The sequence below is a fragment of the Scyliorhinus torazame genome, chromosome 12 (assembly GCF_047496885.1).
Source record: "Scyliorhinus torazame isolate Kashiwa2021f chromosome 12, sScyTor2.1, whole genome shotgun sequence".
NCBI classification, from domain to species: Eukaryota; Metazoa; Chordata; class Chondrichthyes; order Carcharhiniformes; family Scyliorhinidae; genus Scyliorhinus; species Scyliorhinus torazame.
Window position 1 is genome coordinate 145,690,103 of NC_092718.1, and position 288,358 is coordinate 145,978,460.

The following is a 288,358-nucleotide window of genomic DNA, read 5'->3' on the forward strand; positions in this document are numbered from 1 at the left end:
CTCCAGTTCCCCAACGAGGTTTCTGAGGAGCTGGAGATGGGTGCACTTCCCACAGATGAAATCAGCAGGGACACTAACGGCGTCCCTCACCTCAAACATTCTGCAGGAGGAACATTGCACTATCTTCCCTGTCATCCCCTCTAGATTAAAAAAAAGAAAGTTTACCTGTTATTCACTCCTCTTCTCAGCAAGCACTCACTCAGCAACCTCTGCGCCCCGCACGATAACACCTGAGGGAAAATAAATAAAAACAACTTACCAGTCACCAGCCAATCCCTTACCTGCAGGCTGTGACTTCACGGTTCAACTTTCCACTTCTACCTGCCCTCGAGCCTTCCTCTTAATCCTTACAGCGGTTGTTTTTTTTTGGTTAGAGGGGGTAGGGAGGGAAACACTGAAGAACTGTTTCGGGTTTAAGTGTCACTTGACAAGAGCTCCTCCACAAACCACCTCCAAGTTAGGGTGAGCACACGGATGTATGCAAATTTCCCCTGCAACGGCCAATCAGCATCTCCGCTCTACTGCCCTCTGCTGGATGCTTGCCTTCACTTGAACAGCTAGGGTCTCTTGTTCAGGTACACCTCCAAGTTAGGGTGAGCACACAGACGTATGCAAATTTCCCCTGCAACGGCCAATCAGCACCTCTGCTCTACTGCCCTCTGCTGGATCCTCCTCCTTGGGATGAATTTCTGTTGTGTGTCCCGACTAACCCCCAAAAACTCCTGCCATTGCTGTTCCACTGTCTTCCCTGCTAGGCTCCTTATCCAATCAACTCTGGCCAGCTCCTCCCTCATGTCTTTGTAGTTACCCTTATTTCATTGTAATACCATTACATCTGATTGCAACTTCTCCCTCTCAAACTGCAGGGTAAATTCAATTATATTGTGGTCACTGCTCCCTCAGGGTTCCTTCACCTTAAGTTCCTTAATCACCACATCACCAAATCCAGAATTGCCTGTTCCCTAGTAGACTCTGTCACAAGCTGCTCCAAAAAACCATCTCTTAGACATTCCACAAATTCTATTTCTTGGGATCCACTACCAACCTGATTTTCCCAATCCACCTGCATATTGAAGTCTCCCATGATTATTGTAATATTGCCTTTTTTACATGCCTTTTCTATCTCCTGATTTATTTTCTGCCTCACCTCCTGACTACTGCTAGGGGGCCTGTACAAAACTCCCACCAGGGTCTTTTTACCTTTGCGATTCCTCAACCCTACCCAGAGAGATTCTATGCTTCTGATCTTATATCGCTCCTTGCTATTGATTTAACTTCATTCCTTACTGACAATGCAACCCCACTCCCTTTGCCCATCTGCCTGTCCTTTCGATAGGAAACATATCCTTGTATATTTAGATCCCAGCCCTGATCCCATTGCAGCCGAGTCTCTATGATGCCCACATCGTATCGGCCAATTTCATTGTGCACAACGAGCTAATTTGCCTTGTTCCGTATACTGCACGCATTTAGGTACAACACCCTCAATCCTGCATTGACCACCTCCCTTTTCACACTTGTCACCTTTTTGTGCTGTGCCCGAGGGTGATGTCGTTCTTTTATTTTTGTTCTCTATTTCCCCTTCAGTTATTACACATTCTTAGCTCACATTCTGTCCCCCCCCCCCCCCCCCTTAAATCCTCCCGTGTGAATTTAACAAACCTCCTAGCCAGGATATCAGTGTCCCTCCAGTTTAGATGTAACCCGTCCTTGTTGTACAAGTTGCATCTGCCCCGGAAGAGATCCCAATGGTCCAAAAATCTGAAACCCTCCCTCCTACACCACCAGTTTAGCCACGTGTTTAGCTCACCATCCTCCTATTTCTAGCCTCACTGGCACAGGGTGTAATCCTGAGATCACAACCCTAGAGGTCCTGCTTCTCAGCTTACTGCCTAACTCCCTGAACTCCTTCTGCAGAGTCTCATCACTCTTCCTGCCTATGTTGTTAGTACCTATGTGTACTACAACCTCTGGCTGTTCACTCTCCCCCTTCAGGATGTCCTGTGTCATTCAGAGATATCCTTAGCCCTGGCACCAGGGAAGCAACATACCATCCTGGAGTCTCTTTCACATCCACAGAAGTGCTTATATGTGCCCCTTACTATAGAGTCCCCTATAACTATCACTCTCCTGCACTTTGCCATCCCCTGCTGAGCAACAGAGCCTCTAGATGGTGGTGCTCCCAGGTATCTGCTGACCTTGTCATTCTAGGTAGTAGGATCCTGAGGATGGTTGTGGTGGTTGGAGGTCAATCATCTGAAACCCAGGACATCAATGCAAGAGTTCCTCAGAGTAGTGCCCTAGACTCAATCATCTTCAGCTGCTTCAATGACCTCACCAAGGTCAGACGTGTGGATGTTTGCCGATAATTGGACAGTGTTTATTACCGTTCACAACTCCTCAGATACTGAAGCAGTACATGCCAATCTGCAACAAGACCTGGACAACATTGAGGCTTGGATTGATAAGTGACCAGCAATATTCATGCCACACATGTGCCCGGCAATGACCATCACCCGCAAGATGGAATCTAATGGCAGTACCATCGCTAAATCCTCCCAATCAACATTATGGGGGAACCATTGACCAGAAACTGAACTAGGCCAGCCATGTAAACACTGGCTACTAGAGAAGGTTAAAGGCTGAGCATTCTGCACAGAGTAACTCACTTCCTGACCACCCCCTCCCCCAGTCTCACACAGACTGCTGGGTGCTCTGTTTCACAGAGACATGGCTCACCCCCACCTCACCGGACTGTGCCATATAACCTGAAGGCTTCTCAATTCACCAGGTGGATCACACCGCGTCATCAAGCAAAGCAAAGGGTGGAGGGGTTTGCCTCCTAATGAACTCCTCCTGGTGCTTGGATGTGGCTACCCTGGCGACCTACTGCTCCCCAGACCGTGAAGTGCCGCCCATACTATTTCCACGCGCGTTCACTTCAGCCATTATCACAGCGGTCTACATCCCACCCCAGGCAGAAGTGAAGGCGGCGCTGGACGAATTGTACAATTATAAGCAACTACAAAACAGAACACCCGGAGGCCTTGTTCATAGTGGCCGGAGACTTCAACAAGGCCAACCTCAAGAGTGTACTGCCAAAATTCCAACAGCATATCTCCTGTCCCACCAGGGGCGACAACACTCGACCACTGCTACTCAAAAATCAAGGGCGCCTACCGTTCCATCCCCCGACCGCACTTTGGGAAATCAGACCATAAGATGGTGCTCCTTCTCCCGGCATACAAGCAGAAACTCAAGCGGGAGAATCCAGCTAAGTAGGTCGTGCAGTGCTGGTCCGAGGAAACAGAAGAGCTCCTACGTAACTGCTTAGAGACAGTGGACTGGTCCATATTTAAGAACTCAGCGACCAACTTAAATGGGTATGTCACCACCGTCACAGACTTCATCAGTAAATGTGTGGACGACCGCGTGCCAAAGAAAGCAGTACGTATGTTCCCCAACCGGAAACCATGGCTCAATCGCGAGATTGACTCCCTACTGAAGGACAGGTCAGAGGCGTTCAAGTCAGACGTCCCTGACCTATACAAGAAATGCAGGTACGACCTCCGCAAAGAAATCCGAGATGCCAAGAGAGAATATCGAACCAAGTAGAGTCACAGACAGACTCTCGGCGGTCGTGGCAAGGACTAAACAACATAACGGGCTACAAAGCAAAGCCGAGCAGTATCTCCGGCAGCAGCGCACCCCTCCCCGATGAACTCAATTCATTCTATGCTTGGTTCGAGCAGGAAACCAACAATCCATTGTCGAGTGCCCCAGCAGCCCATACCCACCATCACACCTTCCAAAGTCAGATTGGCCTTCCTGAAAGTGAACCCTCGGAAGGCGACGGGCCCGGACGGGATCCCTGGCTGTGCACTCAGAGCCTGCGCGGAGCAGCTGGCAGAGGTCTTCGCGGACATCTTTAACCTGTCCCTACTCCACTCCGAGGTCCCCACCTGCTTCAAGAAGACCACCATCACACTGGTGCCAAAGAAAAACCAGGCAACGTGCCTCAATTACTACCGTCCGGTGGCCCTGACTTCAGTCGTAATGAAGTGCTTCGAGAGGGTGGTCATGAAGCGCATCACCTCCATACTCCCAGATCGCTTTGATCCACTGAAATTTGCATACCGCCGCAACCGGTCCACAGCAGATGCCATTTCCCCTGCCTTACACTCATCCCTAGAGCATCTTGACAACAAGGACACCTACATCAGACTCCTATTTATTGACTACAGCTCCGCCTTCAATATATTAATCCCAGCCAAGCTTATATCAAAGCTCCAAAACCTAGGACTTGGCTCCTCACTCTGCAACTGCATCCTCGACTTTCTGACCCACAGACCACAATCAGCAAGAATAAACAACAACACCTCCTCCACAACAGTCTTCAATACCGGGGCCCTGCAAGGCTGCGTACTTAGCCCCCTACTCTACTCCCAATTCACACACGACTGCGTGGCAAAATTTGGTTCCAACTCCATCTACAAGTTTGCTGACGATATGACCATAGTGGGCCGGATCTTGAATAACAATGAGTCAGAATACAGGAGGGACATAGAGAACCTAGTGGAGTGGTGCAGCGACAACAATTTCTCCCTCAATGCCAGCAAAACTAAAGAGCTGGTCATTGACTTCAAGAAGCAAAGTACTGTACACACCCCTGTCAGCATCAATGGGGCCGAGGTGGGGATGGTTAGCAGTTTCAAATTCCTAGGGGTGCACATCTCCAGAAATCTGTCCTGGTCCACACATGTCGACGCTACCACCAAGAAAGCACAACAGCGCCTCAGGAAACTAAGGAAATTCGGCATGCCCACATTAACTCTTACCAACTTTTACAGATGCACCATAGAAAGCATCTTATCTGGCTGCATCACAGCCTGGTATGGCAACTGCTCGGCCCAGGACCGCAAGAAACTTCAGAGAGTTGTGAACACAGCCCAGTCCATCACACAAACCTGCCTCCCATCCATTGACTCCAACTACACATTCCGCTGCCTGGGGAAAGCGGGCAGCATAATCAAAGACCCCTCCCACCCGGCTTACTCACTCTTCCAACTTCTTCCATCGGGCAGGAGATACAGAAGTCTGAGAACATGCACAAACAGACTTCTCCGCTGTTACCAGATTCCTAAACGACCCTCTTATGGACTGACTTCATTAACACTACACCCCTGTATGCTTCCTCCGATGCCGGTGCTTATGTAGTTACATTGTGTACCTTCTGTTGCCCTATTATGTATTTTCTTTTATTTCATTTTAATTTCATGTACTTAATGATCTGTTGAGCTACTCGCAGAAAAATACTTTTCACTGTACCTCGGTACATGTGACAATAAACAAATCCAACCCAATGATGGAATACTCCCCACTTTCCTGGAGCAGCTGAGTTAACATTCAAGAAGCTCAACACCATCCAGGGCAAAGCACCCTGCTTGACTGGTACCCCCATTCACCACTGAAGCAGTGGGAGCAGTGCGTACCATCTGCGAGATGCACTGCAGCAATTTGCCAAGCCCCCTTCAGCATCACCTTCCAAACCTGCAACTTCTACCACCTAAAATATCAAGGATAGCACAGAAACATCACTTTCAAATTGCCCTCCAAGTCACACACCATCCTGATTTGAAAGGTATCAAAGTTCCTTCGCCGAGTCACTCCCTCCCTTACAGCACTGGGAATATATCTTGACCACAGGAACAGCAGCAGTTCAAGACACTGGCTCACCACCACCTTCTCAAGGGCAATAAGGGATAGGCTATAAATTCAGACCTTTACAGAAATGGCCACATCCCATAAACACATTTTTAAAAAAGCATAGTAATGCAACACCTGCCTTTCACCTTTCCCAAAGTTCACAATTTCTTCATCCAGGTGAAACTGGGATTTTTTGTATGTCTTTCAGTTTGGTACACTGTACTTGCTTCGAAAACTGAAAGCTAACAAGTCCCCTGGACCTGCATCCTAGCTTCCCAAAAGAGTTGGCTGCAAAGATAGGGGATGCACTGGTTGCAATCTTTGAAAATTCCCCAGATTCTGTAAAGGTCCCAGCAGATTGGAAAACAGCAAATTAACACCTCTATTCAAGAAAAGAGGGAGGCAGAAAGCAGGAAACTGTAGGGCAGTTTGCCGAACACCTGTCATTGGGAAAGTGCTGGAATCCATTATTAAGAACATTTAGAAATTCATAATACAATCAGGTAGAGTCAACATGATTTTGTAAAAGAGGAATTATGGTCCAACATATGTATTAGTTGTTTGAGGCTGTAACAAACAGAGTGGATGAAGGGGAACCAGTAGATGTATTTGGATTTCCAAAAGGCATTTGATAAGGTGCCACATGAAAGGTAAGGGCTCATTGTGTTGGGGTGATATATTCGCATGAATAGAGGACTAGCTAGTTTACAGGTAACACAGTTCGGATAAATTGCAAAGATCAGTGCTGGGGACTCAACCATTTATGATCTATATTAATGACTTGGATGAAGGGTCTGACTGTCCACTTCACAGCAGGAAAAATAGAAAAGCAGAGTATTAAAGTGGAGAGACAGCAGAATGCTGGATAAAAGCAAATTACTACGGATGCTGGAATCTGAAACGAAAGAGAAAATGCTGGAAAATCTCATCTACTGTGATGGAGGGAGTGAATGTTTGTAGATGGGGTGCCAATCAAGCTTTGTCCTGGATGCACTCATCCAGGTAAGTGGGGAGTATTCCATCACACTCCTGACTTGTGCCTTGTAGGTAGTGGCCAGGCCTTGGGGAGTCAGGAGGCAAGTTACTCACCACAGGATTCCTAGCCTCTGACCTGCTCTTGCAGCCACAGCATTTGTATGGCTGGGTCCAGTTCAGTTTCTGATGAATGGTAACCCCCAAGATATTGATAGTGGCGGATTCAGCGATGGTAATGCTATTCAATGTCAAGGGGCAATGGTTTGATTCTCTCTTGGTTATTGCCTGGCACCTGTGTGGTGCGAATGTTACTTGCCACTTGTCAGCCCAAACCTGGATATTGTCTAAGTCTTGCTGTATTTGCACGTGAACTGCTTCAGTGTCTGAGGAGTCACGAATGGTGCTGAACATCGTGTGTGCAATCATCACCGAACATCTCCACATCTGAACTTACGTTGGAAGGTCATTGATTAAGCAGTTGAAGATGGTTGAAGCCTAGAGGAACACCTGCAGTGATGCCCTGGGACTGAAATCCAACAACCACAAGCATCTTCCTGTGTGCTCAGTATGACTCCAACCAGTGGAGTTTCCCCCCCCGGTTTCCACTAACACCAGTTTTGCTTGGACTCCCCTTGATGCCATACTCAATCAAATGCTGTCTTTATGTCAAGGGGAGTCACTCTCCCCTCACCTCTGGAGTTCAGCTCTTTTGTCATGTTTGAACCAAGGCTGTAATGAGATCAGGAGTTGAATGACCCTAGCGGAACCCAAACTGAACGTCAATGAGCAGGTTATTGTGGAGTAAGTTCTTGGATGCACAGTTGATGACCCCTTCCATAACTTTGCTGATGATGGAGTAGATTGATAGGGTGGCAATTGGCTAGGTTGGATTTGTGTACAGCGTACATCTGGGCAATTTTCCACATTACCAGTGTTGTAGCTGTACTGGAACAGCTTGGTTAGGGATCCGGCGAGTTCTGGAGCACAAGTCTTCAGTACTATTGTTAGAATATTGTCAGGGCCCATAGCTTTTGCAGTATCCAGTGCCTTCAGCGGTTTCTTGATATCATGTGGAGTGAATCAAATTGGAGTGAATCAAGTTGGCTGAAGATTGACATCTGTGATGCTGGGGATCTCTGGAGACCAAAATGGAACCTTCACTCAGCACTTCTGGCTGAAGATTATTGTGAATGCTTCAGCCTTGTCTTTTGCACTGATATGCTGGGCTCTTCCAACATTGATGGGGCTATTTGTGAAGCCTCCTCCTCCAGTGAATTGCTCAGTTGTTCACCACCATTCACGACTGGCTGTGACAGGCCTACAGAGCTTAGACCTGATCCGTTGGTTGTGGTATTGTGTAGCTCTATCATTTGCTGCTTATGTTGTTTGACATGCAAGTAGTCCTGTGTTGTAGCCTCACGAGGCTGACACCTCATGTTTAGGTATGCCATGTGCTGCACCTTGCATGCCCTCCTGCACCCTTCATTGGACCAGGGTTAATCCCCTGGTTTGGTACTTAGGGTAGAGTGGGGGATATGCCGGGCCATGAGGTTAGATTATGGTTGAATACAATTCTGCTGCTGCCGATGGCCCACAGCGCCTCATGGATGCCCAGTTTTGAGTTGGGAGATTGGTTCTGAATCTATCCCATTTAGCACAATGGTAGTGCCACACATGATGGACGATATCCTCAAAGTGAAGACGGGACTTTGTCTCCACAAGGAGTCCTGCCGATACTGTCAGGGACAGATGCATCTGTGGCAGGAAGTTTGGTGAGGATGGGAGTTTTGTATGTTTTCCCCTGTAGGATTTCCTCACCACCTGTCGCATATGCAAGGATAGCAGGTTTCCTTCCCTGAAGGGCATTAGTGAACCAGCTAGGTTTTTGATGACATTCAACAATGGTTTCATGGTCATTGACTTTTAATTCCAGATATTTATTGGATTCAATTTCCAGTCCAGTGACTATACCACTACACCACCTCCTCCCATAAGGAGTATCCCATTTGAAATGAAAAGGAGGTGGAATTTATTCTGAGGATAGTTAATCTTTGGAATTCACAGGCTGGGTCATTGCATATATTGACGGCTGCGTTACAGATTTTATAGAAACAAAGGATTTTGGAGGGGGAGCATGCTATTCAGCCTCTCGAGCCTGTCCCACCATTCAATATGACCATGGCTGATCTGGTTGTGGCGTCAACTTCACTTTGTCATCTACTCCCCATAACCCTCGATTCCCTTTTCTATTGATGTGCCAAAATGCCTACTCCTACTTCTATTTTTTTTAATGACCCTAGAACGATAAGATTGGGTGATCACTTCGTGGGCTGCTCTGTTCCAGTCCATAAGTGTGGCCTTGAGCTACTTGTCACTTGTGACTAATTCTCTTCCTCACTTCTACTCTGGCCTCTCTGTTCTTAGCCCCTTATTCTAATGGAGGAACAACAGTTCATCTTTCAATCAGGCAAGTTGTAGACCTTCAGACTCATTGAATTCAACAATACCAGATCATAACTACGGACCCAATTTTTTTTCCCAGGTAATGATCCTATTATCGATATTTAGTTCTTACAACAGACCCATCTGATTACCACCCCTTTTTTCCTTACACCTTTATCATTCAATCTCTCCTACATTCCACCCGATCAGTCCTTTGGTCTTTTGTCCCCAGGTTCCCTTCCTTTCCCTGCTTCTGTACTGATTTCTAACTTCTGCATCTCTGACTGATGAAGTCAATTTAAAATGTTAAGTATCTTTCTCCATCCACAAATGACACCTGACCGCCTGAGTATTTCTAGCTTTTCTTTTCCAAACCTTGTGCCTCCACTTGAGGGATGAGAAGCAACACCACCTTCCCTCAGCCATACTTTACAACCTCCAATACACAGCCATTTTATCCAGTTTCATCAACAAGACTACCTCATGTCCCATAGAAAAGCATTTATTCATACAGATGTATAAAGTACACAAAATTGCATATCAAGGTACTTTCTTAAAAAAAAGGTTCTTACTCATTTGTTTTGGGTCTAAATATCTAAATATTACTTTTAACAAAATATTTGCGAGTAATTTTAATCTAATGCATTTGATGAGAAACAAACTTCAAAGGAGAGATATAAAACCAGTTTTTGAATCTGATCCCATCGGGTGCATTGTTCAAATAATTTCCTCCTTCTTCATGGCATTTACAGGGTTGGAATGAAATCAGTCACCATCGCCCCTCCAGAAGGAGCATTTGCTTTCGATCAATCAAAGTTACAGCTGTGAGATGCAAAAATAAACCAGATGCCAGAGTACAAACTGATGGCTTCAATTACAAGAGTTTCAAAATATTTCAAGCATTTAAAAATGTTCACTTTGGATAATTATAGAAAGAAACCTGAATGAGTTGCCTCTTCTTCTTGAAACCACTGTTTCATGCCATGCAGAGTTCCATATGTGCCCAGCAGTCCTCTCGCTCCTCTGCTTCCCATCATCTCACCCATGTGGCCATTTCTCATGATGGATATGGATATCAGAAAATTCTTAGTGCATTTTCACCAAATGTACAGAGTCTTTCCAGCAGGAGCCACAGGCTAGAGTGAATGTGTCCAGTTTCCCCCCACTGAGCTGCCCAAAGGCAGACCTGCTACTGCCAAGAAAGATATCAGTAGATGCACACAGACATCTTTCTCCTAAACAGTCAGAAAGTATGCAGGCTGAAGTTCGAAGCCATTTTAAGAGATATAGTTACTCTGGGATGGGCCTTCCACACATAGACATTAATGTATGAAAAGAAAATCTGTTGAAAGTTGTACAAGCTTCCTTGATGCAATAGTTGATCTAAAAATTTGAAAATCAGCAGCATGAATGAGCAAATTTATGTGTCGAGTTGTGCTGAGACTGTACTCCTGCTTTGGAAACCAGAACGCTGTTAACAGTCGTACTAACACAGCAGGAAAAGGAAATGCCAGAGGCTTGATTCTGAGCAGCAGTGGTAAGGAAGGTTTTTCTATCCCCACAGTATGAAGTAGTGCACCGCACAGATATTCAAGGATGGGGTACTTTTCCTCTGGAAAAGCAGCTACCAAATTGGTGGATAAAGTGAAGATTCTGTTGTTTGGAACAAAACACAATTCAAGAGTAAAGCTCTGCTTGAATTGCCTGATGCCTAAACTCTAACTTACACAAGGAGGACTGTGGAACTGTACATGGCACCAGCCAGGAGTCCAAGAAGGAAAAGCTCCCTCTACTGGTATCATTTAGTTCAGCACGAGCTAGGTCATTCGTTAATCATTTAGAACGAATGAAATACACTATACACAGAAGAATTAGTTCAATAATCCCTGGCTGATGGGAGTTCTTCCACTAATTCTTGGCGCAGCACCAGTACTGTAATCAACAGTAATCAATGATTTTTTAAATTGATGAACTGCAGATAAATAGCAACGTTAAAACAATTTTGGTCTTTATGCATGCTGTAAACAGAATGCCTGGTCAAGGGCAGGTCAGCTGGGGTCGAAATGCTGTTGTTTTGCTTTTCTTGCTTCAGAGGAATTGGGTCACTGGCCACTCCACTTTCAAAAGTTGCAGCTTGAAAAATAACCTGGCAGTAGTGGGCAGAAGTTCAGGACTTAAAAGTTCACATGAGTTCGGATGTCATTCATCTTCTTCACCATTTCAGCAATATGGTCACTCCTGAAAATGAAAATTAAGACAATGTTAAAATAATTGACTGTCAGCCATTAAACCCTGAAGCTTGTTTCACCATTCAATTCGAGCATGATCAATCTGCATCTTTTTTTAAATTTAGAGTACCCAATTCTTTTTTTCCCCCAATTAAGGGCAATTTAACGTGGCCAATCCACCTACCCTGCACATCTTTGGGTTGTGGGATGAGACCCAGGGAGAATGTGCAAACTCCACACGGCAGTGACCCAGAACCGGGATCGAACCCGGGTCCTCAGCGCTAATGGCAGCAGTGCTAACCAATCGCTGTTTGTCGATGTACCATTTGTCAATGTTCACTGTTGATTATTCTTTTGTCCACTATGTACGTACTGTGTACATTCCCTCGGCCGCAGAAAAATACTTTTCACTGTACTTCAGTACAATGTGACAATAAATCAAATCAATCAAAATGCTGGCTATTTCCCATTGAATGTGGGCACGGGGCAGGAGTGTCCACTGCCTCACTCCATTTGCTTTGGCAATAGAACCGCTTGTGATAACGCGGAGGTCCTCAATTAGGCAGAGTGGGATAAATTGGGATGGGGTGGAGCATTGGGTGTCCCTTTACGCGGATGACCTACTTCTCTATATTACGACCCAGCACCCTCTATGGACGAGATAATGAAGCTGCTGGGAGTTTTAGCTCATTCTCTGGGCATAAGTTGAACTTGGACAAGAGTGAATGTTTTCCAATCAACCCCCCGGGGAGAAGAGTTCAACTGAGAACGCTACCTTTTCCACTTGCCAAGACTAGCTTTCATTATTTGGCGGTCAGGTGGCCCACAACTGGGCCTTGCTTCATTAATCAAATTACACTAATCTGTTCGTTAGTGTCAAGTCGGACTCAGAAGTGGGATAACCTCCCCTTGTCCTTAGCAAGCAGGGTTCAGACAGGGTTAAAATGAACATGTTCCCAAGATTTTTATTTATTTTTTAATGTCTCCCCATTTCTTGAAGTCCTTTTTTGTCAAAAACAACAAATGAATGTCCTTTATTTGGCAGGCAAGACTCCAAGGATCCGTGGGGCTTTGCTCCAAAGAGAGAGCCAGGGGGCTTGGTTCTACCCAATTTATTGTTTTACTCTTGGACAGCCAATATTCAGAAGATTTTACGGTTCAGCGATCTTGGTTCCACATAGGGACAAATGGAAGCAAGCTCCTGCACTGCTTCTAGACTTGGTGCAATGGTTACAGCATCGTTGCCTTTCAGTAAGATTTTCCCTGAATCCAGTGGTGGTGCCCACCCTGAGAATTTGGAAGCAATTCAGGCAGAATTTTAAGCTCCGTTGCTGGCCTTCGCTCGCCCCCATCTGCAACAACCACCTTTTTCTGCCAGTGAGTTTGGACTCGACATTTAAGTCATGGGAGGAGAAGGGTTTGGAGACCTGTTTATAGAGGGTCAGTTTTAAGGAGTTGGTGGAGAAATTCCAAGTGCCTGGTACCAGCCTTTTCAGGTACTTTCAGATTCTCGATTATTCACGTAAACCTTTCCCCTCCTTTCCCTTGGCACCACCCTCTTCCCTGTTGAAGAGGATTTTATCTTTGGCCAGGTTTGCTTGGGGGGGCAGGGGGGGGGGGGGGGGGGGGGGGGGGGGGGAGGGACTATTTCAGGCATATATGGCCATATCCTCTTAGCAGAGTGAGCTCCGTTGAGCGAGGATGAAATGGGAAGGTGACTTGGGTCCCATTCTGTATGGTGAGGTGTGGAGTGAGGCCCTTCGCAGGTCTTCATATGCCTGGCTACGTCAGGGTCCCAGGTTCGATTCCGGGCTTGGGTCACTGTCTGTGCAGAGTCTGCACGTTCTCCCCGTGTCTGCATGGGTTTCCTCCGGGTGCTCCGGTTTCCTCCCACAAGTCCCGAAACACGTGCTGTTAGGTAATTTAGACATTCTGAATTCTCGTGTACCCAAACAGGCGCTGGAATGTGGCGACTAAAGGACTTTCACAGTAACTTCATTGCAGTGTTAATGTAAGCCTGCTTGTGACAATAAAGATTATGTGAAGGCGGATGTCCTGGATAGAGGTCTCCTACTCTGCCTAGTGCCTTGGCTTGGCTGGGTGACCTCATGTCTTTTTCGTATTTGGAGATGGCTAACCATTGGAGGTTTGGTAGAAGGGTTCTACCTTAGATAGCAGCCAATCATTTCCTTTTTAAAAAAAAAAGTTAGTCACCGTCAGCTGTTGGATGGTTAGTTTAGTTTTGGGAGTTAAAGTGCTTTTGCTTGTTCGTCTCTTCTATTGTGTAATTTGGTTAATTGTGTTGTAGGTTTTTGTTCATTATGGAAAATCTTTTAATACACCTTTCAAAAAAAAGAAATATCATGCTTAATAATTGCTGCCAGAGACAGATACACCCTTGATTTTATTTACTTAATTTTCCAATACAAAAATGGACTACTGCTTAGGAATACAAGAACCCAAGAGCAGAGATATGGCCCATCGAGCCTGCTCTGCCAGTAAATATGATCAAGGTTAATCTTGGGCTTCAACACCATTTTTCCACCCGCTCCCCATGTCCCTTGATTCCCCGAGACAGCAGAAACCTGTCTATCCCAGCCTTAAATAGAACAAAGAACAAAGAAATGTACAGCACAGGAACAGGCCCTTCGACCCTCCAAGCCCGTGTCGACCATGCTGCCCGACTAAACTACAATCTTCTACACTTCCTGGGTCCGTATCCCTCTATTCTCATCCTATTCATGTATTTGTCAAGATGCTCCTTAAATGTCACTATCGTCCCTGCTTCCACCACCTCCTCCAGGCACCCACTACCCTCTGTGTAAAAAAACTTGCCTCGTACATCGACTCTAAACCTTGCCCCTCTCACCTTAAAACTATGCCCCCTAGTAATTGACCCCTCTACCCCGGGGAAAAGCCTCTGACTATCCACTCTGTCTATGTGCTGTGCTGAACCCTCTGGGGGAGAGAATTCCAAAGATCCAAATACCTCTCAACTCAAACCTAAGTAATTGATTTTAAAAATATATATATTTTATTCAGGCATTAAAAAAACTAAAGCAGTAGTTAACATTATGCAACTTTATTCCCCCCCCCCCCCCCCCCGCCCATGCTCCCCAATCACACCCCCTCCTCCAGTAATGCCTTCCCCATTTTAACCCCCTTATTCCCCCGCTCCCCCTTTTGCTGACACCTCAATCCCCCTTAAAGAAGTCAATGAGCGGCTTCCACCTCCAAGCGAACCCATCAACCGATCCCCTCAGAAGGAACTTGGCATTCTCCAGCCTCAGGAATTCTGCCAGGTCACTCACCCACATCCAGCTTTCTGTGGCTCCAAGTCCTCTATTCAAGTAAAGAACAAAGAACAATACAGCACAGGAACAGGCCCTTCGGCCTCCAAGCCTGTACCGATCATGATACCACCCATGGCCAAAACCTTCAGCACTTCCTAGTGCCATATCACTCTATGCCCATCCTATCCATGTATTTATCGAGATGCCATTTGAACGCTGTTAATGTATCTGCTTCCACCTCCCCTGGCATGGCATTCCATGTACTCACCATCCTCTAAAAAATCCTGCCTCGCACATCTTCTCTAAACTTTGCCTCACGGACCTTAAGCCTATGCCCCCTAGTGACTGACCCCTCCACCCTGGGAAAGAGTGCCTGCCCATCCACTCTATCCATGCCCCTCATAATCTTGTAGGCCTCTATCAGGTGACCACTAAACCTCCATCGTTTCAATGAAAAATGTCTGAGTCTATTCAGTCGCTGCGCATAGCTAACGCCCTCCAGGCCAGGCAACATCCTGACAAACCTCCAAAGCCTCCACATCCTTCTGGCAGTGTGGCGACCAGAATTGTGCGCAATACCCTAGGGGTGGCCTTACCAAGGTTCTATACAACTGTAGCATGATTTGCCAGTTTTTATACCCGATGCCCCGTTCAATGAAGGCAAGCATTCCTTAAGCTTTCTTGACTACCTTGCCCACTTGTGTTGCCACTTTCAAAGATCTGTGGACCTGCATGCCCAGATCTCTCTAGACTTTCTATATTCCTAAGACTTTTGCCATTTATGATATATTTCCCCTCTGTCAGACCTACCAAAATGCATTACCTCACATTTGTCTGGATTAAACTGCATTTGCCAATTATCTGCCCAAATCTCCAATCTATCTATGTCCTGCTGTATCCTGTGACAATCCTCAACACTATCTGCCAGTCCACCAACCTTGGTATCATCCTCGAACTTACTAATCAGACCAGCTACATTTTCTTCCATATCGTTTATATACTACAAATAGAGGCCCCAGCACAGATACTGTGGAGCACCATTAGTCACAACCTTCCATTCAGAAAAACACCTTTCTATTGCTACCCTTTGCCTTCTGTGAACGAGCCAGTTCTGTATCCATCTTACTACCTCACCTCTGATTCTGTGTGACTTCACCTTTTCTACCAGTCTGCCATGAGGCACCTTGTCAAAGGCTTTACTGAAGTCCATGTAAACAACATCCACTGCCCTCCCCATATCAATCATCTTTGTCACCTCCTCAAAAAACTCGATCAAGTGGGACACAACCTCACCTTCACAAAACCATGCTGTCTATCGCTAATGAGTCCATTTGTTTCCAAATGGATATAAATCCTGTCCCTGAGAATTCTCTCCAATAATTTACCCAAGGCCAACGTGAGGCTCACCGACCTGTGGTTTCCTGGATTATCCCGGTTACCTTTGTTAAACAGCAGTACCACATTAGCTATTCTCCAGTCCTCTGGGATCTCACCTGTAGCCAATGAGGATACAAAGATGGCAGTTAATGCCCCAGCAATTTCCATCCCTTGCTTCCCTCAGTATTCTGGGGTAAATCCCATCCGGCCCAGGAGACTTATCCACCTTAATGTCTTAAATAAGACATGTCGCCGGGCTAGCAGAGAGCAAAGGCTAAGACATCGGCCTCTCTCACCCCCTGGACCACCGGGTCTTCCGACATCCCAAATACCGCTATCTCTGGACTCAGGGCCACCTTTACCCCCAACACCTCGGACAGTACATCCGCAAACCCCTGCCAGAGCCCCTTTAGCTTCAGACAATCCCAAAACATGTGGACATGATTTGCAGGCCTCCCTGTGCACGGTCCACACCCGTCGTCTACTCCCTCAAAGGACCTTCTCATCCACGCAGCCGTCATATGTGACCTGTGAATTACTTTAAACTGAATAAGGCTTAGACTCGCACACGATGAGGACGCATTCATCCTCCACAGGGCTTCCTCCCAAGTCCCAGCCTCCACCTCCCCACCCAGCTCCTCCTCCCACCTCCTCTTAGTGCCTCCCAATCTATCAGCTCCTTGTAAACGTCAGACACCTTCCCCTTCTCTATCTCCTCCTTCAACAGTACCTTGTCTTGCAACCCCAAGGGCGGCAACCCGGGAAAGGACGGCACTTCCCTCCTCACAAAATCACAAATCTGCAAATGCCTGAAACCATTCCCAGTTCAGCTCATACTCTTCTTCCATGTCCTCTAATATCGCAAAGTTGCCCCGTACAAACAGGTCCGCGGATCGCTCAATGCCTGCCTGCCGCCACCCCAGAAACATCACATCCAGCTCCCCCCAGTGCAAACCTATGATTAACACACCACACCAAAGCACCCTCCAGTCCCAAATGCTGCCTCCACTGCCCTCATACCCTCAAGGCCGACACCACCGCTGGGCTCAGAGTACCTGGCCGGCGAGAACGGCAGAGGCGCTGTTAACAATGCCCTCTTAACAATTAACAGCTGTTAAGCTCATTCCCCTATAAGAAGCTGCCTCCCAGTGTCAAGCGGGTGCTTGACTTGGGGATTTGGGATCATGGGGCTGCTGGGGAGGAGGGGGGAGGGGATGCTGCTTTACTGACAGAAAAGGAGCCAACATGGGGGAACAGAGGAAGAGTTCGGGTGGGGGCAGGGGCCTCCAATGGGAGGGCTCGAGTAAGCGGGGGACACGGGCTTGGGAAAGCGAGCAGCGGCGGCAAAAGAACGGAGGGGATTCATGGAACAGGTGGGGGGCATAGACCCGTGGAGATTCGCCCGGTCGAGGACAAAGGAGTTCTCTTTCTTTTCCCACGTCCACAACGTTTATTCCTGTATAGATTTCTTTGTGATGAGCAGGGCGTTAATCCCTAGGGTGGAGGGGACAGAATACTCGGCCATTGCAGTCTCCGATCATGCTCCACACTGGGTGGAATTGCGTCTTGGGGAGGAGAGGGGTCAACCCCACTATGGAGGCTAGATGTGGGGCTGCTAGCAGACGACGAGGTTTGTGGGCGGATAGGAGGAACATTAAAAATTACCTGGAAACTAATGGTATGGGAGAGGTAGCGGCATCCACGGTGTGGGAGGCCCTGAAGGCAGTTATCAGGGCGGAGTTAATCTCAATCAGATCCCATAGAGAGAAGAAAGAAAGAGCTGAGAGAGAAAGGCTAGTTGAGGAGATACTCAGAGTAGACAGGAGTTACGTGGAGACCCCCGAGACGGGGCTACTGAAGGAGCGCCGGGGGCTGCAGGCGGAATTCGACCTGCTGACCACTGGGAAGGCGGTAGCACAGCTGAGGAAAGCCAAAGGGGCTGTCTACGAATACGGGGAGAAAGCGAGTAGAATGCTGGTGCAACAACTTCGCAAGAGGGAGGCGGCCAGGGAAATTGGGGAAGTGCGTGATAAGGAGGGCAACATGGTCATGAACCCAGAGGGAGTGAACAAAGTCTTTAGAGCGTTTTATGGTAAATTGTATGAGTCAGAGCCCCCGCCGGGAGGGGAAGGGATGAAGCAATTCATGGACCAACTGAGGTTTCCAAAGGTGGAAGAGGATCTGGTGGAGGGACTGGGGGCCCCGATAGAGCTGGAGGAGATTGTAAAGGGTCTAGGGAACATGCAGTCGGGCAAGGCCCCGGGGCCGGACGGCTATCCTGTAGAATTCTACAAGAGATTTTCGGAGCTGTTGTGCCCACTCCTGCTAAGAACCTTTAATGAGGCCATGGAGAGAGGGACCCTCCCCCCAACAATGTCACGGGCTTCGATCTCACTCATCCTCAAGCGAGAGAAAGATCCACTAGAGTGTGGGTCTTATAGACCGATATCGCTCCTGAACGTAGACGCCAAACTGCTGGCCAAGGTCTTGGCTGCTAGAATTGAGGACTGTGTCCCTGGGGTGATAGGGGAGGATCAGACAGGCTTCGTCAAGGGCAGGCAATTGAACTCCAATGTACAGAGGCTCCTAAACATCATCATCATGCCCTCAGAGGGAGGGGAGGCAGAAGTAGTGGCATCGATAGATTCAGAGAAAGCCTTTGACCGGGTGGTATGGGAGTACCTGTGGGAAGCGCTAAGGAGGTTTGGATTCGGTGAGGGGTTCATAGGTTGGGTCCAGCTGCTCTACCAGGCCCCTGTGGCAAGTGTGTGCACGAACAGGGTGAGGTTGGAATACTTTAGGCTTCACTGGGGGACGAGGCAGGGGTGCCCCCTCTCCCCGTTATCATTCGCCCTTGTGATAGAGCCGTTGGCCATAGCGCTGCCGGCTTCAAAGAACTGGCAGGGGTTGGTCCGGTGGTGGTGGTGGTGGTGGCAAGGAGAGAGAGAGAGAGAGAGAGAGAGAGAGAGAGAGAGAGAGAGAGAGAGAGAGAGAGAGAGAGAGAGAGAGAGAGAGAGAGAGAGAGCGCATCGGGTCTCGCTCTATGCAGATGATCTGCTCCTGTACATCTCGGACCCATTAGAGGGGATGGGGGAGGTCATGCATATTTTGAGGGACTTTGGCAATTTCTCGGGGTACAAATTAAACAAGAAGAAAAGTGAGATGTTCATGACCCAAGCTAAGGGGCAGAAAGAGAGACTGGGAGAGCTTCTGCTTAAGATGGTCGAGAAGGGCTTTCGATACCTAGGCATACAGGTGGCTCGACAGTGGGATGCCCTCCACAAGCTTAATTTATCTCGGCTGGTAGAACAGATGGAGGGGGGCTTCAAAAGGTGGGACATGCTCCCGCTATCTCTAGCGGGGAGGGTGCAGACCGTTAAGATGACGGTCCTCCCCAGATTCCTGTTTGTCTTCCAGTGCCTACCCATCTTCATCCCCAAGTCCTTCTTTAAGCGGGTGAACAAGATCATCTCAGGATTCGGATGGGCAAATAAGACCTCGCGAGTAAAGAGACTGTACCCAGAGCGCAGTCGGGGGGGGGCTGGCGCTGCCGAACCTTTGCAGCTACTATTGGGCGGCTAATATAGACATGATTAGGAAATGGATATTGGGAGAGGGGTTAGAGGCAGCCTCGTGCAAAGGTACCAGCCTCGGGGCACTTGTAACCGCACCTCTGCCATTCTCGCCAGCCCGCTACTCCTCTGGTCCGGTGGTGGTGGCGGCATTAAAGATCTGGGGTCAGTGGAGAAGACACAGGGGGGTGGAGGGAGCCTCCGTTTGGACCCCGTTACGCAACAATCGCAGATTTATCCCGGGCAAGATTGACGGAGGGTTCCAAAACTGGCATCGGGCAGGAATTAAAAGGATGGGGGACCTGTTAGAGGACGGGACCTTTCCCTGCCTAAAAACGCTGGAGGAGAAATTCAATTAGCCCCCTGGAAATGCTTTCAATACCTTCAGGTGCGCGCCTTCCTCAAAAAACACGTGGTGGCTTCCGGGTGTGGCTATGCAGAGCTAGGTCGCATATTCGGAAGCTGCCGCTTGGAACGGACTTTTGGGATCTTTTACAGGGCCCCCATGGCATTTGTTTGACATTTCCCGGTGTCGGAAGAAGACTGTCATTCCCCTGACAGTGGCCCCCAGGAATGTTATGTCTTTTGGCTACCAGACCCGGCAGAAACAGTAAAAGATTTGGCTTGAGCTGCAGCAATAGACAAAGGCCTCTTCCAGCATGCAGACGGGGGAAGGGCAAGCTTAAAGCTGCAATCTGACTTGAGGGCCTCTATCAAAGGTGAATTCTAGCAGCAGAGGGAACTGTGAAAAGATCTACCAAGGCCACTGAAGAAGCAGGGACGAGGCTTCCGGTGGCGGCCATGGAGGAGTAGGTCGCGCATTCGGCAGCTCCCGCCTGGAACCGACTCTCAGACCTTTTTCAGGAGTTTCCATAGACTTTTTGGGGCAGACTGGTGAAGCGAACACTGCCAAAAGGATTCCCTCTCGACTTCCGGTTGCGGCTATGCGGAGCTAAGCTGCACGATTCGGCAGCTCCCGCTACCACGGACTTTCGGGCTCGTTAGAGGACCCCCAACGGAACTTTTTTTTTTTTGGATGCAACCCGTGGGGAAGGGAAGGGAGAGGTCCCCCTCCAACTTCTATGACACGGACCAGAAGTGTAACGACGAAAGGAGCGGCACTGGAGCAACGGGAGAAGCAAGGGAAAGAAAACAAAATGGCGGTGGCCAGGGACAAAGGGGAGCTGCAGGAGTTCATCAAGCGCTGCTTCGAGGAGCAGCGCGAGGAGATGCGCAAGGAGATGTTGGCGCCTATGCTTTCGGCAATTGAAGGACTCGGGATCACCCAGAAGGCCCACGAAGCTAAGATCCAGGAGGTACAGAAAAGAGTCAGTCAGAACGAGGACGAGCTCATGGGCCTGGCGGTGAGAGTGGAGCAGAACGAGGCCCTACACAAGAGGTAGGCGGGAAGACTCGAAGACCTGGAGAACAGGTCGAGGAGAAAGAATCTGCGAATCCTGGGTCTCCCTGAGGGAGTGGAGGGGGCTGATACGCGAGCACGATGCTCGAGGCGATGATGGGCACGAAGGCCCCTTCAAGGTCGCTGGAGTTGGACGGGGCACATCGGGTGCTGGCGAAGAAGCCCCAGGCAAATGAGCCGCCAAGGGCGATGATGGGGAGGTTCCACCGGTTCACGGACAGAGAGTGGGTCCTGAGATGGGCCAAGAAGGAGCGGAGCACTAAGTGGGACAATGCGGAGATCCGAATATACCCGAACTGGAGCCAGAGGTTGCAAAGTGGAGAGCGGGTTTCAACCGGGCCAAAGCGGCGTTGTACCGGAAAGAAGTGAAATTCGGAATGCTGCAGCCAGCGCGACTGTGGGTCACATACAAGGGCCAACACTATTACTTCGAAACGCCTGAAGTGGCGTGGTCTTTTGTACAAGCTGAAAAGTTGGACTCGGAGAGTTTGTGAGGGTGGGGGGATGTTTTGGGGTTTGATGTGTGATGGTTGTTGTATATAGGGGGTCAATCACGCGCAGGAAATGTTACATGGGCTGGGGGAGAGAGACAAGGCCGCGACAGGAGCTGCGCCAGAGGGGGCGGAGTGGGCTTTGGAAAGCGCGGGGTGTTTTCCCGCGCGTGGGAAGAAAGGCGGGAAGGGGAACGAAGGAATGCATATGGATTGGGAGACTCCTACGCGGGGAGGTCAATGGGACGGCGGGGGAAGCCGGGGTCAGCAGGCGTCAGCTGACTTACGGGAGTGACATGGGGGGAGCAAAAAAGCTAGACAGGGGTCTAGCGGGGAGGGGGAGGGGAGGGGGGAGAGAAAGGGTTGCTGCTGCACTGGCCGAAAGGGAATGGGACACAGAAGAGGTGGTCGGGACAGGGGTCCCCCCTCTGGGGGACTGGAGGGTGAGGGAGGCGTGGACACGGGACTGGCCCAGAAAAGGAGATGGCTAGTCGGCGGGGCAGGGGGTGGGGGTGGGGGGGTTGAGAGCCCCTCCAATCTGGCTGATAACGTGGAATGTGAGGGGCCTGAATGGGCCAGTGAAGAGGGCTCGAGTGTTCGCACACTTAAAGGGACTGAAGGCGGACGTGGCCATGCTCCAAGAGACACACCTGAAGGTGGCGGACCAGGTCAGGCTAAGAAAGGGATGGGTAGGACAGGTATTCCACTCGGGACTGGACGTGAGGTATAGAGGGGGGCAATATTGGTGGGAAAACGGGTGTCATTTGAGGCCAAGACTACTGAGGTGGACAATGGAGGGCGATATGTAATGGTGAGCGGTAGGCTGCAAGGGACGTGGGTGGTGTTGGTAAACGTATACGCCCCGAACTGGGATGATGCAGGATTCATGAAGCGCATGTTGGGGCGCATTCCGGACCTGGCGAAAGGAGGCCTGATAATGGGAGGGGACTTCAATACAGTGTTGGATCCAGCACTGGACCGCTCCAAATCAAGGACTGGAAAGAGGCCGGCGGCGGCCAAGGTACTTAGGGGGTTTATGGATCAGATGGGGGGAGTGGACCCATGGCGGTTTGCAAGGCCGCAGGCCAGGGAATTTTCTTTCTTCTCCCATGTACACAAAGCCTACTCCCGGATAGACTTCTTTGTTCTGGGTAGGGTGCTCATCCAGAGGGTGGAGGGGACGCAGTATTCGGCTATAGCCGTTTCGGACCATGCCCTGCACTGGGTGGAACTGGAGCTGGGAGAGGAGAGGGACCAACGCCCGTCGTGGCGGCTGGATGTGGGACTGCTGGCGGACGAGGTGGTGTGTGGGAAGGTGAGGGGGTGTATCGAAAGGTACTTGGAGGCCAACGACAACGGGGAGGTGCGGGTGGGGGTGGTATGGGAGGCGTTGAAGGCGGTGATCAGGGGAGAGCTAATTTCCATTAGGGCTCATAGGGAGAAGACAGAGGGTATGGAAAGGGAGAGGTTAGTGGGGGAGATTTTGAGAGTGGACAGGAGATACGCAGAGGCCTCGGAGGAAAGATTACTTGGGGAAAGACGACGGCTCCAGATGGAGTTTGACCTGTTGACCACAGGGAAGGCGGAGGTACAGTGGAGGAAAGCGCAGGGGGCGACCTACGAATATGGGGAAAAGGCTAGTCGGATGCTCGCACACCAGCTCCATAAGAGGATGGCAGCGAGGGAAATAGGGGGAGTCAAAGATGGAAGGGGAGCCACGGTTCGGAGTGCGACGAAAATAAACGAGGTATTCAAGGCCTTTTATGAAGAGCTGTACAGATCTCAACCCCCAGCGGGGAAGAGGGGATGAGACGATTCCTAGATCAGCTGAGATTCCCGAGGGTGGAGGAGCAAGAGGTGGCTGGTTTGGGGCCACCAATTGGGTTGGAGGAGCTGAGCAAGGGTTTGGGAGCATGCAGGCGGGGAAGGCCCTGGGACCGGACGGATTCCCGGTGGAGTTCTACAGGAAGTATGCAGACCTGTTGGCCCCGCTACTGGTGAGGACCTTTAATGAGGCAAGAGAGGAGGGGACCCTGCCGCCGACAATGTCGGAAGCGACAATTTCTTTGATCCTAAAGCGGGACAAGGACCCACTGCAATGTGGATCGTACAGGCCGATCTCGCTCCTCAATGTGGATGCAAAGTTGCTGGCAAAAGTGCTGGCCACGAGGATCGAGGACTGTGTCCCGGGGGTAATCCACGAGGACCAGACGGGATTTGTAAAGGGCAGGCAACTAAACACCAATGTGCGGCAGATCTTAAACGTGATAATGATGCCATCGGAGGAGGGAGAGGCGGAGATAGTGGCAGCTGTGGACGCGGAGAAGGCCTTTGACCGAGTAGAGTGGGAGTACCTCTGGGAGGTGCTGCGTAGGTGAGGATTCGGGGTAGGGTTTATCAATTGGGTTAAGCTCCTTTACAGAGCCCCGATGGCGAGTGTAGTGACGAACCAACGGAGGTCGGAGTACTTTCGACTGTACCGAGGGACGAGGCAGGGGTGCCCCCTGTCCCCCCTGTTGTTCGCATTGGCGATCGAACCATTGGCCATGTCATTGTGGGAGTCTAATAAATGGAGGGGGGTGGTCCGAGGGGGAGAAGAGCATCGGGTGTCGCTATATGCGGATGACCTGTTGCTGTACGTGGTGGATCCAATGGAGGGGATGGTGGAGGTCATGCAGACTCTAAGGGAGTTTGGGGAGTTTTCGGGCTATAAGCTCAATGTAGGGAAGAGTGAGCTCTTTGTATTACAGGCGGGGGACCAAGAAAGAGGGACGGGGACCTACCGCTGAGGAGGGCGGAGGGGAGCTTTCGGTATCTGGGATCCAGATAGCCAGGAGTTGGGGGACCCTACATAAACTGAATCGGACGAGGTTGGTGGAGCAAATGGAGGAGGATTCCAAAAGATGGGAAATGTTACCGCTCTCGCTGGCAGGTAGAGTGCAGTCGGTCAAAATGGTGGTCCTTCGAGGTTTCTGTTTGTGTTTCAGTGCCTTCCCATCGTGATCACTAAGGCCTTTTTTAAGAGAGTAGGCAGGAGTATTATGGGGTTTGTGTGTGCGAATAAGACCCCGAGAGTAAGGAGGGGGTTCCTGGAACGCAGTAGGGACCGAGGAGGGTTGGCGCTGCCAAACCTGGGGAGCTACTACTGGGCAGCAAATGTAGCGATGATCCGCAAGTGGGTTATGGAGGGAGAGGGGGCGGCATGGAAGAGGATGCAGATGGCGTCCTGTAAAGGAACAAGCCTGGGGGCATTGGTGATGGCACCGCTGCCGCTCTCGCCGACAAAGTATACCACGAGCCCGGTGGTGGCGGCAACGCTAAGGATCTGGGGCCAGTGGAGACGGCACCGGGGTGCAATGGGAGCATCGGTGTGGTCCCCGATCAGGGGTAACCACCGGTTTGTCCCGGGGAAGATGGACGGGGGGTTCCAGAGCTGGCATCGGGCTGGGATTGGAAGAATGGGGGACCTGTTCATCGACGGGACGTTTGCGAGCCATGGGGCACTGGCGGAGAAGTTCGAGTTACCCCCGGGAAATGCCTTTAGATATATCAGGTGAGGGCTTTTGTGAGGTGACAGGTGAGGGAATTCCCGTTGCTCCCGGCACAAGAAGTTCAAGATAGGGTGATCTCGGGTGTATGGGTCGGGGAGGGCAAGGTGTCGGAAATACACCAGGAGTTGAAAGAAGTATATTAAATGTGTTGTACATTAAGTGTTAATCAACCTTGCAAGACATAACCGGTTCTACTGGTACACAGTCTGAGTAAGTGTAGGGTACCTTGGAAGAAATGTAGAAGTGGGATGTGCTGCCACTGTCATTTGCGGGACGGATGCAGACAGTAAAGATGATGGTGCTGCCAAGATTCCTGATCATATTCAGACCCAACTGATCATTTGTCCCAAAGTCGTTCATTAAAAAGGTTAACGTTGATCTCTGGGTTTGTATGGGCGGGGAAGACCCAGCGGATCAAAGATTTTTTTTGCAAGGGGGGATTGCGATTCCGAATATAATGAACTAGTCATGGGTAGCAAACATCGCCATGGTTAAGAAATGGGTAGTGGGGGAGGGGTCAGCATGGTGAAAATAGGAGGAGTAGGCCATTTGGCACTTCGAGCCTACTTTGCTGTTCAATATGATCATGGCTAATCCTGCACAGCCTTCTGTAGTCGAGAATTCCACAGGTTCACTACCGTTTGAGTGAAGAAGTTTTTCCTCAAGTCAGTCCTATATGGTCTACCCCGTAACCTGAGACTGTGTCCCTGGTTCTAGATTCCACAACCAGGGAAAACATCCTCCATACATCTAGACTGTCCAGCCTTGAAGATTTTATACATTTTAATAAGAATCCTCTCATCCTTCTAAGTTCTGGTGAATACAGGCCCAGTCGAACCAATCTCTCCTCATAGGACAATCCCGCCAACACTGCTATCAGCCTAGTGAACCTCCGTTTCACTCCCTCTATGGCAAGTATATCCTTTCTTAGGTAAGGAGATCAAATTACCCCAATACTCCAAGGCCCTATATAACTGCAGCAAGGCACATCTACTTCTGAACTCAGATCCTCTTGCAATGAAGGCCAACATGATGATGCGATTAAAATTGGGGATGCGCAAGAGGCCAGAATTGAAGGAGTGCAGATATCACAGAGGGTTGTAGGACTAAGATTAGAAATTAGGAGGGAAAGGGCAGCACGGTGGTGCAGTGGGTTAGCCCTGCTGCCTCACGGTACCGAGGTCCCAGGTTCGATCCCGGCTCTGGTCACTGTCCGTGTGGTGTTTGCACATATGCCCCGTGTCTGCATGGGTTTCTCCCCAGAACCCAAAAAGATGTGCAGGCTAGGTGGATTGGCCATGCTAAATTGCTCCTTAATTGGAAAAAATGAATTGGGTACTCTAAATTTATAGAAAAGAAAAGAAATTAGGAGGATCGAGGCCATGGAGAGCAAAACATTCAGAGCAAGACATTGCTTAAATACAATTTAATGAATACAATGTGTGTTATCATCATGATACAAACTGAAGAAAATACAACACTATCCCCACTCCGAGGTCATCTTACTGAAACCGAATAATGCAGTCTATCGACCAGCCAACAACAGAACATTGTCTCTCTCTGTAATCTGGTCATTTTCTAAAATCATTCTCACTGCATTTTTTCCAAAAGTTAGGCTGCCTTTCTAACATACTTCTTTCCTTAATAAGGAAATACTCTCCTCTGGTGTTGATTTTTGGTAAAAATTGATTTACCAACCCAAGAGTCGAGCTTACTTGATATTGAATCCATGCTGAAGTCAAATAAATACGATTACTGCAGCAATTGCAGGTTGAGTAATGTTTAGTCATCCCATTACAGGAAATATATCAAAGCAATGGAAAACGTACAGGGCAGATTAGTAGGATGTTACAAGAGAAGGGTGGATACACTTATGAAACAAGATTGGAAAACTTTTAGGACTGTTCTTACCACTTGAGTACAGGAAGTAAATGGGCAACATAATGAAGATGCACATAGTTATGAAGGTTGCAATAAGGTAACTAGTCACACTGGGCAGCGAGACATTACACCAGTTTAAGATAATCACAAAAGAGTTGATGTGGGAGAAGGACGGGTTCGTAGGAGGAGAGTAAAAATGGTTCGGACATGGAATTCTCTGGTACAAATTGAAGCAAAGTCCTAGAGTTCTTTGAGTAGGGAAATCATTACATGAAAGAGAAAAGTATTAACAGGTATGGTGAGTAAACAGCGGAGTAGGATTAGACTGGCCTATGAGGAGAAAAATATCAGCAGAGATAGGGAGTCGAACGGCTTGTTTCTGTACTGGTACAGTAAGATTTACGGATTGCGGTTCCATCTTCTACCAGTTTGAAAGAGAATATTTTAAACCCCATTTACTTTCTCCCCCCCCCCCCCCCAAGCACTTGGCTATTATTTCAGATCTCCAGCATCCGCAGTATTTTGCTTTTACTCAAGTCCCACCCCAAGTTCTCCACCATTTGCTTCCTTTAAAGAAAAAGACAGTGTGATACTCGGCTTATGGTATGATTGGTAGTAAAGTTGGCTTGCTGACCAATTGTGCCTGTTCAGTAAAATTCAACTGATGAATTAGAAAGCTCCTTTGATACTTACTGCTCCTTTAGTACTGAATGGATGCACTTCTTCTGGGATGCACTAAGTGAGATGCTCTTTCTCCGTGGACTATCTTCCCCATGTATTTCCCTCTGTTGATATCCATTCTTCATATGCACCTGAAATGAACAGGGTTATAATTACATTATTTGGGGAGGGGTAAAATCAACAACATATTTGATTGCATTTGTTTAGACACTGACTGGCCCATATTGAGGATCAATCTCATGCTTTCAGATTTAAGTGGTACTCTCAAATTGGTTGCTCTTTCCGTCCCAGCTGTATAAGAAACATACTAACAGCAACCTGGCTCATTTGTTTTCAGCTCACTAAATTTCAGCAAAATCATAGAGTGTAAATGATTTGAACTCTTTCACATCCACTCCCAGCTCAACTAAATGCAACAGCTTCAGTTAATCTTGTGGCTAATTTAAAAAGCAGACTTGCATTTATGTATCACCTTTCATGACCACCGATGGCTCAAAGTGCTTTTATTTTGAAGTAGAGTCAGAGTGGCAGCCATTTGACACACAGCAATGTGATAATGACAAGATAATTATTTTTAATGACTTTTGACTCACGGATAAATATAAAAGACACCAGAGATAACTCCCCAGCCCTTCTCTGAAACAGTGCCATGAGATCTTTGAACCCCACCTGAGAGGAAGATAGGGTCGCAGTTTAACATCTCATCTGAAAGTTGCCACCTCCAGCAACGTAGCACTCCCTCACGACACTGGAGTATCAGCCGAGATTTTTATGGAGCGGGACTTTCTGATTCAAAGGCAGAAGTGCTGCCAACTAAGCCATGACTGACACCATGTAACTCCACAGTAACTCCATCCTGCATTTATTAAAAGAGGACATCCGAGACAAAAATCAGGGCATTGGTGTATTTTATTCCTCAGCACCTTCCACCTCGTGAGAAGATGCTTTGCACCTTGTAATCAGCTCTGTTGAGCATTTCCTGATGTGGCTCAGGTGTCCCAGCCTGGCATGGCAGCCTCTGGCACATTTGCCGCAGATGAAGATAGTGGCTTGAGAAAATGCACTGGCCTGTTTTCTCTGAGCACCTCTTCCCTTTCCATTTCTCCTCCTCTGCCAATGCTCCGCCAGTCAGCCTGCCAAAATCATGGCAGTCCGCAACTGTCTCCCAGTTGTCAGCGTCAATGTTCACCACCTTCATATCTCGTTGCAGAGGTCTTTGTAGTAGAGGTATGGATGCCCAGAAGTGACTAGTTCACCAAATAGAAAGTCTTTGGGTATATGGTCATCATCCATCTGATGAACATAGCTGAGTTAGCACAGACTGGCTTAGTAATAAGTGTATGCTAATGAATTAGTATGCTCCAGAACCCGAGTTGACACCAAGAGGTGTCCGGGATGCATCCGAGACAACAAAGGTACAAAGTACTGAATATTTTCTCCTGCCTAGCAGATGTTGTCCAGGTTTTACTACTGTAGAGGAGTACACCGAGGATGTAGGCTTAGTAGACTCCCAGATTGATGCTCTTGGTCAGATTACTGTTACAGTTTTCAAATAGCTGGAGTTAAAGTGGAGGTTTCTTCCCCGAATCAATTTGGAAATGAAACCTCAAAGGATGACTTGTTAGCAGGACACGGTCAAGTTGATTGAAATTAGGGCATGAGCTGATTTTTTCTCTCACTAACTGTATATAGCTGTCATGAGAATGTCGCTTTAAGAAATGGTTAGCTGCTCATGTTACTGCAGTGATGTCAGAGTTGGGTGGAGCTGAGCTCTGGTTCTGCTTTTTAATTTCACTTTGAGAAAAGTTTGGGTGTGTCTGTATTTTGGTTTCGTTTTGTAGTGTGTTGCAGCTGAAGTCAGACAAAGCAGCTGTACTGTTGATCTCTCTCTGCCATGAAAAACTCTCTCTTAATCATTTGGTGAATTCAGAATTATAAATGTTTTCAGTATTGAATGTAAACCCTGGTGTGCTTCTGTTTAAAGGTTTGTTAAGTCTTCTGGGTGTTAAAAGGACAGCATACAGATTACTTAGTGTTGTATTCTTTGGGGGGTGTATTTGATTTACTGGTTGCTAAGATGTTCACTGTTTGTTTTAAAAAGGTTAACTTGAGTTCATAGAATAAACATTGTTTTGTTTTAAAAAATACTGGTCCATTTCTGCTGTACCATACCTGTAGAGTGAGCCGTGTGCTCCCCATACCACAATCTATTAAAAGATGTGGGTCAAGGTGAACTCCATGATACACTTTGGGATTCTCTAAACCCTGACCCATAACAATAGCCAAAGCATTAGTAGTTACAGGGAGACTAGTTCATCTTTCTATGAGAAACCTCCTACCATTGTCTCTTTAATCACGGGCACTGAGTGCTAGAGGTTTTGGGATCAGATAGAGCCCGGGAGAATCTCCCACTGTTTATAGTTTTGGCAGGAAACTTGAAATCTGAATTAAGGCAGATTCAAGCCACACACAGGAGATAAACTGTAACTTCACAAAAGCTTATCAGACTCAAAAAACATAATTAAAATGGGGTTTAAACTTCTCATGAGCCAATTCCATTTTGTTTTAAAGCAGGATTTCGTAAAGCGAATAAAAACACAATATTCTATGAATAAGACGACCAGAGGGTATAATGCTGTTAATTTAAAATTACGACGCAAGCACTAGCGGTCAGTCATTCCGCAATGCCTATGTCGAAGCAATTCTACTATATTGCTCTCAACATCTTTCCCTGCCCGAAATATTTAAACAATAATAACTCGCCATCTTGTCTGCCAATTGTTCCAACGTTACCTTTTGCAAAACAAAGATAAAAAATACACTTTATAAACATACATAGAAAATACAAGCAGGAGGAGGCCGTTCGTCCCGTCGAACCTGCTCCGCCATTCATTATCATGGCTGATCAAGTTCAATATCCTGATCACGCCTTCCGCCTCATATCCTTTGATCCCTTGAGCCCCAGGAGCTATACCTAATTCCTTCTTGAAATTACACAACATTTTGGCCTCAACTACTTTCTGTGGTAGCGAATTCCATAGATTCACCACTCTCTGGGTGAAAAAATTTCACCTCACCTCAATCCGAAAAGATTTATCCCTTCTCCTTAAACTATAATCCATAGTTCTGGACTCCCCCACCACCGGGAACATTCTTTCTGAGTCTATCCGCTTTAATCCTGTTAGAATTTTAAAGTTATGAGATCCCTCTCACTCTTCTAAACGCCAATTTAATCCAAACCGACTTAGTCTCTCCTCATATGACAGCCCAGCCTTCCCAGGAACCAGCCTGATAAACCTTCGCTGCACTCCCTCCATAGCAAGAACATCCTTCCTCAGATAAGGACACCAAAATGGAGGTGTGGCCTCACCAATGCCCTATACAATTGCAGTAAACATCTCTATCCCTGTACTCAAATCATCTCGCTATAAAGACCAACATGTCATTTGCCTTGTTCACTGCCTGCTGTACCTACGCGCTTACTTTCAGCGACTGATACACGAGGACACCAAGGTCTTGCTGAGTATCCAGCTCTCTCAATTTACACGCATTTAAATAATAATCTGCCTTCCTACTTTTGCTACCGAAGAGGATAACCTCACATTTATCGACATTATACGGCATGTACCATGCGTATACCCACTCACTCAGCCTGTCTACATTCTGCTAAAACATCTCTGCATCCTCCTTGCAACGCACCCTCCCACCCAACTTTGTATTACCTGCAAATTTGGAGATCATACATTTAGTTCCCTCGTCCAAATCATTAATATATATGAACAGTTGGGTAATATGAACAGTTGGGGTCCAAGCACAGGTCCCTGTGGTACCCCACTAGTCACTGTCTGCCAATCAGAAAAAGTAAGAAGTCTTACAACACCAGGTTAACGTCCAACAGGTTTGTTTTGAATCACTAGCTTTCTGAGCGCTGCTCCTTCCTCAGGTGAATGAAGAGGTAGGTTCCAGAAACATACATATAGACAAAGTCAAAAATGCCAGACGATACTTTGAATGCGAGTCTTTGCAGGTAATTAAGTCTTTACAGGTCCAGATGGAGCTGGTTAAAGAGGTGTGAATTGTCTCAAGCCAGCACAGTTGGTAGGATTTTGCAAGCCCAGGCCAGATGGTGGGGGGGTGAATGTAATGCGACATGAATCCAAGGTCCCGGTTGAGGCCACACTCATGTGTGCGGAACTTGGCTATACGTTTCTGCTCGGCGATTCTGCATTGTTACATGTCCTGAAGGCCGCATTGGAGAACACTTACCCGAAGATCAGAGGCTGAATGCCCTTGACTGCTGAAGTGTTCCCCAACTGGTAGGGAACATTCCTGCCTGGCAATTGTTGCGCGATGTCCCTTCATCCGTTGTCGCAGCGTCTGCATAGTCGCACCAATGTACCATGCTTCGGGACATCCTTTCCTGCAGCGTACGAGGTAGACAATGTTAGCCGAGTCGCATGAGTATGTACCACGTACCTGGTGGGTGGTGTTCTCACGTGCAATGGTGGTACCCATGTCGATGATCTGGCACGCCTTGCAGAGATGAGCAAGGCAGGGTTATGTGGTGGCTGTTCTGAAGGCTGGGTAGTTTGCTGCAAACAATGGTTTATTTGAGGTTGCGCGGTTGTTTAAAGGCAAGTAGTGGGGGTGTGGGGGATACGGCGCACGACTCATCGATCGACAGTTCCAACGAGCCACAGCAAAGAACCACATCGACCTCCTAAGAGAAGCACGCAACACAACCGACAGAGTACCCTTCGTCGTCTAATATTTCCCCGAGCGGAGAAACTATGACATCTTCTTCGCAGCCTTCAACACGTCATCGATGAAGACGTATATCTTGTCAAGGTCATCCCCACACCCCTACTAGTTGCCTTCAAACAACCGCGCAACCCAGCGTTCAGAACAGCAACCACGACACCACACAACCCTGCCATGGCAATCTCTGCAAGACGTGCCAGATCATCGACATGGGTACCACCATTATACGTGAGAACACCACCCATCAGGTACGTGGTACATACTCGGCCAACGTTGTCTACCTTATACGCTGTAGGAAAGGATGTCCTGAAGCGTGGTACATTGGCGTGACCATGCAGACACTGCGACAACGGATAAACGGACTCGTGCGACTCGGCCAACGTTGTCTACCTCATATGCTGCAGGAAAGGATGCCCCGAAGCGTGGTACATTGGCGAGACCATGCAGACACTGCGACAACAGATAAACGGACATCACACAACAATTGCCAGGCAGGAATGTTCCCTTCTGGTCGAGGAACACTTCAGGAGACAAGGGCATTCAGCATCTAATCTTCGGGTAAGCGTTCTCCAAGGCTGCCTTCAGGACGTGCAACAACGCAGAATCACCGAGCAGAAACTTATAGCCAAGTTCCACACACTAGTATGGCCTCAACCGGGGCCTTGGATTCATGTCACATTACATTCACCCTCCGCCATCTGGCCTGGGCTTACGAAATCTCACCAACTGTGCTGGCTTGAGACAATTCACACTTCTTTAACCTGCTCCATCTGGACCTGTAAAGACTTAATTACCTGCAAAGTCTCGCCTTGCATTTTTGACTTTGTCTATATATATGTTTCTGGAATCCACCTCTTCATTCACCTGATGAAGGAGCAGTGCTCCGAAAGCTAGTGATTCGAAACAAACCTGTTGGGCTTCAACTTGGTGTTGTAAGACTTCTTACTGTGCTCACCCCAGTCCAACGCCGGCATCTCCACATCAATTATAAAAAGAACTATTTATTCCAACTTTTTGCTTCCTCACCAGCTTTCTATCCATCTCAAGACAATACCCGTAATCCCATGCTCTTTAGCTTTACATAACTTGCATTTGTATGGCACCTTTCTCAAACTCAGGAAGTATTTTACAGTCAGTGATGTTGTCACTGTTCCATTGTAATATTGGTAAAGAAAAAGTAATGGAGCAATTAATGGCACTGCAAGCTCACAAGTCCCCTCAACCCAGGTGAGATCCCAGAGAACTGGAGAATAGCTAATGTGGTACCGCTGTTTAAGAAAGGTAGCAGGGAGAATCCTGGAAACTATAGGCCGGTGAGCCTCACATCGGTAGTAGGTAAATTATTGGAGAGAATTTTCAGGGACAGGATTTTTACCCATTTGGAAACAAACGGATTCATAAGCGATAGACAGCATGGTTTTGTTAACCGGCGGTCGTGCCTCACTAACTTGATCGAGTTTTTTGAAGAGGTAACAAAGATGATTGATGAGGGGAGGGCAGTGGATGTTGTTTACATGGACTTCAGTAAAGCCTTTGACAAGGTGCCTCATGGCAGACTGGTAGAAAAGGTGAAGTCACACAGAATCAGAGGTGAGGTAGTAAGATGGATACAGAACCGACTCGGTCACAAAGGCAAAGGGTAGCAGTAGAAGGGTGTTTTTCTGAATGGAAGGTTGTGACTAGCGGAGTTCCACAGGGATCTGTACTTGGGCCTCCGTTGTTTGTAGTGTACATAAACAATTTGGAGGAAAATGTAGCCGATCTGATTAGTAAGTTCGCGGATGACAGCAAGGTTGGTGGAGTGGCAGATAGTGTTGAGAATTGTCAGAAGATACAGCAGGACAGAGATACGTTGGAGACTTGGGCAAAAAAATGGCAAATGGAGTTGAATCAGGACAAATGTGAGATAATGCATTTTGGTAGGTTTAACATCGAGGGGAAATATACCATAAGTGGTAAAACTCTTAGGAATATAGAAAGTCAGAGAGATCTGGTCGTGCAGGTCCACAAATCTTTGAAGGTGGCAACACAAGTGGACACAGTAGTCAAGAAAGCATACAGAATGCTATCATTCATTGAACGAGGCAGAATATAAAAACTGCCAAGTCATGCTACAGTTGTATAGAACCTTGGTACGGCCGCACATGGAATATTCCGCACAATTCTGGTCGCCACACTACCAGAAGGATGTGGAGGCTTTGGAGAGGTTGCAGGAGGTTTACCTGTGTCATGACTGTCCCCAAGAAATGTTTTTGACTTATCACATGGCTTCAGTGATGTCATCATGTGGGTGGAGCTGGGCTGTGGCTCGGAGTTTTACTTTAGTTTTGGTTTGTGCTCGTTTTAGTGGCTCGAGTTTTTTGCTTTCGTTTTCACATTTGCCTGCTGTATTCAGGCAGACAAGTATCTTGGAGTGTCTCTGCATTTTAAAAACTGTTTCCAGACTGCTTGATAACTTGAAAATAAATAATTGTTTTCTGGAGGAAATTCAAACCTGCTTTGGAAAGGACTCAAAAGTATCAATACCAGGTCTTGAGTGCTGTGAGCTGGGCCACACCTTTGAAAAGGGTTTTCTGGTTCATGGGATCTTGTTAAATTGGAACAGTTTAAGGGGGACATTTATTAAGGGTTATACATAGAGTGCTGTAGCTGTGTGGGGTATTTATGTTTATAGTTGATAAAAATGCTTACTGTGTGTGTTTATAAAAACGTTAACTAAATTCGTAGATTAAAATTTTTAATCTACTTTTTGATTCAAAGTGCTTAAGGCCTCTGTTGAAGATCACCTGAAAGGCAGGCCCATCGTAACCAAAATCAATAAACGTAGGTCAGGTGAACTCTCATGACATACTCTCGAGTTTTCTAAACCATGGCCACAACACCCGGATGTTGCCTGGTCTGGAGGGTGTAAGCCATGTGGAGAGGCTGAATAGACTTGGATGGCTTTCATTAGAAAGACAGGTTGAGGGGTGACCTGATAGAGGTCTACAAGATTACGAGGGGCATGGATAGAGTGGATGGGCAGGCACTCTTTCCCATTGTGGAGAGGGTCAGTCACCAGGGGGCATAGGTTTAAGGTCCGTGGGGCAAAGTTTAGAGGAGATGTGCGAGGCAGGTTTTTGACGCAGAGGATGGTGAGTGCCTGGAACTCGTTGCCAGGGGAAGTTATGGAAGCAGATACCTTAATGGCATTCAAAAGGCATCTTGACAAACACATGGATTGAATGGGTATAGAGGGATACAGCACAAGGAAGCGCTGAGGGTTTTGGCAAAGGTTGGAATCATGTCCGGTACAGGTTTGGAGGGCCGAAGGGTATGTTTCTGTGCTGTATTGATCTTTGTTCCAATGGTCCAACATCCTAGGGTTTACAAAAAAAACTTGGCTTCAAAGATAATAGATGCACTGGTTGTGACCTTTCAAAATTCCCTGGATCTGAAACTGTCCCAAAGATTCAAAGGTAGTAAATGCAAACGAGCTATTCAAGAAAAGGGAGAAAGAAAGCAGAAACGATAATTGCCAGAGAGGCTGAGATGTTGTAACAGGGAACTTCATTAATCACCATATAGTTAGGAAGCGTTGCCATGGTTTTATGAAAGGAGAATTGCATTTGACAAATCTATTAGATTTTTTTAAAATGGAGCAACTAGCGGGGTAAATAAGGGGAAACAAGTGGATGTAATATATTTTGATTTTCAGAAGCACAAGGTGCCACACAAGAGGTTGTAATATTATGGGTAATAGCATAGATTGAAGATTGGCCAAAGGGCACTGGTAGAACACCCTCAGCGGTTTGTTGATCAAAGCCACAGAATCGGTTTCTTCTCCTAAACAGCAATATAGAAAATTACATCCATATGGTGGCAACTACCACAATGCGGCAGTGATCCAGTATTCCACTGAATTGGCAATTCTAGTTCCAAAATTACATCAATTTCAAAAAAGGAGCTTTAACCCAAAATCGGTCTCAGAAGCAAGAATGAAACCCACTGAGCCATGCTGACAATTTCTGTATAACATCCTGAAGAGCCAAGGTGGAAGTGCATTTTTAAGCAGTCATGTCAGGAGTTGTGTTGCTGTGTAATTAGTAGCAATATATGAAGTTGGTGTGGTTTGCGTTTTTCAGAAGAAACCAAATTCCATAGAAACAGCCATCTTATAAGATACTAAACAAGATTATTGATACCTGCTTAACGCTGTTTCCCAGGTCCATGAGCTGTTCCTTGATACTTTTAAGTTCTTTCGTCATGTCTTTCTCACTGTCCGACAGCACAGGAAGCTTGGAATTGAAATTGTGCAAGACTCTTTTCATCCTGTAAAGCCGAGGTATCTCAAAATAAATCTTTTTCTTAATAACCACACGCATGCCCACCCATTTCATTATTGACAGTAGGAAAGAAGACGTTCTATTCTTGACCCATACCTATTCATGATGTCTTCTTGGTTGTCTCGTGTGGCTTCAAATTTGTCAGCAATTATCTCCGCCATTTCCCGCATTAACTTCCTGATGGAAGAAATTAGTTTTGATCAGCACTTCTGAAGCTGAATTGCCAACAGTTTAAAAGAAAGCTGTTCTAGCTCTAGCAACAATTGCTGGTGGAATCTGAATCCAATTAAAATAATTGATACATTTTGTAAATACAATGTATTGAAAAGCAAGTGGTGAAAAACTTCAACATGCTGAGATCATTGCTCCTGGCTCAGGTTGATTTTCTCCATCTCTCCATCACGCAATGTAGGTCACAGTGATATATAATCATCTTAACAGATGTTAAGGCAATAGCCAGATTCAACAATTTCTATTTAAATGCCACCTTTAATGTAATAATTAACCATCCCAAAGTGCTTCCTCGCGTGCTCTGGTTTCCTCCCAGAGTCCAAAGAGCCGCAGATTAGATGGAATGGCCATTCTAAATTGCCCCTGTCCAAAAAGGTTAAGTGGGGTTTATGGGGTAGGTCAGGGGAAGAGGGCCTAGGTTGGGTGCTCTTTAAGGGGGTAGGTGTAGACTTGATATTCTGAATGGCCTCCTTCTGCACTGTAGGGATTCTCTGAGCCATATAAGAAGCTATTAGGGCAGAGGACCAAAGGCTTTGTCAAAGAGGTGGAAAGGTTTAGAATTGGAATTCCAGAGCTTAGGTCCAAGCAGCAATTTTAAATAACCTCAAGTTTACAAACAGTAAAATGTTGGAGGCTGGCCAGAATTGACAAATCAACAAGGACCCGGGTTCGATCCTGGCCCAGGTCACTGTCCGTGTGGAGTTTGCACATTCTCCCCGTGTCTGTGTGGGTCTCACCCCCACAACATAAAGATGTGCAGGGTAGGTGGATTGGCCACGCTAAATTGTCCTTTAATTGAAAAAAAGAACTGAATGGGGTACTTCTAAACTTTTTTTTTTTTAAATTGGCAAATCAAGAAGTCAACTTCTTTTCCCAAAGGTAGGGGAGTTCAAAACTAGAGGGCATAGGATTATGGTAAGAGGGGAGATACAAAAGAGTCCAGAGGGGCAATGTTTTCACAGAGGGTGGTGAGTGTTTGGAACGAGCTGCCAGTTGGGCCGAAGGGAATGTTTTCATGCTGTAAATCTCTATGACTCTGTATTTAATTCAGATGTTGCCTTCCCCGGTTGCTGACTCAGGCTGAACCTGGAGGTACACATCCTGTGTCTTATTCGCCACGAAGCTCAAGTTTCAAACCCCACATTTTTGCCTATTTCCAGCCACAGCCCCAGAAACATTTGTCCATGGCTTTGCAATGGTACCATAGTCAGCCTCTAACAAAAGTTTTAGTCTGACCGCTGTCCCTTTAATCCAGTCACGATGTGGTTTAAAATGACTCTGCTGTATTCTAGCCTGAATAAACATCAATATTGCAAAATATTGTTGAATATTTCCATGACAAATGAGTGAATGAGGATCTAAGTCCTCTGCTATTTGTGATTTTTATCAATGACTTGGATGATGGAGTTGAAGGTTGGGTTGTAAATTTGCTGATGACACCAAGATTGGTGGAGTAGTGGATAATGTGGAGGGCTGTTGTCGGCTGCAAAGAGACACTGATAGGATGCAGAGCTGGGCTGAGAAGTGGCAGATGGAGTTTAACCCTGATAAGTGTGAGGTGATTCATTTTGGTAGGACAAATTTGAATGCGGATTACAGGGTTAACAGCAGGGTTCTGAAGAATGTGGAGGAGCAGAGCGATCTCGGAGTTCATGTCCATAGATCTCTGAAAGTTGCCACCCAAGTGGATTGAGTCGTGAAGAAAGCCGAGAGTGTGTCAGCATTTATTAACAGGAGGATTGAGTTTAAGAGCTGTGAGGTTATGCTGCAACTGTACAAGACCTTGGTTAGAACATAAGAACTAGGAGCAGGAGTAGGCCATCTGGCCCCTCGAGCCTGCTCCACCATTCAATGAGATCATGGCTGATCTTTTGTGGACTCAGCTCCACTTTCCGGCCCGAACACCATAACCCTTAATCCATTTATTCTTCAAAAAACTATCTATCTTTATCTTAAAAACATTTAATGAAGGAGCCTCTACTGCTTCACTGGGCAAGGAATTCCATAGATTCACAACCCTTTGGGTGAAGAAGTTTCTCCTAAACTCAGTCCTAAATCTACTTCCCCTTATTTTGAGGCTATGCCCCCTAGTTCTGCTTTCACCCGCCAGTGGAAACAACCTGCCCGCATCTATCCTGTCTATTCCCTTCATAATTTTATATGTTTCTATAAGATCCCCCCTCTTCCTTCGAAATTCCAACGAGTACAGTCCCAGTCTACTCAACCTCTCCTCGTAATCCAACCCCTTCAGCTCTGGGATTAACCTAGTGAATCTCCTCTGCACACCCTCCAGTGCCAGTACGTCCTTTCTCAAGTAAGGAGACCAAAACTGAACACAATACTCCAGGTGTGGCCTCACTAACACCTTATACAATTGCAGCGAACCTCCCTAGTCTTAAACTCCATCCCTCTGGCAATGAAGGACAAAATTCCATTTGCCTTCTTAATCACCTGTTGCACCTGTAAACCAACTTTCTGCGACTCATGCACTAGCACACCCAGGTCTCTCTGCACAGCAGCATGTTTTAATATTTTATCATTTAAATAATAATCCCTTTTGCTGTTATTCCTACCAAAATGGATAACCTCACATTTGTCAACATTGTATTCCATCTGCCAGACCCTAGTCCATTCACTTAGCCTATCCAAATCCCTCTGCAGACTTCCAGTATCCTCTGCACTTTTTGCTTTACCACTCATCTTAGTGTCGTCTGCAAACTTGGACACATTGCCCTTGGTCCCCAACTCCAAATCATCTATGTAAATTGTGAACAGTTGTGGGCCCAACACTGATCCCTGAGGGACACCACTAGCTACTGATTGCCAACCAGAGGAACACCCATTAACCCCCATTCTTTGCTTTCTATTAATTAACCAATCCTCTATCTATGCTACTCCTTTCCCCTTAATGCCATGCATCTTTACCTTCTGCAACAACCTTTTGTGTGGCACCTTGTCAAAGGCTTTCTGGAAATCCAGATATACCACATCCATTGGCTCCCCGTTATCTACCGCACTGTTAATGTCCTCAAAAAATTCCACTAAATTAGTTAGGCATGACCTGCCCTTTATGAACCCATGCTGCGTCTGCCCAATGGGACAATTTCCATCCAGATGCCTCGCTATTTCTTCCTTGATGATAGATTCCAGCATCTTCTTTACTACCGAAGTTAAGCTCACTGGCCTATAATTACCCGCTTTCTGCCTACCTCCTTTTTTAAACAGTGGTGTCACGTTTGCTAATTTCCAATCCGCCGAGACCACCCCAGAGTCTAGTGAATTTTGGTAAATTTTCACTAGTGCATTTGCAATTTCCCTAGCCATCTCTTTTAGCACTTTGGGATGCATTCCATCAGGTCCAGGAGACTTGTCTACCTTTAGCCCCATTAGCTTGCCCATCACTACCTCCTTGGTGATAACAATCCTCTCAAGGTCCTCACCTGTCATAGCCTCATTTCCATCAGTCACTGGCATGTTATTTGTGTCTTCCACTGTGAAGACCGACCCAAAAAACCTGTTCAGTTCCTCAGCCATTTCCTCATCTCCCATTATTAAATCTCCCCTCTCATCCTCTAAAGGACCAATATTTACCTTAGCCACTCTTTTTTGTTTTATGTATTTGTAGAAACTTTTACTATCTGTTTTTATATTCTGAGCAAGTTTACTCTCATAATCTATCTTGCTCTTCTTTATAGCTTTTTTGGTAGCTTTCTGTTGCCCCCTAAAGATTTCCCAGTCCTCTAGTCTCCCACTGATCTTTGCTACATTGTATGTTTTTTCCTTCAATTTGATACTCTCCCTTATATCCTTAGATATCCACGGTCGGTTTTCCCTCTTTTTACCGTCCTTCCTTTTTGTTGGTATAAACCTTTGCTGAGCACTGTGAAAAATCACTTGGAAGGTTCTCCACTGTTCCTCAACTGTTACCATAAAGTCTTTGCTCCCAGTCTACCTTAGCTAGTTCTTCTCTCATCCCATTGTAATCTCCTTTGTTTAAGCACAAAACACTAGTGCTTGATTTTACCTTCTCACGCTCTATCTGTATTTTAAATTCTAAAAGAACCACATTTGGAGTACTGTGTGCAGTTCTGGTCACCTCATTATAGGAAGGATGTGGAAGCATTGGAAAGGGTGCAAAGGAGATTTACCAGGATGCTGCCTGGATTGGAGGGTAGGTCTTATGAGGAAAGGTTGAGGGAGCTAGGGCTTTTCTCAATGGAGCGAAGGAGGATGAGAGGTGACTTATTTGAGGTGTACAAGATGATGAGAGGGATAGATAGAGTGGACGTTCAGCGACTTTTTCCTCGGGTGGATGTAGCTGTTACAAGGGGGCATAACTATAAGGTTCATGGTGGAAGATATAGGAGGGATGTCAGAGGTAGGTTCTTTACTCAGAGTGGTTGGGGCATGGAATGCACTCCCAGCTATGGTAGTGGAGTCGGACACTTTAGGAACTTTCAAGCGGTTATTGGATAGGCATATGGAGTGCACTAAAATGATTGGGAGTAGGTTGATTTAATCTTAGTTTCAGACTAGTTTGACACAACACATGAGCCGAAGGGCCTGTACTGTGCTGTACAGTTCAATGTTCTAAGCCACAAGTTTAAAATAGACACAATTGGCTGTTATCAGTGCAAATTACTTTTATGATTCACAGCTATGATAAAGCTACCAAGCCTCGAAGGATACCATCTGTTTGAAGGGTATTTTTTTTTTTTTTTTTAAAAAGGGTAGCAGACAGTGGAGTGAGCTGTGTTAGTAGACAGACTTCTCCAAGATAAACTGGTTAACCTCCACAGTTAAAGATTACAATGAAAGGACTATAAGATTCCTAAGGGTAATAGCTTATATTGAGAATATTGTTTAAAATTGAGAATATGACTTGCGCTTTGGGAAAAGCATGGTATTTTCTTTTTGTGCATGTCCCTTTTAAGGTCAGGGAGAACTAAGGAATAATCTGAAAAAGGGATGATTAGTTTCCTGATTATGCCATCATTAGATTCCAAGAAATGTCAAGGTGTTCCAAGGTTGCCATGAAGATGACCAGCTAAGCAATGGGCAAATAGAAACGTAATTGCACTGGGGTTGGGTAAGCAGTTGGGTTCGGTGTTTGGCAGTTCAGAACACACAGAATTTGTGTAAAGAGGAAGTCAGCAAGGTTCGCTCTGAATGGAACAGTTTATTGTTTGGCGGGTTTCAAAAAGGTTCAGGTGTTAAAGTTCTCAGAGAATATGGGGAAAAGGCGAGTCGCCTGTTGGCCCATCAGCTGCGAAAGAGGACAGCGGCGAGGGAGATAGGGGGAATTAGGGATGAAAAGGGAGCTACGGTGCGGAGAGCAGGGAAGATAAACAAGGTGTTTAAGACCTTTTATGAGAGACTTTATAGGTCCCAACCCCCGGAGGGAAAAGGGGAGATGCGGCGGTTTTTGGACCAACTAAGGTTCCCGAGGGTGGAGGAGCAGGAGGTGGAAGGCCTGGGGGCGCCGATTCGGGTGGACGAGGTTACCAAGGGGCTGGGGAACATGCAGGCAGGGAAGGCCCTGGGACCAGATGGGTTCCCGGTGGAATTTTATAGAAAATATGTGGACTTGTTGGCCCCGCTGCTGGTAAGGACCTTTAACGAGGCCAGAGAAGGGGGGACCCTACCCCCGACAATGTCGGAGGCGACGATATCGCTAATCTTGAAGCGGGATAAAGATCCGCTGCAGTGCGGGTCCTATAGGCCTATCTCACTGCTAAATGTGGACGCCAAGTTGCTAGCAAAGGTGCTGGCAACGAGGATAGAGGATTGTGTCCCGGGGGTGGTGCACGAAGACCAGACAGGGTTCGTAAAGTGGAGACAACTAAATGTCATTGTGCGACGGCTATTAGGGGTGATAATGATGCCCCCAGTAGAGGGGGAGGCAGAGATAGTGGCGGCAATGGATGCAGAGAAGGCATTTGATAGGGTGGAGTGGGAGTATCTATGGGAGGTGCTGAGGAGGTTCGGGTTCGGGGACGGGTTTGTCAGCTGGGTTAAACTCCTCTATGGGGCCCCAACGGCAAATGTGGTCACAGGTCGGCAAAGGTCGGAGTATTTTCGACTATACAGGGGAACAAGACAGGGATGCCCGTTGTCCCCATTACTGTTCGCGTTGGCAATTGAACCACTGGCCATAGCGCTGAGAGACTCCAGAAAATGGAGAGGGGTGATTAGAGGGGGAGAGGAACACCGAGTGTCACTCTACATGGATGACCTACTGCTGTATGTGACGGACCCAGTGGGGGGGATGACAGAGGTCATGCAGATATTGAGGGAGTTTGGAGATTTCTCGGGATATAGGCTTAACATGGGAAAGAGTGAGCTTTTTGTGATACACCCTGGGGACCAGAGTAGAGGGATAGATGGCCTACCGCTAAGGAGAGTGGAAAGAAATTTCCGATACCTGGGGATTCAGATAGCCAGGAGCTGGGAACCTTACACAGACTTAATCTGACACGACTGGTGGAACAAATGGAAGAGGATTTCAAAAGGTGGGATATGCAGCCGCTGTCACTGGCGGGCAGAGTGCAGGCAATTAAGATGATGGTCCTCCCGAGGTTCCTATTTGTGTTCCAATGTCTCCCTATACTGATCACTAAGGCCTTTTAAAAAAATATATATAGGAGCATCACGAGCTTCGTGTGGACAGGGAAGATCCAGAGGGTAAGGAGGGAGTTCCTACAACGTAGTAGAGACAGAGGGGGACTGGCGTTGCCGAATTTGGGCGACTACTACTGGGCCGCCAATGTGGCGATGATTCGTAAATGGATGATAGAGGGAGAGGGAGCGGCGTGGAAAAGATTGGAGATGAAGTCCTGTAAAGGGACGAGTTTAAAAGCGCTGGTGACGGCGCCACTACCGCTCTCACCAAAAAAATTTACCACGAACCCAGTGGTGGCGGCAACATTAAGTATCTGGGGGCAATGGAGGCGACAGAGGGGTGTGCTGGGAGCCTCGGTGTGGTCCCCGATCAGGAACAACCATAGGTTTGCCCCAGGGAGGCTGGATGGAGGATTCCAGAGCTGGCACCGGGTAGGAATCAGGAGAGTGGGAGATTATTTATAGACGGGACGTTTGCGAGCATGGGAGCGCTTGAGGAAAAGTATAAGCTGCCCCGGGGAAATTTCTTTAGATATATGCAGGTGAGAGCGTTCACGAAACAACTGGTGAGGGAATTTCCGCTGCTCCCGACACAAGGGATCCAGGACAGGGTGCTTTCGGGGGTGTGGGTCGGGGAGGGCAAAGTGTCAGAGATATACCGGGAGATGAGAGAAGAGGGGGAGGAGTTGATGGGCGAACTGAAGGGAAAATGGGAAGAAGAGCTCGGGGAGGAGATTGAGGAGGGTTTGTGGGCTGAGCCCTAAGCAGGGTAAATTCCTCTTCCTCGTGTGCCAGGCTTAGCCTGATCCAATTTAAGGTGCTGCATAGAGCACACATAACGGGAGCAAGGTTGAGCAGGTTCTTCGGAGTGGAGGACAAGTGTGGGAGGTGCGGGGGAAGCCCGGCGAACCACACACATATGTTTTGGTTGTGTCCGGCACTGGAGGGGTATTGGAGGGGAGTGACGGGAGTGATCTCGAAGGTGGTGAAGGTCCGGGTCAAACCAGGCTTTATTTGGAGTTGCGGATGAGCCGGGAGTGCAGGAGGCGAAAGAGGCCGATGTCGTGGCCTTTGCATCCCTAGTAGCCCGGCGTAGGATTTTACTCATGTGGAAGGAAGCGAAACCCCCCGGACTGGAGGCCTGGATAAACGATATGGCGGGGTTCATAAAACTGGAGCAGATGAAGTTTGTGCTGAGAGGATCGGCTCAAGGGTTCACCAGGCGGTGGCAACCGTTCCTCGACTACCTAGCGGAACGTTAGAGGGAAGATAGATGACCAGCAGCATCAACCCAGGGGGAGGGGGGGGGGGGGGGGGGGGAGGGAGGGAGGGAGGTAAATTGTTTGGGTTTTTGGAGGGGAGAGGGGGTGGGGGGGGAGTATTACTTAGTGTTATTTGGTTAGTTTACCATGTTAGTTACACAATGTTATGTTGCAGTTATCATGTTACTTGTATTTTTATTTCTTTGATTTGTAAGGGAAAAAATTGTGTTTGAAAACTTTAATAAAATATATATTTTTAAAAAAGGTTCAGGACAAAGGAATCTCTGGAGATTCTATGACACCAGGACTGTTGTGACCCAAGTGAGGCAGGGTTCCTAGACATGTGCCTTGTTGGTGGTAATCATGTCTGGGGACTTTAGATGAAACGCAGCTGCGGGTAAATATGACTCAAGGAAAGAAATGATTGAATGGGAAGTGAGAAATCCTATGTAGTGGAGGCAGAAGTAGCAAAGACTGAGATTGCAGGTGTGCCACATTGGAATATCAACTGTTAAAAGTGAAATTTACCTAATTTCAGTGGCAAAGAAAAATGAATGAAACAACTGCTCACAGTATTAAATCAGGTGAGCCATCACAGTAGTGGCTTCACAGTTTTTCACAATATACAGTAGCTTAGAAATATCTCAATGTGTAGCCATTCAAAGGACAGCATGTACTTACTTGTCCCTGATGCACTGCACAAGATCCTGCTGTTGCTTCCTCTTCTGACTATCCAGAAGCTTCACCCTGGAATGTGGAACAGATTTCTCCTTTTACCATCAAACTCTTAGTGGTAGTTAATTAAATATTACTGCAACACTGCAGTGTACAATGGTAATTAAAGCTAGTTATGCCACAGTAGGGCAGTAGTAAGTGCAGGATTTCAACGACCCTAATATTAACTGGGATAGAATTATTGTGAAAGGCATAGAGGGAGCAGAGTTCTTAAAATGCCTGTAGGCAATGCTTTTAGCCAGCACACAAGGGCTGGTGCTGAACCTAATTTTAGAGAATGAATCTGGGCAGGTCAATCGCAGACTCTCTTCACCAAAGTTTGAAGCCTGACAAAGGCGAAAGAGCAGATTTCTAGGCAAAAGTAGTGTCTACAATAATAATTAGAATAAATAGAAAAGTTGGGAAATCTAATACTTTGTGTGCAAAATAGCACCAAGGAAAGCACAATAAAGGAACACCCTTTAAAAAGTTGAAATAAATCGGGTTAGTTGTCTCGCTCTTATTCTCACTTTTTAAAAATAAATTTAGAGTACCCAATTTTTTTTCCTCCCAATTATGGGGCAATTTAGCATGGCCAATCCACCTAACCTGCACATCTTTGGGTTGTGGGGGTGAAACGCAGACACGGGGAGAATGTGCAAACTCCACACGGACAGTGACCCAGGGCCGGGATTCGAACCCGGGTCCTCAGCGCCGCAGTCCCAGTGCTAACCACTGCACCAAGTGCTGCCTCCTCTTATTCCCACTTTTAATCTTAAATTTAATACACTCCATAACATTGTCTGACTCAACACTGTGTCATCTGCTGCTGAAGCTCTCATCCAGGCCTGCAGTCTCTTGACTTGACTATTCCAAGGCTCTCCTTGCCAGCCTTCCATCTGCCACCAGACATAAACTGAAGCTCATCCCAAACTCTATCCTAACCACCCATTTACCCATCATCTGTGTTATCCATCATCCGTGGTTACCATCAGGCAAAATCTTGTCCAGCTTTCAAGTCCCTCCAAAGGTTCATCCCTCCCTATCTTTGTATTTGAACCTCTCCATCTCTCTGCCACATCTCTCTTCAAAACCAACCTCACTGGTTCTAATATCTTGCGTGATTTGGTATCAATTTTTTATTGATCACACTAGCTTGGTGTGCCTTGGGGAATTTTACAAGGTTAAAAGCACCATATAAGTGCAATTTGCTACTTTAAAACAAACCAGAAGAGGTCATTTTACCTGCGGACGATCTCTTCTCGTGCGAGAGCCTGCTTGAGGATATACTCTTCTCGGAATACCTGGGTGGCTCGACTTAAGAGCTGTAGACATTCCTGTGGTGGTGGAGGAACATCCGCCTCGGAGGCCCTGAAGTGAAGAATGAAACTCCCATCATTGAAGAGTACCAGCTAAGTGGCAACTTGCCAACAGTACCTTTCAAACCCACGACCTTGATCACTAAGAAAAGCAAAGGCAGCAGATGGGAACACCACCACCTGCAAGTTCCTCTCCAGGTCAATCACCATCCTGACCAGGGAGATCACTGGGACAAAATCCTACAACCCCCTCTCTTTATGGGCATAAAGGTGCACTTACACCACATGGACTGCAATGATTTAAGGTGGCTTACCATCACCTTTTGAGGGCAATTAGGGATGGGCAGTAAACGCTAGCTTAGCCAAGAACAAAAAGATATTCTCAATCCATGAAAGTTCAGGTACATTAGGGAGGGTGCAATTGAAAAGTCACACAAAGGGTCAGATAAAATGGCACCTTAGATGTACTATGTCAACATGATTACTGACAAAGGGAGACATGAATTATTATATGCATCACCATACCATAAGCTTTAGTTGCCCAGATACAGGGAACTCCATTTACCAGGCTGATGAAGACAGGCAGTAGGGGAGGACCACTTCAACATTAATGTGCCATCTCACTCACCCTACAGATTCAGTTGTGTACTGTTAAGTTACTGAACTAGTGTCCAGAGAATCTAAGAATTTGAATTCAGTTAGCTAATGTCCTATCGGAAGAAAAGCTGCCAACCACATCTAGCTTCATCTCCATGTAGCTCCAGTCCCACAGCAACTTCTGAAGTGACCCAGAAGCCAGTCAGTTACATCAGCACCTTCTCAGGGAAACCAAGGTTAGGCAATTAATGGCAGCCTTGTTAGTGACACCCACATCTCAAGAATTAGTTTCAGAAACCCCAAATCTTAGCCAAGACATATCCAAATGTAAACCTCAATCAAGATCACTGTTCAAACTTCCAAGTGTCAACTCAAAGCAGCAATTTTATGAAGGGCAACAACTCATGAATAATTCGGCAAAATTGACCAACCTTTGTAGGAGCCCAGACGCTGCCTCACAGCTTTACCCAATCCGGATCTAATCAACATTCACATGCTTCAGATTTAAAGAATGGAGTGATGGAGGTAGGTGCAATGGCCCAACTAAAAATCAGCTAATTCAGCACAGGTCAATAATCAAACTTGCTTTGGTTCTGTCCTATACTGCTTCAGTGGCATATTGTGCTGTTAACACCATTTTGTCTCCATTTCATTGTTTCGGATTCGGGGGAGGGTCGAAACCTTGTCGCCTACAATTAAATCATTTGAATGGAAACATGTTTCTGGGCGAGTAATCCAGATTATCACAGTACCTCAGAAGCAATGGGTTGGTTACATTGCGACGCAAAATGTTCCTAATGTGTTGTTCAAAGGAATTGCTTGCGAAGTTTCGCAGTGGAGATGCCACACAGCCGACGTCTGGGTTGGAACACAATAGCGGTGGCGATATTGGCCGTGTTGTGGTCCTGCAATCATAGTTAACAAATCTATTACACGGCAATCAAGTCATTCAGCTTTCAAGCAGTTTCAGCTGAACACTTGAAATTATCAGATGTAGGTCAGACATACATTATTTAACATGAGAAATTAGGATTAAACTACATGGTCACTTGAGTCAGTTTTGACAATCAGTAAAATCACGTTTTGAGCTGATCATGGACTCAACTCCACTTCCCGGTCAGTTTCCCTTAACTCTTGACTCACCCACAGTTCAATCCTCTGTGTCTAAGCAATGAACATATTCCATGACACAGCCACTATAGATCTCTGGGGTAAAGAATTCCAAAGATTACCGATGTTCTTAGGGATGAAATTCCACCTTATCCCCATCTTAAATGGGAAACTCCCTATTCTGAAACGATGACCTCCTCATTCTAGATTTCCCCACAAGGGAAAATGTTCTCTCAGGATCTACACCTTCAAGCACGAAGTACAGGCTCAACCTGCTCATCCTTACTGAGAAGGCATCCCTTCATCCCAGGAATAAACCTAGTGAACTTCCTCTGAAATGTTTCTAATGCAAGCACGTCCCTGTATGCAGTACTCTAGGGCCAGTCTCACCAACGCCCTTCTTAATTCCACCAAGACATCCCTACTTTTATACTCCATTCCCTTTGCAATAAAGGCCAACGTTCCATTTACCTTCCTTTTTTAAAAAAAAGTAGTATTTTTATTGGAATTTTAACACTATCAAAATTTGCATAACACAAATTTAAAAAACAGAACAACAACAAGTACATCAACAACATATATATCACAGGTTGTCCCTGCATCTGTGACCATAGTTTTAATAATCACGTTTCCTTATTTACAATGGTGTACATAGTTACAGAGGGAACCTTTCATTTACATTCAAAGATTACTAATGCAGGACTTCCTACCACCAAATTCTTTTTTTTTAATATAAATGTTTTTATTGGCACTTCCCATATTTTAAGCAGTTGTATATGTATACACATCACATTTTTCTCGCCCGCTCTGATTTCCTTTATTATACAGAGAGGTTTAGTTTGTCCTTCGTTTAACTGATCCTACGTGCATTTTGTTGCCCTCTGGATCGGTCTATGGATCCTCCCGCTTCTCCCCCCCTCCCCGGCTTTGGCTGTGCTTTTCTATTATTTTCCGGACAGAGTGGAGAAAAAAAAAAAGAAAAAAGGGGGGGAGTAGCCCCCCTCATCTCTCGTGGTTTTCCCACCTTCCTTCCGCCTCTCTTCTCTACCCCGGGTTGCGCAGTCTTCTGGTACCTCATCGATCTTGGTGTTTTTAAAAAAAAAATATGATTCACTTACTCCTCATTGGTGGCCTCGAACAGGTTTTGGAACAGCCCGACAAACTGCCCCTAAGTATCCAGGAAGCCTTCCTCTGACCCTCGGGTGGCGCACTTAATCTTCTCCAGGTGGAGAAATTCCGAAAGGTCAGCGAGCCAGTCTGCAGCCGTGGGCGGTGCTGCCGATCACCAGCCGAGCAGGAATCTCCGGCGTGCGATTAGGGAAGCGAAAGCGAGGGCGTTGGCCCCCTTCCCCATGTGTAACTCTGGCTGCTCCGATACCCTGAAGATTGCCACAATTGGGCATGGCCCCCACAATTGGGCATGGCCCTCACCCCCACAACCCTGGACATTGCCTCGGAGAAGGCTGCCCAGAACCCAGCAAGCTTGGGACAAGCCCAAACCACGTGGGTGTGGTTGGCCGGGCCACTCTGGCACCGCTCACATTTGTCCTCCACCTTCGGGAAGAACCCGGTTCGGGTTCTGGTGAGGTGCGCTCTGTGCACCACTTTGAGCTGCATTTGAGCTGCCTTTCGCAGGAGAAGGTGGAGTTCACCCTGCTTAGTGCTTCGCGCCAGTGTCCCCATCCTACCTCTGTCCCCAGTTCGTCCTCCCATTTTTGGCTGGTTTCGACCAGTGGAGTCCGGGCTCTGTCCAGTAGCTGTCCGTATATTTTCCCATAAAGCCCCCCCCCTTCTCGTTGCTTGTGCCTATCAGGTCCTCTAGTAGTGTGGTTTCTGGGGCCCCAGGGTACTCTACCGTCATTTTGCGGAGGAAGTGTTTTATTTGGAGGTGTCTCATTTCCTGTCTGTTTGCTAGCCTCCACTTCCTTGTCAGTTCGACGAGTGTCACCAGTCAGTGCCCGACGTACAAGTCCCCGACCGTCAATGTGCCCCCGTCCCACCTCCATCTTTTGAAGGTGGTATCCAGCATGGCTGGGGGAAATCTGTGATTGCCGCATATGGGAGCCATGGGGGACATTTTGGCTATCACAAAGTGTTGTCTCAGCTGGGTCCACGTTCTCAGCGTGGCCGCTACCACTGGGCTCGTTGTGTACCTTGCTGAGGAGGATGGGAGTGCTGCTGTGGCCAGGGCCCGGAGGGTCGTTCCTTTACAGGATGCCTCCTCCATTTGTACCCAATCTGTGTCGGGTTCTTGTACCCATCCCCTCACTCTTTCTGCCGTTGCTGCCCTGTGGTAGTATTGTAGGTTTGGTACGGCCAAACCCCCTTTGATTTTCCTTCTTTGCAGTGTCTGTTTGGGAATTCTCGGGTCCCCCCCCCCCCCCCACAAACACCATGATTAATACATTTTGGAAAAAGGCCTTGGGGATGAAGATCAGAATGGATCTAAACAGGAAGAGGAACCTTGGCAGTACGTTCATCTTAATCGTCTGCACTCTCCCCACCAGGGTGAGTGGGTGTGAGCCCCACCTTTGAAGGTCTCGGCTTACTTCCTCCACCAGGCTAGTCAGGTTCCACTTGTGGATCTGTGTCCAGTCTCTGGCTATCTGGATCCCCAGGTAGCGGAATCTGTTCTGGGCTGTTTTGGACGGGAGCCCCTCCAGCTCTCTTCCTCCCCCGTTTGGGTTCACTGAGAATGTCTCGCTTTTGCCCAAGTTAACTTTGTAGCCCGAGAAGTTTCCAAACTCTTTCAGTATTTGTAGTATTGCCTTCAGTCCCTCCTGTGGCTTCGAGACATAGAGGAGCAGGTCATCTGCATAGAGTGAGACTCTGTGCTCCCTGTCTCCTCTCCGGATTCCCTTCCGGCCTTTTGCGTCCCGCAGGGCTATCGCCAGGGTTTCGATCACTAGCGGGAACAAGAGTGGGGACAGGGGGCAGCCCTGTCTTGTTCCTCTCTGCAGCTGGTAGTAGTCAGAGCTGGTAGTGTTAGTTTGGACGCTCGCTTTGGGAGCGTTGTGCAGGAGCCTCACCCAGGCGGTGAACCCCCTCCTAGCCCAAACCGTTCCAGTACCTCGAGGAGGTATTTCCATTTGACTCTGTCGAAGGCCTTTTCTGTGTCCAGGGAGACGATCACCTCTGGTGTTCTCTCCCCAGAGGGGGTCATTATTACGTTCAGCAGCCGCCTGATGTTCGCTGTGAGCTGTCTACCCTTGACAAAGCCCGTTTGGTCCTTTGCGACCCCCTCTGGTAGACAGCCCTCCAGCCTCGTGGCCAGGACCTTTGCAAGTATTTTTGCATCCACGTTCAGCAGTGAAATGGGTCTGTATGATCCACATTGTCAGGTCTTTGTCTTTTTTGGGTTTCAATGAAATTGTGGCCTGCGCTAGCGTGGGGGACAGGTTGCCCCTTGCCAGTGAGTCCGCGAACATGTCCCTTAAGTGTGGGGCCAGGACTGGTGCAAATATATTGTAGAAGTCCGCCGGGAACCCGTTGGGTCCCGGTGACCTCCCCGCCTGCATGGAGCTGATGCTCTCCATGATTTCTCCAAGGTCTATTGGTGCTTCCAGTTCCCCTCGTCTGCCTTCCCCCACAACTGGTAGCTCCAGTCCGGCTAGGAACTGTTTCATCCCCATGTACAGTCCCCGGCAGAAGGTCTCAAATGTCCGATTGACCTCCTTTGGTTCTGTTACCAGTCTGCCTCTGCTATCCTTTACCTGCGCTATTTTCCCTTGCGGCTGCCTGCTTTCTCATCTGGTGAGCCAATAGGCGGCCAGCCTTGTCTCTGTGTTCGTAAAAGGTCCCCCGTGTCTGGCGGAGTTGGTACACTGCTTTCCTAGTGGATAGCAGGTTAAAGTCCATTTGCAACTTTTTTCTCTCTGCCAGCAGCTCTACGGTTGGGGCCTCAGAGTATTTTTTGTCGTCTTCCAGAATGGAGTCCACCAGTTGTTGCCTGGCCACCCTCTCTTCCCTATCTCTGCTTGCGCTGTAGGCTATGATCTCTCCTCTAATCACGGCCTTCAGTGCCTCCCAGAACGTGGAGGGTGAGACCTCACCGTTTTGGTTGTTACTAACGTAATCGTCTATGGCCCGCGATGTTTTTTGACAGAAGGCCTTGTCGGCCAGGAGGTCCATGCCCAGCCTCCACGTGGGGGGCTGGGACCGGCCTGTCACCAACCTCACATCCATATAGTGTGGAGTGTGGTCAGAGATAACGATCGCGTAGTACTCCGTTCCCGTGATCCCTGGAAGCGCCGATTTCCCCACTGCAAAGAAGTCGATACGGGTGTATACCTTGTGTACTTTCAAGTAGTATGAAAATTCCTTCTCTCCCGGGTGCAGGAACCTCCATGGGTCCACCACACCCATCTGCTCCATAAATGCTCCTAGTTCCCTAGCCATGCCAGTCTTTTTGTCTGCTCTGGGGTTTGATCGGTCGGTCAGTGGGTCCTGTACAGAGTTGAAGTCGCCCCCCATGATCAGTCCGTGTGTGTCAAGGTCGGGGATTTCTGGCATGGTCGTCTTTATGAATTCTGTGTCGTCCCAGTTGTGAGCGTACACATTTACCAGTACGACCGGTGCCCCTTCCAGGACACCGCTGACCATGACGTACTGTCCCCCTGGGTCGGTAACTGTCTTTGTTTCCGTAAACCTCGTCCTCTTGCTAATTAATATTGCCACCCCTCTAGCCCTTGTCCCGTAGCATTACATAGAATTTACAGTGCAGAAGGAGGCCATTCGGCCCATCGAGTCTGCACCAGCTCTTGGAAAGAGCATGGGTGGTATGTCTGTCCCACCCAGCCCTTTCTTACCAGCAGTTGGTCCTTCTCCCTCCGGTGCGTCTCTTGTAGATAGATTATGGCTTTTAGGCTTCTTAGGTGGGTGAAGACGCTGGATCTTTTCACCGGGCAGTTGAGTCCCCTTACGTGGATTGGGGGCAGCCGGTTAAGGGTAAATCCACATTTGAAATGTGAGAGTCTTTTAAGGAACGGTTGATTAGAGTGCAGGACAAACATGTCCCTATGAAAATGAGGGATAGAAATGGCAAGATTAGGGAACCATGGATGACGGGTGGAATTGTGAGACTAGCTAAGATGAAAAAGCAAGCATACATAAGATCTAGGCGACTTAAAACTGATAAAGCTTTGGAGGAATATCGGGAAATTTGGAGGACAAATCTCAAACGCGCAATAAAGAGGGCTAAAAGGGGTCATGAAATATCTTTGGCTAACAGGGTTAAGGAAAATCCCAAAGCCTTTTATTTGTATATAAGGAGCAAGAGGGTAACTAGAGAAAGGCCCACTCAAAGACAAAAGAGGGAATTTATGCATGGAGTCAGAGGAAACGGGTGAGATTTTTAATGAGTACTTTGCATCGGCATTCACCAAGGAGAGGGACATGACGGATGTTGAGGCTAGGGATGGATGTTTAAATACTCTAGGTCAAGTCGGCATAAGGAAGGGGGAAGGTTTGGGTATTCTAAAAGGCATGAAAGTGGACAAGTTCCCAGGTCCGGGTGGGATCTATCCCAGGTTACTGAGGGAAGCGAGGGACAAAATAGCTGGGGCCTTAACAGATATCTTTGCAGCATCCTTGAGCACGGGTGAGGTCCTGGAGGACTGGAGAATTGCTAATGTTGTCCCTTTGTTTAAGAAGAGTAGCAGGGATAATCCAGGGAATTATAGGCCTGTGAGCTTGACATCAGTGGTAGGCAAACTGTTGGAGAAGATACTGAGGGATAGGATCTATTCACATTTGGAAGAAAATAGACTTATCACTGATAGGCAGCATGGTTTTGTGCAGGGAAGGTCATGTCTTACAAACCTAATCGAATTCTTTGAGGAAATGACAAAGTTAATTGATGAGGGAAGGGCTGTAGATGTCATATACAGACCACTGTTGTTTGTGATATACATGAATGATCTGGACAACGGTAATAGTGGTCTGATGAGCAAGTTTGAAGATGATACTAAGATTGGTGGAGTTGCAGATAGCGAGGAGGACTGTTAGAGAATACAGCAAAATATAGATAGATTGGAGAGTTGGGCAGAGAAATGGCAGATGGAGTTCAATCCAGGCAAATGCGAGGTGATGCATTTTGGAAGATCTAATTCAAGAGCGGACTATACGGTCAATGGAAGAGTCCTGCGGAAAATTGATGTACAGAGAGATCTGGGAGTTCAGGTCCATTATACCCTGAAGGTGGCAACGCAGGTCGATAGAGTGGTCAAGAAGGCATACAGCATGCTTGCCTTCAATGGGCGGGGTATTGGGTACAAGAGTCGGCAGGTAGGTTCTTTACTCAGAACAGTAAGGGAGTGGAATGCCCTGCCTGCAACAGTAGTGGACTCGCCAACATGAAGGCTATTCAAATGGTCATTGGATAGACATATGGACGATAAGGGAATAGTGTAGATGGGCTTTAGAGTGGTTTCATAGGTCGGCGCAGCATCGAGGGCCGAAGGGCCTGTACTGTTCTATGTTCTAGGTCATGTTACAGTTGTATAGGACTTTGGTTAGGCCACATTTGGAATACTGCGTGCAGTTCTGGTCTCCACATTACCAGAAGGATGTGGATGCTTTAGAGAGGGTGCAGAGGAGGTTCACCAGGATGTTGCCTGGTATGGAGGGTGCTAGCTATGAAGAAAGGTTGAGTAGATTAGGATTGTTTTTGTTGGAAAGACGGAGGTTGAGGGGGGACCTGATTGAAGTCTACAAAATTATGAGAGGTATGGACAGGGTGGATAGCAACAAGCTTTTTCCAAGAGTGGGGGTCTCAATTACAAGGGGTCACGATTTCAAGGTGAAAGGGGGAAAGTTTAAGGGAGATGTGCGTGGAAAGTTTTTTTTACGTAGAGGGTGGTGGGTGCCTGGAATACTTTGCCAGCGGAGGTGGTAGAGGCGGGCACGATAGCATCATTCAAGATGCATCTAGACAGATATATGAACGGGCGGGGAACAGGGGGAAGTAGATCCTTGGAAAATAGGCGACAGGTTTAGATAAAGGATCTGGATCGGTGCAGGCTAGGAGGGCCAAAGGGCCCGTTCCTGTGTTGTAATTTTCTTTGTTCTTTCTTTCCAGGTAACAATCCTGGTGGGGGGTTTTCGACCCCCCAGTCCTGCACTCCGGAGATTCCCTTTGTTAGGGAGCCATCCCAAAAGGCCGCGGTTGCCGCTCTCGCCATGAGGTCGGGCCCCAGGGCTTCCTTTTGTCCAGGGGGCACCCACATGGCCGCCAGCTGCATGTACGCCACGTAGCTGCACCCCTGCACTCCAGGGTCTCCCTCCGCCCTGCAGCTCTCCAGAGTAGCTGTTTGTGGCGCCATCTTGGTTCCTCACCCTGCTCCATGCCCGCCGAGGCCTGTGTTTGTGCTCCTTATCTACCTCGCCCTTCTCTTCTGCACTCTCCCCCCGACTCCTCTCCCCCCCCCCCATAGTCCCTGTCCCTCTGCCTGCAACCCCCCCCCCTTCTGCCCTGCCGCCCCCCCTTTGTGCCAGGCACTCCCGCTCCCGAGAGGCCCTCTTTTCTTCCTGCCCTCCCATGTTGGCCGTCCTCACAAGCACGGTGGCCCCCCCTCCTAGTACTTGCCCTGCTCTGGTCCTGTTTTACCTTCCTTTTGCTAGCCCTTGTCTCGCCCTCCTGTCCGCCTTTCTCACCCTTGTTCATGTTGCTCCTCTTTCCATTCCCCCCCCCCCCCCCCACCATTGCATTGAGAGATGGAACGAGCCCGGGAACGAGTCAGCACAGTCCCGCACAGTACACCAAACACATGTGTGCTGTGCGTGATCAGATTGTCTCTGTTTCCGGTCTGCCCTCCGCTCTTTGTTCCGATTCTTCCTTTCTTTTCCGTCCCCGTCGCTTTCATGATGGCCATTGCGCTGTCCCTCCCCCAGTTTGTTCGCTCTAACAAACTCCTCCGCTGCCGCTGGGATGTTAAAAAACAGCTCATTCCCCTCAATGTTACCCAGAGTTTGGCCGGGAATAACATCCCAAATTTCACATTGCTTTTGTAGAGTGCTGATTTGGCCCTGTTGAATTCAGCCCTTCATTTGGTCAGGACCGCCCCAATGTCCTGGTATACCCTTATGATCTTCACTTCCCACATGCACGATTTCGCCTGCCAGGACTACTTTAGGATTTTTTCCCTGTCTTAGAACCTATGCAGCTTCACAATAATCGCTCTGGGCTGCTCCCCGGCTTTGGGCCTGGGTCGGAGCGACCTGTGCGCCCTGTCGATTTCTGGGGGTTTTGGAAATTTCTCTCTTCCCACTAGCTTGCCCAGCATTTGGGTGACGTAGCCTATTGAGTCTCTGCCCTCCATCCCCTCTGGTAGGCCCATTATTTCAACGTTCTGCCGCCTGGTCTTCCTGGTCTTCCATTTTCCCTCTGAGGCTCCCCTACGTCGTTACCAGCCTTTTCACCTCGGTTTCCTGAGTTACCATCCTGTCGCTCTGGTTTGAGGCGGCCCTCTCCAACTCCCGAATCGTATTCTCCTGCGCCTCCAGCTTCCTTTCCAGGCCATCGATGGTTCGCTGCATTTTGTCCGTTGTCTCCGCCAGCATCTCCTTCATCATTGCGTGGAGATCCGTCCTGAGTGCCTCCCACATGGCATTTATATCAGTTCTTATCTCCTCCTTTATGGCGTTGATCTCCGTTTTCAACATGCTTCTCCATTCCTCCCCGTGTGTGTGTGTGTGTGTGTGGGGGGGGGGGAAATGGTCACCGCGTCCTGTTCCTGCTTCGCTGCTCGGCTCGCCAGCTTTTCCGCTTCCTGGCTCGCCTGTACCTCCGCCTCTCCCCGTGGGGTCGTCTGCCTGCGCGGCCGCAGCTCCTGCTTTTTTCCTCTGCCTTCGCTGCTGCTCCTCTGCTCCTTCTTGCATCTCGCCGCCACCCCGATTTATTATTATTTGCAGGCATATTCCTGTTATGTGCCTTTCTCTTTTTTTCCCCTGGGTTTTGGTGCGAAAAAGAGATTCTTTTTTCTCCCCCAAAGGAAAAAACCCGCAAGGGTTTTTTCTCCTTTCAAAAATGATTTTTTAAAATAAAAATAATTAAAAAAAATTTTTAAATTTTTTTTATAAAGTTTTTAAAAAAAAAAAAGTTTTTAAATTTTCAGGAGAGGAGAAAAAAAACGTTATTATTTTGTGTTTGTCTTATCCTCTCCGTGCTCGGACTTTCAGGCAGTTTCTTGTTGCGATCCCCACTCCTCCTCCACGTGCAGCTGCTCCGCTGACCAGGACCAGTCTCTCCTCTTCTTTTTCTCTTCAGCTCCGTGGAACGGAGCTTTGGCGCCTGGGCAGGCCGAGGGAGGCTGGGACAATTTCGCGGGGCTTTAATTCCTTTTAAGAACGCGCCAAGAAAATCCCCGAAAAAAGCTGTGATTTTGAGGATCTGCGGGAGCCTCGTTGCTGCGGACGTTCCGTTCGCGAACGCCACCGGAAGTCCCATTTACCTTCCTAATTACTTGTAGAATTGCAGCCTAACTTTTTCTGTTCCATGTATGAGAAAGTCTGTTGGGAAACTGATATAACATGAATAGTTTAGTGCCGAGACTCCCGGAAGGTATGTTGCCTCCCGGGTGCCAGGGCCAGGGATGTCTCGGATCGTGTCTTCAGGATCCTTAAGGGGGAGGGGGAGCAGCCAGAAGTCGTGGTGCACATTGGTACCAACGACATAGGTAGGAAAAGGGGTGTGGAGGTAATAAACAAGTTTAGTGAGTTAGGCTGGAAGTTAAAAGCCAGGACAGACAGAGTTGTCATCTCTGGTTTGTTGCCGGTGCCACGTGATAGCGAGGCTAGGAATAGGGAGAGAGTGCAGTTGAACATGTGGCTGCAGGAATGGTGTAGGAGGGAAGGCTTCAGGTATTTGGATAATTGGAGCGCATTCTGGGGAAGGTGGGACCTGTACAAGCAGGACGGGTTGCATCTGAACCAGAGGGGCACCAATATCCTGGGAGGGAGGTTTTCTAGTACTCTTCGGGAGGGTTTAAACTAATTTGGCAGGGGAATGGGAACCGGATTTGTAGTCCAGCAACTAAGGTAGCCGATATTCAGGACGCCAAAGCGTGTAATGAGGCAGTGGGGAAGGGAACACTGACAAAGGAGAGTACTTGCAGGCACGGAGATGGGTTGAAGTGTGTATACTTCAACGCAAGAAGCATCAGGAATAAGGTGGGTGAACTTAAGGCATGGATCGGTACTTGGGACTACGATGTGGTGGCCATCACGGAAACTTGGATAGAAGAGGGGCAGAAATGGTTGTTGGAGGTCCCAGGTTATAGATGTTTCAATAAGATTAGGAAGGGTGGTAAAAGAGGTGAGGAGGTGGCATTATTAATTAGAGATAGTATAACAGCTGCAGAAAGGCAGTTCGAGGAGTATCAGCCTACTGAGGTAGTATGGGTTGAAGTCAGAAATAGGAAAGGAGCAGTCACCTTGTTAGGAGTTTTCTATAGGCCCCCCAATAGTAGCAGAGATGTGGAGGAACAGATTGGGAAACAGATTTTGGAAAGGTGCAGAAGTCATAGGGTAGTAGTCATGGGCGACTTTAACTTCCCAAATATTGAGTGGAAACTCTTTAGATCAAATAGTTTGGATGGGGTGGTGTTTGTGCAGTGTGTCCAGGAAGCTTTTCTAACACAGTATGTAGATTGTCCGACCAGAGGAGGGGCAATATTGGATTTAGTACTGGGTAATGAGCCAGGGCAAGTGATAGATTTGTTAGTGGGGGAGCATTTTGGAGATAGTGACCACAATTCTGTGACTTTCACTTTAGTAATGGAGAGGGATAGGTACGTGCAACAGGGCAAGGTTTACAATTGGGGGAAGGGTAAATACGATGTTGTCAGACAAGAATTGAAGTGCATAAGTTGGGAACATAGGCTGGCAGGGAAGGACACAAGTGAAATGTGGAACTTGTTCAAGGAACAGGTGCTACGTGTCCTTGATATGTATGTCCCTGTCAGGCAGGGAAGAGATGGTCGAGTGAGGGAACCATGGTTGACAAGAGAGGTTGAATGTCTTGTTAAGAGGAAAAAGGTGACTTATGTAAGGCTGAGGAAACAAGGTTCAGACAGGGCATTGGAGGGATACAAGATAGCCAGGAGGGAACTGAAGAAAGGGATTAGGAGAGCTAAGAGAGGGCATGAACAATCTTTGGCGGGTAGGATCAAGGAAAACCCCAAGGCCTTTTACGCATATGTGAGAAATATGAGAATGACTAGAGCGAGGGTAGGTCCGATCAAGGACAGTAGCGGGAGATTGTGTATTGAGTCTGAAGAGATAGGAGAGGTGTTGAACGAGTACTTTTCTTCTGTACTTACAAATGAGGGGGGCGATATTGTTGGAGAGGACAGTGTGAAACAGATTGGTAAGCTCGAGGAAATACTTGTTAGGAAGGAAGATATGTTGGGCATTTTGAAAAACTTGAGGATAGACAAGTCCCCCGGGCCTGACGGGATATATCCAAGGATTCTATGGGAAGCAAGAGATGAAATTGCAGAGCCGTTGGCAATGATCTTTTCGTCCTCACTGTCAACAGGGGTGGTACCAGGGGATTGGAGAGTGGCGAATGCCGTGCCCCTGTTCAAAAAAGGGACTAGGGATAACCCTGGGAATTACAGGCCAGTTAGTCTTACTTCGGTGGTAGGCAAAGTAATGGAAAGGGTACTGAAGGATAGGATTTCTGAGCATCTGGAAAGACACTGCTTGATTAGGGATAGTCAGCACGGATTTGTGAGGGGTAGGTCTTGCCTTACAAATCTTACTGAATTCTTTGAGGAGGTGACCAAGCATGTGGATGAAGGTAAAGCAGTGGATGTAGTGTACATGGATTTTAGTAAGGCATTTGATAAAGTTCCCCATGGTAGGCTTATGCAGAAAGTAAGGAGGCATGGGATAGTGGGAAATTGGCCAGTTGGATAACGAACTGGCTAACCGATAGAAGCCAGAGAGTGGTGGTGGATGGCAAATATTCAGCCTGGATCCCAGTTACCAGTGGCGTACCGCAGGGATCAGTTCTGGGTCCTCTGCTGTTTGTGATTTTCATTAATGACTTGGATGAGGGAGTTGAAGGGTGGGTCAGTAAATTTGCAGACGATACGAAGATTGGTGGAGTTGTGGATAGTAAGGAGGGCTGTTGTCGGCTGCAAAGAGACATAGATAGGATGCAGAGCTGGGCTGAGAAGTGGCAGATGGAGTTTAACCCTGAAAAGTGTGAGGTTGTCCATTTTGGAAGGACAAATATGAATGCAGAATACAGGGTTAACGGTAGAGTTCTTGGCAATGTGGAGGAGCAGAGAGATCTTGGGGTCTATGTTCATACATCTTTGAAAGTTGCCACTCAAGTGGATAGAGCTGTGAAGAAGGCCTATGGTGTGCTCGCGTTCATTAACAGAGGGATTGAGTTTAAGAGCCGTGAGGTGATGATGCAGCTGTACAAAACTTTGGGAAGGCCACATTTGGAGTACTGTGTACAGTTCTGGTCGCCTCATTTTAGGAAGGATGTGGAAGCTTTGGAAAAGGTGCAAAGAAGATTTACCAGGATTTTGCCTGGAATGGAGAGGAGGTCTTACGAGGAAAGGTTGAGGGTGCTAGGCCTTTTCTCATTAGAACGGAGAAGGATGAGGGGCAACTTGATAGAGGTTTATAAGATGATCAGGGGAATAGATAGAGTAGACAGTCAGAGACTTTTTCCCCGGGTGGAACAAACCATTACAAGGGGACATAAATTTAAGGTGAAAGGTGCAAGATATAGGAGGGATATCAGAGGTAGGTTCTTTACCCAGAGAGTAGTGGGGGCATGGAATGCACTGCCTGTGGAAGTAGTTGAGTCGGAAACATTAGGGACCTTCAAGCAGCTATTGGATAGGTACATGGATTACGGTAAAATGATATAGTGTAGATTTATTTGTTCTCAAGGGCAGCACGGTAGCATTGTGGATAGCACAATTGCTTCACAGCTCCAGGGTCCCAGGTTCGATTCCGACTTGGGTCACTGTCTGTGCGGAGTCTGCACGTCCTCCCCGTGTCTGCGTGGGTTTCCTCCGGGTGCTCCGGTTTCCTCCCACAGTCCAAAGATGTGCGGGTAAGGTGAATTGGCCAATGATAAATTGCCCTTAATGTCCAAATTGCCCTTGGCGTTGGGTGGAGGTGTTGAGTTTGGGTAGGGTGCTCTTTCCAAGAGCCGGTGCAGACGCAAAGGGCCGAATGGCCTCCTTCTGCACTGTAAATTCAATGATAATCTATGATTAATCTAGGACAAAGGTTCGGCACAACATCGTGGGCCGAAGGGCCTGTTCTGTGCTGTATTTTCTATGTTCTATGTGATTATTATATAATACGGACTGAACTTGTAGTGGACTGTTAGGGTTTTTCCATCATGGGACAATTTCTAAGCTTCACATGACATCTTGGAATTTTAGACAAATAAGCTAATAGTAGACGAGCCGGTCTTAGGATACATGCAGGGGGCCCCAGTTATAATTCCGCAGGAGCTGAAGCATTCAAGGTTGACTGAACTGCTCACATTTGTTATCAGCAGAAGGAATCATCAACAGGAGATTGTGGGTACGCAGGAGAGAAGCATAACAGATGTCTCTCATATTAGTTTACTTCAAATGTTAAGAAGCAATTACCTTAACTTTGTAACAGTTTCGGATTAATTTGAAATAGTACAATTCTTTAGGTCATTATTATTCAACAGTATGTATCCATTTTAAACAGTGCCTATTGCTTTGCACTAAAAGTTATACAGAGGGAGTATAATATAATTGCAACCTGCATTGTAAGCTTTTACCACAGTTCAGGAGTTCAGGAGGTTGAGGGCATGCAGTACTGAGGAAGGTACCAAGGTCACAAGAGTGGACCTGCAGGCATGAAGGTGGTTTGAAGTATGTCTACTTCAATGCGAGGAGCATCAGGAATAAGGTTGGTGAGCTTGAAGCATGGATTGGTACCTGGGACTATGATGTTGTGGCCATTACGGAGACGTGGATAGAACAGGGGCAGGAATGGTTATTGGAGGTTCCGGGGTTTAGATGTTTCAGTAAGATTAGGGAAGGTGGTAAAAGAGGTGGAGGAGTAGCATTGTTAATCAACAATAGTATAATGGCTGCAGAAAGGAAGTTTGAGGAGGATCTGTCTACTGAGGCAGTGTGGGCTGGAGTTAGAAATAGGAAAGGAGTGGTCACTTTGTTAGGAGTTTTCTATAGGACCTCAAACAGTAACAGAGATGTGGAGGAAAAGATTGCAATGCAGATTTTGGATAGGTGCGGTAGTCACAGGGTAGTTGTCATGGGTGACTTTAACTTTCCAAATATTGATTGGAACCACTATAATTCAAATAGTTTGGATGGAGCTGTTTTTATCCAGTGTGTACAGGAGGGTTTCCCCTCACAATATGTGGATAGACCGACAAGAGACGGGGCCACATTGGATTTGGTACTGGGTAATGAGCCGGGCCAAGTGTTAGATTTGGTTGTGGGAGAGCACTTTGGAGATAGTGAGCACAATTCGGCGATGCGATTAGGTAAGAATTGGGGAGCATAAGATGGAAACAGGAACTGTCAGGGATAGGCACAATTGAGATGTGGAGCTTGTTCAAGGAGCAAATACTGTGTGTCCTTGATATGTATGTCCCTGTCAGGCAGGGAGGAAATGGTCGAGTGAGAAACCATGGTTTACAAAAGCGGTTGAATGTCTTTTCAAGAGGAAGAAGGGGGCTTATGTAAGGATGAGAAAATAAGGTTCAGTTAGGGCACTTGAGGGATACAAGATAGCTAGGAAGGAGCTCAAGAAAGGACTTAGGACAGCTGGGGGGGGGCATGAGAAGACCTTGGCAGGTAGGATCAAGGAAAACCCCAAGGCTTTTTACACTTATGTGAGGAATAAAAGAATGACCAAGGTGAAGTTAGGGCCGGCCAAGGACAGTAGTGGGAACGTGTGCATGGAGTCTGAAGATATAGGAGAGGCCCTAAATGAATACTTTTCTTCAGTGTTCACAAAGGAGAGGGGCCATGTTGTTGAGGAGGATAGTGCGATGCAGGCTGGTAGGCTGGCAGAGGTAGATATTTGGAAGGAAGATGTGTTAGAAATTGAGAAGCCTGAGGATAGACAAGTCCCCTGGGCCTGATGGGATATATCCTAGGGTTCTTTGGGAGGCGAGGGATGAGATTGCAGAGCCTTTCGCTTTGATCTTTATGTCCTCACTGTCTACAGGAATAGTGCCAGAAGACCGGAGAGAGGCGAATGTTGTTCCCTTGTTCAAGAAAGGGAATTAGGTATAACCCTGGGAATTATAGGCTGGTTATTCTCACTTCAGTCATAGATAAATTATAGGAAAGGGTGGATAGGATTTATGATCATTTGGAAAGATACAGCTTAATCCAGGATAGTCAGCACAGATTTGTGAGGGGTAAATCTTGCCTCCCAAGTTTGATTGTATTCTTTGAGGAGGTAACTAAGTACATAGATGAAGGTAGAGCAGTTGATGTCGTATACATGGATTTTAGTAAGGCATTTGATAAGGTGCCCCATGGTCGGCTCATGCAGAAAGTAAGGAGGCATGGCATAGAGGGAAATTTGGTTGATTGGATCAGTAACTGGCTATCACATAGAAGACAGAGGGTGGTGGTAGATGGTAAATTTTCATCCTGGAGCCCAGTCACCAGCGGTGTACCACTGGGATCAGTGCTGGGTCCTCTGCTATTTGTGATTTTTATCAATGACTTGGATGATGGAGTTGAAGGTTGGGTTAGTAAATTTGCTGATGACACCAAGGTTGGTGGAGTAGCGGATAATGTGGATGGCCGTTGTAGGCAGATGGAGTTTAACCTGATAAGTGTGAGGGGATTAATTTTGGTAGGACAAATTTGAATGCGGATTACACAGGGTTCTGAAGAATGTGGAGGAGAAGAGAGATCTCAGAGTTCATGTCCATGGATCTCTGAAAGTTGCCACCCAAGTGGATAGAGCCGTGAAGAAAGCCTATAGTGTGTTAGCATTTATTAACAGGGGGATTGAGTTTAAGAGCCATGAGGTTATGCTGCAACTGTACAAGACCTTGGTTAGACCACATTTGGAGTATTGTGTGCAGTTCTGGTCACCTCATTATAGGAAGGATGTGGAAGCATTGGAAAGGGTGCAAAGGAGATTTACCAGGATGCTGCCTGGATTGGACGGTAGGTCTTATGAGGAAAGGTTGAGGGAGCTAGGGCTTTTCTCAATTGAGCGAAGGAGGATGAGAGGTGACTTATTTGAGGTGTACAAGATGATGAGAGGGATAGATAGAGTGGACGTTCAGCGACTTTTTCCTCGGGTGGATGTAGCTGTTACAAGGGGGCATTACTATAAGGTTCATGGTGGAAGATATAGGAGGGATGTCAGAGGTAGGTTCTTTACTCAGAGTGGTTGGGGCATGGAACGCACTCCCAGCAATGGTAGTGGAGTCAGACACTTCAGGAACTTTCAAGCGGTTATTGGATAGGCATATGGAGTGCACTAGAATGACTGGGAGTAGGTTGATTTGATCTTAGTTTCAGACTAGTTCGGCACAACATCGTGGGCCGAAGGGACTGTACTATGCTGTACAGTTCTATGTTCTATCCTTTGTCTTAAAAGTAAAGTGACTCATTCCAAGTTCTAAAACTCCCACTGAGAAGGACAGGCCCTTAAAGGAATCACTGATAAAGATTTGATTTAATGAGGGAGTTGTACCAATTAAACAAATCCCGAGACGACACGCTCAAGATACCATTCATATATTTTGCTTTTCTGCTCTTTTTACAAATGGATAATATTACATTGCCCCATTATGCTCCATCTGCCAATCTTTATCCACCACTCACAACTTACTGTATTCCTTTGCAGACTCTCCCAACTTAAACGTTTGCCTCTTTGCTACGCCATGAAGTTGACCATTCATGCTGGGGTAGTTACACAGTGTTCGGATCCCGAACAGGAAGCCAACTATTTGCAATTTGTAAAACTGTGAGGAAATGTTACTGCACTACAGGAGTGATGACTCTGACTACTAGGTTATTAAAACAAACTTTAATTAAACACAAAATTAACCACATTAGCAACAAAGAAATAGCTTTACAATTAACAGTTACAACAGTTCTTAAGTAAAAGAGAAAACTTTCTTACTTCCTAAACAAGCCACTCATATTCCAATGGAGCAAACCAATATATTTCAAATACCACTCATGAATAAAGTTAACAACAGGTTTCTACTTTCATTTCTCTGTGCAGGGTCTTTGGAAAGAGAACTTTTCAAAACCAAACTAAAACACCTCTGCTCAGATGAGAGTTCTAGGATCAACTGACTTTTCAGAGCTCGCTCCTCCCATTAACTACATAATCTGTACCAAAAGCATAAGGAATTCTTTTGTCTCTTACAAGATGTCACCTGACGTGTTTAGCCAGGACCAAATTATCAACACCCAAGGGATCCATCAAACCTAAACAATATTTCATTAGCTAGTCGTCTGTAAAAAAGCAAATGGTTCTCAAGTTCTATTAGCAGAACACTTCACCTGAAAATCAATGATTACCTGACTTTTACACCTTAATCACCGCTCTAGCAATCATACTTGTCTATTTGCATTTTAACACAGTTTTTAATAACATAATTGCAAATGTAAATATGACAATTACTTACATTCATCCCAACAGACACCAGCTAGCCTTTGATACGGTGCCCAAAGGCCCCATCTTTTTGGTGCCAGCCAGACTGTGGGTTGTTTCAGAAGAGCTGGATATCTATTTTCATCCAAAACTCATGCACCCACAACTTTTTAAACTGAGAATATGAGAGCAATTAGGAGTAGGAGTTCTGTCTACTGATCTAAAGTGTTCCAACTAAGTTTGAGGCTTAAGATGAAACCTGGGACTTCCCTAGTCGAGAATGCTATCGATCCATAAGTTTTTTGTCTGACAATATAATTTGTAATAAATCAGGTGCTCACTTTCCCACTCTACGTTTCTATTCCTTTAAAAGAGAGCTTTCCAATTAATCTGTTAATACAAGAAAAGTACTTACAGCAATTGTCTTATTATGCATTCAAATGTATCGGTGATACAAATCATTGTGGCTCCTAGGGACAGGTCCGAAATGATCCAGAATCCTTTGATTGGTGCAGGTGGGCTGTAAAGATTGTAAAAACACATACAAAGCTGGTGAAAACAATGCTGCTGCCATGTGATCAGAGAAAATGGCACAACTGCCATTACTTTGTAATAAAGGAATGCATTCAATTGGCACATAGTCTCAATCATTCCTCCCCACCCTCTCCCACATCTTTTCAACCTTTATCGACCTAACCAATCTAATCTTGAAGACTGATTTTGTAAATGGTTGTAGGAGCTAAACAACACAAAAAAAAGGTCAAAACCATAATACAGCAACATAAAACCAGTCATGTATTTTTCAGTTATTCAGTAACGGGGAAGATAGGGAGATGATACCTGCATGGCAGTGGCTTGGTGCACAGGACATGTTCTACTAGGCATTTCTGCTCCACTGCCAGCTCCCGCAGTGCATTCTTATCTTCATCATCTATAGGCACAAAAGCAAATGATGAGCTGTTTTCCACGTGGAGAAACAAGAGGCCCTTGTTTCCTGCCCCTTGCCCGTGGTGTGGTGATCCTCAGGTTAAATCACTACCAGTCAGCTCTCCCCCCTATGGTCATCTGGGACTATGGTGACTTTACCTTTATATAAAAAGGACGGTAGCTAAAATTGGTCCCTTAGGAGGTAGAAGGTACAGACAGGCCAAATTATCTTGGGGAAATGGCAGAGGCTTTGAACAAATATTTTATGCCAGTCTTGAAATAGAAATAGAGGGCAACCAAACTGATAAATAAAGACTGAAGAAACAGTCGGAGAAGCAAAGAAGCGATCCTCAGGACCTAAAGACCTACAGCTCTACAGTTCTAAATGAGGCAGCTGCAGAGCCGCACTGGTTGGGATTTTCCAAAATTCCCTCGTATCTAGAATGGGCACAGTGGAAAAGTACAGTTGAGGCAGATGATCAGTTATGATCATACTGAATGGTGGAGCAGGCTCAAGATCTCTTCGTGCCAGGGCAGCATGGTAGCACAGTGGTTAGCACTGTTGCTTCACAGCGCCAGGGTCCCAGGTACGATTCCCGACTTGGGTCACTGTCTGTGCGAAGTCTGCATGTTCTCCCAGTGTCTTCGTGGGTTTCCTCCGGGTGCTCCAATTTCCTCCCACAAATCCCGAAAGTCGTGCTTAAGTGAATTGGACATTCTGAATTCTCCCTCAGTGTAACCAAACAGGTGCCGGAATGTGGCGACTATGGGATTTTCACAGTAACTTCATTGCAGTGTCAATGTAATCCTACTTGTGACATTAATAAAGATTATTATTAGTGTTCTTAGCTTAAACCAAAAACATCAGCTAGTTCAAACAGTCAAGAATTTGTAGTTTGTTATGCCAGTCTCCTAGAAATTTTCCTGAATGAACGGCTGTAATGGATGGATTTAAAATTATGGCATCAGAGCAACTCCCAGAGAGGCAGCACCCATTTGATTATGGTGCACTGTTGCCTTTCAGCAATATTCCACATTGAATGTTTGGAACTTGTGTTGACAGAACTGGTGCCCTGAACAGTTCCTCACTTTTAGGGCACTTAGGTACAATCTAATTGAACCTATAGGAAATCCTGTCACTGTAAAGTTGCAGTTCTCAGTCACAGTCAGCATAATCCATAGGCAGCTCTCTCCATTTGTGCGCACAATTGGTTATATAGCTTGAGGGACACCACTCCATATCAAGCATGGGGCAAGGTGATGGGTCTCTGTGAACTACCACAAGGATTCGAGCCGACGCTGTTGGTGCCATTCTGCAATACCGCTCATCATCTAGACAACTGAGTGCATACATAAGGAGTAATAGTAACCCATGTGACTTATTTATCCTCGATTTGAAAGCTCACTCTCTCCCCTAGCTTTCTCTAGTCTTTTCTCTCTTTTGCAGCAAGGGAGACACCTACCTGTGCTGAAGAATTGTTCCAGTTCATTGACCCACGTCAGTCCAATGCTGTGTATGCCAGCTAAGTGCGTACAATGATACCGTGTTGGACATAATGGATCTAGAATGAGAACATTACATAAATGAATGGCAGCTACTATTCCTCACTGGATGTATTGGAACAGCTTTGGCAGAGATCTAAATCATGACAGATCGAGAAATATCTGGCAAAAAAAAGGACGGATTTGTATCAGCTTCTCATACAAATAGAACATTTACTGGAACAAGATTAGGAGCTTTATTGCCTTCACCCAAGCTGTCAGGTATTCAGTTTATCATCCATATAAATGTATATATGTAAGATTTCACAAAAATAAATGAAACCATACCTTTATGCAATGCAATTGGGCAGGAGAAATCAGATTGCAACTGCTCATAATCATCCCCTGATGACAGCTTCAGGCTCAATTCCAGTTCCACACATTCAAACACATACAGAGAAGGAAGAGACTCGCATCTCAGGTCCCAAGATTCATTAGCCTAAAGTTAACATGGAGAGAATGAACCTTCAACTGTAAAACAATTTATAATGTCCACATTATCCTGAACAATACAATTCAAGGCAGTTTAATACAGACTAAAATAATACAATTAGTACACTTCAAAATCAAATCAGCATAGGTAAATATTTCAACTGGAAGCTACAGCTAAATTGGAGCAGCCGCTTCGTGGGTGGCCGTAACGCGAGGGTCTGAACATATTTCAGATACCGTGATACCCTCCATAGTTAAAGCCTACAACACAGAAACTGGCTATTCAGCTTGTCATGAGAATGTCGCTTTAAGAAATGTTTGGCTGCTCATGTTACTGCAGTGATGTCAGAGTGTGGGTGGAGCTGATCTCTGGCTCTGCTTTTTAGTTTCACTTTGAGAAAAGCTTGGGTGTGTCTTGTGTTTTTTTTGGTTTCGTTTTCAGTGTTGGAGCTGAAGCCAGACAAAGCAGGTGTACTGTTGATCTCTCTGCCATGAAAAGACTATCTCTTGATCATTTGGTGAATTCAGAATTATAAATGTTTTCAGCAGTGAATGTAAACTTGATGTGCTTCTGTTAAAAGGTGTTTCTTTTGTCTTCTGGATGTTGTTTGGGAAGTTATTAAGGATTACTCAGTGTATTCTTTGGGGATTGTATTTGAATTAATGGTTGCTAAGATGTTCATTGGATGTTTTAAAAGGGTTAACTTGAGTTCATAGAATAAACATTGTTTTGCTGAACTCCATGATACACTTTGGGGTTCTCTAAACCCTGGCCCATAACAAGCTACACATGTTTCTTCACTTTCTAAATCTAATCCAATCACTTCTATTCCGTGCTCCCTTATGCAAATATCAAGCTTCCCCTTAAATGCTCAGATTATATTTGGCTTAACAACGCTATCACATTTCATATTCTTACCACCTTCTAAGTAAAGAAATCGCTCTGAATTCCCTACTAGATTTCATAGAATCCCTCAGTGCAGGAGGCCATTCAGCCCATCGAGTCCGCACTGACCCTCAGAGCTCCCTATCTGAGCCCAGTCCCCTGCCCTACCCTTGTAACCCAATCTGATCCTTTGGGCACTATGGGGCAATTTAGCATGGCCAATCCACCTAACTTGCACATCTTTGTACTGTGAAAGGAAACCAGAGCACCCGGAGAAAACCCACACGACACAGGAGAAACGTACAAACTCCACTCAGACATTGACCCAAAGTTGGAATTGAACCCAGGGCCGAGGCACTGTCAAGCAACAATGCTAACCACTGTGCCACATGCTGGCCTTTTTAAAAAATGAGTGACCATCTTATATTGATGGTCTTTAACTTTGGTTTTCCCCACTTTCCAAGCCCAACTCAAGTGACTCCTCAGCTGTTTGAGAGAAAGGAGTCTCTGTGTTCAGTCCTTCCGGATAGTTATAACTCCACCTCTTGTATGACCCATTTTTATACCTTCACATTCATTTTTATAATCCAGAGACTAAATTGTGCACAGTCTAACCAAGGTTCCATACAGATTTAGCATAACCTTACCATCTTTCAATTATATCCCTCTACAAATAAACCCAGTGTTTAATTGTCTTTACCTCCGTCACTAATTTTAGTGATTTGCATATTTGTACCCTGAAGGGGATTTACTAGTCACTGATAGGTAAAAAGGCTATTTTAATGTAAATATTAAAGCCCAGTTTTAATTCCCATTTTAAATAAGGATTTCAGTACTCATAACCTCAGGTCATGACAAAACACACAACTTCAACAGAAGCACAAAAGCCTAACACGTGCATAAACTAATTGTAGATTAAAACAACATTTTTGCTGACAAAATGAACAAGCTATTGTTCTAATAAACAGATTTTCAAAGTCAGTTTGGCATTAAGAAATAAGCTGTACCAGTAATCGAGATCAAGGTCGAAGTAAGCACCATAGTAATATGAAAGCACCATTGTCCAGAATATGGATAAAGCAGTCAGCAGAAAACCAGTAAAAAAGTCTTGATAATAGCACAAAATCGCATTCCGTAGCATACACAAATATTCAAACACGAAACATTCAGAACTTATGTTGCACTTTGAGGATTGACAGTTAACCATCAAATCAAATGTATTTGATTCTCACCCAAACCAATTAGGACGACAGAGGTGTAGACAGATGGCTTCAGACTGATAAAATTCTCCTTAAACATGATGGTCCGTACGGCCATCTTTATTCCGGGATCAGTCTATGCTTTGATCTAACTATTCGCTATCTCTACTTTCACTTTTCCATTCTAACTCTTGAATTTCATGCAAGCTGTTTTGCTGTAAGCAAGAAACCATTTCTGTATTATTTTTGAAAGTTAAATTGTTTATAAGTTACTTCTCTTCAAGTCCTTTTGCTAGCCGGACTTTATTGAGAATAGATTTAAGTTTCTCTCAAATGTAATCAAGTAGAGGCAATAAAAGATTTGTTTAATTCAAATTTCTACTGAGTCTTAGTGTTGCGAGACTTCACTAGATCGCATGGTAGATCTCTTCGATTTGGCGTAGTTCGGCAAAGGGGAGGAGCGCTGAGGCGGCGATCGGAAGAAATCAGAGCGAGTCGGGAGACGATCGGGGAGAATCGGAGGAAAACGGAAGTCCGAAGATCGTACTGTTAATGGAAACCCAGAAGAACGGAAGACCCAAAGAAAAACAGCTAGACTGGGGTAAGAGAACATCTTTTTCACCCATTAAAAGTCTTAAAGCCGCATCAAGTAGTGCTCCGACCCCTTAGAAAGGACCTTTTTCAGATTGTGTTATTCAGTCGGGTGCCAGTCATTGAAACTAAAAACACGTGGCTGAGGCTGAAAGGGAAATCGTCACGGTAGTGTACCAAGATTACACATAACGTGGATGGCAACTAAAAAATTGGGTGTAAGGCTGAGTTTATGGCGGACATGAATCCTAAAATAGATTCAGAACCTTCAGATGGTAGAGAACTACTTCCCACAACTTCCAAGGGATGTCGCGCTTTACTGGATGTCTCTGTTGGCGATATATTGGGAGATCTTCGATCTTTGATTTATAGACATTTTGGACTTTCTGAAGTAGCCACAAAAATTGAATCAAAATATGACATCCCCAAAGGGCAGTGGTCTCTTGATAACATCAAGAGGGCATGGGGAAAAACCACACGTTTAAATAGAGGAAAACGTATTAAATGGTCTTTTGCAGTAATGGCACAGCTCTGCAAACAGCAAGAGACAATCGCAAAAACTAAAAATGATTATGACCTTAAGTCCACTAAAGACCAACTAGCCGCAGTTGTTGAAGAATTATGAGACGCAAAATCTAACCTTGAACAATGTGATCAGATTAAAACATTATTGGAAAATGAAACCTTTAAAGTTCAACAACAATCGTTACAAATTGATGAACTCCAAAAGAGAAATACCTACTCAGAATCCAAACTTCAACAGTTAAATCAGAAAACGATGGTCTTAAAAGTCAAAATTGCTAGTTACTCGAGGAAAAATGTATTTTGGAAAGTGACATGGACACCATGAAATGTCATAACAAATTACTGACAGACAAATTAACAGCGCCACCAATGGGAAGAGTTGAAATGATTTTAACTAAGGCCCAAGATGTACCAGTGATATCTAAATCAAATCCTGCATTATTGCAAGCTGCTACTGACATGAAAACAATGAATTCACTGATTGAAGTTCCACAGGGGGAGACTGGCCAAATGGACTATCGGTCCGTTCCGGGTTCAAGGACACTTTTATCCCAGAACAAACCCATTATCTTACACAGAGACTGACCACGACATACTGCTGGCCCCGATCCAAAAGCCTCTCATGGCAGCTTTTTTTTTTTTTTTATTAAATATTTTATTGAAAATTTTTGGTCAACCAACACAGTACATTGTGCATCCTTTACACAATATTATAACAACACAAATAACAATGACCTATTTTATAAACAAAAAATGAATAAATAATAAATAACAAAAATGAAAACTAGCCCTAATTGGCAACTGCCTTGTCACAAGTAACACTCTCCAAAAATATAATTTAACAGTCCAATATATAATTATCTGTAGCAACGACCTATACATACTATACAGTATATATTAACAACCCTGAGAGTCCTTCTGGTTCCTCCTCCCTCCCCCTCCCCCCCCCTCCCCTCCCCCCCCCTCCCCACCCCCCTCCCCCTCCCCCCCCCCTCCCCACCCCCCCCCCCTCCCCACCCCCCCCCCCCTCCCCACCCCCCCCCCCCCTCCCCACCCCCCTCCCCCTCCCCCCCCCCCTCCCCACCCCCCTCCCCCTCCCCCCCCCCCTCCCCACCCCCCCCCTCCCCACCCCCCCCCCTCCCCACCCCCCCTCCCCCCTCCCCACCCCCCCCTCCTCCCCACACCCCCCCCCTCCCCACCCCAGCCCCCCCCCCCACCCCCCCCCCACCCCCCCCCTCCCCCGATCCTGGGCTGCTGCTGCTGCCTTCTTTTTCCCATTCCGTCTATCTTTCTGCGAGGTATTCGACGAACGGTTGCCACCGCCTGGTGAACCCTTGAGCCGACCCCCTTAGGACGAACTTAATCCGCTCTAGCTTTATAAACCCCGCCATGTCATTTATCCAGGTCTCCACCCCCGGGGGCTTGGCTTCTTTCCACATTAGCAATATCCTGCGCCGGGCTACTAGGGACGCAAAGGCCAAAACATCGGCCTCTCTCGCCTCCTGCACTCCCGGCTCTTGTGCAACCCCAAATATAGCCAACCCCCAGCTTGGTTCGACCCGGACTCCTACTACTTTTGAAAGCACCTTTGTCACCCCCATCCAAAACCTCTGTAGTGCCGGGCATGACCAAAACATATGGGTATGATTCGCTGGGCTTCTCGAGCACCTCACACACCTATCCTCCACCCCAAAAAATTTACTGAGCCGTGCTCCAGTCATATGTGCCCTGTGTAATACCTTAAACTGAATCAGGCTTAGCCTGGCACACGAGGACGACGAGTTTACCCTGCTTAGGGCATCTGCCCACAGCCCCTCCTCGATCTCCTCCCCCAGCTCTTCTTCCCATTTCCCTTTTAGTTCATCTACCATAGTCTCCCCTTCGTCCCTCATTTCCCTATATATATCTGACACCTTACCATCCCCCACCCATGTCTTTGAGATCACTCTGTCCTGCACCTCTTGTGTCGGGAGCTGCGGGAATTCCCTCACCTGTTGCCTCGCAAAAGCCCTCAGTTGCATATACCTGAATGCATTCCCTTGGGGCAACCCATATTTCTCGGTCAGCGCTCCCAGACTCGCGAACTTCCCATCCACAAACAGATCTTTCAGTTGCGTTATTCCTGCTCTTTGCCACATTCCATATCCCCCATCCATTCCCCCCGGGGCAAACCTATGGTTGTTTCTTATCGGGGACCCCCCCCAAGGCTCCAGTCTTTCCCCTATGCCGTCTCCACTGTCCCCAAATCTTCAGTGTAGCCACCACCACCGGGCTTGTGGTGTAGTTCCTCGGTGAGAACGGCAATGGGGCTGTCACCATAGCCTGTAGGCTAGTCCCCCTACAGGACGCCCTCTCTAATCTCTTCCACGCCGCTCCCTCCTCCTCTCCCATCCACTTACTCACCATTGAAATATTAGCGGCCCAATAATACTCACTTAGGCTCAGTAGTGCCAGCCCCCCCCTATCCCTGCTACGCTGCTCTCATGGCAGCTTTAATAGACTGTGAGATTTTTAAACAAGAAAAGCCTGTTCGGTTGAGCAACGAGCCTAGTGGCAAACAAAGTGTAATACAACTTACCCATTAACCACCAAACAGCTTGGAGTTGAAGTGATAAAGACAACAGCCTGGGTTTTAAACCATTTAAAAGATCTATCATCTAAAATCTATTTTGTCACTGGTTTAAAACCAGAACCGTCTGCAGCTTTAAACTTGATCTTACCCAGACCTCAGTCCCAGTCCAAAACAGCAACTGCTAAAAATAGCACATCAATCGCTGCTTCTCCTCCTCCGTTAACGACAAATCCGACCCCTGTACTCGCTTCGAAAAAGAATTCCAGAAAAGATATGAAATTCCTTTCTCGTGTTGAAGACGGACATTTTGCGCATTTCAGATTTCATGATTACAAATTGGACTCCTGCGATGAAGGCCTGCCTCCTGGCTACAGGGATACGCCCTAAGTCACATATCGCCAAAAAGTTGCAAAGAACTGTTAACTTGAGAAACTGTCATTATTTTGAATGTTGCTTTATTAATTTAAAGAAATTAACAAATCTTGATAGCTGTGCTTTCTTTAACAAAGCCAATGAATTCATCTACAGAAAACCAAGTTCATTCAGCGCAAGATTGGTTCAGTCATATATTCAATAAGTTATTGTGTTTGATATTTTAAACTAAATGTTTAAAATTAGCTTGGAAATTAAAACTTCAAACAATGCGGAAGCTGTTTTTAAAAAACAAAACAAGTCTGATCACAAGCAAATCTATGTTTCAAGAGCACACTGTTCTAAGACAATTGATAAGCAGTAATTTGGCAGCAATCCAACTTTTACTCCCAGTCCATTTGACTGTTTTGGGGCCACTGCTATTTGTCATTTTTATAAATGACCTGGAGGGCGTAGAAGGATGGGTGAGTAAATTTGCAGATGACACTAAAGTCGGTGGAGTTGTGGACAGTGCGGAAGGATGTTATAAGGTACAGAGGAACATAGATAAGCTGCAGAGCTGGGCTGAGAGGTGGCAAATGGAGTTTAATGCAGAAAAGTGTGAGGTGATTCATTTTGGAAGGAACAACAGGAAGACAGAGTACTGGGCTAATGGTGAGATTCTTGGTAGTGTGGATGAGCAGAGAGATCTCGGTGTCCATGTACATAGATCCCTGAAAGTTGCCACCCAGGTTGAGAGGGTGTTAAGAAGGCGTACGGTGTGTTAGCTTTTATTGGTAGAGGGATTGAGTTTAGGAGCCATGAGGTCATGTTGCAGCTGTACAAAACACTGGTGCGGTCGCATTTGGAGTATTGCGTGCAGTTCTGGTCGCCGCGTTATAGGAAGGATGTGGAAGCATTGGAAATGGTGCAGAGGAGATTTACCAGAATGTTGCCTGGTGTGGAGGGACGATCTTATGAGGGAAGGCTGAGGGACTTGAGGCTGTTTTCGTTAGAGAGAAGTTAAGAGGTGACTTAATTGAGGCATACAAGATGATCAGAGGATTAGATAGGGTGGACAGTGGAAAGGGAGAGCCTTTATCCTCAGATGGTGATGTCTAGCACGAGGGGACATAGCTTTAAATTGAGGGGAGATAGATATAGGACAGATGTCAGAGATAGGTTCTTTACTCAGAGAGAGTAGTAAGGGCGTGGAATGCCCTGCCTGCAACGGTAGTGGACTCGCCAACACTCAGGGCATTCAAATGGTCATTGGATAGACATATGGACAATATGGGAATAGTGCAGATGGGCTTTAGAGTGGTTTCACAGGTCGGCGCAACATCGAGGGCCGAAGGGCCTGTACTGCGCTGTAATATTCTATGTTCTATGAGTGACATATATAAAAATCGTTTAGAGATGCAAATGGCATCATTCCAAGTTATCCACCCACTATATGCCCTTTTTTGTCTCTGCAGGGAAATTAACCCTGTCAACAGGCTTGTGTGTATAATCCAGGTGGTGTCAAAGACTTGACAATTCACATCCAATACAAAGTTAAAAAGACATGACCAACCCTTTGATTACACTCTTTGGGGTTGGCTTTCCAATTGGTTGGGTGGCACAGGAATTAACATCATTCAGGGACTTTTCCTATTTTTCATATTCAGACTTATCATTTGCGTACTAATGTTGCTGATCAGATACTTTGGCTAATGCATGCCTACCCATAGTGCCCTACCAATCTACATGGTTCATATTAATTCATATGCGCCACTAGTCAATAACATCAAAATGGAAAGTTTCTGTTGAACTATTATTTACTGCATTATCATTTGTGAATTATTATTAATAATTTTATTACTTAATTACATAATCAATTTTGATAATTATTTTACCAATTACTAAATCATATACTCAACTTGTTATTTTACTGTATAATCATTTTATTTGTATACATGAAATTATTATTATTAATTGTTTATTACTGAATTATGTAATCCTGATATCAATTTTTAATCAGTATATCAATGTTTTAAGCAATACTAAGGAAAGAAAAGTTGGATCCACGCATCACATGAAGCGCGCGTATAAGTATTAAGATCTGTAAAAATGTTTACCGTAATATTCATTTTCAGTTATTTGATTGGCTTTGTAAATGTTGTACCAGGACTGAATGAGAACACATTCCTTTACACATCCAGGATATATGCTAAAAAGTTCAACATTTCCAATTGTTGGGTATGCATTGCAACCCCTACTAACTCAGGAGAAGGTATTCCCTTCTTAACTATCCCCTTTAATGCTTCAGAAACAGCAGAATGGTACATCTATCAGAGTGTCCCTTGCTCAGTAGTGGTCCGTTCTGGAGCATATTCATGTGAAAAAGGTACAAGATTTATCTAAAGAAATTTATTAACTTATGGAAATCTGCAGGCTATCCACTAAACACCTTTTCAGGATGGCCTCAATTTAAATATAATCTTAACAAAATTCCTAAATATATTAGCCTTCCAACTAATATTAAATAGGATCAATATGCCTCACTAGTAATCACTCTAAAGGGATGAAAGTGGGCAATAGTGTTTGTACTAATTATCTGAATGTTAACATAGCTTATAAATGGACACAAAATTTATTACAAAGAACTGAACGGTCCTCAACAATAACAGGCATGCACAACATCACAAATAATAAAACATTCTCAGGTCTTTGATACTTAGAAGGTATTTACTTATACTCTGCTTATAATGGAACTTATTTTATTTGTAACGACAAAGCATATTCCTGGCTCCCAAAATACTGGTCAGAATCTTGCTATTTAGGAAACACAGTACATGACATCCGTCATCTCCCTAATCTCTCGTGTTTCAGGACCAACCACTTGAAGAAATAAACGTGCTATAACCTTACGAGACGCAATTTATGCTGAACTTATTCCTTTTTATTAGGAGACAAGGGTTGCCAATGAATTAAATAAAATAACAACCATACAGAACGTAGCCGATTACACCGCCACTGCCCTAGATAACATTTCTGACGAAATGCGAGCAATTTAAACCGTGGCATTACAAAATCGAATGGCACTTGACTATGTACTAGCCAAAAAAGGTGGCACCTGCGCCCTAATTGGTGCGGAGTGTTGCACTTTTATTCCAGATAACTCAAACGAAGTTAAAGATCTGGCAGCACACATTCAAAATGAAGTCAAGAAACTTGACTCACCCTCAGATACCGCTATCTGGGAGAAACTTTGCGGGTGGTTGGGACCCACAGGAATGTCCACAGTAAGAATAATCTTTTTCCTCTGTGTTGCAGGATTCATTATTTACATGACATTCCTGGTGATCAAATGCATTAAACAACTATTCACTAAACGCAAGGGCCCAACAGTCAGAATGATTCACACTAATCCCACTGCACCACCATTAGATGAAATGGAACTGCAATATTATTGTTGAAATGTTACTGATGAATCAATTATTTGAATGTATTACTAACATATTGCTAATAGATTAATACTGAATCAGGAGAATCAAATTCGATGAATTGATTAATTGTTGTTTTATAATAATGATTCTTTAAGAATTATAATAATTTTTGCTGTAATGCCTGTAATGCAATGCTTGCCCACTCTATTGTTGAAAACTGCAATGACAATATGAATGAGTACTTCTTCGCGCTTTTACCTTTCCTATCGCATTTACTCCTTCATTTTATCTTGTGATATATCTCACTTAATCTTTTGATTTATCAAAAGGGCAGACTGAAGGGGATTTACTATTCACTGATAGGTAAAAAGGCTATTTTAATGTAATATTAAAGCTCAATTTTAATTCCCATTTTAAATAAGGATTTCAGTACTCATATCCTCAGGCCATGACAAAACACATAACTTCAATGACTAGAGCGAGGGTAGGTCCGATCAAGGACAGTAGCGGGAGATTGTGTATTGAGTCTGAAGAGATAGGAGAGGTCTTGAACGAGTACTTTTCTTCTGTATTTACAAATGAGAGGGGCGATATTGTTGAAGAGGACAGTGTGAAACAGATTGGTAAGCTCGGGGAAATACTTGTTAGGATGGAAGATGTGTTGGGCATTTTGAAAAACTTGAGGATAGACAAGTCCCCCGGGCCTGACGGGATATATCCAAGGATTCTATGGGAAGCAAGAGATGAAATTGCAGAGCCGTTGGCAATGATCTTTTCGTCCTCACTGACAACAGGGGTGGTACCAGGGGATTGGAGAGTGGCGGATGTCGTGCCCCTGTTCAAAAACGGGACGAGGGATAACCCTGGGAATTACAGGCCAGTTAGTCTTACTTCGGTGGTAGGCAAAGTCATGGAAAGGGTACTGAAGGATAGGATTTCTGAGCATCTGGAAAGACACTGCTTGATTAGGGATAGTCAGCACGGATTTGTGAGGGGTAGGTCTTGTCTTACAAGTCTTATTGAATTCTTTGAGGAGGTGACCAAGCATGTGGATGAAGGTAAAGCAGTGGATGTAGTGTACATGGATTTTAGCAAGGCATTTGATAAGGTTCCCCATGGTAGGCTTCTGCAGAACGTAAGGAGGCATGGGATAGTGGGAAATTTGGCCAGTTGGATAACGAACTGGCTAACCGATAGAAGTCAGAGTGGTGGTGGATGGCAAATATTCAGCCTGGATCCCAGTTACCAGTGGCGTGCCGCAGGGATCAGTTCTGGGTCCTCTGCTGTTTGTGATTTTCATTAATGACTTGGATGAGGGAGTTGAAGGGTGGGTCTGTAAATTTGCAGACGATACGAAGATTGGTGGAGTTGTGGATAGTAAGGAGGGCTGTTGTCGGCTGCAAAGAGACATAGATAGGATGCAGAGCTGGGCTGAGAAGTGGCTGATGGAGTTTAACCCTGAAAAGTGTGAGGCTGTCCATTTTGGAAGGACAAATATGAATGCGGAATACAGGGTTAACGGTAGAGTTCTTGGCAATGTGGAGGAGCAGAGAGATCTTGGGGTCTATGTTCATACATCTTTGAAAGTTGCCACTCAAGTGGATAGAGCTGTGAAGAAGGCCTATGGTGTGCTCGCGTTCATTAACAGAGGGATTGAATTTAAGAGCCGTGAGGTGATGATGCAGCTGTACAAAACTTTGGTAAGGCCACATTTGGAGTACTGTGTACAGTTCTGGTCGCCTCATTTTAGGAAGGATGTGGAAGCTTTGGAAAAGGTGCAAAGGAGATTTACCAGGATGTTGCCTGGAATGGAGAGTAGGTCTTACGAGGAAAGGTTGAGGGTGCTAGGCCTTTTCTCATTAGAACGGAGAAGGATGAGGGGCGACTTGAAAGAGGTTTATAAGATGATCAGGCCAATAGATAGAGTAGACAGTCAGAGACTTTTTCCCCGGGTGGAACAAACCATTACAAGGGGACATAAATTTAAGGTGAAAGGTGCAAGATATAGGAGGGATATCAGAGGTAGGTTCTTTACCCAGAGAGTAGTGGGGGCATGGAATGCACTGCCTGTGGAAGTAGTTGAGTCGGAAACATTAGGGACCTTCAAGCAGCTATTGAATAGGTACATGGATTACGGTAAAATGATATAGTGTAGATTTATTTGTTCTTAAGGGCAGCACGGTAGCATTGTGGATAGCACAATTGCTTCACAGCTCCAGGGTCCCAGGTTCGATTCCGGCTTGGATCAGTGTCTGTGCGGAGTCTGCACATCCTCCCAGTGTCTGCGTGGGTTTCCTCCGGGTGCTCCGGTTTCCTCCCACAGTCCAAAGATGTGCAGGTTAGGTGGATTGGCCATGATAAATTGCCCTTAATGTCCAAAATTGCCCTTGGTGTTGGGTGGAGCTGTTGAGTTTGGATAGGGTGCTCTTTCCAAGAGCCGGTGCAGACACAAAGGGCCGAATGGCCTCCTTCTGCACTGTAAATTCAATGATAATCTATGATTAATCTAGGACAAAGGTTCGGCACAACATCGTGGGCCGAAGGGCCTGTTCTGTGCTGTATTTTCTATGTTCTATGTTCAACAGAAGCACAAAAGCCGGACACATGCATAAACTAATTGTAGATTAAAACAACATTTTTGCTGACGAAATGAACAAGCTGTTGTTCTAATAAACAGATTTTCAAAGTCAGTTTGACATTAAGAAATAAGCTGTACCAGTAATCGAGATCAAGGTCGAAGTAAGCACCATAGTAATATGAAAGCACCATTGTCCAGAATATGGATAAAGCAGTCAGCAGAAAACCAGTAAAAAAGTCTTGATAATAGCACAAAATCGCATTCCATAGCATACACAAATATTCAAACACGAAACATTCAGAACTTATGTTGCACATTGAGGATTGACAGTTAACCATCGAATCAAATGTATTAGATTGTCACTCAAACCAATTAGGACGACAGAGGTGTAGACAGATGGCTTCAGACTGATAAAATTCTCCTTAAACATGATGGTCCGTACGGCCATCTTTATTCCGGGATCAGTCTATGCTTTGATCTAACTATTTGCTATCTCTATTTTCACTTTTTCATTCTAACTCTTGAATTTCATGCAAGCTGTTTTGCTGTAAGCAAGAAACCATTTCTGTATTATTTTTGAAAGTTAAATTGTTTATAAGTTACTTCTCTTCAAGTCCTTTTGCTAGCCGGACTTTATTGAGAATAGATTTAAGTTTCTCTCAAATGTAATCAAGTAGAGGCAATAAAAGATTTGTTTAATTCAAATTTCTACTGAGTTTTAGTGTTGCGAGACTTCACTAGATCGCATGGTAGATCTCTTCATACCCCCAATCCTTTGATCGATTGCACTCTTATATCATACTATTATTTGCTCTTGTTGTTTTATCTGTATTTGTTTTTGAAATTTGGTCTTCTGCCACACGCAGCAAACAGGTGGGACTGCTTGGGGACTACATATTGAACATAATGTTGATGGTGGACATGACAGCATCAGCACGTATCTATCGGACTATACGATGGGCAGACAAACGGATGGAGGGCGAAGCCATTTTATTTAATGGGTGGGGGCACAGAGACAAGGACGACGAAACACTACAGGTATACCAAGGCTACCAAGATCGGGATAAATCACAAACCCCACACACCACCTTACCATCTGATCTTCTTCTTCATCCCCTTCAAGAACCACACAGTGGTACAACATGCCGGATTGTGTAGCAATAACGAGAATGTTGGGGGTAGAGGGAAGGCACAGTATTGCACATGCGTCATAACCATAATTATCCTCAGCAGCTGGGTGCATCGGCAGAGGACCCAGTAACTTCCCAATAAGACCAGTGCTAGGAGAGAAGATTGCAGGAAAGCAAATGTCACATTTTGTCACACCAACAAGAATACCTAAAATTCTAACCTGAGCAGTGAGTCAGAGCAGCTCTATTACAAGTGCACAAAACAGCCAAATCGTGAATGTCATGGGTATGAGCAGGTAGATAATTACTTCACCAATAAAGTTTATAAAGTTGCCAGAAAAGTAGTGTCTGAGGATTGGGAGCATTTTACAATTCAGCAAAGAGAGACAAAGAAACTGAAAGAATGACAAATTAGAATATGAAAGTAAACAAGCAAGAAACAAATACAGGCTGTTAAACATATATAAAAAAGAAAAGATTGGCAAAGACAGACATGGGCCCATTACAGACAGAAACAGGGAAATTTATAATAGGGAATGGAAAATGGCAAAGAACCTAAAATACCTTGGCTGTCTTCATGTTAAGGCAGACTATTTAACTAATCCGGCTGGTTTCCAAAAATGAACAAATGCTAAATCACATATTAATTCAGACTAGAATATGATTGTCGGACTAAACTACTGATTTTGAAATTACCAACACAAGATAAGAGCTCGTGATGTTGGTGCCGATGCATCAGCATGGATAGAGGATTGATTAACAAACAGGAAATAGAATTAGAGTAAACGGATTACCTGTCTGTTCCCCCACCCTTTGCTGTTGACTCCTTTGTCTATCAGAAATATATTTAACTCAGTCATGAATAAATTCAATGTCCCAGACACCACATCTTTCTGGAAAAGAGCATTCCTCAGACTACCCTCAGAAAGAAAAATGCTCCCCATCTTAAAAGGAAGACCTGTTATTTTTAAACCTTGCCTCCTAGTTCTAATCGTCCCCCGCAAGAGGAACCGTCCTCCTGGTATTATGGAATCCCTACAGTGCAGAAGGAGGCCATTCAGCCCACCAGGTCTGCACCAACCCTTCGAAGGACCAGGCCCAATCCCTGCAACCCCACCCTAAGGGGCAATTTATCATGGCCAATCCACCTAACCTGCACATCTTTGGACTGTGGGAAGAAACCGGAGCACCCGGAGGAACGTCACTCATGCATGGGGAGTATGTGCCAATTCTACGCAGTCACCAGAGGTCAGAATTGAACCCAGGTCCCTGGAGCTGTCAGGCAGCAGTGCTGACCACTGTGCCACGGTATCCACCCTATCAAATCCCCTTGAGATCTTGTATGTTTCAAAACCTATCTATTCTAATCCCATTTTCCAGAATTTGGTCCAGAGCCTTATATGTTATGACGTTTCAAATGCTCATCTAAATGTTCCTTAAAGGTGGAGGGTTCCCACCTCTACTATCCTTGCAGGCAGGGAGTTCCAGATTCCAACCACCCTCTGGGTGAAAAAGAATTACCTCAAATCCCATCTAAATCTCCTGTCCGTTAACTTAGATCTGTGCCCCCGGTTATTGGCCACTCTACCAAGGAGAAAGGTTTCTTCCTATCGACATCCCTCATAATTTTGTACACCTCGATCAGGATACCGCTCAGCCCGCCCTGCTCCAAGGAAAATAACCCCAGGTTATCCAGCCTCCCTTCATTGAAAACAGGAGGAGAGCCGGGACAGTGAAAACAGCGCGGGAGGAGAGAGAGCCGGGATATTGAATTTAAAAAATTAAGCATTGGTAAGAATATTGAGTGGAAACTCTTTAGATCAAATAGTTTGGATGGGGTGGTGTTTGTGCAGTGTGTCCAGGAAGCTTTTCTAACACAGTATGTAGATTGTCCGACCAGAGGAGGGGCAATATTGGATTTAGTACTTGGTAATGAACCAGGGCAAGTGATAGATTTGTTAGTGAGGGAGCATTTTGGAGATAGTGACCACAATTCTGTGACTTTCACTTTAGTAATGGAGAGGGATAGGTACATGCAACAGGGCAAGGTTTACAATTGGGGGAAGGGTAAATACGATGTTGTCAGACAAGAATTGAAGTGCATTAGTTAGGAACATAGGCTGTCAGGGAAGGACACAAGTGAAATGTGGAACTTGTTCAAGGAACAGGTACTAGGTGTCCTTGATATGTATGTCCCTGTCAGGCAGGGAAGAGATGGTCGAGTGAGGGAACCATGGTTGACAAGAGAGGTTGAATGTCTTGTTAAAAGGAAAAAGGAGACTTATGTAAGGCTGAGGAAACAAGGTTCAGACAGGGCATTGGAGGGATACAAGATAGCCAGGAGGGAACTGAAGAAAGGGATAGGAGAGCTAAGAGAGGGCATGAACAATCTTTGGCGGGTAGGATCAAGGAAAACCCCAAGGCCTTTTACACATATGTGAGAAATATGAGAATGACTAGAGCGAGGGTAGGTCCGATCAAGGACTGTAGCGGGAGATTGTGCATTGAGTCTGTATTTACAAATGAGAGGGACGATATTGTTGGAGAGGACAGTGTGAAACAGATTGGTAAGCTCGAGGAAATACTTGTTAGGAAGGAAGATGTGTTGGGCATTTTGAAAAACTTGAGGATAGACAAGTCCCCCGAGCCTGACGGGATATATCCAAGGATTCTCTGGGAAGCAAGAGATGAAATTGCAGAGCCGTTGGCAATGATCTTTTCGTCCTCACTGTCAACAGGGGTGGTACCAGGGGATTGGAGAGTGGCGAATGTCGTGCCCCTGTTCAAAAAAGGGACTAGGGATAACCCTGGGAATTACAGGCCAGTTAGTCTTACTTCGGTGGTAGGCAAATTAATGGAAAGGGTACTGAAGGATAGGATTTCTGAGCATCTGGAAAGACACTGCTTGATTAGGGATAGTCAGCACGGATTTGTGAGGGGTAGGTCTTGCCTTACAAGTCTTATTGAATTCTTTGAGGAGGTGACCAAGCATGTGGATGAAGGTAAAGCAGTGGATGTAGTGTACATGGATTTTAGTAAGGCATTTGATAAAGTTCCCCATGGTAGGCTTATGCAGAAAGTAAGGAGACATGGGATAGTGGGAAATTTGGCCAGTTGGATAACGAACTGGCTAACCGATAGAAGTCAGAGAGTGGTGGTGGATGGCAAATATTCAGCTTGGATCCCAGTTACCAGTGGCGTACCGCAGGGATCAGTTCTGGGTCCTCTGCTGGTTGTGATTTTCATTAATGACTTGGATGAGGGAGTTGAAGGGTGGGTCAGTAAATTTGCAGACGATACGAAGATTGGTGGAGTTGTGGATAGTAAGGAGGGCTGTTGTCGGCTGCAAAGAGATATAGATAGGATGCAGAGCTTGGCTGAGAAGTGGCAGATGGAGTTTAACCCTTAAAAGTGTGAGGTTGTCCATTTTGGAAGGACAAATATGAATGCGGAATACAGGGTTAACGGTAGAGTTCTTGGCAATGTGGAGGAGCAGAGAGATCTTGGGGTCTATGTTCATACATCTTTGAAAGTTGCCACTCAAGTGGATAGAGCTGTGAAGAAGGCCTATGGTGTGCTCGCGTTCATTAACAGAGGGATTGAATTTAAGAGCCGTGAGGTGCTGATGCAGCTGTACAAAACTTTGGTAAGGCCACATTTGGAGTACTGTGTACAGTTCTAGTCGCCTCATTTTAGGAAGGATGTGGAAGCTTTGGAAAAAGGTGCAAAGAAGATTTACCAGGATGTTGCCTGGAATGGAGAGTAGGTCTTACGAGGAAAGGTTGAGGGTGCTAGGCCTTTTCTCATTAGAACGGAGAAGGATGAGGGGCGACTTGATAGAGGTTTATAAGATGATCAGGGGAATAGATAGAGTAGACAGTCAGAGACTTTTTCCCCGGGTGGAACAAACCATTACAAGGGGACATAAATTTAAGGTGAAAGGTGCAAGATATAGGAGGGATATCAGAGGTAGGTTCTTTACCCAGAGAGTAGTGGGGGCATGGAATGCACTGCCTGTGGAAGTAGTTGAGTCGGAAACATTAGGGACCTTCAAGCAGCTATTGGATAGATGCATGGATTACGGTAAAATGATATAGTGTAGATTTATTTGTTCTTAAGGGCAGCACGGTAGCATTGTGGATAGCACAATTGCTTCACAGCTCCAGGGTCCCAGGTTCGATTCCGGCTTGGATCAGTGTCTGTGCGGAGTCTGCACATCCTCCCCGTGTCTGCGTGGGGTTCCTCCGGGTGCTCTGGTTTCCTCACACAGTCCAAAGATGTGCAGGTTAGGTGGATTGGCCATGATAAATTGCCCTTAGTGTCCAAAATTGCCCTTGGTGTTGGGTGGAGGTGTTGAGTTTGGGTAGGGTGCTCTTTCCAAGAGCTGGTGCAGACTCAGGGGGCCGAATGGCCTCCTTCTGCACTGTAAATTCAATGATAATCTATGATTAATCTAGGACAAAGGTTCGGCACAACATCGTGGGCCGAAGGGCCTGTTCTGTGCTGTATTTTTCTATGTTCTATCTATGTAACTAATTAAACATAATTACTTAATTATAATTTAGAGGGGTATCTAAACCAGAGATCAGAGGGTACTATATTTAGCTTTCACATTTATAGTAGAAATCTAGTGCTAGAAAACAGATAGTTAAAAGTAACTTATAAAAAACAAATTTAAAAAAAAAACGTATAATTTTAATTTACTAATTAATTGACGCAATGTCAGTTAGAGGGGTGCAGTGCTCTGACTGTGAGATGTGGCAGGTCCGGGAGGCTTCCAGCGTCCCGGATGGCTTCATCTGCAGAACGTGCACCCAACTGGAGCTCCTCACAGACCGCATGGTTCGGTTGGAGCAGCAATTGGATGCACGTAGGAGCATGCAGGTGGCGGAAAGCGTCATAGATCGCAGTTATGTAAATGTGGTCACACCCAAGGTACAGGCAGAGAAATGGGTGACCACCAGAAAGGGCAGGCAATCAGTGCAGGAATCCCCTGTGGTTTTCCCCCTCTCGAACAGGTATACCCCTTTGGATACTGTCGGGGTTGGGGGGGGGGGGGATAGCCTAGGAGGGGAAAACAGCAGCAGCCAGAGCAGTGGCACCCCGGCTGGCTCTGATGTTCAGAAGGGAGGGTCAAAGGGCAGAAGAGCAATAGTAATAGGGGACTCTATAGTCAGGGGCACAGATAGGCGCTTCTGTGGACGTGAAAGAGACTCCAGGGTGGTATGTTGCCTCCCTGGTGCCAGGGTCCAGGATGTCTCCGAACAGGTAGAGGGCATCCTGAAGGGGGAGGGCAAACAGGCAGAGGTCGTTGTACATATTGGTACTAACGACATAGGCAGGAAGGGGCATGAGGTCCTGCAGCAGGAGTTCAGGGAGCTAGGCAGAAAGTTAAAAGACAGGACCTCTAGGGTTGTAATCTCGGTATTACTCCCTGTGCCACGTGCCAGTGAGGCTAGAAATAGGAAGATAGAGCAGCTAAACACGTAGCTAAACAGCTGGTGTAGGAGGGAGGGTTTCCGTTATCTGGACCACTGGGAGCTCTTCCGGGGCAGGCGTGACCTATATAAGGACAGGTTGTATCTAAACTGGAGAGGCATAAATATCCTGGCCGCGAGGTTTGCTAGTGTCACACGGGAGGGTTTAAACTAGTATGGCAGGGGAGTGGGCACGGGAGCAATAGGTCAGAAGGTGAGAGCATTGAGGGAGAACTAGGGAATAGGGACAGTGTGGCTCTGAGGCAGAGCAGACAGGGAGAAGTTGCTGAACACAACGGGTCTGGTGGCCTGAAGTGCATATGTTTTAATGCAAGAAGTATTACGGGTAAGGCAGATGAACTTAGAGCTTGGATTAGTACTTGGAACTATGATGTTGTTGCCATTACAGAGACCTGGTTGAGGGAAGGGCAGGATTGGCAGCTAAACGTTCCAGGATTTAGATGTTTCAGGTGGGATAGAGGGGGATGTAAAAGGGGTGGCGGAGTTGCACTACTGGTTAGGGAGAATATCACAGCTGTACTACGGGAGGACACCTCGGAGGGAAGTGAGGCTACATGGGTAGAGATCAGGAATAAGAAGGGTGCAGTCACAATGTTGGGGGTTTACTACAGGCCTCCCAACAGCCAGCGGGAGATAGAGGAGCAGATAGGTAGACAGATTGTGGAAAAGAGTAAAAACAACAGGGTTGTGGTGATGGGAGACTTCAACTTCCCCAATATTGACTGGGACTCACTTAGTGCCAGGGGCTTAGACGGGGCAGAGTTTGTAAGGAGCATCCAGGAGGGCTTCTTAAAACAATATGTAGACAGTCCAACTAGGGAATGGGCGGTACTGGACCTGGTATTGGGGAATGAGCCAGGTGGTAGAAGTTTCAGTAGGAGAGCATTTCGGGAACAGTGACCACAATTCAGTAAGTTTTAAAGTGCTGGTGGACAAGGATAAGAGTGGTCCTAGGATGAATGTGCTAAATTGGGGGAAGGCTAATTATAACAATATTAGGCGGGAACTGAAGAACCTAGATTGGGGGCGGATGTTTGAGGGCAAATCAACATCTGACATGTGGGAGGCTTTCAAGTCTCAGTTGAAAGGAATTCAGGACCAGCATGTTCCTGTGAGGAAGAAGGATAAACACGGCAATTTTTGGGAACCTAGGATAACGAGAGATATCGTAGGCCTCGTCAAAAAGAAAAAGGAGGCATTAGTCAGGGCTAAAAGGCTGGGAACAGACGAAGCCTGTGTGGAATTTAAGGAAAGTAGGAAGGAACTTAAGCAAGGAGTCAGGAGGGCTAGAAGGGGTCACGAAAAGCCATTGGCAAATAGGGTTAAGGAAAATCCCAAGGCTTTTTACACGTACATAAAAAGAGGGTAACCAGGGAAAGGGTTGGCCCACTGAAGGATAGGCAAGGGAATCTATGTGTGGAGCCGGAGGAAATGGGTGAGGTACTAAATTAATACTTTGCATCAGTATTCACCAAAGAGAAGGAATTGGTAGATGTTGAGTCTGGAGAAGGGTGTGTAGATAGCCTGAGTCACATTGAGATCCAAAAAGACGAGGTGTTGGGCGTCTTAAAAAATATTAAGGTAATTAAGTCCCCAGGGCCTGATGGGATCTACCCCAGAATACTGAAGGAGGCTGGAGAGGAAATTGCTGAGGCCTTGACAGAAATCTTTGGATCCTCACTGTCTTCAGGTGATGTCCCGGAGGACTGGAGAATAGCCAATGTTGTTCCTCTGTTTAAGAAGGGTAACAAGGATAATCCAGGGAATTACAGGCCGGTGAGCCTTACTTCAGTGGTAGGGAAATTACTGGAGAGAATTTTCGAGACAGGATCTACTCCCATTTGGAAGCAAATGGACGTATTAGTGAGAGGCAGCATGGTTGTGTGAAGGGGAGGTAGTGTCTCACTAACTTGATAGAGTTTTTCGAAGAGGTCACAAAGATGATTGATGCAGGTAGGGCAGTGGATGTTGTCTATATGGACTTCAGCAAGGCCTGTGACAAGGTCTCTCATGGTAGACTAGTACAAAAGGTGAAGTCACACGGGATCAGGGGTGAGCTGGCAAGGTGGATACAGAACTGGCTAGGTCATAGAAGGCAGAGAGTAGCAATGGAAGGATGCTTTTCTAATTGGAGGGCTGTGACCAGTGGTGTTCCGCAGGGATCAGTGCTGGGACCTTTGCTGTTTGTAGTATATATAAATGATTTGGAGGAAAATGTAACTGGTCTGATTAGTAAGTTTGCAGATGACACAAAGGTTGGTGGAATTGCGGATAGCGATGAGGACTGTCAGAGGATACAGCAGGATTTAGATTGTTTGGAGACTTGGGCGGAGAGATGGCAGATGGAGTTTAATCCGGACAAATGTGAGGTCATGCATTTCGGAAGGTCTAATGCAGGTAGGGAATATACAGTGAATGGTAGAACCCTCAAGAGTATTGAAAGTCAGAGAGATCTGGGAGTACAGGTCCACAGGTCACTGAAAGGGGCAACACAGGTGGAGAAGGTAGTCAAGAAGGCATACGGCATGCTTGCCTTCATTGGCCGGGGCATTGAGTATAAGAATTGGCAAGTCATGTTGCAGCTGTACAGAACCTTACTTAGGCCACACTTGGAGCATAGTGTTCAATTCTGGTCGCCACACTACCAGAAGGATGTGGAAGCTTTAGAGAGGGTGCAGAAGAGATTTACCAGAATGTTGCCTGGTATGGAGGGCATTAGCTATGAGGAGCGGTTGAATAAACTCGGTTTGTTCTCACTGGAACAAAGGAGGTTGAGGGGTGACCTGATAGAGGTCTACAAAATTATGAGGGGCATAGGTTTAAGGTGAGAGGGGCAAGGTTTAGAGTAGATATTCAGGACGCCAAAGCGTGTAATGAGGCAGTGGGGAAGGGAACACTGACAAAGGAGAGTACTTGCAGGCACGGAGATGGGTTGAAGTGTGTATACTTCAACGCAAGAAGCATCAGGAATAAGGTGGGTGAACTTAAGGCATGGATCGGTACTTGGGACTACGATGTGGTGGCCATCACGGAAACTTGGATAGAAGAGGGGCAGAAATGGTTGTTGGAGGTCCCTGGTTATAGATGTTTCAATAAGATTAGGGAGGGTGGTAAAAGAGGTGGGGGGGGGGGGGGTGGCATTATTAATTAGAGATAGTATAACAGCTGCAGAAAGGCAGTTCGAGGAGTATCAGCCTACTGAGGTAGTATGGGTTGAAGTCAGAAATAGGAAAGGAGCAGTCACCTTGTTAGGAGTTTTCTATAGGCCCCCCAATAGTAGCAGAGATGTGGAGGAACAGATTGGGAAACAGATTTTGGAAAGGTGCAGAAGTCATAGGGTAGTAGTCATGGGCGACTTTAACTTCCCAAATATTGAGTGGAAACTCTTTAGATCAAATAGTTTGGATGGGGTGGTGTTTGTGCAGTGTGTCCAGGAAGCTTTTCTAACACAGTATGTAGATTGTCCGACCAGAGGAGGGGCAATATTGGATTTAGTACTGGGTAATGAGCCAGGGCAAGTGATAGATTTGTTAGTGGGGGAGCATTTTGGAGATAGTGACCACAATTCTGTGACTTTCACTTTAGTAATGGAGAGGGATAGGTACATGCAACAGGGCAAGGTTTACAATTGGGGGAAGGGTAAATACGATGTTGTCAGACAAGAATTGAAGTGCATAAGTTGGGAACATAGGCTGGCAGGGAAGGACACAAGTGAAATGTGGAACTTGTTCAAGGAACAGGTGCTACGGGTCCTTGATATGTATGTCCCTGTCAGGCAGGGAAGAGATGGTAGAGTGAGGGAACCATGGTTGACAAGAGAGGTTGAATGTCTTGTTAAGAGGAAAAAGGTGACTTATGTAAGGCTGAGGAAACAAGGTTCAGACAGGGCATTGGAGGGATACAAGATAGCCAGGAGGGAACTGAAGAAAGGGATTAGGAGAGCTAAGAGAGGGCATGAACAATCTTTGGCGGGTAGGATCGAGGAAAACCCCAAGGCCTTTTACACATATGTGAGAAATATGAGAATGACTAGAGCGAGGGTAGGTCCGATCAAGGACAGTAGCGGGAGATTGTGTATTGAGTCTGAAGAGATAGGAGAGGTCTTGAACGAGTACTTTTCTTCTGTATTTACAAATGAGAGGGACGATATTGTTGGAGAGGACAGTGTGAAACAGATTGGTAAGCTCGAGGAAATACTTGTTAGGAAGGAAGATGTGTTGGGCATTTTGAAAAACTTGAGGATAGACAAGTCCCCCGGGCCTGACGGGATATATCCAAGGATTCTCTGGGAAGCAAGAGATGAAATTGCAGAGCCGTTGGCAATGATCTTTTCGTCCTCACTGTCAACAGGGGTGGTACCAGGGGATTGGAGAGTGGCGAATGTCGTGCCCCTGTTCAAAAAAGGGACTAGGGATAACCCTGGGAATTACAGGCCAGTTAGTCTTACTTCGGTGGAAGGCAAATTAATGGAAAGGGTACTGAAGGATAGGATTTTTGAGCATCTGGAAAGACACTGCTTGATTAGGGATAGTCAGCACGGATTTGTGAGGGGTAGGTCTTGCCTTACAAGTCTTATTGAATTCTTTGAGGAGGTGACCAAGCATGTGGATGAAGGTAAAGCAGTGGATGTAGTGTACATGGATTTTAGTAAGGCATTTGATAAGGTTCCCCATGGTAGGCTTATGCAGAAAGTAAGGAGACATGGGATAGTGGGAAATTTGGCCAGTTGGATAACGAACTGGCTAACCGATAGAAGTCAGAGAGTGGTGGTGGATGGCAAATATTCAGCTTGGATCCCAGTTACCAGTGGCGTACCGCAGGGATCAGTACTGGGTCCTCTGCTGGTTGTGATTTTCATTAATGACTTGGATGAGGGAGTTGAAGGGTGGGTCAGTAAATTTGCAGACGATACGAAGATTGGTGGAGTTGTGGATAGTAAGGAGGGCTGTTGTCGGCTGCAAAGAGATATAGATAGGATGCAGAGCTTGGCTGAGAAGTGGCAGATGGAGTTTAACCCTGAAAAGTGTGAGGTTGTCCATTTTGGAAGGACAAATATGAATGCGGAATACAGGGTTAACGGTAGAGTTCTTGGCAATGTGGAGGAGCAGAGAGATCTTGGGGTCTATGTTCATACATCTTTGAAAGTTGCCACTCAAGTGGATAGAGCTGTGAAGAAGGCCTATGGTGTGCTCGCGTTCATTAACAGAGGGATTGAATTTAAGAGCTGTGAGGTGCTGATGCAGCTGTACAAAACTTTGGTAAGGCCACATTTGGAGTACTGTGTACAGTTCTAGTCGCCTCATTTTAGGAAGGATGTGGAAGCTTTGGAAAAAGGTGCAAAGAAGATTTACCAGGATGTTGCCTGGAATGGAGAGTAGGTCTTACGAGGAAAGGTTGAGGGTGCTAGGCCTTTTCTCATTAGAACGGAGAAGGATGAGGGGTGACTTGATAGAGGTTTATAAGATGATCAGGAGAATAGATAGAGTAGACAGTCAGAGACTTTTTCCCCGGGTGGAACAAACCATTACAAGGGGACATAAATTTAAGGTGAAAGGTGCAAGATATAGGAGGGATATCAGAGGTAGGTTCTTTACCCAGAGAGTAGTGGGGGCATGGAATGCACTGCCTGTGGAAGTAGTTGAGTCGGAAACATTAGGGACCTTCAAGCAGCTATTGGATAGGTACATGGATTACGGTAAAATGATATAGTGTAGAGTTATTTGTTCTCAAGGGCAACACGGTAGCATTGTGGATAGCACAATTGCTTCACAGCTCCAGGGTCCCAGGTTCGATTCCGGCTTGGGTCACTGTCTGTGCGGAGTCTGCACGTCCTCCCAGTGTCTGCGTGGGTTTCCTCCGGGTGCTCCGGTTTCCTCCCACAGTCCAAAGATGTGCGGGTTTGGTGAATTGGCCAATGATAAATTGCCCTTAATGTCCAAATTGCCCTTGGTGTTGGGTGGAGGTGTTGAGTTTGGGTAGGGTGCTCTTTCCAAGAGCCGGTGCAGACTCAAAGGGCCGAATGGCCTCCTTCTGCACTGTAAATTCAATGATTAATCTAGGACAAAGGTTCGGCACAACATCGTGGGCCGAAGGGCCTGTTCTGTGCTTTATTTTCTATGTTCTATGTTCTAGATGTACGAGGCAAGTTTTTTTTACGCAGAGGGTAGTGGGTGCCTGGAACTCGCTACCGGAGGAGGTGGTGGAAGCAGGGACGATAGTGACATTTAAGGATAGTGACAAATACATGAATAAGATGGGAATAGAGGGATACGGACCCAGGAAGTGTAGAAGATTGTAGTTTAGTAGGGCAGCATGGTCGGCACGGGCTTGGAGGGCCGAAGGGCCTGTTCCTGTGCTGTACATTTCTTTGTTCTTTGTTCATAGCTAAAATGCTACAGCCCAGGCAACATCCCAGTGACCGTCCTCGGCATCTTCTCTAGTGCAATCACATCCTTCCTATAGTGTGGTGATCAGAGTTACACAAGAGTACTCCAGCTGCAGCATAACTGGCTTTTTATACAACTCCATCATAACCTTCCTGCTCTTATATTCTATGCCTTGGCTAATAAAGGTAAATATTCCATATGCCTTCTTAATCATCTTAATAACAATAATCGCTTATTGTCACAAGTAGGCTTCAATTAAGTTACTGTGAAAAGCCCCTAGTCGCCACATTCCTGCGCCTGTTCGGGGAGGCCAGTACAAGAATTGAACCCGCACTGCTGGTCTTGTTCTGCATTGGAAGCCCACTGTGTTAAACCAGCCCCTCTAACTTAAGAGGTCTTAGCTACCTTTCCTTTAACTTTCCCAACATCAACTGGGACAGCATAAGGGACTTGGATGGAGAAAAATCTGTATTCAAATTTAGAGTGTATTCAAGAGGAACTACTCAGTCAGTTTGTGGATGGCCTGATTAGAGCGGGGGCAAAACCTGACCTCCTCTTGGGGAACAAGGAAGGTCAGGTGACAGAAGGCGAGGGATCACTTTGGGACCAGTGACCATAATTCCATTAGTTTTAAGATAGCTATGGAGAATGATAGGCCTGGCCCAAAAGTTAAAATTCTAAATTGGGGCAAGGAAAATTTTGATGGTATTAGACAGGAACTTCCAAAAGTTGATTGGGAGAGTCTGTTGGCAGGCAAAGGGACGGCTGGTAAGTGGGAGGCTTTCAAAAGTGTGTTAACCACGGTTCAGGGTAAGCACATTCCTTTCAGAGTGAAGGGCAAGGCTGGTAGAATTAGGGAACCATGGATGACTCGGGATGTTGAGGCCCTGGTCAAAAAAGAGGCACTTGACATGCATAGGCAGCTGGGATCAAGTGGATCCCTTGAAGAGTATAGGAGATCAGTGTAGAGTCAAGAGAGGCAAAAAGGGGACACGAGATTGCTTTGGCAGATGAGGCAAAGGAGAATCCAAAGAGCTTCTTACAAATACGTAAAGGCCAAAAGAGTAACGAGGGAGAGAGTAGGGCCGGTTAAGGATCTACAAGGTCATCTATGTGTGGATCCACAAAAGTCGGGTTAGATCCTAAATGAATATTTCTCAACGGTATTGACAATTGAGAAAGGCATGGATGTTAGGGAAATAGTGATGCCTGGAGGAGAGTACATATTACTGGAAGTCTTAAAAGTGCATCAAGGTAGATAAATCCTCGGAACCTGACGGAATGTATCCCAGGACGTTGTAGGAGGCTAGGGAGGAAATTGGCCATTACCTAGCAGAGATACTTGAATCGTTGACAGCCACAGGTGAGGTGCCTGAAGATTGGAAGGTAGCAAATAGAACATAGAACAGGCCCTTTTTTGGCCCTCGATGTTGTGCCGAGCTTTGTCCGAAACCAAGATCAAGCTATCCCACTCCCTGTCATTCTGGTGTGCTCCATGTACCCATCCAATAACCACTTGAAAGTTCTTAAAGTGTCCGACTCCACTATCACAGCAGGCAGTCCATTCCACACCCTAACCACTCTCTGGAGTAAAGAACCTACCTTGTGCCTTTGTTTAAGAAGGGCTGCAAGATATAGCCTGGGAACTACAGACCAGTGAGCATAACGTCTGTGGTGGGTAAGTTGTTAGAAGGTATTCTGAGAGACAGGATCTATAGGCATTTAGAGAGGCAAAGGCTGATTAGGGACAGTCAGCATGGCTTTGTGAGTGGAAAATCATATCTCACCAATTTGATTTGAGTTTTTTGAAGGGATAACCTAGAAGGTAGATGAGGGCAATGCAATCGACATTGTCTACATGAACTTTAGCAAGGCACCATGTGATAGGTTGTTGCACAAGGTTAAATCTCACAGGATCCAGGGTGAGGTAGCCAATTGGATACAAAATTGGCTTGACGACAGAAGACAAAGGTGGTTGTAGAGGGTTGTTTTTCAAACTGGAGACCTGTGACCAACTTATCAGGGATAAGTACTGGGTCCACTGCTATTTGTTATTTGTATTAAAGATTTGGATAAGAATTTAGGAGGCATGGTTGGTAAGTTTGCAGCTGACATGAAGATTGGTCGCATAGTGGACAGTGAAGAAGGTTATCTAGGATTGCAACAGGATTGGCCAGTGAGCCAATTAATGGCAGATGGAGTTTAATTTAGATAAATGTGAGGTGATGCATTTTGGTAGCTCGAATCGGCGCAAGACCTACTCAGTTAATGGTAAGGTGTTAGGGAGAGTTTTTAAGGAGAGACTGGATAGACGGGGACTTTTTCATCTAGTATGTAGGATGCTTAGGGATGATCCGATAGAGATCTATAAAATAATGAGGGGCATAGATAAGGTAGATAGTCAACATCTTTTCCCAAAGGGAAAAGAGTCTAAAACTAGAGGGCATAGGTTTAAGGGGAGAAATACAAAAGGGTCCAGAGGGGCAATTTTTTCACACAGAGTGATGAGTGTCTGGAACGAGCTGCCAAAGGTAGTAGAGGCAAGCACAATTTTGTCATTTAAAAAGCATTTAGACAGTTATATGGTAAAGATGGGTGTAGAGGGACATGGGCCAAATGTGGGCAATTGGGACTTGCTTCGTGGTTAAAAACTGGGCGGCATGGACAAGTTGGGCCGAAGGGCCTGTTTCCATGCTGTAAATGTCTATGACTATGCTGCCTTTAAGGACCTATGGACGTGCACCCCAAGGTCCTCTACTTCCTGCTGTCCTACCATTCATTGTACATTTCCTTTACTTGTTAGTCCTCCCAAAATGCATCACCTCCACTTTTCAGGGTTAAATTCCATTTGCCACTGTTCAGTCCATCTTTCCAGCCCACCTATATCGCCCTACAATCCAAGATGTTCCTCCTCACTATTTACCACACCACCAATTTTCATGTCATCTGCGAACGTACTGGTCACATCTAGATCATTACAAACAGAAAGGGACCCAGCACTGATCCCTGCGGTACATCACTGGACACAGGCTTCCAGTCATAAAAACAACCTTCGACCATTATCCTCTGCATCCTGCTACTAAGCCAATTTTGGATCCAATTTATCAAGTTGCCCTGGATCCCATTCGTTCTTGATCAGTCTCCCATGCAGGACAAATTTAAACCTGGACTGCTGCATTACTAGTCCAATGACATCACCTCTAAACCACCATCTCAGTACTAGTCACCTGGTATTGCCAGGCAGTCTCCCATCCAAGTCCTAACCAGGCCAGAGTTTGCTTGGCTACCAAGATATGACAAGAATGCTGTCCTTAATTACAAGAGGAATGCAACATAAAAGTTAGTATGTTATCATAGTCATAGAATTTACAGTGCAGAAGGAGGCCATTCGGCCCATCGAGTCTGCACTGGCCCTTGGAAAGAGCACCCTACCCAAGCCCACACCTTCACCCTGTCCCCGTAGCCACGTGGGGCTGGTTCAGCACACTGGGTTAAATAGCTGGCTTTTAAAGCAGACCAAGGCAGGCCGGCAACACGGTTCAATTCCCGTACCAGCCTCCCCGAACAGGCGCCGGAATGTGGCAACAAGGGGCTTTTCACAGTAACTTCATTGAAGCCTGCTTGTGACAATAAGCGATTTTCATTTTCACCCAGTAACCCCACCTAACCTTTTTGGACACCAAGGGCAATTTATCATGGCCAATCCACCTAACCTGCACATCTTTGGACTGTGGGGGGAAACCGGAGCACCCGGAGGAAACCCACGTACACACGGAGAGAATGTGCAGACTCCACACAGTGACCCAAGCCGGGAATCGAACCTGGGACCCTGGAGCTGTGAAGCAACTGTGCTAACCACTGCTCAGGTGCTGCTAGTTAGACAGGGCATTGATGAAACCACAGCTAGAATACTGCCTGCAGTTTTAGTCTCCTTATATAAGGGAGGATTCAGAGGAGACTGACCTGGAATGAACTGTTTGTCTTATGAGGATAGGTTGGAAAGGCTAGACTTGTTTCACTGGAGATTTGAAGAGTGAGGGGTGACTTGATTGAAGTATACAAGATCCTGAATAGTACTGACTAGGTGGACCTGGAAAAGATGTTTCCTCTTGTAGGTGAGTCCAGAACTAGGGGGCACTGATTAAAAATGAGGCATCGTCCAATGAGAACAGAAAAGAGGAGAAATTTTCTGAGGGTTGTGGGACTTTGGAACTCTCTGACTGAAAAGGTGGTAGAGGCGGAGGTAAATTGATTCCCTTGTCCAGCGTGAATCTATGGTTATCGGAGTTGAAGGAAACGTGGAACTCAATGCAAACAGATCAGCTTTGATCTTAATGAATGGTGGAGCAGGTTCAAGGGGCTGAATGACCTACTTCCGTCCCGAGTTCATATGATGGAAATTGAATACAAATTATTGCCGAGTTAATGTCAAATCTGTCCTACAATCAAGAAAATAACCAGTCATTCCACAGTACTGGGTAATCAGCCCCATCACTAATTTGGACCAAAGCTTGCTCAGAGCCTGACAAGCCTAAGCCTTTACTTGACATTGTCACTCAACTGACCCAAAATGATTTATATTTAGTTGCCCCTCTGGATAAAAGGTTAAGGACTTGCACTCGGATCTCTTCACTGGATGAAAATTGACAGGTGGAACTGTTAAAAGTTTTGACTGACCCTCAAAGCCAACCAAGCTTTCCCCATATCAAAAATATCTTCCCTCCCAACAATACATAATTGAGTCCCTAGCAGCAGCCTGTAATGTTGTAACAATCGAGGAAGACATGTAAATCATTAGGATGCGAGCGGTACAGTGTCCCAGTGGTTAGCACTGCTGCCTCACAGCGCCAAGGACCGGGTTCAATCCCAGCCTCGGGTCACTGTCCGTGTGGAGTTTGCACATTCTCCTCGTGTCTGCATGGGTCTCATCCTCAGAACCCAAAGATGTGCAGGGTAGGTGGATTGGCCACGCTAAATTGACACTAAAAAAGAATTGGACACTTCAAATTTATTTTAAAGAAAATCATCAAGGATAAGTTATTGGTTTAACTTTCAGGAAATCCGATTATCATACTAATCAGCTATTTTGTCCCTGCAGCTCCAGTTCTACCTGTTCAGGAAACTAACTTGTTCACCTCAGAAGTACACGTAAACAAAAAAGGTCCTCTAGTCTGGATGGACATAGGTAATAAAAAGAGCTAGCAATACGAACCAGGTAAATAATTTCAATCTCATGCACCCCTTCCCCCACCACTATATCCAGTGCCATGGTCAATGACACACCTTTAGATTGATTACCTGTTGTGGGTAAGGTTGCAGTATATCAAGAAGGTCTCGCCATTTTCATACAAGATGTAAAGGGGATAGACCTGATCCCCTTCTTTAGAACGACGCCCAGGAGCAGATGTCAAAGGGCCAAAATCAAATGCAACTGCAATCTCACCCAGTGATGCTGTATATGACCTACAGTGAAACAGCGAGGAATATTAGTGTACGAAGAAACTGGATCTCTTTTCTGCATAATAATTTGCATTTATAAAGTTATGTTTTCATTCAAAGAACACAGCAGTTCCAGCACAGGAAATGTACAAATGGGAGAAGATCAGAGGGCCAGTGAACAACTGGAAAAACAACATGATTTAAGTTCAAAATAAAAGAAGAAACAGACCAAAAATAGCCAGTGTCAATAAAGTGTAAAAATAACTAGCCTAGATAATAATAATCTTTATTGTCACAAGGAGGCTTACATTAACACTGAGATGAAGTTACTGTGAAAATCCCCTAGTCGCCACATTCCGGCGCCTGTTCGGGTACACAAAAGGAGAATTCAGATTATCCAATTCACCTGTCTTTCGGTACTTGTGGGAGGAAACCAGCACACCCGGAGGAAACTCACGCACACACGGGGAGAACATGCAGACTCCGCACAGACAGTGACCCAAGCCAGGAATCGAACCTAGGACCCTGGAGCTGTGAAGCAACAGTGCTACCCACTGTGCTACCGTGCTGCCCACGGTATGAAATGTTAAAAATCATTGCACAAACTGGGTACAGTAATGCTCTGTTACTGGACAAGTAATCCAAAGGTATTGACTAATAATCAAAAAATTGAGATCAAATCCCACTGAATTTGAATTCAGTTTCTTTTTAAACTGGAAATAAAAACTGAAATAATTTGAAGTTGTCTCCTGCAAAAAAACAAACTGATTCATCAATGCGCTTTAGGAAAGGAAATCTCCCATTCTTATCCCATTTCACTATGTTTGACTCCAGTCAAACATCAGAGAAATTAAGAGCCAAATACGAAGTGACCTAGCAAGCTATTCAATTTAGGGACAGCACTGGATGCCTGCAAAAACGATATTGCACTAATGATATCTCACAAACTATTGGAAATGTTAGATCTTTTTATGCTGTTATTACTCACAAGTTACTTTGAAGTGCACCCTACTGTTATATAAGCAAGATATTTGCAGCAGTTTATTAGAGTGTCAACCTACATTCTGTGCTCAGGTCCTAGAATGCAGTTTGAACATCAACATCAACTTTGAGTCGATGAATGAGTCAGACAACTAATCTGACCCATCTCACGAATGAATGTGCCTGGGACCTTGCTGCACATAAATTGACTGCTGTATTTACCTATACTACAAGTCCAGTCACTGATTATAAAGTATTTCTCTGGCTGTAAAGTGCTTCGGGTGGTCCTCAGGACAGGAAAGAAGCTATAGAAATGCAGGTCCTTTGATTATACAATAGTTGGCTTTGTATTTTCAACAGTAACAGAGGAACAAAAATCACAAGCATAAAATAAACCTATAATTTATAGTTTTGGGCAAGACAGGGAAGGGTGAACAAATGGAGATTACAAACTGGTCAGACAGGACGTACCATTTTAATTTACAATTTATTTATTCAAAAAATGGGACAGTAAAGATTATGTCTGCAGAACTAGCAAAGCAACGAATTACCTTGTGGTTGGTACAATACTTTCCTCTTCACACTGAGTGAGGCTGAACATCTTCACTGGAGTCTGTGGCTGCTTTAAATCATAGATCCTATGAGGAGAGAATTAATTAGTTATGGTTCGAGAACAAATAAATAGCTACTTTGCCTGCACTATTTGTCCTCATCCTGGGAAAGCGGGTGACAACTGAGCAACAAATAACTTGAGAATAATATTCTTTATTAGTGTCACAAGCAGGCTTATATTAACACTGCAATGACGTTACTATGAAAATCCCCTAGTCGCCACACTCCGGCGACTGTTCAGGTACACTGAGGGAGAATTCAGAATGTCCAATTCACCTAACAAGTACATCTTTTGGGACTTGCGGGAGGAAACCGAAGCGCACAGAGGAAACCCACGCAGTCACAGGGATAACCTGCAGACTCCGCACAGAGAGTGACCCAAGCCGTTAATCGAACATGGGCTCTGTGAAGCAACAGTGCTAACCACTGTGTTACTGTGCCACCCCTCAGAGACTCGATTTCAACATTAAATACTCCCAGATCATTACAGTATGGTTCAACATGGAGCAAATCTACCAGCTACTCCGTTCCAATAACATGCTGTCCAAGTTCTGGGCACTTGCCCACTAACCAGGGAACTGGAGAATGACTGACACACAGCATTCTTGCAGCCACAGGCTTTCATCTAAAGCAGTCTGCCCAGTATGTGGAATGAAATTTCTGACTGCCTAAGGAAGGGGAAATTAGTAGAGAGCTGCTAAACAAAACACTTTTGCCCAAAAATGGAAAGTAAATGGTTTTAAATGCTTCACGTTATCTTTGGTTTCTTGAATCCGATGTACAGAGAGGTGATTTGGTGATTCAATAGAAGAATAACCAAGTTACAGAGCATCAATATAAAACAATGCAGCTTTCAGATCAAACAATTTAATTCAGTGATTGTGCTGATGCAGTACATTACCGTATAGAATTATCAGAAGTCAACATGATAACATGTGGTTCCTCTGTTTCACTGGGATACCAAGCAGCGTGCTTCAATGTCAGTGATGTCGAACTGGTAAAGAGCCTTTCTGCTAGAGCAACAGTTCTGCAGTTTCAAATAACACAAAATAGTTAAGTGCCCAAAATATTTTGTTCTTTGTATGAAACCATGATTAAACAAAAGGTAAGCACTTAAACAGTTTTAATAAGAAATGTTGCTCGTCACTAAAACCACTGAGCCCAGCCCACAAACGTAAAGACATTGGAAAGAATTTCAAGCAGTCAATAAATGATCTTGGTTCAAAGAGAGCCATAAACTGAAGCTTGAACAGGATATTATAATCCTTTCAACTCAGAAATATTTTAACTTGTTGATATAGTCAGGATAAGAATCATGGAATCCTTACAGGGCAGGAGGCCATTCGGCCCATCAAGCTCTCTGAAAGAGCACCCCACCTCGGCCCACACCCCCTGCCTCATCCCCGCAATCCCACCCAACCATTGGACACTAAGAGGCAATTTAGCTTGGCCAATCCACATAACCTGCACATCTTTGGACTGTGGGAAGAAACCGGAGCACCCGGAGGAAATCCACGCAGACACGGGGAGAACATGCAAACTCCACACAGACAGTGGCCCAAGGCCAGAATTGGGATATTTCATCAAGCAGATTTGTTAGAAGTAACATGGCCAGTTTGTAACTGATTAAACAAAACTTAAACATTTAGGGCAACCAGCGAGTAATATATAGCAGAATAAGGCATGGATCGGTACTTGGGACTACGATGTGGTGGCCATCACGGAAACTTGGATAGAAGAGGGGATGAAATGGTTGTTGGAGTTCCCTGGTTATAGATGTTTCAATAAGATTAGGGAGGGTGGTAAAAGAGGTGGGGGGGGGGGGGGGCATTGTTAATTAGAGATAGTATAACAGCTGCAGAAAGGCTGTTCGAGGAGTATCTGCCTACTGAGGTAGTATGGGTTGAAGTCAGAAATAGGAAAGGAGCAGTCACCTTGTTGGGAGTTTTCTATAGGCCCTCCAATAGTAGCAGAGATGTGGAGGAACAGCTTGGGAAACAGATTTTGGAAAGGTGCAGAAGTCACAGGGTAGTAGTCATGGGTGACTTCAACTTCCAAACATTGAATGGAAACTCTTTAGATCAAATAGTTTGGAAGGGGTGGTGTTTGTGCAGTGTGTCCAGGAAGCTTGTCTAACATATGTAGATTGTCCGACCAGAGGGGAGGCCATATTGGATTTGGTACTTGGTAATGAACCAGGGCAAGTGATAGATTTGTTGGTGGGGGAGCATATTGGAGATAGTGACCATAATTCTGTGACTCTCACTTTAGTAATGGAGAGAGATATGTGCGTGCAACAGGGCAAGGTTTACAATTGGGGGTAGGGTAAATACGATGTTGTCAGACAAGAATTGAAGTGCATAAGTTGGGAACATAGGCTGTCAGGGAAGGACACAAGTGAAATGTGGAATTTGTTCAAGGAACAGACACTACGTGTCCTTGATACGTATGCCCCTGTCAAGACAGGGAAGAGATGGTCGAGTGAGGGAACCATGGTTGACAAGAGAGGTTGAATGTCTTGTTAAGAGGAAGAAGGAGCCTTATGCAAGGCTGAGGAAACAAGGTTCAGACAGAGCGCTGGAGGGATACAAGATAGCCAGGAGGGAACTGAAGAAAGGGATTAGGAGAGCTAAGAGAGGGCATGAAAAATCTTTGGCGGGTAGGATCAAGGAAAACCCCAAGGCCTTTTACACATGTGAGAAATATGAGAATGACTGGGGCTGGTTTAGCACACTGGGCTAAATCGCTGGCTTTTAAAGCAGACCAAGGCAGGCCAGCAGCACGGTTCGATTCCCGTACCAGCCTCCCCGAACAGGCGCCGGAATGTGGCGACTAGGGGCTTTTCACAGTAACTTCATTGAAGCCTACTTGTGACAATAAGCGATTTTCATTTCATTTTCAGGACTAGAGCGAGGGTAGGTCCGATCAAGGACAGTAGCGGGAGATTGTGTGTTGGGTCTGAAGAGATAGGAGAGGTCGTGACCGAGTACTTTTCTTCAGTATTTACAAATGAGAGGGCCATATTGTTGGAGAGGACAGTGTGAAACAGACTGGTAAGCTCGAGGAAATACTTGTTAGGAAGGAAGATGTGTTGGGCACTTTGAAAAACTTGAGGATAGACAAATCCCCCGGGCCTGACGGGATATATCCAAGGATCCTATGGGAAGCAAGAGATGAAATTGCAGAGCCTTTGGCAATGATCTTTTCGTCCTCACTGTCAACAGGGGTGGTACCAGGGGATTGGAGAGTGGCGAATGTCGTGCCCTTGTTCAAAAAAGGGACATGGGATAACACTGGGAATTACAGGCCAGTTAGTCTTACTTCAGAGGTAGGCAAAGTAATGGAAAGAGTACTGAAGGATAGGATTTCTGAGCATCTGGAAAGACACTGCTTGATTAGGGATAGTCAGCACGGATTTGTGAGGGGTAGGTCTTGCCTTCCCAGTCTTATTGAATTCTTTGAGGAGGTGCCCAAGCATGTGGATGAAGGTAAAGCAGTGGATATAGTGTACGTGGATTTTAGTAAGGCATTTGATAAGGTTCCCCATGGTAGTCTTCTGCAGAAAGTAAGGAGGCATGGGATAGTGGGAAATTTGGCCAGTTGGATAACGAACTGGCTAACCGATAGAAGTCAGAGAGTGGTGGTGGATGGCAAATATTCAGCCTGGATCCCAGTTACCAGTGGCGTGCCGCAGGGATCAGTTCTGGGACCTCTGCTGTTTGTGATTTTCATTAATGACTTGAATGAGGGAGTTGAAGGGTGGGTCAGTAAATTTGCAGACGATACGAAGATTGGTGGAGTTGTGGATAGTAAGGAGGGCTGTTGTCAGCTGCAAAGAGACATAGATAGGATGCAGAGCTGGGCTGAGAAGTGGCAGATGGAGTTTAATCCGGAAAAGTGTGAGGTTGTCCATTTTGGAAGGACAAATATGAATGCGGAATACAGGGTTAACGGGAGGGTTCTTGGCAATGTGGAGGAGCAGAGAGATCTTGGGGTCTATGTGCATTCATCTTTGAAAGTTGCCACTCAAGTGGATAGAGCTGTGAAGAAGGCCTATGGTGTGCTCGCGTTCATTAGCAGAGGGATTGAATTTAAGAGCAGTGAGGTGATGATGCAGCTGTACAAAACCTTGGTACGTCCACATTTGGAGTACTGTGTGCAGTTCTGGTCGCCTCACTTTAGGAAGGATGTGGAAGCTTTGGAAAAGGTGCAAAGGAGATTTAACAGGTGTTGCCTGGAATGGAGAGTAGGTCTTACGAGGAAAGGTTGAAGGTGCTCGGCCTTTTCTCATTAGAACGGAGAAGGATGAGGGGCGACTTGATAGAGGTTTATAAGATGATCAGGCCAATAGATAGAGTAGACAGTCAGAGACTTTTTCCCCGGGTGGAACAAACCATTACAAGGGGACATAAATTTAAGGTGAATGGTGGAAGATATAGGGGGGATGTCAGAGGTAGGTTCTTTACCCAGAGAGTAGTGGGGGCATGGAATGCACTGCCTGTGGAAGTAGTTGAGTCGGAAACATTAGGGACCTTCAAGCAGCTATTTGGATAGGTACATGGATTATGGTAGAATGATATAGTGTAGATTAATTTGTTCTTAAGGGCAGCACGGTAGCATTGTTGATAGCACAATTGCTTCACAGCTCCAGGGTCCCAGGTTCAATTCCGGCTTGGGTCACTGTCTGTGCGGAGTCTGCACATCCTCCCAGTGTGTGCGTGGGTTTCCTCCGGGTGCTCCGGTTTCCTCCCACAGTCCAAAGATGTGCAGGTTAGGTGGATTGGCCATGATAAATTGCACTTAGTGTCCAAAATTGCCCTTAGTGTTGGGTGGGATTACTGGGTTATGGGGATAGGGTGGAGGTGTTGACCTTGGGTAGGGTACTCTTTCCAAGAGCCGGTGCAGACTCGATGGGCCGAATGGGTTCCTTCTGCACTGTAAATTCTATGATAATCTATGATTAATCTAGGACAAAGGTTCGGCACAACATCGTGGGAGTATGTTCTAATACTAGTTCTCCTCACACCCCCTCCCTCCCCACCCGCAACAACAGTATAAAGCCCTCCACATTTGTACCTCTCTTCAGCTCTGGAGAGTCATACAGACTTGAAACATTAACTGTTTCCCTTGCCACAGCTGCTGCCAGCCCTGCTGAGTTTTTCCAGCATTTTCTGGTTTTATTTCAGATTTTTGGCATCCGCAGTATTGGGCTTTTATTTTTTGCAATGCAATCACAGTAAAGACTGCCCTGACAAATTTCATTCAATTGAGTGAACTTCAGAAATTAACTGCTTAGTAATGTAGCTAATGTTAGTTCACATGCTGTGCTTTACATACTCTCTATTTCACATATACTTCAGCAGGATAGAAAATTCTCCATTGTTATTTTCTGTTGAGGACCAGCATGCCCATGGAATATCCATATCTTTATCTAAAGTGGTTTCACTTCTTCAAGTGCAAAAAGCAATTATACAAAGACTCACCTACAATTGACCCTATCTTTTCCACCTTCAAATTCAGATCCCTTGCCCCATCGTTGGGGCAGCTCCAACACCATCGCCCCTTTAGTTCCAATCAGTAGCTCATGATGCTGTGCTGGACTGAGCAGAATTTCATTAACTTCAAACAAGGGTGCGTTTATACACAGGAGCGTCTGCAGGTGAACAAGAGAAAGTTAAATATTTTGTGATGTGTAACCTGTGCACTTATGTACATCACCTGGAAATGTCTTCAGGAATTCATAAACAATTAATGACTTTGAAGCAATATGGTTGCTCCTTCGTATTGCATCAGCACCACAATGGATTTTTAGGCTAGATTATGAATTTAGTTATGTGGGTAGGGTTTGAGCCAACAACTGCAACAGATGTTTGTTGATTCAGTAGTAACAGATAACCCAAGAGGACAAGCTGATTGAGGTAGCGAGATAGTAACATCACTGAACGGGTTCAAATCCCACCATGGCAGAACAAAGAATACAGCACATAAACATGCCCTTTGGCCCTCCAAGCCTGCACCGGTCATGATACCAACCTTGGCCAAAACCCTCAGCACTTCCTTCTGCCGTATCCCTCTATACCCATTGTATCCATGTATTTGTCGAGATGCCTTTTGAACGCCGTTAATGTATCCACAACCTCCTCTAGTAACATATTCCAGGCACTCACCACCCTCGGTGTAAATAAACCTGCTTCGCACATCTCCTCTAAACTTTGGTAAACCTCCTCTGCACCCTCTCCAAAGCCTCCACATCCTTCTGGTAGTGTGGCGACCAGAACTGTGCACATATTTCAAGTGCGGCCTTTACCAAGGTTCTATACAACTGTAGCATGACTTGCCAGTTTTAATACTATATGCCCGTCCAATGAAGGCAAGCATTCCATATGCTTTCTTGACTATCTTGTCCACATGATCTGTGGACCTGTACGCCCAGATCTCTCTGGCATTCTATATTCCTAAGAGTTTTGCCATTTACTGTACCTTTCCCCTCGACGTTAGACCTACCCAGATGCACTACCTCACATTTATTGGTGGAATTTAAATCCAGTTAATAAAATCTGGAATATAAAGCTTGTCGGAGTGAAAATGATCATGAAATTCATCGATTGTTGTAAGAAGTGCATCTGGTTCACCGAGTGCTTTAGGGAAGGAAATCTGCCACCCTTACCTGGTCTGGCCTACAAGGGATCCAGAGCCACAGCAACTTTTAATTTAAATAGAACATAGAACAATACAGCGCAGTACAGGCCCTTCGGCCCACGATGTTGCACCGAAACAAAAGCCATCTAACCTACACTATACCATTATCATCCATATGTTTATCCAATAAACTTTTAAATGCCCTCAATGTTGGCGAGTTCACTACTTTAGCAGGTAGGGCATTCCACGGCCTCACTACTCTTTGCGTAAAGAACCTACCTCTGACCTCTGTCCTATATCTATTACCCCTCAGTTTAAAGTTATGTCCCCTCGTGCCAGCCATTTCCATCCGTGGGAGAAGGCTCTCACTGTCCACCCTATCTAACCCACTGATCATTTTGTATGCCTCTATTGTCTCCTCTTAACCTTCTTCTCTCCAACGAAAACAACCTCAAGTCCATCAGCCTTTCCTCATAAGATTTTCCCTCCATACCAGGCAACATCCTGGTAAATCTCCTCTGCACCCGCTCCAAAGCCTCCACGTCCTTCCTATAATGCGGTGACCAGAACTGTACGCAATACTCCAAATGCGGCCGTACCAGAGTTCTGTACAGCTGCAACATGACCTCCTGACTCCGGAACTCAATCCTTCTACCAATAAAGGCCAACACTCCATAGGCCTTCTTCACAACCCTATCAACCTGGGTGGCAACTTTCAGGGATCTATGTACATGGACACCTAGATCCCTCTGCTCATCCACACTTTCAAGAACTTTACCATTAGCCAAATATTCCGCATTCCTGTTATTCCTTCCAAAGTGAATCACCTCACACTTCTCTACATTAAACTCCATTTGCCACCTCTCAGCCCAGCTCTGCAGCTTATCTATATCCCTCTGTAACCTGCTACACTCTTCCACACTATCGACAACACCACCAACTTTAGTATCGTCTGCAAATTTACTCACCCACCCTTCTGCACCTTCCTCTAGGTCATTGATAAAAATGACAAACAGCAACGGCCCCAGAACAGATCCTTGTGGTACTCCACTTGTGATTGTACTCCATTCTGAACATTTCCCATCAACCACCACCCTCTGTCTTCTTTCAGCTAGCCAATTTCTGATCCACATCTCTAAATCACCCTCAATCCCCAGCCTCCGTATTTTCTACAATAGCCTACTGTGGGGAACCTTATCAAACGCTTTGCTGAAATCCATATACACCACATCAACTGCTCTACCCTCATCTACCTGTTCAGTCACCTTCTCAAAGAACTCAATAAGGTTTGTGAGGCATGACCTACCCTTCACAAAGCCATGCTGACTATCCCTGATCGTATTATTCCTATCTAGATGATTACAAATCTTGTCTCTTAAAATCCCCTCCAAGACTTTACCCACTACAGACGTGAGGCTCACCGGTCTGTAGTTGCCGGGGTTGTCTCTGCTCCCCTTTTTGAACAAAGGGACCACATTTGCTGTCCTCCAGTCCTCTGGCACTAAATGGACTGACAAGTCACTCTGTTCAAGGGCAATGAAGGATTGACAACAAATGCTGGCCTTGCCAGCGATCCCCACATCGCACAAAAGAATAAAAATAAACATTAAATGCCTTACGGATAGTTTACAATATGGCCTTTTGGAAGTGGGTTACAGCTGTCCAAAGACAAACCCTGACCACCAATCACCTAAACATTAAGGGGTTAGTTTTAGAGTAGATACATACTGTGGATACAAGCAAGTATGTAGTCCGACATTTAATTTTCATAGATTATCATAGAATTTACAGTGAAGGAGGCCATTCGGCCCATCGAGTCTGCACCAGCTCTTGGAAAGAGCACCCTACCCAAGATCAACACCTCCACCCTATCCCCATAACCCAGTAACCTCACCCAACACTAAGGGCAATTTTGGACACCAAGGGCAATTTATCATGGCCAATCCACCTAACCTGCACATCTTTGGACTATGGGAGGAAACCGGAGCACCCGGACGAAACCCATGCACACACGGGGAGAACGTGCGGACTTCGCACAGACAGTGACCTAAGCCGGAATCGAACCTGGGACCCTGGAGCTGTGAAGCAATTGTGCTATCTACAATGCTACCGTGCTGCCCTTAACTTTGGGAAGGAATGATAAATTGGTCTGTGAGAGAGCATAGAATTATTTCTTTATTTCTCCAGAGTGATAATCTGAGCTAAAAGGAATAAATTATAAGGAGGTCTTAATTTTAAAACTCGAGGTCGACCTTTCCGGAGCAAGTAAGGAAAATAACCTCCATCTTCCTCCTGCCAACAGCCCCCCCCCCCTCCCCCGACTCCGTCCATCCCCCAATTCCGTCCGTCCACCAGCCTGTCCATCCATCAATCCACCCACCCCCTCCTCCATCCGTCTGCCCGCCCACCCACCTCCCCGTCCGTCAGTCCGCCCACCCACCACCGTCTGTTGTCCACCCACCCCACTCCCCCGTCCACCCACCCCACTCCCCCGTCCACCCACCCCTCTCCCCCGTCCGTCCGTCCACCCACCCCTCTCCCCCGTCCGTCCGTCCACCCACCCCTCTCCCCCGTCCGTCCGTCCACCCACCCCTCTCCCCCGTCCGTCCGTCCACCCACCCCTCTCCCCCGTCCGTCCGTCCACCCACCCCTCTCCCCCGTCCGTATGTCCACCCACCCCTTTCCCCCGTCCACCCACCCCTCTCCCCCATCCATCCATCCACCCAACCCTGTCCCCAGTCCGTCTGTCCACGCACCCCTCTCCCCTGTCCGTCCGTCCACCCACCCCTCTCCCCCATCCGTCCATTCACTCACCCTTCTCCCCCACCCGTCCGTTCACCACCCCTCTCCCCCATCCGTGAGGCCATAAGACATAGGAGCACAATTAGGCCACTCGGCTCAGAGTTTGCTCCGCCATTCACTCATGGCTGATATTTTTCTCATCCCCATTCTCCTGCCTTCTCCCATAACCCCTGATCTCCTTATTAATCAAGAATCTATCTCTGTCTTAAAGACACTCCGTGATTTCGCCTCCACAGCCTTCTGCGGCAAAGAGTTCCACAGATTCACCACCCTCTGGCTGAAGAAATTCCTCCTCATCTCTGTTTTAAAGGATCGTCCCTTAAGTCTGAGATAGTGTCCTCTGATTCTAGTTTTTCCTGCAAATGGAAACATCCTCTCCACGTCCACTCTATCCAGGCCTCGCAGTATCCGGTAAGTTTCAATAAGATCCCCCATCATCCTTCTAAACTCCAACGAATACAGACCCAGAGTCCTCAACCGTTCCTCATACGACAAGCTCTTCATTCCAGGGATCATTCTTGTGAACCTCCTCTGGACCCTTTCCAAGACCAGCACATCCTTCCTTAGATCCGGGGCCCAAAACTGCTCACAATAGTTCAAATGGGTATGACCAGAGCCTTATACAGCCGCAGAAGTACATCCCTGGTCTTGTATTCTAACCCTCTCGACATGAATGCTAACATTCCATTTGCCTTCCTAACTGCCGACTGAACCTGCATGTTAATGTTAAGAGAATCATGAACAAGAACTCCCAAGTCCCCTTTGTGCTTCTGATTTCCTAAGCATTTCCCCATTTAGAAAATAGTCTATGCCTAAATTCCTCCTTCCAAAGTGCATAACCTCACACTTTTCCACATTGTATTTCATTTGCCACTTCACTGCCCAGTCTCCAAGCTTGTCCAAATCCTACTGCAGCCCCCTTGCTTACTCAATACTACCTGCCCCTCTATAGATATTTGTATCATCTGCAAACTTAGCAACAGTGCCTTCAGTTCCTTCTTCCAGATCATTAATGTATATTGTGAAAAGTTGTGGTCCTTGCACAGACCCCCCCGAGGCATACCACTAGCACTGGCTGCCATCCTGAAAAAGACCACTTTATCCCCACTCTCTGCTTCTGCCAGTCAGCCAATCCTCTATCCATGCCAGGATCTAACACTTAACACCGTGGGTTCTTAACTTATTTAACAGTCTCCTATGCGGCACCTTGTCAAAGGCCTTCTGGAAATCTAAATAAATCACATCCACCGGTTCTCCTTTATCTAACTTCCTTGTTACCTCCTCAAAGAACTCTAACAGATTTGTCAGGCATCACGTTCCTTTGACAAAGCCGTGCTGACTCAGTCCTATTTTACCATGCACTTCCAAGTACTTTGCGATCTCATCTTTAATAACAGACTCTAAATTCTTACCAATGAACAAAGTCAGGCTAACCAGCCTATAATATTCCATCTTCTGCCTCCCTCCCTTCTGAAACAGATTAGTAATTTCCAGTACTCTGGGGCCCTTCCTGCCTCCAGTGATTCCTGAAAGATCACCACCAATGCCTCCACAATTTCCTCAGCTATCTCTTTTAGGACCCTGGGGTGTCGTCCATCCGGTCCAGGTGACTTATCAACCTTCAAACCTTTCAGTTTCCCCAGAACCTTCTCCTTAGTGATGGCCACTGCACTCACCTCTGCCCCCTGATTCTCCTGGAGCTCTGGCATCTCACTGGTGTCTTCCACCGTGAAGACTGATGCAAAGTAACTATTCAGTTTGTCTGCCTTTTCTTTGTTTCCTATTATTATTTCTCCAGCCACGTTTTTCAGTGGTGCAGTGTCTATTTTTACCTCTCTCTTACCTTTTATATATTGAAAGAAACTCTTCCCATCTTCTTTTATAATATTAGCTAACTTGCATTCATATTTCATCTTCTCGCCCCTCACTGCGTTTTTAGTTGTCCTCTGCTTGCTTTTAAATGATTCCCAATCCTCTGGCTTCCCACTTTGTATGCTTTTTCTTTTATGCTGTCCTTGACTTCCCTCATCAACCATGGATGCCTTGTCCTGCCCTTAACATGTTTCCTCCTCCTTGGGATGAATGTCTGCTGCGCCTCCCGAATAACCCCCCAAAACTCCTGCCATTTCTGTTCCACCTGCCAGTCTCCTTTTCCAATCAATTCTGGCCAGCTCCTCCCTCATGTCTTTGTAGTTACCCTTATTTAATTGTAATACCGTTACATCTGACTCCAGCTTCTCCCTCTCAAACTGCAGGGTAAATTATATCATATTGTAGTCACTGCTCCCCAAGGGTTCCTTCACCTTAAGATCCCTAATCAAGTCTGCCTCATTACACATCACCAAATCCAGAATTGCCTGTTCCCTAGTGGGTTCTACGACAAGCTGCTCCAAAAACCATCTCTTAAACATTCCACAAATTCCTTTTCTTGGTATCCACTACCAACCTGATTTTCCCAGTCCACATGAATATTGAAGTCGCCCATGATTATTGCGATATTGCCATTTTTACATGCTTTCTCGATCTCCTAATTTATTTTCTGCCCCACATTATGGTCTTTTTACCTTTGCGATTCCTCAACTTTACCCAGAGATTCTATGCCTTCTGATTCTATATTGCTCCTTGCCATCGATTTAACTTCATTCCTCACTAGCAATGGAACCCCGCCACCTTTGCCCATCTGCCTGTTCTTTCAATAGGACACATATCCTTGTATATTTAGATCAAAGCCCTGATCCCCTTGCAGCCACATCTCTGTGATGCCCACAACATTGTATCGGCCAATTTCAATGTGCGCAACAAGCTCATTTACCTTGTTCCGTATACTGCGTGTATTTAGGTACAATACCCTCAGTCCTGCATTGACCACCTCCCTTCTCACACTTGTCACCTTTTTGCTCTGCCTGAGGGTGATGTTCTATTATTTTTGTTCGCTATTTCCCCTTCAGTTATGACATCTTCTAAGCTAACACTCTGATATCCAACCCCGCTGCCATAGTAGTTTAAATCCTCCCGAGTGACACAACCAAACCTCCCAGCCAGGATATTGGTGCCTCTAAAGTTTAGATGCAACCTGTCCTTCTTGTGCAGGTCGCACCTGCCCTGGTAGAAATCCCAATGGTTCAGAAATCTGAAACCCTCCCTACTACACCACTGGTTTAGCCACGTTTTTAGCTGCACCATCCTCCTACTTCTAGCCTCACTGGCACGTGGCACAGGGAGTAATCCTGAGATTACAACCCTAGAGGTCCTGCTTCTTAACTTACTGCCCAACTCCCTGAATTTCTGCAGGACATCATCACTCTCCCCCGTCCGCCCACCCACCCCTCTCCCCTGTCTGTCCGTCCACCCACCCTTTTCCTCCATCCGTCCACCCCTCTTCTCCTGTCCGTCCATCCATCCACCCCCCCGTCTCTCCCCACACCCATCCCTCTCGCATGCCACCCCTCTCCGCCATCCCACCACCTCACCCACCCAGTTTCCCCCCATCCATCCACCCACCCACCGCTCTCCCCCATCCATCCATTCACCCACCCCTCTGCCCCATCCATTCATCCACCCACCCCTCTGCCCCATCCATTCATCCACCCACCCCTCTGCCCCATCCATTCATCCACCCACCCCTCTGCCCCATCCATTCATCCACCTACCCCTCTGCCCCATCCATTCATCCACCCACCCCTCTGCCCCATCCATTCATCCACCCACCCCTCTGCCCCATCCATTCATCCACCCTATATCCTAATCCAACCCCCCCGTACCCTATTCCACCCCGTACCAGAATCCACTATATCGCACCCATATCCCTTTCATACCATATTCCACCCCCCATATGCCCCCTAACATATTCCACCCTCCCATATGCCCAACAACATATTCCACCCTCCATATGCCCCCCAACAACATATTCCACCCTTCATATCCCCCCAACAACATATTCCACCCTTCATATCCCCCAACAACATATTCCTCCCTTCATATTGCCCCCAACAACATATTCCTCCCTCCATATCACCCCCAACAGCATATTCCACCCTCCATATCCCCCCAACAACATATTCCACCCTCCAAACATCATATACCACGCCCTATAATCGCTCCTATCATCATAGTCCACCCTCCATATCACTTTGAACATACTCCACTCCCCATGTCCCTCCCAACATCATATTCCACCCCATCATATCCCACCACATATCCCTCCCAACAGTCCACCCACATAGCCATCCCAACATCACACACCCCACTCCCATCACCCCCCCACCCCCCTCCCCCACTCCCATCACACCCCCCACTCCCATAATATCCCCCCCATTATACCCCTCTCCCATATCCCTCCAAATATCATATTCCACCCCCATATCCCTCCCAATAACATATTCCACCCCCATTCCCAACATCACATTCCACCCCCATATCCTTCCCAATATCGTATTCCACCCCCCATATGCCTCCCAATATCACATTCCACCCCCATATCCCTCCCAATATCGTATTCCACCCCCATATCCTTCCCAACATCACATTCCACCCCATATCCCTCCCAATATCGTATTCCACGCCCATATCCCTCCCAATATCACGTTCCACTCCCATATCCCTCCCAATATTACATTCCACCCCCATATCTCTCCCAATATCGTATTCCACCCCCATATCCCTCCCAATATCATATTCTACCTCCATATCCCTCCAAATATCATATTCCACCCCATATGCCTCCCAATATCCTATTCCACCCCCCATATCCCTCCCAATATCATATTCAACCCCCCATATCCCTCCCAATATCGTATTCCACCCCCATATCCCTCCTAATAACATTCGACCCCCCATATCCCTCCCAATATCATATTCCACCCCCCATTTCCCCCCAACAGCATATTCCACCATCCATATCCCCCCAACAGCATATTCCACCCTCCGTATCCCCCCCAACATTTTCCACCCTCCATATCCCCCCAACATATTCCACCCTCCATATCCCTCCAACAACATATTCCACCCTCCATATCCCTCCAAATATCATACTCCACACCCCATATCCCTCCAAATATCATATACCACGACCTACATCGCTCCAATCATCACACTCCACCCACCATATCCCTCCAAACATCATATTCCAATCCCAACATCATATTCCAACCCAAATCTTATTCCACATCCCATATCCCACCCAGCATATCTCACCCTATTTTCCACCCAACATCATATCCCACCACATATCCCTCCCAACAGTCTACCCAAATAGCCATCCCAACATCATATCCCTCCCATCATATCCCATATCCTTCCCATCATATCCCCTTCCCATATCCCTCCCATCATATCCCACTCCCATATCCCTCCCATCATATCCCACTCCCATATCCCTCCCATCATATCCCACGCCCATATCCCTCCCATCATATCCCACTCCCATATCCCTCCCATCATATCCCACTCCCATCATATCCCAATATCATATTCCACCCCCATTCCCAACATCACATTCCACCCCCATATCTCTCCCAATATCATATTCCACTCCCATATCCCTCCAAATATCATATTCCACCCCCATATCCCTCCAAATATCATATTCCACCCCCATATCCCTTCCAATATCGTATTCCACCCCCATATCCCTCCCAATATCATATTCTACCCCCATATCCCTCCAAATATCATATTCCACCCCATATGCCTCCCAATATCCTATTCCACCCCCCATATCCCTCCCAATATCATATTACACCCCCCATATCCCTCCCAATATCGTATTCCACCCCCATATCCCTCCTAATATAACATTCGACCCCCCATATCCCTCCCAATATCATATTCCCCCCCCATATCCCCCAACAGCATATTCCACCCTCCATATCCCCCCAACAGCATATTCCACCTTCCATATCCCCCCAACAACATATTCCACCCTCCGTATCCCGCCCAACATATTCCACCCTCCATATCCCCCCCAACATATTCCACCCTCCATATCCCCCCAACATATTCCACCCTCCATATCCCTCCAAATATCATACTCCACACCCCATATCCCTCCAAATATCATATACCACGACCTACATCGCTCCAATCATCACACTCCACCCACCATATCCCTCCAAACATCATATTCCACTCCCAACATCATATTCCAACCCAAATCTTATTCCACATCCCATATCCCACCCAGCATATCTCACCCTATTTTCCACCCAACATCATATCCCACCACATATCCCTCCCAACAGTCCACCCACATAGCCATCCCAACATCATATCCCTCCCATCATATCCCCTTCCCATATCCCTCCCATCATATCCCACTCCCATATCCCTCCCATCATATCCCACTCCCATATCCCTCCCATCATATCCCACGCCCATATCCCTCCCATCATATCCCACGCCCATATCCCTCCCATCATATCCCACGCCCATATCCCTCCCATCATATCCCACTCCCATATCCCTCCCATCATATTCCACTCCCATCATATCCCAATATCATATTCCACCCCCATTCCCAACATCACATTCCACCCCCATATCTCTCCCAATATCATATTCCACTCCCATATCCCTCCAAATATCATATTCCACCCCCATATCCCTCCAAATATCATATTCCACCCCCATATCCCTTCCAATATCGTATTCCACCCCCATATCCTTCCCAACATCACATTCTACCCCATATCCCTCCCAATATCGTATTCCACCCCATATCCCTCCCAATATCATATTCCACCCCACCCCCATATCCCTCCCAATACAATATTCCACCCCCCATATCCCTCCCAATATCATATTCAACCCCCCCCCCAAATTCCTCCCAGTATAACATTCGATTCGCCCCCCCCCGGGGGGCCCACGCGCGGGCCATTAACCTGGTAGGTATTGACGCCGTTGTTCAGGTTCCTGATGTTAGATGTGAACAACACGCATTGGTTCGAATCCCAGAAGAAAAGATCATTGTCGACGCATGAGATGATATTCTTGGCCGCTCCATCCCAATCTCTTTCCCCCCTCTTCAGCCGGTCTAAAACGGGATGGTTGAGCAGCTCCGCCCACCAGTGCGCACAGACATCCGCCATCTTGCCGGAACCACCAGGAAGTGTGTCACTATCACCGCCGGCCAATAGGTGATCGCGTGGTGCGCATGCGCGCCCCTTCCCCCACGGGGCGTCGGGCCGGCGCTAACGGTTATTGCGCCTGCGCGGTCGAAGCGGCCATGGCGCTGGTTGCTGGGTGAGAGCCGGATCCATCAGAGGATGGAAGCGGATCCCAGGCACAGAGCTCTATTTAAAATCCGGCCTGCCCCCTGGAAAGAGACATACAGGAAGGTGAGAGGCCCGGAGATTGAAGTCGGGGAAATACTGGTGTCAGCGGGACTGGAGCGGTTAAATGGTAGACCTCTCTTGTTTGAAGCTATGTTCCCCCACCCGAGGAGAGGTTAGGCAGGAGTGGTAGGGTCAACCTGCCAGTGTGTTCAGGATGTGGGGTGAGATGGTTCAGATTGGCTGTGCAGGCCCGGTGAGGGACGGGGCAAAGGTGGGACAGGCTGGAGCTGGTGGGCCTGGGGATAGGCCAGGAGGCAGTCAGCTGGATATGCCCACCTCTGCGCATCACACTGTACCACCCAAACATTCAATTGGTTGCTCTGACAGTTTCCTGCTATGTTGTCAATGTACCAGGGCTGGCACCAGGAGAGATATTTGGCAATTTTTACTATTCAGAATTTCTCCTTTTAGCTTGTGGTATGCAGAATTTCTTTGGTATAAATTTAGAGTACCCAATTCTTTTTTCCCCCCAATTAAGGGTCAATTTAGCATGGCCAATTCACCTACCCTGCACATATTTTTGGGTTCTGGAGGTGAGACCCACGCAAACACAGAGAATGCGCAAACTCCCCATGGACAGTAATCGGGGCTGGGATCCAACCCAGGTCCTTGGTGCTGTGAGGCAGCAGTGCTAACCACTGCACCAAGGTGGAATTTCTAAAAGTGCAATCCCTGCTGTTTGCTCTAAATTCTGAGATACTGCATACTTTGATATTTCCAATCTGTATTCTCTAGCCAAGTCAATCTGCTGGCAGCCGTGGCTCAAGACAGAAAATTATTTATCCGAGTTCCACTCTATAGAACAAAGCTCAGAAATCTAGGCTGACAGTCCGGTGCAGGAGTGCTGCATCTATCAGATGAAATCGAGACCCCCATCTGTGCTTTTGGTAGATGTAAATATCCCATGACACAATGCAAAGAGGAAAAGTTCTCCCCAATGTCCTGTATGATATTTATCTCTCAACCAACATGACTAAAACATTACCTAGTCATTAATACATGGCAAGGTTCCAAAAACTCTCATGGTCAAATTGGCAGTGATGTTATCAACATTGCAAGCGTGACCACACTTTAAATGTTTCATAGAATCATAGAATTTACAGTGCAGAAGGAGGCCATTCGGCCCATCGAGTCTGCACTGGCTCTTGGAAAGAGCACCCTACACAAGGTCAACACCTCCACCCAATCCCCATAACCCAGTAACCCCACCCAACACTAAGGGCAATTTTGGACACTAAGGGCAATTTATCATGGCCAATTCACCTAACCTGCACATCTTTGGACTGGGAGGAAACCGGAGCACCCGGAGGAAACCCACGCACACACGGGGAGGATGTGCAGACTGCGCACAGACAGTGACCCAAGCCGGAATCGAACCTGGGACCCTGGAGCTGTGAAGCAATTGTGCTATCCACAATGCTACCGTGCTGCCCTAATGTTGGTTGTAAGTTCGTTTGGATCTCCCGAAAGACACAGTATAAATACAAGGCTTTTCTTCGATGGACTCACGCCATGCACAAAATGGATCTTGTGAGACTGTCCTGTCGTTCTGTTTGAAGTTGACTAATACCGGTTGGAGTTTACATTTTCTTATTATACTTCACCTTAAATTTTCGTTTCACTGCAGTACAGCTAAAGATTATTTTATCATTACTACCCAGGAGGACAGGAGACCTTATTTGAGCTGCTGTCAGTTCTTTCCCAATTGTTAAGTGTGATATTTTTGTGTGTAAAGCCAGGAACAGATGATCAATGAATTAATGCATATAATGGAAAATATTGTTCTGAATTGCTGACACATAATATTTAGCATTCTTTCTTTCCTAAGTATAATTGTAGTATTTGATTGAGTTGAAGTGGGGAACCGAGACCTGGCACCGAAACTACTTCTTAGCAGCATGTCCCTTTGTGGGACCTTGTAAACCTATGTAGGTTTCCTCCAACAAGTCCAGAAAGACGTGTTTGTGGGGTAAATTGGACATTCTGCATTCTCCCTCTGTGTACGCTGAGGAAGGAGCCATTCACCTGAGGAAGGAGCCATGCTCTGAAAGCTAGTGATTTGAAACAAACCTGTTGGACTTTAACCTGGTGTTGTAAGACTTCTTACTGTGCTCACCCCAGTCCAACGGCAGCATCTCCACATCATGTGTACCCGAACAGGCGCCGGAGTGTGGCGACTAGGGGCTTTTCACAGTAACTTCATTGCAGTGTTAATGTAAGCCTATTTGTGACAAAGATTATTATTATTATCCCCGTAACCCAGTAACCTCACCTAACCTTTTTGGACACGAAGGGCAATTTAGCATGGCCAATCCACCTAACCTGCACATCTTTGGACTGTGGGAGGAAACCGGAGTTGCGGATGAAACCCACGTAGACACTGTGAGAACGTGCAGACTTCGCACAGATAGTGATCCAAGCTAGGAGTTGAACCTGGGCCCCTGGAGCTGTGAAGCAACAGTGCTACCATGCCGCCCACTTTATAATCCCTAGAGTGCAGAAGGAGGCCATTCAGCCCATTTAAGTCTGCACCAACCCTCTGGAAGTGTGTAATTGTTTTTTCAAAAGCAATCTATAAGATGGAACATGAGGTTTTACACAAGGTTGGGGCTCACGGGATTGGGGTAATATATTAGAATGGTTGCTTGGTACTACAGAACCTGAATATTGCTAAAAAGGGATGTGTTGCTTAAGCCTTTCATCTTGGACTCATCAGGACAAACACAAGAATGCCAAGTTTCAAACAATCACACAATTTATGCTACAGGAAAAACGAGTGCTGATTGTTTGGCAAGACTTTACTTTATGCCATGCTTCTGGCTGATGGGTAGCAATAAAGTTTAACTCCCAGATTCCAGCAGGCGCTCTGCTCCCTGTCACAGCTGATTGAATCTTCCAGTGTCCTTTGGAAATCAATCTACTAAAATGAAGCAATCCAGAAAATACTTCCACCAGCAAGGCCCACCTCCTTGTTCCTTAAATCTCAATGTCCCATTAGTCCTGTTCCCTTCCCTTTGAACAGAAATTCAGATTTGACAGACATTCTGCTCAGCTGTTAACACAAAAACTGTTCTCCCTAGTCTTTATAGCAGTAGGCACTGATTCACCCCACAGCAGTAAATCATTTTTTTGTTCCTCTGTGTCACTCTTGTCTTACAAACATCACTGCCTCATTTTGTGTCAAGGTGAGAAATTTATTTCAATGGGTTTGGGTTGCAGATCACAGAGGCCCGTCGCTAGGTAGAATTGGTATGATCACCGTCCCCTATTCAGCACATCCTGCTTTATCTTAAATTGAAAGATGCCATTTAAAGCCATCTTGGTGGCACAGTGGTTAGCACTGCTGCCTCACAGCGCCAGAGACCCAGGTTCAATTCCGACCTCAGGTGACTGTCTGTTGGAGTTTGCACTTTCTTCCGTGTCTGTGAGGGTTATCTCTGGGTGCTCCGATTTCCTCCCACAGTCCAAAGATGTGCAGGTTAGGTGGATTGGCCCTGATAAATTGCCCCTTTTGTGTCTAAAGATTAGCTATGGTTATGGGGGATTGGGCCTGGTTTGGGTACTCTTTCAGAGGGTTGATGCAGACTCGATGGGCCAAATGAAAAAAGTATTACTGTGGCAATGATTTTTTTTTCCATAACACTATCAAAATACAATATTGTAAACATGATAATAGCTAAAATATTACATACAGTACAGTAACATTCTTTTCTCTTCTGGTTCATCTCATTGTTGTGCATTTAGCCTTGGCAGCATTATAATATTTAACCTGTAACAACCATCTGAATGTAACGATTGAAATTTCAAATCCGGAGAGTGTCAGTTCTTATAATCTTGGTAAGAAGTCTTACAACACCAGGTTAAAGTCCAACAGGTTTGTTTCAAACACTAGCTTTCGGAGCACGGCTCCTTCCTCAGGTGAATGAAGAGGTATGTTCCAGAAACATATATATAGACAAATTCAAAGATTCAAGACAATGCTTTGAATGCGAGCATTTGCAGTTAATTAAGTGTTTACAGATCCAGAGATAGGGGTAACCCCAGGTTAAAGAGGTGTGAATTGTCTCAAGCCAGGACAGTTGGTAGGATTTTGCAAGCCCAGGCCAGATGCTGGGGGATGAATGTAATGCAACATGAATCCCGGGTCCTGTTTGAGGCCGCACTCGTGTGCGGAACTTGGCTATAAGTTTCTGCTCGGCGATTCTGCGTTGTCGCGCGTCCTGAAGGCCGCCTTGGAGAACGCTTACCCGGGAATGCCCTTGACTGCTGAAGTGTTCCCCGACTGGATGGGAACATTCCTGCCTGGTGATTGTCGCACGATGTCCGTTCATTCGTTGTCGCAGCGTCTGCATGGTCTCGCCAATGTACCATGCTTCGGGACATCCTTTCCTGCAGCGTATGAAGTAGACAACGTCGGCCGAGTCGCATGGGTATGTACCGCGTACCTGGTGGGTGGTGTTCTCACGTGTCATGGTGGTATCCATGTCGATGATCTGGCACGTCTTGCAGAGATTGCCGTGGCAGGGTTGTGTGGTGTCGTGGTCGCTGTTCTGAAGGCTGGGTAGTTTGCTGCAAACAATGGTTTGTTTGAGGTTGCGTGGTTGTTTGAACAAAGAAATGTACAGCACAGGAACAGGCCCTTCAGCCCTCCAAGCCCGTGCCGACCATGCTGCCTGACTAAAGTACAATCTTCTACACTTCCTGGGTCCGTATCCCTCTATTCCCATCCTATTCATGTATTTGTCAAGATGCCCCTTAAATGTCACTATCATCCCTGCTTCCACCACCTCCTCCGGTAGCGAGTTCCAGGCACCCACTACCCTCTGTGTAAAAAAAAAAAACTTGCCTCGTACATCTACTCTAAACCTTGCCCCTCTCACCTTAAACCTATGCCCCCTAGTAATTGACCCCTCTACCCTGGGCCTCTGACTATCCACTCTGTCTATGCCCCTCATAATTTTGTAGACCTCTATCAGGTCGCCCCTCCGTCATTCCAGTGCGAACAAACTGAGTTTATTCAACCGCTCCTCATAGCTAATGCCCTCCATACCAGAAACATTCTGGTAAATCTCTTCTGCACCTTCTCTAAAGCCTCCACATCCTTCTGGTAGTGTGGCGACCAGAATTGAACACTATACTCCAAGTGTGGCCTATCTAAGGTTCTATACAGCTGCAACATGACTTGCCAATTCTTATACTCAATGCCCCGGCCAATGAAGGCAAGCATGCCGTATGCCTTCTTGACTACCTTCTCCACCTGTGTTGCCCCTTTCAGTGACCTGTGGACCTGTACTCCTAGAACTCTCTGACTTTCAATACTCATGAGGGTTCTACCATTCACTGTATATTCCCTACCTGCATTAGACCTTCCAAAATGCATTACCTCACATTTGTCCGGATTAAACTCCATCTGCCATCTCTCCGCCCAAGTCTCCAAACAATCTAAATCCTGCTGTATCCTCTGACAGTCCTCATCGCTATCTGCAATTCCACTAACCTTTGTGTCGTCTGCAAACTTACTAATCAGACCAGTTACCTTTTCCTCCAAATCATTTATATATACTACAAACAGCAACGGTCCCAGCACTGATCCCTGCGGAGCACCACTGGTCACAGCCCTCCAATTAGAAAAGCATCCTTCCATTGCTACTCTCTGCCTTCTATGACCTAGCCAGTTCTGTATCCACCTTGCCAGCTCACCCCTGATCCCGTGTGACTTCACCTTTTGTACTAGTCTACAATGAGGGATCTTGTCAAAGGCCTTACTGAAGTCCATATAGACAACATCCACTGCCCTACCTGCATCAATCACCTTTGTGACCTCCTCGGAAAACTCTATCAAGTTAGTGAGACACAACCTCCCCTTCACAAAACCATGCTGCCTCTCACTAATACGTCCATTTGCTTCCAAATGGGAGTAGATCCTGTCTCGAAGAATTCTCTCCAGTAATTTCCCTACCACTGAAGTAAGGCTCACCGGCCTGTAGTTCCCTGGATTATCCTTGCTACCCTTCTTAAACAGAGGAACAACACTGGCTATGTTTGAAGGCAAGTAGTGGAGGTGTAGGGCTGACCTTTGCAAGATGTTCATCTTCATCGATGACATGTTGAAGGGTGCAAAGAAGATGTCGTAGTTTCTCCGCTCAGGGAAAGTACTGGACGACGAAGGGTACTCTGTTGGTTGTGTCCCGTGTTTGTCTTCTGAGGCGGTCAGTGCGGTTTTTTGCTGTGGCGCGTTGGAACTGTCGATCGATGAGTCGAGCACCATATCCCGTTCGTACAAGGACATCTTTCAGCGTCTGTAGATGTCTGTTTCGCTCCACGTCTGAGCAGATCCTGTGTATATGGAGGGCTTGTCCATAGGGGATGGCTTCTTTAATGTGTTTAGGGTGGAAGCTGGAGAAGTGGAGCCTCGTGAGGTTATCCGTGGGATTGTGGTAAAGCGAAGTGCTGAGGTGACCGTCCTTGATGGAGATGTGTGTCCAAGAATGCAACTGATTTTGGAGAATCGTCCATGGTGGGATGGAACTTATTGATGTCATTGTGTAGTCGTTTCAGTGATTCTTCGCCGTGGGTCCAAAGGAAAAAAATGTCATCGATGTATCTGGTGTATAACGTCAGTTAAAGGTCCTGTGCGGTGAGGAGGTCTTGTTCAAACTTGTGCATGAAGATGTTGGCATAATGAGGTGCGAATTTGGTCTCCATGGCTGTTCCGTGCGTCTGGATGAAGAACTTGTTGTCGAAGGTGAAGACGTTGTGAAGCGGGTGAGTTGCAGAATTGCGTCTGGAGATTGGCAGTTGTTGGTGTTGAGTACTGAGGCTGTTGCAGCAATGCCGTCGTCATGGGGGATGCTGGTGTAGAGTGCCGAGACGTCCATTGTGACGAGGAATGATCCTGGTTCAACTGGTCCATGGGTTCTGAGATTCTGTAGGAAGTCCATCGTGTCGCGACAGAAGCTGGGCATACCTTGTTCGATGGGTTTCAAGATGCCCTCGATGTAGCCAGAGAGGTTCTCACACAGGGTCCCATTGCCTGAAACGATAGGACGGCCTGGTGTGTTGGCCTTGTGTATTTTCGGGAGGCAGTAGAGATCTCCAATGCGGGGAGTACGTGTGATGAGAGCACGTAGGCTGCTCTGAAGATATGGATCCAAGGTCTTGATCAGTCTGTTGAGTTGGCGGATGTGTTCCTTGGTCGGATCTGCTGGTAACTGTCTGTAGTGTTCCTGGTTGTTGAGTTGTCGTTATACTTCTTTGCAGCAGTCCGTTCTGTTCAGTATGACCACGCAGAATCGCCGAGCAGAAACGTATAGCCAAGTTCCGCACACATGAGTGCAGCCTGAACCGGGACCTGGGATTCATGTCGCATTACATTCATCCCCCACCATCTGGCCTGGGCTTGCAAATTCCTACCAACTGTCCTGGCTTGAGACAATTCACACCCCTTTAACCTGGGGTTACCCCTATCTCTGGATCTGTAAACACTTAATTAACTGCAAATGCTCGCATTCAAAGCATTGTCTTGTACCTTTGAATTTGTCTATATATATGTTTCTGGAACATACCTCTTCATTCACCTGAGGAACGAGCCGTGCTCCAAAAGCTAGTGTCTGAAACAAACCTGTTGGACTTTAACCTGGTGTTGTAAGACTTCTTACTGTGCTCACCCCAGTCCTACGCCGGCATCTCCACATCATGGCTACCATCGACACCGTAAACTGCCGGCTCAAAGTGGAGAGGATCTCCAGGAAGATCGCGCATATAGACCCTGACATTAAGTTTCTACAAAGATGCAAGAAAGCAGACAAGATCCCGAAAGGGCTACAAATCACAAACCCACTCAAGTCGACCTACAACACAGACTACGATGAGAGACTCTGCCATCGCACCTCTCTCACACTCCTCAACCACCTCGTCCGCCAGCTCTACAGCAGACGCCGCAACCTGGAAACCAAGATAGAGGCCATGTTCTCAACTTGCGCTCAGGACGCAGCAGACCAGCTACAGAACACCGCGAAACAGATGAGACAATGATACTATGCCACCTATATGCACACCAAGAACAGGAAGCTTGAGAAACTCGGCATTACCACCAGCAGCAACCAAGCCTCCCCGGTACCATAGGAGAAAACAATACAGGGAAATCTGTTGTCAACTTGTCGGACTACACCCTTCAACCAGATGAAATCGAAGTCCTCAGCAGAGGGCTCAATTTCTGCACCACCAGCAAAATGGACCCCATCAGTCTCGCGGCAGACACGGAGGAATTCATCAGGCGAATGAGGCTCCTGGAATTCTTCCATAGACCCAAAGAGGACGACAGCGAACCCAAGGAGACTACCAATGAACCGGAACAGCAGACCGAGAGATCTGCGGTGTGGCAACTGAAGAGGAAAGAGTCGAATTGGACCCCTCTGGAAGGCCGCTGCCCTAGACTCGACGTGTATGCTCAAGCCGTCAGAGGTCGCGTCAATGCCAGATTCATCAGTCGCATTCACAAGACAGCCCCAAATGTCACCCAAGCACAACGCAACGCCATCTGCGCTCTCAAGACCAACTGCAACATCATCATCAAACCAGCAGACAATGGAGGGGCCACCGTCCTACTGAACGGACTACTGCAAAGAAGCATACCGACAACTCAACAACCAGGAATACTACAGACAGTTACCCGCAGATCCGACCAAGGAACACATCCGCCAACTCAACAGACTGATCAAGACCTTGGATCCAGACCTTCAGAGCAGCCTACGTGCTCTCATCCCACGTACTCTACTGCCTCCCGAAAATACACAAGGCCAACACACCAGGCCGTCCTATCATTTCAGGCAATGGGACCCTGTGTGAGAACCTCTCTGGCTACATTGAGGGCATCTTGAAACCCATCGTACAAGGTGCCCTCGTATGAACGGGCTATGGCGCTCGACTCATCAATCGACAGTTCCAACGCGCCACAGCAAAAAACCGCACCGAACTGCTCAGAAGACACAACCGACAAGAGTATCCTTCGTCATCCAGTACTTTCCCGGAGCAAAGAAACTATGACATTTTCTTCGCAGCCTTCAACATGTCATCGATGAAGATGAACATCTTGCCAAGGTCAGCCCCACACCCCCACTTCTTGCCTTCAAAGAACCGTGCAACCTCAAACAAACCATTGTTTGCAGCAACCTACCCAGCCTTCAGAACAGCGACCACGACACCACAGAACCCTGCCATGGCAATCTCTGCAAGACGTGCCAGATCATTGAAATGGATACCACCATTACACGTGAGAACACCACCCACCAGGTACGCGGTACATACTTGTGCGACTCGGCCAACGTTGTCTACCTCATACGCTGCAGGAAAAGATGTCCCGAAGCATGGTACATTGGCGAGACCATGCAGACGCTGCAACAACGAATGAACGGACATCGTGCGACAATCACCAGGCAGAAATGTACACTTCCAGTCAGGGAACACTGCTGAGTCAAGTGCATTCAGTCTCTGATCTCCGGGTAAGCGTTCTCCAAGGCGGCATTCAGGACACGCGACAACACAGAATCGCCGAGCAGAAACTTAAAGCCAAGTTCCGCACACACGAGTGCGGCCTCAACCGGGACCTGGGATTCATTGGATTGGATTGGATTTGTTTATTGTCATGTGTACCGAGGTACAGTGAAAAGTATTTTTCTGCGAGCAGCTCAACAGATCATTAAATACATGGGAAGAAGAGGAAATACATAATAGGGCAACACAACATATACAATGTAAAAGAGAGAGGTTAGTAATAATATTAGTTTTAGAATTAATTTTTAAAAGATTAGAACGAGTACAAGTTAAGTAAAAAGTGGATCTGTTTGGGAGAGCTCGCAGAGAGTCGCCTCGCTCCGGCGCCATCTTGATAAAGCATTACATTCATCCCCTACCATCTGGCCTGGGCTTGCAAAATCCTACTGTAGCCATGTAAAATGGCTGCGTTCCGATTAATCTGGCCAAAACCCAGTTTAAAATGGCTAACCCGAAAGACTGCTGGGAAAAGCAGCCAAGAAGACACAAGCAGACAGCTGCATTCAGGTTTGCATATTCGGCTCTGGGAACGTAGCCCAGATCGATACTCAGGGCTATCAACAGCCCATCAACCCAGGTATCCGCAGTTGCATTCAGGACTGTTTACACCCAATCTACTCAGACATCCACAGTTAAATCGGCTATCCCCGGGAACAATTGCAACATATTAGCAATTGAATACTGGGCCAGACCTGTCGGCGCCTGCAGTGGCCGAAACAAAGACAGGTGAGCGACCACCCCCCGATCAAGGAATCGCCTCACCATTGGACACATCGACCCCAGAGACTGGGGACAGAATCCAATCACTTGGGACTCGGGGTCAAGGGCCACCCCGGGAGGCGGGAAGCCCCTGGGCCCTATAAAAGTGAAGGTCCAAGTTCGGATCTCTCTTTCTCCTCTTCACCTGCTCGAGACCTTCGCAAGACCAGCCACCGGCAAGTGTAAGTTTGAATCCAACGATCGCTATCCGGTAGAGACACCTAGCCACCGACCTGTAGCAGCCTTTTGAATCCTGCGGGCCAGATTTGATTGGACAAGCCATTCGTTTCCCTGACCTGGTGGGCTCTTCCTAAGTTAAGTATTGGCCAGTAGTAATAGGTTTATTATATAAATAGTAGTATTAGGGTATTAATATTGCTTGTTGTATATAATAAATGACCGTTGTTTTAATCCTTACTAAGCGATGTGATGTGTTATTAATCATAACCTGAACTTGAACCACGTGGCGGTATCATAAAGATACCTGGTGACTCATGAGCAAAGGTGACCTAAACAGAGCAAATAGACGAAAGCTAGAAAGAGCAACATAATTGGCGACTTTGGTGGGACCCGACTTAGAAGTGGAAAACCACTCCGGGAGAACCCCAACATTTTGAATTAGAATCCAATCGGAAAAAAAAAAACAAGTGTTCAAGCAGTTCTGGTTAATAATTCACAATTCGGAAGTGTGTATATGCATGCGTAACTAACAGGGTTATAAGGCAAAACTGATAGACTTTTTGTTGCGTCAAAACTATCGTCAGTTGACATTTCGGAAATTAGCGCAAGCCGTACCCGTATCTACCACACCACCTTGGCCCCTGTTCCAAATTTGAACGTAACGAGCAGATAAGAGAGCCATGCAGGCAATGCAAGCGATGCAGCCCTGAAGATTTTGCTGTTGCACCAGTCAGCAGCGTAGGAGTGGGACAGTGTCCCATTTGGGAGGTGGAAATCCGCAAATTTCTGCAGGGCAAAGGATGGCCCGTGTGGAAGGATTTCTGCAATAACGACGACTCAGGTCCTGAAAGTATAGGGCATACTTGGTGGGAGAACCTGAGTGAGATTCACAGAAAGAGTTTAGCAAAAGCGCGCAAGCCGATGGCAATTGTGTCCTGTCTGGCGCAATTGCGAGGCACAGAGGAGGTCGTCGGGACGCTCCGCAAGGAAATAGAAGGCATACATCAGATAAGTAAAATCGATATATGTGAAATTGAGAAAGAGAACCAGGAATTGAAAGGGAAATTAGCAGCAAAAGACGAAGAGGTGGCTGACGCCAAACGGGGTCACCAATCTTGTCTGGCGCACTTGAGTAGTTTCCAGTCACAATATGAGAAGGCTTATCAGGACCTGCAGCGTGCAGTCCTGGTAAAGAAAGAAACAGAAAACCAGTTAGAGAAGCTCCAGAAACAATGCAGTGATCTCAAGGCAGCCTTGAGAGCGCTCCACGCCACAACAACGGAACAAAGGCAGAGTACTTTAGACCATGCTAAGTGCCGAAAGCAGGTTGCAGACTTGAAAGCACTGCTTTCTGTCCAAAAGGGATTTCAAGAAACCTTTTGGGGAAAGTTTAGAACAGGAAGACGGCCCTGATTGGGAAGAATTGCAAGAGACAGCGCAGCGATATGTTCAGGGAGCATGTGCGCAAGGAAAACCCCAAAGGAGGAAAGCACCCCCACCCCCCACACAACTGATAATACAGGCTCCCATGAACCCTGTAACAACCCACCGCACCGCCACAGCAGACGAGGCGGAGGTCTTATATTCCACCCCCCTCTCAGTGACCCAATTACGGGACGCGTGTGCCAAAATAACACCGTTCTTCCCCGCTTCAGACCCACACCATTTCTTTGCCACCGTCAAACACCAGGCGACCATGTACGGCCTGGATGAGAAAGAGCAGGTAAAGCTCACGGACCTCAGCTTAGACCCATCGGTCGCAGCAGCCCTTCCCGACCCACAGAATGTAGGAGGAGAAATGCATACCGCGATCCTGGATGCAATCGGGTACAACCGGGGCGACCCCGTAGACGGTCTGAATAAATGCAGACAGAAAAAGTCTGAACACCCCAAAGCGTTCGCAGACTCTTGTGGATTCACTTTGAAGCCGTTTTCGGCAACGTAGATCGTGCCCATTTGTCCCCAGACAATATGGCCAAGTGGACCCGCAACCTTATCTCCCATGCCACGGAAGCAGGACAGAATGCCTGTAGCAATTATGACCCCTCGGAGGAGGCTCATAATGAGAAGTGGGTGGTCAAGAGATTGTCCAGCGTTTGGGAACAAGCGGCTCACAGTAAATCAGCCACTAGCACACCCGAGGAAAACCAAGCCACCGCAGACGTGCAGGCAGTAAGAACGACTCTTCACAATCCCGCCTGGGTAAACGAGGGAAAGAACAGCCCCCCAGCCAAACCGCATGAGTGCTACAATTGCGGAAAATTGGGACATTTTGCTAGAGAATGCAATGGCCCTAAGAAACCACAGAGTGCCCAACCGACAGGCACTCTCGATAAGAAAAAGGCAGAGCCCGTAGCGACCGAGAACTGAGGTGTCCACATGATGATTTAAAGGAGACACTTGGTGAAAAGTGTTGTCCTTTCTGATGGAACCTGCAGAATGTTTTATGTTGTCTGTCTGTTTGTTAAATGTTGTTCGTCCTACAGGAGAATTTTCTCACCGCCCCACACCCATTCACCTGGACTTTTAACTTTTCCCACTGACACCCACCGCGGCCACACGCCCATTCTGCTGATACCTCTGAGAACTTGCCTCAGACACACACCACCGCCACACGCCCATTCGGCTGATACCTCTGAGGACTTGCCTCGGAGGCCCACCAGACCAGACGCCCAATCGTAGCTACTCTTCTGATTGGCTGGTAGAATCAGAACAGTAACCCCACCATGATGACTACATTTTTGTCCGTTCTTTGGTCGCTCAGGCAGTGGAGAAACGGCGTGAGACCCGCCCTGCCTGGGGACCCCCCCCTGTTGGTCAAAAACGCTCGGGTAGGGAAGATACGGTATTGGTAGCCGTCCTACCCGGGGACTCCACCCAAATCGTACCCGTCGCGGCCCACACGCACCTCATTCGAACTTTTCTTTCAAAAACAGTTTTATTAAATTTAGGCAACCTTTGGGTTGCTGCCACATGCTATTTACATCATAGAGCATTTGGATGATAAAGTTAGCACTGGTCCACCATTGGGAAGTGTGCCGTGTCCAAACGTTTGTTTTGAAAAAAAAATGGGGGGAGAGTCACATGCTGTGACCAATTATAAGGGTTTAATTGGCCCCAAGAAGGACAGACACACTAACACACCAGATATTAAACCAAAGTATTTACACACACTACGCTTGTCTTACAGAAGCTCCAAGTCCGGAGAAAACCAGCAAACAGGAAAAGGAAAAGAAAGAAGACAGCCATGAGGACTCCTTTCTTCGTGCTCAACATATTTATTATGGACTTTTGGTTGCGCGGGAACGCGGACCCCATTACTCCAAACCCCCCTGCCGTTAACGCTTCACTGCCCCGTAGTACCGAGGGCCCAGTCACCAACCACGCTGCATCATCTGGTGTGCCAAGCTCATAACATGGTACTCCCTATCATACATCATTGAGGCACTGTTAGCATTGGCTATACTCAGTTGTGCAGTACAGACCATGCGCCTCCGCAAGTGGAAAAGGAGAGCGTACCGCGCTCGAGCCCCGGTATATCAGATCCGATCCCCGATATTCGGCTATGACCAGACCCCAGACCCCCGCGACCTATAAAGAATAAAGAGTATTCACGTGCATTATTCCTGTAAATAAAGAGATATACGGAACGTTTCATAAAAATTGAAAAAATGTATGATCCTGAGCTTGACTGCCAAGCCAGGAAAGAGTATATTAAATGTTGTGATTGTTGTTGTATGTTTTAGGAAGATAGGATAATGCAATGTTTAGGAGTATAGAGTGTTTAGGTAAAATTAGAGGTTCCCAGTTTATTTTTTTTATAGATACATGCCCCTGCCTGACATAGCGCCCTCAAGAATTGTTTAGGTAAATTTTTGTGCATAGCTAGGGTCAGAGTAGTGGCCATGTGGGAGGTGCTCCCCAGTCGGGAAACGAAGAGGACAAAATTTATGTGATCCTTCACGCTTCGCGTTAGGATCACAAGGCGGGTATGTAGCCATGTAAAATGGCTGCGTTCTGATTAATCTGGCCAAAACCCAGTTTAAAATGACTAACCCGCAAGACTGCTGGGAAAAGCAGCCAAGAAGACACAAGCAGGCAGCTGCAGACAGGTTTGCATATTCAGCTCTGGGAACGTAGCCCAGATCGATACTCGGGGCTATCAACAGCCCATCAACCCAGGTATCCGCAGTTGCATTCAGGACTGTTTACACCTAATCTACTCAGACATCCACAGTTAAATCGGCTATCCCCGGGAACAATTGCAACATATTAGCAATTGAATATCGGGCCAGATCTGTCAGCGCCTGCAGTGGCCGAAACAAAGACAGGTGAGCGACCACCCCCCGATCAAGGAATCGCCTCACCATTGGACACATCGACCCCAGAGACTGGGGACAGAATCCAATCACTTGGGACTCGGGGTCAAGGGCCGCCCCGGGAGGCGGGAAGCCCCTGGGCCCTATAAAAGTGAAGGTCCAAGTTCAGATCTCTCTCTCTCTCCTCTTCGCCTGCTCGAGACCTTCGCAAGACCAGCCACCGGCAAGTGTAAGTTTGAATCCAACGATCGCTATCCGGTAGAGACACCTAGCCACCGACCTGTAGCAGCCTTTTGAATCCCGCGGGCCAGATTTGATTGGACAACCCATTCGTTTCCCTGACCTGGTAGGCTCTTCCTAAGTTAAGTATTGGCCAGTAGTGATAGGTTTATTATATAAATAGTAGTATTAGGGTATTAATATTGCTTGTTGTATATAATAAATGACCACTGTTTTAATCCTTACCAAGCGGTGTGCTGTGTTATTAATCATAACCAGAACTTGAACCACGTGGCGGTATAAAGATACCTGGCGACTCATGAGCAAAGGTGACCTAAACAGAGCAAGTAGACTAAAGCTAGAAAGAGCAACACTACCAACTGTCCTGGCTTGAGACAGTTCACACCTCTTTAACCTGGGGTTACCCCTATCTCTGGATCTATAAACACTTAATTAACTGCAAATGCTCACATTCAAAGCATTGTCTTGAATCTTTGAACTTGTCTATATATATGTTTCTGGAACATACCTCTTCATTCACCTGAGGAAGGAGCCGTGCTCCGAAAGCTAGTGTTTGAAACAAACCCGTTGTTGTAAGACTTCTTACTGTGCTCACCCCAGTCCAACGCCGGCATCTCCACATCATGGCTTATAATCTTGAGTCTCTTGTAAATGCAAATTTCTTTTACTAGCCGATTTACTCTATTTTAGTCTCCACAAGAGATCCCCTTTTTCATTTTGCATAGCCTATATAGTTTTTCCACAATCCTGTTAAATAATAATGTTTATTAGTGTCACAAGTAGGCTTACATTTACAATGTAATGAATTTACTGTGAAAATTGTACCAACATTTGCATTCTTCATGTTACTTATGAAAATCAATATTGGATTGTACACATTCTGGAACCAGGGATAAAGGTTTCATAATTTGTTTAGTCTGGTTAACTTTTGTCAAGAACAGCATTGCTGGCAAACCACCTGGTTTCTGTGTTTCAGCGAACATAAACTAACTCAAGATGAAATCTCTTGTCCCACCCCTTTTTACGTTCTGGATTCAGGAGTTTCTTTGCCCTTCTTTGAAGATAATGGGAAAACGCTGATGGCAATTTGTAAACAGGCTCTAAATCACTCTGTTCAGGCTGATCTTCATTTGCTTCCAGGTCTGCATGTCTTTTGATGTCCAAGATCGTAAAGGGAATCTCCAGCAGCCAAACATCCAAATTGTCATGCGTAACAGTTCAATTCACTGCATCCTGTTTACATTGGTATTTTGATGTTCAGTCCACAAATTTAAAACCATTATTTTTGCTATTCTTCCTCTCACAAAGATTGAGCTTTGTCTAATTCATAGGTACATAGATACATCGAAGATAGGAGCAGAAGGAGGCCTTTTGGCCCTTCGAGCCTGCCCCGCCATTCATCACGATCATGGCTGATCATCCAACTTGATAGCCTAATCCTGCTTTCTCCCCATAGCCTTTGATCCCATTCTTCACACGTACTATATCTAGCTGCCTCTTAAATATATTCAATGTTTTAGCATCAACTACTTCCTGTGGTAATGAATTCCACAGGCTCACCACTCTTTGGTTGAAGAAATGTCCCCTTATATCTGCCCAAAATGGTTTACCCTGAATCCTCAAACTGTGACCCCTGGTTCTGGAAACACCCATCATTGGTAACATCTTCCCTCCATCTACCCTGTCTAGTCCCATTAAAATTTTATAAGGCTTTATGAGATCCCCTCATTCTTTTGAATTCCAGCAAGAACAATCCCGACCTAGTCAATCTCCCCTTATATGACAGTCCTGCCATCCCTGTAATCAGTCTGGTAAACCTTTGCTGCACTCCCTCGAGAGCAAGAACATCCTTCCTCAGACAAGGAGACCAAAACTGCACACAATACTCCAGCTGTGGCCTCACCAAGACCTTATATAATTGCAGCAACACATCCCTGCTTCTATACTCAAAACCTCGCGCAATGAAGGCCAACATACCATCAGCCTTCTTTACCACCTGCTGCACCTGCATGCTTACCTTCAGCGACTGGTGCACAAGGACACCCAGGTCCCGCAGCACACTCCGCTCTCCCAATTTACAACCATTCAAGTAGTAATCTGCCTTCCTGTTTTTGCTTCCAAAGTGTATAACCTCACACTTATCCAGATCCAGATTACATCTGGCATTGGTTTTCCCACTCGCCCAACCTGTCCAGATCATGCTGTAGGATCCCTGCATCTTCGTCACAGTTCACCCTCCCACCCAACTTGGTATCGTCTGCAAACTTTGAGATGTTGCACTTTATTCCCTCATCCAAATCATTAATATATATTGTGAATAGCTGGGGTCACAGCACCGATCCCTGTGGTACCACACTAGTTACTGCCTGCCAATTTGAAAAGGACCCATTAATCCCTACTCTTTGTTTCATCTCTGCCAACCAGTTTTCTATCCACCTCAATACATTTCTCCCAATCTCATGTGCTTTAAATTTGCAAAATAATCTCTTGTGCGGGATTTTGTCAAATGCCTTCTGAAAGTCCAAATATACCACATCGACCGGCTCCCCCTTGTCAACTACTGGTTACATCTTCAAAGAATTCCAGCAGATTTGTCAAACATGATTTCCCCTTCATAAATCCATGCTGACTCTGACTGATCCTGCCACTGCTTTCTAAATGTTCCGCTATAAAGTCCTTGATGATGGATTTTCCCCACTACCGATGTTCAGCTTACTGGTCTATAATTCCCTGCCTTCTCTCTACCTCCCTTTTTGAACATTGGAGTGACGTGAGCTACCCTCCAATCTGCAGGGATAGATCTAGAGTCTATAGAATCCTGGAAGATATACCCAATGCTCCTTTATCCTTCTTGTAATGTGAAGACCAGAGCTGTGAAGCATGTTCTAATTACATGAGTGAAAGCCCTTTGCGTGAAGAAGTATCAGAAGATGTCCAGTATCCATGAAACCACTCTCAGAAAAGAGTCAATATCTTGGGGAAGAATAAGGAGTAGAAACATTCTTATCCAGTGATCACTTGCTGTTTAACTTCTGGAGTCTGGGATAGTCATCTCAAATTGGACCTCTTAGAGTTACTCTTTTTAGAGCAGCGTTGCTAAGGAAAGTTCCCTTTTCAAAGCCCTGTGACTGAATTGGGGTTTTATATAAATCTCTCTTTAATATTGAGTTGAAGTGTTTAACCTCATGTAATGTATCTGCGTAGCCTTAACTTGTAAAGAAACAAATTAAATGTGGAGAGTGCCTTCTCTTGCCAAAATCTCAACATGCCGAACAGTAAATTACTATTGAAGTGCTCATAATTGTGGCAGCAGTTCTGAGGTAAGAAATGCCCCCTAGCACCAATGAGATGAAAAATTAGTTGCTTATTTTTGTGTTTGTTGAGAAAGGAATGTTGACCAGAACATCAGGAGAATTAACAGCTCATCATCAAATGGTGTTGTGGTATCATTAACGTCCATCGGAATCGCAGAAGCAGGCAGAGGGGAGCTTGTCTTAATGCGTCGGTCTGGCTGGTGCCAGCTCTGGCATTGTGAGGATATTTTCTATCAGATCATTTTTATAAAAATTAATTTAGAGTACCCAATTCATTTTTTCCAATTAAGGGGCAATTTAGCGTGGCCAATTCACCTACCCTGCACATCTTTGGGGTGTGGGGGCGAAACCATGCAAACATGGGGAGAATGTGCAAACTCAACACGGACAGTGACCCAGAGCCAGGATCAACCCTGGGACCTCGGCGCCTGACTTCTGTCAGATAATTTTAAGCCTCTTGGAGCATTTCACTACAATCTAGAGAGGTGGTTAAGAGGATCTTGATGTAAATAAAATGGTATAGGTAAGCTGGATCCAAACTATTTTATTAATGTGGATGAGGACAGTATCTTCTATTAAGGAAAGTGGAAAACCAACAATTCAGGAAAATCTTGCTTTGTTCAAAGTGATTTGGAGTTGTGAAAATGTGTATAAATCAGAGATCTTTCTTTAATTTTGAATTATGCATTACCTTTCTTACAGAATGCGTTAAAATAAGAATTTCTCCACTGCTTGTGATTTAAATGTGGAAGTATTGAACAAATGTTTGGCAATAATTATTGCCCATGTCTTTGCCGAGAAATTGCAGGAATGTTCCTATCTCTCTGATTTGCAGCAAGAAATATTTATTCCTTTATCATGTACAGTAACTTTGGTTCCCCGTGTTCTGTCTTCCCAGAGGTGCGTAGAAAGACTGAAGAACAGCCGGGCAAAGCTGTTGGATAGGTACAGGCATGTGGGAGACAATCCAAACTGCAGCCCAAATGGATCCTTGCTTGTGCAAGAGGTGATGGAAGAAGAATGGAGAGCTCTGAAAGTACTAGATGGCAATTTCCAATCGCTGTGGAAGAAGGGAAGTTTAACAGAGGTTTGTTCATATCGTCACCCTTCTGATGATGGGATCTCATTCTAGATTTTAATTTTGTATGTTTTGAAATTGTGTTGTAAATCTTAAAATAAACAGGGATGGCAGACACCCCTTGAAATAACCAATACCTGTAATGTCATTCAAATCTTGCAGCTGCAGACTTCCTGACTACCTTTTCAATATCAATTTCCGTGTCTACATTTATAATAGTACGAAGTCTTACAACACCAGGTTAAAGTCCAACAGGTTTGTTTCGATGTCACTAGCTTTCGGAGCGCTGCTCCTTCCTCAGGTGAATCACCTGAGGAAGGAGCAGCGCTCCGAAAGCTAGTGACATCGAAACAAACCAGTTGGACTTTAACCTGGTGTTGTAAGACTTCGTACTGTGCTCACCCCAGTCCAACGCCGGCATCTCCACATCATGGCTACATTTATAATGGAAACTGCTAAAACTTGTCACAGTCTAATCGCACCCTTCTGCAATGATGTGATTGGAATGGATCTGGTGCATGTTACAGGTTGGCATATTACAGGATGTGCAGGTTAGGTGGTTTGGCCATGGATTATATGGCTGGAGCAGGGGAGTGGGCCATGGTGGAGTGCTGCTTCGGGGAGTCAATTCAGACCCCATGGGCCAAATGCCCCTCTCATGCACTGCAATGATTCTATGGACTACTTTAACAATTACAGATTAATGGGCTGTTCAGTTGTAACCCAGCATTTTATGCTTCCAACTCTTCACAACATGGAAACAGCTGGAGGCCACTTAATTTATTGCTTTTGGCCATGACAGTTTTTTTATTACTTGAATGCCCATTGCCTAGGCTTTAAAAAAAAAAAAAAAAATTCCAATTAAGGGGCAATTTAGAGTGGACAATATCATTTATTAAATTAAAGACAAATATACACAAACAGGACTACAATACTCTAGGACAGTTAAGTATATGAATCACTAAACACACAGTTTATTTAGAACATACCCATGTTCCAAACTATATCTATGATTCCTGGACTCCTTAAGCCTTCCCCTTTCCCATGCACATCTTTGGGTTGTGGGGATGAGACATGCACAGACACGGCGAGAATGTGCAAACTCCACACAGACAGTGACCTGGGGCCGGAATCGAACCTGGATCCTCAGCTACCATGAGGCAGCAGTGCTAACCACTGAGCCACGCTACCCTCCTATAACCATTTCTATTTTCCTTTTTGTTAAATGCCTGAATTAATTCTGCACCTGTCATTTTCTGGGAATTTCATAGAATTTACAGTGCAGAAGAGGCCATTCGGCCCATCGAGTCTGCACCGGCTCTTGGAAAGAGCACCCTACCCAAGGTCAACACCTCCACCGTATCCCCATAACCCAGTAACCCCACCCAACACTAAGGGCAATTTTGGACACTAAGGGCAATTTATCATGGCCAATCCACCTAACCTGCACATCTTTGGACTGTGGGAGGAAACCGGAGCACCTGGAGGAAACCCACGCACACACGGAGAGGATGTGCAGACTCCGCACAGACAGTGACCCAAGCCGGAATCGAACCTGGGACCCTGGAGCTGTGAAGCAATTGTGCTATCCACAAGGCTACCGTGCTGCCCACTAATGTGTTCCATGCTCTCTTGCCTTTTGCATGAAGAAATTAACTGGCATAGTTATATATACAACCCCCTCGTTAATGCGAATCCTAAGGCTTTCACCTTGTTAGAAATCCATCATTGGAATGATGTTTCTCTGGTTTGATTTGCTCCTCAGGTTCTGAATCCATTGGAGAATATAAATGAATTGGCAGAATTTGAGGAAATTCAACAGGAGCTCCTCAATGAAGGTAAAACTACTTATAAACTATACCTCTGCACTAAATATCATAGAGGACCAGCATAAATTGCTACAATAGTGTCTTGATGCCTACTCTGCTAATGAGCTTGAGGTGAGGTAAATATGGTCAATTGATCTCTTCAATCTTTTAACTTCAATTGACTTTGCTGTGTGAAATGTCTTATTCCTACTGTCACGAACCACGCTGCGGGTATCCCAATTTGGGGCTCCGGTTCGTGAGGGTATATAGTTTTGTTTTTGATGATGTGCGGAGTCAAGTGAAACCCCAGTGACAGTAGCCAACCCAGTTGTCATGTAACAATTAGTAAATATCATTTATTAAATTAAAGACAAATATACACAAACAGGACTACAATACTCTAGGACAGTTAAGTATATGAATCACTAAACACACAGTTTATGTAGCACATACCCATGTTCCAAACTATATCTATGATTCCTGGACTCCTTAAGCCTTTCCCTTTCCCCAAACATCATCCAAATTAAGTAAATCTCTAAGTCAAATCCTGCTTATCGTTACCACACAATACAGGGCTGATAGTCAAGTCTGGGAAAAGTCTTTTCCTGGTCCAGCAAAGATAGTTAAACTGTCTTTAAGAAGGTTGCTGCATGACCTTGGCTTGAAGACTTTGATGCTAGCCTAGGCTCCTGGCTGTTCAATTGGAGACTGGCCTCGCTGGTTGTTAGGTGTAAACTGCCTTTCTGTTTCTGAGGGTGCTGGCATCTATGTATAATTTATCTAGCATCTTGTTATTTTTAAAATCACATCTCATTATGCCTTTTGAATGTTGTCTCCTCCTGTGGATGGGCAGATTTCTACCCGTTGCTGGGCAGACCAATGACACTTGATGCTGGACAGATCGCATCCCATCATGCCTTGTTACATTCATATTGCTAGGCAAATGTCTACCTGTTGCTGGGCAGATCCATGACACCTTTCCTCCCCCTTTTCTTTAAAAGAAATGTCTTAATTGAAAGTTGTTTCATTTCTCAACCTTTTTTTATTACTTCTATCTTATTGAATGTTACAAAATTCAAGAGTACTTGAACACCCACTAAGTTATCAATGTATACGGCACAGTGACTCAATCCTCGAAGCACTCCGTGAGCCTCTGAAACTTTGTGGGGGCGTTTTTCATCCCAAGCGGCAGAACTTTGAATTGATAAAATCCTTGAGGTGTCACAAAGGCAGAGATCTTCTTTGCCCTCTCAGTCAAAGGCACTTGCCCTTTAACGAGTCTATTTTGTTGATTAATTTTGACCGTCACGCTTTCAATGCAGTCTTCCAAACATAGAATAAGAGTTGAGTCCCTGTTGTCTACGGCATTTACCTGCCTGTAGTCCACACAGTCTCTGAGTTCCATCCGGTTTGGGCACCATGACAATAGGGGAGCTCCAATCACTAGAACTCAATTCAATAAGGTCATTCTAGAGCATATACTCAATGCCTTCTGCACCTGCGTTATCATAGCTGGACTTAATCTATATGGATGTTGTTTGATTGGAAATGGCCCCCACATCTACATCATGCACTGCTAACTTCGTTCTACCTAGTTTTTGTCTGCATTTATAGGTCTCCAGTAAATCTCAGTTCGCTACGGCTCTTATCTGGGAGAAGTCGTAACTACTAGTTTAAATTTTCTAGTACTTCCTCATTGCCCAAATGAATTATGGGGAAGTCACTGTCAGAATTTAACTCTTCGTCTTCTCCTTGCTTCATTACTAACACAAACTCCTGCTTGTTCTCATCCGCTCTAACCCAATACTTCTTTAACATGTTCACATGACACACTCTGTGTGATTTGCGTCTATCTGGGATGTATACCTCGCTCAATTTCCTTTCAAAGTGATTGAATCTCAATGTGATATTGCCACTGAATCTAGCTTTCAGATAATAACACGAGCACTCTCTCTCCTGTTGTATAACTACAAGTCTGGGCCTTCCTATCAGCCCTTGCTTTAATTTCCTATTGAGCTGTCTTCAAACGTTTTCCCACCACCCCACAGGCCCCAGTTAGTCCTTCCCTGAACTTTTAAAAAATAAATAAATTTAAGAGTACCCAATTATATTTTTCAATTAAAGGGCAATTTAGCGTGGCCAATTCACCTACCCTGCACATTTTTGGGTTGGGGGGATGAGACCCACGCAGTCACGGGGAGAATGTTCAAACTCCACATGGACAGTGACCCGGTGCCGGAATCGGACCCGGGTCCTTGGAGCCGTGAGGCAGCAGTGCAAACCATTGCGCCACCGTGCTGCCCACTTTTCCCTGCGATTTGAGGCCTAGTCTAAAAAGCTAGTCTCTCAGTGGTGGTGGCAACCCTGAGGGTGTGGGGGCAATGGAGACAGCACATGGGACTGGAGTGTGATAAGCTGATGATAGTGCTGTTTGATCTCCAGGCTATTCATAACCTCTTTGAATAGTCCTGACATACAATCAGTGTGGTCACCGATTTGTGATAATCACCGTTTTGCTCCGGGGAGGCTGGATGGGGGCTTTAGGAGGTGAATGTGGGCAGGGATTGAGATATTTGGGGATCTCTTCATTGAGGAGGGTTTCCCGAGCCTGGAAGGCATTCGAGTAGGAGTTTGAGTTGCCGGGTGGAACTGCAGGTACAGGACTTTGTTCGGAGGCAGGTTCCAAGCTTTTCTCGCCTCCCCCTGAGGGGACTACAGGATGAAGTGATGTCAAAAACGAGTTGGGATGGGGAGGGTCTCGGAGATATAAAGGAATTAATGGAGTGGGAAGGGGTACCAATCGGGGAGATGAAGAGAAAGTGGGAGGAAGAGTTGGGAGAGGAGTTGGGAGAGGAGTTGGAAGTCTGAATATGGGAAAAGGCCTTGAGGAGAGTTAATTCATCCTCGTCGTGTGCCAGGCTTAGTTCAAGGTGGTTCATAGGACCCAAATGACGGTAGCCCGGATGAGCAGGTTTTTTGAAGAAGTGGAGGATAGGTGCGGACGCTGTGGGGGAAGCCGGGCGAATCATGTTCTCGGCGTGTCCGAAGTTGAGGCGATTCTGGCAGGGATTTGCGGACGTCACATCAGAGGCCCTGGAAGGGAGGGTGACTCAGAGTCTGGAAATGGCAATATTTGGGGTATCGGAAAATCTGGGGGGGGGGGGGGGGGGGCGTGGAGGGAAACTGATGTCCTGGCCTTCTCCTCCCTGGTGGCTCGGAGACAGATTTTGCTGGGATGGAGAGACTCAAAGCCTCCAAACTCAGGTGTATGGGTTAGCGACATGGCAGGGTTTCTCAGTCTGGAAAAAATGAAGTTCGCCTTGAGAGGTTCAACCCAGGGCTTTGCCCGGAGGTGGCAGCCGTTCATCGACTTCTTTAAGGAACATTGAACGTCAGCAGTAAGGGTGGGGGGGAAAGTTGCGGGGGGGGGGGGGGGGGGGGGAGAGAATGGGAGGCATGGTAGTGTAAGTCGAGGACAGGGAACTTAATATACGGGTAATCAGGAGATGGGGCGGTATGTTATTTTAATGTTGCGTGTGTCAGGCTGCTTGGTGGTTAAGAAATGTTAAATTGTTTAACTGAAAATCACAAATGTTTCAATGAAATATTTTCTTTTTTTTTTTAAATAATATTTTATTGAAAATTTTTGGTCAACCAACACAGTACATTGTGCATCCTTTACACAACATTATAACAATACAGATAATAATGACCTTTTTTATTTAAACAAGAACAAAAGAAAACAACAACAAATAAATAAATATTAAATAACAAAAAATAAAAACTAGCCCTAATTGGCAACTGCCTTGTCTCAGGCCACACCCCCCCCCCCCCCCCCCCACACCCCAAGTCCTGGGCTGCTGCTGCTGCCTTCTTTGTTCTCCCCTATCTATCTTTCCACAAGATATTCGACGAACGGTTGCCACCGCCTAGTAAACCCTTGAGCCGACCCCCTTAGGACGAACTTAATCCGCTCTAACTTTATGAACCCCGCCATATCATTTATCCAGGTCTCCACCCCCGGGGGCTTGGCTTCTTTCCACATTAGCAATATTCTGCGCCGGGCTACTAGGGACGCAAAGGCCAAAACATCGGCCTCTTTCGCCTCCTGCACTCCCGGCTCTTGTGCAACCCCAAATATAGCCAACCCCCAGCTTGGTTCGACCCGGACTCCTACTACTTTCGAAAGCACCTTTGTCACCCCCATCCAAAACCCCTGTAGTGCCGGGCATGACCAAAACATATGGGTATGATTCGCTGGGCTTCTCGAGCACCTCGCACACCTATCCTCTACCCCAAAAAATTTACTGAGCCGTGTTCCAGTCATATGTGCCCTGTGTAATACCTTAAACTGAATCAGGCTTAGCCTGGCGCACGAGGACGACGAGTTTACCCTGTTTAGGGCATCTGCCCACATTCCCTCCTCAATCTCCTCCCCTAGCTCTTCTTCCCATTTCCCTTTTAGTTCGTCCATCATAGTCTCCCCTTCGTCTCTCATTTCCCTATATATATCCGACACCTTACCGTCCCCCACCCATTTCTTTGAGATGACTCTGTCCTGCACCTCTTGTGTCGGGAGCTGCGGGAATTCCCTCACCTGCTGCCTCGCAAAAGCCCTCAATTGCATGTACCTGAATGCATTCCCTTGGGGCAACCCATATTTCTCGGTCAGCGCTCCCAGACTCGCAAACTTCCCATCCACAAATAGATCTTTCAATTGCGTTATACCTGCTCTTTGCCACATTCCATATCCCCCATCCATTCCCCCCGGGGCAAACCTATGGTTGTTTCTTATCGGGGACCCCCCCAGTGCTCCGGTCTTTCCCCTATGTCGTCTCCACTGTCCCCAAATCTTCAGTGTAGCTACCACCACCGGACTCGTGGTATAGTTCCTTGGTGAGAACGGCAATGGGGCTGTCACCATAGCCTGCAGGCTGGTCCCCCTACAGGACGCCCTCTCTAATCTCTTCCACGCCGCTCCTTCCTCCTCTCCCATCCACTTACTCACCATTGAAATATTAGCGGCCCAATAATACTCACTTAGGCTCGGTAGTGCCAGCCCCCCCCTATCCCTACTACGCTGTAAGAATCCCTTCCTCACTCTCGGAGTCTTCCCGGCCCAAACAAAACCCATAATACTCTTTTCTATCCTTTTGAAAAAAGCCTTCGTGATCACCACCGGGAGACACTGAAACACAAAAAGGAATCTCGGGAGGACCACCATCTTAACTGCCTGCACCCTCCCTGCCATTGACAATGCTACCATGTCCCATCTCTTGAAATCTTCCTCCATCTGTTCCACCAACCGCGTCAAATTTAGCCTGTGCAATGTGCCCCAATTCTTAGCTATCTGGATCCCCAGGTAACGAAAGTCTCTTGTTACCTTCCTCAACGGTAGGTCTTCTATTTCTCTACTCTGCTCCCCTGGATGCACCACAAACAGCTCACTCTTTCCCATGTTCAATTTATACCCTGAAAAATCCCCAAACTCCCCAAGTATCCGCATTATTTCTGGCATCCCCTCCGCTGGATCCGCCACATATAGTAGCAGATCATCCGCATATAAAGATACCCGGTGTTCTTCTCCTCCCCTAAGTATTCCCCTCCATCCCTTGGAACCTCTCAGCGCTATCGCCAGGGGCTCAATCGCCAGTGCAAACAGTAATGGGGACAGAGGACATCCCTGCCTTGTCCCTCTATGGAGCCGAAAATATGCCGATCCCCGTCCATTCGTGACCACACTCGCCACTGGGGCCCTATACAACAGCTGCACCCATCTAACATACCCCTCTCCGAACCCAAATCTCCTCAACACCTCCCACAGATAATCCCACTCCACTCTATCAAATGCTTTCTCGGCATCCATCGCCACTACTATCTCCGTTTCACCCTCTGGTGGGGCCATCATCATTACCCCTAACAACCTCCGTATGTTCGTGTTCAGCTGTCTCCCCTTCACAAACCCAGTTTGGTCCTCATGAACCACCCCCGGGACACATTCCTCTATTCTCATTGCCATTACCTTGGCCAAGACCTTGGCATCTACATTGAGGAGGGAGATTGGTCTGTAGGACCCGCATTGTAGCGGATCCTTTTCCTTCTTTAAAAGAAGCGATATCGTTGCTTCTGACATAGTCGGGGGCAGTTGTCCCCTTTCCTTTGCCTCGTTGAAGGTCCTCGTCAGTAGCGGGGCGAGCAAGTCCAAATATTTTCTGTAAAATTCAACTGGGAATCCGTCCGGTCCCGGGGCCTTTCCCGTCTGCATGTTCCTAATTCCTTTCACCACTTCTTCTACCGTGATCTGTGCTCCCAATCCCATCCTTTCCTGCTCTTCCACCTTGGGAATTTCCAGCCGATCCAAAAACTCCATCATTCTCTCCCTCCCATCCGGGGGTTGAGCTTCATACAATTTTTTATAAAATGTCTTAAACACTTCATTCACTCTCTCCGCTCCCCCGCTCCGTCTCTCCATCTTCGTCTCTCACCCCCCCCTATTTCCCTCGCTGCTCCCCTTTTCCTCAATTGGTGTGCCAGCAATCTGCTCGCCTTCTCTCCATATTCATACTGTACACCCTGCGCCTTCCTCCATTGTGCCTCTGCAGTGCCTGTGGTCAGCAAGTCAAATTCCACATGCAGCCTTTGCCTTTCCCTATACAGTCCCTCCTCCGGTGCTTCCGCATACTGTCTGTCCACCCTCAAAAGTTCTTGCAACAACCGCTCCCGTTCCTTACTCTCCTGCTTCCCTTTATGTGTCCTTATTGATATCAGCTCCCCCCTAACCACCGCCTTCAACGCCTCCCAGACCACTCCCACCTGAACCTCCCCATTGTCATTGAGTTCCAAGTACTTTTCAATGCATCCCCTCACCCTTAAGCACACCCCCTCATCCGCCATTAGTCCCATATCCATTCTCCAGGGTGGACGCCCTCTTGTTTCCTCCCCTATCTCCAAGTCTACCCAGTGTGGGGCATGATCCGAAATGGCTATAGCCGTATATTCCGTTCCCCTCACCCTCGGGATCAATGCCCTACCCAACACAAAAAAGTCTATGCGTGAATAGACTTTATGGACATAGGAGAAAAACGAGAACTCCTTACTCCTAGGTCTACTGAATCTCCACGGGTCCACCCCTCCCATCTGCTCCATAAAATCCTTAAGCACCTTGGCTGCTGCCGGCCTCCTACCAGTCCTGGACTTCGACCTATCCAGCCTTGGTTCCAACACCGTGTTAAAGTCTCCCCCCATTATCAGCTTTCCGGTCTCTAGGTCTGGGATGCGTCCTAGCATTCGCCTCATAAAATTGGCATCGTCCCAATTCGGGGCATACACGTTTACCAACACCACCATCTCTCCCTGTAATTTGCCACTCACCATCACGTATCTGCCCCCGTTATCCGCCACTATAGTCTTTGCCTCGAACATTACCCGCTTCCCCACTAATATAGCCACCCCCCTGTTTTTCGCATCCAGCCCCGAATGGAACACCTGCCCTACCCATCCTTTGCGCAACCTAACCTGATCTATCAGTTTCAGGTGCGTTTCCTGTAACATGACCACATCTGCTTTAAGTTTCTTAAGGTGTGCGAGTACTCGTGCCCTCTTTATCGGCCCGTTAAGCCCCCTCACGTTCCACGTGATCAGCCGAGTTGGGGGGCTTCCCACCCCCCCCCCTTGCCGGTTAGCCATCATCTTTTTCCAGCTTCTCGCCCAGTTCCCACGCGGCTGTATTTCTCCCAGACGGTGCCCCCCCGCCCATCCTTTCCCGCACCCACTACCCCCTTTCCCCAGCAGCAGCAACCCAGTAATTCCCCCCTCCCCCCCCCCCCCCCCCCCCCGCTAGACCCCCCGCTAGCGTAATTACTCCCCCCATGTTGCTCCCAGAAGTCAGCAAACTCTGGCTGACCTCGGCTTCCCCCCGTGATCACGGCTCGCCCCGTGCGGCGCCCCCTCCTTCCTGCTTCTCTATTCCCGCCATAATTATCATAGCGCGGGAACCAAGCCCGCGCCTCTCCCTCGGCCCCGCCTCCCATGGCCAACGCCCCATCTCCTCTCCCTCCCCACCTCCCCCCATCACCACCTGTGGGAGAAAGAAAAGTTACCATACCGCAGGATTAATCATACAATCCCTCTTCGCCCCCCCCCCCCCCCACTCGTCCCACCACTTTGTCCAAACGTTCATTTTCGTAGTCCAATCATTCCAATTTTTCTTCTACAATAAAAGTCCACGCTTCATCCGCCGTCTCAAAGTAGTGGTGCCTCCCTTGATATGTGACCCACAGTCTTGCCGGTTGCAGCATTCCAAACTTTATCTTTTTTTTGTGAAGTACCGCTTTGGCCCGATTAAAGCTCGCCCTCCTTCTCGCCACCTCCGCACTCCAATCTTGATAGACGCGGATCACCGCGTTCTCCCATTTACTACACCGAGTTTTCTTCGCCCATCTAAGGACCATTTCTCTATCCTTAAAACGGAGAAATCTCACCACTATGGCTCTGGGAGCTTCTCCTGCTCTCGGTCCTCGCACCATAACTCGGTATGCTCCCTCCACCTCCAACGGACCCGTCGGGGCCTCCACTCCCATTAACGAGTGCAGCATCGTGCTCACATATGCCCCGACGTCCGCCCCCTCCACACCTTCAGGAAGGCCAAGAATCCTCAAGTTGTTCCTCCTTGCGTTATTTTCCAGTGCCTCCAACCTCTCCACAGATCGTTTCTGGTGTGCCTCCTGTATCTCCGACTTCACCACCAGGCCCTGTATGTCGTTTTCATTCTCTGCTGCTTTCGCCTTCACGACCCGAAGCTCCTGCTCCTGGGTCTTTTGTTCCTCTTTCAGCCCTTCAATCGCCTGTAATATCGGGGCCAACAACTCTTTCTTCATTTCCTTTTTTATCTCCTCCACGCAGCGTTTCAAAAACTCTTGTTGTTCAGGGCCCCATATGAAACTGCCACCTTCCGACGCCATCTTGGTTTCTGCTTGCCTTCCTTGCCGTTGTTCCAAAGGATCCGCTGCAATCCGGCCACTTTCCTCTCCTTTTTCCATCCGTGTCCAGGGGGAACACCCTTCTGGTTTACCGCACGGTGTTTTCAGCCGTTAAAATTGCCGTTGGGGCTCCTATCAAGAGCCCAAAAGTCCGTTTCACAGGGAGCTGCCGAAACGTGCGACTCAGCTGGTCATCGCCGCACCCGGAAGTCCAATGAAATATTTTCTTAAACAAAAGCTAGTCTCTAACTTTGTATTTAATAACTTTTCATGAATCAATTTCAGTGATCCTCTAACCTCATGCCCATAGACCCGTTCGAACAACTAAATTTGGTAGTCTCATTTGGCGCATCCCTAATCGCAAATAATAAAAATTAAATCCCAGTATCCCAATGATGAGGGGAGTCTTGGTTATAAACTCTCGTCATGGTTTTCAAAGTTTGGTGCCACCTCTCTAGTGCTCCCTGGGACTCTGGATGATAGGCTGATGAGAGTGCTGTTTGATCTCTAGGCTATTCATAACCTCTTTGAATAGTCCTGACATACATTCTGACCCTTTTATTTCCTTTGCTAAACCATAATCTGGTAAAGAATTTGGTTAACTCCTCTGCTCCACCTCTAACGGTAATGGTTCTTAAGGATATGGCTTCAGGGAATCCGCTCGCAAATATTGATTCCCACTTCTGTTATTGTTTAATATATTCAAATCCTTTACAATCATTGTACTATGTATCTTTGAGGGGCAGCACGGTGGTGCAGTGGTCAGCGCTGCTGCCTCACGGCGCTGAGGTCCCAGGCTCCTGGGTCACTGTCCGTGGTGAGTTTCCACATTCTCCCCGTGTTTGGGTGGGTTTCGCCCCCACAACCCAAAGATGTGCAGGGTAGGGGGATCAGCCATACTAAATTGCCCCTTAATTGGATAAAATGAATTGGGTACTCTATCTTTGAATATATGTTTGTGATAGTTTATTCTTATAAATTATCTAAGAGTTATAGGTTATTATGCAATGAAAGTTGTTCTTAACGCAACCTCAGGCTTTGGAAATATTGAAATGGCTCAGAGCTTGATTTTGAAAGTAAATAAATAATGAACATATTTACAATGTTTCCAAATGCGCCAACAACTGAGGTGCAAAGTAATTGATGAGGCTGGCGGAAAATGAGCTAAGTAACCATTTGGCAGAACAGTAGTTGTATATTCCTGAAAGAAGTGGTATGCATTCATCAGGACTGATTTGCAAGAATACCGATTGTAAAGGGAACTACAATTTATACTTCTTGAGAAGAGAGTGCTGAATGGTTGGCAAGTGGACTTTGATTGGTAGAGGCGTTGCCATGGCGAATGCGTGCAGAAAAGTTAACTGCCAAGCTTTTGTTTAAATTCAAAACCAAGCAGATCAATTCCGATTGGTCAAGGCATTGACCTGAGGAATGAACCAGGGAATGGCTGTCTCCCAAAATTTTGTTTCATTACAAAAGATGCAATGCATGCACCTCCTTCATCTGCCTGCAAAGACCAGGGCTCTGAGTTTGAATATATGTAGCTACATTGCAAGCCTGATTGATGATCTCAAATTAGTTGTCAGTGTAATTCTTAGCACAATCAAGATTGTTTAGCAAGTGCAGAATCACATCTAATATTGGACACAATAGAATTTACAGTGCAGAAGGAGGCCATTCTGCCCATCGAGTCTGCACCGGCCCATGGAAAGAGCACCCCACTTAAGCCCACACCTCCACCCTATCCCAGTAACCCCACCCAACCTTTTTGGACACTAAGGGCAATTTATCATGGCAATCCACCTAACCTGCACATCTTTGGACTGTGGGAGGAAACCGGAACACCCGGAGGAAACCCACGCAGACATGGGAGAATGTGCAGACACCGCACAGACAGTGACCCAAGCCAGGAATCGAACCTGGAGCTGTGAAGCAACTGTGATAACCACCGTGCTACCATGCTGCCCTGAAGTTTTCCAGGATATTGGCATCGGCTAATAGTGGGTGGAAAAAGTGGATTTGAAGCTGCTGGCCGCACAATGGCTTTCTCTGCCATATCGTTCAGGACATAATCAGAAAAATATAAAGAGGTCAGGTCCCACCATGTAATACTGGTAGAAGGGGGTTTTAATTGAGCCTGCCCTGCAAGCGATCTAGCACCTTTTTTAAAGACTGCTTCAGTGCACAATTCACCAGGAACACCCCCTTGCTAGACACTGCCCCCTGACCCTCTCCCACTGAGCTCCCCTGGGAGTTCTGCTCACCAGATGCACACCTTCGGAGACAAGTGGAGTTTCATGCTGTTTCGCCCTCACACTGATGTGAATGGACTTTCTTACAGGGTGGAGTGATTCAGGCGTAGAGGCCTGATAATGAGATGATAATATATTCAAATGCTGTTCTCCATATTGAGCGTCAGGAAATGCGATACGTTATCGACGGGCGGAGAAGACAATCGCATCACACATTTACACCAGCGTGAAATGCGGTTTGGACTTCGCGCAACATTTTCCCCTCCCATCGCCAAACCCACTGAATAATATCGGCAGCGGAAAATCCCTCCTATTTCTGAGTTTTTCAAGCTTAAGCTAGTTGGGTACAGTCTGTAGTTTGCCTGTTGCAAATTGCTGAAGAGACGTGCTGTTTGATACGATCCACTAGTCATTGGACCATATGGCCTACGTACCTGGCATCACACTGGCACTGAAGTTCATGTACCTCATTATTCATTTGTATCATATGTATTTTTTATTTTAGTACTAAATTATGCCTGCTATATTTCTTGTAGAACAGGCCATCATAAAGGAGTACGAGGCAAGCTTGTGTTTCGATGAAGCCTGTTTGAATGCCATTCTTGATGGTTTCGATGTTCCTGACAGGCTCATATGCCCTGTTTGTAACACGTGAGTATGCTGACATCCGGCCGTGAATTGGATTCCTAGCTGAATTCTGACTCTCTTTAAAGCTATTTGGCTCGAGGGGACTGGAGTACAAAGGGATGAAAGTTATGTTAGAGTTATATAAAGCTCTGATGAACCCTGTTTAAAATAACTGTTCTAATTTGGGTTCTGCACTGTGGGCAGGATATATTGACCTTCAGGAAATGTCAGAAAGCAATTATTCTTACAAAGGATAGTGGGAATCTTGAACCCTTCCTCAAAAAGCTGTTGAGGTTGGGGGTCAATTGGAAATTTCAAAACTGAGACTAATTAATTTTTGTTAGAGAAGGGTATTAAGGTTTACAGAATTGTGGGTGGATGGAGATACAATAGAGATCAACCATTGAATGATGGAAAAGACTGGGGGGGGGGGGTGCTGAACAATCTACTTTTATTGCTTTCCTAATTTAACAGTTTTATAGCTTATAAAAGATTGTAGTAGAGGAACTGGAGAGAAAAGTAAATGTATAGTTTTCAAATAGGACCCAGCGGCTTGGGTCGCTGGCTGTGCGGAGTCTGCACGTTCTCCCCGTGTGTGCGTGGGTTTCCTCCGGGTGCTCCGGTTTCCTCCCACTGGGTTATGGGGATAGGGTGGGGGTATGGGCTTGGTAGGGTGCTCTTTCCAAGAGCCGGTGCAGACTCGATGGGCCAAATGGCCTCCTTCTGCACTGTAAATTCTATGATTCTATCATTACAACCAATGCATTGCTGGCTTGAAGCTGTGTGACTTTGGAGCCTCTTTTATCAAACAATTTAAAGTTATTTTTAAGATGACATGGCACACCAGGGGGGTCCCAGTTTTGGTCATAGATCATAGAATTTACAGTGCAGAAGGAGGCCATTCGGCCCATCGAGCCTGCACCAGCCCTTGGGGAGAGAACTCTACTTAAACCGACATCTCCACCCCAACTCAGTAACCCCACCTAACCTTTTGGACACGAAGGGGTAATTTAGCATAGCCAATCCACTTAGCCTGCACATCTTTGGACTGTGGGAGGAAACCGGAGAAAACCCACGCAGACACGGGGAGAAAGTTCAAACACCACACAGACAGTCACCCGAGGCCGAATTGAACCCTGAAGCTGTGAGGCAGTAGTGCTAACAACTGTGCTAACGTGCCATCTCGGGTCTTTGTATGATTAGCTGATACGGTGAGGGCATTTGTATTCCTTGTTTCAACAAAATGACGTGCCCAAGCATTTCAACTCCTGTTTAATATCTAGTCATATTCCCATTGACTGTTCCATAAATTCTGGGTAGAGACTGCACTGAGTGTGATACCTCCGTTCTGTCAGTTGGCCTTTAGATACCCACTATTTATACGTGGTGAATGGTTACTCAGGCTGATTGCCAGTGAGAGAAAAACTAAAATCCAGCATGAATTCTAGAGAGGAACGTGATGGAAGTGGAGCTAAATTTTGCATCTTTTTGAGACTTTAAAAAAAAAAAAATCCAAATAGGGGGCAATTTAGCATGGCCAATCCACCTACCCTACTACATTCTGGGGGTGAGACTCAGGGAGAATGTGCAAACAACACACGGACAGTGGCACGGGGCCGGGATCGAACCTGGGTCCTCGGCACTGTGAGGCGGCAGTGCTAACCACTGCGCCACCGTGCTGCCCATCTTTTTAAAACTTAACTCCAGATATGTTCTCTGGTTCCAAGACCGCTCCTTATGTGAGCCCTCAATCCAAATTGAGTCTTCACCTGCCTTATTATTTAGAGAATTTTAATTAGGCTCACAGGTTAAATTGTGAAACTTCTCCACTGTATTTTAGCTGATAACGTGATTTTCTTTGACATTAGGAAGCAAAAAATAACTTGTCGCTAGGCATTGATTTAGGCTAAAACCTAAAACAGCAATGTATAGTCAACACAGGTGTAACTATCCACTAATGAAAATGTTAAAAATCATATAATCTGTCCAGGACAACATCCCTGAATATTACATGTGTTTGCAAACTGCCATTGTGGTGGGATTAACATGAATGAGCATTCTCTGGATTACGAGTCCAGTACAATAACATAACCATGTCCTGGCTGAGATGTGCCTACTTGCTTGTTCAGAGGGTTCTCCACCTAGAATATATACGGCAGACCTTTCACCATTCCTCTTTGTCGGTTTCTATCGGCCTACAGCTCTCCAAAGCGTAAAAATGCCAAGACTGCAATAACCAAACAATCTGATAGGACTCTAAAAGTCAAAAATAGTTACTTTCAAAACCAATGTGAACTGTACAAATTATACTTCTGATTATTCTGCTGAATTTGTTTTGCTTCTCTATAATTAGAATCTTTGTAATTTAGTTTGACTAGCTTTGCAGAGCAGATGGATATTGGGCATAGGTGCAAAATAATTGCATAAAGGGGTCAATGTTATGCGACTCTTTCCCATTGGGAGCTGGCTTTGTAAAGTCTTTTGGTGAAGGGCTTCATAAACAGAGATCAAGCTTAGAACTGTACCTGAATTCAAGGGAGGTCTAAAGTGAGAAGATTGAGGTTGAAAGTAGTAGAACATGTTTTTGACTACAATGTATGCTGACTATGCTTTCTGCTTGTCAGAATTTGGTTCAAGAAAAAGCAACAACAATCTGACAAAAACTACTTTCCTTTTACAGGAACTACCTAATTGCGAGCGGTGACTTTATATCTTGCTTGTGTGGGATGCGCATTAATACAAGGGTAAGTTTCTTGCATATAGCAATCTGACTTCCTTACTGGGCTTGCATCCCGCATTGGCACGCACTTTTTTTATTCTTTCATGGGATGTGGGCATCGCGAGCAAGGCCAACATTTGCTGCCCATTTCTAATTGGCCTTGAGAATGGTGGTGAACCACCTTGAACCACTGGAATCTATCTGGTGCAGGTACACTCGCTGTTAGGAAGAGGGTTTTTGGAGTTTGACTTAACAACAGTGAAGGATTGGCTCTGCACGAACCAGCTGTACAGCCAACTGAGCTAACCGGCCCCCAGCCAGTGGTGTAGTAAATGGATGTTTAGCTAGTGGATGAAGTGCCAATCAAATGGACTTCTCCATCCTGTAAGGTGTCTTCTTGAGCGTTGTTGGAAGACCAGTCACCCATGGTTACTCCATCATACCTTTACTTGTTCCTCCTGGTGGTGGAGAGGTTTTAAGGAGTTGAAAAATACGCTACTTGATGCAGACTACCCAACCTGCTTTTGTAGCCATGGCATTTACAAAACTGGTCCAGTTTAGTATCTGGGCAGGAGCAGCCACAGGATGTTGATGGTGGCGCCTTAATAGTAAATCCAATGAATGTCAACGGAAGTTAGGCTCTCTTGTTGGAACTAGTTATTGCATAACGTGTGTGATGCAGTTATCACTCAGCCATCAAGCTGAGGTGTTATCCCAGGTCTAATTGCACTTGATATGGAGATGCTGGCGTTGGACTGGGGTGGGCACAGTAAAAAGTCTTACAACACCAGGTTAGAATCCTTTTTGTTGTGAATCACTAGCTTTCGGAGTGCAGCTCCTTCCTCAGGTGAATGAAGAGGTGGGTTCCAGAAACACACATAGATAAAGTCCTTGATGCAAGGCGATACTTTGAATGCGAGTCTGCAGGTAATTAAGTCTTTACAGGTCCAGACGGAGCAACTGGAGAGAGGGATAATCACAGGTTAACGAGGTGTGAATTGTCTCAAGACAGGACAGTTGGTAGGATTTTGCATGCCCAGGCCAGATGGTGGCGGGGTGAATGTAATGCAACATGGATTTAGATGGCTGAACCCAAGTTGCTGCTCCAAGGTGTCCTGGGTATAAATGATTGGTCTCCAACAACAATAGCCAACTTCCTTTGTGCCAGGTGTGACTCCAACCGCTGGAGAGATTTTCCCCAGATCCCTATTTACTACGGCTCCTTGATGCTATTTCTTTTTTTTTTTAATTTAGAGTACCCAATTCATTTTTTCCAATTAAGGGGCAATTTCGCGTAGCCAATCCACCTAGCCTGCACATCTTTGGGTTGTGGGGGTGAAACGCACGCAAACATGGGGAGAATGTGCAAACTCCACACGGACAGTGACCCAGAGCCGGGATCGAACCTGGGACCTCGGTGCTGTGAGGCAGCAGTGCTAACCCACTGAGCCACTGCGCTGCCCACCACAGCTCCTTGATGACAAGCTTGATTGAATGTTGCTTCTGGAATTCCGGTCTTATGCCTATTTTTGAACTATGGCTATATTGAGGTCTGGAGCGGAGTCCTTCTGATGGACCTCAAACTGAGTAACAGCGAGCAGGCAGTTAGTGCCAATGTGTCGCTTGCTAGCACCGTTGATAACACTTGGGTGCAGGCTGACAGGTGTGTTTCTCCTATTTGTGGACAAGCCATACCTTGAAATAGAAGAATCTCTTCAGTTATGGTTAAGCACATGATGCCAGCCCAGTGTAGCTTCACTCTGTTGAAATGCTTGAGGTTTTCACCTGTTTATTTACAGGAGGTGACAGTGCAGCAATTTCGAGCTCTTCTTGAGCACAGTGTCACTGAACATAGTACTATATGTGCAAGTTGTCCAAGCTTCACTGTAGTAAGCGGCAGAGAAGCAGAACCTACGCTTCTCATGAGCTGTCAGGTGAGTGTGACAGTTTACTAGGTGGCCATGCTAAAAATGATGTGCAACAGCATTTCAGCTTTTGGGAAGGATGGGGCTTCAGCATGCTATTCTCTCATAGAATTTGTTAAACTGCCTCCCTTTGCAAAGTTGTCCATTCAGTAGCTGAGCATACAGATGCCCTTCTGTTAAATGTTTGTTGGGACTTACTTTCCTGCGCCTGTATCACTACCTCTGGAGTCTCCCAAGGACCAATCTTTGTCTCCCAGCATCTCATCAATGCTGCCTCTCAGTGACATCAGCCAAAAACTCGTTGTGTAGACTGATTTCTTACCTCAGCGTCATCTCCGCCCTCCACTGCCCTTAGGTTGTCAGACTGCTTCTCTGACCTTCAGCTTTGATGCGTCAAAGTTCCCTTAAGTCAAACCCTAAAAAGACTTGAGCTCTTGTCGTCGGTACCCATCACAAACTCTGTTTCTTAGCTGCAAATTCCATTCTCCCTTCCTGGCTACTATTAGAGGTTGAAGTAATCTCAGCTGGCTTTCTGAGCACACATCCTCTCCATCACTAAGACCAATTATTCTATAACCCATCTCTTCCCCCAATTTAATCTGTTTGCTGTTGAAATTCTCTGCAGGCTTTTTTTACTTCCAGATTCCATTCTTCCAGTTTTCCTTGGTCTGCTACTCCATAAACCTGAGCTCATCCAAAGCTCTGCTATCCAAATTCACCCCTGGACCTATGCATCCAGAACTCTGTGCTCACTAATCTACATTCCGCCCCCCCGCTCCCAAGTTCAACAAGGCTTTGATTTTAAAATTCTGTGTTCAAATCTCTCTCTGGCTTATTATTGAGTCTTACTTTCAGCAACGCAGGATAAGTAACAAAGCCGCCTCTAAGCTGTCTCTCAGTGTCAGCAATAAATAAAGCATTTTAAGACAACCTCACTCATTACCGTTGCTGCTAACCTTCCACTCATCACTCGCCAATCTTTCTCCCCTGCTTCCCCCATAACCTCAAACTGCTTTTTTCTTTAAATTTAGAGAATTGAAAAAAAATTATTTTTTTTCCAATTAAGGGGCAATTTGACGTGGCCAATCCACCTACCCTGCACATCTTTGTGTTGTGGGGACGAGACCCACGCAGACAGGGGGAGAATGAACAAACTCCACACGGTCAGTGACCCAGGGCCGGGATTGAACCCGGATCCTTGGTGCCCTGAGGCAGCAGCGCTAACCACTGGGCCACCGTGCCACCCAGCCTCGAACCGCTTTTGATCCAAAATTCTGGTTGATACTCTGCAATGAAAACCCAGTATCTCTCAGTCACTATCAATCAGGTGCTCTGATGTACTTTGTTACACAATGTAAAACAACATAGCCTCCATCTCACCATGGGCAGGGAGATTCTGACAGACTCGTTTAACATAACTTTGTGAGAGTGAACAAATTTACTCATTTATTTATCTATTAGGGGAACATTGCTTATAATCGGAGAAGAGCTCCCCATCTCTGAATGCATCTCTCAAAACTCTTTTCAAATCCATTCAGGAAAAATTCTCCGACACAACCTCACAACAACATTGCCAGTAAATCACAGTTTAATGTAATTTCAGAGTTATTGTATAAATACTTTCTGGATGTCTTCAAATCAATCCCTTTCAGATGTTACCTTTGTCCTAGTTTACTGTAACTTGTGTTAAAGCATTTTCTGTTTCTTTTCAGGCCTGTGATTACCTGGCTGTTGTCCTATAGTTAAGCATGAGTGTTCCCGATCTCTTGCAGGAGTAACAATGAATTCTGGTTGTCGGATTTTAAATCAGCACAATAAGACTAGCCCGTGCTGGGTCACATGGCACTTTATTGTGCATTCTGTGTTCTACCTCTAATACAATGAAGATTTTTAAAAAGTATCTGTATGTTCTTGCTGGAATTGCATGTTTTGTTTTCAGTAAGATTGTTCAATAAAAATGACAAAAATGCGAAGGCTTTGGATGAAATTGACTTCCCCTTGGTAAGTTAACTATGCGTGATTTTGGTTATGTTTGTGAGATGGAATAGGAAGGGTAATAGGTAAAGTATAAGGTCACTTACCTTGTGTTAGAAATATTTTAACCCAGCCCTGGAAACTGAGATTTCATATGCGGGATTCTCCATCGGCGGGATCCTCTGCTCCTCCGGCAGCACACGCCCGCGGGTTTCCCGAAGGCATGGGGTGGCCACAATGGGAAATCCCATTGGCTGTCTGCCAGAATGGAGGGTCCCGCTGCCGGCGAGGGCGCGCCACGCAGACAAACGCGGCTGGCGGGATGGAGAATCCTGCCCCATGTGTCTGAATTGAAGAGGGTGTTGGATTTGAACTTAACTTAGTGACTTGGCTCAAAAATATTAAATGGCCCGCATGAGTAAAGGTGGTAGAATTAAAAGGAAAACATGATTTGTAAACCCGGTAGAACAGTAATGGGAAACCCAGGCTAGTGAGTGGGCTGCGTGAGTGCCCCCCCCCCCCCCCCCCCCCCACTCTCCCGCATCATGTCCATGGGCTGCATGAGTAAAATTGGGAATTTGCATCAACCCTGACCCCATCAATAAGATTAAAGACATTTAATACACACCACCCAAGGCTGCAGGCAGGCTGTCTGACCTGGCAGAATTTCTCAGGTTGGAGAAGATAAAGTTCGCCAGCCGAGTGTCGGAAGAGGGCGTTCACAGGGCGTGGAAGCTGTTCACCAACTTGTTTCAAGACCCGTTCGTAGTCAGCAACCAATAAAGTAGAGGGGGAAGAGAGATGGGACAAGTCATGGAATAAGGAAGAAAACGGAAAGGGGGGAGGGCATGGGACCGAGGGAGGGGGGTGGGGGGGAAACAAATGCACCCAAGAAGAACCCGCGACAGGCAGAAGAGAAGATGACCGTAAGAGACAGGTTGCTGGCAAATTCCTGCCTGACCCACAATATATTTAAATTACTGTAAATACTTTTTGGCCATGTCTGGCCCTGTGAAGTTGGCAATTAAATTTCAAAAACCCTAATAAAAAATATATGTTTTAAAAATTGTCCAGCCATCTTCAAAGATCAATTCATGTGCACTACCCGATCTCTCCACTCTGTACAACTGTGCCAATAAGTCTACATTCTCTTTTCCTATTCCTTCGGCCAAAATGTATAATTTCACATTAAATTCTGTCTGCCCATTCTGCTAGCCTATCTCTTGTTCAGTTGCAGGTGACTGGTATCATCCTCACTGTCTGCCTCACCTCTAAATTTGTTATCATTGGCAAAGTGATCTATCTGTTTTGCACTGTCTTAAGTTATTAATCTATTTACCAAAAACAAACTTACCCTAACAATGACCCTTGGATAAGATCATTGTCTATCATCCTTTAGTCTGAAAAATATCCATTTACCACAACTTTTGTTCAAAGTCAATTTTTAAAAACCTAAGTTGATACTGATCCTCGTATTCCATGAGATTCAATTTTGTTAACCAGTCTTTTATGTGGGACTCTGCCACTTCATCAAAATATTTAATTAGATTTGAAAATCCGTGCTGGTTCTCCTTAATTAACCCAAACCTCTTCAAGTGTCTGTTAATTTGTGCCCTGACTATTGGTTCCAAAACCATACCCATGATTGATGTTAGGCTGGTCTGTAGTTGCGAGGTTTGTCCTTAATGCTTTCTTGAATAAAGGCAATCGCCAAGCAGGAATGTTCCCTTCCAGTCGGGGAACACTTCAGCAGGCAAGGGCATTCAGCCTCTGATCTTCGAGTGAGCGTCCGCCAAAGAAACCTTCAGGACACGTGACAACGCAGAATGGCCGAGCAGAAACTGATAGCCAAGTTCCGCACACATGAGTACGCCTCAACCGGGACCTTGGATTCATGTCGCATTACATTCACCCCCCACCATCTGGCCTGGGCTTGCGAAATCCTACCAACTGTCCTGGCTTGAGACAATTCACACCTCTTTAACCTGTGATTATCCCTCTCTCCAGTTGCTCCACCTGGACCTGTAAAGACTTAATTACCTGCAAAGACTCTCATTCAAAGTGTCGTCTTGCATCTTTGACTTTGTCCATATATATATGTTTCTGGAACCCACCTCTTCATTCACCTGAGGAAGGAGCTGTGCTCCAAAAGCTAGTGATTCGAAACAAACCTGTTGGACTTTAACCTGGTGTTGTGAGACTTCTTACTATAAAATACTTTCTTCACCATCTCCCTCTTCCTTATCTCACAAAAAAACGTCACAGAAACAAGTGATCCTAGATTTCCATCCACACTGTTCATCCAATTCCCATTTATTACTTCTTCGTATTCACAAAAACTCCTCAAGTGGCAGCAGTTTCTTCTGGTCTCACAATTGAATGGACACAAAGCAATATAATATACAAAGCAGGATAGGGAGCTTTTGACCTAAAAATCCTATTTTAACACATGCAATTGGGATTGTTAGATTGAGTGGAGACCAACTCTTCTGGGTTAGGTAGCCCATCCTTAAAATTGAGGCACCATATGATTGGATGGCTAATTAAAACCTCAAGGATTACCTCCTGTGTCAGAGGATTTGCAACAGGCACTGCATGTTGGTTCTCAGGGGGCACCCGTGTTACAAGATATTGACCAACTGTTGGGAGGAACCCTGCCTAATTTGGCCAACATATTACTACAGTGCCGGTGATCACCAAAATGAACAAAGCATTTAATTTGAGACAAATATAATTTGTGAGGTGGATACAATGAGTATCGATAGTTTAAGCCAGTGGGCAAACATTTGGCAGATAAAGTATAATGTGGGAAAATGGGAGGTTGTCCACTTTGGCAGGAAGAATAGAAAAGCAGAATATTGTTTTAATGGAAAGAATGCAGAACGCTGCAGTACAGAGAGATCTGGGTGTTCTTGTACATGAATCACAAGATGTTGGATTGCACGTACAGCAAGTAATTAGGAAGGCAAATTGAATGTTGGCCTTTATTGCAAGGGGAGTGGAATATAAAGGCAAGCCATCATAGAATCACTACAGTGCAGAAGGAGGTTGTTTGGCCCATCGAGTCTGCACCGACCCTTTGAATGACTACTCTACCCAAGCCCAACCCCCCCTATCCCCGTAACCGCATAATCTAACCGACACATCCCTGGACAATTTAACCAATGGGCAATTTAGCATGGCCAATCCACCTAACCTATGCATCTTTGGATTGTGGGAGGAAACCGGATCACCCGGAGGAAACCCAAGCAAACACGTTGAGAATGTACAAACTCCACACAGGCAGTGACCCAAGGCCGGAATTGAACCCGGGTCCCTGGCGCTGTGAGGCAACAGTGCTAACACTGTGCCACCATACCACCCATTGCTACAACTATGCAGGGTGTTGTTGAGGCTGCACCTAAAGTGGACTATTTTGGCCTCCTTACTTAAAGAAGAATATATTTTCATTGGAAATAGTTCAGAGAAGGTTGACTAGGCCAATTCCGGGGATGAAGGGTTTGCCTTATGAGGAAAGGTTGAGCAGGCTGAGTGTATACACATTGGAGTTTAGAAGAGTGTGAGGTGATCTTATTGAAACATACAACATTCTGAGGGAGCTTGACAAGGTAGATGCTAAGAGAATGCTTCCCTCATGGGGGAAATCTGGAAATCAAGGGCACAGTTTAAAAATAAAGAGTCCCCCAATTAAAAGTGAGATGAGAAGTTTCTTAGGGGGTCATTAACCTTTGAAATCCTCTCCACGAGTGAGCAGTAGAGGTTGGGCCATTGGAGATATTCATTGCCACGTTAAGACAGGTATTTGGTCTGCAAGGGAGTGAAAGGTTATGGGAGGGTAGGCAGGAAAGTAGAGTTAAGGTCACAATCAGATCAGCCATGATTTTATTGAATGGCATAGCAAACTCAAGGGCCAAATGGCCAACTCTGGCTCCTATTATGATCTTATGATGGAAACATACCACTTAGCTTAAGCACAGAAACAAGTAATCTAGACCTCCAGCAGAACTATCTAACTTTCTCCAGTTACTTCATTCCTGTATACCACCGTTGTTGGTACTTATCCTCTACATAAGCAGCAACCTTAATCCCAAGAAGGTGCGGATCCAGACACAGAGGGGGGAATTGGACTTTATCAGAAAAGGTGTACTGTCGTTATGAGGGCAATTTGAGGATCATCTCCAAAATAATTAAAGGTAACAATGAGGGTTAAATGAATAAGCATTTTATTTCATCCCATGAGTGTAGGAACAACACAACATTTGAAAGTCTCAAAACAAGGCTGATTATCTGAAATCCCCTGCCCAAAACAGGGAGCAGTTTTGGTTTGGGCGTTTATCAACCTTCATTCACAGCAATGCAGGTTAGGTGGATTGGCCATGCTAAATTGCCTCTTAGTGTCCAAATATGTGCAGGTTAGATTAGGTAGGATTACGGGGATAGGGTGGGAGAGGGGGCCTAGATCGGGTGCTCTTTCAGAGGGTTGCTGCAGACTGGATGGGCTGAATGGCTTCCTTCTGCACTGTAGGGATTCTATGGATCCATTGGGAGTGAGGACTGAAGATTTCCGTCACAAAAGATGCTTTTTCTGGATCTGTCCAAAGATGGTGGCACAGTGGTTAGCACTACTGCCTCACAGCGCCAGGGTTCCGGGTTTGATTCCAGCCTTGGGTGACTGTGGAGAGTTTGCATTTTCTCCCTGTGTCCGCGTGGGTTTCCTCCGGGTGCTCCGGTTTCCTTCCACAGTCCAAAAATGTGCAGGTTAGGTGGATTGGCTATGCTAAATTGTCCCTTAGTGTCCAAAGGTTAGGTGAGGTTATGGAGATAGGATGGTGGGAAGTGGGTCTAGATAGCTCTTTCGAAGGGTTGGTACAGACACGATAGGCCAAATGACCTTCTGCCCTGTAGGGAGTCCATGAGAAGAACAGAGTTCTCCTGTATGATATAGGATCAAGAGTGAGGTAGAGGGAAGTTCGTGTTAAAGACAGACACATATTTGTGGTGGGGCTTTCTTGTTAAACGGCATTTCCTCATGATTGTTATGCTCCAAAGATGGGACAAGTACATCCAGACTATTGATTTCTGACAGGCTACCCATTTGAGGCCTCTGACCCCTGTAATGATATGTATAATCTAAGGAGAGTAGAGGGTTAACAAGATGATGTTCATGTATCTCAACACTAGATGGCATCACTGAGTAGTCTTATGAAAGGCTGAGTCTCTCAGTATTCTGGGAGAAGTTTACAGAGAAGGATAGTGCAAGGTTGAGATAGTGTCGGCTGTTTAAAAGAGACATAATAGATTCAATACTGTTATTTTGTTAGCTATTACTCAGTAGAGTGTGTGAACCATTTAAAGTAGTGTAAAATAAACTAGCTTTGTTTTAAATACATAGCTTGATGTTCTTTGTAAACACTACGACTTTTAGCTATCTTGGAGAACTATACAAGGAACATCACAACAACAGGAGACAAAATTGTTCTCAACACTATTTCCAGATGCAATCAATTTATTTAACAAATAATTTAGCCAACAAGTCCATGTCTGTTCTCTACCAGTCACCCATCCTTCAGATGAGACATTAAACAGAGACTTGTCCATCACCTCAGGTGGGAGTAAAATAACACACAGCACCATTCCAACAAGAGGAGAAGAGTCCTGGCCAATAATTCCACAACCCAATACTGCTGAAAAAAAATTATTTAGCATTTCTGTTTGTGGGACCTTATTGTGCACAAATTAGCTGCTGTATTTCTCAACAACAGTCACTACACTTTAAGTATTTCATCAACTTCAAATTGTTTTGGTACCTCCAAGGGTTCTGAAAAGTGCTATACAAATGAAACCTTTCCTTTTCGTGGGTTAAGCTTATTCTGTGTAGAAAGACATGCCCTTAATTACCTCGTATCTATCTCTTACTGCTCATTCCATTTATCCACTATTGGATTCCATGAAGAATAAAGTATACACTTTTGGGTTAAAACCCTGTTAAAGACCTACTTTTAAGACATTTGGCACAATTCCTACCCGAAGATTTGTGGAATTTTACAGTGGGAGTCTTTGCTAGCTCTTCCCCAGCTTCTCTTAACCTCAGGCTCCAATGATTTATGCATTTTTAAGTTAACAAAGAACAAAGAAATATACAGCACAGGAACAGGCCCTTCGGCCCTCCAAGCCCGTGCCGACCATGCCACCCGATTAAACTACAATCTTCTACACTTACTGGGTCCGTATCCCTCTATTCCCATCCTATTCATGTATCTGTCAAGATGCCCCTTAAATGTCACTATCGTCCCTGCTTCCACCACCTTTTCCGGTAGCGAGTTCCAGGCATCCGCTACCCTCTGTGTAAAAAAACTTGCCTCGTACATCTACTCTAAACCTTGCCCCTCTCACCTTAAACCTATGCCCCCTAGTAATTGACCCCTCTACCCTGGGGAAAAGCCTCTGACTATCCACTCTGTCTATGCCCCTCATAATTTTGTAGACCTCTATCAGGTCGCCCCTCAACCTCCTTTGGTCCAGTGAGAACAAACCGAGTTTATTCAACCGCTCCTCATAGCTAATGCCCTCCATACCAGGCAACATTCTGGTAAATCTCTTCTGCACCCTCTCTAAAGCCTCCACATCCTTCTGGTAGTGTGGCGACCGGAATTGAACACTATACTCCAAGTGTGGCCCTAACTAAGGTCTTATACAGCTGCAACATGACTTGCCAATTCTTATACTCAATGCCCCGGCCAATGAAGGCAAGCATGCCGTATGCCTTCTTGACTACCTTCTCCACCTGTGTTGCCCCTTTCAGTGACCTGTGGACCTGTACACCTAGATCTCTCTGACTTTCAATACTCTTGAGGGTTCTACCATTCACTGTATATTCCCTACCTGCATTAGACCTTCCAAAATGCATTACCTCACATTTGTCCGGATTAAACTCCCATCTGCCATCTCTCCGCCCAAGTCTCCAAACAATCTAAATCCTGCTGTATCCTCTGACAGTCCTCATCGCTATCCGCAATTCCACTAACCTTTGTGTCGTCTGCAAACTTACTAATCAGACCAGTTACATTTTCCTCCAAATCATTTATATATACTACAAACAGCAAAGGTCCCAGCACTGATCCCTGCGGAACACCACTGGTCACAGCCCTCCAATTAGAAAAGCATCCTTCCATTGCTACTCTCTGCCTTCTATGACCTAGCCAGTTCTGTATCCACCTTGCCAGCTCACCCCTGATCCCGTGTGACTTCACCTTTTGTACTAGTCTACCATGAGGGACCTTGTCAAAGGCCTTGCTGAAGTCCATACAGACAACATCCACTGCCTTACCTGCATCAATCATCTTTGTGACCTCTTCGAAAAACTCTATCAAGTTAGTGAGACACGACCTCCCCTTCACAAAACCATGCTGCCTCTCACTAATACGTCCATTTGCTTCCAAATGGGAGTAGATCCTGTCTCGAAGAATTCTCTCCAGTAATTTCCCTACCACTGAAGTAAGGCTCACCGGCCTGTAGTTCCCTGGATTATCCTTGCTACCCTTCTTAAACAGAGGAACAACATTGGCTATTCTCCAGTCCTCCGGGACATCATCTGAAGACAGTGACGATCCAAAGATTTCTGTCAAAACCTCAGCAATTTCCTCTCCAGCCTCCTTCAGTATTCTGGGGTAGATCCCATCAGGTCCTGGGGACTTATCTACCTTAATATTTTATAAGACACCCAACACCTCGTCTTTGTGGATCTCAATGTGACCCAGGCTATCTACACACCCTTCTCCAGACTCAACATCTACCAATTCCTTCTCTTTGGTGAATACTGATGCAAAGTATTCATTTAGTACCTCGCCCATTTCCTCTGGCTCCACACATAGATTCCCTTGCCTATCCTTCAGTGGGCCAACCCTTTCCCTGGCTACCCTCTTGCTTTTTATGTACGTGTAAAAAGCCTTGGGATTTTCCTTAACCCTATTTGCCAATGACTTTTTGTGACCCCTTCTAGTCCTCCTGACTTCTTGCTTAAGTTCCTTCCTACTTTCCTTATATTCCACACAGGCTTCGTCTGTTCCCAGCCTTTTAGCCCTGACAAATGCCTCCTTTTTCTTTTTGACGAGGCCTACAATATCTCTTGTTATCCATGGTTCCCAAAAATTGCCGTATTTATCCTTCTTCCTCACAGGAACATGCTGGTCCTGAATTCCTTTCAACTGACACTTGAAAGCCTCCCACATGTCAGATGTTGATTTGCCCTCAAACATCCGCCCCCAATCTAGGTTCTTCAGTTCCTGCCTAATATTGTTATAATTAGCCTTCCCCCAATTTAGCACATTCACCCTAGGACCACTCTTATCCTTGTCCACCAGCACTTTAAAACTTACTGAATTGTGGTCACTGTTCCCGAAATGCTCCCCTACTGAAACTTCTACCACCTGGCTGGGCTCATTCCCCAATATCAGGTCCAGTACCGCCCCTTCCCTAGTTGGACTGTCTACATATTGTTTTAAGAAGCCCTCCTGGATGCTCCTTACAAACTCTGCCCCGTCTAAGCCCCTTAAGAGTAACTCCTTCAGCAAAATCGGGAATGGAAATTCCCCACAACAACTTCACACTGACCTCTACAATTTCATTTCCCTTGTGAAAATTGAGCCAGGATGTAAATCAGAGAATGGTTACAGCACAAGCCCATCAGGCCATCGAGTGTGTGCCAGTTTTCTGCAAGAACAATTTAGCTGTTTCCACTCCCAGCTGTTTAACCATAGCTCTGGACTCTTGTCACTTGGTAATTCTCCGCTACAAGCTTGTTTCCATTGTCTGTCGTGACCTTCGCTTTACTATTAACTATCTCCTTGCTACTGATATGTTTATAGGAAGTCATATTACTGCTACTGCCCATTCACAATTTGCTAATTTTCTATCCTGCTGCTCTCTATAATAATCTCCCTTTATATCTTTTAAGACACACATTTAAAGACATTAACAAGGATTATATCTGCTTCTGGATAAAGCTATTTGTGACACTATGATCTGTTTCCTTGCTTTCCCAAGAGAACTTAGAGCAGGAAGTGTCTGCCCTTCAACCCATCATATATTTCATCTCACTCCTCGCTCTTTTCCCATAGCCCTTCAGATTATTCCTTTTCAAGTATATGTCAATTCTCTTTTGTAAGTTTGGCTGAATCAACTCTCAGTCCCTCTTCAGTTCACCTCATAATGCATGAAGGGCACTGAAGGTGCTATATAAATGCAAGTCTTTCTTTTTATGCCACTTCTTGCACAGTTCTTACCCGAAGATTTAATAGAATCATAGAATTTACAATGCTGAAGGAGGCCATTTGACCCATCAAGTCTGCACCGGCACTTGGAAAGAGCACCCCACCCAAGCCCACACCTCCACCCCATCCCCGTAATCCCACTTAACCTTTTTGGACACTAAGGGCAATTTAGCATGGCTAATCCACCTAACCTGCACATCTTTGGACTGTCGTAGGAAGCCGGAGCACCCGGAGGAAACCCACGTAGACACTGGGAGAACGTGCAGACTCCGCAGATAGTGACCCAAGCCAGGAATCGAACCTGGGACCCTAGAGCTGTGAAGCAACTGTGTTAACCACTGTGCTACCATGCTGCCCCTGCTCAATTTGTGGAATTTTACAGTGGGAGTCTTTGTTAACACTTCCCCAGCTTCTCTAAACATCAGGCTCCAGTGATTTATGTAGTTTTAAGTTAGAGTAACTTTGTACTCTGAGTGAAAATCCCCACAAGAGGAGATGAGAGAGAGCAGACGAGTTGGCCCCAGCATCTCAGCCATTACTTATCCCTCCACCAATTTAAAACAGAAAATGCTGGAAAACGTCAGGTCTGTGGAGAGAGGAACAGAGTTAACGTTTCGAGTCTGTATGATTCTTCCACAGGGATTGATTAACAAGGAGGAAAATAGAGTACGTGCGTAAGCTTGCATGGAACATAAAAACTGACTGTAAACGTTTCTATAGGTATGCAAAGAAAAAAAGGTTGGTGAAGACAAATGTAGGTTCCTTGCGGTCAGAGGTCAGAAATGGGAATGTGTAATAGGGGACAAAGAAATGGCTGAGCAATTGAATACATACTTCGGTTCTGTCTTCACAAATGAGGACACAAATCAGATACCAGAAATGTTGGGGAATGCAAGGTTTAGTGAGAGGGAGGAACTGAAGGTGATCAATATCAGTAGAGAAATGGTGTTGGGGAAATTGATGGGATTGAAGGATGCTAAATCCCCAGGGCCTGATAATCTACATCTCAGGGTACTGAAGGAAGTGGCTCTAGAAATAGTGGATGCATTGGTGGTCGTCTTCCAGGATTCTATGGACTCTGGAACAGTTCCTGCAGATTGGATGATAGCTAATGTAACTCCACTATTTAAAAAGGGAGGTAGGGAGAAAACGTAATTATAGGCCAGTAAGCCAGACATCAGGAGTGTGGAAAATTCTAGATTCCATTATCAAAGATTTTATAGCAGAGCACTTAGAAAACAGTGGCAGGATCGGACAGAGTCAGCATGGATTTATGAAGGGGAAATCATGCTTTACAAATCTACTTGAATTCTTTGAGGATGTAACTAGCAGAGCTGACGAGGGGGAGCCAGTGGATGAGGTGTCTTTGGACTTTCAGAAGGCTTATGACAAAGTCCTGCATAAGAGATTAGTGTGTAAAATTTGAGTGCATGGGATTAAGGGCAGTCCCTTGAGATGGACAGAAAACTGGTTGGCACACAGGAAACAAAGAGTAGGAATTAATGGGTCTTCTTCAAATTGGCAGGTAGTGGCTTGCCGTACCCCAGGGCTAAGCGGGACTGTAGGTCTGGAGTGTGTTTGCTTCAATGCAAGAAGTAAAACAGGTAAAACAGATGAACTGAGAGCCTGGATTACTGCATGCAATTGCAATTACGGAGACATGATTAAAGGAGGGCCAGCACTGGCAGTTTAACATTCTGGGATATCGTTGTTTTAGACGGGACAGAAGGGAAACAAAGTGGTGGGGGAGTTGCATTGCTGATTAGAGAGCAGATCACAACTGTGTTGGGGGAGGACACATTGGAGAGATCTTGTCGTGAGGCATTATGGGTTGAGCTCAGGAATAAGAGTGTCTCGGCAAAAATGAAGGATAGAAATGGCAGGATTCAGGAACCATGGATAACAAGGGAAACTGCAAGATTAGTCAAAAGGAAAAAGGAAGCATACGATTGGTTTAGGCATCCATCCATCCATTAACCTGCACATCTTTGTGTTGTGGGGGTGAAACACAGACAGTGACCCAGGGCCGGGATCGAACCCGGGTCCTCAGCACTGTAGGCAGCAGTGCTAATCACTGCACCACCATGCCCCCGGAGACGGGCACAGAAATGGCAGATGGAGTTCAGAATCATAGAATTTACAGTGCAGAAGGAGGCAATTTGGCCCATTGAATCTGTACCGTCTCTTGGAAGAGTAGCCTACTTAAGCTCATGCCTCCACCCTATCCCCATAACCCAGAAACCCCACCTAATTTTTTGGACACTAAGGGGCAATTTAGCATGGCCAATCCACCTGCTCATGCACATCTTTGGACTGTGGGAGGATACCGGAGCACCCGGAGGAAACCCACACAGACACGGGGAGAAAGTGCAAACTCTACACAGTCACCTGAGGTCAGAATTGAATCTGGGACCTTGGACCCGGGAACTGTGAGGCAGCAGTGCTAACAACCACTGTGTTGCCCTGGATCGGGACAATTGTCACGTGATGCATTTTGGAGGATCAAATGTAGGTATGAATTATACTGTAAATTGCAGAACCCCGAGGAGCATTAACATACACAGGGATCTGGGTGTGCAGGTCCACAGTTCCCTAAAAGTGGCAACACAGGTGGCCAAGGTGATTAAGAAGGCAAATGACATGCTTGCTTTCATCAGCCGGGGTATTGAATACAGGATTTGGGAAATCATGTTGCAGCTACATAAAACATAGGTTAGGCCGCATTTGGAGTATTGGGTGCAGTTCTGATCACCACATTATCAGGACGTGGAAGCTTTGGAGAGAGTGCAAAGAAGGTTCGCCAGGATGTTGCCTGGTCTCGAGGGTGTTGGCTATGAGGAGAGGTTGAATAAACTAGGATTGTTTTAATTGGAAAAAAGCAGGCGGAGGAGACACCTGAGAGGTCGACAAAATTGAGAGGCATTGACAGGGTGGTTAGAGGCTTTTTCCAAGGGTGGAAGTGTCAATTACAAGGGGGCACAGGTTCAAGGTGGGAGGGGCAAAGTTTGAGATGTGCGGGGTAAGTTTTTCATGCAGTGGTGGGTGCCTGGAACGCGCTGCCAGAGGAGGTGGTGGAGGCAAGCATTTTAGCAACATTTAAGAGGTATCAGGATCGGTACATGAATAGGGAGGAAATAGAGGGATACAGACCAAGTATGGGCAGGTTTTATTTTAAGTTCGGGCATCATGATTGGCACAGGCTTGGAGGGTCAAAATGCCTGTTCCCGTGTTTGCTTTTCTTTTTCTTTGGATCGGTGGTGCTAGGACCCCAGTTAGTCACAATATATATTAATGATTTAGATGAGGGAACAAAATGTCATATCTCCAAATTTGCAGATAACACCATGTTGTGAGGGAGGGTGAACTATGAGGAGGATGCAGAGATCCTTCAGTGTGATTTGGACAAGTTAAGTGAGTGGGCAAATAACTGGCAGGTGCAGTACAATGTGGTTAAATGCGAGGCTATCCACTTTGGTAGCAAAAAATGAGATGACCAGAAATTAGGAGGGGAATGTGCAGCGAGACCTGGGTGTCCTTGTACACCAATCACTGGAAGTAAGTACGCAGGTACGTCAGGCAGTAAAGAAGGCAAATGGTATGTTGGCCTTCATAGCGAGAGGATTCAAGTACAGGGGCAGGGATGTCTTGCTGCAATTATACAGTCGATAAGACAGTTCCAATGCGCCACAGCAAAAGACCGCACCAACCTCCTCAGAAGACAAACACGGGACACAACCGACAGAGTACCCTTCGTTGTCCAGTACTTCCCCAGAGCGGAGAAACTACAACATCTTCTTTGCAGCCTTCAACACGTCATCGATGAAGACGAACATCTTGCCAAGGTCATCCCCACTATTTCAAACAACTGCACAACCACAGATCATTGTTTGCAGCAAACTACCCAGCCTTCAGAACAGCGACGACACCACCCAACCCTGCCATGGCAATCTCTGCAAGATGTGCCAGATCATCAACATGGGTACCACCATTACACATGAGAACACCACTCACCAGGTACATGGTACATACTCGTGCGACTCGGCCAACGTTGTCTACCTCATACGCTGCAGGAAAGGATGTCCCGAAGTGTGGAACATTGGCAAGACCATGCAGGCGCTGCGACAACGGATGAACGGATGTCGCGCGACAATCGGCAGGCAGGAATGTTCCCTTCCAGTCGGGGAACACTTCAGCAGTCAAGGGTATTCAGCCTCTGATCTTCGGGTAAGCGTTCTCCAAGGCGGCTTTCAGGGCGCACGGCAATGCAGAATCGTTGAGCAGGAACTTATAGCCAAGTTCTGCACACGAGTACAGCCTCAACCGGGACCTTGGACTCATGTCACATTACATTCACCCCCACCATCTGGCCTGGGCTTACAAAATCCTACCAACTGTCCTTGCTCGAGACAATTCACACCTCTTTAACCTCTGATTAAACTGGGGCTGGTTTAGCACAGGGCTAAAGAGCTGGCTTTTAAAGCAGACCAGCAGCACGGTTCAATTCCCGTACCAGCCTCTCCAAACAGGCTCCGAAATGTGGCGACTAGGGGCTTTTCACAGTAACTTCATTTGAAGTCTACTTGTGACAATAAGTGATTTTAATTTCATTATCCCTCTCTCCAGTTGCTCTGTCTGGACCTGTAAAGACTTAATCACCTGCAACGACTCACATTCAAAATATCGTCTTGCATGTGACTGTGTCTATGTTTCTGGAACCCACCTCTTCATTCACCTGAGGAAGTTGTGCTCCGAAAGCTAGTGATTCAAAACAAACCTTTTGGACTTTAATCTCATGTTGTAAGAATTCTTACTGTGCTCACCTCAGTCCAAGCTGGCATCTCCACATCATGACAATTATACAGGGCCTTGGTGAGGCCACACGTGGAATAGTGTGCAGTTTTGATCTCCTTACCGGAGGAAGGGTATTCTTGTTGTAGAGGGAAGCAGCAAAGACTGATTCCTCGGATGGCAGGACTGACGTGAGAGGAGAGATTGAATCAATTAGGATTGTATTCGCTGAGTTCAGAATATTGGTGGGCGGGTGGGGAGAGAGGATCTCATAGAAACCCAGAAAATTCTAACTGGACTAGACAGTGGGTGTCCAGAACCAGGGATCACAGACTGAGGATACAGGGTAGACCATTTAAGACAGATGAGACAACATTTCTTCACCCAGAGTGGTCAGCCTGTCAAATTCATTACTGTCAGAGGGTCAGTACTGAGGGAGTGCTGCACTGTCAGAGGGTCAGCTGCACTCTCAAAGGGTCAGGACTGAGGGAGTGGTGCATTGTCAGAGGGTTGAGGCCAATACATTACAAGTTTTCAAGCAGTTAGATATGGCACTTAGGGCAAAGGGGATCAATGGATATGGGGGGGGATGGGATTAGGCCATTAAATTGGATGACCAGCCATGATCATAAAGAATGGCAAAAGGGCCGAATGGCCTTCTGCTCCTATTTTCTATGTTTTTTCAGAGCTCACAGAGTAACCTATTAGGATCACATTATTGTGGACTGTGCTCAAACTGTTTCCTGTACTGGTGACTACTCTGAAAAAATATAATTGGCTGCAAAGCACATTAGGCATTCAGAAGTGCTGAAAGGTTCTATATAAATGCAAGCCTGCCTGTCTTTCTGTAATCCCATGCTCCACAAATCCTTTAACTTTTTCAAATCATTAAATTCCATTTGAAGAATTTAAGGATGCCATGGAAAAGGCCACATTGGAATCAATCTTTGAGCAAAGATGCAGAACAAATGTCCCAACTCACCTATAACGTAATAAGTGTTTTTCCCCCCCACACAGCAATTTCTAGAAATCTAGAAACTAGGATTGGAAAGCTTCTTGCTTTTGTTTTACACAATGAGGCAGTGTTGCCACTGACTGAAAACAAATTGACAAATGGAGTGGATCAGTGCAGTTTCTAGTATACATAAATGGTCGACACAAAGTTTGGTGCAATTGCGGATAGCGATGAGGACTGTTAATAGGATAGAGCAGGATATAGATTGGTTGGAGACTTGGGCGGGCAGATGGAGTTTAATATAGACAAAGACATTTTGGAAGGTCTAATACAGGTGGGAAATATACAGTAAATGGCAGAATCTCAAGAGTAATGCTAGGCAGAGGAATCTGGGTGTACAGGTCTACTGGTCACTGAAAGTGGCAACGCAGGTGTAGAAGGTAGTCAAGAAGCCATACATGCTTTCATCAGCCAGGGCACTTGAGTACAGAAATTGGCAAGTCATGCTGTAACTGTATAGAACCGTAGTGCGGCCACACTTGGAATATAGTATTCAATTCTGGTTGCCACATTACCAGAAGGATGTAGAACTTTGAGGGTGCAGAAGAGGTTGACCAGGATGTTGCCTGGTGTGGAGGGCATCCACTATGAGAGGTTGGATAAGTTTGGTTTGTACTCACTGGAACAAAAGAGGTTGAGGGGCAACCTGATAGAAGTCTACAAAATTCCGAGGGCATAGACAGAGTGGATAGTCAGAAGCTTTTTCCCCCCACAGTGGAAAAGTCAATTACTAGGGGGCATTGGTTTAAGATTTTTTTTTCTTTTTATACACAAAAGGTAATTAATTAGTGGGTGCCTGGAACTCACTGATGGGGGTGGTGGTGGACGCAGCGAGTGACCTTTTCTTTAAAATTTAGAGTGCCCAATTCATTTTTCCCAATTAAGGAGCAATTAAAGCTTGGCCAATCCACCCATCCTGCACATAGAACATAGAAACAGTATAGCATAGTACAGGCTCTTCAGCCCACGATGTTGTGCCGACCATTTATGCTAATCTAAGATCAACCTAACCTACACCCCTTTAATTTACTGCTGCACATCTTTGGGTTGTGGGGGCATAACCCATGCAAACATGGGGAAAATGAGCAAACTCCACACGGACAGTGACTCAGAGCCGGGATTGAACCTGGGACCTCGGTGCCATGAGACAGCAGTGCTACCCACTGCTCCACCGTGTTGCCCTGATAGTGACGTTTAAGGGGCATCCTGACAAATACATGAATAGGATGGGAATAGAGGGATTATGGGCCCCGGAAGTGTAAAATGTTTTTAAGTTAGATGGGCAGCATGATCAGTGCAAGCTTGGACAGCCAAAGGGCCTGTTCCTGAGATCTACCTTTCTTTGTTCGATGTGTGCTGCTGTAGAAGCCAAGTCTCCCTCCCCTCTCCCACCCCACTCAACACCAACCAAAGACAGGAGAACTCACTTCTGACAACATGTTTAATCAAGACTTCATTTTTTATGGAACATTGGAGGTTCGTGGCATTATGAAGTGAACATATCTAGTCGTGTTCACACACTTAATACTTCCATAATTAGTGTACAATTCAGAGACACCATTTTGGATATTTTAGCATCTCAAACTACTTTATACATAATATATAGATGGATGCTAATTACAGAAAGCCATTCAGTACCAGAGAATATCTTTGTACAAAATCTATTGTAAAATAATTTAAAGCCCAGGCTCATTCTGCCATTTGACACAAACATTACCATCGCAAAGTAATCTTTGCCAGAAGGCTGGGAGACACTGATAATTAATATACACTAATTATTAGCACTTGATAAAACTGCTCAAATTTTCAAGAAACTTTATGTACTCCTGGTGTTCCACAGCTGTGCTCAGCTCAACGAGTTCATCAGCAAAAGTGTTATCAATCCCCCGGTCAGCCAGAAAGTCCATCAGATGGTCATAGAGGGCCTGTGGGAGACAAGAGGGGAGTTAAGATCTGCATGTGTATTCAATAAGGAACCACCCTGACACTACCCACCCCCCCGATACCAGTGATTGCCACGTCTCCACAGAAGATTTGGCCCTATATACAAGCCTGCAAGAACAAGGCACTTATAGAAAATGGTAAAAACCATTTTTGAATCCATAGAATCCCTACAATGCAGGCCATTCAGCCCATCAAGTCTGCACTGACCCACTGAAAGAGGGTCTTAGGTGGGGTTACTGGGATAGGCTGGGGCCATGGGTCTGGGCGAGATGCTCTTTCAGAGCGTGCGTGTAGACTCGATAGGCCAAGTGACCTCCTTCTGCACTGTAGTGATTTTATGATTCAACCTAGTCCCACTTCCCCGCTCATTGATCCTGGCCAATCCACGTAGTTAATTTATTAACTTAATGCATGTCCCCCCTATATTAGCGTCAATTTGAAAATCTCGATAACCAGTGCCAATCGTACGGGACTCAGCCACATGGGTGCCAAGGGAGATCAGGTTCTATGATGTCCTTTGTAGTTAAGTAACATTCCAGAACCTTGTGAAGGTTTACACACAGGGAGCCAATTAGACAACATTAAAAAAGGTGACCATCTCTCCTGGGGAAACATATACCCCAGTGAGAAACCCAACTGCAGATGAGGGACAAAGGCAGGTAGCAAAATGGAGAATAAAACACAATGATCAAACCAATAACCATAGGAGAGAAAGTTTTGGTGTAGGAAGCTCATTCCAGAATTCCAACCACATTCAGAACTTGCTTTGATATTCAGGATATCTCCCCACTCACCCAGTCGAGGGAGTCTGTATTAAGGGTAAAGCTGGTGTCTTTCCAATCTTCTTCAGCAGTGGGCTGAAAGCTGACTTCCCTGATAGCAAAGATGTCACTGTCGTCCTCATCGCCACGTCCAACCTGTAAGCGATAGTCATTGTGGATGTGAAACGGCATAATGCTTTAATAATTATCACTTTAAACAGTGTACCGAGTGGTTGTGTGATGGTGTACATTCAATGTGCAGGTTTTAAATAGGCCCTAGTGGCAAACATTGACCAAGCTTAATATCAGAGTGGCTGCAGGGTCATGGTAGCATCATCAACTTGCATTCACCAATCAAGACACATCCAGGCTTGCACAAGGATCACCAATCCATCTGTTGGATGGATTGATCATGATCCCAACACCATTGTGGGAGCACCAACCAAGGATTGCAATAGTTCAAGACTCAACTGCATCCTCTGAGGGCAAGTAGAAATGGTCAATGAATGAGGTCTCAACTGCACTGAATTGGTCAAACAGGTCCCCACCTCACATTTCGAGCTACCACTTCGACCTCAGCATTTTATAGCTTTAACATCCAGTCTTTATATCCAGTGGTCATCTTCGTCCACAACCTCATCGCCTATTCAACACTGCATCAATCTAACTATCTCCACACAAATAAAAGGGCCTCATGTCCCTTCGAACCTCACCTGCCCATCCAACTCAGCAGGATACTGTTGACCTGTTTCACCGCTTCTTCATCCCTCTCCAATTTTCCTGTCCCAGGTAAACTATCATTCTATGCCCTCACTTAACCTAGGGCGGCACTGCTGCCTCTCAGCTCTAGGGACCCAAGTTCAATTCCATCCTGGGGTTACTGTCTGTGTGGAGTTTGCACTTTCTCCTTGTGCCTGCGTGGGTTTCCTCTGGTTGCTCCGGTTTCCTCCCACAATCCACAGATGTTCAGTTTAGGTGGATTGGCCATACTAAATTGTCCCTTAGTGTCTAAAGGTTAGGTAGGGTTGCTGGGATAGGATGGAGGCATGGGCTTAAGCATGCTGCTTTTTCCAAGGTCTTGATGGGCTGAATGGCTCCTTCGGCACTGTAGGGATTCTATGTACTCCCACAGCCCCCCACAATCCGAAGTCAGACACATACAAATTAACGGACTCATAGAATTTACAGTGCAGAAGGAGGCCATTCAGCCTATTTCGTCTGCACCGGTCACTGGAAAGAGCACCCTACCCAATCCCATACCTCCACCCTATCTCTGTAACCCAGCTACTCAACCTAAACGACACTAAGGGGCAATTTAGCACGGTCAATCCACCTGACCTGCACATCTTTGGACTGTGGGAGAAAACTGGTGCACCTGGAGAAAACCGACGCAGACACAGGAAGAATGTGCAGACTCCGCAGAAAGTGATCCAAGCCTGGAATCAAACCAGAGACCCTGAAGCGGGGAAGCAGCTGTGCCAACCACTGTGCTACCATGCCGCCCTTACTAGCACTCAACTGCTGAACTCTCATTGTCAAATCTGCGGGGCCCAGACAGACTGAACGGGCGAATGGTGAAATACCAGGGCATACAGATTTAAGGTAGAAGGATCAGAGGGGACATGAGGAAAAACGTTTTCACCCAGAGCGTGGTTCGAGTCTGGAACTCACTGCGAATTGGGGTTTGAGGCTGAAATGCTCAACGCATTTAAAATACCTGGATCTGCGCCTGAAGTGTAACCTGCAAGGAGCTGGAGAGTGGGATTGGACTGCACAGTTAGTTGGTTATTCTTCCTTATTCGGCCGGCGCAGTCACAAAGGGCCTAATGGCCTCTCTGTACCGTAACACTTCTATGGCTCTAACCAGAAAAGTGTTACCCTTATTGCAAATAAAACTAGAGCACAATCTTTCTAGAAGCAATGAGGTTCGGTTGTTGTTGAATAACATGTTTCCATAAACCTTCCCATCCCGATACTTCCACATCAAACATCAAGTTTGAAGAATATTACGATCCCAGACCAGAGTGGCCTCTATACTGGACAGAAACCCCAGTATTTTAGTTTATTATGTAAGACTGTAAGGACAGGTACCTTGCTCCAGGAGTGGTTACATAAAGAAAATAGGGATTTGGTATTTTTATAACAAAACTTCATTAATACACCATTAAACTCTAACATCACACCGGAAAATAACTTACAATTACCTTATAAACAATACTACTCAATACAGTAAATACAATACCCTCAATTACCATCTCTGTTCCCAGTTAAACACCAGGAAAGAAAAAATTACAGCACTCCACCCATCCCAATGACACAGAATAGTGAATTTCCAGAACAGATTTGGCTCCTGTTAGAACCCCTGCAAACTCTGTCTGGACGTCTTCATAAAGCGACTTCATCTGGTTTCAGCTTCCCCCTTGTCCTCAGTCTGTGCTGCTTTAAATACTATTAGTCTTCAACTATCCTATTGGGAGCAAAATACCATACTTGTGGACTAAAGGGTCAGTCAGATCACAACTCAACTCAAAAGGCTTTGTCAAAATGAATACCTTAACGCCATCCAGCAATGACAATATTCCCCAGGCTGAAAACCCGTCAACTGCCCCAGGCTGAAAACCCGTCAACTCCCCCCGGCTGAAAACCCGTCAACTCCCCCCGGCTGAAAACCCGTCAACTCCCCCCGGCTGAAAACCCGTCAACTCCCCCAGGCTGAACACACGTCAACTCCCCCAGGCTGAAAACACGTCAACTGCCCCAGGCTGAAAACACGTCAACTGCCCCGGCTGAAAACACGTCAACTGCCCAGGCCGAAAACACGTCAACTGCCCCAGGCTGAAAACCCGTCAACTGCCCCAGGCTGAAAACCCGTCAACTGCCCCAGGCTGAAAACCCGTCAACTCCCCCCGGCTGAAAACCCGTCAACTCCCCCCGGCTGTACACACGTCAACTCCCCCAGGCTGAAAACACGTCAACTGCCCCAGGCTGAAAACACGTCAACTGCCCCAGGCTGAAAAACCGTCAACTCCCCCAGGCTGAAAACACGTCAACTGCCCCAGGCTGAAAACACGTCAACTGCCCCAGGCTGAAAACACGTCAACTGCCCCAGGCTGAAAACACGTCAACTGCCCCAGGCTGAAAACACGTCAACTGCCCCAGGCTGAAAACACGTCAACTGCCCCAGGCTGAAAACACGTCAACTGCCCCAGGCTGAAAACACGTCAACTGCCCCAGGCTGAAAACACGTCAACTGCCCCAGGCTGAAAACACGTCAACTGCCCCAGGCTGAAAACACGTCAACTGCCCCAGGCTGAAAACCCGTCAACTCCCCCAGGCTGAAAACCCGTCAACTCCCCCCGGCTGAAAACCCGTCAACTCCCCCCGGCTGAAAACCCGTCAACTCCCCCCGGCTGAAAACACGTCAACTGCCCCAGGCTGAAAACACGTCAACTGCCCCAGGCTGAAAACACGTCAACTGCCCCAGGCTGAAAACACGTCAACTGCCCCAGGCTGAAAACACGTCAACTGCCCCAGGCTGAAAACCCGTCAACTGCCCCAGGCTGAAAACACGTCAACTGCCCCAGGCTGAAAACACGTCAACTGCCCCAGGCTGAAAACCCGTCAACTCCCCCAGGCTGAAAACCCGTCAACTCCCCCCGGCTGAAAACCCGTCAACTCCCCCCGGCTGAAAACCCGTCAACTCCCCCCGGCTGAAAACACGTCAACTGCCCCAGGCTGAAAACACGTCAACTGCCCCAGGCTGAAAACCCGTCAACTCCCCCCGGCTGAAAACACGTCAACTGCCCCAGGCTGAAAACACGTCAACTGCCCCAGGCTGAAAACACGTCAACTGCCCCAGGCTGAAAACACGTCAACTGCCCCAGGCTGAAAACACGTCAACTGCCCCAGGCTGAAAACACGTCAACTGCCCCAGGCTGAAAACACGTCAACTGCCCCAGGCTGAAAACAAGTCAACTGCCCCAGGCTGAAAACACGTCAACTCCCCCAGGCTGAAAACACGTCAACTGCCCCAGGCTGAAAACACGTCAACTGCCCCAGGCTGAAAACACGTCAACTGCCCCAGGCTGAAAACACGTCAACTGCCCCAGGCTGAAAACACGTCAACTGCCCCAGGCTGAAAACCCGTCAACTCCCCCCGGCTGAAAACACGTCAACTGCCCCAGGCTGAAAACACGTCAACTCCCCCAGGCTGAAAACACGTCAACTGCCCCAGGCTGAAAACACGTCAACTGCCCCAGGCTGAAAACACGTCAACTGCCCCAGGCTGAAAACACGTCAACTGCCCCAGGCTGAAAACACGTCAACTGCCCCAGGCTGAAAACACAGACTCCCCAGTTAAACAACAGCCCATTAGCCCCGGCATTTACTCCGGTCAATTTCATCTCGGCTCCTAAAAGCTTTTTGAGTCTTCCGAAACAAGATTCTTTTTATAAAAATGACTACTGCAGTCAAACACACACTAACCACGGGTCTTGAATTGCCAAGTGTTTATAATCCAATGTATATCTAAAATCCTTCACTCGTCACAAGAAAGCCAATTCAAGATATAAGGGGTCAGAGACTGGGAATCCTGCAGCGAGTAACTCACCTTCTGACTCTCCAAAGCTTGTCCATTTACAAGTCAGGAGTGTGATGGAATACTCTCCACTCGCCTGGATGAATGCAGCTCCAACAACACTCAAGAAGCTCAACACCATCCAGGATAAAGAAGCTGCTTAATTGATACCTGACCCAACACCTTCAACAATCACTCCGTCCAGCCATGTGTGCCATCTACAGGATACACTACAGAAACGCACCAAGCCTCTTGTAATAGCACCTTGCAAACTCATGACCTTTACCATCTAGAAGGGCCGCAGTTACATGGGAACACCACCACCTGCAAGTTCCTCTCCAAGTCACTCACCACCCCGGCTTGGAAATATATCACTGGTCTTTCATTGTCGCTGGGTCAAAATCCTGGGATTCCCTCCCGAATATCACTGTATTTTGCAACAGCTCAGGAATTGCAGGAATTCAAGACAGCAGCTCACCACCACCTTCTCAAGGGCAACTAGGGATAGGCAGTAAATGCTGGTCTAGCCAGTTGCCTCCCACTTCTTCCTCTCATCCCAAACAAATCAGAGTCTTTAACTCACTCTCTGTCTTGAACTCCTGCACCAAGATTGCATCACCATAACATCCATCCCGGCTACTCCAATCCCATTCCTATAATTCCTGACATCCAATATCTCTGCCCGGCCCCACACCGGTTGACGTTGGAAATAGCTCTTTAGGCACCATCCCATTTTCCTGTGAAAGAATCACAATTCCCACCTCAGAAAAAAAGTCTTCCCCAATCCTTCCTCGAAATCTGTGAACATGCGGTAATCGCAATGCACACCTCTTCCACCACTATCCTAGCACTAAGACCATCCTAGCAGAATGAGTACCATCTCGTGACCTATGCATCATCGCTCAGAGTCCTCTCAGTCTAGTGTTGAATACGGTGGTCAAGAAATCTGGAGCGTGCTGCCTGAAAGAGCAATGGAAGCAGATTCAGCCGTAACTTAGGAACTGGATAAATACACAGAAGGACAAGAAATTACAAGAATCTAGGCATAGAGCCAGAATAGGCACAATGGACTGGAAGATGATCTTCGATTCTTTGGACTTCCAACATTCCAACACCTGTCCTCCATCTCCATAACACTGCATTCACCCGATTCCAATCCCACATATCCAAAAATAGACGGCGCAGCCTGACTTATCTCTCCCATCACAGCCAGAATGCCTCAAGGATCTATCTGTGCTCACTCTCCAATTAGATACTGCTCCCCGGTGATATTATCTACAGGATACCTAATTGGCTGAAGGCTATCAATGAAAGGATGGATCAGTGTTTTAAGAAACATTTTCACTTGTAGTACAATGTAATCTAAGTATTAAACAAAGCACATTCCAACATCCACCTGTAAACGAACCTGAGAGTACCAGATATAATCTATTTTGCAAGGTGAAAATCTGCAAATGGTTGCCTGACCAACCTAATCACCTCCAGTATGAATACTCACCTCGTCCTCGGGGTAGTGACAGTCAAACACCAGGCTCTGGTTATTCGATAGCTTGGTCACTTCCACAACAAAGTTTGGGGTTGAGATGATTTCCGGCTGAAAATAAATCACATCTTTGTTAGATACATGACATTTTAGACATTACTTTTGATTTTATCGCAATCCTGGCATTGCACACATCTAAACAAGTTAGCATCAACCTCCTGCCAGATTCGCCTACTTTCCTGAGTGGGGTGGGGGAAGAGAATTGGGACAGCGAACAAAATAAAAAGCTAAAATCAATGGATTCTCAGACTCTTTGCTTTACCCCAACCCCCCACTTCCAGCTGTATTCTTTCTTCCAAAGACACTCCCTAGTCAACCCTTTTTTGCAGATAATTCCACTTTATAGTCAATCACCTTTTTCTGGTATTTACCAGATTGAGCTTCTGTACACTTCAATCACGACATTATGCTCTCTGCAATGAGTACTGAACGTCCAGATACAATTTAATGTCTCAAATGGAAGCAGTGCTATCCCTCCCATTTCATAGGGCGATCAACCGTCTCTTATTTACGGCACTCTTGGCCTACTTCCTGGGACTTCAAACGGAAGTTTCACAACTTCTGCATTGTTGACATTGCTGCTAGAGTGCTGTTTTGTCTTTTCCACCAAGTCAACTGTGAACAAGACTTCATCACAACTATAAAAAGCCCAAGTATGTCCAAGCATGGAATGCAGTGCATACCTGGTTAGAACATTAGAAAAAGCTCCTATCGCAGGCAGCCACTGTAACTCTAACTCAAATGTCACTCTGAACCAGCAGAGGCGTTCTCCGTACAAACAATGCTTCAGAGCTTTTTCCGTTGTTTCCTTCAAAGCTTCAAATTTATACTTTTCCCAGTGTATTTCAGATGTGTTGAACTTTTGTTGTGCAACCTCCTATTTTAACTCATCTTTCTTTAAGTCTTCCCTTAGCTTCTCCTCCAACCTTCAGGCTTTTAAAACACAATATTTAGAGCTCAGAGGATTGGGGGAAATATACTGGCAATGAGGATTGGTAGGAATAATCGGGTCATATTCACGTTTGCAGACTGTCACTAATGGGGTACGGCAAGGATCAGTACTTGAGCCCCAGCTACTCATAATCCACATCAGTGATTTTGATGTGAACAAATAGAATATTGCCAAGTTGCTGGGAATGTGAGTTGAGGAGGATGCATAGAGGCTTCACAAGGATTTAGACAGGCTTCGTGAGTGGACATGAACATGGCAGATTTGAAAAAATGTGAGATTATCCACTGTGGTAGGAAAAACAGAAGTGCAGAGTATTTCTTAAGTGGAGAGAGGTTGGGATGTGTTGATGTCCAAAGGGACCTGGGTGTCCTTGTTGAGGAGTCACTGCAAGTCAACATGCAGGTGCAACAAGCAATTAGGAAGGCAAATGGTATGTTAGCCTTTACTGTGAGAGGATGAGAATACAGGAGTAAAGAAGTGTTGCTGCAATTGTGTAGTCTTGGTGAGACCACATCTGGAGTATTGTGTACAGTACCACACCTGGAGTATTGTGTACCGTTTTGGTCTCCTTACCCAAGGAAGGATTACGGGCCATAGAGGAAGTGCAGCAAAGGTTCACCAGACTGATCCTTGGGATGGGGAGATTGCCCTCGGAAGAGACGGAGGAAACTGGGCCTGTACTCTCTAGAGTTTAGAGAAATGAGAGGTGACCTCATTGTAGTGTACAACATTTTTACACGGCTCAACAGGATGGTTGTTTCCCCTGGCTGGCGAGTCTCGAACCAGGGGAGACAGTGCCAGAATAAGAGGTAGACCACTTAGGACCAAGGTGAGGAGGGATTTCTTCAGTCAAAGGTTGGGGAACTGTTGGGAATTCTTTACCCCAGAGGACGGTGAAGGGTCAGTCATTGAGTATGTTTGAAGCAGATGTCGAGAGATTTCTAGATACCAATGACATCAAGGATTATGGGGAAAGATGGGGTTGAGATAGAAGATCAGACATGATCGAATTGGCTCGAGGGGCCAAATGGCCTACTCCTGCTTCTATGTTTAATTAACTTCCAATTGACCTCCATACCGCATCTCAAATATCCAGCAACTGCAGAGAATTAGGACTAGATTCCCTCGCAATGGACATTTCCTTCAAGGAGAAACTCAGCTAAACTTGCTGATTAATCTGTCTGCACGTGGCCAAGCTTGTGCCTGGGAAATGCAGTAACTTATACTTTTCCCTACCTGCTCCTTCTGTCCCTGCAGCTTCTGGGCACTGTCAGCAGACTTCCTCCATTTACCAGCATGGCCCTTCAGGTGGGAGGGGGAGGATTATAGAGAGAGACGTTGAAATAGAGATAGGTTAGGAAGAAATAAATGGATACAGGAGGTAACATAAAGAGGAAGAGTTAGGAAGATGGGAGGAAAATATTCAAGAACAAAGCAGACAGAATCTGTGGGGGGGGGGGGAAGGAAAATATTCAAGAACAAAGACGACAGAATGGGGGGGGGGGGGGGGGGGCGGAAACCATGTGAATAACAACATCAAAAACTGAATAAGATGAGAAAAGAATAAGTTAATTTGAGGATAAAGGAGAGCATTGCTCCCTTGTATTCCTTCCTAATGCCCCACTGTTTGGCCCTTTTATATTCTCCTATGCTGCCCTGCATGCATGGTCATTTAAAGGGAGCAACTCAAGACTTTTGGAATGTTGCAGTTTGCTTGGCGAAAAAGACAAAGAAAGGTCTTCACGGTCCCTCCTGAGCGCAGGTACATCTCATAACTACATCTGAACTGGTGATTCCTCAGATACCAACGCAGTCCATGTACAAATGCAGCAAGACCTAGACAATACCCATGTCTGGGCTGATAAGCGGAAAGCAACATTTGCGCCACATGTGCCAGGCAATGACCATCTCCAAGTAGAGAACACCTAACCATCTCCTTCGACTTTAATGTCTAGTTTTGTCATTTTTGTGGACTGGGCATACTTGGGCAATTTTCCACCGTCTAATAGATGCCTATGTTGTAGCTGTCCTAGAACAATTTGCCTAGGGGCACAGTTAGTTCAAGTCTTCAGTACTATTGCCAGACTGTTATCAGGGCCCATCGACTTTGCAGTATCCGGTGTAATTATTTCTTGATATCACATGGAACAAATCAAATTGGCTGAAGATTGATATATGTGACTACAGGAGGAGGTTTGGATGGATCATGCACACCCTTATCACTTTTGGTGAATACTGTTGTAAATGCTTCAGCTTTGCCTTTTGTGCTGATGCAGTGGGTGCCTCAATCATTGACAATGGGAATAGTTGGGGCGGCACGGTGGTGCAGTGATTACCACTGCTACCTCACGGGACCAAGGACCCGGGTTCGATCCCGGCCCTGGGTCACTGTCCTTGTGGAGTTTGCATATTCTCCCAGTGTCTGCGTGGGTCTCACCCCCACAACCCAAAAAGATGTGCAAGGTAGGTGAAGTGGCCACACTAAATTGCCCCTTAATTGGAAAAAAAAAAGCATCGAGTACTCTACATTTATAAAATAAAAGACAATGGGAATATTTATGGAGCCTCCTCCTCAGCAGGGGTGCTACTGTACCACTCTTGATGATAGACATTGAAGTCACCCTCCCAGAGGGTATTCTATGCCCTTGCCACCCTCAGTGCTTCCTCAAAGTGGTATTCAAGGTGGAAGAGCACGGATTGACTTCGACCAGCAACTGAGCTTCCCCCTAGACGATGCCAAGTCCCATGTGGACAGTAGCCCTGATACCATGGTCAGTCGTGCTGGAGTGCACCTCCTTGTTTGGCTGTATCAACTACAACTCAGGGTGCAGAATGAATAGCTCATCTACCTAATACCCCTTTCCCAGATGGGTTCTTCAGCTACCTCCGGACCTGCAGCACACGGCCTAGATGAGAGCTGTGTGCTGAAGCCGTTACTGCCTTGCAGAGGGTTTTTGGGCTGGGCTACCTCTGTACAGGTGAGGCCAGTAAAAGCAGGCAGGCGGTCCTTGCCGTGGAACCTTTTGGTCGCAGACAAATAGAAGAATATTAAAAGTTGGGCAAGTTTCTGACAGACTGTTATCAGAGCGCTTCCTATTCACCTAATTTTCATTCCGCTGAATACACCATTGATGCCCGATACAGAAGACTGTTTGGAGTCATAGCAGTTGGATGGTCCATCCTGGACGGGACCCGAGGTCACACGTATCAATCTTCAGCCAAATTGATTCATTCCACGTGACATCAAGAAATGAAAAGGCACTGGATACAGCAAAGGCAATGGACCCTGGTAACAGTCTGGCAACAATACTGAAGACATGTGCTACAGAACTAACTGTGCCCCGAGGCAACTTGTTCCAGGACATCCACAACACGGGCGTCTAGCCGACAGTGTGGAAGATTGTCCAACCACACCCAAAAACAACAAATCCGACTCAGATTCAGGTAATGGTAATGCCATTGAATGTCACGGGGTGATGGTTAGATTGTCTCTTGTTGGAGATGGTCATTACCTGGCACTGTGTGGCACCAATGTTACTTGTCACTTATCAGCCCAAGCCTGAATATGGTCCATGACTTGCTGCATTTGGACATGGACTGCTTCAGTATCTGAGGAATCGTGAATGGTGAACATTGTAAAATCATCAGCGAACATCTGCACTATCAAAATCCTAGGGGTTATCAGTGTCCAAAAACAGATTTGGACCAGTCACATAAAATATTGTGGCTACAAGTGCAGTTAAGCGGCTGGAAATTCTGTGCAGAGTAACTCACCTCCTGATGCCCCAAAACTTGTCCACCATCTACAATGACAGATGCAATACCCTTCACTTGCCTGGATGAGTGGAGCTCCATGAACACAAGAAACTTAACACTATTCAGACAATGTAGCCTGCTTCATTGGCACACCTTCCAAACATTCAGTCCCTCCACCACCGACACAGAGAGCAGTGGTGCACTTCAGGAATTCATCAAGGTTTCTTCGACAGCACCTTCCAAACCAGCAACCTCTGCCACTTGGAAGGGCAAGGGCTGCAGATACCAAGGAACACCACCACCTGAAAGTTCCTTTCCAAATCCCTCACCACTGACTTGGAAATATATCGACATTCCTTCACTCTCACAAGGCCACAATCCTGGAATTCCCTTCCTAACAACACAGTGGATGTACCTATACCTCATCGATTGCAGCGGCTCCCCACAACCTACACCAGGGTAATATAAACGCCGGCCTAGCCAGCTATAATCAAGTCCCATTAAAGAATGATAAAAAAATCTAGCCCATTTAGCACATGGTAGTGCTAACACGATGGAGGGTATCCTCAACGTGAAGACGAGACTTTGTCTCCACAAGGACTGTGCAGTGGTCACTCCTACCAATACTGTCATGGACAGATCTGCCGCAGGCAGATTGTGAGGATGAGGTCAAGTATGTTTATTCTCCTGTTGGCCCCTCACCACCTGTCGCAGCCCCAGTCAAGCAGCTTTGTGCTTTTGGACTCAGCCAGCTTGGTGCTATTGACATTGAAGTCCCCCACCCAGAGTACATTCTGTGCCCTGGTCACCCTCAGTGCTTCCTCCAAGTGGTGTTTAACATGAAGGAGCACGGTTAGATCAGCTTGGGGATGGGGTGGGCTACGAGCTACCCTTGCCCAAGTTTGACCTGATGCCATGAGACTTCATGGGGTCCTGAGTCACTGACAACGTCCTTCCAACTGTATGCCAATGCGATGCCACTTCTGACAGGCCTGTCAGCTGGTGAAACAGGACATATCCTGTTGTGATGTGATGTGTGGAGTACTGTCTATAAAGCATGAATGCATGAGTATACCTATGTCGGCTGTTGTTTTGACTGGTCTGTGGGACAGCTTTCCCATTTTTGGCACAAGTTCCCAGATGTCAGTAAGGACTTTTTTTTCCTGGAGTGTAGGAGGCTCAGGGGTGATCTTATAGAGGTCTATAAAATAATGAGGGGCAGAGATAAGGTAGATAGTCAACATCTTTTCCCAAAGGTCGAGGAGTCTAGAACTAGAGGGCATAGGTTTATGGTGAGAGGGGAGAGATACAAAAGAGGCCAGAGGGGAAATCTCTTCACAGAGGGCGAGGCAGTGGTAGAGGCATGTACAATTTTTTCCTTTAAAAAGCAGTTAACAGTTACATGGACAGGTTGGGTATTAGAGGGATATGGGCCAAATGTGGGCAAGTGGGACTTAGCTTAGTGATAGAAACTGGGCGGCATGGACAAGCTGGGCCAAAGGGCCTGTTTCCACGTTGTAGACATCTATGCCTGAGGGCTTGGAGGGTCGACAGTGCTAGGAATGCGGTTTTGTCTCCAGTGCTTCGTCTTGCAGAAAAAGCGATTGCAAAAAGTGTTTTAAATATAGTCTGTAATATGTCCAGTCAAACTCCAGCACCGGCTCCTATCAATACAAAAATCACATTTAAAGAAACCCACCCGCACAGAGGATGAACATTATACATGATTTAACTATCAGTCACCAAGTGTGCTGTGGAAGACCAATCCATCTCACCTCATTCTCTGCACCCTTCTGTCCTTCTTGCGGCTCCTCATCCATTGTTGGTGGAATACTGCTGTTGATATTGAAGGAGACTGTCACCCTACAAACAGGAAGAATGTGAATGGTCACCATAGGAATAAACAGCAAGTAGCCAAGCTGCAGCCCAGAATGACCAAAAGCAGGAAGGTGAGTGAGAACATGTTGATCACAGACTGCTCACAGCAACAAGTTAATTTAAAACCTGGGATTGGTAGAGAATTTGCCAACGATATTGAAGTTGTCATCAAGAATAGCATGGGATACAATCAATGCTGGTACTGTAGAGACAGTGTGGAGGTGACCAGGACGCATTTGTGATGCTTAGCATTGTAACCTGTTTGATACTGGAAGCTTTGGGGAACAAAGAACAATACAGCACAGGAACAGGCCCTTCGAGCCTCCAACCCTGCGCCAACCACGGTACCTGCCTAAACTAAAATCGTCTGCACTCACGGAGTCCGTATCCTTCCATTCCTACCCTATTCATATTTGTCTAGCTGTCCCTTAAATGCCCCTATCGTACCTGCTCCCACCAACCTAGGCAACGCGTTCCATATATTTCCCACCCTCTGTGTAAAAAAAACTTGCCTCGCACATCTGGTCTAAACTTTTCCCCACGCACTTTAAACCTATGTCCCCTAGTACTTGACTCTTCTACCCTAGGAAAGAGCATCTGTCTATCCACTGCCCATGCCACACAATCCTGTAGGCCTCCATCTGGTCGCATCTCAATCTGTCTTTCCAGTGAGAACAGACCGAGTTTATCTAACCTCTCCGTGTAGTTAATACCCTCCATACCAGGCAACATCCTAGTAAACCACTTCTGTACCCTCTCCAAAGCATCCACATCCTTCTGGTCGTGTGGCGACCAGAATTGTATTATATTCTGTAAAATTATTTCCTAATTGTCCGGTCTTTTCTATTTGATCCTGCTTGAAGGTGTTAGAATAGATATGATTTTGTCAAGGGAGGAGGGGTGTGCCTCTGTGCTTGGACCTTGGGAGGGATTGTTTGTTTGTTTTTTGTGCTTTTTGCCATTGTTCTGGGAACTTATACTAAGAGTGGGTTGGGAGGGGAACCAGAAGATGGTAGGATGCGAGGCGCCAGGGGCGGGAGCTGCTAGGCTAGCTGGGAGGGCTAGTTCACAGAAGCAAAGTGGGGGGTGAGCTGAAGATTAACGTAGTGGGAGAGTTGGGGGGGGGGCTGCTAATGAGGAGGGGACTTTTAGGAGGTTGGAGGAGGAGAGATGACGGTAGGTGTCGAGGGGCGGGCCAGGTGAGGTGCGGGGCATGGGCCAAGGGCTGGCCTAGTTAAGGTAATGGCTGATCGACAGGGATGCCCCCCGACCAGGCTGGTTACATGGTGTTCATGGACTGAATGGGCCGGTCAAAAGAGCCCGTGTGTACGCACACTTGAGACAGCTGAAGGCGGACGCAGCCATGTTGCAGGAGACGCACTTGAAGCTGGGAGACCAAGTTAGACTGAGGAGGGGATGGATCAGACAGGTGTTTCATTCAGGATTGGACTTTAAAACAAGGGGGGGGGGATGGCAATCCTGGTTAATAAAAAGGTGGCATTCGAGGTGGGGAAGATGGAGGCAGATTTATCATGGTTAGTGGGAAGTTGGAGGGAATGGCAGTGGTGTTGGTCAATAAACGCCCCAAACAGGGGTGAAAGGCAGAAGGGCAGTTGAGGGGGAGAAAGGGGCAACATACGAATATGGGGAGAAAGCCAGTAAGATGTCAGCACATCAACTGAGGAAGCAGGAGGTGGCGAGAGAAATTGGGAAAGTAAAGGATATGAGGGGGAAGGCAGTGGTGGACCCGGGGCGATAAATGATGTGTTTCATGAATTCTAGTCGACTCTATGAATCGGAACCCCCAGCCGGGAGGAGCAATTTTTAGAGAGGCTAGAGTTCCCGAAGGCAGACGAAGAGCTGGTAGAATGCCTGGGGGACCCAATTGGGCGCGGGGAGGTGATAGACGGGTTGGGGCGATACATTCGGATACCCAGTGGAGTTATAAAAAGTTTTCTGGGTTACTGGCTAAGGCCTTTAACAAGTCTAAGGAGCTGGGAGTGCTCCCCCCAACGCTATCACAGGCATCGATCTCTCTCATCTTGAAGCGGGACAAGGACCCGGAGAGTTGTGGATCGTACAGGTCAATTTCCCTTTTGAAACGCTAAATTGTTGGCAAATATCTTGGCCAAGCGTATAGAGGATTATGCCCCAGAGGTAATCGGGGAGGACCAGACGGGATTTGTGAAGGGCAGGCACCTGACGTCCAACATTAGACGGCTACTAAATGTTATAATGATGCCAACGGAGGGGCACGAGTTTGAGGTGGTAGTAGCTATGGATGCAGAAAAGGCTTTTGACCGGGTGGAGTGGAAGTATCTATGGGATATTTTAGGCAGGGATTTGTGAATTGGGTCCGGTTGCTATACCAGGCTTCGGTGACGAATGTAAGAACCAACCGGTCCGGTCAGAATATTTTAGTCTCTGTAGGGGGACAAGACAGGGGTGCCCACTCTCCCCACTACTTTTTGCCCTGGCAATGGACCTTAGGTCATCAAATGTTTGGCGGGGGATTGTGAGAGGGGGGGTGGGGTGGAGCACAGGGTCTCGCTCTATGCGGATGATTTACTGCTTTATTTCACAGACCCGTTGGGGGGGGGGGCTGGAATTATGGAGACACTGGAAGATTTGGGTGGTTTTCAGGCTAGAAGTTAAACATGGGAAAGAATGAGGTGTTTGTATTCAGGCATGGGGGCAGGAAAGGAGAGTGAGGGGTTACCTATTAAGGTGGTGGGGAGGAGCTTTAGGTATCTGGGTGGCTGAGGATTGGGGACAGCTCCGTAAGTTAAATCTGGTAAAGCGGTCGAGCAGATGAAAAGGGATTTCCATCGGGGGGACATGCTCCCGCTGACACTGGCGGGGAGGGTGCAGACGGTGAAGATAACAGCCTCAGGGCTGCTGTTCTTTTTCAATGTCTCCCGAATTTTGGACCGAAGGCCATTTTTAGGAAAATGAATGCGGCGATCTTGGATTTTGGGTGAGCTGGTTAAACCCCGAGGGTGAAGAAGGCACTCCTGGAACGGGGTCGGGGGGCTTGGTCCTCCCGAGCTTCATCAATTATTACTGGCTGGCCAATATATCGATGGTCAGGAAGTGGGTAGTGGGGGAGGGGTCGGTTTGGAAGCGAGTAGAGGCGGCAACCTGCAAGGGTACAGGTATGGAGGCATTATTGACAGCACCCCTGCCGTTCTCGCCGGCTCGGTACTCCACAAGCCCAGCGGTGGTGGCAGCCCTGAGGGTGTGGGGACAATGGAGACAACACATGGGATTGGAGGCCAGTGTGGTCACCGATCTGTGACAATCACCGTTTTGTTCCGGGGGTGGGGGAATGTGGCAGCGGGCAGGGATTGAGAGATTTGGGGATCTCCTCATTGAGGAGGGGTTCCCGAGCTTGGAGGCATTAGAGGAGGACTTTGAGTTGGCAGGTGGGAACAGGTTTCAGTATCTACAGGTACGGGACTTTGTCCGGAGGCAGGTTCCAAGCTTTCCTTGCCTCCCTCTAAGGGGACTACAGGATAAGGTGATGTCAAAAGCAGGGATTGGGGAGGCGAGGGTCTCGGAAATATATAAGGAGTTGATGGAGTGGGAAGGCGTCCCTATCGGAGAGGTGAAGAAGTGGGAAGAGGAGCTGGGAGGAGGGTTTATGGGAACTATGGGAAAAGACTTTGACGAGAGTTAATTCATCCTCGTCTTGTGCCAGACTTAGCCTGATCCAGTTCAAGGTGGTTCATAGGACCCACATGACTGTCGCCCGGATGAGCAGGTTTTTTTGAGTAAGTGGAGGATAGGTGCGGACGCTGTGGGGGAAGCCCGGCGAATCATGTACATATGTTCTGGGCGTGTCCGAAGTTGAGGGGATTCTGGCAGGGATTTGCGGACGTCATGTCAGAGGTCCTGGACGGGAGGGTGACTCAAGAGTCCAGAATTGGCAATATTTGGGGTATCGGAAGATCCGGGGGCCATGGGGGGGGGGGTCACGCCGATGTTCTGGCCTTCTCCTCCCTGGTGGCCTGGAGACAGATTTTGCTGGGGAGGGAGGGACCCAGAACCTCCAAAGTCAAGAGTGTGGGTCAACGACAAGGCAGGGTTTCTCAGGCTGGAAAAGATTAAGTTCACCTTGGCAGGATCAATTCAGGGGTTCGCCCGGAGGTGGCAGCCGTTCATCGACTTCTTCAAGGAAAATTGAACATCAGCAGGGGGGGGGGTTCTAGTAAAATTATTTCCCAATATACAATATATATTTGTTCCACATTCAATTCATTGAGACAGTGGTAATTAAGTGAGAGGATTAGATAGTTGGCTTAGTGATAAGCACTCTTATCTGATTGAGTAGGTCGTTGCTTCGTGTTTCACTCCAGGGGCTTGTCTACATAACACTGGCTGTCATTTCAGTACAGTACTGCACTGGAGGAGGTGCCATGTTTTGTGGAGCCATTATCCCAAGACCACACCTACAGGTTCAGGTGAAATTTAAACGGTCCCATGGCACTATTTGAAGAGCAGAGAACTTCTGTCCAAAATTGCCCCAAACGAACGTCATTAAAAATGTTATCTGGTTGGTCCCCTCATTGCAGCCTGGCTTACTTTACTTACTTTTCACCATCAACTTTTCTTATAAGTTTCGCTTCAGTCCCATTCAGCCCAACCTCCCAGCCTCCTGACATCTTCGGCAGGTTTGAACTCTTCTGGATTTTCTTCTCCTCCTTGATTTCATCCGTGAGGAATTCTGCAAATGCTTTGTCACCTGCAAAGTGAACGTAGAACCAGTAGCATTAAACCAGCACGCTACACCATGTTCTACATGTATAAACACAGCACCTCAAGACTCCTGTTAGCTTAACCATTAAACAGAGAACAAAACTGGTCCAAGATAAGAAGGTCCCAGAATTGGATTAAGAGCCTGGGTTGATTGGGGGGGGGGGGGTGCAAATGGAGGGGAGGGCTGTTGGGGATTGATGGGAGGGGTGTTGGGGATTTGGGGGGTGTTGGGGATTGAGAGGAGGGGTGGTGGTGTTGGGGATTGAGAGGAGGGGTGGTGGTGTTGGGGATTGAGAGGAGGGGGGGTGGTGTTGGGGATTGAGAGGAGGGGGGGTGGTGTTGGGGATTGAGAGGAGGGGGGGTGGTGTTGGGGATTGAGAGGAGGGGGGGTGGTGTTGGGGATTGAGAGGAGGGGGGGTGGTGTTGGGGATTGAGAGGAGGGGGGGTGGTGTTGGGGATTGAGAGGAGGGGGGGGGGGGTGTTGGGGATTGAGAGGGGGGGGGTGTTGGGGATTGAGAGGGGGGGGTGTTGGGGATTGAGACAGGGGGGGTGTTGGGGATTGAGACGGGGGGGGGGGGAAGTGTTGGGGATTGAGACGGGGGGGGGGGGTGTTGGGGATTGAGACGGGGGGGGGGGTGTTGGGGATTGAGACGGGGGGGGGGGGTGTTGGGGATTGAGAGGGGGGGGGTGTTGGGGATGGAGAGGGGGGGGTGTTGGGGATTGAGGGGGGGGTGTTGGGAGATTGAGAGGAGGGGGTATTGGGGATTGAGGAGAGGGGGGGGTGTTGGGGATTGAGAGGAGGGGGGTGTTGGGGATTGAGAGGAGGGGGTGTTGGGGATTGAGAGGAGGGGGTGTTGGGGATTGAGAGGAGGGGGTGTTGGGGATTGAGAGGAGGGGGTGTTGGGGATTGAGAGGAGGGGGTGTTGGGGATTGAGAGGAGGGGGTGTTGGGGATTGAGAGGAGGGGGTGTTGGGGATTGAGAGGAGGGGGGGGTGTTAGGGATTGAGAGGAGGGGGGGGTGTTGGGGATTGAGAGGAGGGGGGGTGTTGGGGATTGAGAGGAGGGGGGGTGTTGGGGATTGAGAGGAGGGGGGGTGTTGGGGATTGAGAGGAGGGGGGGTGTTGGGGATTGAGAGGAGGGGGGGTGTTGGGGATTGAGAGGAGGGGGGGTGTTGGGGATTGAGAGGAGGGGGGGTGTTGGGGATTGAGAGGAGGGGGGGTGTTGGGGATTGAGAGGAGGGGGGGTGTTGGGGATTGAGAGGAGGGGGGGGTGTTGGGGATTGAGAGGAGGGGGGGTGTTGGGGATTGAGAGGAGGGGGGTGTTGGGGATTGAGAGGAGGGGGGTGTTGGGGATTGAGAGGAGGGGGGGGTGTTGGGGATTGAGAGGAGGGGGGGGTGTTGGGGATTGAGAGGAGGGGGGGGTGTTGGGGATTGAGAGGAGGGGGGGTGTTGGGGATTGAGAGGAGGGGGGAGGTGTTGGGGATTGAGAGGAGGGGGGGGTGTTGGGGATTGAGAGGAGGGGGGGGTGTTGGGGATTGAGGGGAGGGGGTGTTGGGGATTGAGGGGAGGGGGTGTTGGGGAATGAGGGGAGGGGGTGTTGGGGATTGAGGGGAGGGGGTGTTGGGGATTGAGGGGAGGGGGTGTTGGGGATTATGGGGAGGGGGTGTTGGGGATTGAGGGGAGGCGGCTGTTGGGGATTGAGGGGAGGGGGCTGTTGGGGATTGAGGGGAGGGGGCTGTTGGGGATTAAGGGGAGGGGGGTGTTGGGGATTAAGGGGAGGGGGGTGTTGGGGATTAAGGGGAGGGGGGTGTTGGGGATTAAGGGGAGGGGGGTGTTGGGGATTAAGGGGAGGGGGGTGTTGGGGATTAAGGGGAGGGGGGTGTTGGGGATTAAGGGGAGGGGGGCAAGGGAGGGGGGCGCAAGGGGATTGAGGGGAGCAGGGGATTGAGGAGAGGGTAGTTGGGGGTCGATGGGGGGGGGTAGGAGATTGAGGGAGGTTCTTGGCCGGGAACCGCACCCCTCTCTCCGCCGCTTACCCTCGGTGTGCAGCGCCCCGCAGCCGCAGGACAGGCCGTTGAGGCGGCGGCTGGAGCCGAGCGGTCCGCGGCCCGAGGCCGAGCTGCAGAGCAGCCACATGGAGCGAGTGAGGCCGCGGATCCCCGGGGTTCCGCCACCGGCACCGGCCGCTGGCAGGGTTGATGGAAGTGGTAGCGAGGCGGCCCGGGAGGCCAGGCGGGAGGATGAAGAAACGACCCGGGAAAGGAGCCTGAGCATGGCGGCAGGCGGCGTGGGGGACAGGAACCGGAACCGGAAACTACCCGGCAGCCAGCCTCACCAATCAGCAGCAGCTGGGGTCATCGCCGGCTGACGAACCAATCAGCTGCTGGGAGTGAGAAACCAATCAGATACTGGGAAGGAGCAACTAATAGCTTCTGAGACAGAGGAACCAATCAGCTACTGGATCTGAGGAACCAATCAGATGCTAGAGACTGGGGTAGGAATAGTTCAAAGGGCAAGAGTTCCTGGAATTTGTTCAGGACAATATTCCACGGCAGTACGTTTCCGGTCTAATGAGAGAGCGGATGGGGAATGAGTCGGTCTAAAGAACAATACAGCACAGGAACAGGCCCTTCAGCCCTCCAAGCCTGTACCGGTCATGATATCAACCTTTGCCAAAACCCTCAGCACTTCCTTGTGTCGTATCCCTCTATACCCATCCCATCCATGTATTTGTCATGAAGCCTTTTGAAAGCCGTTAATGTATCTGCTTCCACAACCTCCCCTGGCAACGTGTTCCAGGCACTCACCACCCTCTACGTAAAAATCCTGCCTCCCACATCTCCTTTAAAGTTTGCCCCACGGACCTTAAACTTATGCCCCCTGGTGACTGACCCCTCCACCCTGGGAAAGAGTGCCTGCCCATCCACTCTATCCATGCCCCTTATAATCTTGTAGACCTCTATCAGGCCACCCCTCAACTTCCGTCTTTCTAATGAAAACAGTCCGAGTCTATTCAGCCTCTCCACATAACTAACACCTTTCAGACCAGGCAACATCCTAGTAAACCTCCTCTGCACCCTCTCCAAAGCCTCCACATCCTTCTGGTAGTGTGGCGAACAGAATTGTGTGCAATATTCCAAGTGCGGCTTCACCAATGTGCTATACAACTCTAGCATGACTTGCCAGTTTTTATACTTGATGCCCCATCCAATGAAGGCAAGCATTCAGTATGCTTTCTTCACTACCTTGTCCACTTGTGTTGCCACCTTCAAAGATCTATGGACATGCACGCCCCGATCTCTGACTTTCTATATTCCTAAGAGTTTTGCCATTTGCTGTATATTTCCACCTCTATGTTAGACCCACCAAAATGCATTACCTCACATTTGTCTCCAACCTGATTTATTTTGGAAGGTCGAATTTGAATGCTGAATACAGGATTCTTGGAAGTGTGTAGGAACAGAGGGATCTTGGGGTCCACGTACATAGATCCCTCAAAGTTGCCACCCATGTTGATAAGATTGTTAAGAAGGCTTATGGTGTGTTGGCTTTCATTAACAGGGGGATTGAGTTTAACAGCCGCAAGGTTTTTCTGGAGCTTTATAAAATCGTGGTTAGACCACACTTGGAATATTGTGTCCAGTTCTGGTCGCCTCATTACAGGAAGGATGTGGATGCTTTGGAGAGGGTAGAGAGGGGATTTACCAGGACGCTCCCTGGACTGGAGGGCATGTCTTATGAAAAAAGGTTGAGGGAGCTAGGGCATTTCTCACTGGAGAAAAGAAGGAAGAGAGGTGACTTGATAGAGGTGTACAAGGTGATGAGAGGCATAGATAGAGTGGATAGCCAGAGACTTTTCCCCAGGGCGGAAATGGCTGTCACGAGGGGACATAATTTTAAGGTGATTGGAGGAAGGTATAGGCGAGATGGCAGAGGTCGGTTCTGTACACAGAGAGTGGTGAGAGTGTGCAATGAACTGCCAGCCGAGGTGGTGGAGTCAGAGTCATTAGGGAGAATTTAAGTGACTTGGACAGGCACATGGACAGCAGTAAATTGAAAGGGTGTAGGTTAGGTTAATCTTAAATTATGATAATTGGTCGGCACAACATCGTGGGCCAAAGGGCCTGTACTGTGCTATACTGTTCTATGTTCTATCTATGTCCTACTGTATCTTCTGACAGTCCTCAACGCTATCTGCCACTCCACCAACCTTGGTGTCATCCGCAAACTTACTAATCAGAATGGGTACATTTTCTTCCAAATCATTTATATACACTACAAACAACAGAGGCCCAAGCACAGATCCCTGTGGAACACCACTGTGGTAAACCACTGTGTTCTGATATTAGAGGTTGTACGGTAGAACCTGCACTACAGGTTCACCTGGGCCCCTGCATGCTAGCTCTGCCCAGGAGCCAGGTTATAAATATGCGTGGCCTCCAGCTCGCAGCCATTTCGTCAGCTGCTGTGGGAGGCCACACATCTGATACTAATAAAGCCTCAGTTTGGATTCAACTTCGTCTCCGGTCAAATTGATCGTGCCTCAATTTATTTGTATCAGATTCAGAAGATGGACCTCCGGATTAAACCAGATTGCCTGCAGCTGGATCCACACGCAAGGGACGCCCGAAAGAACCTCCAGCACTGGCTAGCTTGTTTTGAAGCGTATATCAACGTGGCGCCGACCCCTGTTACAGAGGCTCAGAAGATTCAAATATTGTACTCCAGACTCAGCTCCAAAGTCTTCCCGCTGATTCAGGATGCGCCCAATTACGCTGATGCCATGACTCTACTCAAAGAAAATTATGAGCAGAAGACGAACACGCTCTTCGCCAGACACGTGCTCGCAATGCGTACTCAACTACCTGGTGAGTCAATCGAGGACTTCTGGAGGGCCCTGATCCCACTAGTTCGGGACTGTGACTGCCAGGACGTTACAGCTAAGAGGCACTCAGATCTCCTTATGCGGGACGCCTTTGTAACTGGGTTTGGGTCTGATGTTATCAGGCAGCGGCTCCTAGAAGGGGCCACGCGCGACCTCGCAGAGACTAAAACACTAGCGCTTTCCATGACGGTCGCCCTGCGCACTGTCCAGTCCTACGCCCCCAACCGCGCGGCCCACGCCTCCTACGCTTCATGGGCCCCACAGGCAGCCGCCCCAGCGGGGGCGCTACCCACCCAATACGCCTGCGCTACGCGCCAGCCAGTTATCTCCGGGGGGCCCCAATGCTATTTTTGCGGCCAGCAAAAACACCCCCGCCAACGCTGCCGGGCCCGCGCTGCCCTTTGTAAGGCCACACAAGAAGGGCCACTTTGCAGCGGTGTGCCAGACCCGCTCAGTGGCCACAGTTGCCCCCCCCCCCGCCCCCCGGTCACGGACAATGGGCGCCGCTATCCTCCTCTCCTTCCCAGGCCATGTGCGAGCAATGGGCGCCGCCATCTTCTCCCCCGCACAACACATGCGTTTCATGGGCGCTGCCATCTTGCTCCACCCCCGCAACGTGCGTTCCATGGGCATTTTGTAATCCCCAGGACCTCCGGGCGCCGCCATCTTGTCCACCCTGCCATGGATACCAACGGCGTTTCAGGACCCCAACTCAACGGCCGCCTCACTACCCAATGATCAACCACGGCTCGCATCCATGGCAATCGACCAGTCCCGACCACATACTCTGACCAACGCATCCACCAGCGTGAAAGTCAACGGCCATGTGACCTCCTGCCTACTGGACTCCGGGAGCACCGAGAGCTTTGTACACCCGAATACGGTAAGGCGCTGCTCCCTTAAGGTACACCCTACCAATCAAAGTATCTCCCTGGTCTCCAGATCCCATCGCGTAGCGATCCGGGGGTACTGCATGGTCACGCTAACAGTCCAAGGCGTAGAGTTCCACGGCTTTCGCCTCTACGTCCTCCCTAACCTCTGCGCTGCACTTATCCTCGGCCTGGACTTCCAGTGCAACATCCAGACACTGAACTTTAAATTCGGCGGACCCTTACCACCCCTCACGGTGTGCGGCCTCGCGACCCTAAAGGTCGATCCTCCTTCCCTCTTTGCCAATCTAACTCCAGATTGCAAACCGGTCGCCACCAGGAGCAGACGGTACAGCACCCAGGATAAGGCCTTCATCAGGTCCGAGGTCCAGCGGTTGCTTCGGGAGGGAGTCATCGAGGCCAGCAACAGCCCCTGGAGAGCTCAAGTGGTAGTGGTTAAGTCTGGGGAGAAAAAACACCGAATGGTCATGGAGTACAGCCAGACCATCAGCAGGTACACGCAGCTCGACGCGTACCCCTTCCCACGCATATCTGACATGGTTAACCAGATTGCACAGTACCGGATCTTCTCAACGGTGGACCTGAAATCCGCTTACCATCAGCTCCCCATTCGTAAATCGGACCGGCCATACACTGCCTTCGAGGCAGACGGCCGGCTATACCACTTCCTTATACATTCCTTCGGCGTCACCAATGGGGTTTCGGTCTTCCAAAGGGAGATGGACTGAATGGTCGACCGGTACGGCTTGCGGGCCACGTTTCCGTATCTAGACAATGTGACCATCTGCGTCATGATCAGCAGGACCACGACGCCAACCTCGCTAAATTTCTCCGCACCACCACTTTCCTCAACCTCACGTATAACAAGGAGAAGTGTGTGTTCCGTACAAACCGCTTAGCCATCCTCGGCTTCGTAGTCCAGAACGGAGTTCTGGGGCCCGATCCCGACCGCACGCGCCCCCTCATGGAGCTCCCCCTCCCTCACTGCCCCAAGGCCCTCAAACGCTGCCTGAGGTTCTTCTCATATTACGCATAGTGGGTCCCAAACTATGCAGACAAGGCCCACCCACTCATACAGTCCACTCATTTCCCCCTGACGGCCGAGGCCCAACAGGCTTTTGCATGGATTAGAGCTGATATTGCCAAAGCTGGAATGCACGCTGTAGACGAAACACTTCCTTTCCAATGTCGCCCTTGCCGCCTTCCTCAACCAGGCAGGCAGGCCCGTGGCATTCTTTTCCCGCAATCTCTATGCCTCCTAAATTCGGCACTCATCCGTCGAAAAGGAGGCCCAGGCTATCGTTGAGGCTGTGCGACATTGGAGGCATAACCTGGTCGGCAGGAGATTCACTCTCCTCACTGACCAACGGTCGGTAGCCTTCATGTTCAATAACACACAGCGGGGCAAGATCAAAAATGATAGAAACTTCGGTGGAGAATCGAGCTCTCCACCTATAATTACGAGATTAAGTATCTGGCAAACTCAACGAGCTCCCAGTCGCCCTATCTCGAGGTACATGTGCCAGCGCACGGGTAGACCGACTCCGGGTCCTGCACGACAGCCTTTGTCACCCAGGGGTCACTCGGTTGTACCACTTCATTAGGGCACAAAATTTTCCCTACCCCGTCGAGGAAGTAAGGACAATCACCAAGGACTGCCAGGTCTGTGCGGAGTGCAAGCTGCACTTCTACCGGCCGGACGGCGTGCACCTGGTGAAGGCCTCCCGCCCCTTTGAATGCCTCAGCGTGGATATCAAAGGTCCCCTCCCCTCCTCCGATCGACACACATATTTCCTCAGTGTGATCGATGAATATTCCCGGTTTCCCTTCGCCATCCCATGCCCCGACATGACGTCTGCCACCATCATTAAAGCCCTTAATTCTATCTTCACTCTGTTCGGCTTCCCCGCCTACATCCACAGTGACAGCGGATCCTCATTCATGAGTGATGAGCTATGTCAGTTCCTGCTCAGCAGGGGTATCGCCTCCAGCAGAACGACGAGCTACAACCCCTGTGTTGTCCTTTTCTGTACTGTGAGGAATACAAGGGGTTAACAATAAGGTAATGATACTTCTCACCACCAGATGGAGGTAAGGAGCAGTTGTATAAATATAATTTGATTTCAGGGATTCTAAGAGAAGGTTGTAAGGCGTTAGAGATCTGGGGCGAGATTCACAGAGCCGAAATCGTGATCGGTGCAGGGCGGAGAATGGGCATTGACGCCAGAATCCGGCACGACGCCGCCCCCGGAGAATCGCCACAAATCGCGCGTGCGCGGCCTATGCGGAGCGGGTAGGAGGCCATTGACAGATGCCCCCGTGGTGATTCTCCAAGTGTAACTGGCCGAGTTCCCGGCGTGGGTCTCTCATGGTCCCACCCGTCGAGAACTCGACATGTTGGCTGCGGATTCAGTGGGGGCCTGGTGGGGGACCCTTCACTGGGGGGGGGGGCCTCACAGACGGCCAGGCTATCGATCGGGGGCCACCGATATGCGGGCGTGCGCAATCTCGGGGGAGGGGGGGCTATTTTTTTGATGCCGGTCCGTGGTGTGGGTCCGCCATGTCGCGCGGGACGGCTGACGCATGCCGCCATTGTGCACATGTGCGGACCCCCGACCGGATGTGCAGAGCCCCTTATCGGCAGCCGGAGCTGCGAGGACTATTCCGGGGCCCTACTAGCCCCCTCGAGGTAGGAGAATCACTCTGGACTTTCTTCAGGAAAGTCCAGGGTGATTCAACCGCGTTTTGACGCTGGAGTGGGGCCATAGCCCCATTATTGGAGAATCCCACCCCAGGTGTATAAGCGTAGAGTTCTGTTATGAGAGATATCGTATTGTTTTATTTATTAACGTATTCCTTGTTGACTGGTTAAAGTCTTTAATTTAGTAGTGTAAAATAAATCAGCTGCGTTCAATAACTCAGCTTGATGTTCTTTGTTAACACTACATTCTCTGAGCACCCTGATAGACCCAACAGAGAACATCACACTTCCCACCAGTTCTTGCCATCTTGGCCGCATTAGTCGCTGAGTCATCCCATTTTCTAGCCGTTCCTGTGGCTAGATTCACCTGCATCCTTCCGCTCATGATAGCTTGATGGTTTTGATCCTTAAATCTGCTGATAGTGGTCAGGTCCCTTTGCACTGCTACCCAAGCTATTTGGTCTCTGGCGTCATCAATCTTTAACATACTGTCCCACCGTGAACTGAATACGTAGCCAATGAGGGCCGCCTTACATGCAAGGTGAAAGTCCCCCACAATAAAGGAGTTGGTGATCTGTAAGCAAACGGCGTGTGGTTGGTGTCAAAATCTAATCCTCCGTATGTGAATCTTGCTTGGTCCACCTGAAAGCACCACTGTGCAGGGTGTGGAGGAGTTGGAATGCCCTCAAAATGGTTAATCAATATCAGAATGACAGAATCGTTACTGCTGGGTGTAGCAAGAGCAGATAGTGTAATGCTGCGGTGCAGTACAACATTCTCGTCATCATTAATGAGGGGCTACTCAAGCCCAGAAAGACATGTTCTGTTTGTATGTTCCTGTGGTAGTCATCAGAAATGTTATTGTTTCTCATACCTCTTGCGTAACGACTAATTCCTGTTGGTCTTCCTTGAATTTGAGAAAGTTTAATTTCTCCACAGTCTGATATGTGTTGAGTACCAAATCTTACACCTTCAATATTGACCCAACATTATCTATCAATTCCCAAGCCAACAGAGCACATGCCCTCCCCTTGGACTGTGAGTCAGTCGTGTTCATGAGTTTTTAACCCCTTCAATCCCGGCCCTGTCACTGCCGTGTCGAGTTTGCACATTCTCTCCGTGTCTGCGGGGTCTCACCCCCACAATCCAATAAGATGTGCACAGTTGTTAGCACTGTTGCTTCACATTTGAAGCCTACTTGTTACAATAAGTGATTTTCATTTCATTTTCATTTCATTTCAGTTTGTCAGGAGAGACTTCAAGGTTCAATAAACTGTTCTCAGAATGGGTGGGATTCTCTGGTCTGCCTGCAGTCAAATACTCCGTTCTCACTAGCAGCGGTAGTGGGGCAACTCGCAATGGAGAATCCCGGCCAATATCTTTAGAAACAGAAACAGAAATTGAACATTTCTATTTGATTCCAGCATGAATATGTTTTGCTTCTTTACTTTCTTTCCCTTAAACATCAATTGCTTTTCTCAAAAGTAACCACTAGAGTGAGCTGAACTTCATTTACAAAATGTGTCCCAAATTCAGGGGCGTCATTCTCCGCCGGCGGGAGTCTCCGTTCTGCCGGCGCCCGGGGGTTTCCCGACGGCGTGGGGCTGCCCCACAATGGGAAACCCCATTGACCGGCCGGTGTTACGGAGACTCCCGCCGGCCGGTCGGGGCAGAAATGTGGCGGGGCGGGTAGGAGAATTTCGCCCCAGGTGGCAGCGTTGTTGACCGAGCTACATTTGAAACCTTTTCTACTCAGCATAAAAACTTACAGCATTTTCAGTTGAGATCCGAAGCTCAAATCTTTAAGCTCCATCAGTGCAACACTGGAGCTGTCCCTCATCCAACACGATCAGTGTAATCCTTGATCTCATCCTCATCTAACTCCATCAGTGTAACCCTCGACTCTCTCCCTCATCTAACTCCATCAGTGTAACCCTCGACTCTTTCCCTCATCTAACTCCATCAGTGTAACCCTCGATTCTCTCCCTCATCTAACTCCATCAGAGTAACCCTCGATTCTCTCCCTCATCTAACTCCATCAGTGTAACCCTCGACTCTCTCCCTCATCTAACTCCATCAGTGTAACCCTCGATTCTCTCCCTCATCTAACTCCATCAGAGTAACCCTCGATTCTCTCCCTCATCTAACTCCATCAGTGTAACCCTCGACTCTCTCCCTCATCTAACTCCATCAGTGTAACCCTCGATTCTCTCCCTCATCTAACTCCATCAGAGTAACCCTCGATTCTCTCCATAAGACATAGGAGCGGAAGTAAGGCCATTCGGCCCATCGAGTCCACTCCACCATTCAATCATGGCTGATTTCAACTCCATTTACCCGCTCTCTCTCCATTGCTCTTAGTTCCTCGAGAAATCAAGAATTGATCAACTTCTGTCTTAAAGACACTCAACGTTCCGGCCTCCACCGCCCTCTGTGACAATGAATTCCACAGACCCACCACTCTCTGGCTGAATGAATTTTTCATCTCTGTTCTAAAGTGACTCCCTTTTATTCTAAGGCTGTGCCCCCAGGTCCTAGTCTCCCCTGCTAATGGAAACAACTTCCCTACGTCCACCCTATCTAAGCCATTCATTATCTTGTAAGTTTCTATTAGATCTCCCCTCAATCTCCTAAACTCCCTCAGCTAACTCCATCAGTGTAACCCTCGATTCTCTCCCTCATCTAACTCCATCAGTGTAACCCTCGATTCTCTCCCTCATCTAACTCCATCAGTGTAACCCTCGACTCTCTCCCTCATCTAACTCCATCAGTGTAACACTCGATTAGAACATAGAACATAGAACATTACAGCGCAGTACAGGCCCTTCGGCCCTCGATGTTGCGCCGACCTGTGAAACCACTCTAAAGCCCATTTACACTATTCCCTTATCGTCCATATGTCTATCCAATGACCATTTGAATGCCCTTAGTTTAGTGTTGGCGAGTCCACTACTGTTGCAGGCAGGGCATTCCACGCCCTTACTACTCTCTGAGTAAAGAACCTACCTCTGACATCTGTCTTATATCTATCTCCCCTCAATTTAAAGCTATGTCCCCTCGTGCTAGACATCACCATCCGAGAAAGAAGGCTCTCACTGTGTCACCCTATCCAATCCTCTGATCATCTTGTTTGCCTCAATTAAGTCACCTCTTAACCTTCTTCTCTCTAACGGAAACAACCTCAAGTCCCTCAGCCTTTCCTCATAAGATCTTCCCTCCATACCAGGCAACATTCTGGTAAATCTCCTCTGCACTCTTTCCAATGGTTCCACATCCTTCCTATAATGCGGCGACCAGAATTGCACGCAATACTCCAAATGCGGCCGCACCAGAGTTTTGTACAGCTGCAACATAACCTCATGGCTCCGAAACTCAATCCCTCTACCAATAAAAGCTAACACACCATATGCCTTCTTAACAACCCTCTCAACCTGGGTGGCAACTTTCAGGGATCTATGTACATGGACACCGAGATCTCTCTGCTCACCCACACTGCCAAGAATCTTACCATTAGCCCAGTACTCTGTCTTCCCGTTATTCCTTCCAAAATGAATCACCTCACACTTTTCTGCATTAAACTCCATTTGCCACCTCTCAGCCCAGCGCTGCAGCTTATCCATGTCCCTCTGTAACTTGTAACATCCGTCCGCACTGTCCACAACTCCACCGACTTTAGTGTCATCTGCAAATTTACTCACCCATCCTTCTACGCCCTCCTCCAGGTCATTTATAAAAATGACAAACAGCAGTGGCCCCAAAACAGATCCTACACCACTAGTAACTGGACTCCAGTCTGAACATTTCCTATCAACCACCACCCTTTATCTTCTTCCAGCTAGCCAATTTCTGATCCAAACTGCTAAATCACCCTGAATCCCATGCCTCCGTATTTTCTGCAGTAGCCTACCGTGGGGAACGTTATCAAATGCTTTACTGAAATCCATATACACCACATCAACTGCTTTACCCTGATCCACCTGTTTGGTCACCTTCTCAAAGAACTCAATAAGGTTTGTGAGGCACGACCTACCCTTCACAAAACCGTGTTGACTATCTCTAATCAAGTTATTCCTTTCCAGATGATTATACATCCTATCTCTTATAAACCGTTCCAAGATTTTGCCCACAACAGAAGTAAGACTCACTGGTCTATAGTTACCGGAGTTGTCTCTACTCCCCTTCTTGAACAAGGGGACAACATTTGCTATCTTCCAGTCTTCTGGCACTATTCCTGTAGACAAAGATGACTTAAAGATCAAAGCCAAAGGCTCAGCAATCTCCTCCCTAGCTTCCCAGAGACTCCTAGGAAAAATCCTATCCGGCCCAGGGGACTTATCTATTTTCACACTTTCCAGAATTGCTAACACCTCCTCCTTATGAACCTCAAGTCCTTCTAGTTTAGTAGCCTGAATCTCAGTATTCTCCTCGACAACATTATCTTTTTCCTGTGTGAATACTGTTGAAAAATATTCTTTTAGCACCTCTCCTATCTCCTCGGACTCCAAGTACAACTTCCTGCTACTGTCCTTGACTGGCCCTACTCTTACCTTAGTCATTCGTTTATTCCTGACATATCTATAGAAAGCTTTAGAGTTATCCTTGATCCTACCTGCCAAAGACTTCTCATGTCCGTTCCTGGCTCTTCTTAGCTCTCTCTTTAGGTCCTTCCTAGCTAACTTGTAACTCTCGAGCACCCTAACTGAACCTTCATGTCTCATCTTTACATAAGCCTCCTTCTTCCTCTTGACAAGTGTTTCGACTGCTTTAGTAAACCTTTCCTCTACATCTCTGGAACTTTTCAGAGGCCTATAGAAAACCCCTAACAGGGTGACCTCTCCTTTCCTGTTTATAACCTCAGCCCATACTACCTCAGTAGACGAGTCCTCATCAAACGTCCTTTCTGCCACCGTAATACTGTCCTTGACTAACAATGTCACCCCGCCCCCTCTTTTACCACCTTCCCTGTGCTTACTGAAATATCTAAACCCCGGCACCTGCAACAACCATTCCTGTCCCTGCTCTATCCATGTCTCCGAAATGGTCACAACATCGAAGTCCCAGGTACCAACCCATGCCGCAAGTTCACCCACCTTATCCCGGATGCTCCTGGCATTGAAGAAGACACACTTTAAACCACCTTCCTGCCTGCCGGTACACTCCTGCAAATTTGAAACCCTACTCATGACCTCACTATTCTCAACCTCCTGTATACTGGAGCTACAATTCAGGTTCCCAAGCTCCTGCTGAACTAGTTTAAACCCTCCCGAAGAGCATTTGCAAATTTTCCCCCCCAGGATATTGGTACCCCTCTGGTCCAGGTGTAGACCATCCCGTTTGTAGAGGTCCCACCGACCCCAGAATGAGCCCCAATTATCCAGAAATCTGAAACCCTCCCTCCTGTACCATCCCTGTAGCCACGTGTTCAACTCCTCTCTCCCTATTCCTCATCTCGCTATCACGTGGCACGGGTAACAACCCAGAGATAATAACTCTGTTTGTCCTAGATCTAAGTTTCCACCCTAGCTCCCTGAATTCCTGCCTTACATCTTTCCCTTTTCCTACCTATGTTGTTGGTACCTATGTGGACCACGACTTGGGGCTGCTCCCCCTCCCCCTTAAGGATCCCGAAAACACGATCCGAGACATCACGCACCCCTGGCACCTGGGAGGCAACACACCAACCGCGAGTCTCTCTCGTTCCCACAGAATCTCCTATCTGTCCCCCTAACTATGGAGTCTCCAATGACTAATGCTCTACTCCTCTCCCCCCTTCCCTTCTGAGCAACAGGGACAGACTCTGTGCCAGAGACCTGTACCCCATGGCTTACTCCTGGTAAGTTCCCCCCCCCCCCCCCCCAACAGTATCCAAAGCGGTATACTTGTTACTAAGGGGAACGATCACAGGGGATCCCTGTACTGACTGCTTCCTCCCAGCCCCTCTCACCGTCACCCATCTATCTTTATTCTTCGGAGTAACTACATCCCTGAAGGTTCTATCTATGACCACCTCTGCCTCCCGAATGATCCGAAGTTCATCCAGCTCCAGCTCCAGTTCCCTAACACGGTTTCTGAGGAGCTGGAGATGAAATCAGCAGGGATACTGACGGCGTCCCTCACCCTCTCCCTCATCTAACTCCATCAGTGTAACCCTCGACTCTCTCCCTCATCTAACTCCATCAGTGTAACCCTCGACTCTCTCCCTCATCTAACTCCATCAGTGTAACCCTCGACTCTCTCCCTCATCTAACTCCATCAGTGTAACCCTTAACTCTCTTCCTCATCTAACTCCATCAATGTAACCCTCAATCAAGGCCAGGCAGAATATCTGGGGCTGGAGCATCCCTCCCCGATGAACTGAACAAGTTCTATGCCCGCTTTGAACAGTCAGCCAATACATCAGTGCCAACAGCCCTGGACATACCCACTATTACAGCCTCAGAGGTAAGAGCTGCCTTCTTGAAAGTGAACCCGCGGAAAGCGACGGGCCCCGTGAAGTCCCTGGGTGACCACTCAGAGCCTGCGCAGACCAGCTGGCGAGTGTATTCACAGACTTCTTCAACACCTCACTCCTCCGCTCCGATGTCCCCACCTCCTTCAAGAAGACCACCATAATACCAGTACCAAAGGAGAACAAGGTAGCCTGCCTCAACGACTACCGACCGGTGGCCCTGACGTCTGTTATCATGAAATGCTTTGAGCAGCTAGTCATGAGATGGATCAACGCCAGCCTCTCAGAAGGTTTTGGTCCACTGAATTTCGCCTATCACCGCAGCCGGTCCACAGCAGATGCTATCTCCCTGGCTCTACAATCAACACTCGAACACCTTAACAACAAGGACACCTATGTGAGACTGCGGTTCATAGACTACCGCTCCGTCTTCAACACCATTTTCCCGACAAGACTAATAACCAAACTCTGCAATCTCGGACTTGACCCCTCCCTGTGCAACTGGGCCCTTGATTTCCTCACCAACAGACCGCAATCTGTCAGTATAGGCAACAGCACCTCCTCCACAATAATCCTCAACACCAGGGCCCCGCAAGTGTGTGCTCAGTCCTCTACTGTACTCCCTAAACATACACGACTGTGTGGCAAGATTTAACTCCAATTCAATCTATGTTTGCGGATGATACGACTGTGGTGGGTCGTATCTCAAACAACGACAAATCAAACGACAGAAGGGAGATCGATCACTTGGTTGCTGGTGTACCGACCCCCCCCCGACCGTCTGCATGAATGGCTCTGAAGTGGAGATGGTTGATAGCTTTAAATTCCTGAATTCCTGGGGGGTCACCATCACCAACAGTCTGTCCTGGTCCAGTCACGTTGATGCAAGTTAGGAAAGCCCAACAACGTCTCTATTTCCGACGGAAGCTAAAGAAATTTGGCATGTCTGCATTGACTCTCACAAACTTCTGCAGATGCCATCTAACACCATCAGTATAACCCTTGATTCTCTAACTCATCTAGCTTCCCCTTAAGTGAATGGACTATCCACATTCTCACCACTGTCTGAGTAAGGAAGTTTCTCCTGAATTCCCTATTGGTTTTCTTGGTGATTATTTATACCGAAGGCCTCTAGTTCTGTTCTTCCCCACAAGAGGAAACACTCTCTGGATCCATTCTTTCAAAATCATTCAGAATTGCAAAGGTCTAGCTTCTCTTTACAGGAGAGATCAGATTTGGGATGTTCAACTTTTACTGGCAGGTGTACGGTCAGATCAAAGGAATTATCCCCTGGCAGTTGGACGTCTATTTGAAGAGAACTGAGGTATGGGACAAAGTTGAAGTCTGTGGAAATCAGTGAGAAAATTCTCCGCTGATTGGAGTCATACCTGGCACAAAGGAGGATGGCTGTCGTGGTTGGAGGTCAGTCATCTCAGCTCCAGGACATCACTACAGGAGTTCCTCAAGGTAGTATCCTAGGCCCAACCATCTTCAGCTGCTTCATCAATGACCTCCCTTCCATCACAAGGTCGGCATTCCTCCATCGTCAGCACACCAACCTGGCCATTTACCGCCCTATCAGTTTACTCTCGATCATTAGTAAAATGAAGGGGTCATCGACAGTGCTATCAAACGGCACTTACTTAGCAATAATCTGCTCAATGATGCTCAGTTTGGATTTTACCAGGATCACTCGGCTCCTGACCTTATTACAGCCTCAGTTCAAACATGGACAAGAGTTGAATGCCAGAGGTGAGAGTGACTGCCCTTGACATCAAGGCAGCATTTGATCGCGTACGACATGAAGGAGCCCTAGCTAAACTGGAGTCAATGGGAATCAGGGGAAAAACTCTCTGCTGGTTGGAGTCATACCTGGCACAAAGGAAGATGGTTGTGGTTGTTGGCGGTCCATCATCTCAGCTCCAAGACTTCACTGCAGGAGTGCCCTAAGCTCAACCATCTTCAGCTGTTTCATCAACGGCCTTCAGCTGTTTCACCAACGGCCTTCCTTCAGTCATAAGGTCAGAAGTGGGGATGTTTAGGGATGACTGCACAATGTTCAGCACCATTCGAGTTTCCTCAGACGCTGAATCAATCCATTTCCAAATGCAGCAAGGCCTGGACAATACCCAGGTTGGGCTGACAAGTGGCAAGTAACATTTATGCCACACAAATGCCAGGCAAACCATCTCCAATCAGAGAATCTAATCATTGCCCCTTAGCATTACCATCGCTGAATCTCCCACTATCAACATCCAGGGGCTACCATTAACCAGAACTGAACTGGACTAGCCATGTAAATAATATAACTACAAGAGCAGGGTGAAGTCTGGGAATTCTACAGTGAGTAACTCACCTCCTGACTCCCGAAAGCCTGTCCACCATCTGCACAATCAGGAGTGTGATGGAATACATTCCGCTTGCCTGGATGAGTGTAGCTTCAATAACACTCAAGAAACTTGGCCCCTTCAGGACAAAGCAGCCCACTTGATTGGCAACCCATCCACAAACAGTCCCGCCATCACCAACAAACAGTGGCAGCCATGTGTACCATCTACAAGATGAACTGCAGGAACTCACCAAGGCTCCTTAGGCAGCACCTTCCAAACCTTCTAAAAGGGCAAGGGCAGCAGATGCATGGAAATCTTACCACCTAGAAGTCTTCCTCCAAGTCACTCACCACCCTGACCTGGAAATATATCACTGTTCCTTCACTGTCGCTGGGTCAAAATCCTTGGAACTCCCTCCCAAACAGCACTATGGGTGTACCTACACTACATGGACTGCAGCGGTTCAAGAAGGTGGCTCACAACTACCTTTTCAAGGGCAATATTGGCCCTGCCAGCGAAGCCAACATTGCATGAAATTTTAAAAAAACTTAAGCTGTGGGATGCCCATATGCTAAGCCTTGTGGATGCATTGCAGTGACTCAAAGTTGCTCTTCAAGTCCTGAGACCCGAATTTCAAACTCTTCCATCTGACGACACCTGCTGCTTCTGCAGTTCTCCAGGACACAGGAAGCTTCCTGGAGTTCACATGTGGAACAGGATGTGCATTCAAAGGGAGGTGCCCTACCATGTCACCATGCTATTAGACAAGTAACTAAACCTGTCAGAAATAAACTTTATACTTAATTACCTGATCCAGTGTAAGTTATACGTAATTAAGCAACACTTTTCTTTTCCCTCAAAAGGTCTTTATTCCATTAGAGTACAGAATTGAAGTGTACATATTGATCCAATATACATCGTGCACACAATGGCTGGTTGAAACACAAAGATGATCAACTATTTTAATTTATTTGTTGACTTACTGCATATGTATAATGTGCTTCGGTGATGTCCTTGTTTGGTGTATTATGGATTAAAGACTGAAGGGCCTGAACTTCCAAAGAGTGGCAATCAGAGTCCAATTGTCAATTCTGCTCCTAGTTTCTTACCTAGAATTCCAGCCGATCCTTTCTCAACTGACTTTCCGACTCCAACCAGGCGAGATCTGTGCAGGGAAACCTGCATTTGCGACCTTCAGTCAAGGACTGAATAGTTAGAAGTAAGGAAGTCATGTCCCTTTGCGGCACTAGTTTCTTCTTTTTTCTAGTGGAAAGCACTTAGCTGCTTTGATGTGGCTAAGAGCTGTCAATCATAGCAAGAGTGTTTATAAACATTGTGGTTAGCATCAAAGCAGGGTACCTGAGATGCATTCAAGCATGAAGGGAAAGATAGATGAACAATCCACCACGCACCTGTCTCTGGAAGAATAGAACTGTCAATCACTGGTCTCTCTCACAAGAGATTTGCTAAATTTGAAGCTCATGGGATTGAAACTGATCTGTTTCAGACTGTGTAGTACCGTTTCTGCAATGTTTATATTCATCAGCTGTAAGTCCTGTGAGGACAATCAAATCACAAGTATCAGTGGTGTAGGTTGTGGACATGAAATAGGCATTCTCTTATGTCTTTATAAATAGACACAAGTTGAATATGTGGCTTTTGGGTTAGGTGATATATGCTTGTAATAAATAAATCAGTAAATAAATGATTCTAAAAGGATGTAAAGATTGGCTAAAGTTTTACCTATCAACAACTGGCTTTCTGAAATATTTAGCAAAGAATGTTTACCTAAAAGAGAAAGTTGGAAACTAAGAAAAATACTTTCAGATGAGGGCAGCACGGTAGCATAGGGATTAGCACAATTTCCTAGCTTTTATGGAAAAATGGGACAATTTTCAGTGACAGAATTGAGAACCCAGTGATTTCTGGATTTCAAAATGGTTTACATATTGGATGCAAGGGTCTCTTATATGAAAAGGTTATGCCAAAAGAATGAGGATGAAAATATATTTAGCAGTTCTGGCTATTACAGTGATAGTTGAATGAATCCCAGGAATACTCAAAGAATAAGTAATAGGTGCTTCAGGTGCAGCTCGAAGCAACATTATGTAATGGACTATCCAAAGTGGAGAGCCAGCGTGCTTGAAATGACACATGGCAAAGAGAGTTCTGAGCAAGCGGATGAAGATAATGGTGAATCTGAACAAATAATGCTGGTCACAAATGCCTTTAATTTTGTAGTGTTTGATAGTGCTTGCACTTCAACATTATGTTGAACAGATTGGTTAAAGCATGGGTTCCCAAACTTTTCCAACTGCAAAACACTTTTGACCTACCAAGAGTTCTGAATGTGTGTAAATTTATTATTATAAAGAAGTTCTGTTATTCAACATATTTCTAAATCTTACCTTTTTGTCGTTTTAATGGAACACCCGCTCTCGCACACCCACACCACTCTCATCTCCACCCTCACCACCTTCCCCTCTCTCACCCTACTCTCGCTTCCCACCTTCCCCTCGGCCCGGGTTCTCTCGGTGTCCCCCTCGCCCTGTCCCCGGCCCCTCTCAGGCTCCTTACCCTGGAATCTCACTTAACTGAGTTTAATTAAAGTATTTCTAGCTCGTCCAATCAGAGGTTGACTTTTCAGTTCATTGGCTGCTGATAGGTGGAACTAGGCCGAACTAGTGCACCTATCAGTAGCCAACAAGGTGAAACAACCACCTTTGATAGGGCAGGCTGCAAAGAAAGTTATTTTTTAAATTTAAAAGGGGCGGACCTACCGCAGAATCCCTGGAGAAGTCCCACAGAACCCAAACACAGTTTGGCAACAGCTGGGTTAAAGTGCTACCTTGATTCACAAAGTAATGAGGATTAACACAAAGTTAAAGAACATAAAACCTTGCTTTAGGTTTGGTGATAACATCACATTAAGATCACAAAGGAGAGTTATAATTTAATGTAAAATAGCTGGAGTAAATCATTTTATAACGACTGACATAGTCACTAGTGAGATAGCCATACTGCTGTATATAATTCAATGAAAAAGGCACAAATGAAACCTGCGATATTTTTGATGAGGCAATTATTTTTTGAATGTCAGTGAAAATGTATTTCTTATTTAAATAACTCATAAGGGTTTCCTCCCATTCAGCACGGCTGCCCATGTATAACCCTCTCAATCTCTCTCTAGGGTTCATCATGGGCATGTGTGAATCGACCAGGGTAGGGGTCCGGTTTGCACTAAATGCCCTCCCACAGAGTCTACCCAACTCCCTTGACTATCCTATTTCTAGTAAGCAGTCTTACAACACCAGGTTAAAGTGCAACAGGTTAGTATCGAATCACTAGCTTTCGGAGCACAGCTCCTTCACCAGTTGAGTGTCAATATGTGCGATCTTCTTGGAGAAATGAAATGAAATGAAAATCATTTATTGTCACAAGTAGGCTTCAAATGAAGTTACTGTGAAAAGCCCCTAGTCGCCACATTCCGGCGCCTGTTCGGGGAGGCTGTTACGAGATCCTCTCTACTTTGAGCCGTCAGTTTGCCATGTCGATGGTAGCCATGATGTGGAGATGCCGCGTTGGACTGGGGTGGGCACAGTAAGAAGTCTTACAACACCAGGTTAAAGTCCAATAGGTTTGTTTTGAATCACTAGCTATCGGAGCACAGCGCCTTCATCAGTCCTTTTTATTTTTATTCATTTATTTATTTTTAAGTTTTATTTTCAATTAAGGGGCAATTTAGCATGGCCAATCTACCTACCCTGCACATCTTTGGGTTATGGGGAGAAACCCTTCTGAAGACTGCCCTTGTGTTAATGTATTCTCCTATACACTTAATTAGGCAGAAATTTGCACTACACTTCTCGGGTGCAAAATGAAATTTTATTGGTATCTATTGATTATAAAGAGAGTATATAATCTTCTTGTGTTACAAAATCAAATGTTCTCAATACAGGCCCCTGCAGAAGGCTTTACTTGAGATAATTATACTCAGTAATTTACAAAACGACTTGAATTCAAAATACAATAGCAGTAACGGTTTCTTTGCTCAAAGCAAACAGCCGCGCAGGTTAGAAGTAGAAATGGAAAATATGAAACAAGATAGTAAATAGCTAGGCAAACAGTTTAGGATGATTCTAGAGTGGAGAATGATAGCCTGAACTATTACCTTTAAGGAATTTGTTATCAGTCTAAGTCGATCTATTCCTACCCCTGTAACATGCTGATTGGTTTGGGTGAGTCTTCAATACATTTGATTCGATGATTGGGTTGTCAGTTTTCAATATGCAACATTAATTTCGAGTTATCAGCCATGTTACATCTTAGAATTCTTTAGTGTGTGTTTGAATGCAAACTCTGTTCTAATCATTGGACTGGTATGTGCTGAATCCTACAATTCCTTCTTTCGGACAATGAACTATAATGTCAATTTGACCTTCAGTAGAAATGTTGCATTTTGCTTTTAGCTCGTTTGCAAACTGTTGCAAATGCTTGTATTTTGCCTTGACTTCATTCTTGCAAGCTATGCACTTTGTAAATTTGTACTGATTTGCAGTGTCATGAAGGAATCCATTTTAAAATGACTTTTAAACTCAGCTTTTTAAATCTATAATCAAGGCTAATTCATGATCCCTTTTACCTATCAGAAATAATTGGTTTCCTTCAGTCCTCCCTTTGATAAATCGAAAGATGAATCATAATAAAATAGAAGGAAGAAGAAATGCGATAGGATAGGTAAAAGCGCGAAGAAGAACTCATTCACATTGTCTTTGATGGTTTACTTGTTTAAATACAGCCTTCAACAATAGAGCGGGCAAGCTTTGCATTTCAAGCATTACAAACATCTTAATAATTCAATAAAACGGGCTACGGGCAGCACGGTAGCATGGTGGTTAGCACAATTGCTTCACAGCTCCAGGGTCCCAGGTTCAATTCCGGTTTGGGTCACTGTCTGTGCGGAGTCTGCACATCCTCCCTGTGTGTGCGTGGGTTTCCTCCGGGTGCTCCGGTTTCCTCCCACAGCCCAAAGATGCGCAGGTTAGGTGGATTGGCCATGATAAATTGCCCTTAGTGTCCAAAATTGCCCTTAGTGTTGGGTGGGGTTACTGGATTATGGGGATAGGGTGGAGGTGTTGATCTTGGGTAGGATGCTCTTTCCAAGAGCCGGTGCAGACCCGATGGGCCGAATGGCCTCCTTCTGCACTGTAAATTCTATGATAATCACAAAACAAATCAAATGAAAATATCGTAAAATATTAATACATTAATAATTGAACTTGTTAATATATTGATTAGATGACTTAGTAAAAATTGATGAATTGCTTAAAACATTGACATACTGATTAAAAATTGATATATTTATTAAAAATTTATATATTGATTAAAATTGATATGATTACATAATTCAGTAATAAACGATTAATAATTATTTCATGTATACAAATAAAATGATTATACAGTAAAATAACTGAAGTTGAGTATATGATTTAGTAATAATTGATAAAATTATTATCAAAATTGTTTATGTAATTCAGTAATAAAATTATTAATAACAATTCACTAATAAATTCACTTAACTTCAGGTTTAAGTCATGGCAGGAGAGCTCAGACCCGTGTCATGCTCCTCTTGTGAGATGTGGCAAGTCAGGGACCCTTCTGGTGTCCCTGAATCCTTCATCTGCAAGAAGTGTGTCCAACTGCAGCTCCTGTTAGACCGCTTGACGGCTCTGGAGCTGCGGATGGATTCACTTTGGAGCATCCGCGATGCTGAGGAAGTTGTGGATAGCACATTCAGTGAGTTGGTCACACCGCAGATTAAAATTACTGAGGCAGATAGGGAATGGGTGACCAACAGACAGAGGAAGAGTAGGAAGGCAGTGCAGGGATCCCCTGCGGTCATCTCCCTCCAAAACAGATATACCGTTTTGGAAACTGTTGGGGGAGATGGCTCACCAGGGGAAGGTGGCAGCAGCCAGGTTCATGGCACCGTGGCTGGCTCTGCTGCACAGAAGGGCGGGAAAAAGAGTGGCAGAGCTATAGTGATAGGGGATTCAATTGTAAGGGGAATAGACAGGCGTTTCTGCGGACGCAAACGAGAATCCAGGTTGGTATGTTGCCTCCCTGGTGCAAGGGTCAAGGATGTCTCGGAGCGGCTGCAGGGCATTCTGGAGGGGGAGGGTGAACAGCCAGCTGTCGTGGTGCATATAGGCACCAACGATATAGGTAAAAATCGGGATGAGGTCCTACAAGCTGAATTTAGAGAGCTAGGAGTTAAACTAAAAAGTAGGACCTCAAAGGTAGTAATCTCAGGATTGCTACCAGTGCCACGTGATAGTCAGAGTAGGAATGACAGGATAGCTAGGATGAATACGTGGCTTGAGAGATGGTGCAAGAGGGAGGGTTTCAAATTCCTGGGACATTGGGACCGGTTCTGGGAGAGGTGGGACCTGTACAAATCGGACGGTCTGCATCTGGGTGGGACCGGAACCAATGTTCTCGGGGGTGTGTTTGCTAGTGCAGTTGGCAGGGGGATGGGAACCGATGTAGGAAGTCAGTGGGGACGGAAACAAAAGGCAGGAAGGGAGAGTGTGTAAAGCATGACCAGAGAAAGCAGGGCAGAGAGCAAGGAAAGTCTACATAAACTGCATTTATTTCAATGCAAGGGGCCTGACGGGCAAAGCGGATGAACTCAGGGCATGGATGGGCACATGGGACTGGGATATTATAGCTATGACTGAAACATGGCGAAGGGAGGGGCAGGACTGGCAGCTCAATGTTCCGGGGTACAGATGCTATAGAAAGGATAGAACAGGAGGTAAGAGAGGAGGGGGAGTGGCGTTTTTGATTCGGGAGAACATTACGGCAGTACTTAGAGGGGATATATCTGAGGATTCGCCCACTGAGTCTATGGGTGGAACTGAAAAATAAGAAGGGAGAGATCACCTTGATAGGACTGTACTACAGGCCCCCAAATAGTCAGCGGGAAATTGAGGAGCAAATATGTAAGGAGATTACAGATAGCTGCAAGAAAAATAGGGTGGTAATAGTAGGGGACTTTAACTTTCCCAACATTGACTGGGACAGCCACAGCATTAGGGGCTTGGATGGAGGGAAATTTGTTGAGTGTATTCAGGAGGAATTTCTCATTCAGTATGTGGATGGACCGACTAGAGAGGGGGCAAAACTTGACCTCGTCTTGGGAAATAAGGAAGGGCAAGTGACAGAAGTGTTAGTGAGGGATCATTTTGGGACAAATGACCATAACTCCATTAGTTTTAAGATAGCTATGGAGAATGATAGGTCTGTACAAGAGTTAAAATTCTTAATTGGGGCAAGGCAAATTTTGATGGTATCAGACAGGAACTTTCAGAGGTAGATTGGGGGAGACTGTTGGCAGGCAAAGGGATGGCTGGTAAATTGGAGGCTTTTAAAAATGTGTTAACCAGGGTGCAGGGTAAGCACATTCCCTTTAGAGTGAAAGGCAAGGCTGGTAGAAGTAGGGAACCCTGGATGACTCGAGATATTGAGACTCTGGTCAAAAAGAAGAAGGAGGCATATGACGTACATAAACAACTGGGATCAAGTGGATCCCTTGAAGAGTATAGAGATTGTCGAAATAGAGTTAAGAGGGAAATCAGGAGGGCAAAAAGGGGACATGAAATTGCTTTGGCAAATAATGCAAAGGAGAATCCAAAGAGATTCTACAGATACATAAAGGGGAAAAGAGTAACTAGGGACAGAGTAGGGCCTCTTAAGGATCAACAAGGACATCTATGTGCAGAGCCACAAGAGTTGGGTGAGATCCTGAATGAATATTTCTCATCGGTATTCACGGTGGAGAAAGGCATGGATGTTAGGAAACTAAGGGAAATAAATAGTGATGTCTTGAGAAGTGTGCATATTACAGAGGAGGAGGTGCTAGAAGTTTTAAAGCGCATCAAGGTAGATAAATCCCCGGGACCTGATGAAATGTATCCCAGGATGTTGTGGGAGGCTAGGGAGGAAATTGCGGGTCCCCTAACAGAGATATTTGAATCATCGGCAGCCACAGGTGAGGTGCCTGAAGATTGGAGAGTGGCGAATGTTGTGCCCTTGTTTAAGAAGGGCAGCAGGGAAAAGCCTGGGAACTACAGACCGGTGAGCCTAACGTCTGTAGTAGATAAGTTGCTAGAAGGTATTCTGAGAGACAGGATCTACAGGCATTTAGAGAGACAAGGACTGATTCGGGGCAGTCAGCATGGCTTTGTGCGTGGAAAATCATGTCTCACAAATTTGATTGAGTTTTTTGAGGGGGTGACCAAGAAGGTAGATGAGGGCAGTGCAGTAGACGTTGTCTACATGGACTTTAGCAAAGCCTTTGACAAGGTACCGCATGGTAGGTTGTTGCAGAAGGTTAAAGCTCACGGGATCCAGGGTGAGGTTGCCAATTGGATTCAAAATTGGCTGGACGACAGAAGACAGAGGGTGGTTGTAGAGGGTTGTTTTTCACACTGGAGGCCTGTGACCAGTGGTGTGCCTCAGGGATCGGTGCTGGGTCCACTGTTATTTGTGATTTCTATTAATGATTTGGATGAGAATTTAGGAGGCATGGTTAGTAAGTTTGCAGATGACACCAAGATTGGTGGCACAGTGGATAGTGAAGAAGGTTATCTAGGATTGCAACGGGATCTTGATCAATTAGGCCAGTGGGCCAACGAATGGCAGATGGAGTTTAATTTAGATAAATGTGAGGTGATGCATTTTGGCAGATCGAATCAGGCCAGGACCTACTCAGTTAATGGTATGGCGTTGGGAAGAGTTATAGAACAAAAAGATCTAGGAGTACAGGTTCATCGCTCCTTGAAGGTGGAGTCGCAGGTGGATAGGGTGGTGAAGAAGGCATTCGGCATGCTTGGTTTCATTGGTCAGAACATTGAATACAGGAGTTGGGGCGTCTTGTTGAAGTTGTACAAGACATTGGTACGGCCACACTTGGAATACTGTGTGCAGTTCTGGTCACCCTATTATAGAAAGGATATTATTAAACTAGAAAGAGTGCAGAAAAGATTTACTAGGATGTTGCCGGGACTTGATGGTTTGAGTTATAAGGAGAGGCTGGATAGACTGGGACTTTTTCCCTGGAGCGTAGGAGGCTTAGGGGTGATCTTATAGAGGTCTGTAAAATAATGAGGGGCATAGATAAGGTAGATAGTCAACATCTTTTCCCAAAGGTAGGGGAGTCTAAAACTAGAGGGCATAGGTTTAAGGTGAGAGGGGAGAGTTTCAGAAGGGCCCAGAGGGGCAATTTCTTCACTCAGAGGGTAGTGAGTGTCTGGAATGGGCTGCCAGAGGTAGTAGTAGAGGCGGGTACAATTGTGTCTTTTAAAAAGCATTTAGATAGTTACATGGGTAAGATGGGTATAGAGGGTTATGGGCCAAGTGCGGGCAACTGGGACTAGCTTAATGGTAAAAACTGGGCGGCATGGACTGGTTGGGCCGAAGGGCCTGTTTCCATGCTGTAAACTTCTATGATTCTATGATTCTATAAATGATTAATAATGCAATAGTAATGCAGTAAATAACAAATCAACATAAACCTTCCATTTGATGTTATTGGCTGGTGGTGCATATGGATTATTATGAACCATGTGGATTGGTGGGGCACTTAGGCATGCATTAGCCAAAGTATCTGATCAGCAACATCAGTACGTAAATGATAGGTTCAAATATGCAAAAATAGGAAAAGTCCCTGAAAGATGTTTAATTCCTGTGCCACCCAACCATCCGGAAAGCCAACCCCAAAGAGTGTAATCAAAGGGTTGGTCAAGTTTAAAAAAAAACTTTGTATTGAATGTATATTGCCAAGTCTTTGACATCTTCTGAATTATCTGGGATATAGGTACAACACTCTACACCAATCAGGGCGCAGGTGCCACCTCTTTCGGCTAGCAAATAGTCAAGTGTCACCCGATTCTGTAAAGCCACAGTTCGGATAGCTAGCATTTCTTCAGAAATTTTATCAAGGGCTGTAGCATTATAATTAGCTACATTTTCTATGATGGTTGTTATTTTATCCAATTCGTTGGCCACTTTTGTCTCCCAATAAAAAGGGGTAATTTTAGCATAGATTGCGTCTCGTGCACTGAGGGCACGTTTATTTCTTTGAGCGGGTAGTCCTGATAGAGAAGGGAGATGAGGGAAATGACGGATAGCTGGCACTGCATATCCTAGATAGCAAGACCCTGACCAAAATTTTGGAAGCCAGGGGTATGCTTTGTCGGGGACATGCTTAGGAAATTAGAAGCACAAAGGGACGTGGGAATCCTTGTTAAAGTTGATGTGCAGGTTCAGTCGGCACTTAAGAAGGCTGATTACTAATGAGATTCTGTAGGCTTGTTAAAACTGAGCAATGAATTGTTAACTGTCTCTGAAACTTAAAAAAAAACCCGAATCAATCATGCATGCTGAACTGGTTAATTTCTGTACAGGGACTGCTATGGGCCAGGGTTTAGAGAACCCCAAGTGTATCATGGAGTTCACCTGACCCACAACTATTAATAGATTGTGGTATGGTGTGGTACAGCAGAAATGGAAACGTATTTTTTAAAGCAAAACAATGTTTATTTTATGAACTCAAGTTAACCTTTTTAAAACATACAATGAACATCTTAGCAACCATTAATTCAAATACAACCACCAAATAATACAACACTAAGTAATCCTTTAAGCTTTCCTTTTAACATCCATAAGACTTAAAAACACCTTTTTACAGAAAGACATCAGGCTTAACTTCGCTACTGAGAAGAGTTACCACGTTGAAATCAGCAAATGGATACTCATAAGCTTGCAGAGATTCACACACATCCTGCCTTGATTGCAGCTTCTCCAAAACTAAAATGAAACCAAACCCACCCTGCAGCAAAAAGCCTAAAGCAAAAGTAAAAAGCTGACAGACAGCTCCACCAACACTCTGACATCACTGCAGTAATAAACACCTATTTCTTAAAGGTACGCTCACTACAGATATTTATATACACACCCATTTATAAACACCCATTTCTTAAAGGTACTTTCACATGACACAACCTCCCCAAGAAAAAAAAATAAACCATCAACTTCAAGATGGTTTATTTTTCACCTTTTCACTATCCTTTAAGAAATGCACACAATAAATGTACTTTTTTGTTTCAAAAAACAGCACACGCAAACAGGTATAATAATATAGTCCATTTCTTTTCTTTTTCTTTTCCTCCAACTGGAATCCCTCTTGATTGACAGTCTCTTTGAACAAGAAGGTCTCTGCACGATCCATCCATTTCTCTACGCCTCGGCATTTCTATTTAAAGTTAGATACTTTAGTTCAATCTGATCACAGAGTCCCTTGTAATTCTCCAACACAAGAGCATTGATTAGCACAGCTTTTAGGCAGTCAAATACCTGTTGAAAGTCCGCTGTCCACTGAAATTTTTGACGTTTCTTCAGCAAGTCCATCAGTGGAGCAACCACGCTACAAACATTTTTCATAAATGTTCGATCAAATCCACTCATGCCAAGAAATTGCATTAATTCCCTTTGTGCCGAGGGTATCAGAAACTCCTCAATAACTTTTGTTTTCACATCCCGTGGGACCATTCGACCCTGTCCAATTGTATGGCCAAGGAAAGTGACTTGGGCTTTTCCAAATTCACTTTTGGCTAGGTTTATCACCAAAACCGCCTCCTGATGTCGATCGAATAACTCCATCAGGTGTTTTAAATGTTCTTTCCATGTCTGGCTGAAATTTACCAGATCGTCGATGTATACCGCACAATTGGGTAATCCTGAAACAACTTTGTTAGTTAACCGTTGAAATGTGGCTAGGGCATTTTTCATGCCAAATGGCATAACTTTGAATTGGTATATCCCATCTGGAGTCACAAAAGCTGAAATCCCCTTCACCCTTTCGGATAAAGGTACCTGCCAGTATCCTTTTAAGTAAATCCAGTTTAGCAATAAAAGCTGATTGTCCCATTTTCACAATGCAATCCTCCAAACGTGGGATAGGATAAGAGTCCGTTCCTGTAACTGCATTAACCTTTCTATAGTCCACACACAACCATTGGGTATCGCCTGGTTTAGGAACCAATGGGTGAGCTGCATTGGCTGCAACCCACTTAAATTCTGCCATTTTTATGCATACTCTCAATCTCTTTGTTAACCTGTGCCAATTTTAATGGGTTAAGTCTATATGGATGTTGTTTGATTGGAACAGCATTTCCCACATCTACATCATGTATAGCCATTTTAGTACTTCCCAATTTATCTCTACAAACTTGCCCATGTGATATCAATAACTCTTTCAGGTCAATTTGTTTTTCCTCTGGAAGGTAACTCAACATTTTACCCCAATTTTTAAGAACATCCTTATTTTCAATTTAATTTGAGGTATGTCAAATTCACAGTCATCTGGATTTGGTTCGTCACTTTGAGTTAGAATCATTAAAACCTCCTTTTTCTCTCCTTTCCTTTCAAAGTACCTTTTAAGCATATTCACATGACACACTCGGTGAGTTTTCCTTCTATCTGGTGTTTTTACCACATAATCCACCTCACGTAATTTCCTTACAAACTGATAAGGTCCACAAAACCTTGCTTTTAAATGCTCACCTACCACTGGTAACAACGCTAAAACTTTATCTCCACTGACAAAACTACGAACTTTGGATTTCTTGTCCGCTACCCGTTTCATCACATTTTGTGCAACTTTTAAATGTTGTCTCGCCAATTCACCTGCTCTATTTAATCGTTCCCTAAAATGTGACACGTAATCCAATAATGTAATTTCCGATTTCTCACTCACCAATTTTTCCTTAATCACTCTTACATCATGACCAAAAATTAGTTCAAAAGGACTGAATTTGGTTGACTCATTAGGTGCATCCCTAATTGCAAACAGTACGAATAGAATTCCTTTATCCCAATCCTCTGGATAATCGTGACAATAAGCCCTCAACATTGTCTTTAATGTCTGATGCCACCTTTCTAACGCTCCCTGCGATTCTGGATGGCATGCAGTTGATTTAAATTGTTTTATTCCTAAGCTATCCATAACTTCTTTGAATAACCTTGAGGTAAAATTTGATCCTTGATCCGATTGTATTTCAGTGGGTAGTCCATATCTAGTAAAGAATTTAAGTAACTCCTCCACAATCTTTTTAGCTGTAATATTACGTACTGGAATGGCCTCTGGAAATCTAGTAGACACATCCATTATCGTCAAAAGATATTGATTCCCACTTTTCGGTTTAGGAAGCGGTCCTACGCAATCAACTCGGACCCTTGTAAAAGATTTTTCAAATGTTGGAATGGGTATTAAGGGCGATGGTTTTATCACTGCTTGAGGTTTCCCTATCACTTGACATGTGTGACATGATTGACAAAATTTAACTACATCTTGATGTAGTCTAGGCCAATAAAAATGTCTTTGTATTTTAGCTTGAGTTTTTCTTCTTCCCAAATGACCTCCCACTGGTACCTCATGTGCAACTCGCAACACCTCCTTTCTATACCCTACCGGCAATACTACTTGATGAACATCTGCCCACTTTTCATCCGCCTGCATATGTAAAGGTCTCCATTTTCTCATCAAGACATCACTTTTACGGTAATAACACTCTGGCATACACTCAGATTCCTCTTCCGTATATGCTTTCTGATATATCCGTTTCATTTTATATCTTTCTGTTGTGACTCCACCAATTCTCCTGAACTAAAAATATCCGCCTCATCCTCCACCTGTTCTTGTTCTTTTTCAACCATCCGATCAAAAATCGTTTCTAATAATTGAACTTCCACTTCACCTTCACTCTTTCATTTCTCCTCTTGTCTGAACCTGTGACTTTGCGACCTTGTTACGACACAATCCGGAAAAATCCCAGGATATTCGTCCTTCAACACTTCAGTTGTCTGATTTTCCACTGGCCTATCCACCACAGTAGGCATCACTCCCACCTGCGATCCAGCTATCATTACCCAAGATAAACTGTGTTCCTGGACAAGATATTTTCTCTATTACTCCTACTACCACTTCACCACTCTTCACTGGACTTTCCAACCTTACCTTATATAATGGAACACTACTCCTTTCACCCTGAATTCCACATATTACCGCCTTTTCTGGCAATATTCTTCCCAACTACATAACTCCTCATCTCTTACCATTAAAGATTCACTAGCTCCTGTATCTCTTAAAATTGTGACTTCTTTACCTGCTCCTCCTGATACACGAGTCAACTTTACCCACACAAGTAAATTCTTTAAAGAGATCTGGCACCTTCTGATCAATCACCTCTTGATCAGGCTGTACAATCTTTTGCACCTCCTTCGCTTCACTTGGGCTTTCCTTTACCACTCTAACAAACCCCACTGTCTTATCCTGTTTTACCACATCAGCCTTCCCAGTGCTTTTTTTCAACCACCAACACTGTGACTTTACATGGCCTAGTTTATTACAGTGAAAACATTTGAAACTTTTAATTTCTCTTCCACCCTCCTGGATTTATTTTTAAATCTGAGGTACACTCTCCTTATTATCTCCCATCAGATCACCTTTACCTTTACCACTTGAGTATTTCTCATGTCCCCAGTTTCTATCCCTCTCAGGCTGAAACTGATGTCAGAAACCAAGCTTCGATTTATGAACTAATGCATAATCATCTGCCATTTCTGCTGCTAATCTCGCAGTTTTAACCCTCCTCTCTTCCACATGAGTTCTCACTACATCAGGAATTTAATTTTTAAACTCCTCGAAAAGTATAATTTCTCTGAGAGCTTCATACGTTTGGTCTATTTTCAAAGCCCTTATCCAACTATGAAAATTACTCTGTTTGAGCCTTTCACACTCCATGTATGTTTGACCAAATTCTTTCCTTAAATTTCTAAACCTTTGTCTGTAAGCTGCAGGCACTAGCTCATATGCACCTAAGATGGATTTTTTCACCTCCTCATACGTCCCAGATACCTCCCCCGGTAGTGATGCAAACACTTCACTAGCTCTACCTACCAGCTTTGTTTGAATCAGTAATACCCGCATGTCCTGTGGCTATTTCATTTGTTTAGCTACCTTCTCAAATGAAAGTAAAAAGGCTTCCACCTCCTTCTTAGAACATAGAACAGTACAGCACAGAACAGGCACTTCGGTCTTCGATGTTGTGCTGAGCATTGTACGAAACCAAGATCAAGCTATCCCACTCCCTGTCATTCTGGTGTGCTCCATGTGCTTATCCAATAACCGCTTGAAAGTTCCTACAGTGTCCGACTCCACTATCACAGCAGGCAGTCCATTCCACACCCTAACCACTCTCTGAGTAAAGAACCTACCTCGGACATCCCTCCTATATCTCCCACCCTGAGTCTTATAGTTATGCCCCCTTGTAACAGCTACATCCACCCGAGGAAATAGTCTCTGAACATCCACTCTATCTATCCCCCTCATCACCTTCTAAACCTCTATTAAGTCGCCTCTCATCCTCCTCCGCTCCAAAGAGAAAAGCCCTAGCTCCCTCAACCTTTCCTCATAAGACCTATCCTGCAAACCAGGCAGCATCCTGGTAAATCTCCTTTGCACCCTTTCCAATGCTTCCACATCCTTCCTATAATGAGGTGACCAGAACTGCGCACAATACTCCAAATTTGGTCTCACCAGGTTCATGTATGGTTGCAGCATAACCCCGCGGCTCTTAAACTCAAGCCCCCTGTTAAGAAAAGCTAACACACTATAAGCCTTCTTCACGGCTCTATCCACTTGAGTGGCAACCTTCAGAGATTTGTGGATATGAACCCCAAGATCTCTCTGTTCCTCCATATTCCTCAGAACCCTGCCATTGACCCTGTAATCCGCACTCAAATTTTGTCTACCAAAATGAATCACCTCACACTTATCAGGGTTAAACTCCATTTGCCATTTTTCGGCCCAGCTCTGCATCCCATCAATGTCTCTTTGCAGCCTACAACAGCCCTCCACCTCATCCACTACTCCACCAATCTTGGTGCCATCAGCAAATTTACTGACCCACCCTTCAGTCCCCTCCTCCAAGTCATTGATAAAAATCACAAATAGCAGAAGACCAGCACTGATCCCTATGGTACACCGCTGGTAACTGGTCTCCAGTCTGAAAATTTTCCATCCATCACCACCCTCTGTCTTCTTTTTGATAGCCAGTTACTTATCCAATTGGCTAAATTTCCCTCTATCCCACACCTCCTTACTTTCTTCATGAGCCGACCATGGGGAACCTTATCAAATGCCTTACTAAAATCCATGTGTACTACATCAACAGCTCTACCTTCATCTACACACACAGTTACCTCCTCAAAGAATTCAATCAAATTTGTGAGGCAAGACCTACCCTCCACGAATCCGTGTTGACTATCCCGGATTAAGCTGCATCTTTCCAAATGGTCAGAAATCCTATCCTTCAGGACCTTTTCCATTATCTTCCCGACCACTGAAGTAAGACTAACTGGCCGATAATTACCAGGGCCATTCCTTGTCAAACCTTGACAATGCTTGGACATATTTAAAGACAGTGAGGGGTGAGCATATTGTGGTTGCTTTTCAGCCTTCGACTATGATGCTCTTTCTCACTATCCTCCTCACTATCCTCCAACTGTACGTTTCCCTTTAAGTCTGCCAATTTTAACTGACTGTTATGTTTCATAGCCTTTGTCGTCCGGTTGCGGCTATGCGGAGCTAAGTCGCATGTTCGGCAGCTCCCGCTATAAACTGACTTTTGGGCTCTTTTCAGGGCCTGTAACGGCGCTTGTTCAACGTTTCCCGGTGTGGGAAGGGGACAGCAACATTCCCCCGATAGTGTATGGAGTGGATCAGGAGTGGGGCGATTTAAAAAAGTGGCATTGAAGCAAAGATAGGTGTGAGGGCGGAGGACCAAGATGGCGGCGGGCGGAGATCAGGCAGCGTGGAGGCAGTAGGTAAACTGCAAGAGCAGCAGGAGCTTCTCCAGCGTTGTTTTAACAAACTAAAAGCAGAGCTGCTGGAGCCAATGAAGGCTTCAATCGATAAACTGCTGGAGACCCACGGCCCAAGGGGCGGCAATCCGGGAGATCCGGCAGATGGTCTTGGAGAACGAGGATGAGATCCTGGGCCTGGCAGTGAAGGTGGAGGCGCGTGAAGCGCTCCACAAGAAATGGCAGGCAAGGGTCGAGGAGATGGAGAACCAGTCGAGGCGGAAAAACCTGCGGATCCTGGGTCTCCTGGAGAGGCTGGAGGGATCGGACGTGGGGGCCTACGTGGTCACCATGCTGAAGCTGCTGATGGGAGCGGGGGCCTTTCAGGGGCCCTTGGAGCTGGAAGGGGCCCACCGAGTGCTGGCGAGGAGGCGCAAGCCCAGCGAGCCGCCGCGGGCGGTGCTGATGCGGTTCCACCGGTTTGCTGATTGAGAGTGTGTGTTAAGGTGGGCCAAGAAGGAGCAGAGCAGCAGGTGGGAGAACGCGGAGCTCCGGATCTACCAGGATTGGAGTGTGGAGGTGGCGAAGAAGAAGGCCGGTTACAACCGGGCGAAGGCAGTGCTGCACAGGAAGGGGGTGAAGTTCGGTATCCTATAAGGATCAACACCACTATTTTGAGTCCCCGGAGGAGGCCTTTGTTCAGGCCGAAAAACTGGACTCAGACTAAGGGTCGGGGATGAGGGGCCGCGGTGGAGGGATGGTTGGGGATTGTTGGGTTGGGTTTCGAGGGGGGGTTCTTTGTTTATTTGGGGTTGATTGGGCAGTTTTAATTAGGTTCGCCGGGCAGGCTCGTGGGGGGGGGCGTAGGTAAACTGCTTTGGGGGTTGATGGTCGGTAGGGGAGATGGGGCCCCGCGGGGGGGGGGGGGGAGGCCTGAGTTGGGGGTAGTGGGACCGGGCCTGGAAAGGGTGCTGCGCCAGGGGAGGCGGGGGGGCGGGGCGAGTGGAAAGCACGGGCATTTTTTCCTGCGTTTAGGGCTGAAACGGCAGGGCCGGAGCTGGGAAGCGCGGGCTTTCTCTCCCGCGCTGGGAGTGGAATGGACGAGGTCCCGCTGGTGGACAGGGGGGGAGTGGAAATTCCACACTGGGGGGGTCGATGGAGCAGCGGGAGTGGCCGGGGTCAGCAGGAGTCAGCTGACTTACGGGAGTGCAATGGGGGGAGCAATGCAGCTGGGGTGGGGGGACCGGGTTGCTGCTGGAATGACCAAGGGGGAGCTGGAGTTGGTAGAGGAGGTTGGGGCGGGGGTCTGCCGCTGTGGGGAATGGGCCATGCGGGGGGGCGCGGGCACGTGGCTGGCATAGGAAGGGCTATAGCTAGTCGGCGGGGGGTGGGGGGGGGGGGTGAGTCGCCCCTGATGTGGCTGATAACCTGGAATGTAAGGGGACTGAATGGGCCGGTCAAGCGAACCCGGGTGTTCGCGCACCTGAAGGGGCTGAAGGCGGATGTGGCCATGCTTCAGGAGACGCACCTGAGGATAGCGGATCAGGTAAGGTTGAGAAAGTGGTGGGTAGGGCAGGTGTTTCTTTCGGGTTTGGATGCAAAAAATTGGGATGTGGCGATCTTGGTGGGGTAGAGAGTGACATTCGAGGCGTCGAGTATTGTGGCAGACAATGGCGGTAGGTATGTGATGGGAAGTGGCAAGCTGCAGGGGGAGCGGGTGGTGTTGGTCAATGTATATGCCCCGAATTGGGACGATGCGGGGTTCATGCGGCGTATGCTGGGCCGTATTCCGGACCTGGAGACAGGGGGCCTGATAATGGGGGGGGGAATTTCAACACGGAGCTAGATCCGACAGTGGATCACTCTAGGTCTAGGACGGGCAGGAGGCCGGCGGCGGCCAAGGTGCTGAGGGGGTTCATGGACCAGATGGGAGGGGTGGATCCATGGAGGTTTGTGAGGCCGGGGGCCAGGGAATTTTCATTCTTCTCCCATGTTCACAAGGCCTAATCCCGGATTGACTTTTTTGTCATGAGCAGGGCGCTGATTCTGAGGGAGGAGGATACGGAGTACTCAGCGATAGCCATTTCTGATCATGCTCCGCATTGGGTGGACCTCGAGTTGGGGGAGGAGAGGGACCAGCGCCCGCTGTGGCGCCTAGAGGTGGGGTTGCTGGTGGACGAGGAGGTGAGTGGGCGGGTCTGGAAGTGTATAGAGAGGTGCCTGGAGGCAAATGACAATGGGGAGGTGCAAGTAGGGGTGGTCTTGGAGGCGCTGAAGGCGGTGGTCAGAGGAGAGCTGATCTCCATTAGGGCACACAAGGAGAGGGTGGGAGAGGAGAGAGAGGGAGAAGTTGGTGGGGGAGATGGTGAGGGTGGATAGGAGGTACGCGGAAGGCCCCGGAGGAGAGATTGCTTAGGGAGCAGCGTAGCCTCCAGGCTGAGTTCGATTTGTTGACCGCAAGGAAGGCGCAGGCGCAGGGGAGGAAGGCGCAGGGGGCGGTATATGAATACGGAGAAAAGGCGAGCCGTATGTTGGCGCACCAGCTTTGGAAGCGAGAGGCAGCTAGGGAGATCGGGGGAGTTAGGGATGGAGGAGGGAACACGGTGCGAAGTGCAGTGGGTATCAATGGGGTCTTCAGGGACTTCTACGAGGAACTGTACCGGTCTGAGCCCCCACTGGAAGAGGGAGGGATGGGTCGCTTCCTGGACCAGCTGGGGTTTCCGAGGGTGGAGGAGCGGCAGGTGGCGGGGTTGGGGGCGCCGGTTGGGCAGGAGGAGTTGGTCAAAGGGATAGGGAACATGCAGGCGGGGAAGGCACCGGGGCCGGATGGGTTCCTGGTTGATTTTATAAGAAGTATGCGGACCTGCTGGGCCCGCTGTTGGTAAGGGCCTTTAACGAGGCAAGGGAAGGGGGGCTCTGCCCCCGACGATGTCTAGAGCGCTTATTTCCCTGATCCTGAAGCGGGACAAGGATCCCCTACAGTGTGGGTCATACAGGCCGATCTCACTCTTAAATGTAGATGCAAAGTTGCTGGCAAAGATTTTGGCCATGAGGATAGAGGACTGTGTGCCGCAGGTCATACACGAGGATCAGACAGGGTTCGTGAAAGGGAGGCAGTTGAATACCAATGTACGGAGGCTCTTGAAAGTTTAAATGATGCCGGCGCTGGAAGGGGAGGCGGGGATAGTGGCGGCGATGGATGCGGAGAAGGCCTTTGATAGGGTGGAGTGGGGGTACCTGTGGGAGGTGTTGGAAAGGTTTGGGTTCGGGGAGGGGTTCGTCAGGTGGGTGAGGCTGCTGTATAAGGCCCTGGTGGCGAGTGTGGCCACGAACAGAAGGAGGTCAGAGTATTTCCGACTACACCGGGGGACGAGGCAGGGGTGTCCCCTGTACCCCCTGCTCTTTCCCCTGGCGATTGAACCCCTGGCCATGGCGTTGAGGGAGTCGAGGAACTGGAGGGGGCTGGTGCGGGGTGGGGAGGTGCATCGGGTGTCGCTCTATGCGGATGATTTGCTGCTCTCTGTGGCGGACCCGGTGGGGGGAATGCCGGAGGTGATGAGGATCCTTAGGGAGTTTGGAGATTTCTCCGGGTACAAGCTTTATATCGGGAAGAGCAAGTTGTTTGTAGTGCACCCGGGGGACCAGGAGAGGGGGATTGGTGAGCTCCCGCTAAAAAGGGCGGAGAGGAGTTTCAGGTACCTGGGGATCCAGGTGGCTAGGAGCTGGGGGGCCCTGCATAAGCTTAACATTACGAGGCTGGTGGAGCAGGTGGAGGGGGAGTTTAAGAGGTGGGACATGCTGCCACTCTCCCTGGCGGGTAGAGTTCAGTCAGTTAAAATGACGGTGCTCCCGAGGTTTTTGTTCCTGTTTCAATGCCTCCCCATCCTGATCCCTAGGGCCTTCTTCAGGCAGGTTAACAGGAGCGTTATGAGGTTTGTATGGGCGCAGAAGACCCCGAGGGTGAGAAGGGTGTTCCTGGAGCAGTGCAGGGATGGGGGGAGGGTTGGTGCTGCCTAACCTCTGTGGGTATTATTGGGCCGCCAACGTGGCAATGGTGCGTAAGTGGGTGATGGAGGGGATGAGGCGGCATGGAAGAGGCTGGAGATGGCGTCCTGTGTGGGCACGCGCCTGGGGGCGCTGGTGACGGCGCCGCTGCCGCTTCCTCCAATGAGGTACACCACGGGCCCAGTGGTGGCGGCTACCCTCAAAATGTGGGGGCAATGGAGATGCCACAGGGGGGAAGTGGTGGCCTCGGTGTGGTCCCCGATTCGGGGGAACCACCGGTTTGTCCCGGGGAGGATGGATGGAGGGTTTCTGAGCTGGCACAGGGTAGGTATTAGAAGGATGGGGGACCTGTTTGTGGATTGGAAGTTCGCGAGCCTGGGTGAGCTGGGGGAGAAGTTTGGGCTCCCCCCGGGGAACACCTTCAGATATATGCAGGTAAGGGTGTTTGTTTGGCGGTAGGTGGTGGAGTTCCCACTGCTGCCGCCACGGGGGGTCCAGGACAGGGTGCTGTTGGGGGTGTGGGTTGGAGAGGGAAGGATCTCGGCAACGTATCAGGTGATGCAGGAGGAGGAGGAGGCCTCGGTGGAGGAGCTAAAGGGTAAGTGGGAGGAGGAGTTGGGTGAGTAGATTGATGAGGGGATGTGGGCAGATGCCCTGGGGACGGTGAACTCTTCCTCCTCTTGCGCGAGGCTCAGCCTCATACAATTTAAGGTGCTGCACAGGGCTCACATGAGCGGGACAAGGATAAGCTGGTTCTTTGGGTGCGAGGACAGGTGTGCTATGTGCTCAGGGAGCCCAGCAAATCACACCCACATGTTCTGGGCATGCCCAGCGCTGGAGGACTTTTGGAAGGGTGTAGCGAGGAAGGTGTCGAGGGTGGTAGGTTCCAGGGTCGTCTTTCCTTTTTCATTTTTCTTGAGTGGGCGTGTATTTTTGTGTACTTTCCTCTCTATCTCTTTCCTTTTCCTCTCTATCTCTTTATTTGTTTCTTTCTTCTCTCTCCTTTTCTTTTTCCCTGATCTGTCTCTCCCTTTCTCTTTCTTTATCTCTCATTGCATATTCAAGCTGCTTTAATTCTTTTTCATGTTCAAGTTGCTTAATCTGCAACTGGATCATTGCCATTTCTAATGAGTCAGACTGTATGTCAGGCAACTTTAAATGCTTAGCCACCGCCGTAATTACCTCATCTTTTTGCATTTTGTCAGGTAATGTTAACTGCAATGTTTTTGCCAAATCTAACAGTCTGCTTTTAGTCTCTGTCCGTAAGGTACTGCGTGTGACCGTCTCCACCCCCAAAAACTTTAGAACCTCTGAAAGAGCCATTGTCCACAACACACTCCCAACTTAAAGTAAAATACCACACCTGTTCGGAGAGCGCACACATTTATGCTCCGCCTCCTTGGCGGAGCCAGCAGGCAGGGATCTATCCCCATACTTGTAGTACAGGGGCCTTACTGTAATACCCATATATACAATATAATACAACAGTGGTGACGACCACAGACTGGGGCTGAGGTCTGTTACGGTTTTTAACTTGCAAGTTACAGTCCGGTTTAATGCATTATTCTATGAAAGTCCTGAAGATAGTACCCTCTAGCTCCCAGTTTAAAGCTGTAGGCAGTCCTGGTCTTAAACCAGTGACAAAAGTGGTTTTGAATGGTCCTAATGTACTTATATCACAGTTTTCCTCTCTTGACTGGAGTTCCATTCTGGAATGCTCCTTCCAAACTGTTTCAAACATTCCGTCATAGTCTGTGAGATCTTTTAAATGGTTTTGAACACAGGCTGTTGTTTTTGTCGCTTCAACTCCAGGCTGCCTGGTGCTTAATGAGTTAAGTTGTATTTCACTTTGTCTGCCACTAGGCCCATCCTTTTTGTAATTATCATTGTTCAATTCAACAGGCTTCCTTTGTTTAACAATCTCGGAGTCTGTTGAAACTGCCATGAGAGACTTTTGAATCGGGGCCAGCAGCATGTCTTGGTCGGTCTTAGAGTGAGATAACGGTTTGTTCTCGGGGGCAAGGGCCCTTGAACCTGGAACGATTGTTGTCATGTGGCAGCACGGTAGCATGTGGATAGCACAATTGCTTCACAGCTCCAGGGTCCCAGGTTCGATTCCGGCTTGGGTCACTGTCTGTGCAGAGTCTGCACATCCTCCCTGTGTGTGCGTGGGTTTCCTCCGTCCGGGTGCTCCGGTTTCCTCCCACAGTCCAAAGATGTGCAGGCTAGGTGGATTGGCCATGATAAATTGCCCTTAGTGTCCAAAATTGCCCTTAGTGTTGGGTGGGGTTACTGGGTTATGGGGATAGGGTGGAGGTGTTGACCTTGGGTAGGGTGCAGACTCGATGGGCCGAATGGCCTCCTTCTGCACTGTAAATTCTATGTAAATTCTATGTCAGCAGCAGCTTGAAGATCCTGCATTGTGGGATCTGTAAGCGGTACAGTCTTGATTAGAATTATTTCTGCACCTGCCTCTGGCAGAGCTGTTTGCTTTGGAGAATTGAGATATAGCTGAGGTTTTAAAGACAGATTTGAAGGCTTCTGAGCCGTTAATTTGTCTGTCAGTAATTTGTCATGACATATCATGGTGTCCATTTCATTCTCCAAATTACTTTTTTCCTCAAGTAAATGGTTATTTTGAGTTTTTAGTCCATCAATTTGTGATCTTAACTGTTGAACTGTGGATTCTGAGTCAATATTTCTCTTTTGGAGTTCCCTAATTTGCAATAGTAATTGCTGAGTTCTACATTTTGAGTCTGCCACTAGTGTTTCAGTTTGATCAGATTTTTCGAGCTTAGATTTTGCAGCTCGCAATTGGTCAATGACTGCCACGAGTTTTTCTTTGGCAGATTTAAGTTCGCAATTGTGTTTTGTGTTTGTGATTGTTTCTTGTTGCTTACGGAGCTGTGGCATTACTGCAAAAGACCATTTCATACGTTTTTTGTTGGTCAATCATGTGGTTTTTCCCCAAACTCTTTTAATGTCGTCAATGGACCACTGTCCCTTAGGGATGTCATATTTTGATTCAATTTTCGTAGTTATTTTAGACAATTAGATTTAAGGTCTCCCAAAATATTGTCAATAGATACCTGTGGTACAGCTCGGCCTCCCTTTGAAGTTGTGGGAAGCTGTGCTCTACCCTTGGAAGGAACAGGGTCTATTTTAGGACTTTTTGCCTCCATAAATCAAATGCCTTAAAATCAAATTTTTTGGTTGCAAACAGGTGGCCATAATTCAAACTTATCATTAGCGACCGCATAAATCAGTAAAATACTGATGTCGTTGCGCGCCGTTGGAAATTACACCTTCACAAATTGGCAGTTGTATTTTATTTAGTTGTTCAGCCTGCACCCGATTGAATAGCTCTTTCATTACAGGTCCTTTCTAGAGGGGTTCGTTGCATTAGCCGGTGCGGCTTTCACACTTTTAATGGGTGAAAAAAATATTTTCTTACCCCAGTCTAGCCGTTTTTTTAGATAGAAGACTTTTGGTCTTCCTTCCTTCTGATCTTCCAGTTAACGGTATGATCTTCGGTCTTCCAGTTTCTTCCGGTTCTTTCCGACAGCCTCAGTCTCTGCTATCTCCTCCCCTCTGCCACTACGCCAATTGATGAAGACTGCCCTTGTGTTAATGTATTCTCCTATGCACTTAACTAGGCAGAAATTTGCACTACACTTCTCGGGTGCAAAATGAAATTTTATTGGTATCTATTGATTATAAAGAGAGTATATAATCTTCTTGTGTTACAAAATCAAATGTTCTCAATACAGGCCCCTGCAGAAGGCTTTACTTGAGATAATTATACTTAGTAATTTACAAAACAACTTGAATTCAAAATACAATAGCAGTAACGGTTTCTTTGCTCAAAGCAAACAGCCGCGCAGGTTAGAAGTAGAAATGGAAAATATGAAACAAGATAGTAAATAGCTAGGCAAACAGTTTAGGATGATTCTAGAGTGGAGAATGATAGCCTGAACTATTACCTTTAAGGAATTTGTTATCAGTCTAAGTCGATCTATTCCTACCCCTGTAACATGCTGATTGGTTTGGGTGAGTCTTCAATACATTTGATTCGATGATTGGGTTGTCAGTTTTCAATATGCAACATTAATTTCGAGTTATCAGCCATGTTACATCTTAGAATTCTTTAGTGTGTGTTTGAATGCAAACTCTGTTCTAATCATTGGACTGGTATGTGCTGAATCCTACAATTCCTTCTTTCGGACAATGGATAGCTCATATGAACTATAATGTCAATTTGACCTTCAGTAGAAATGTTGCATTTTGCTTTTAGCTCGTTTGCAAACTGTTGCAAATGCTTGTATTTTGCCTTGACTTCATTCTTGCAAGCTATGCACTTTGTAAATTTGTACTGATTTGCAGTGTCATGAAGGAATCCATTTTAAAATGACTTTTAAACTGAGCTTTTAAAATCTATAATCAAGACTAATGAATGATCCCTTTTACTTATCAGAAATAGTTGGTTTACTTCACCACGCAAACATGTATGTGCGAGTATGTGCAAACTCCACACGGACAGTGACCCAGAGCCGGGATCGAACCTGGGACCTCGGCGCCATGAGGCAACAGGGCTAACCCATTGCGCCACCGTGCTGCCCAATCCTATTTCTAAGTATGCAGTTTGTTCACCTCGTGTTATAGACACCTGGTTTACAAGTTGAGCAGCTTTGGCTTATTTTTAGCAGCTTAAGTAAACCGCCTCTCTTCACATGAAGTAATGCCACGGTGTGATTCTGGCTCCTGGGAAGCCAATTGGATTACATACAATGGTCAATTTCTTATTTCCTTATATATCTAATACATTTATCTCCCATCTCACCAGGAACAATCTCTGACTCCCTCCCTACCCTATACCTAACCTTCCATCTACTAACCTGTGCCCAAAGAAAATTGTGTCTATAAATAAAATAGCCAGGAATTGCATGGAAAGAGGGGCAGGATCACATCTCATCAGCGGTGTGAATGTGACGGTGGGTGTGAGATGCGTGCATGTGTGACTGTGAATGATGCTGTGAGAGTGACAGTTTGAGTGCGTGCGTGCATCAGGAGAACTTACTCCTACAGTCACACAGCAGTGGGACCTTCATAGCTTGAGGATCCGCCAATAAGTGCAATGGGCTGAATAGGGTTTACTTGTGAAAGGTTATTGATTTATTGATTTCTTTAGATACTGAGTGCACAGCTAGAGAATGGAACTATTCAAAAGGCCATGACTGTGAAAGGATAGTCATTGTTTCAGCTAATGATTAAAATATTGAACTTTAGGGTCATGTCTGCAGAAATTCAGACATTGTTTCAACAAATGTTTCATATAATGAATAGACTATTGTATTCCAGTGCATTTAGTAATAAGAATGTATCAAATAATTAGTTACAGCAAGGTTGATGGCTAGCCATGGCGTGAGAATCCCATTCTTGTAAGACGGCGCATATAGACACTGAATTATTCCTGATGGATACCAGTTAATCTTAAACAATGGCCAATGTTTAATTAATAAATCATCCTCTAAGTAACAGATATCTATTTGAACAAAGCAGGAGGTCTCAGCTGAGAATTAGAAACCAATGAGAGTAAATGAGGGATTAGACCATAGATAAGGATTCCCTCAAAAGTAAGACCTCATAGTCAAGGACTCGTTCCTTAATTCCTGCCTTCCTGAATTCTTGAATCATCTATCCATTTGTTTGTGTTTATTAAATTTAGAGTACCCAATTCATTTTTTCCAAGTAGGGGACAACTTAGCGTGGCCAATCCATCTACCCTGCACATCTTTGGGTTGTGGGGGCGAAACCCACGTAAACATGGGGAGAATGTGCAAACTCTACACAGACAGTGACGACCCAGAGCCGGGATCCAACCTGGGATCTTGGCGCCTTGAGGCAGCAGTGCTAACCACTGCGCCACCATGCTGCCTGTGTTTGTTTGTGGTTGCAGTGATTTCTTTATGCTTTTATGTCTAATGCTTTTTTACCATGTATTTGACCCTTGTATGTAGTGTTTGATATCTCATTTCTAAATTTTGATTCAGTTCTTATTCAAGTGAATAATTAGTGATAAAGTTGCATTTTTGGAAACCTCCAATCAACCGGACAATCAACTCTTATTAGAAGATAAAATAATGTGGAGATGCCGGCGTTGGACTGGGGTGAGCACAGTACGAAGTCTTACAACACCAGGTTAAAGTCCAACAGGTTTGTTTCGATGTCACTAGCTTTCGGAGCGCTGCTCCTTCCTCAGGTGAAAAGTGCTCCTTCCTCAGGTGAATAAGATAAAATAAGGGATCCTACACTTGCAATTCATAAAATTCTGTTTTTACAAATGACGTTTCAAGAATGGTTAGTTTGCTGCTATGAAGAATAGGTGCAGAAGGTTGGTTCTCCGTGTGCTTCGTTTTTAGTTTGAGATTGTTTGAAAAAAAAAATTTAAGTACCCAATTTTCTTCCAATTAAGGGGCTCTTTAGTGTGGCCTGTCCACCTACCCTGCACATCTTTGGGTCGTGGGGATGAGACCCACGCAGACTCGAGGAGAATGTGCAAACTCCACACGGACAGTGATCCAGGGCCAGGTCCTCGACGGCGTGAGGCAGCAGTGCTAATCATTGTGCCACCATGCTGCCCAATCATGTGGTTAATCCACTCGATGATCCTCTGGGCGGCCTGAACACAGGCTGAGTGTCGATGAAGTAAACATGCGCCGGCCATTGTGCCTGGTCAGTTACTTATGGGGGTTAGAATCATAGGATCCCTACAGTGCAAGAAGAGGCCATTTGGCCCATCGGGTATGGACCGACCCTCTGAAGAAGCATCCAACTGCCCCACCCTACCCCCGTAATTTCACCTAACCTACACAGCAGCTTTGGGCACTAAGGGGCAATTTAGCATGGCCAATCCACCTAATCTGCACATCTTTGGGCACTGGGAGGAAATCGGAGCACTCCGAGGAAACCCACGCAAACACAGGGAGAAAGTACAAACTCCACACAGACAGTCACCTGGGTCCTTGGCGCTGTGAAGCAGCAGTGCTAACCACTGTGCCACCGGGAACTTGCAATCCATGTTGTATGTGGTGATTCGTTTGGGAGAGTGTGAAAGGCCATTTCAGAAGTCCATGTATCCCCTTCTTCTGATGATATTCCTCAATCAACCAGGAAGTAATGCAGATCCAATAAGTGGGATGACGAACCACAATGTTGAATTACAAGACTTGGTGACCTCTTCACCTGCTGACCTCCTCCAGGGCGACAAGAAGTGAAGTAGGTTGGAATGGAGCAGCCCACAGGAGGAGTTTGGAACTCCGGTCCCACGCTTGACCTCAGGTTCCTCAGCCTGATTAAAGTTTCAGCCCACAGTTCATCACCCTGCCTCGAAGACAGGTTGATTTCTGGCAAGCTCTTTGCCTACAAAGACTTGAATGGTCCTCACTTTCAACAGAATGAAATGGCTAGAGGCAGGACAACACCTCAAATATTAGCCTCATCTTCTGTTTATTGTTGCTCCCCGACAAATTGATCATTATGTCCAATACTTTTCCGGGACCATCTTCTCTGTGCTCCAATTATAACACAATTGACATATAGAATCTGGGGGATGGATAATGTCATGATATTCAGGTAAATATCATGGTGCAAACATACATACATACTGATGGACAGATCAACGGTCCAATCAACACACACACAACACCACAGCCAATCACAGGCAAGAGCATACACACTACGAAACAGGGAACATGACACTTCCCGCTGATTCCAGCAGGAGACTGCTCAGGGCACAGAGCTCACAGAAAGCCAGTCAGACATCCACCATGTGCTGAGTGCCACTCCGATATAGTGTTAGGAATAGGTCCACAGATTCAAGGGTTATGATCGAACCTCAGTAACCAGTTTACTACTGTAAATATATGTTAGTAATAAAACTGAGTTGTACCATTCGCAACCGTGTTGGTTCATCTGTGTAGCAGAGCACCCAACACATCATAGTACCAGGATTGGAACCCGGTAACTGTGGGACCTACCTACGAATCCTCCGGTATCTGCCATCCTGCGCCTTGGACACCTTCAGCACGCCGCAGCCGCTATAAGTCGCTGGAAACCTCGGCGTCAATTGGAAGCTGTTCAAACAGCGCTTCCTGGAAGCCAACGAAAAGGAGAGCGCTTTGGACACCAAAAAAATCGCCCCCCTCCTCTCCACGGCAGGTCAACACGCCATCCATGTCTACAACTCCCTGGTGTTCGCGGAAGGTGAAGACAAGACCAAGTACAAGACGGTCCTTCTCAAACTCGACCAACACTTCAGCGTCGAGGTAAACGAGAGTTTCGAGAGGTATCTCTTCCAGCAGCGCCTGCAGCGTAAGGATGAGTCCTTTCAATCTTTCCTTACACACCTCCGTATCCTCGCGCAGTCCTGCGGTTACGACACCACCTCCGATTCAATGATTCGGGACCAGATTGTTTTTGGGGTCACCTCGGGCGCCCTACGCCAGCAGCTCCTCAAATTTAAAGGCCTCACCCTAGCCTCCGCAATCGAAGCCTGTGTCCTGCATGAAAACGCGACCAGCCGCTACTCCCAATTTCAAGCGGCCGAATCGGCGCGGCAGGAGTCCTACGAGGCCGAACGGGTCCAGGCGATCGAGTTCCTTCCGGCCCGCGGACCGGATGAGGGCGGCCATTTTGCGCGCTTTCCGAGGCCTCCCGCGTTTGTGCACGCCAAAAAAGACGCCGACACAGAGGGACGTGATGCGCAGGCACGCTCGACGCAAGACCGAACTGCGCATGCGCGGTGGCGCAACAAACCCCATGACATCACGACGTGCGGCAACTGCGGAGCCGCACATTTGAAGGGGCAATGTCCGGCAAGAAACCGACAATGCCTCCGCTGTGGCAAGATGGGCCACCACGCTGCCTGCTGTCGAGCAGCTCAACCTGCCAATGTTCCCCAATTCCAACAACCTCGCAGGGCCGTGCGGACCATTCAGCCTCCTTACTACGAGTCGTGCCCAGACGATATCCATACCAGTGACACAGACGACCGGGATGCCTTCCGTGTTGCGGTCATTGATGGGAAATGGATGTCTCCGGCCAGGACCCACCAGCCGATGCCAGTGAACAGCGTCAATCCGGGTGATGAATGGTGTGCCACCCTAACTGTCAACCGATCACCGATAACATTCCGTCTGGACACTGGCACCTCCGCCAACCTCATAGCATGGTCAGCCTTCTACACCATGAAGGTCAGACCACCAATTCGGCCATCCCGTTGCAAGATGGTCGACTACAATGGGAACGTTATCCCGGCTATGGGATCCTGCCAGCTTCAGGTGACACACAACACACACACGGCCACACTCTCATTCGAAATAGTCGGATCATCAAAGGACTCTCTGCTAGGCGCACAGGCATGCAAGGTTCTCCACCTCGTGCAGCGGGTCCACGCTCTGTCTCCAGAAGGCACATCTGACTTCCCGGATGCAGAATTTAGGGCACAGCTTCAATCGCTCCTCGCCCACAACCAGGAGGCATTCGAGGGCATGGGCACACTGCCCTACACCTACAGAATACGACTCAAACCGGACGCCACCCCGGTCATTCACGCACCTTTCAGGGTCCCAGCACCACTCAATGACCGCCTCAAGCAGCAGCTGCAGGATCTCCAGGACCAAGGGGTGCTATCCCGGGTCACGGAGCCCACGCCATGGGTCAGCTCCATGGTGTGTGTTAAGAAGCCCTCCGGTGAGCTCCGGGTCTGCATTGATCCAAAAGACCTCAACAACAATCTAATGAGGGAACACTACCCCATACCCAAACGGGAAGAGATCACGAGTGAAATGGCCCGGGCTAAAATCTTTACAAAACTGGATGCCTCGAAGGGTTTTTGGCAGATCCAACTGGATCAGTCCAGCCGAAAGCTGTGCACCTTCAACACCCCTTTCGGCAGGTTCTGCTACAACAGAATGCCATTTGGCATCATCTCGGCATCCGAGGTCCTTCACAGGATCATGGAGCAGATGATGGAGGGCATCGAACGGGTGCGCGTCTACGTGGACGACGTCAGCATCTGGTCCACCACACCACAGGAGCGCATCAATCGTCTCCAGCGCGTCTTTGCGCGGATATGGGAAAACGGCCTGCGCCTCAACCGAGCCAAGTGTTCTTTCGGCCAAACCGAGCTGATGTTTCTGGGGGACCACATATCCCGGTCAGGGGTCCGTCCGGATGCAGACAAGGTGAGCGCCATTACAGCCATGCCGCAGCCGGCAGACAAGAAAGCAGTGCTACGCTTTCTAGGCATGGTCAACTTCCTGGGGAAGTTCATTCCCAACCTTGCCTCCCACACGACGGCTCTGCGCCACCTCGTCAAGAAGTCCATGGAGTTCCAGTGGCTGCCCGCACACCAGAAGGAATGGGAGGAGCTTAAAATTAAGCTCACTACAGCCCCGGTATTGGCGTTTTTTGACACATCTCGTGACACTAAAATTTCGACTGATGCCAGCCAGTCCGGCATTGGGGCGGTACTCCTACAGCGGGATGACACTGCGTCATGGGCCCCGGTCGCCTATGCCTCGCAGGCCATGACCCCCACAGATCGAAAAGGAGTACCTTGGTTTGCTAACCGGAATAGACAAGTTCCATGATTACGTGTATGGTCTCCCCCAGTTTACCGTTGAGACTGACCATCGCCCCCTGGTCAGCATCATATATAAGGACCTGAACAAGATGACCCCTCGTCTCCAGCGCATCCTACTCAAACTCAGGAGGTATGACTTCCAACTGGTCTACACCCCGGGAAAGGACCTTATCATTGCGGATGCCCTATCTAGAGCAGTGAGCACACCGCCCGATTCGGAGGGGTTCGTCTGTCAGGTCGAAGCGCAGGTGGCCTTCACATCGGCAAATCTGCCAGCTGACGACTCCAGTTTGGCCCGTATTCGCCGGGAGACTGCGGCTGACCCCCTTCTACAAAGGGTGATGCGCCACATGACGGGAGGGTGGCTCAAAGGACAGTGCCCGCAGTTCTACAATGTCTGAGACGACTTGGCCGTCATTGATGGTGTCCTCCTAAAGCTGGACCGGATTGTGATTCCGCACAGCATGCACAAGCTGGTCCTCGACCAACACGAAGGCCATCTGGTGGTCGAGAAGTGCAGACGGAGGGCCCGAGAGGCGGTATACTGGCCGGGCATCAGTGATGACATTGCCAATATGGTGTTCAACTGCCCCACCTGCCAAAGGTTTCAGCCGGCGCAACCTCCTGAGATGCTTCAGCCCCATGAGCTGGTGACGTCCCCCTGGGCGAAGGTGGGTGTGGACCTTTTTCACGCGCTCGGCAGGGACTATGTAATCATCATTGATTACTTTTCAAACTATCCAGAGGTCATACGCCTGCACGATTTGACATCGTCCGCTGTCATAAGGGCCCGCAAAGACACGTTTGCTCGCCACGGCATTTCGATTACTGTCATGTCGGACAATGTGCCCTGTTTTGCCAGCCAGGAATGGTCGTCCTTTGCTGCTTCGTATGGCTTCACACACGTGACGTCCAGCCCTCTGCATCCCCAGTCCAATGGAAAGGCGGAAAAGGGCGTTCACATCGTCAAGCGGCTCCTCTGCAAGGCTGCTGCTGCCGGATCGGATTTCTGCCTAGCCCTGCTGCCCTATCGCTCGGCCCCACCAACCACTGGCCTCTCACCAGCCCAGCTGTTGATGGGTCGCGCCGTCAGGACCACTGTGCCATCCGTTCTGGTACCCACAACCAACCATGCTCCGGTATTGCACAGGATGCAACAGCAGCACGTTCGCCAGAAGATGGCATATGACACACGGGCAACTGATCTTCCCGCCCTGGCGCCTGGAGGCGACGTCCGCATCCACCTACCAGAAGGTGGCTGGTCAGCACCTGACGAAGTTCTCCGACGCGTGGCTCCCCGCTCGCTCCTGGTTCGCATGCCTGATGGCTCCATTCGCAGGCGCAATCGCCGGGCTCTTCGCCTACTTCCACGCTTGCTATGGAAACTTACACCGGTACCACGCCCTCCTGTTGTTCCTGATGTCGACTTCGTGGAGCTTCCTGCCACCATGCCCGTTCCGTCGCCGCCCGTGGCCAGGCCCATTCCTCAGCCGGTGGATCTTGACCCACCCTTGAGGCGGTCAACCCGAATTCATCGCCCACCTACTAGACTGGACTTATGAGCCTGTTTGTACATTGAACTCATAATACCACTGTATTAATATGTTTCTGTTCTTCCTTGTCATTACAGGAGTTTGTTTTGTCGTTCAACATTTCGTCGTCCTTTGTTTATGGTACAACCTTGTTGCTATGTCGCACCCGACATCGCCCCTTGTATATAGTTTAGCCTCATGTACATGTTGTAGATATTGCACACACACATTCAGCTGCACTCAGTACACATCTCTATTTATAACCACATAGGCACATGTTCTTGTAAAAAAAGGGGGGATGTCATGATATTCAGGTAAACATCATGGTGCAAACATACTTACATACTGATGGACAGATCAATGGACCAATCAACACACACACAACACCACAGCCAATCACAGGCAAGAGCATACACACTACAAAACAGGGAACACGACACTTCCCGCTGATTCCAGCAGGAGACAGCTCAGGGCACAGAGATCACAGAAAGCCACTCAGACATACACCATGTGCTGAGTGCCGCTCCAAGTAAGTGTTAGGAATAGGTCCACAGATTCAAGGGTTATGATTGAACCTCAGTAACCAGTTTACCACTGTAAATATATGTTAGTAATAAAACTGAGTTGTACCATTCGCAACCGTGTTGGTTCGTCTGTGCAGCAGAGCAGCCAACACATCAGATAAGTGTGGAGCAAATATCTTAGACTCTGGCGAATAGATGGCTATAAACCTCAGCAGTGGAGATTTTAACAGCTCTCCAAAGTCATTGGGCGGGATTCTCCGTTGCCCTACTCCGATATCGTAATTGGCGATCAGGCGAAGAATCCCTTCCGATGCCCAAATTGTGGGTAGCGCCGGTTTGACGCCGGTTTTCGAGTCTCCGCCCCCTCCGAAATGGCGTCCTCGCACCGCACGCAGCACGCCTTTGCAATGGCGTTGGCGTGCCATCGGCAGGCCCTCCCGCGATGCTTTCCCCCAAAGGGCTGGTTCTTGACCGCGTGGTTGACGTGTGGTCTGAACGGTAGGGTACCCGGCGTGGTGGCTGAGGACTATGTCCAGTGCCGCCACACTCAGCCGGGATTTGTGCCGCTGGCCGGGTTGGATTCCGCGAGGGCTCTACAGTAGGAATCCGAGCTGCTTCGTGATGACAGGCAAACTGGTGCTCTGACCAACAGCACAATCCCCCTTATCGGACTTGCAGAGGCCCAACATCTGCTCCCATACTCCATTTACCACCACGTCCTTAAACATTGCTTTATTATTAAGCCCGAGCTAGCAGGCCCTCTAATGTCTGCTCCAGTTCACACACACACATGGCAGCTTTCAGGTGTTTGAACCGTAATCCAGAATTCCCTCTGCTGTAAATGCCCATCAAGAGTAAAACCATTGAGCAGACAAACACTAACACAGCAACTGAGATGAATGAGCAGGGCACTGAACAGCTGTGACAATAATGTCATCATTGCCTTAAATGCCTTGGGCTTAATGCAGCCCATAGAGTTAGTCAAGCATACTGCCCCAGTTTCACTGAGCGGACAGCTCTGCAAGTCCCGAATTGTAACTGTTCAATGTGCTCTCCCAGGAGCTCTCCCAATGTACTCTGTATCCTCAACCAGTGATCTCCACACAAGACTGATGTACCTGTCAACGGGACTAGGCAGATGAGGAGACAGAATACAACTGTCACTGTGTTGTTGAGGACAGTATGGTGATACTGAATGTCTCACTTCTTCAAAGGGAACTAACTGACTGAGCATATCAGGCATCTGTGACACCTGCTCTCCAAGTTCACTACCATGTCTTTTGACTTGCATGAACACAGCGGCCAAACTGGAACAGCTGGGGTGTGGGTTGAACAATCCTTTGACGATGGTGAAGCACTGGTCACCTGGAAGACATTTTAGAAATCACCTCTGTGATCAGAGAGTTTGAAGAAGGACTGAAGTGTCAGGGTTAACTGACTTCTCTTTCAGAACCTCTAACTGCTTTTTTTCCTGATTTAGATTAGTACAAAAGGTGAAATCACACGGGATCAGGGGTGAGCTGGCAAGGTGGATACAGAACTGGATAGGTCATGGAAGGCAGAGAGTAGCAATGGAAGGATGCTTTTCTAATTGGAGGGCTGGGACCAGTGGTGTTCCGCAGGGATCAGTGCTGGGACCTTTGCTGTTTGTAGTATATATAAATGATTTGGAGGAAAATGTAACTGGTCTGATTAGTAAGTTTGCAGACAACACAAAGGTTGGTGGAATTGCGGATAGCGATGAGGACTGTCAGAGGATACAGCAGGATTTAGATTGTTTGGAGACTTGAGCGGAGAGATGGCAGATGGAGTTTAATCCGGACAAATGACAGGTAATGCATTTTGGAAGGTCAAATGCAGGTGGGGAATATACAGTGAATGGTAGAACTCTCAAGAGTATAGAAAGTCAGAGAGATCTAGGTGTACAGGTCCACAGGTCACTGAAAGGGGCAACATAGTTGGAGAAGGTAGTCAAGAAGGCATTCAGCATGCTTGCCTTCATTGGCTCGGGCATTGAGTATAAGAATTGGCAAGTCATGTTGCAGATGTATAGAACCTTAGTTAGGCCACACTTGGAGTATAGTGTTCAATTCTGGTCGCCACACTACCAGAAGGATGTGGAGGCTTTGGAGAGGGTGCAGAAGAGATTTACCAGAATGTTGCCTGGTATGGAGGGCATTAGCTATGAGGAGCGGTTGAATAAACTCGGTTTGTTCTCACTGGAACGACGGAGGTTGAGGGGCGACCTGATAGAGGTCTACAAAATTATGAGGGGCATAGACAGAGTGGATAGTCAGAGGCTTTTCCCCAGGGTAGAGGGGTCAATTACTAGGGGGCATAGGTTTAAGGTGCGAGGGACAAAGTTTAGAGTAGATGTACGAGGCACGTTTTTTACACAGAGGGTAGTGGGTGCCTGGAACTCGCTGCCAGAGGAGGTGGTGGAAGCAGGGACGATAGTGACATTTAAGGGGCATCTTGACAAATACATGAATAGGATGGGAATAGAGGGATACAAACCCAGGAAGTGTAGAAGATTGTAGTTTAGTCGGGCAGCATGGTCGTCACGGGCTTGGAGGGCTGAAGGGCCTGTTCCTGTGCTGTACTTTTCTTTGTTCTTTGTTCTTAGTTTGATACCTTCAAGCAATAACTGGATGGATAGGATTATGTACAAAATTGTCAAGGATACGGCATCAGTTTTCTAATCAGAGTCCCTGTGTTATTTTCAGGCACTACATTACTAACATGGAGCTTCTCCAGGTGACGTTTCAGAAGCTGTGAGGCTTGGGCTATTGGCTCACTCTCATTTATGAACTTGTGTTGAAGTGATCCACTCTACAACCTGACTCAAAGCCCTCAAGTTCTTCAGGGGACAGGTCCTGAAGTGGTAAATGCTACAAAAGCTATTGCAGGAATCTCATGGTTTGTGTTGAAAGTGTTACTGTCTTGTTTGTATTATCATTTGTCTTTGTCATTGTCTAATTATGTAGGAGCCAAGCTGAAAGTATAAGTTAGGCCCGTTTGAATAAGGTGGCAGATGTCAGCTTAGTTTGATTCACGCGTTGTATAGAGTAGTGTTTTTCAAACGTTTTCCACGGGACCCACTTTTGCCAACTGACCGACCTTTGAGGCCCACGCGGCCAACCTTCATGACATACACCGTGCTCGCTTCGCTTTAAATGTGAAAGGGGAGCCGGCTTGGTCCTCGTGAACTCACTCCAATCAGGTTCACAGGAGGAGAGGGCAATGCACATATCAGGTGCAGACTTCCACCCATTCCTTTGTGCCGTCTTCATCATTATGTGTATGAAAAAGCCAACCTCGCACATGTAGGTCATCATGAAGGACAATCGCAACAAAATGCTTGTTTTACTCAGCACTGGATACTCCTGTGAGATGCTACTCCAGAATGCTGACAGCATTCAGGTACAGTAGCGTAGTCTTTTCATTTGGCGTAAGCTGTAAGTTAATAACTGACTCTGGGATCTCCACCTCAAAAGAAAATTTTCACTCACCACTTCTCTTTCAAAATCTGAAGCTTCTTTCATTTGCCAGTACTTGCCTGCATATAACACACATAGACTTTGCATCCTTAGTTGCGTTGGCACAATTAACAAAACCATACCTCGACTTCCGGGTGCGGCTATGCAGAGCTAGGTGGCATATTCGGCAGCTCCTGCTTGGAACGGACTTTTGGGCTCTTTTACAGGGCCCCCACGGCATTTGTTTGACATTTCCCGGTGTGGGAAGAAGGCTGCAATATTCCCCCGACAGTGTCCCCCAGGAAGGGTATGTCTCTGGGTTGCCAGACACGGCAAAAACAGTAAAAGATTTGGCTGCAACTGCAGGATAAACAGGGCCTCTTCCAGCATGCAGGCGGGGGAAGGGCAAGCTTAAAGCTGCAAGCTGACCTGAGGGCCTGTATCAAAGGTGAATTCTAGCAGCAGAGGGAACAACTGTGAAAAGACCTCATCAAGGCCACTGAAGGGACTTCCGGTTGCGGTGATGCCGAGCTAGCCGCACGCTTCGGCGGCTCCAGCTCCGACGGACCTTCGGGCTCTTTTAAGAGCCCCAACGGGGAATTTTTCGACGACGCAACCCGGTGTGGGGTGTGTGAGAAGGGAGTCCCCCCGAAACGAAGGAGGAAAAAACCGGCGGCTGCAGCGCGAGGAATCGTCGACCAAAGGGTCAGAGAGAAGTACAAGATGGCGGCGGAGAAAGCCCAGGCGACATGGGGGCCTGAGCAGGATGAAATTGTGAGACGGTGCGTGGAGCTGCTGAAGAGGGAGGTGCTGACCCCGTTGCTACAGGCAATTGAGGGGCTCAAGGAGACATTAAAGACCCAGGAGACAGAGCTCCGCGTGGTGGAGCAGAAGGTGACAGATATTGAGGACGAGATCCTGGGCCTGGCAGTTAAGACACAGATGCACGAGGCACTTCATAAAAAGTGCACTGAAAGGATCGAAGCCCTAGAAAATGGAGCGCGAAGGAAGAACCTTCGGATACTGGGTCTCCCTGAGGGTGTGGAAGGAGTGGACTGTGGAGTGTACGCAAGTACGATGCTGAGCTCACTGATGGGTGCTGAGGCCCCTACGGGCCCCTTGGAGGTGGAGTGGGCAAATCGGATTCCGGCGAGAAGACCAAAAGCGGGAGAACCACCCAGGGCGATAATCGTGCGATTTTACCGCCTTAAGGATAGAGAAGAGGTCCTGAGATGGGCTAAAAAGGTGCGGAGTAGCAGATGGGAGAATGCAGTGGTACGGGTATACCAGGATTGTAGTGCGGAGGTGGCGAGAAGGAGGGCGAGCTTCAACCGAGCCAAAGAGGTGTTGCATAAAAGGAAGGTGAAGTTCGGGATGCTGCAGCCGGCAAGACTATAGGTCACGTATCAGGAGAGACACCATTATTTCGAGACGGCGGAGGAAGCATGGACCTTCATCAAAGAAGAGAAATTGGATCGGAACTGAGGGACTGATGCTGCAGGAAATGTTATTGTTAATGTTATGGTTGAAGTTAATTGAGAAGTAAATTGGGAAGGGGGGAGACATTGGGGAAATGTGGGCGCCGGTGAGGGGGGAAAGACGGGACATAGTTGGAGAATGGGGGAGGGGAAAGGGAGCTGCGCCATAAGAGGCGGGTCAGGTAAAGGGATGTTCCCGCGCCAGAAAGAATAAGGCGGGAAGACAGGCGCAAGGCGGATGGGAGTTCCCCACACGGGGGGGTCGAGGAGTGAGCAGGAGTAGCCGGGGTCAGTTGAAGTCAGCTGACTTACGGAAGTAATATGGGGGGAGCAATCATGCTAGAAAGAGATCTAGCGGGGAGGGGGGGGGGGGAGGGAGGGGGAGGGGGGGGGACAACTGGGTTGCTGCTGCGGAAATCCAAAAGGAAATGGCTAAAGAGTGGGTGGGCGGGGATGGTGTGCGACGCTGGGGGAGCGAGCGGGAGCGCAGAGGCGGGATATGGGACTGGCCTAGAGAAGGTAATGGCTAGTCGACACTGGAGGGGGGCAGGTAGCCCCCTAGTGAGGCTGATCACGTGGAACGTGAGAGGCCTGAACGGACCGATAAAAAGGGCCCGAGTGCTCGCGCATTTGAAAGGACTAAGGGCAGACGTGGTTATGCTCCAAGAGACGCACCTAAAGGTGGCGGACCAAGTTAGGCTAAGGAAAGGATGGGTGGGACAGGTGTTCCACTCAGGACTGGACGCAAAGAATAGAGGGGTGGCCATTTTGGTGGGGAAACGGGTAGCATTTGAAGCAAAGAACATCGTAGCAGATAGCGGAGGTAGATATGTAATGGTGAGTGGCAGGCTGGAGGGAATGGAGGTCGTGTTGGTTAATGTGTATGCCCCAAACTGGGACGATGCGGGATTTATGAGACAGATGCTGGGGCGTATACCGGACCTGGAGGTAGGAAACTTGATTTTAGGAGGGGACTTTAATACGGTGCTGGACCCGGGGCTAGATAGATCCAGCTCAAGGACCGGAAGAAGGCCGGCAGCGGCCAAGGTACTTAAGGGGTTTATGGACCAAATGGGGGGAGTGGATCCATGGCGATTTCTTAGACCTAGGGCTAGGGAGTTTTCCTTCTTCTCCCATGTCCATAAAGTGTACTCCCGGATAGATTTTTTTGTTTTGGGAAGGTCGTTGATCTCTAGGGTGGAAGAAGCTGAGTACTCAGCCATAGCGGTTTCGGATCATGCCCCACATTGGGTGGACCTGGAATTAGGAGAGGAAAGGGAGCAGAGAACACTCTGGCGATTAGATGTGGGACTGATGGCGGATGAGGGAGTGTGTGCAAGAGTGCGGGGGTGTATTGAGAGATACCTGGAGGTCAATGACGACGGCGAGGTCCCTGTGGGAGTGGTTTGGGAAGCACTAAAAGCGGTGGTCAGAGGAGAGCTGATCTCCATTGGGGCCCACAAAAGGAAAACAGAGGCCAAGGAAAGGGAAAGATTACTGGGGGAGATTTTAAGGGTGGATAGGGAATTTGCAGAGACCCCGGAGGAGGAATTGTACAGGGAGAGGAGACGACTCCAGACGGAATTTGACCTTCTGACCACCAGAAAGGCGGAGGTACTGTGGAGGAAGGCACAGGGGAGGAGGTATGAATATGGGGAAAAGGCTAGTCGCCTGTTGGCTCATCAATTGCGAAAGAGGGCAGCAGCGAGGGAGATAGGAGGAATTAGAGACGAAAGGGGAGACACGGTGCGAAGGGCAGGAAAGATAAATGAGGTGTTCAAGACCTTCTGTGAGGAACTGTATAGGTCTCAACCCCCAGAGGGAGAGGAGGGGATGCGGCAGTACCTGGACCAATTGAGGTTCCCGAAAGTGGAGGAGCGGGGGGTGGTAGGCCTGGGGGCACCGATTGGGGTGGACGAGGTTATTAAGGGACTGGGAAGCATGCAAGCAGGGAAGGCCCCAGGACCAGACGGGTTCCCGGTGGAGTATTACAGAAAATATGTGGACTTGTTGGCCCCGTTGATGGTGAGGACGTTCAATGAGGCCAGGGAAGGGGGGACTCTACCCCCGATGATGTCGGAGGCGACGATATCGTTAATTTTGAAGAGGGATAAAGAACCGTTGCAGTGCGGGTCCTATAGACCCATTTCATTATTGAACGTGGACGCCAAATTGTTGGCAAAGGTACTGGCATCGAGGATAGAGGACTGTGTCCCGGGGGTGGTGCACGAAGACCAGACAGGGTTCGTAAAAGGGAGACAACTGAATGTTAACGTGCGACGACTATTAGGGGTGATAATGATGCCCCCAGTGGAGGGGGAGGCAGAGATAGTGGCTGCAATGGACGCAGAGAAGGCATTTGATAGGGTGGAGTGGGAGTATTTATGGGAAGTGTTAAGGAGGTTTGGGTTTGGGAACGGGTTTATTAGCTGGGTTAGACTTCTTTATGGGGCTCCAACGGCAAGTGTAGTTACAGGTCGACATAGATCGGAGTATTTCCGACTATATAGGGGAACAAGACAGGGATGCCCGCTGTCTCCATTGTTGTTCGCGTTGGCAATTGAACCTCTGGCCATGGCGTTGAGAGACTCCAGGAAATGGAGAGGGGTGATTAGAGGGGGAGAAGAACACCGAGTCTCGTTATACGTGGATGACCTATTGTTATACGTGTCGGACCCAGCGGGGGGGATGATAGAGGTTATGCGAATTTAGAGGGGGTTCGGGGATTTCTCGGGGTATAGGCTAAACATGGGGAAGAGTGAATTATTTGTGATACATCCAGGGGACCAGAGTAGAGAGATAGAAGGCTTGCCTCTAAGGAAAGTGGAAAGAAACTTCCGATACCTGGGGATTCAGATCGCTAGGAGCTGGGGAACCTTGCACAGACTTAATCTGACACGGTTGGTAGAACAAATGGAGGAGGACTTCAAGAGGTGGGACATGCAGCCTCTATTGCTGGCGGGCAGGGTGCAAGCAATTAAGATGATGGTCCTCCCGAGGTTCTTATTTGTATTTCAATGTCTCCCTATACTAATCACCAAGACCTTTTTTAATAAAATAGACAGGAGCATCACGAGCTTCGTGTGAGCAGGGAAAGTTCCGAGAGTTCCTTCAGCGTAGTAGGGACAGAGGAGGATTGGCACTACTGAACTTGGGCGATTACTATTGGGCCGCCAATGTGGCAATGATACGTAAATGGATGATGGAGGGTGAGGGAGCGGTGTGGAAAAGACTGGAGAGAAAGTCCTGTAAAGGGACGAGTTTAGAGGCGCTGGTGACGGCGCTGCTACCGATCTCACCTAAAAAGTTTACCACGAAACCGGTGGTGGCGGCAACATTGAATATCTGGGGACAGTGGAGGCGACAGAGAGGGGTGCGGGGAGCCCTGGTGGGGTCCCCAATCAGGAACAACCATAGGTTCGCCCCAGGAAGAATGGATGGAGGATTTCAGAGCTGGTACCAGTTGGGAATTAGGAGGGTGGGAGATTTATTTATAGATGGGACTTTTGCGAGCTTGGGAGCATTGGAGGAAAAGTATAAGTTGCCCCGGGGAAATTTCTTGAGATATATGCAGGTGAGGGCGTTTACTAGACAACAGGTGAGGGAATTTCCGTTGCTCCCGACACAGGGGATACAGGACAGGGTGCTTTCAGGGGTGTGGGTCGGAGAGGGCAAGGTGTCAGAGATTTACCGAGAGATGAGGGAAGAGGGGGAGGAGTCGGTGGGCGAACTAAAAGGAAAGTGGGAAGAAGAACTAGGGGAGGAGATAGAGGAGGGTATGTGGGCTGATGCCCTAAGCAGGGTAAATGCCTCTTCCTCATGCGCCAGGCTTAGCCTGATTCAATTTAAGGTGCTACATAGAGCACACATAACGGGAGAAAGATTGAGCAGGTTTTTTGGAGTGGAGGACAAATGTGGGAGGTGTGGCGGGAGCCCGGCAAACCATGCACATATGTTTTGGGCGTGCCCGGCACTGGAAGGGTATTGGAAGGGAGTGACGGGAGTGATTTCGCAGGTGGTGAAGGCCCGGGTCAAACCAGGCTGGGGGTTAGCGGAAGAGCTGGGAGTGCAGGAGGTGAAAGAGGCCGACGTTGTGGCCTTTGCGTCCCTAGTAGCCCGGCGCAGGATCCTACTCATGTGGAAGGAGGCGAAACCCCCCTGGACTGGAGGCCTGGGTAAATGATATGGCGGGGTTCATTAAACTGGAGCAGATAAAGTTTGCCCTGAGAGGATCGGCTCAAGGGTTCACCAGGCGGTGGCAGCCATTTCTCGACTACCTAGGGGAACGTTAGAGGGAAGACAGATGACCAGCAGCAGCAACCCAGGGGGAAGCGGGGGGGGAGGGGGGGGGGGGGGTTTAGTTTAGTTTCGGTCAAAGATAAAGGGGTTTTGTTACTTGTGTATTGTTAAAAATGTCTGTATTGTTATTGTTGCGTTTGCTTTGTAAGAGGGGAAAAATTGTTGTTTGTGAAAAAATTTCAATAAAACATATTTTAAAAAAAACAAAACCATACCTCAAGAACTCACCTTTATAGTGCTTTGTTCCCAAATTAAGTTCCTTCTTTGTAGGCTGTTACCCAGACACCCTGGAGCTCTGTACAGAACTAATGCTAGCACTGCTCTGTCCTGCCCTGGACTCTCCTGAGCTGCTCTCACTAGCAGATTCAGTTGTGAGATTCTGGCCAGTACATTGCCTATTTGTGTATCTGGCCGTCTCGTGTAAGAAAATGATTCATTTTCAAAGTCCCCTCACCTATTTACCAGCTGCTAGAAAATGGAAGAAGCTCTCCTCTGTGATTTGGTGGCAAAAGCATGTACGTACAGGTTGCTTGAGTTCATTTGTACGTGCAGGATGCATGACCCGCTCATTCACTGCTGTCGCTTCTGGTTGGAAGGCTGTACACAGCCTCATTTCTTTCTTACTTAAAAGGCGACAGTAGCTGCCTTTCTCAATAAAAACGCCGGCAACGACTGTCGGAAGCTTCTCCCGCGTTTGGGACTACTGTGGGAACGCCGCGGCCAATCGCTCTGCGTGACCCGCACTTTGAAAAACCCTGGTATGGAGTATGTGCCGGCGTTCATGACTGTCAAAAGGGACTCTGCAGTAGCTCTGATGGCCCATCTTTGATAAGATCCTGCTTGTACCTCAGTAGCTTAGTCAGTGAACAAATTGATTCCAAACGGCGTTGCAATAGATGAGATTTATGACAGCAGAGCATAGAGGAGTAAATCCCAGTTGTTTAACTTTCCCAAGGCAATATTGAAAGTGCTTTTGCTGTTGACTAGACTTGATCATGGCGAGCAAGCAATCTCTGTTGCCTGTGATGATCCCCACAGGAATCACAGTTGGTAAATATAAAAGTTGCAGAAGCGGAACTCCATTGTCTGAAACAGGTCGGTAATTAGCCTTCAATTCCACAAGCTTCGAGTTTAGTTAACAGCCTCTTATTACCTTGCTTCAGGAAATCCATATAAATCACCTGCTTGATGTGGCGCTACACGTTCCCCCAACACCGTTCCATGCAAGTTCTGACTTGAGAATTGAAGACCTCCAGATTTTCAAGGCTGCATGGCCCTGGTAGTAGCGGGGGGCAGTCTTTCATCATTTAGGTTTCTTTTCTACAGTCATGGTGGTGTTTTGTTGTACCTCCATTTCTGCATGAGGGCCTTGAAGTGGCCGATACTAATCCTGAGGCAATTGAGACACATCCAATTAGGTCATTTTTCACTGGCTTCTGATGGGAGGGACTCCTCTTGATCAACTTGTGTGCCCTCTTCTGTTTCTGTTTGGCCTTCTTCTGTTTGGTCACTCCTCAGGTGGCAGCTGTGGGTGTTACAGTCTAGGGGCTGGACAATATGTTGTTATGGGCCAGGGTTTAGAGAACCCCAAATTCTATCATGGAGTTCACCTGACCCACAACTTTTAATAGATTGTGGTACGGGGAGCACGCGGCCCACTCTACAGGTGTGGTACAGCAGAAATAGAAAAGTAATTTTTAAAGCAAAACAATGTTTATTCTATGAACTCAAGTTAACCTTTTTAAAACATACAGTGAACATCTTAGCGACCATCAATTCAAATACAACCCCCAAAGAATACAACATTAAGTAATGCTTAAGCTGTCCTTTTAACATCCATAAGACTTAAAAAACCTTTAAAACAGAAAGACATCAGGCTTAACTTCACTACTGAGAACAGTTATTAGTTTTAAATCACCAAAGGATCGATTTACAGTCTTTAGAATACAGAGAGAGAAACTCATACACCTTCTGGCTGTGACTGCAGCTATCCAGCTCTGAAAACAAAACTAAAACACACCCTGCAGCAAACAGCCTAAAGCGAAAGCAAACTGACAGACAGCACAGCTCCCCCCACACTCTGACATCACTGAAAAACACCCATTTCTTAAAGGTACATTTCTTAAACACCCATTTCTTAAAGGTACTCTCACATGACAATGTATTAAACTCACAATGTATTAAACTATGAATTGCAGGACACCAGGGAGCTCAAAGGAACAGAAGGATCTTGGGGGGCTTGTCCACAGATCTCTGAAGGCGGTAGGACAGGTTAATAGGGTAGTTAAGAAGGCATACGGGACACTTACCTTTATCAGTCGTGGCATAGATTATAAGGGCAGGAAGGTTAAGTTGGAGCTGTACAGGACTTTGGTTAGGCCACAGCTGGAGCACTGTTTATAGTTGTGGTCACTGCATGAGAGTAAGGAGGTGATTGCACTAGAGAGGGAGCAGAGGAGATTCATCAGGCTGTTGGCTGGGATGGAGCATTTTAGCTATGAAGGGAGGCTGGGTGAGCTCAGTTTGTTTTCTTTGAGCAGAGAAGGCTGAGAGGGGACTTGATTGACGTGTATAAGATTTTTTTTAGGGGCATGGACAGGGTGGATAGAAAGCAGCCGTTCCCCTTAATTGAATGATCAGTAGCAAGGGGGCAGATTTTTAAGGTGAAAGGGAGGAGATTTAAATGGGATTTGAGTAAAAAGCTTTTCACCCAGAGGGTGGTGGGAGTCTGGAATGCACTGTCTGGGAGGGTAGCTGAGGCAGGAAACCTCACAATCTTGAAAAAGTACTTGGATGAGCACTTGAAATGTCATAACATTCAAGGCCTGGGCCAAGTGCTGGTAGGTAGGAGTAGTGTAGATTAGAGTAGTTTCTTTGTCGGTGCAGGCTTGATGGGCTGAAGGGTCTCTTCTATACTATATGATTCTACGATTCCAAGCTGCCCCTTGACTTTGTGGCTGGTTCTTCTGCAACACACGATGATGAGGTGCTGCATTTTTGGTCATTGGGCAACAGATGTTTGATAGCAGAAAATCTGGGATTCAACAATTGAATTTGCAAGACATGGAGGCGAGGTTGGTAACTCCTACTGGTGAGCCACTTACCATTGCGGGGACCACGATAATCCCAGTGATTTACGGGTAACGGCCGGTCAGACTCCCGCTGATCAAAGTGAAGGGACATGGCACCAGCCTATTAGGCTGCGATTGGTTGCAGCGCCTCCACCTGAACTGGCAACGAACAATTTTCCAGACGGAGGATGGAGGCCTCTGCAAGGCGCTGGGAAAGTACCCCGAGGTTTTCCAGCCAGGATTAGGGAAAATTAAGAGAGCCATGGCGAAGATACAGGTGGATCCGAACACACAGCCAAAATATTACAGGGCCAGCCCGGTTCCTTACGCGCTAGTAGAAAAGGTCAACGCTGAATTCAACCATCTAGAGGCCGCAGCATTATCCGACCAATATGATTTGCCGACTGAGCGACACCAGCGATTCCCGAGCTGAAACTGAGTCTCAGCGGCAGCTCCAAGCTGACAGTAAATAGGGCTTCCAGGTTGGATAGATACCCGATGTCTCACATCAAAGATTTCTACACAAAGCCGGCTGGCGGTCATTCATTCACAAAATTAGACATGAGCCATGCATATCTACAGCTCGCGTTGGACCCCGCATCATGGAAATATGTCACTATCAATACCCTTTGGGGCCTTTCTGAGTATACCAAGCTGCCCTTTGGTGTATCGTCAGCTTGTCAAATTTTCCAGAGCGTCATGGAGAATACGCTGGGAGGATTGTCGCATGTGGAGTTTATCTCGACCATGTCTTGGTCACTGGGACATCAGAACAGGAACACCTGACCAATTTGGATGAGGTTCTCCGCCACTTCTTGGAGATGGGTGTTCACCTACGAAGGAGGTTCCACGGTAAGGAGTTAGTTTATCTGGGCTACTGTGTGGAGCAGGATGGGTTACACCCTGTCGCGGAAAAAGAGCGGGCTATCCATCAAGCCCCTACATCCGAGAATACGACTGAACTGAGTTCCTTCCTAGGTTAGTAAACTACTATGGAAAGTTTATTCTCGCAACTATGCTGCCCCCCCACACCTCTTGCTGAGAAAAGAATCAGGCGTGGGCATGGAGAGGACAACATCCTTTAGCGTTTGCTAAAGTCATGAAGCAATTGGCTTCATCGGGTTTGCTCACGCATTACGACCCCACTAAACCTCTCATAATCACATGTGACACCTCGCTGTACGGCATTAGAGCCGTTTTATCCCTTTGCATGGGCGATGGCGGAGAGCAGTCGATCGCATTTGCCTCCAGGACATTGACCGCGGCAGAGAGCAACAATGCGCACATTGAGAAAGAGGGGTTGGCCGCCGTATTTGCCGGCAAAAGTTTCAACAGTACTTGTATGGTCGTCGGTTCACCATCCTCACTATTGCGGCTTTTTAAAGAGGACAAAGCAATCCCGTCCATCATCTCCGCCATACGACAGAGGTGGACCCTTCTACTGGTGGCATATGAGTACTCATTTGAGCATCGACCAGGTACCAAATTGCGAATGCGGATCAATTAAGCAGACTGCCATTGCCAATGCACCCCCTGTCTCCCACTTGGTCCGATGAAGTGGTAGCCACATTAAACTTTATAGACATGTGGCTGGTTACGGCGTCCCAGATACGGGAATGGATGCAGACAGATCCCATACTGTCCAACGTCATAGACAAAGAACATACAGTGCAGAAGGAGGCCATTCGGCCCATCGTGTCTGCACCAACCACTTAAGCCCTCACTTGCACCCTATCCCCCGAACCCAATAACCACTCCTAACCTGTTTGGACACTAAGGGCAATTTAGCATGGCCAAGAGAACTGGAGCTGGAGCTGGATGAACTTCGGATCATTCGGGAGGCAGAGGTGGTCATAGATAGAAGTTTCAGGGATGTAGTTACTCCGAAGAATAAAGATGGATGGGTGACGGTGAGAGGGGCTGAGAGGAAGCAGTCAGTACAGGGATCCCCTGTGGTCGTTTCCCTTAGTAACAAGTATACCGCTTTGGATACTGTTGGGGGGGGACGATTTACCAGGGGTAAGCCATGGGGTACAGGTCTCTGGCACAGAGTCTGTCCCTGTTGCTCAGAAGGTAAGGGGTGAGTGGAGTAGAGCATTAGTCATTGGAGACTCCATAGTTAGGGGGATAGATAGGAGATTCTGTGGTAACGAGAGAGACTCGCGGTTGGTGTGTTGCCTCCCAGGTGCCAGGGTGCGTGATGTCTCGGATCGTGTTTTCGGAATCCTTAAGGGGGAGGGGCAGCAGCCCCAAGTTGTGGTCCACATAGGTACCAACGACATAGGTAGGAAAAGGGATAGGGATGTAAGGCAGGAATTCAGTGAGCTAGGGTGGAAACTTAGATTTAGGACAAACAGAGTTATTATCTCTGGGTTGTTACCCGTGCCATGTGATAGCGAGACAAGGAATAGGGAGAGAGAGGAGTTGAACACGTGGCTACAGGAATGGTGCAGGAGGGAGGGTTTCAGATTTCTGGATAATTGGGGCTCATTCTGGGGTCGGTGGGACCTCTACAAACGGGATGGTCTACACCTGGACCAGAGGGGTACCAATATCCTGGGGGGGAAATTTGCTAATGCTCTTCGGGAGGGTTTAAACTAGTTCAGCAGGGGCTTGGGAACCTGAATTGTAGCTCGAGTACACAGGAGATTGAGAGTAGTGAGGTCATGAGTAAGGTTTCAAAGTTGCAGGAGTGTACCGGCAGGCAGGAAGGTAGTTTAAAGTGTGTCTTCTTCAATGCCAGGAGCATCCGGAATAAGGTGGGTGAACTTGCGGCATGGGTTGGTACCTGGGACTTCGATGTTGTGGCCATTTCGGAGACATGGATAGAGCAGGGACAGGAATGGTTGTTGCAGGTGCTGGGGTTTAGATATTTCAGTCAGCTCAGGGAAGGTGGTAAAAGAGGGGGAGGGGTGGCATTGTTAGTCAAGGACAGTATTACGGTGGCAGAAAGGACGTTTGATGAGGACTCGTCCACTGAGGTAGTATGGGCTGAGGTTAGAAACAGGAAAGGAGAGGTCACCCTGTTAGGGGTTTTTTATAGGCCTCCGAAAAGTTCCAGAGATGTAGAGGAAAGGATTGCAAACATGATTTTGGATAGGAGCGAACATAACAGGGTAGTTGTTATGGGGGACTTTAACTTTCCAAATATTGACTGGAAACACTATAGTTTGAGTACTTTACATGGGTCCGTTTTTGTCCAATGTGTGCAGGAGGGTTTCCTGACACTGTATGTAGATAGGCCAACGAGAGGCGAGGCCATATTGGATTTGGTACTGGGTAATTAACCAGGACAGGTGTTAGATTTGGAGGTAGGTGAGCACTTTGGTGATAGTGACCACAATTTGATTACGTTTACTTTAGTGGTGGAAAGGGATAGGTATATACCGCAGGGCAAGAGTTATATCTGGGGGAAAGGCAATTATGATGCGATGAGGCAAGACTTAGGATGCATCGGGTGGAGAGGAAAACGGCAGGGGATGGGCACAATGGAAATGTGGAGCTTGTTCAAGGAACAGCTACTGCGTGTCCTTGATAATTATGTACCTGTCAGGCAGGGAGGAAGTGGTCGAGCAAGGGAACCGTGGTTTACTAAAGCAGTTGAAAACTTGTCAAGAGGAAGAAGGAGGCTTATGTAAAGATGAGACATGAAGGTTCAGTTAGGGTGCTCGAGAGTTACAAGTTAGCTAGGAAGGACCTAAAGAGAGAGCTAAGAAGAGCCAGGAGGGGACATGAGAAGTCTTTGGCAGGTAGGATCAAGGATAACCCTAAAGCTTTCTGTAGATATGTCAGGAATAAAAGAATGACTAGGGTAAGAGTCGGGCCAGTCAAAGACAGTGGTGGGAAGTTGTGCTTGGAGTCCGAGGAGATAGGAGAGATGCTAAATGAATATTTTTCGTCAGTATTCACACAGGAAAAAGACAGTGTTGTCGAGGAGAATACTGAGATTCAGGCTACTAGACTAGAAGGGCTTGAGGTTCATAAGGAGGAGGTGTTAGCAATTCTGGAAAGTGTGAAAATAGATAAGTCCCCTGGGCCAGATGGGATTTATCCTAGGATTCTCTGGGAAGCTAGGGAGGAGATTGCTGAGCCTTTGGCTTTGATCTTTAAGTCATCTTTGTCGACAGGAATAGTGCCAGAAGACTGGAGGATAGCAAATGTTGTCCCCTTGTTCAAGAAGGGGAGTAGAAACAACCCCGGTAACTATAGACCAGTGAGCCTTACTTCTGTTGTGGGCAAAATCTTGGAGAGGTTTACAAGAGATAGGATGTATAATCATCTGGAAAGGAATAATTTGATTAGAGATTGTCAACACGGTTTTGTGAAGGGTAGGTCGTGCCTCACAAACCTTATAGAGTTCTTTGAGAAGGTGACCAAACAGGTGGATGAGAGTAAAGCAGTTGATGTGGTGTCTATGGATTTCAGTAAAGCGTTTAATAAGGTTCCCCACGGTAGGCTACTGCAGAAAATACAGAGGCATGGGATTCAGGGTGATTTAGCAGTTTGGATCAGAAATTGGCTAGCTGGAAGAAGACAAAGGGTGGTGATTGATGGGAAATGTTCAGACTGGAGTCCAGTTACTAGTGGTGTACCACAAGGATCTGTTTTGGGGCCACTGCTGTTTGTCATTTTTATAAATGACCTGGCGAAGGGTGTAGATGGATGGGTGAGTAAATTTGCAGATGACACTAAAGTCGGTGGAGTTGTGGACAGTGCGGAAGGATGTTACAAGTTACAGAGGGACATAGATAAGCTGCAGCGCTGGGCTGAGAGGTGGCAAATGGAGTTTAATGCAGAAAAGTGTGAGGTGATTCATTTTGGAAGGAATAACAGGAAGACAGAGTACTGGGCTAATGGTAAGATTCTTGGCAGTGTGGATGAGCAGAGAGATCTCGGTGTCCATGTACATAGATCCCTGAAAGTTGCCACCCATGTTGAGAGGGTTGTTAAGAAGGCGTACGGTGTGTTAGCTTTTATTGGTAGAGGGAATGAGTTTCGGAGCCATGAGGTCATGTTGCAGCTGTACAAAACTGGTGTGGCTGCATTTGGAGTATTGCGTGCAATTCTGGTCGCCGCATTATAGGAAGGATGTGGAAGCATTGGAAAGGGTGCAGAGGAGATTTACCAGAATGTTGCCTGGTATGGAGGGAAGATCTTTTGAGGAAAGGCTGAGGGACTTGAGGCTGTTTCGTTAGAGAGAAGAAGGTTAAGAGGTGACTTAATTGAGGCATATAAGATGATCAGAGGATTGGATAGGGTGGACAGTGAGAGCCTTTTTCCTTGGATGGTGATGTCCAGCATGAGGGGACATAGCTTTAAATTGAGGGGAGATAGATATAAGACAGATGTCAGAGGTAGGTTCTTTACTCAGATAGTAAGGGCGTGGAATGCCCTGCCTGCAACAGTAGTGGACTCTCCAACACTAAGGGCATTCAAATGGTCATTGGATAGACATATGGACGATAAGGGAATAGTGTAGATGGGGCTTTAGAGTGGTTTCACAGGTCAGCGCAACATCCAGGGCCGAAGGGCCTGTACTGCGCTGTAATGTTCTATGTTCTAATCCACCTATCCTGCACGTCTTTGGACTGTGGGAGGAAACCGGAGCACCCGGAGGAAACCCATGCAGACACGGGGAGAACGTGCAGACTCCACAAGACAGTGACCAAGCAGGGAATCAAATGGGAGCCTCGCTCTGTGAAGCCACAATGCTAACCATTATGCTACCGTGCTGCCCACAATTTCTGTCACATAGTTCTGTACGGGGGCCAGCATCGGAAATTACCTGAGGAGCTACAGGCATTTTCAACCAAGCTGTCTGAGTTCAGCGTTGAAGATGGAATCCTGCTGTGGGGAACGCGTATCGTCTTTCCGAGCAAGGGCCAGGAATCCATCTTGCGGGATTTGCATAACGGACATCTAGCGTGTTGAAAATGAGGATGCTCGCTCGCAGCTATTTTTGATGACTGGGCCTGGCTTCAGAAATAGAGAAGGTGGCCCAACGATGCAGGGTTTGTCAATAGCAGTAGAAGGTTTTGCGGTTCACAAAACACCCGACAGTTTTACGTGACTGTCATAATATACTCCAGTATATCATGGTGCAGATGCACACACTGATGGACACACAGCAAGACCAATCAACACACACAACTCCGCAGCCAATCACCAGTTAGAGCACACTCACTATAAAGACAGGGGGCATCAGAGTTCCCCGCGTTTGCAGGGTAAGGATGAACCTTTCCAGTCCTTTCTCACCCACCTCCGCATCCTTGCACAGTCCTGTAATTACGGGCCCACATCATTCGGGATACAGCCTCCTACAAGGACAGAGCTTACTGCTTACAGCACAGATCCTCACCATGTGCTGAGTGCATCGACTGGTTCAGACAGGCATAGGTCTTCAGTTTAATCTAACATTGTGTTAACCCACAGTGAAAGTATGTTCAACAGTTTCTAACTTAATAAAATAGTGTTGCAGTATTTTAAGTGTTGGGGGCCTGTATGTGTTCCATGGATCCAGAGCACCCAACACATCATGATACCAGGAGTTGAGGGATATTAGAACTTCTTAGACCTACCTGCAAGTGATCTGCCTTCCACCAGCATACAGTCATCCTGCAAAATGGACAGCGTCCGCCCGCCGCCGCCGCTCCGCATCACCGGTAACCTGGGGGCCAACTGGAAGATATTCAAACAACGCTTCCAGCTCTACCTTGAAGCCACAAACCGGGAAGATGCCTTGGACACCAGGAAGATCGCTCTCTTCCTATCCACGGCCGGGGAACATGCCATCCACATTTTCAATTCTCTCACCTTTGCTGATGATGAAGATAAATCAAAATTCAAGACGGTCCTCCTCAAGTTTGACACTCACTGCAACATAGAGGTGAATGAAAGTTTCGAGCGCAATGTATTCCAACAGCGTTTGCAGGGTAAGGATGAACCTTTCCAGTCCTTTCTCACCCACCTCCGCATCCTTGCACAGTCCTGTAATTACGGGCCCACATCCGACTCCATGACACGCGAATAGATCATTTTCAGTGTTCAGTCGGACCCCCTACGCCAGCAGCTCTTCAAGGTGAAGTAGCTCACCCTAGCGACCGCCATCGAGACCTGCGTGCTACACGAACACGCCACTAGTCGGTATTCCCACATCCAAGCGGCTGAAACGGCGCGGCAAGGTCCCCAGAACGGGTCCAAGCAATCGAGCAACTCCAGGGCCTCAGCCTGGATGAGGGCAGCCATTTTGCAGGCTTTTCGCGGACCCCCGCACTTGTGCACACCGAACGAGGGGACGGCGACGTCGCCGAACATACTGCGCAGGGGCGCACCACGTACGGCATGCGCGGTGGCGCAACGAACGTACTGACGCTACACGTGCGGCAACTGTGGCTCCGCCCACTTAAAGCAGCAATGCCCTGCCAAATCCCGACAATGCCTGAGATGTGGCAAACTTGGCCACTATGCTACTTTATGCAGATCAGCTCAGCCTGCCAATTCGTATCACTCCAGCCAGCCTCGCAGGAATGTCCGGGCCATTCAACCCACGGTCACCGGTCCGATGCGGACCTACTACCCGATATTGACACCGAGGACCCGAAGGCACCTTTTCGAGTCGGTATCGTTACAAAAAACAGGGTGTCCACGAAGCAAAGAATCCAGCCTCTATCGGTATACAGCATCGATCCGGACGATGAGTGGTGTGCCACCTTTATGGTCAACCGGACCCAAATACGATTCCGCCTGGACACCGGTGCCTCCGCCAATCTCATTGTGCGGCCTGACCTCCAAAGTCTTTGTGTCAAACCAGCCACCCTCCCATCAGCCTGCCAGCTATTAGATTATAATGGCAATGCCATTGCTGCCAGCAGCTCGTGTCAACTTGAAGTGATGCACAGGTCACGCAAAGCCATCCTTCCCTTTGAAATCATGGGCTCCTCGAAAGCCTCCCTGCTTGACGTGCAGGCATGCAAGCTGTTTTTAAAAAAATATATATTTATTAAAGTTTTTTAACACAATTTTTCTCCCTTACAAACAATAACCCCCCCCCCCCCACCCCGCCCGTAACAAAATAAAAACGGGAAATCGGGCAGAGCAAGATATATACATGGCAAAATGATATATTTACACAGCTTTGTACGCTGGCCCTCACCCGTACGTGCCAATTTCCCCAACCCTTCATGTTATCTCTTGCTCATCCACCCTCCCAGGCAGTCCCCCCTCTCCCCACCCCCTCCCAGGACGCCCCCCCCCCCCACCCCCCGCTCCGCGAGATAGTCTAGGAACGGTTGCCACCGCCTGTAAAACCCCTGCGCAGACCCTCTCAAGGCGAACTTAATCCTCTCCAACTTTATGAACCCAGCCATATCATTTATCCAGGCCTCCAGGCTGGGGGGCTTCGCCTCCTTCCACATTAGCAAGATCCTTCGCCGGGCTACTAGGGACGCAAAGGCCAGAATGCCGGCCTCTTTCGCCTCCTGCACTCCCGGTTCGTCCACTACTCCAAATATTGCTAGCCCCCAGCTTGGCTTGACCCGGACTTTCACCACCTGAGATATTGCTCCCGCCACTACTCTCCAGAACCCCTCCAGTGCCGGGCATGACCAAAACATATGGACATGGTTCGCCGGGCTCCGTGAGCACCTTCCACATCTGTCCTCTACTCCAAAGAACCTACTCAACCTCGCCCCCGTCAAGTGCGCTCTGTGGACCACCTTAAATTGTATCAGGCTGAGCCTAGCACACGAGGAGGAGGGATTAACCCTACCTAGGGCATCAGCCCACAGACCTTCCTCGATCTCCTCCCCCAGCTCCTCCTCCCATTTACCCTTCAACTCTTCTCCCAGCGCTTCCCCCTCTTCTTTCAACTCCTGGTGTATTTCCGACACCTTGCCCTCCCCGACCCATACACCCGAGATCACCCTATCTTGAACTTCTTGTGCCGGGAGCAACGGGAATTCCCTCACCTGTCGCCTCACAAAAGCCCTCACCTGCATATATCTAAAGGCATTTCCCGGGGGTAACTCAAACTTTTCCTCCAGTGCCCCTAGGCTCGCAAACGTCCTGTCGATGAACAGGTCCCCCATTCTTCCAATCCCTGTCCGATGCCAGCTCTGGAACCCCCCGTCCATCTTCCCCGGGACAAACCGGTGGTTACCCCTGATCGGGGACCACACCGATGCTCCCATTGCACCCCGGTGCCGTCTCCACTGGCCCCAGATCCTTAGCGTTGCGGCCACCCCCGGGCTCGTGGTATACTTTGTCGGCGAGAGCGGCAGCGGTGCCGCCACCAACGCCCCCAGGCTCGTTCCTTTACAGGACGCCATCTGCATCCTCTTCCATGCCGCCCCCTCCTCGGTCCCTACTGCGTTCCAGGAACCCCCTCCTTACTCTCGGGGTCTTATTCGCACACACAAACCCCATAATACTCCTGCCTACTCTCTTAAAAAAGGCCTTAGTGATCACGATGGGAAGGCACTGAAACACAAACAGAAACCTCGAAGGACCACTATTTTGACCGACTGCACTCTACCCGCCAGCAAGAGCGGTAACATTTCCCATCTTTTGGAATCCTCCTCCATTTGCTCCACCAACCTCGTCCGATTCAGTTTATGTAGGGTCCCCCAACTCCTGGCTATCTGGATCCCAGATACCGAAAGCTCCCCTCCGCCCTCCTCAGCGGTAGGTCCCTGTCCCTCTTTCTTGGTCCCCCGCCTGTAATACAAAGAGCTCACTCTTCCCTACATTGAGCTTATAGCCCGAAAACTCCCCAAACTCCCTTAGAGTCTGCATGACCTCCACCATCCCCTCCATTGGATCCGCCACGTACAGCAACAGGTCATCCGCATATAGCGACACCCGATGCTCTTCTCCCCCTCGCACCACCCCCCTCCATTTATTAGACTCCCACAACGACATGGCCAATGGTTCGATCGCCAATGCGAACAACAGGGGGGGACAGGGGGCACCCCTGCCTCGTCCCTCGGTACAGTCGAAAGTACTCCGACCTCCGTTGGTTCGTCACTACACTCGCCATCGGGGCTCTGTAAAGGAGCTTAACCCAATTGATAAACCCTACCCCGAATCCTCACCTACGCAGCACCTCCCAGAGGTACTCCCACTCTACTCGGTCAAAGGCCTTCTCCGCGTCCATAGCTGCCACTATCTCCGCCTCTCCCTCCTCCGATGGCATCATTATCACGTTTAAGATCTGCCGCACATTGGTGTTTAGTTGCCTGCCCTTTACAAATCCCGTCTGGTCCTCGTGGATTACCCCCGGGACACAGTCCTCGATCCTCGTGGCCAGCACTTTTGCCAGCAACTTTGCATCCACATTGAGGAGCGAGATCGGCCTGTACGATCCACATTGCAGTGGGTCCTTGTCCCGCTTTAGGATCAAAGAAATTGTCGCTTCCGACATTGTCGGCGGCAGGGTCCCCTCCTCTCTTGCCTCATTAAAGGTCCTCACCAGTAGCGGGGCCAACAGGTCTGCGTACTTCCTGTAGAACTCCACCGGGAATCCGTCCGGTCCCAGGGCCTTCCCCGCCTGCATGCTCCCCAAACCCTTGCTCAGCTCCTCCAACCCAATCGGTGCCCCCAAACCAGCCACCTCTTGCTCCTCCACCCTCGGGAATCTCAGCTGATCTAGGAATCGTCTCATCCCCTCTTCCCCCGCTGGGGGCTGGGATCTGTACAGCTCTTCATAAAAGGCCTTGAATACCTCGTTTATTTTCATCGCACTCCGAACCGTGGCTCCCCTTCCATCTTTGACTCCCCCTATTTCCCTCGCTGCCATCCTCTTACGGAGATGGTGTGCGAGCATCCGACTAGCCTTTTCCCCATATTCGTAGGTCGCCCCCTGCGCTTTCCTCCACTGTGCCTCCGCCTTCCCTGTGGTCAACAGGTCAAACTCCGTCTGGAGCCGTTGTCTTTCCCCAAGTAATCTTTCCTCCGGGGCCTCTGTGTATCTCCTGTCCACTCTCAAAATCTCCCCCACTAACCTCTCCCTTTCCATACCCTCTGTCTTCTCCCTATGAGCCCTAATGGAAATTAGCTCTCCCCTGATCACCGCCTTCAACGCCTCCCATACCACCCCCACCCGCACCTCCCCGTCGTCGTTGGCCTCCAAGTACCTTTCGATACATCCCCTCACCTTCCCACACACCACCTCGTCCGCCAGCAGTCCCACATCCAGCCGCCACAACGGGCGTTGGTCCCTCTCCTCTCCCAGCTCCAGTTCCACCCAGTGTGGGGCATGGTCCGAAACGGCTATAGCCGAATACTCCATCCCCTCCACCCTCGGGATGAGCGCCCTACCCAGAACAAAGAAATCTATCCGGGAGTAGGCTTTGTGTACATGGGAGAAGAAAGAAAATTCCCTGGCCTGCGGCCTTGCAAACCGCCACGGGTCCACTCCCCCCATCTGATCCATAAACCCCCTAACTACCTTGGCCGCCGCCGGCCTCTTTCCAGTCCTTGATTTGGAGCGGTCTAGTGCTGGATCCAACACTGTATTGAAGTCCCCTCCCATTATCAGGCCTCCTATCTCCAGATCCGGAATGCGCCCCAACATGCGCTTCATGAATCCTGCATCATCCCAGTTCGGGGCGTATACGTTTACCAACACCACCCACATCCCTTGCAGCCTACCGCTCACCATTACATATCGCCCTCCATTGTCCGCTACAATAGTCTTGGCCTCAAATGACACCCGCTTTCCCACCAATATTGCCACCCCTCTGTGGTGTTGGGTGTTCTGACGCACAGATGAGCCAACACAGTTGCATATGGTACAACGCTTCTTTATTTAAACTCACTATTTACAGTTTGGTCTTTGCACTCTGCACGTGGGGGGCTCCCTGCTTGTGGTGTTTCAACAGCTCTTTCTTGTTCCCTTCTCCCCAGACCTACTGACCACCAGGTGTCGTGCTCGTGCTTTTTATGTGGTTGGTGTTCTTGTCTGTGATTGGTTGTGGTGTTGTGTACTCTGATTTGCCTGTTAGTGTGTCCATCATGATGTGTGTGTTTGAATATCATGACATCCCCCCTTTTTACAAAGATATGTGCCTACGTGGTATTAAATATGATCGTGACGTGAGTGCATCTAAGAGTGTGTGCGTGCCGTGTGCAGCATGTGTCTATGACGGAACTATGTACATGGGGCGATGTCGAGTGCGTCACATGAATCCAGTTGTACCATAACATAACAGAAATGCGAACGAGAGAGGAAGAAAAAAAAAACTTGAACAGTTGTCCAGTCAGACGACATCTGGAACGATAAACAACAACAGGTTATCATGTAAAATTGTGCAACTGATTAAACATATGAACTGTATTATAAGTCCATTCTAATGGGTTTGCGACGAATTCGGGTTGACCGCCTCAAGGGTGGATCAAGAACCACCGGCTGCTGTGCAGGCATGGCCATGGGTGGCGATGGAAAGGGCGTGATGTGCGGCAGCTCCACAAAGTCATCCTCGGAAGCCTGTTGAGGATCTGGCGTGCTGTGTGGCTGTGAGCGTGGAAGTCGGCGAAGGGCGCGCCGATTGCGGCGACGCACGGAACCATCCGGCATGCGAAACAGGAACGAGCGGGGAGCCACTTGTCGGAGGACTTCGGCCGGTGCTGACCAGCCACCATACGGTTGATGGACGCGTACTTTGTCTCCGGAGGACAGGGGGGGCAGGTCCGTCGCTCGTGTGTCGTACCGACCTTTCTGGCGATCACGCTGCAGTTGCATGTTCCGAAGAACCGCCTCATGGTCTGTTGTCGGTGCCAGGACGGAAGGTACCGTCGTCCTGAGGGAGCGACCCATTAGTAGCTGCGCTGGCGAGAGGCCCGTGGATAACGGGGCCGATCGATAGGCCAGCAAGGCAAGGTTAAAGTCCGATCCGGCATCAGCCGCCTTGCACAGGAGCCGCTTTGCGATGTGGACACCCTTTTCAGCCTTCCCGTTCGATTGTGGATGCAGAGGGCTGGATGTCACATGAGTGAAACCATATGCTGCGGCAAAGGACGACCATTCACGGCTGGCAAAACAAGGTCCATTGTCTGACATGACAGTCCTTGGAATGCCATGGCGAGCAAACGTTTCCTTGCAGGCCCCAATGACTGCGGACGACGTCAGATCATGGAGAGGCATGACTTCCGGGTAGTTTGAGAAGTAGTCTATAATAACAATGTAATCTCTGCCGAGCGCGTGAAATAGGTCAACACCCACCTTCGCCCAGGGGGACGTCACCATCTCGTGTGGTAGAAGTGTTTCCGGAGGTTGCGCTGGCTGAAACCTCTGACAGGTTGTGCAGATGAGCACCATGTTGGCTATGTCTTCATTAATACCCGGCCAATATACCGCCTACCGGGCCCTTCGTCTGCATTTTTCGACGCCCAAGTGGCCTTCGTGTAGTTGACGAAGAATCATCTGGCGCACACTGTGTGGAATAACGATCCTATGCGATTTCATAAGGACCCCGTCTATATTGGTGAGATCATCTCGCACATTTTAAAACTGGGGGCACTGCCCTTTTAGCCACCCTTCCGTCATGTGGCGCATCACTCGCTGCAGCAGAGGGTCAGTCGCCGTCTCTGCGCGTATGTGGGCCAGACTAGGATCATCAGCTGGCAGATTTGCTGCTGTCAGAGTCACGTGTGCCTCAATTTGACGCATGAACCCCTCTGCATCTGGTGGTGTGCTCACTGCTCGGGAAAGAGTGTCCGCCACTATGAGTTCCTTCCCCGGAGTGTAGATCAGTTCAAAATCGTACCTCCTGAGTTTAAGTAAGATGCGCTGGAGGCGAGGAGTCATGTCGTTCAGGTCTTTGTTAATGATGTTGACCAGGGGGCGGTGGTCAGTTTCGACCGTGAATCGTGGCAGGCCATACACATAGTCGTGGAACTTGTCCAGTCCAGTTAACAAGCCCAGGCATTCTTTTTCGATTTGCGCGTAGCGCTGTTCGGTAGGGGTCATGGCTCGTGAGGCATACGCAACCGGGGCCCATGATGACGTGCTGTCTTTTTGCAGGAGTACCGCTCCAATACCAGATTGGCTGGCGTCTGTTGAGATCTTTGTAGGGCGAGTCGTGTCAAAGAAGGCCAGCACTGGTGCCGTGACCAGTTTGTGCTTGAGCTCCTCCCATTCCCGCTGATGCGACTGGTGGCAGTTGAATTCCGTCGATTTTTTTACGAGATGGCGCATGTTTGTTGTATGAGAAGCCAGGTTGGGAATGAACTTCCCAAGGAAGTTGACCATGCCCAGGAATCTTAAGACAGCCTTCTTGTCAGCCGGTCGTGGCATGGCTGTGATGGCGCTAACCTTGTCTGCATCGGGACGGACCCCGGACCTTGAGATGTGGTCCCCGAGGAATTTCAGCTCCGTCTGGCCGAAAGCACACTTCGCACGGTTGAGACGCAGGCCATTTTGCCGTATGCGGGTGAAGACACGTCGAAGACGATGCATGTGTTCCTGCGGAGTGGTGGACCAAATGATGATATCGTCCACATATACACGTACCCCTTCGATGCCTTCCATCATCTGCTCCATAATGCGGTGGAATACTTCAGATGCCGAAATGATGCCGAATGGCATCCGGTTGTAGCAGAATCTGCCAAAAGGGGTGTTGAATGTGCATAGTCTTCGGCTGGCCGGGTCCAGTTTGATCTGCCAGAATCCTTTGGACGCATCCAATTTAGTGAATATGTTGGCTCGCGCCATCTCGCTGGTGAGGTCTTCTCGTTTCGGGATGGGATAGTGTTCCCGCATGATGTTGTTGTTCAGATCTTTTGGATCTATACATATACGGAGCTCGCCAGAGGGCTTCTTTACACAGACCATGGAGCTGACCCATGGCGTGGGCTCCGTGACCTTGGATAGGACCCCTTGGTCCTGAAGAATCTGCAGTTGTGCCTTGAGGCGGTCTTTGAGAGGCGCAGGAACCCTGCGAGGTGCGTGAACGACAGGGATGGCGTCCGGTCTGAGTCGAATCTTGTACGTGTGTGGCAATGTCCCCATGTCTTCAAAAACCTCCTGGTTGTGAGCGAGGAGGGAATGGAGATTCGCGTGGAACTCAGCATCCGGGAAGTCGGATATCTCATCTGGAGAGAGAGACATAATGCGCTGTACCAGGTGAAGGACCTTACACGCTTGTGCGCCCAGTAACGAGTCCTTTGATGAGCCCACAACTTCGAAGGGGAGTGTGCCTCTTGTGAGTCACCTGTAGCTGGCAAGATCCTATGGACGGGATAACGTTCCCGTTATAGTCAACCATCTTAAGCCGGGATGGTGTGATGGGTGGTTTGACCTTCATGGCCTGGACTGCAGAGTAAGCAATCAGGTTGGCGGATGCGCCGGTGTCCAGACGGAAGGCGACGCGCGATCGGTTGACCGTCAGGGTGGCACACCACTCATCGTCTGGATTGATGGCATTGACCTTGTTGACATCAATGACGGCAACTCGGAAGGCATCCTGGTCATCTGCATCACTTAACTGGAAGTCTTGATGCGTGGGCTGGATGGTCCTGACTCGTGTGCGAGGTTGTCGAGGATGCGCCGGATCCATGGGTTGAGCCGCACGACAGCGGGCTGCGTAGTGGCCCATCATGGCACATCTGTTGCACTGTCGGTTTTTTGCAGGACATTGCCCTTTTAAGTGTAGACCTCCACAATTGCTGCACGTCATGACGTCACGGCGTTCGTTGCGCCACTGCGCATGCGCAGTGCGATCTTGCGGTGGGCGCGCCTGCGCAGTGCGTCCCTCGTTGTGGCCGTTATTTTTGGCGCGCACCTGCGCGGGAGACCGCGAAAAGCGCGGGAAGCGGCCGCTGTCGTCCGGGCCGTGGGGCGGGAAGAAATCGACGGCCTGGATGCGTTCAACGTCGTGGGCAGCCTGGCTTGCCGATTCGACGGCTGGGGACCCCCTCCGTGCCAACTCGGACGCCTGAAATCGGGCAAAACGGCAGGTAGCATTTTCATGGAGGACACAGGCTTCCACAGCAGACGCTAAGGTGAGGCTTTTCATTTTAAAAAGCTGCTGGCGTAGGCCACTAGAGGCAACGCCAAAAACAATCTGGTCCCTGATCATGGACTCTGTAGTGGTGCCGTAACCGCAGGACTGCGCTAGAATCCGGAGGTGCGTCAAAAAGGGTTGAAAAAGTTCCTCCTTACCTTGCAGGCGTTGCTGAAAGATGTATCTTTCGAAACTTTCGTTTACTTCAGCTTGAAAGTGCTGGTCCAGTTTGAGGATGACCGTGTCATATTTGGCCTGGTTTTCGCCTTCTTCGAACACCAGTGAGCTAAAGACATCAGTTGGGTACGGGCCTGCGTAGAAGAGGAGCATTGCAATCTTCGAATCATCCGAGGCATTCTGTTTTTCGGTGGCACGGATGTACAGGTCAAATGGCTGCCTGTAGAGCTTCCAGTTGGTGCCTAGGTTCCCCGTGACTTGCATCGGCTGCGGTTTGCCGGTGTGGTCCATGTCCAGAATGGCAGGTTAGTAGGCAGGTATCGATCCACTCCTGTACCATGTGGTGTTGGGTGTTCTGACACACAGATGAGCCAACACAGTTGCATATGGTACAACGCTTCTTTATTTAAACTCACTATTTACAGTTTGGTCTTTGCACTCTGCACGTGGGGGGCTCCCTGCTTGTGGTGTTTCAACAGCTCTTTCTTGTTCCCTTCTCCCCAGACCTACTGACCACCAGGTGTCGTGCTCGTGCTTTTTATGTGGTTGGTGTTCTTGTCTGTGATTGGTTGTGGTGTTGTGTACTCTGATTTGCCTGTTAGTGTGTCCATCATGATGTGTGTGTTTGAATATCATGACACCCTCTATTCTTCGCGTCTGGTCCCGAGTGGGATACCTGTCCTACCCATCCCTTTCTTAGCCTGACCTGGTCCGCCACCTTCAGGTGTGTCTCTTGGAGCATGGTCACGTCCGCCTTCAGTCCCTTTAAGTGCGCGAACACTCGAGCCCTCTTCACCGGCCCATTCAGGCCCCTCACATTCCACGTTATCAGCCGGATTGGAGGGGCTCTCACCCCTCCCACGCCCCGCCGACTAGCCATCTCCTTTTCTGGGCCAGTCCCGTGTCCACGCCTCCCTCACCCTCCAGTCCCCCAGAGGAGGAATCCCCGTCCCGACCACCTCTTCTGTGTCCCATTCCCTTTCGGCCAGTGCAGCAGCAACCCTTTTCCATGCAAGCTGTTGAACCTAGTTCAGAGAGTTCACTCTCTCCTCCTGTCTGCCTTTCAGGACACTGACTTCAGGGCACAGCTCAACGTCATTATCAACCAGTACCACGATGTCTTCGAGGGCATGGGCACGCTCCCGTACACCTACAAGATTTTATTAAAACCGAATGCCACGCCTGTGGTGCATGCACCTCGCAGGGTCCCAGCACCCCTTAAGGACCGCCTCAAGCAGCAGCTGCAGGACCTCCAGAACCAAGGAGTGATTTCCAAAGTCACGGAACCGACCGACTGGGTCAGTTCCATGGTATGTGTGAAAAAGCCTTCCGGCGAATTGAGAATTTGCATTGATCCCAAGGATCTAAATCGCAATATCATGAGGGAGCATTATCCAATTCCCAAGCGCGAAGAGCTCACATGTGAGATAGCTCGCGCCAAGCTCTTCACCAAACTCGACGCCTCAAAAGGATTCTGGCAAATCGAGCTCGATAAATCCAGCAGGAAACTCTGCACATTCAACACCCCCTTTAGCAGATATTGTTACAACAGGATGCTGTTCGGGATCATATCTGCATCAGACGTGTTCTATAGGATTATGGAACAAATGATGGAAGGCATTGAAGCTGTTTGCGTCTATGTCCATGACATAATCATTTGGTCCACCACCCCGCAGGAGCATGTTAGTCGACTCCAGCGCGTATTCAGATGTATACATGAGCATGGCCTCCACCTCAACAGGGCCAAATGCTCTTTTGGTCAGACGGAACTCAAGTTCCTCGGGGACCACATCTCCCACTTGGGTGTGCAGCCGGATGCGGACAAGGTAGCTATGAAAACACCAGACGACAAGAAGGCGGTCCTCCGATTTCTGCGCATGGTCAATTTTTTAGGGAAGTTTATCCCTAACCTCGCCTCTCATACCACGGCTCTCAGGAACCTGGTCAGGAAGACAACAGACTTCCAATGGCTCCCTGCCCACGAGCACGAATGGAGAGAACTAAAAACAAAACTGACCATGGCCCCGGTCTTAGCTTTCTTTGATCCAGCAAAGGAGACCAACATTTCGACCGATGCCAGTCAATCCAGCTGGTATACACCCCAGGCAAAGACATCATCATTGCTGACGTTCTCTCCAGGGCAGTCAACACTCCATGTGACCCAGCGGGATTTGTCTGCCAGGTTGATGCCCATGTGGCCTTCGCGGCCTCCAATCTACCTGCCACGGATGAATGCCTCGTCCAAATTTGCCGCGAGACGGCGACTGACCCCTTGCTACAGCGTGTCATGCGCCACCTAACCGACGGGTGGCTCAAGGGCCAATGCCCTCAGTTCTATAATGTCAGATATGATCTGGCGGTAGTAGACGGGGTTCTTCTAAAACTGGACCGCATTGTCATCCCGCATAGCATGCGCCAGCTCGTCCTGGAACAACTACACGAGGGCCACCTTGGCGTGGAAAAGTGCCGCCGACGGGCCCGAGAGGCAGTGTACAGGCCCGGCATTAATGACGACATAGCCAACACAGTGCTCAACTGCCCCACTTGTCAGGGCTTCCTGCCGGCCCAACCACGGTGAAGCCCTGCAGCCCCATGAGTTGGTCACGTCACCATGGACCAAGGTGGGCATCGACCTGTTCCACGCGCTGGGTAGAGACTATGTCCTGATCGTGGACTACTTTTCGAATTACCCGGAGGTGATACGGTTGCACGACATCACCTCGTCTGCAGTCATTCGTGCCTGTAAAGAAACCTTTGCTCGACATGGCATCCCGCTCACGGTTATGTCTTACAATGGCCCCTGCTTCGCCAGCCAGGAATGGTCCAACTTTACCAGGCGGTACAATGTTGCCCATGTGACATCCAGTTCCCTGTACCCCCAATCCAACGGCAAAGCGGAGAAGGGAGTACATATAGTCAAACGGCTCCTATGCAAGGCTGCCGATGCTGGGTCCGATTTCTACCTTGCCTTGCTGGCCTATCACTTCCCCCCGCTGTCCACTGGCCTGTCGCCAGCCCAGTTACTCATGGGTCGTACTCTGAGGACGACGGTGCCATCCATCCATATCCCAGACTTCGACCACGTTCCGGTCCTTCGCCGGATGCAGATGTCTCATACACAGCACAAAGCGGCTCATGAATCCCGTGCAGCTGATCTCCCTGCTCTGGCTCCAGATGACAACATCCGCATCCATCTTCTGGATGGGGGCTGGTCTGCGACCGCTGTTGTCCTTCGGCAGGTGGCCCCCCGCTCGTTCCTGGTTCATCTACCGGATGGCTCCATTCTGCGCCGCAATCGACGCGCCCTTCGTCTCGTTCCACGCTCGCCACGTGATCCTCCACTGTCGCCTCGCCCTCCTGCTGACCCTGCCACGGACTATGCAGAGCTACCTATCACTCTGCATACGCCTGACTCTGATAGTCCAGCCCGCTCCTGAACCGACGGCTCTCGACCCACCCTTGAAGCGGTCAACCAGAATTCGTCGCCCACCTCAGAGACTTGATTTATGAATTTTGTGGACTTAGAGACTCTCTGAATTGTTTTGTTGCTTTGTTTGATCGTTTCCCTGGTTTGTATAGAGTGTTGATCTCGTTATTCTTGTTGCATACTGCTTCTGTGCACCAGGCACCTTCCCATGTAAATAGCTTAGTTCTCATGTACGTCGTCCTGTAAATATGTCTTCGCACCCCACACGTAGTTAGGAAATTCTCACCATACATTATTTATTGCCACACACATACATTCTTTTATAAAAGGGGGATGTCATAATATACACCAGTATATCATGGTGCAGACACACACACTGATGGACCCACAGCAAGACCAATCAACACACACAACACCGCAGCCAATCACCAGTTAGAGCACTGTCACTATAAAGACAGGGGGCATCAGAGTTCCCGCTCATTCGAGCTGCAGCCTCTCAGAAGGACAGAGCTTACAGCTTACAGCACAGATCCTCAACATGTGCTGAGTGCATAGACTGGTTCGGACAGGCATAGGTCTTTAGTTTAATCTAACATCGTGTTAACCTAGTGAAAGTATGTTCAACAGTTTCTAACTTAATAAAATAGTGTTGCAGTATTTTAAGTGTTGGTGGCCTGTATGTGTTCCACGGATCCAGAGCACCCAACATATCAGTGACAAAATCTAATGAGTTTACCTTATGTCCCTGTTAGTACGCATGCAAATTACTACACACTTCTGAATCTTGGAGGTTTGATCAATATGGGTCTTACACTTGTGGTTTCTTTCACTTTTCCAATTGGGTTTCTAATTCAACGTTTTGTGGGTTCTCTCGGAGCGACAAAATCACTTCTAGGTCGAGTCCCGTCAGATGTCGCCAATTACTATTGCCGATTTTGATGAGCGGAATACTATCCCATCAGCGTCACTAATAAGGTTGCCAATTCTGCTCCGGAGACACCAATAATGTTCCCTCTCTTAATATTGAGTGGTATTGCTTTTCAGAGTCGCCAGGTATCAAATTATACCACCACAAGGTTCAACCGGATATTGACCAAAGACCCAACAACCAGTCAGTTAGTTCAAGTTCAATAATGGTTTATTCACACACAAGATTAACTCACACATGCAACATAAAAACACTACAAGCTAAATTACACCTAACACTACAACAACCTGTACTTAACTTTCAGGCACCCGGCTTTGGCAGAGGAACAAGGCCTTTGTTCGGATCTGGAGTGGCTGGGTCTGGAGAAGTCACTTCGGTTCTGCTGGGCTCATCCGTCTGGTAGCGATCGTTGATCTTGAACTTGCTTCTGGTCATGGTGCTGCCGTTGGCTTCAGGTATAGTCCGGGCCGAAGAGTGCCGGTGTGCCAGGGCCAAAAGAGATCGAACACATGGCAGTGTCTCTCTTTATCCTTTGGGGTTTCGCGCTCTTTTGGGCGGTCCTTAGCTTTGGACGCAATAATTCGGCAGACTTCGATTACTGCCTTCGATTTGAGCCAATAAAGGGGTGGGTGCCTTGATGGCTGGGCGAGTCCTGAGCAGTCATTGACCTTGGCTGTTTGGGCTTCCTGGGTAAAGGGAGTGGCACCGATGTGTCTGGAATTGTATCTGACACCTGAGTACTAGCCCTTTGTCCTGGGGAAATGGGCCATTAGAATGCAAATCGGTTAGGGGTTTCGATACTGTCTGGTTCTCTGTTAGCAAATATACATTCAGGCTCTGAGTTTGCCTGAATCCTGTATTGGCCATATTTCCCTTGAGTCCTTGCAAGTATCCATGTTTACTTTGTAAGTGGCCATCCCAGATGGCTACAATGGGATGTCCTTTAACAGGAAGGAGTTCACAGTTTTATGAAATTGATTGGGATGCGGCACATCTTACGACATTGTATCACCCGGTTTGGAATGGGCCAGTGGAAAGGACATGCAAATATTTAAATGTGGGCTGAAAAAACAAACTTCGGGATCAACGGACAGTTGACTGGCCAGATTCCACAACTGGGGTAGCACCGGCAAAATTATTGATGGGTCGACGGCTATGGACCCGTCTCAGTCTTACATTCCCAGATATTGGCGGGAATGTATGCCGCAGCCAATAGCAGCAAGGGCGTCACCCAGATGGACCCAAGTTGTCCAGACTGTTTGTACCAAGTAATGCAGTCTCTATTCAGAACTTTGTATTTGGTGCTCAATGGATCCCAGGAAAGGTTCTTCGCCAGACCAGGCCAGTATTGTACCAAGCTCAGGCACAAGGGTGTGTCATGAAAAACACACCGATCATATCAGAAGCAGGAGACCAGTAGTGCACAGAGCTCCTCAGGAGCAGCCAATTACTGACCAAGCTACTCCAACTCTTTGAGACTCAGGAATGTTGCCCCAAGAAGGACAGGATACAGAGATGCATGAGGTTGTTGATGCGGATTCTGACCCAGGCATAGAAACTTCTGCTGAGGAACAAACCGTTCAGCCTTCAACAATACCTCCACTGCGGCATCTTATGTGGAAACAACATTCAATGTCCAGGTGTATGCCGCCTGGATTGGCCCAGCGGGCTCCAAAGGCACAGATACGAACGAAGAGGTGCAGACATCCTCCTACTCCCACCATCGCCTGTAGAGTCTTTGGACTTTAGGGGAGGGGGGTGAGGGATGTTATAACCCTCACGAGACCTACAGGATAGAAGTAACTAGCCTCCCCATGAGCCTCTTTGAGTATGAGATCCCCCGCCGAGGGACAGGGAGCCTATGGACACTCTCATAACCTGTGCAATAAAGGTCAGCCAAGTTTGGAACCAACACCTCAGTCCCGGCTGGCATCTGGAGAGTATTGTACACATCATTACTTCATAATAAAACTACCTTCTCTTATCCACTCGCCTTCGACTTGTCTGTGCTCAGTAAAACTAGAATCTCCGCTATGGATCTGGCTAGATTGGGAGTGCAGGATACGAGTTCATGATCCGCAGCAGCCAGTACCCTTAACCCGCACTGATGAGAATTGGAAATCCCGGGACTGGAATCGGGAATTCCAGAATCAAGTCCTGGCTGCCCATTTTTACACCTCCATGAAGTCTCCCCCTTGGGGCAGCACGGTAGCCTTGTGGACAGCACAATTGCTTCACAGCTCCAGGGTCCCAGGTTCGATTCCAGCTTGGGTCACTGTCTGTGCGGAGTCTGCACATCCTCCCCGTGTGTGCGTGGGTTTCCTCCGGGTGCTCCGGTTTCCTCCCACTGTCCAAAGATGTGCAGGTTAGGTGGATTGGCCATGATAAATTGTCCTTAGTGTCCAAAATTGCCCTTGGTGTTGGGTGGGGTTACTGGGTTATGGGGATAGGGTGGCGGTGTTGACCTTGGGGGGGGGGGGGGTGCTCTTTCCAAGAGCCGGTGCAGACTCGATGGGCCGAATGGCCTCCTTCTGCACTGTAAATTCTATGATCTATGAATAACCAGCCCAAAGACTTCCAATAAAACCACTATTGCTACATGCTTGTCTAATCTGTGCATTTATACAATCTACCACTTCACAGTTGTTACCCACGAGGAGCTACAGTTTGACAGCACTAATCTGATACACTGTCAGCTGCTGTTTACCTGAAGTTCTATTACTTTTCAAACAAAATTAATGTTTTAAATCTCTTTGCTTGATCACTCACAGTCTAAAACTGTGGGTCTCTACATGGAGGGCTCTTCTTTCCAGCCAATAATGAACACATTTTCCCCCCACTGGTTCCAGTCTGCTGTTGGACACCTTCCAAGATTTGAGGAAGACACTTGCCATCTCCCTCACTTTTGTCTCATGAAAAAATGCGATTTGTGCTATTTTGTCCAGCCATGTGGTTTCTGCGTTGTCATGGTTTTCATTGTGAGGCCAGTTTGCATAACTCATAGAACATAGAACAATACAGCGCAGTACAGGCCCTTCAGCCCACGATGTTGCACCGAAACAAAAGCCATCTAACCTACACTATGCCATTATCATCCATATGTTTATCCAATAAACTTTTAAATGCCCTCAATGTTGGCGAGTTCACTACTGTAGCAGGTAGGGCATTCCACAGCCTCACTACTCTTTGCGTAAAGAACCTACCTCTGACCTCTGTCCTATATCTATTACCCCTCAGTTTAAAGTTATGTCCCCTCGTGCCAGCCATTTCCATCCGCGGGAGAAGGCTCTTACTGTCCACCCTATCCAACCCCCTGATCGTTTTGTATGCCTCTATTAAGTCTCCTCTTAACCTTCTCTCCAACGAAAACAACCTCAAGTCCATCAGCCTTTCCTCATAAGATTTTCCGTCCATACCAGGCAACATCCTGGTAAATCTCCTCTGCACCCGCTCCAAAGCCTCCACATCCTTCCTGTAATGCGGTGACCAGAACTGTACGCAATACTCCAAATGCGGCCGTACCAGAGTTCTGTACAGCTGCAACATGACCTCCCGACTCCGGAACTCAATCCCTCTACCAATAAAGGCCAACACTCCATAGGCCTTCTTCACAACCCTATCAACCTGGGTGGCAACTTTCAGGGATCTATGTACATGGACACCTAGATCCCTCTGCTCATCCACACTTTCAAGAACTTTACCATTAGCCAAATATTCCGCATTCCTGTTATTCCTTCCAAAGTGAATCACCTCACACTTCTCTACATTAAACTCCATTTGCCACCTCTCAGCCCAGCTCTGCAGCTTATCTATATCCCTCTGTAACCTGCTACATCCTTCCACACTATCGACAACACCACCGACTTTAGTATCGTCTGCAAATTTACTCACCCACCCTTCTGCGCCTTCCTCTAGGTCATTGATAAAAATGACAAACAGCAACGGCCCCAGAACAGATCCTTGTGGTACTCCACTTGTGACTGTACTCCATTCTGAACATTTCCCATCAACCACCACCCTCGGTCTTCTTTCAGCTAGCCAATTTCTGATCCACATCTCTAAATCACCCTCAATCCCCAGCCTCCGTATTTTCTGCAATAGCCTACCGTGGGGAACCTTATCAAACGCTTTGCTGAAATCCATATACACCACATCAACTGCTCTACCCTCATCTACCTGTTCAGTCACCTTCTCAAAGAACTCAATAAGGTTTGTGAGGCATGACCTACCCTTCACAAAGCCATGCTGACTATCCCTGATCATATTATTCCTATCTAGATGATTATAAATCTTGTCTCTTATAATCCCCTCCAAGACTTTACCCACTACAGACGTGAGGCTCACCGGTCTATAGTTGCCGGGGTTGTCTCTGCTCCCCTTTTTGAACAAAGGGACCACATTTGCTGTCCTCCAGTCCTCTGGCACTATTCCTGTAGCCAATGATGACATAAAAATCAAAGCCAAAGGTCCAGCAATCTCTTCCCTGGCCTCCCAGAGAATCCTAGGATAAATCCCATCAGGTCCCGGGGACTTATCTATTTTCAGCCTGTCCAGAATTGCCAACACCTCTTCCCTACGTACCTCAATGCCATCTATTCTATTAGCCTGGGGCTCAGCATTCTCCTCCACAACATTATCTTTTTCCTGAATGAATACTGACGAAAAATATTCATTTAGTATCTCGCCTATCTCTTCAGACTCCACACACAATTTCCCATCCCTGTCCTTGACTGGTCCTACTCTTTCCCTAGTCATTCGCTTATTCCTGACATACCTATAGAAAGCTTTTGGGTTTTCCTTGATCCTTCCTGCCAAATACTTCTCATGTTCCCTCCTTGCTCGTCTTAGCTCTCTCTTTAGATCCTTTCTCGCTACCTTGTAACTCTCCATCGCCCCAACCGAAACTTCACACCTCATCTTCACATAGGCCTCCTTCTTCCTCTTAACAAGAGATTCCACTTCCTTGGTAAACCACGGTTCCCTCGCTCGACGCCTTCCTCCCTGCCTGACCGGTACATACTTATCAAGAACATGCAGTAGCTGATCCTTGAACAAGCCCCACTTGTCCAGTGTGCCCAACACTTGCAGCCTACTTCTCCACCTTATCCCCCCCAAGTCACGTCTAATGGCATCATAATTGCCCTTCCCCCAGCTATAACTCTTGCCCTGCGGTGTATACTTATCCCTTTCCATCATTAACGTAAACGTCACCGAATTGTGGTCACTGTCCCCAAAGTGCTCTCCTACCTCCAAATCCAACACCTGGCCTGGTTCATTACCCAAAACCAAATCCAACGTGGCCTCGTCTCTTGTTGGCCTGTCAACATATTGTTTCAGGAAACCCTCCTGCACACACTGTACAAAAAACGACCCATCTATTGTACTCGAACTATATCTTTTCCAGTCAATATTTGGAAAGTTAAAGTCTCCCATAATAACTACCCTGTTACTTTCGCTCTTATCCAGAATCATCTTCGCCATCCTTTCCTCTACATCCCTAGAACTATTAGGGGGCCTATAAAAAACTCCCAACAGGGTGACCTCTCCTTTCCTGTTTCTAACTTCAGCCTATACTACCTCGGAAGAAGAGTCCCCATCTAGCATCCTCTCCGCCACCGTAATACTGCTCTTGACTAGCAGCGCCACACCTCCCCCTCTTTTGCCTCCTTCTCTGAGCTTACTAAAACACCTAAACCCCAGAACCTGCAACATCCATTCCTGTCCCTGCTCTATCCATGTCTCCGAAATGGCCACAACATCGAAGTCCCAGGTACCAACCCATGCTGCCAGTTCCCCTACCTTGTTTCGTATACTCCTGGCATTGAAGTAGACACACTTCAAACCACCTACCTGAACACTGGCCCCATCCTGCGACGTCAAATCTGTGCTCCTGACCTCTCTACTCTCATTCTCCCTTACCATAAAACTACAATCCAGGTTCCCATGCCCCTGCTGCATTAGTTTAAACCCCCCCAAAGAGCACTAACAAATCTCCCCCCCAGGATATTTGTGCCCCTCAGGTTCAGATGTAGACCATCCTGTCTGTAGAGGTCCCACCTTCCCCAGAAAGAGCCCCAGTTATCCAGAAATCTGAATCCTTCCCGCCTGCACCATCCCTGTAGCCACGTATTTAAATGCTCTCTCTCCCTATTCCTCATCTCACTATCACGTGGCACGGGCAACAACCCAGAGATAACAACTCTGTTTGTTCTAGTTCTGAGCTTCCATCCTAGCTCCCTGAAAGCCTGCCTGACATCCTTGTCCCCTTTCCTACCTATGTCGTTAGTGCCAATGTGGACCACGACTTGGGGCTGCTCCCCCTCCCCCTAAGGACCCGGAAAACACGATCCGAGACATCACGTACCCTTGCACCTGGGAGGCAACATACCAAACGTGAGTCTCTCACGCTCCCACAAAATCTCCTATCTGTGCCCCTGACTATAGAGTCCCCAATTACTAATGCTCTGCTCCTCTCCCCCTTCCCTTCTGAGCAACAGGGACAGACTCCGTGCCAGAGGCCCGTATCCCATGGCTTACCCCTGGTAAGTCCCCCCCCACACAAGTATCCAAAGCGGTATACTTGTTTCTCAGGGGAACGACCGCAGGGGATCCCTGCACTGACTGCTTTTTCCCAGTCCCTCTTACAGTTACCCACCTATCTCCAATCTTTGGTGTAACTAATTCCCTGAAGCTGCTATCTATGACCCCTTCTGCCTCCCGAATGATCCGAAGTTCTTCCAACTCCAGCTCCAGTTCCCTAACTCGGTCTTGGAGGAGCTGGAGATGGCAGCACTTCCTGCAGGTAAAATCAGCAGGGACACTAACTGCATCCCTCACCTCAAACATCCTGCAGGAGGAACATTGCACTCCCTTCCCTGCCATTCCTCTAACTTTCTACCAAGATCTGGCTAACAACTAAATTAAATTTTTTATAAAAAATAATAATAATATAATAAAATATGGTACTTACCTCAGACCAATGGGTTTGATTATTAGGTTAGAGGAGGAGGGCGGGTGGGAGACACTACACGTGTAGTGTCTCGGGTTTCCTCTCCACCAGAATTTATTGGTGAGGTTCTTCCAAGACGTCCGCGGGTCGACTTCCTGTTCCTGCCTAAAACACTAATTAAAAAAAAAGAAAAATTCTCAGCTCCTGCTGAAATTGACTAACCAGCCAGCTCCACTCCCGCCGAAATCGACTGGCCTGCCCCTGCAAAGACAAGTGCTTTTAAAGGACAGACTTACCTCCCAGCAGCCACTTCCGCACTGCTCCCGCTGAAACTGACTCACCAGCTGTTCTTACGCCGAAATCGACTGGCCTGCCCCTGCAAAGACAAGTGCTTTTAAAGGACAGACTTACCTCCCAGCAGCCACTTCCGCACTGCTCCCGCTGAAACTGACTCACCAGCTGTTCTCCCGCCGAAATCGACTGGCCTGCCCCTGCAAAGACAAGTCCTTTTAAAGGACAGACTTACCTCCTAGCAGCCACTTCCGCACTGCTCCCACTGAAACTGACTCACCAGCTGTTCTCCCGCCGAAATCGACTAGCCTGCCCCTGCAAAGACAAGTGCTTTTAAAGGACAGACTTACCTCCCAGCAGCCACTTCCGCACTGCTCCCGCTGAAACTGACTCACCAGCTGTTCTCACGCCGAAATCGACTGGCCTGCCCCTGCAAAGACAAGTGCTTTTAAAGGACAGACTTACCTCCCAGCAGCCACTTACGCACTGCTCCCGCTGAAACTGACTCACCAGCTGTTCTCCCGCCGAAATCGACTGGCCTGCCCCTGCAAAGACAAGTGCTTTTAAAGGACAGACTTACCTCCCAGCAGCCACTTCTGCACTGCTCCCGCTGAAACTGACTCACCAGCTGTTCTCACGCCGAAATCGACTGGCCTGCCCCCGCAAAGACAAGTGCTTTTAAAGGACAGACTTACCTCCCAGCAGCCACTTCCGCACTGCTCCCACTGAAACTGACTCACCAGCTGTTCTCCCGCCGAAATCGACTGGCCTGCCCCTGCAAAGACAAGTGCTTTTAAAGGACAGACTTACCTCCCAGCAGCCACTTCCGCACTGCTCCCACTGAAACTGACTCACCAGCTGTTCTCCCGCCGAAATCGACTGGCCTGCCCCTGCAAAGACAAGTGCTTTTAAAGGACAGACTTACCTCCCAGCAGCCACTTCCGCACTGCTCCCGCTAAACTGACTCACCAGCTGTTCTTACGCCAAAATCGACTGGCCTGCCCCTGCAAAGACAAGTGCTTTTAAAGGACAGACTTACCTCCCAGCAGCCACTTCCGCACTGCTCCCACTGAAACTGACTCACCAGCTGTTCTCCCGCCGAAATCGACTGGCCTGCCCCTGCAAAGACAAGTCCTTTTAAAGGACAGACTTACCTCCCAGCAGCCACTTCCGCACTGCTCCCACTGAAACTGACTCACCAGCTGTTCTCCCGCCGAAATCGACTGGCCTGCCCCTGCAAAGACAAGTGCTTTTAAAGGACAGACTTACCTCCCAGCAGCCACTTCCGCACTGCTCCCGCTGAAACTGACTCACCAGCTGTTCTCACGCCGAAATCGACTGGCCTGCCCCTGCAAAGACAAGTGCTTTTAAAGGACAGACTTACCTCCCAGCAGCCACTTACGCACTGCTCCCGCTGAAACTGACTCACCAGCTGTTCTCCCGCCGAAATCGACTGGCCTGCCCCTGCAAAGACAAGTGCTTTTAAAGGACAGACTTACCTCCCAGCAGCCACTTCTGCACTGCTCCCGCTGAAACTGACTCACCAGCTGTTCTCACGCCGAAATCGACTGGCCTGCCCCCGCAAAGACAAGTGCTTTTAAAGGATAGACTTACCTCCCAGCAGCCACTTCCACACTGCTCCCACTGAAACTGACTCACCAGCTGTTCTCCCGCCGAAATCGACTGGCCTGCCCCTGCAAAGACAAGTGCTTTTAAAGGACAGACTTACCTCCCAGCAGCCACTTCCGCACTGCTCCCACTGAAACTGACTCACCAGCTGTTCTCCCGCCGAAATCGACTGGCCTGCCCCTGCAAAGACAAGTGCTTTTAAAGGACAGACTTACCTCCCAGCAGGCACTTCCGCAATGCTCCCGCTGAAACTGACTCACCAGCTGTTCTCCCGCCGAAATCGACTGGCCTGCCCCTGCAAAGACAAGTGCTTTTAAAGGACAGACTTACCTCCCAGCAGCCACTTCCGCACTGCTCCCGCTGAAACTGACTCACCAGCTGTTCTCACGCCGAAATCGACTGGCCTGCCCCTGCAAAGACAAGTGCTTTTAAAGGACAGACTTACCTCCCAGCAGCCACTTCCGCACTGCTCCCGCTGAAACTGACTCACCAGTTGTTCTCACGCCGAAATCGACTGGCCTGCCCCTGCAAAGACAAGTGGACAAGACAAGGACAGACTTACCTCCCAGCAGCCACTTCCGCACTGCTCCCACTGAAACTGACTCACCAGCTGTTCTCCCGCCGAAATCGACTGGCCTGCCCCTGCAAAGACAAGTGCTTTTAAAGGACAGACTTACCTCCCAGCAGCCACTTCTGCACTGCTCCCGCTGAAACTGACTCACCAGCTGTTCTCACGCCGAAATCGACTGGCCTGCCCCCGCAAAGACAAGTGCTTTTAAAGGACAGACTTACCTCCCAGCAGCCACTTCCGCACTGCTCCCACTGAAACTGACTCACCAGCTGTTCTCCCGCCGAAATCGACTGGCCTGCCCCTGCAAAGACAAGTGCTTTTAAAGGACAGACTTACCTCCCAGCAGCCACTTCCGCACTGCTCCCACTGAAACTGACTCACCAGCTGTTCTCACGCCGAAATCGACTGGCCTGCCCCTGCAAAGACAAGTGCTTTTAAAGGACAGACTTACCTCCCAGCAGCCACTTCCGCACTGCTCCCGCTGAAACTGACTCACCAGCTGTTCTCACGCCGAAATCGACTGGCCTGCCCCTGCAAAGACAAGTGCTTTTAAAGGACAGACTTACCTCCCAGCAGCCACTTCCGCACTGCTCCCGCTGAAACTGACTCACCAGCTGTTCTCACGCCGAAATCGACTGGCCTGCCCCTACAAAGACAAGTGCTTTTAAAGGACAGACTTACCTCCCAGCAGCCACTTCCGCACTGCTCCCGCTGAAACTGACTCACCAGCTGTTCTCCCACCGAAATCGACTGGCCTGCCCCTGCAAAGACAAGTGCTTTTAAAGGACAGACTTACCTCCCAGCAGCCACTTCCGCACTGCTCCCACTGAAACTGACTCACCAGCTGTTCTCACGCCGAAATCGACTGGCCTGCCCCTGCAAAGACAAGTCCTTTTAAAGGACAGACTTACCTCCCACCAGCCACTTCCGCACTGCTCCCGCTGAAACTGACTCACCAGCTGTTCTCACGCCGAAATCGACTGGCCTGCCCCTGCAAAGACAAGTGGACAGGACAAGGACAGACTTACCTCCCAGCAGCCACTTCCGCACTGCTCCCACTGAAACTGACTCACCAGCTGTTCTCCCGCCGAAATCGACTGGCCTGCCCCTGCAAAGACAAGTGCTTTTAAAGGACAGACTTACCTCCCAGCAGGCACTTCCGCAATGCTCCCGCTGAAACTGACTCACCAGCTGTTCTCCCGCCGAAATCGACTGGCCTGCCCCTGCAAAGACAAGTGCTTTTAAAGGACAGACTTACCTCCCAGCAGCCACTTCCGCACTGCTCCCGCTGAAACTGACTCACCAGCTGTTCTCACGCCGAAATCGACTGGCCTGCCCCTGCAAAGACAAGTGCTTTTAAAGGACAGACTTACCTCCCAGCAGCCACTTCCGCACTGCTCCCGCTGAAACTGACTCACCAGTTGTTCTCACGCCGAAATCGACTGGCCTGCCCCTGCAAAGACAAGTGGACAAGACAAGGACAGACTTACCTCCCAGCAGCCACTTCCGCACTGCTCCCACTGAAACTGACTCACCAGCTGTTCTCCCGCCGAAATCGACTGGCCTGCCCCTGCAAAGACAAGTGCTTTTAAAGGACAGACTTACCTCCCAGCAGCCACTTCTGCACTGCTCCCGCTGAAACTGACTCACCAGCTGTTCTCACGCCGAAATCGACTGGCCTGCCCCCGCAAAGACAAGTGCTTTTAAAGGACAGACTTACCTCCCAGCAGCCACTTCCGCACTGCTCCCACTGAAACTGACTCACCAGCTGTTCTCCCGCCGAAATCGACTGGCCTGCCCCTGCAAAGACAAGTGCTTTTAAAGGACAGACTTACCTCCCAGCAGCCACTTCCGCACTGCTCCCACTGAAACTGACTCACCAGCTGTTCTCCCGCCGAAATCGACTGGCCTGCCCCTGCAAAGACAAGTGCTTTTAAAGGACAGACTTACCTCCCAGCAGCCACTTCCGCACTGCTCCCGCTGAAACTGACTCACCAGCTGTTCTCCCGCCGAAATCGACTGGCCTGCCCCTGCAAAGACAAGTGCTTTTAAAGGACAGACTTACCTCCCAGCAGCCACTTCCGCCCTGCTCCCGCTGAAACTGACTCACCAGCTGTTCTCACGCCGAAATCGACTGGCCTGCCCCTACAAAGACAAGTGCTTTTAAAGGACAGACT

The 288,358-nt window shown here is 47.4% G+C and overlaps 3 protein-coding genes across 6 annotated transcripts; 1 reads left to right on the top strand and 2 right to left on the bottom strand.

Annotated features, from left to right (window-relative positions):
- Positions 1-9,609: 9,609 nt before the first annotated feature.
- Positions 9,610-117,814, bottom strand: nup88 (nucleoporin 88). The gene is made up of 17 exons (XM_072469137.1): positions 117,579-117,814; positions 106,743-106,912; positions 102,161-102,286; positions 101,199-101,285; positions 99,526-99,690; positions 82,307-82,493; positions 68,937-69,087; positions 68,570-68,668; positions 67,020-67,110; positions 66,595-66,699; positions 48,200-48,352; positions 46,777-46,902; positions 45,499-45,564; positions 36,800-36,880; positions 36,563-36,689; positions 27,630-27,748; positions 9,610-11,361 (listed from the first exon to the last, which is right to left on the bottom strand). Exons 1-17 carry the CDS (start codon positions 117,783-117,785, stop codon positions 11,298-11,300), a joined length of 2,124 nt encoding a protein of 707 aa, XP_072325238.1. The 5' UTR covers positions 117,786-117,814; the 3' UTR covers positions 9,610-11,297.
- A 52-nt stretch (positions 117,815-117,866) lies between these two features.
- On the top strand, positions 117,867-157,751 carry rpain (RPA interacting protein). Of its 3 annotated transcripts, XR_011933646.1 has the most exons (8): positions 117,867-118,034; positions 137,294-137,482; positions 139,239-139,311; positions 151,048-151,162; positions 153,819-153,882; positions 155,657-155,791; positions 157,244-157,358; positions 157,495-157,751. XR_011933646.1 is itself a non-coding variant. In XM_072469138.1 (7 exons), exons 1-7 carry the CDS (start codon positions 117,963-117,965, stop codon positions 157,522-157,524), a joined length of 678 nt encoding a protein of 225 aa, XP_072325239.1. In that variant the 5' UTR covers positions 117,867-117,962; the 3' UTR covers positions 157,525-157,751. The 3 variants fall into 3 exon arrangements, 2 of the variants coding, with proteins under 2 accessions (XP_072325239.1, XP_072325240.1); XM_072469138.1 differs by lacking the exon at positions 157,244-157,358; XM_072469139.1 differs by lacking the exons at positions 155,657-155,791; positions 157,244-157,358.
- Positions 157,752-174,255: 16,504 nt separating this feature from the next.
- c1qbp (complement component 1, q subcomponent binding protein) lies at positions 174,256-195,313 on the bottom strand. 2 transcript variants are annotated; one of them, XM_072469140.1, is made up of 7 exons: positions 195,032-195,313; positions 192,832-192,982; positions 188,136-188,223; positions 183,841-183,906; positions 181,608-181,703; positions 175,567-175,689; positions 174,256-174,753 (listed from the first exon to the last, which is right to left on the bottom strand). In XM_072469140.1, exons 1-7 carry the CDS (start codon positions 195,267-195,269, stop codon positions 174,607-174,609), a joined length of 909 nt encoding a protein of 302 aa, XP_072325241.1. In that variant the 5' UTR covers positions 195,270-195,313; the 3' UTR covers positions 174,256-174,606. The 2 variants fall into 2 exon arrangements, with proteins under 2 accessions (XP_072325241.1, XP_072325242.1); XM_072469141.1 differs by lacking the exon at positions 183,841-183,906 and having other exon boundaries at positions 195,032-195,311.
- Positions 195,314-288,358: the final 93,045 nt, after the last annotated feature.

Bases quoted from the DNA above. Each gene is read 5' to 3' on its own strand.
- nup88 (XM_072469137.1), bottom strand. From the start codon at position 117,785: ATGGCGGATGTCTGTGCGCACTGGTGGGCGGAGCTGCTCAACCATCCC. The intron at 67,111-68,569 runs GTAGGTGTCTCC...TTGTGCCTATAG, and splicing joins GGAACAATTCTTCAGCACAG to ATGATGAAGATAAGAATGCA. The intron at 46,903-48,199 runs GTACTGTGATAA...TCTTCACTTCAG, and splicing joins ACCAACCCATTGCTTCTGAG to GGCCTCCGAGGCGGATGTTC.
- rpain (XM_072469138.1), top strand. From the start codon at position 117,963: ATGGAAGCGGATCCCAGGCACAGAGCTCTATTTAAAATCCGGCCTGCC. The intron at 118,035-137,293 runs GTGAGAGGCCCG...CTGTCTTCCCAG, and splicing joins GGAAAGAGACATACAGGAAG to AGGTGCGTAGAAAGACTGAA. The intron at 139,312-151,047 runs GTAAAACTACTT...TATTTCTTGTAG, and splicing joins ACAGGAGCTCCTCAATGAAG to AACAGGCCATCATAAAGGAG.
- c1qbp (XM_072469140.1), bottom strand. From the start codon at position 195,269: ATGCTCAGGCTCCTTTCCCGGGTCGTTTCTTCATCCTCCCGCCTGGCC. The intron at 192,983-195,031 runs GTAAGCGGCGGA...TTCACTTTGCAG, and splicing joins CGGGGCGCTGCACACCGAGG to GTGACAAAGCATTTGCAGAA. The intron at 175,690-181,607 runs GTGAGTATTCAT...TATCGCTTACAG, and splicing joins GTCACTACCCCGAGGACGAG to GTTGGACGTGGCGATGAGGA.